The 288,358-nt window shown below is 40.8% G+C and overlaps 4 protein-coding genes and 5 pseudogenes across 10 annotated transcripts; 4 read left to right on the top strand and 5 right to left on the bottom strand.

Annotated features, from left to right (window-relative positions):
• Window positions 1–19,852: 19,852 nt before the first annotated feature.
• On the top strand, window positions 19,853–20,221 carry LOC147822577 (transmembrane protein 230 pseudogene; annotated as a pseudogene).
• Window positions 20,222–34,328: 14,107 nt separating this feature from the next.
• On the bottom strand, window positions 34,329–50,076 carry Gsta4 (glutathione S-transferase alpha 4). Its single transcript, XM_021247627.2, is given in 8 exon segments — window positions 34,329–34,924; window positions 38,675–38,806; window positions 40,506–40,647; window positions 42,358–42,442; window positions 42,445–42,489; window positions 44,068–44,088; window positions 44,091–44,118; window positions 49,802–50,076. Coding segments are annotated over 8 exon segments (663 nt in total). The 5' UTR covers window positions 49,889–50,076; the 3' UTR covers window positions 34,329–34,801.
• Window positions 50,077–52,241: 2,165 nt separating this feature from the next.
• Window positions 52,242–118,226, bottom strand: Cilk1 (ciliogenesis associated kinase 1). 5 transcript variants are annotated; one of them, XM_087195970.1, is made up of 15 exons: window positions 117,914–118,199; window positions 117,268–117,377; window positions 98,075–98,338; window positions 94,788–94,842; window positions 83,404–83,525; window positions 82,072–82,151; window positions 70,655–70,787; window positions 69,816–69,987; window positions 67,703–67,870; window positions 65,239–65,559; window positions 63,445–63,635; window positions 63,129–63,277; window positions 58,195–58,323; window positions 57,052–57,174; window positions 52,242–56,097 (listed from the first exon to the last, which is right to left on the bottom strand). In XM_087195970.1, the coding sequence occupies exons 3-15, from the start codon at window positions 98,275–98,277 to the stop codon at window positions 55,943–55,945; spliced, it is 2,001 nt and encodes a 666-aa protein (XP_087052096.1). In that variant the 5' UTR covers window positions 98,278–98,338; window positions 117,268–117,377; window positions 117,914–118,199; the 3' UTR covers window positions 52,242–55,942. The 5 variants fall into 5 exon arrangements, with proteins under 5 accessions (XP_087052096.1, XP_021103301.1, XP_004868867.1 ...); XM_021247642.2 differs by lacking the exon at window positions 117,268–117,377 and having other exon boundaries at window positions 57,052–57,108; window positions 117,914–118,219; XM_004868810.4 differs by lacking the exon at window positions 117,268–117,377 and having other exon boundaries at window positions 117,914–118,209.
• On the top strand, window positions 85,344–88,819 carry LOC101714977 (DDB1- and CUL4-associated factor 5 pseudogene; annotated as a pseudogene).
• Window positions 118,227–120,539: 2,313 nt separating the features above from the next.
• Window positions 120,540–169,366, top strand: Fbxo9 (F-box protein 9). Of its 2 annotated transcripts, XM_087195972.1 has the most exons (13): window positions 120,540–121,280; window positions 125,545–125,631; window positions 129,456–129,612; window positions 135,364–135,423; window positions 136,733–136,832; window positions 141,738–141,865; window positions 142,592–142,706; window positions 164,601–164,719; window positions 164,884–164,974; window positions 165,779–165,874; window positions 166,030–166,123; window positions 167,791–167,942; window positions 168,761–169,366. In XM_087195972.1, exons 1-13 carry the CDS (start codon window positions 121,278–121,280, stop codon window positions 168,867–168,869), a joined length of 1,311 nt encoding a protein of 436 aa, XP_087052098.1. In that variant the 5' UTR covers window positions 120,540–121,277; the 3' UTR covers window positions 168,870–169,366. The 2 variants fall into 2 exon arrangements, with proteins under 2 accessions (XP_087052098.1, XP_087052099.1); XM_087195973.1 differs by lacking the exon at window positions 129,456–129,612 and having other exon boundaries at window positions 120,541–121,280; window positions 135,366–135,423.
• Window positions 123,923–124,060, bottom strand: LOC147822578 (U2 spliceosomal RNA; annotated as a pseudogene).
• Window positions 137,830–138,558, bottom strand: LOC101715911 (V-type proton ATPase subunit G 1 pseudogene; annotated as a pseudogene).
• Window positions 169,367–193,085: 23,719 nt separating the features above from the next.
• Window positions 193,086–193,658, top strand: LOC101703362 (putative RNA-binding protein 18 pseudogene; annotated as a pseudogene).
• Window positions 193,659–232,391: 38,733 nt separating this feature from the next.
• Gcm1 (GCM transcription factor 1) lies at window positions 232,392–257,528 on the bottom strand. 2 transcript variants are annotated; one of them, XM_004868815.4, is made up of 6 exons: window positions 257,445–257,528; window positions 254,287–254,460; window positions 244,215–244,467; window positions 243,231–243,343; window positions 241,876–242,004; window positions 232,392–240,920 (listed from the first exon to the last, which is right to left on the bottom strand). In XM_004868815.4, the coding sequence occupies exons 2-6, from the start codon at window positions 254,359–254,361 to the stop codon at window positions 240,171–240,173; spliced, it is 1,320 nt and encodes a 439-aa protein (XP_004868872.1). In that variant the 5' UTR covers window positions 254,362–254,460; window positions 257,445–257,528; the 3' UTR covers window positions 232,392–240,170. The 2 variants fall into 2 exon arrangements, with proteins under 2 accessions (XP_004868872.1, XP_087052100.1); XM_087195974.1 differs by lacking the exons at window positions 254,287–254,460; window positions 257,445–257,528 and having other exon boundaries at window positions 244,215–244,645.
• Window positions 257,529–288,358: the final 30,830 nt, after the last annotated feature.

The raw sequence follows: 288,358 nt of genomic DNA on the forward strand, positions 1-288,358 counted from the left end.
TTAGAACTCAAGGATACTGAATTCTACAAGAACTTCAGAAAGATCTAATGCCAATACCCCCAAACTCTTAAATAAAATTGAAAGGGAAGTAGTACTACCAAAATCATTTCTGGAAGGTAGCATTACCTTGATTGCAAAACCTGAAAAGGACTCAACCAAGAGAGAACTACAGCCAATCTCTTTAATCAGCATAGATGTGAAATCCCTCAAGATACTGGCAAACAGAATGCAACAAATTATCAAATGGTCATACATAATGAACAAGTAAGCTTTGTCTCAGGGATGCAAGGATGGTTCAACATACGTACATCAATAAATGTAATACCTCACATAAGCAGAAGCAAGGACAAAAATTACATGAGTATTTTAATGAACACAGCAAAAGCCTTTGACAAAATCTAACAACCACTCATGATAAAACAGTGAAGAAAATAGGTACAGAAAGACCTTATGTCAATATGATAAAAGCCATTTATGACAAACCTGTTGCCCAGATCATATTAAATGGTTAAAAACTGTAAGCTTTTTCCTCTAAAATGAGGACCACAACATGAATATCCACTATCATTACTCCTGTTCAGTACAGTACTCAAACATTAGCCACAACAATCAGGCAAGAGAAAGAAAAAGAAAGATATATATAGGAAAGGAAGAAGTTAAATTGTCATTATTTGCAGATGACATTATCCCCTGTAGAAGACCAAAAAAGAAATAACACACCAAAAGTCTCCTAGAATTAATAACCAAATTGAGTACTATAACAAAATACAAAATTAACACACAGATTCAGTGGCCAGGGCCACCCAGGTCCCGAGCATCATCAGCAGTGGAGCTGACCACAAGAGCAATGGCCAAATCCAGACAATGACAGAGAGAAGAAAGTCCATCATTCTGAGCTCAGGAAGATGATGGAGTGGTGAGCAGCAGAAAGAGGACATCTCCAAGGCTTGTGGCTGAGAATTGAAGCCCACCAGGAGAGTGAAGATAGCCACTGTAATAAAGATGCAGTGGACTACAGTGGTTGGTAAGTGGTTGGGATCAGCACCTCCTACTGAACCCCAGACTTTGTGTGGAGAAGGGATGGCTCAAACCTGCAGCAGAATCATGGAGAGTTCAAACTCACAGGGGGTCAGGAAGCTCAATTCTGGCCTCACAACCAGAAACCAGCCTGAATCTCAGTGGACTGTGGCTGGCTCACTGAGATTAAGTGACTCAGATCTGCTGCCCACATTGTCTACTTGGGACAGCAGAGACCTTAAAGGGGACTTTTTCTTTCTTTTTTTCTTTGCTTTTCCTTCTTTCTTCCTCTTCTTAATTTCTCTCCTTTCTTGTTCCTATTTTTCTCTGTTTTGTTTTTTCTTGATTGTTCTTATTTCTATGAGTGTAAATACAGTTTCTAGTTCTCCTGTTGCCATTAGTTTGTTCTCTTCTTGCTTTTGTTCCTTCCTTCTCTCTTTTCCTCCTGTCTTCACCAGTTTTCCAAACTTTATATGATCTTTCTGTGTCCTCTAGCTCTACTTCTAAACTTTCCTCTCCTTCTATTTCTCTATACCACCCCCCCGCCCCCAACTCCTTCTAAGTCTTCTTCCTGGAAGGTAAATTCGCTATACTGAAGGGCTTATTTACTGCAAACGTATTTCTGGTTGGTCCTAAATTTTGCTGTATAACCTCAAGTCTAGTTCATGTGGTTGAGAGTAACAGATAAATAGTTAACACAATTTGTTATTTTCTAACCTGTGTTTGATGCTATTGTTGATGCTGATTGTACTACTTTGGCCAAGGTGATGTGATTGCTCTAGTCAGTTGTTCTTCCTGGGATACCAAGACTGAGATTGCCTAAGGGTTCTTACAGACTCAAAACCCAAAGATTAGCTATAGCTGGAAGACAATTTGAGAAGTAGTCATTCCCTAAGGGTTCTAAATACTGGTGAAAGATACAATAAACAATATACAAGCATCAAGCCAGCAATTAAACTAAAAACATTAACAACAACAGCAACAACAAAAAAATTAGAAATGAGAAGACACTTGAACAAGTCATAAACTCAGACTCCAGATTGCCAAAAGCAAATGCAGGGGGCAACAAGATGGAAAAATCCAAAAGCCAACCACCTGGACTCCCTGAACTGATTACAAGGGAGACAATGAAAGAGGCTCTGGAAAAAAATGAAATCAGAAATAATTTCTCAGATAACAACAGAGATGGTGACCATAATGAAAGATATGATTAATAACTCTAGAGCAGATACCGATAAAAAAAAAATACAGGAGCTGAGAAAAATGATGGAATCCATGAATACCCAAGGAAAGAATTGGAAAACATAAAACACTTCCACACAAATATCCAAGAAATTAAAAATTTTCTTGAAGGTTTCTGGAGCAGAATAAATGAATGTGAGGACAGAATTGCAGATATAGAAGACAGGATGGCAGTTAGTGAACACAGAAAGATTTCATAAAAATAGCAAGGGACCATGAGAAATCAATCCAAAAGCTACTAGATGATGCAAAAAAGAATAACTTAAGAGCGATTGGAATCAATGAAGGAATAGGAGATAGCACAAAAGACATAAATAAACTTTTCACAGAAGTAATTGCAGAAAATTTCCCAAACAGAGAAAAAGAATTTGACATAAAGGTAATTGAGAAATATAAAACTCCAACTAGCCATGATAAAAAAAAAAATCTACACCTAGGCATATAACAGTCAACATTCCATAAATTCAACACAAGAACAAAATACTAAAAGCACTTAGAGAAAAGAAACAAATCACATACAAAGGAAAGCCCCTTAGAATGATAGCAGACTTCTCAATACAAACCCTCAATTCAAGGAGAACCTAGAGTGCAATATTTTAATTCATAAAACAACCTCCAAACTAGATTGATGTATTCTACAAAATTATCTTTCAAAATTGATGGAAAAATAAGATACTTTCATGACAAAGAACACCTGAGGAACTTTATGAATACCAAATCAGCAATGCAAAAAATTCTAAACAATATCCTAGGAAAAGATAACTCCATGAAGCTCAACAGAATGAATCCATCAGGCAAAGCAAGAAATTAATTGCAAAGAGGGGAAAAAAATCCAACAACAGGAAAAGATCATGACAAGGATAAGTCAATACATATCAGTCATAATCATCAATATTAATGATCTTAATTTACCAATCAAATAGACTGGCAGAATGGATCAAGAAGCAAGATCTGGGGCAACCCACTTTCCAGTCCCCCTTCTGTCTCTCTTAAACAGAAGCTATCTTTCTCTCAATAAATTTTTCCTATTCTTAGCCTCCATTGTTCCTAGAATTCATTCTTCAATTTTAGAGAACATGAATTCACGTTTTGAATATCTAGCAGTTTTGAGAGTTAACATCTACTTCCCATCATTTTGGAGGTCTTCCACCAAGATTACTGGATGGAGGTAAGAGTTTTCTTTCATAGGTTCTAACTTTGGTCTTTTTGCTTCATGGATTGTTAACTTTTATTTCATAAGTTTGGATTCTTGTTTTATAGATTTGTTTTGTTTCATAAGCTCTGGCCATTTGTTTCATAGATTCTGGTTTTTGTTTCATAAATTCTGGCCTGTTTCAAAAGTGTCTTAGTTTTAAGATGTATGTTTTAAATGTTTGCAAATTTCTTGTTTCTCTTCTGCATTATCCATTGTTAAAATTACATTTTCTTCTTGTTTGTATATGTTGCATTTGGACTTATTTGCTTAAAAATTTTGTAAATTGGCTCTCTTATGAAATCTCATTAGATAAAGACAGTTGGGGCTTTTGTCCCTCCTTTATAGAATGCCAAACAGTGATTACTCTGCCAACTAGTAATTGCCCTTAGGGCAGCTTCCATTCTTAAAGCAGAGGATAGGTTTCTCCAATTGCCCTCTGGTGAAGCCCCACTCCCATTAAAGCCAATGTCAGGTGGAACATTGACCATCTAGGCAATTGGGTTCCTTTTGGAGACAGATCTCTGATTGCGTGAAACTAGCAGAAACTAAAGTGACAACAGAGGGGTTATGGCCAGGGCTACTCTCTGGTGGATAACCTCAGAAGAAACTACCTCCCTATAGCCCGTCTAGGTAATCAGCAGAAAATCTCCACATCTTCTCCCTATCTGGGCTCCTTAGTGAAGTGAAAGGGGAACTCTGTCAGTGATCATCAGATATCCTCTGTCTCAGAGTAATGTGAAATGATGCCATCAAAGACCTTTCTTAAGCTTCCATTAAGAGTTGAGCCACAGGTTGGATTACCCTTTCTACTAGTAAGATAAGGCCCCATGTCAGATGTAAAAAACAAATCATTGATAGATTAAAAACTACCTGAACCTTCTCCCCCACTCCCAGGCATGGTCTTCATCATTTATGTGTGTAGGGAAGAAAAATACCTTTGCTAATAAGTTGCGGACTTTGGAACTTCAACTATGGACTTGTACAGTGGTGTGTGGTGATTTTTTTGGATGTTTAAATGGCTTCAACTTTATTTAGACATTTTCTCTCTGCTAGTGAGTTTAAAACTCCCCTTAAACATTTCTCCAACTTGTTGAGAGTTCATTTGAGAATTCCTTGTAGTCAGACTGCTCCTCCTTCCAGAAAGTCAGACTAAGACAACTTGCAACAACTGTTTTGTCTTGCACTAGGGAAAACAGCAATCAGTTAGTGACTTGCATACATGTTTTTACATGCTGACTAGAATAAAAAAGGATTTTGGTCAGGCTTTCTCTTCCTTCATGCAGGTGTAGAAAGTTGATAAGGATGCCTTTCTTTTTTTTTTGTACCGGGAATCGAACTTGGTTCCTTGCACTTGTGAGGCAGGCGGCAGAACCACTGAGCTAAATCCCCGGCCCAAGGATGCCTTTTTTAACCTATGGATTATGACTGCTAGGAAATAAACATAAATTTAATCTGTGAGTTTCAAATATTTAGTAAATTTAAGATGGACCTGTAGGGGGCCACTGACTGATGTGTCCAAGCCCAGGCGTATGAGTATTGTACATAGGTAAGTTACTTAGATATCTTGTAGACAGTTAGACAGGGTCACCCTCAAGGAGCCAGCCCTCAAGGAGCTAACATGGAGAACAATTGAGGCACATTCACTGGTTAGCATTATAAAAAGGAAGAGGCACTACTTCCCCTAGAGATAGATAGCAGTGATTGATATTCTAAATGGAAAATTCATTGTATGTGACTTGTTTTCCCATTTGATCCCCATTTAATCAATATTACCTGGGTGACTGTACTTGTAATCTTATTAGTTGCTTATGGTTTTGTCCCACCTCTTGCCCACCTTGTAAATTTCCATTGGGTCTTATAGTTTTGTCCCACTTTGTACCCAAACCTCATGCATTTGCTGTATAAAACATCTTTGAAAAGTGGGGTGGGCAGGTAACCCACTTTCCAGTCCCCCTTCTGTCTGTTTTAGACAGAAGCTTTCTTTCTCTCAATAAATTTTTCCTACTCTTAAAAAAAAAAAAGACGCAAAATCCAATAATATGCTGCATACAAGAAACACACTTAATTCAAAAAGAAATTCATAGACTAAAAGTCAAAGGATGGAAAACACTACTCCATGTGACAGGAATACAAAATAAAGCAAAGGTAGCTATCCTATTTGCAGATAAAGTGGATTTCAAACCAAGACTAAGAGACAAAGAAGGTTACTACATCCTTATAAAGGAACAATCCAAGAAGAGATGACAATCATAAATATATATGCACCAAATTCTAGTGGATCCAACTATATAAAATAAATACTATGGACATGAAAAATCAAATAAGCACTAATACAGTTGTAGTGGAGGACCTCAATACCTTACTGTGACAAATAAACAGATCAAGTAGACAAAAAAATCAACAATAAAACAATAGAACTCAACCAAACTCTTGAACAAATGGACTTAATAGAAGTTTAGAGAGTTAGGTTACAGGCTGGAATCTGGAAAGAATCCATGTATAGATTGTGTTTAAAACTATAGCAAGAGATGTAGATAGAGACTAGGCTGGAGCTCATCAGTGGGTTGGGAAGGAAGAGTCACTGAGATCAAAGGAGAGGAGGGTATGTTTCCAGAAGAAGCACATACAACTATGTATAGTACACAGTACTCGATAGTGTGATAAATGACTGTTACTGTTTAGGTACTCATCATAACATGCTATGCTTTTCATCCTTTAGAGCATAATCCTACTTATATAAAACAGTTTACTGGAAAACAGTGTGCTGCTATGCCAGTGGTAGCCTCATGTATCTAGTGTTTAACTGCATATTTGGATAATATCAAGGGGCCATCACAGATGATTGATGTATACCTTTTCAGTATACACTTAGAAGTTGGCACTCTGTGTGGTACTTTGCGATACACATGAATGAAATTGCATAATAACATATTTCTCAGATTATATTTCCATCATGTGTCACATGACTGTATTGAAATTTAAATCAAAAAAATTTTTGGCCTATGTGGAGTCTACTAGTTAATTAGAAGTTTTTCTCCAGGCCACTATTCAATATTAGTTTTGAAAATCTTTCTAAAACAAATCACACCTTCTGATGTCTTGTTAATGCTTGAGATTTATTTTTTAATTATATGAAAAAATGTTTAAGTACTTTTCAGTTTTGCTTTGGTTGAATTCTATTATATTTGAATATTATTATAGTTTTTTTTCCCTTGCATTGCTTTGCCTTGAATAATTTTAATTTTTCTATATATGTGTGTTTGGTGAATGATAATAAAGTTATACATTATTTTAAAAAAGAAGAACTTTACAGAGTATTCCACCCCACAAACAGAATATATATTCTTCTCAGCTGCATATAGGTCATTCTCCAAAACAGACCACGTTAGCTCATAGAACTTGTTTAAGTAAATGCAAAGGAATTGAATTTATCCCCTATATATTATCAGATAATAGTGCAATGAAATTGGAGATCAATAGCAAAAGATAATAAACACATGGAAATTGAATAACACCTGAACAACCAATGGGTCACAGAAGAAATTAAAGAAGAAATTAGTTTCTACAATTAAATGACAATGACAATACAACATAACAGAATTTATGGGACACAATGAAACAGTCCTAGGAGGGAAATTCATAGCAGTAAATACTCATATTAGGGAAACAGAGTGAACTCAAATAAACAAGCTAATGTTGAACTTGAAGCTTCTAGAAAAAGAAGAAGACAAATTCAAAGCTTATACAAGGGAGGAAAGTATAAAAATCAGAGCAGAAATCAATGCAATGGAGACTAAGAATGATACAAAAAAATCAGAAAGCAGAGTTGGTTCTCTGAAAGAATAAACAAAGTTGACAAACTCTTAGAAAACCTTATCCAAAAAAAGGAAAGAAAAGGCCCAAATCCATGCAATTAGGAATGAAATGGGTGAAATTACAACAGAGCCAGCAGAAATCTAGATGATCAATACCTATTTTGGGAATTTGTACTCCAATAAGATGGAAAACAAAGAAGAAATAGATTTCTATATACAGATGTTACCAAAGTTGAACAAAGAAGATATAAAAATTCTAAACAGCCCGTTTCAGTCAGGCACATCTGTGGATGCCGTAGCAGGATCCCTGACTTCGGGGAACACGCCAATCCAGCCCACACCCTGGCAGCGATCCACTGGACACCCCACCCCACCCCACTCCTCTGGCCTCTTGGGCCTACTGCCACCTGGTTCCACACTACAAAGACACAGAGGACACCAGACCACCAGACCACTGTACTGGGTAAATTGGAGTGATCATCACCTCCCATTGGAACCGGGACTATCTTCAGGGGAAGGGCAGCTGGAACCTGCAGTACAACCCTGCAGAGTTCAAACCTACAAGAGGACAGGGAGCTCAACTTGGGACTTGGAGCCAGAAATCTGCCTGAATCTCAAGGGTCTGCAACAGCTTGATGAGATTCATTGACTTATATCTGTACACTGCTACCCACGTTGTCTATTGAGACAGCAGAGACATACCCTGAAAGAGGCCCTTCATTTCCATTTTTATTTTTTATTTCCAAAATTAGTATTATTGGTTTGGTTTGGGGGGGGGGGTTCCCTTTTTCTCCTCTTATCTTTAATTTTTTTTCCTACTCTTTGCAAATTTTAGTTTTCCTTTTTTTCTTCTTTTCTCTTTCCTTTCTCTCTCTCTCTTACACTCACTCTCTTGCTGTCTGACATTGTTCATCTCCCTTTTTGTCCCTGTTCTGGACCTCATTTGGAGTTCTTCTTTATTTTTCTATTATTCTCTTTTTCCTTCTCACTTGTGTTCTCTGTCCTCACTGCTAACCCTCCCCTATCCTTCTACCTATCTATCCCTCCCTCCCCAACTCCTTCTAACTTTCCATCCCAAAGGGTAAAGTTGTTATATTGAAGAGTTTATGCACTATAAACATATGTTGGGTTGGTCCTTCATCTTGATTTAATTCATACAGTTAAAGGTGATAGATTAATAACTACCACAAAATGTCATTTTCTAAGATGTACTTGATGCAGTGGTGTTGCTGATTGTATCACTTGGGCTAAGGTGTTGTTATTGATCTAGTCAGTGATCCTTCCTGGTATAATGAAAATGAGATAGCCTCAGAGTCTTTAGAGACTCAAAACTTAAACACCAGCTACATCTGGAAGACACCTCTGAGAAGCAATCATTCCATAAGGGTTCTAATTACAAGCAACAAAGATACTTACAATAAGCAATTTCAAAGTATCAACCCAGGAATTAAACCAAGGAGAGTACCAAAAACAAAAATGAGAAGACATTTAAGCAAGGCATAAACTCAGACTTCCACCCCGCCAAGGGTAAACCCCCAGGGGAAATGAGGTGGAAAAGTCCAATAACCAACCACCTGGACACCCTGAACTGATAGCACAGGAAGTAACAAAACAGATGAATGAGCTCTAGAAAAATTCAAAGCAGAAATAATCTCCCAGATATCTACAGAGATGGAGAACAGAGTGAAAGACATGATTAGAGGCTTTAGAACAGAAACAGGTAAAAAAAAAATAGATGAGCTCAGAAACATGCATAAGAAAGAAATGGAAACCATGATCACACAACATAAGAAAGAAATGGAATCCATGAAACAGATTCAAACACATATTCAGGAGATTAAAATCTCCATTGAAATTATCCACAGCAGCTTAAGGGAATCTGAAGATACAATATCAGATACAGAAAATAGGATCGTAGTTAAAGACCATGAAAACAAATTTCTTAAAAATAGTAAGGGATCACAAGAAATCAATCCAACAGCTGTTAGATGATGCAAAGAATAACATAAGACTGATAGGAGTCCATGAAAAAACAGGAGAAATTACAATTGACATAAAAAAACTGTTCACAGAATTAATAGTGGAAAAGTTCCCAGACAGAGGTAGAGAATTGGACATACAGATAAGTGAGGCATACAGAACTCCAACTAGCCATGATAAAAAAAATCTACATCTAGACATATAATAGTCAAGATCCCAGAAACCCAACAGAAGAACAAAATTCTACAGGCAGTTAGAGAAAAGAAACAACCTACAAAGGAAAGCCTATCAGAATCACAGCAGAAATCTCAACACAAACCCTCAAGTCAAGGAGAGCCTGGAGTGAAGTATTTCAAGTCCTAAAAGAAAATAAATTCCAACCTAGACTGTTGTATCCTGCAAAATTATCTTTCAAAATTGATGGAGAAATTAGATACTTCCACGACAAAGAACACCTGAGAAATTTCATGAACAGCAAACCAGCACTACAAGCAATTCTAAATATCCTAGAAAAAGACAATGAAGGTCACAACTCCATGAGACCCAACAGAGGGAAGCCACCAGGCAAGGTAAGACACTAAAGGGGAAGGGGAAAAATAAGAAATAAAAGAGCCAAGAAAAGTAAAACATCATGACAAGGATGAATCAGTATCTATCAATTACAACCATCAATGTTAATGGCCTCAATTCACCAATCAAAAGAAATAGACTGGCAGAATGGATTAAGAAAAAAATCCAACAATATGCTATATACAAGAAACACACCTAACTCAAAAAGAAACTCATAGACTGAAAGTAAAAGGATGGAAAACAGTTCTCCATGCCACAGGAACCCAGAAGAAAGCAGGGGTAGCAATCTTATTGGCAGATGAAGTAGATTTCAAACCAAAACTAATTAAGAGAGACAAAGATGGTCACTACATCCTTGTGAAGGGAACAATCCAAGAGGAAGAGATGACAGTCTTAAATATATATGCACCAAATACGAATGCCACCAACTATACAGAACAAATATTAATGGACATGAAAAACCAAATAAGCACTAACACAATTGTAGTGGGGGACCTCAGTACCCCACTATCACAAATAGACAGATCATCTAGACAAAAAGTTAACAAGGAAATTCTAGAACTGAACCAAGCTATTGAACAAATGGACTTAATAGATGTTTACAGAGTGTTCCACCCCACAAAATCGGAATACACATTCTTTTTGGCGGCACACGGGCCATTCTCCAGAATAGACCACATGCTAGCTCATAGGACATATCTAAGTAAATGTAAAAGAACTGAAGTTACCCCCAGTACATTATCAGACCATAATGCAATAAAATCAGAGATCAATAACATAAGAAACTGCAAAAGCCCCACAAACACATGGAAACTGAATAACACCCTCCTGAACAACCAGTGGGTCACAGAAGTAATTAAAGAAATTAAACAGTTTCTACAAGTAAATGATAATGCCAGTACAACATACAGGAATCTATGGGACACAATTAAAGGAGTTTTACATGGGAAATTCATAGCAGTGAATGTCCATATTAGGAAAACAGAGAAAACTCAGATAAATAACCTAATGCAGAACCTCAAGCTCCTAGAAAAAGAAGAGCATAACAAATCCAAAGCTCGTACAAGAGAGGAAATTATAACAATCAGAACAGAAATCAGTGCAATAGAGACTAAGAGAACAATACCAAAAATCAATGAATCAAAGAGTTGCTTTTTCAAAAGAATAAATAAAATCCACAAACCTTTAGCCAACCTTATCAAAAAAAGGAAAGAAAAGGCACAAATACATGCAATTAAGAATAAAAAAGGTGAAGTCACAACAGATCCAACAGAAATCCAGAGGATCATCAATACCTACTTTGAGAACCTGTACGCCAATAAAATGAAAAACACAGAAGAAATGGGCAGATTCCTAGATATATACGAATTGCCAAACTTAAATGAAGAAGATATAGATATTCTAAACACCCCAATTACAATGAGTGAAATTGAAAATGTAATAAAAATTTTACCAACAAAGAAAAGCCCAGGTCTTGATGGGTTCACTGCTGAATTCTACAAGACATTTAAAGAAGAACTATTGCCATTACTCTTTAACCTCATCAAGGAAATTGAAAGGGAAGCAATACTTCCAAATTCATTCCTGGAAGAAAGTGTTACTTTGATTCCAAAACCAGGGAAAGACCCAACCCAAAAAGAGAACTACAGGCCAATCTCCCTAATGAACATAGATGCAAAAATCCTCAAGAAGATACTGGCAAACAAAACACAGAGGGTCGTCAAGAAGATCATACACCCTGACCAGGTCAGATTTATCCCAGGGATGCAAGGATGGTTCAACATTCATAAATCAATAAATGTAATACACTGTATTGACAGAGTCAAGTACAAAAAACATATGATCATCTCAATAGATGCTGAAAATGCATTTGACAAAATCCAACACCCATTCATGATGAAAAACGCTGCAGAAAATTAGAATAGAAGGTCTTTATCTCAACCTGATTAAGGCTATCTATGAAAAACCAACAGCCAACATCATACTAAATGGTCAAAAACTGAAAACTTTCATGTTAAAATCAGGAACAAGACAAGGATGCCCACTATCACCACTCCTGATCAATGTAGTTCTGGAAACATTAGCCACAGCAATTAGAAAAGAGAAAGAAATAAAAGGAATAAAGATAGGAAAGGAAGAAGTTAAACTGTCATTATTTGCTGACGATATGATACTTTATATAGAAGACCCAAAAACCTCCACCAAAAGACTTCTAGACCTAATTGAAAGATTCAGTAGAGTAGCTGGATGTGAGGTCAACACTAAAAAAAAATAGCCTTCTTGCACACAAATAACAGACTCACTGAGAGAGAAATTAAAGAAACAATTCCTTTTACAGTAGCATCCAAAAAAAGAAATATCTAGGAATCAATCTAACAAAAGAAGCAAAAGACCTCTACACTGAAAACTACAGCACTCTGAAAAAAGAGATCAAAGAGGATACAAGAAAATGGAAAAACACCCCTTGCTCCTGTGTAGAAAGAACCAATATAGTGAAAATGGCCATACTTCCAAAACTACTATATAGATTCAATGAAATGCCAATTGAAATTCCAACAATATACTTCATAGAACTGGAGAAAACAATTCAAAAATTCATTTGGAATTGTAAGAGACCTAGAATAGCAAAAGCAATTCTAAACAACAGAGATATGACTGGGGGTATCACAATCCCCAACATGAAACTATACTATATGAAACTATACAAAGCTACTGTGATAAAAACAGCAGGGTACTGCCAAAAGAACAGACCTGAGGATCAGTGGAATAGATTAGAAGATCCAGAAGCAACTCCAGACATACTCAGCCACCTCATCTTTGACAAAGGAGCCAGCCACCATCATAGGAGGAAAGATGGCCTATTTAATAAATGGTGTTGGAAAAACTGGATTTCAATCTGCCAAAGGTTAAAACTAAACCCATACCTATCACCATGCACTAAACTAAGATCGAAGTGGATTAAAGATCTACATATTAAAACAGAAACACTCAACTTGCTGGAATTAAGTTAGGTAGAACTCTTGAAGACATTGCCATAGGAAAAGAATTTAAGAATAAAACCTCAGCAGCACGGGTACTAGCACAAAGAATCAACAACTGGGATCTCATCTTACTAAAAAGCTTCTGTACTGCAAAAGAAACCACCAACAGAGCTAACAGACAATCTACAATATGGGAAAAAAATTTTAGCCGCTGTACCTCTGACAAAGGACTACTATCTAGAATATATAAAGAATTGAAAAAAATCAGATGCCCCAAATTCAAAGACCCAATTCAAAAATGGGCATGTGAAATGAACAGACATTTCTCAGACAAAGAAGTAAAAACAGCAAACAAATATATGAAAAAATGTTCAACATCACTAGTCATTTGAGAGATGCAGATGAAAACACTGAGATTCCACCTCACCACAGAAAGAATGGCTGCTATCAAGAAATCAACCAATAATGAATGCTGGTGGGGGTTGTGGGGAGAAAAGATCCCTTCTCCATTGTTGGTGGGAGTGCAGACTGGTGCAACCACTGTGGAAATCTGTATGGAAATATCTCAAAGAGCTAGGACTAGAGGTCCCATTTGACCCAGCTATTCCCCTGCTGGGTATCTTCCCCAAAGAATTAAAAGAATCATACCACAGCGATATATGTGTACCCATGTTTATAGTGGCACAGTTTGTAATAGCTAAAGCTTGGAAGCAGCCCAAGTGCCCATCAATTGGAAACTGGATAAAGAAGATGTGGTTTTTTTATAAAATGGAGTACTACTCAGCCATAAAGAACAAAAAACTAGAGTCATTTATAGCTAAATGGATGCATATTGAGGCCATACTCTTAAGTGAAATAAATAGGACATGTGTAAATACCGAATAATTTCTCTAGTGTGAGAAACTGATAGTGTAAACAAGGGTTAAAAAGATTAAAATGAATAATTGATAATTTGAAATAGGAAAAAAGGTCCAAAGATGAAGGGGTAAAGCAAGGGGAAGGGGAAAGGAAAGGAGGGAAAGGAAAAACTATGCGAAAAGAAAAAAAATGGAAATGATATCTATGTAAATAGGGAAGGGTGGAGGGGGTGAAGGTTGCACAGGTAGTGGGGAAAAAATAAGAACCAAGATACATCATGTACAGGTACAAATACCCAATGGTAAATGTAAACAAATTGTATACCTAAAATGTAACAATAAAAGAACTTAAGAAAAAAAATTCTGAACAGCCAAATATTAATCAACAAAACTAAAAACATAATTAAACACTTACCAATGAAGACGAGCCCAGGTCCTAATGGCTTCATTGCTTAATTCTAAAAGACATTTAGAGAAAAGCTGTTGCCACTACTGTTAAAACTCTACAATGAAATTGAAAGAGAAGCAATACTCCCAAATTCATTCCTGGAACCAAGCATCACTTTGATCCCAAAAGCAGAGAAAGACCCACTCAAAACAGAGAACTACAGGCCAATTTCCCTAATGAACATAGATGCAAAAATCCTCAGTAAGATACTGGCAAACACAATGCAGAAATCATCAAGAAGCTCATACACCCTGACCAAAAAGGGATTCATCCCAGGGATGCAGGAATGGTTTGACATATGCAAATCAATAAATGTAATAGACTATATTAACAGAGCCAAGATCAAAATCCATATGATCATCTCAATAGATGCAGAAAAAGCATTCAACAAAATCCAACACCCTTTGATGGTAGAAACCCTACAAGAAATTGCAATAGATGGTCTTTATCTTAGTCTGATAAAAGCCATTTATGAAAAACCAACAGCCAACATCATACTAAATGGTTAAAACTGATTTCATTCATGCTAAAATCATGAACAAGACAATGATGTCCACTATCACCACTCGTGTTCAATATAGTCCTGGAAACATTAGCCACAGCAATTAGAGAAGAGAAAGAAAAGGAATAAAGATAGGAAATGAAAAAGTTAAATTGACATTATTTGCAAATGATGATACTCTATATAAAAGACCCCAACAATTCCACCAAAAGTCTTCTAGAATTAATAACCAAATTCAGTAGAGTACCTGGATGCAAGATCAACACTCAAAAATCAATAGCCTTCCTGTACACCAACAACAGACTCATTGAGAAAGGAACTGAAGAAACAACTCATTTAACAATAGCATCCAAACAAATGAAATACCTAAGAAACAATCTAATGAAGGAAGTAAAAGACCTCTATCCTGAAAACTACAGCACTCTGAAAAAAAAAGAGATTAAAGAGGATATGAGAAGATGGAAAGACGTCCCTTGTTCTTGAGTAGGAAGCATTAATATAGTGAAAATGCCCATTCTTCCAAAATTTATATAGATTCAATGCAATTCCAATTGAAATTTCAACAGCATATTTCACAGAACTAGAGAAAACAATCCAAAAATTCATTTAAATCTAGAAGAGATCTAGAATAGCAAAAGCTATTCTAGACAACAAAGACAAGGCAAAGGGTATTACAATCCCCAACTTGAAACTATACTACAAAGCTAATGTTATTAAAACAGCATGGTACTCGCAAAGAAACAGACCCAAGGATCAGTGGAACAAATTAGAAGATGCAGAAACAACTCTAGCCACCTCATCTTTGACAAAGGAACCAAACATCCTCACTGGAGGAAAGATAGCCTCTTTTATAAATGGTGCTAAAAAAAACTGGTTTCAACTTGCTGAAGATTAAAACTAGACCCATATCTCTCACCATGCACTGCACTAAAATTGAAATGGATCAAAGATCTAAATATTAAAACAGAAACACCAAACCTGATAGAAGATAGGTTAGGTAGAACTCTTGAAGACATTGGCATAAGAATAAACCTCATGAACAAAACCTCAGTTGCACATGAAGGAAAGAGAAAGTTGCACAAAGAATCAACTGGGGTCTCATTTTATTAAATAGCTTCTGCACAGCAAGAGGAACCACCAGCAGAGTGAAAAGACAACCCACAATGTGGGAAAAAAATTTACCCAGCTGTTCCTCAGACAAAGGTCTACTCTGTAAAATATATAAAGAACTTAAAAAAACAGACCTCCCAAATTTAAAGACCCAATCCAAAAATGGGCATCTGATATAAACAGACATTTCTCAGATGAAAAAGTAGAAGCAGCAAATAAACATATGAAAAAATGTTCAACACCACTGGCCATTAGAGAGATGCAAATGAAAACAATGCTGAGATTCCACCTCACTCCAGATGGAATGGCTGCTATCATGAAATCAACCAATAAAAAATGCTTATAGGGCTGTGGGGAAAAAAGGAACCATTTTCCACTGTTGGTGGGAGTGTAGACTGGTGCAACTATTGCAGAAATGGAGATTCCTTGAAAAACTAGGATTAGAAGTCACATTTGACCCAGCTATTCCCCTGCTGGGTATATTCCCAAAAGAATTAAAAGCATTATAACACAGCAACATATGTACACCCATGTTTATAGAAGCACAGTTTATAATAGTTAAATCTTGGAAACAGCCTAAATGCCCATCAACTGGTGACTGGATAAAGAAGAGGTGGTTGGTTGTTGTTTGTTTTTTTTTTACCAAATGGAGTACTATTCAGCCATAAAGAATGATAAAATGGAGACATTTATAGCTAAATAGATGCACATTTATAGGAAATGGGGAAGGAGACATTGCCAGAACCTCTGTGGTGTGTCCTGGCCTCCTGTGAGCCACTATGGCACAAGGCAAATTAAAGGATAAAGACAGGAAACTAGACTTAGAGTGAATCTGGGTCTTAGAACATGATCAATGGTGCTCTAGGCAACAAACACAAAGGCCCCTGAGCACATCTACTATTTATTGAATACAATCATGGGAACTTTGAAGGCATCAATGAAATATTGCCAAACACCTGGTGTGATGGTGCCAGGCAGGGCTGTTAGGGAGTAAGCACTGATTATCTTGCATGGATAGAATAAACAGGTACTGGGACTGGGTACAATTAAGTAACCCACAAAGTCAGTGAGAAGCCATAATTCAGGGAAAAGGATTTTAATTGGGGTCACACTGACCTCAGCTGCATGTAACTCAGCAGAGCCCAGCCACTTCACAGACCAGGGTCTAGGTTTCCATGGCAGCCATTGGGCGAGGGGCTATACTCCCCCAGTCCACCATCTGACATGCACATTTGAGTCTCGTAGAGCTTCAGTCTGAGTCTTGATATAAAACAATGTAGCCAAATATGGAAAGCAAGAAGCAGCTGCCACTTATAGCCCACTAGTACTAGGCAGGGATGTCTGCTGCACACATTGAGGCCATACCCTTAAGTGAAATAAATAGAACCCACATGTATAAATACCAATAGTTTCTCTGGTGTGAGAAACTGAAAGTGTAAATGAGGACAAAAATGTATAATAGATAATGTGACATAGGAAGAAAAGGGGCAAAGGGGAAGCAGGGAGGGAGGATGGGGAAAAGAAAGAAAAAAATATGAGAAAAGAAGGAAAAACAGAAACAAAGCTTTTGTAAATAGGGGTGAAGAGATAGATGGGAGGGAGGGAAGGGGAATGGGGAAAAACAAGAACCAAGATATATCATGTACAGGTACAAATTCCCAATGATGAATGTGATGATCATAATGTATACCTAAAATGTACCAATAAACTTAATGAATTTAAAAAAAATGAAAATATGAGAATGCCTCTATGTTGACATTTGTCAGAAACAAGTGATGAAATTATTATGGCTTCAAAAACTGAAGTCAATGAAGTTTATTAAAAGTGCAAAGTATTAGTGCCATAACCTTTTCACTGACTTAGAGAAGATAGGTAATTTAACAGGTTTTCTGTTGACCTGGCAATTGAGAATGAAAAGTCTAATGTTCCAGTCAGGTCAGATAAACATCTCTATTTCATTCTCTTTGAAGTTTTCTTTTCATGATAAATACTTTTTTAAAAGCTATTTTCAAACAATTAATAATGGCATGTATATTACTACAGACATTTCTTGTTTAAGGATCGAGTTCCATTCCTACTACTAGGTCATTAAGTGAATTGGTTGCTAAATGAGGGATTGTATATAGTAAGTACATTGCATAATTCAGAACAAAGAAATGGTCAAAGGAAACTCCAACTTGATGATTTAGTTTCTATTTGCATAACTTACAGTACTGTGAGAATGACAACATAAAACTACATTACTGTACTATAGAGTACAATCAGTAAAAATTATAGTACTGTATAAACAAGGTGTATTGTACCAAACAAAAGACATTAAGGGTCCATCAACAAGTTGTACAGAACTGTACAAAGGGAAAAAAGATGGGTTGTAAGTCTGAGCAGCAGGACATAAGTCTGAACAGTGTGCATCAGTTGTATAAGTCCAAACAGCTGTCAAACAGGTGGGTCATTAAATTAGGAATATCTGTGTTATGTACTGGCACATTCATGGTGTGCCAGTTATCTCTACCAGTGTTCCCTTATACCTCCCATGATGTGTTGAGTGGCCAAAAAAAATTGCTTAATGATCTTCTGTACTGTTTGTCTTTCCTTTTGACAGCATACAAAAGAATAATGTACTCTTCTTATCTGAATCATAAATCATTTTTTCCTTATTAGAATACCACTTAAGCCGTTTGTTATACCCAAGGTAGAGAAAAGAATAGCAATGATGCTACCTATAGACCAGGATAGGTATCTCAAAAAAAAACCCCCCAAAACAACTTGGGAATTCTAAAAAAAGAAAAATATGCATCAAAACAATGAGACCCAGACTGCTTTTGTATATTAGTCCTTATTTATATGGTTGCACAAGGATTCCATGCATACACTGTTTGAAACTGCTTCTCTTGCCAAATGTACAGGCACGGACATAATGGTTCCTGACTCTCCTTCGGGTCCTTCCCATACAAGTTGTACTTATCAGCAAAGTAGCTGAGGATGGCTCTGGTCCGTGTCGGCACCATCCCACCAATTTCAACCAGAGGCATTTGGCCAAAAAGCAGGCATCCATCTGTGGTTGGAGCAAAGAGAGAGTGAGATGCTCTTCTTTGATGGTTGTAGCAAGTCTGCAGGATGGGCTACTTCTAATTTCATTGAATTGCCTTTGATTTTCAGCCAAAGTAATGATTACAGGGTCCTGCAGTTGAGAAAATACCTGCCATATAAAATTTGAGACTTGTTTGATCCATTTGTGCATTTCTGTCTGCTGATCAATCATGAATTTTAAAAACTGTCCCACATTTTTATATTATACTATAAGTGTTTCTGGTTCTTGTTTTAGGCTGTATAAGAATCAGCTAGCCTGGGCCTAATAGTGCACACCGGTAATCCCAGCACTTGGGAGGCTGAGACAGGAGGATTACCAGGAGTTTGAGGCCAGCCTGGGCTACATAGTGAGTTCAAGACTGACCTGAACTACATAGCAAGCCCTGGATTGAAAAACAAAATAACCTCAAAATAATCATATCAGGTGATGATTTCTTAAAAATACCCACCCTCCAGATACTCTGTTACAGTGTTGCAGTCCAGCAATTTGCATTCCTTGAAAGCACATCAGGTGTCACTTGATACAAAGATGGACATAACAGCACAGGCAGACCTGGGTTCAATACCAACTGTAGTCCCCTCTCTGTTCATTCTCCAGCTTCCTGTTTCTAACATAGCAGTATCACTGTAGATATGACTCAGTGATGCAGCACTTGCCTAGCATGTGTGGGCCATAGGTTCAACCCCTAGTTCTGCAAATTACATAACTATGTAAAGAAATAAGATAGAAGTGGCCGGGTGGCAGTTAGGCGGGCGGTGCCATGTGGCATCCGACTGCTCCGCAGTTCACAGTGGCTTAGCTCCCTGCTCGCGAGCGGCGCTACGTGGCGCTCCTGTGAGGCGTGTGGGCGGCGGGCAGGACAGGCGCGCCCTCCTCCTGGAGCCTGCGCTCTCGGAACAAGATCCAGCGGCCTCCGTGCAGCCTGTGCTCGCTTGGCCTCTCGCCAGAACTGGTTTTGTTCGTTTTAAGCCTGAATTCGCGTCAGTTCTTATTTCTCTCTGTGACAACGTCTGGAAAATAGCACTGTGGCTGTGTCAGCGTGTTATGATGCCGTCTCTAACTAACCCGGCTACTGGAATCCCCAGTACTAAAGTACAATACTCAAGGCTCTCCAGCACAGACAATGGCTACGTTGACCTTCAGTTTAAGAAAAGCCCGCCTAAGATCCCCTAACAGGCCATCGCACTTGCCACTGAGCTGTTTTGATTGGTGCCTTTCTTATTATCATAGGCCCCCTCCTGTTGTCCCGCTACATCAGCAAACGGGGGGGGGGGGGGCAGACTGGGCATTCCCGTCCTGATCATTGGCATTCTGGTGCTCCTGCCAGGATTTTACCACCTGCACGTTGCCTACTACGTGTCCAAGGGCTACCGGGGTTACTCCTAGGACGACATTCCGGACTTTGATGACTAGCACCTCAGCCCAACAAGAGTCACAGTGGAACTACACCCAGCTTTACAATATTGAGCAGAAACCATGGCTAAGGGCTGAGGAAATTTGCAGTTAGTAGATGCTTAACAATCAGGGGCCAGATTTTATGAGCCCATCCCAAAAATGTTCACTGAGCTTACAATTAGCTAATTAGGACACACTCTGTTTTCATTTCCTGGTCCTGGAAAAAGCTCAACAAGTTTTTCCACACGAGTAGGTACCATGGAAGAATAGCATTGTTAATTATCTTGAAAAGCAGAAAGTATTCTGAAGTGGAAAGTGATACTACTGCTACCCTCTTTAAAGTTGAGGGTTTCTCTGAAATAGTCCTCATTGTCAGTTTGTCTTATAGAAAATGGAAGTATGCAATGTGTCTAATTTCCTTACTAAGTAATTTATTTTTATAATATCTAAGTACCTTACCCCCCATACAAACCTCTGCCCCTTCAGGTTCTGTGGGAGACCTGGGTAAAATCAGATATCAGTGTGGGTCCTTCTGTAATATTTTTTACTAGCTTTGTTATTGACAACAACCAGGAATTTTCTTACACTGTAGAGTGAGTTTTCAAAATACAAACATTTTGTCTTGACAACCAATCTTTGGCCAGCTCTGATCTAGTTTCTCAACAGAGTTGCCAGCAAATTATTGGGGTCATTTTGTCCTTTGTAGATCAAGATGTTCTGTATGCCACGCCTTGAAGCACTGGAGTTTTGATGGTTTCCTAAAGAAAAATGTGGAGAAGTTGTTCAGGGTTTATAACCTTATTACTAACCTCTGAGACTCCAGTATCCTTCTGATAAAGATTGCAAGACTTGGCCTCGCTCCCTGGAGGACTAGATTGCCTTAGGTTGATTCTGTTTCCTTGCTTGCAAAGAGGGACACATACTTAAATTAAAAGGTCAAAATCTAAGCTAGACTTAAATCTAGACTTAAAATGAGTTCACTTTAAGCATATTTTAGAAAACATTGTAATGATTTTATATGTTTGATCCCACTACCCAGGACTGCCTTTGCGATTATAAGTTACACTCTACTTCCCAAATTCTTTTTTTTTTTTTGAGACAAAAATCTCACTCTGTAGTTTAGACTGGCCTTGAACTCACTATGTACCCCAGGCTGGCCTCAAATTTGCAGCAATTCTCCTGCCTCAGCCTCTTGAGTGCTGAGATTATAGGTATGTGGCTTGCTTTCCAGTCAAACTTACCTGAGGTTACAGGCTTGGGCAAGTAGACTCCTGGATGGACTGTTGAGATTTGGAGGGCTTTGAATAGGGCAGGGGTTTTTCTTGGCGGGGGTGCGGGGGTGCAGGGGGGGAATGAATTCACTTTTGGGTGTGCTAAATTGTAGATGTCTGCTCGGTATCCAAGGGGAAACGTGGAGGAGTTGTGCAGGGTCCTGCAGTTCAGGAGGCTGGAGCCTGGACATAGAAATGTGTATGTATTTAGACAGCCTCTTCAGAGCAGTGGTACCAGATAAGATGATTAGTGGAGTGAGGTACATGGAGAAGAGGACTCAGGAAACAAGGGACAGGAAGTGCCCTGAAGCACCTTCCAAGTTTGGTGCATTTGGTAATGGGAGGCGAACCTGGGAACTCCAGTTCTCTAAAGTTCTCGGGCTCTAACAATGAATAATATAAATATAGACAACTGAGCCTGGTGTAGTGGCACATGCCTGCAATCCTAGCACTTGGGAGGCAAAGCAGGAAGATCATGAATTGGAGGCCAGCCTGGGCAAATTAGCAAGTTCAAGGTCAGCCCGAGCTACATAGTGAGACCCTGTCTCAAAAAGAAAAAGCTGTGCTATTCTTGTAAGGCACAGCTCAGATGAAGTAGTTTCAGCCAAATCAAATTATTTGGTCTTTTCTTTAAAGAGAACGCTGCTGTTAAGGGAAAAACTTAAAAAATCAACAGGAGAGCATATAAAGTATAAAACACTTGGTGAAGGGGGTATTTGTTCCCCCAGCTCACTTTCCAGGGTTGGCCAGTAAAGTTCTTTATGTAACTTTCCAAAAATGTTGTAAGCATATAAACACATATACCCATTTTTTGTTTGTTTTGAGACAAGGTCTTTCTATGTACCCCAGGCATGCACCACCATGCCCAGCAATATACCCATTTTTTTAAAAAATGTGGGCCCCCATTATGATGTTTTATAAATTCTTTTTTTTTCCCATTCTATTTTTAATAGCTTTACATATTCAGGGAGAGCAGATGCCACATTTTTTAAATTTCAGTGTGGGAACTGTTGACCTCTGGAGGTCTGAGTCTTATCTCATCAGATTGGCAACAAAAGGATTAATTTCTCAGCCTCCATAGATTAGGACTTTGCAATGTGGCATGACACAGGAGACAGGCACAGAGTCTAAGTCACATCCGCTGTTGTCAAATTGGACCTCCATTCACAAAACTGGGGGTCACTGGAACTGGGAAATGGAGAGTACTCTGGAGAAAAATATATCTTTATTAAAACAACTTAAACATTAACCCAAAAAAAGTAGACCACAGAACTTTGAAAGCAGCACTCTCTTAATACAATTAGTTCCTCCACATGTCTTAACTGTTATCAGTTATAACTTTAGCTTTGGTTTTTATGTCCAGCTTTTGACTTAAAATTACACATTCACCTTGAACCCTACCTTTAAACTTTCCATGAAAAATTTTTGAGTACTTATTACAGACATAGCCTTTTATAAGTCATTAAAAATAAATCATCCATCTTGTCCATCCACCAAAAAAAAAAAAAGAAAAAAGATAGAAGTAATATATACCTAGCAGAATTTTGAAAACATGAAATAATATAAACACAAATACATCAATAATCAATGTTCAATGAAACCAAAATCAAGCTCTCTTCTCTGCAGATAAGTGCCTATAGAACATCCTAAGACCTGTGCTGTTAGACAATTTTATCACTGTGCAAAGTTCATTGAAAAAACTCAGGTAGTTTCATCAGTAGGCAGTATAATCTTATGGTACCACCATCAAATGTATGATTTACTATTGACCAAAACACCATAGTGCAGGTAACGCACTTAACAAGTGGCACACTTTCATGGGGACCTAAAGAACTGAATAGCTTTTGAATTTCTATTAAAATCTGCACATTATTATAAGGAACTTCACCAAGAATAAGAACCAGACTTTGCCACTACATTGCCAAAGGCCACAGTTGATTCCTGTGATTCCTCCAACTTCTAATGCTGTTCTCACGTGATTAGAGAGAGCCAGTAGAAGACGATGTGGAGAGCACCTCCCCAAGAACCAGCGACAGCTTTCTGAGCACCATTGTCCCTCTTTGCTTGGGTGAGTTGAAGTTGTCTACTTCTTTGAGCCTGTTTTCTGATCTGTAATAATATCTGTTCTGCCCATTTACCCAGTAGGAATACTATGAGTATGTCCATGCTTTGAAAATATCATTATTATTGTTGTTGTTGTTGTTATTATTATTATTATTATTATTTTGTACTAGGGATCGAACTCAGGACCCCATGCTTGCCAGGCAGGCACTGTGCTGCTGAGCTACATCTCTAGCCCAAATATCCAAATTTATTACTAATGAGGCTGCAGAATCTCCACCCACTAAAGATACTTCTACACCTGTTCAACTTTGAAAGAGTATTTAAGAGCTGAGCACTCTGGCGCTGCTTATAATTCAAACATCAACTAGAAGTGATGGCTGCTTCTAGGAGCCAACAATATTTTTCAGAGGGATTTTTAACTAAACTTATCAAGAAGTTTCGGGAAGGTCTGAGATACAGTTTAGTTCAATCCTCTCATATAGAAAATGGTACTGCAGAATCCAAGGGAGTGAATGTAATTTGCCCAAACTCACACAGTCTCAGGACCGCGAGGGCCTCTTGTCCACTGCTCTCCCTGCTGTCCCTCTTTGCATCCTGTTCAAAAACAACAGGAGGGAGTTCCCAGGGCAGCAACAGCCTCATCAACCCAGGGAAGGCTGGAGGCTTGCAGAGACTTTTAGTAATGCATTCTTGTCCCATGCACACAGAAGGGCTGATGGCATGACAGTCACTTGTTCCATGTGTGGTGTAACTTTGCATCAAGGACTGTCCCTGGGAGTGGAGTGGACAGAAATGAAGAGGAAGAAAAGTCTCAGGGGCTTAACGGACAATAAAGTTCTTGAACAAGAATGGGGGAAAGGAGTAGCCACACACTGCCCAATTCACCAAGATCTACTGGAGCATTACAATCTATGCCCTAAAGATTATTTTTATGTTATGATCAGGAGACAGGGAGGCAAAGAAGTTAAAACCTCACCCAAAGTTACATGGTTTGTCAGTGACCAGCTGCTGATTACTGTGGATCAGCCTTCTTAGAAATAATCTGGAATAATTTCATGATTGTCTATCAGCACAAAAGGGATATCTGTGTTTCTTTGGTCAAGGACAATAACATAGCTGTTAGAAATATTATTAAACCACTATTAAACCACTATTTTCTCTCAGTGAGAAAAATTTTTCTAGGAAATGGTAATAATTAAGGTCTCCTTTGGTCAAAAATTAACCAGAATTGGATTTTTCCACAGTCTCAATTCTACATTGTGAACTATCTATCCTGACCTAATAGAATAGTTTCTGTTAATCTGTTAAAACAGCTGAAAAAAAGTGGCTGTAAACCAGGGAAAGTCAAGCATAACTTCCTTCCCTGACTCCTTGGTTCTGATCCACTGGTTTAGTATTTTAAATTCTTAAAAAGGGGGCCTTGGGGCATGCAACACTGGTCACTCCATAGTACTGTAATAGTTGAGGTCACCACCAAAGCCTGCTTGGTAAGTATTTTTAGAGACCAGGGAATTAATACATTTAGCTGCGTGGCAGGGACATGGAAGAGTTGATGATAGTGATCATGCTGTGTGCTTGCTTTTTCTAATAGTTGTCACTCTAGAGCTCTGTGTTCTATATTACAATGATATTTCCACAAACAAGTTTCTAGTTTTTCTAATAATATTGAATAAATCTAAGTACACCCTTCTGCAACTTCTCATATTATTCTCTTGTTTCAAGAAATTCTTCTTCAAATTAGATAAAGGATAAAAAAACATTATTATAACCTTAAGGAGAGAGAGAGAGATTCTGATAGCCGAAAATACATTCCCAACAGGTTTCAGAATAAAATTTTAAAAGGAACTATAAAACTATCACCAACACAGCTGAAAGGCATGAGTGGCAATGTGTGTAGATCAGCTTAGATGAGATGGGACTAGCATCCAGCCCTTTTTAAATTTTGCCTATTTCAAGGCCCAAGCCACCTTTACTTCACCTTAAGTCTTCCCTCTCTCCAAATCCTTGTCCTTGTCTCCAGCTTCCCAGTGATTCCTCTTCCTTTTCTTCTTTTTCCTTTTTTCATTCTCTTCTGTGTTATTCTCCCTCCACATCAGGACAAATTAAATTTCTCTTTGATGCTCATATATTCAAAGGAAGAGACCCCAAGATCATTACTCAGGTGGGCTTATAATAATTTATTGATGGGGTTATAAAGTTTCTGTGAGGGTGATATTTTTGTCCCTACATCTTAAGATGGGAGTGTGTTCAAGTTTGCACCATAGGGGAGAAGTTCTTAAAGGCAAAAGAGGAAAAGAGAGCATGAGCCCTTTCTCCAAAGACGATGATCAAATAAGGAAAGGAAGTTTGTGTCTGCACAAAACAAAACAATTCCAAGATGCCTGTGAAAAGTCAGTGGGGAAGGAACTCAGAGTTGGGGAACATTTGTGAGGCAAAAAGTTCTGACAGTGTGGATATTAAATGACTGAGATGCTGAGGTAGGGCTGAAAACACTCCAGAAAAATCAGTGGGTCTCAATGGAGAGAATGACTCAGATGTGAGTCTCCCCTCTCTTCTTATCCTTGCTATCTACCAAAATCTTTTAACACTTACGAAGCTACCAGAACACCCCATACCTCCCCACACCCTCCTCTTTGGGATTATGATCGCTCCCTCATCTCATACCAACAAAAGACACTTGGAATGAGAAAAGAGAGAAAAACCCTGGAGGCACCATCTTGGATTTGAAAGAGGAAAGGCACTTCTATAACCCCCCAATTATCCTTCTTCCTCTTCCCAGGCAGGAACCAACCTCCACTCAAGCTGCAGCAGCAGCTAGCAGATTGACCCCATCCTGCCCCTGCCACAAAAATAGTAGAGCTTGGGTTTGGATGCCATGACTTCTGGCCCAGAGTTTCCTACGGGGCAAAATTTAAAATACATTTAAAGAACAAACTAACACACACCACTTTGTCCATTTATAGCAATTCCAAAACAGGTAAAACAAAATGACTGTTTAGGAATACATACACAGAGGTAAAACTATGAAGAAAAACACAAAAATAACAGTCACTGAAGCCAGATGGTGATTAACTCCTGGATGTCACCAAAAGACCCTCTGAGTCAGGCCTCCCTGGGGCTCTGAGGAGCCAAAGGGAGTCAGCACATCTGTCAAACAATAATTCCAAGAGTCAAGCAGTCTCCTGAATGCAATGGTTTATTGAGCATTTACCACATTCACAGCAAGATAAAGGGGAGCTCACCCATGGCACAAGCCAGAAACAACCAACATGCCATGAAGACAAGGGGAGGGGGCAAGTGGCAGTCCTGGAACCCACAGCAATACAGTCAGAGAGCCAAATGGGCCATTCGGGATGGGCAGAGTGACAGTCACAGAGCAAAGAGCAAAGAGCAGCACCCAGGACAAAGTTCACAAGTGTTGAGCCAGAAGACTGAGCTTGAAGAGCAGGTACAGGCGTTGTCTTCTATGCCATGGGGACTTTGATACAGAAGTGCTCATTTTATAGTGGTAAAAAATATGTTTTTCTTTAAGGTAAAAACTTTTTTTAGAAAACATGTTTTTCATAAATTTCTCAAAAGGGGTTCACAAGGTAAGTTTGGCACTCAGGCTCTATGGTTTCACACCATATGTTACCATACAAGTTATCATATAGGCCCACAGGTAGTGTGGTTATTGCATGAGTCACAAGCTAGGCTAGACTCAGAAAGTAAGTCTGAAACCAGACAGAAGCATAAGATGGCTTCTGTCCTGCTCACATCAGAGAAGAGGATTGTGATTGAGGAGGGGGTTGGAGACTGCTAGGATGCCATCAATCTCTTTCTTCAGCAGAATCAGTAGTCATTAAAATTAATCTTTAAATTATATATAAATCCTTTTTCATCCCACTCCATGAAAGCTCTAGCTCAAATTAAAAAAAAAAAAAAAATAAACTATATATATCAAGGCACCAAAATATTCTGTAAATTTGGGAGACTGTCTGATATTTGGAGATAGGAATAGGAGTCCATATAATGGTTATATAATGGTTTCATGAATGATCCTACCAAAGAAATTTTTTTCTAACAACCTTAAGGAAGCAGCCCTGTTTGAACTGAGATGTTCGGTGGAAACTGGGGACTCTGTGGTGTTGGACTAGGATTTGGCTCCTTACCTCATCACCAAAAGGCTGGGTTATCTCAGATCCCACTCATTAAACCTCTTTTTGTATTTCTGACCTCACTTGCATTTGGAAAGAATCCCAAGAGGCAATCTGCAGTTTGTTTGTTTGTGTGTTTGTTTTGGTAATCTGCAGTTTTTTACAGCAGAGTGTGGTGATAGTGCAAGAATACCTAACAGTACTTTGGGATTATTGAGAAGGTTGGATGAGATAAAGGTAAAGTGCCTGGACAACACTAAAGCTGTTGGAGCAATGTAGAGGGTAATTGGGTCTCCTCTCCTCACTCTTCACCCTTCTCCACTACAGCCAATGATGAAGAGAACAAGGCCTACTGGCACATTGGTCCTGCAGCAGAAGCCTGCGTAGTGCTCGCATGCGGATATGCTTGCTACCTTGGCTGCTGGGGCAGGGGCTTCCAGGGTTCTGAACTGGGGAACCGGCCAAACTGACAAACATCAGGCCCTGTGTGGGATTTGACTTGAGGAAGTGGCTTGTGCTTATAAGTCTCACAAAAAAGTACAAAACAAAACAGAAAAAGAAACAATATCAAAAGCTCAATTTATGAGAGGACAGTTAGCTGTTAAAATACATAATCCTGGGCCGGGGATTTAGCTCAGTGGTGCCGCCACCTGCCTCAAAAGTGCAAGGTCCCGTGTTCAATCCCCGGTACCTAAATAAAATGAAATACATAATCCTGGACCACAGAGTCCAGAAGTTGCACTGTCAGGTGTTTAGAAGCCATTCTTCCCTGTTCTCTGTCAGGTTGGATATACGGCTTCACTCTGAGAGAAGCTCAGTTCCTTTTTTGGCTAATATCAAGGTTCAGCCCTTTAAAACAGCCTCTTCAGTGGTGGGATATTAAAAATATCAGCAACTTCCTAAAAAGTCTCCTGATAGTTTTAGGAGGCACTAAGAGAAAAAGGCACAAGGATGACCAAATTCCCTGGGTAGAGAAACCTGTTTAGGTTCAGTCTTCACTAACAAAACTTAAAATGAATCTCATGATAAAATGAATGTGGAGAACATATGAGAAGAGGAAGGAGTCTGTGACCTCCTGTTGACCTTTCCCCATCTACAGAAATCCTAGATCTCTGATCTCCTCCAGTTCTGAAGTAGGATGGATAAGAAGTTACCACATTCTTAATAAATAATATAGTGGAGGGCTGGGAATTTAGCTCAGTGGTGCTGATGTCTGCCTTGCAAGCACAAGGTCTTGAGTTCAATCCCCAGTACAAAAAACAAAACAAAACAACAAAATAATAATGATGATGATGATGATGATGATGATGTAGTGGATATTTCAAAATCACCAAAAATAGATTTTTCATGTTCCCATCACAAAAAATGGTAAATTGGTGAGGTTGTGGATATATTAATTAGCTTGATTGAATCTTTCTATAATGTATACATAGATCAAAACATCACACTGTACTCCATAAATATACACAATTATTATCTGTTAATTAAAATTTTTTAATGTTTTAAATTTAAAAAGGAGGAGGGCATAGGACATGCCAAGGACACCACAGGATAAAGACACACAAGAACTTTCGGCACTAGAGAAATTCACCTTCCAGAGGGACCATGCCAGGCACTGACTGGATGACAGAAAGTCAGCAAGACAAAAGAAATGAGAAATTGACAAGTGATTCAAGCTCTCACTGGAGACGCTTTCAGGTCTCCCTCCTCCTTCAAAGATAAAGCAAGGGCCAGGGATTTAGCTCAGAGGAGCCGCTGCCTGCCTTGCAAGCAAAAGGTCCTGAGTTCAATCCCCAGTACCAAAACCAAACCAAACAAAAAAAGATAAAGCAGTATTGGTATGGTTAGGTATAGGGGGTCACATGTAGGAAGCTAGAAAGCTTCTGTTCTCCACTTCCTTTTGATATACAATGCTCTGACCATTTTAACTGCCCCAAGAGGTGGAGATTCAGCTGTAAATCTGGCTGGGGCTAGTCTAGTCTAGTTACTTTCTGTGGTTCTGTCTCCCTAAAATCTTTAACCAGAGCAAATTGCGTTGAAACAAATCCTAGGGTGAAAAGAAAAAGAGTCACAGGAAATACTGCTATAACCCTTTAAATGGTGATTCTGTTGTACTCTAACATTAGGCAAGCTAAAAGCCATCCTTTCATTAATTCTGTGCATCCAGATAAGAAAATGTTTGGAACCCTCCAGAGAGGTGTTTCTAAGTAGTGGTCACTTGAAATGTACGTCACTGTCCTGTGTGGTCATTCTGTTAGTGATTTGAAACCTAGAGAAAGTGAACTCTTGGCTCTGGCTTGCCCACGGGAGATTAGATCTAACATGTCACAGAACAGGCTAACTTCCAGGCACCAGACATTATAGGGGTCCCAGAGACCTGGTCCAGCCCAAGATACCAAAGGCTCCATCTTCTGCCAGCAATGGTGCTGCAAAATGCAACCCCTTGTGATCAAGAATGAGGTGGGTTTAAGAGACAACCTACAATGTGGGAAAAAATTTCCAGCAACTGTACCTTAGACAAAGGACTACTATCTAGAATATATAAAGAACTGAAAAAAATCAGACCCCCCAAATTCAAAGACCCAATTCAAAAATGGGCATCTGAAATGAACAGACATTTCTCAGATAAAGAAGTAAAAGCAGCAAATAAATATATGAAAAAATGTTCAACATCACTGATTATTCGAGAGATGCAGATGAAAACAACACTGAGATTCCACCTCACTCCAGAAAGAATGGCTGCTACTAAGAAATCATCTAATAACAAATGCTGGTGGGAGTGCAGACTGGTGCAATCACTGTGGAAATCAGTATGGAGATAACTCAAAGAACTAGGCTTAGAAGGCCCATTCGACCCAGCTATCCCCCTGCTGGGTATCTTCCCCAAAGAATTAAAAGAATCATACCACAGTGGTATATGTGCACCCATCTTTATAGCGGCACAGTTCGTAACAGCAAAAGCTTGGAAACAGCCCAAGTGCCCATTAACTGGAAACTGGATAAAGAAGATGTGGGATTTTTTTATAAAATGGAGTACTACTCAGCCATAAAAGAATGAGAAACTAGAGACATAGCTAAATGGATGCATATTGAAGCCATCATCTTAAGTGAAATAAATAGGACACACATGTGTAAGTACCAAATAGTTTCTCTAGTGTGAGAAACTGATAGTGTAATTAAGGATGCACACGGATGAAATAGCCTAAATAACATATTCCTCGGATTGTGTTTCTATCGTGTGTCATATGACTGTATTGAAATTTAAATTAGGGAGAAGCTTGGCTTATGTGGAGTATGCTAACTAACTGGAGATTTTTTTTTCCAGACTACTATTTCTTCAATGTTGGTTTTGGGGATCTTTCTGAAACAAATCACATTCTCTGGTGTCTTGTTGGTGCTTGAGATGCTTTTTTAAGTTATATGGAAAAATGTTTAAGTGCTTTTCAGTTTTGTTTTGGTTGAGTTCTACTGTATTTGAATATTATTGTAGTTTTTTCCCCTTGCATTATTCTTCTTTGAATGGTTTTAATTTTTTGTATGTGTGTGTGTTTGATAATAAAGTTATTTAAAAAAAGAATGAGTTGGATTTCTTGCTGGCACTGTAGAATCAGAACTCAAGAGACATGGGCCTTTGGAGGTGTTGGAATAAACCAGTGGGGAAGCTGATACCCTAGGTCTGGGTACCGGGGATGAATCTAGTGTTTTCCTTGGGGAGACCTCTGTTCCTTGAGATGTAACCTCCTGAGCGTGGATTGATGGCCCCTCTAGCTCAAAAAGGGCATAAAAATTGAAAAACCCAGAACTCGTGTGAGGATCACTTCCTTCACTTGCTCCCTACCAACAACTGTCATTAGGCCTAATCCTCAGATAGAAATGAATGGGTGTTAGCATCCCTTCCTTTCGAGGCAGGGGCCTCATGGCTTTAGAGTCCTGAGTCCACACTGTTACTATACAAATTTACTTTGTCTCTTTAAGACTTCATCCCTTAATCATTACCACATGTGTGGTGGGTATACTATCCTCCTCAGAAGTTACTGTGAGTACTGAAGATTATATAAAGCAATAGATGAAATACATACCACAATACCTGAGCCATATCGAGTAGTCTCCCAGGCTTCTTAAAATGGATTACAGGGTGCTTTCTAGAGTTTCTTTTGTTAATATTGACTTGTTTGTTGGTGTTATGTGTCCTTTGTAAAGGTTTGTTGCAAATACAATAGATATTTTGTAAAAGGAAGCTAAAACTTTTGTAAATTTGTCTTAGTGTTACAATATATGATATTTTAGAGTAAAATTTAATGTAGCTTTTGCCTACATTTTGTGAATTATGAGCATAATTCAGCACTTTTGTGGTCTGCTGTTTTCTGGTAGTATAGCCTGGAATTTTATGTGACAGCTTTGTGCCAGCTGGCTCAGGCCAGTCACCATCCCTGCCCTCAGCCTCAGCCCTGGGATCCTTCTCATATAGCTCTGAGGACAGATGATGGATGGCGTAGGATGATGTAGGGGTCAAAAAAGCCTCCAAAGGACTCTATTTTCCACCTGAACCTCTCACAGGAGGAGCTGTTCCTTCTGAACAATGCTGAGCACAGAAGGGACCTCTCATTCTCATTCACATAACCTCACATCAGCCGAGGTCCAACTGCTCTCCTTGGAGTCTGCACTGCAAACTGTTAAGGAAGTGGCAAGCTCCTGGAAACAGGGATTGTGCCTCCCCTAGAGAACCAACCCAGCATTATCCACAACACTTGCTTGATGTGTTCTGGTTGAAACTGTCCTTGTGCTGCTTTACAATACCAGTTTGTAAACCATAAGATTCCTATGTTTAATCTTTCATTCTTTCAACACCATTGACTGAGCTCCCACTATGGATAAAGTGCTAGGTTAAGAATTCCAGACACACACCAACTAACAGAAGTAGTTCCTGCCATCAAGAACACTCAGCCTACTGTGGGGCAAGTCAAAATGAAATACATGTTTAACAAAAACACAATATGCAGCTGGGGTGTGGCCCAGTGCTGGAGCATTTGCCTAGCATGCATAAGGCCCTGGGTTTGATTCCCCAGCACCACAAAACAAACAAACAAAATAAGAACAGTACAATATTATAGGAATTAAACAGAACCCTACAGAATGAGCATATATGTCAGTAGAAACTTACCTGACCTTCACCATTCTTGCTCCACACCATGCTAAGTTAGGGCCTAAACCAGGTCATCTAATCCTTTCTCCATGATTCCACAGGTTGCTGATACAAAAGATTAACCTTGCTTAAGCTCCAAAATAAACCCAATCATTTCATTGTTTAAACGTACATGGGCAGAGTGTGACAAAACAGGCACGATAGAAACACTCATTCTGTCTCTGGGAAATGAAAGGAACAAAAGAGTGGTGCTTTATGGAGCTCACCTGACTGTAAACACCCTGCAGACTCAGCTGCTGGAAGATCCAGAACCCAAAGGTCAAGCTGGCCTAAGCCCAGCTCCATCTCTGCCATGCTGATTCTTATGCCTTCCATACTGGCCAACAGGTATGTCCTAAATTAAATAAAACTGGTTCACCAAGTAGGCTTTTAGCGTGGGTTTTATGACTTTTGGAACTGAGCTGCATCCCTAAGGGCTCAAAATTTCTCCAGCAGAAGGGGGGCTGAGAAGTAAACAGTAATGATAGGTTGACAACCCTAGGCTAGTTGGGAGTACAGTCCTTTGATTAAAAGCAGCCCCCAATCTTTTAGAAAATGTAGAAGAATGCATTTCTCCCAATACATTAATCTAAGTCAGGGTCTGGGTACCAGTTCCAATATCTCAGCTCTACCTCTGTCTTGAGCAAGTTTCTTAACCTCGATGAGTCTCAGTTTTCTCATTTGAACAAGATGTACTTAATTCACTTGGATACTTATGAGGTTGAAATGAGATCACAAATGCAGAATTTAGGACCCTCACCCTATCTCCAGATTAGGGCAACATTCACATGTGAGAAAAGAAGTCAGACTTGCTGCTGTCAAAGTAGAATTCTGGACCAGCAGCTTTTGGGAGCCTGTTAGAAATGCAGAATGTCAACCACAGGGGTAGGACCTATGAATCAGCCTTTGTGTTGAACAACATCCCCGGGCCACTCACATGCATAAGAGAACAAAGTCTGAGAAACTAAAGTTAGAATGAAAATTCAACTAGCCTATGCTGGGAGTTCAGCGTGAGGCCCTTAGGGTCCACATCTACTTGTGCTGGTTATATGTGTATCTTCTCCATCCTATAGGGAGTTTTTCTATAACAGAGGCTTTGTTTTGTGACTCTGCCGCCTGCTACCCTGCCTGACATGGAACAGGTGTCCAGTCAAGGTCTGAGAGCTGAGTCAGCCCATGTTGAAAGGCAGCATTTAAAGATCATAATTTTAGTTCTGAAATGCAAAGATTAGAAGCCTACAAATAACCAGCTGGGCAGGGAGATGATAGACAGTACCATGTATGTGTTTTGTGATGAGCATGTCAAATGTTGCTGGAAGGGTATGCAAACAGCAACTGCCTGTGAGATCCAGAACTGGGTGGCTGGGAGGCAGAATTGTGAAGAAGACTTTTGAGACTGGCTAACTTGTTTGATTTTTGAACCATGTGAACATACTCCATATTTAATTTTTAAAACTCTAGCAACAGGGCAATAATTGGTAAATTCTTTATTTTGGCGAATACTGGATGCATTTATTACCACCACTTGACTTTCTGTAGGTCAGAGGAGAGTCATTAACTATACAGTGCACTGTTATTAGACACTAAATATTTGGAAGAGACTGGAGGGGTTTAGATATGAAGAGAGGATAAAGGTGCTCAGGAAAGAAGAGGAGATCTGGCCATCTTCATAATCAGGTGGACTGACGACAGGAAACGAGGAACCCCACCCAATCTAGCTCAGATACCAGCCTCCTCAAAAATGTTTGCTAAAACTTGTTCCATTACAGTTATTCACTGGAAAAAAATAGGGTGATAATTTTAAGAGAGGATTTCCTAGAGAGGAAAGACCCAATTTACGACCCAACTGAACACACAGCAGGACAACAGCATTGGGATCATTAAGACACCACTGTGGACACAGCTACCTGGGAGACAAGCTTCCATTGACAGATGGCCATGTTATTCATGGCACAAAGATGTTGTGGACAGTTCTCACATAGAAGTCATCAGGGGAAGGCTTCTTCTTGCTTCCAGGTTCAAGAAATCTCTTAATTGTAGGGATATTACTTAATTTCACTGTGTATTCCTGAAAAGAGAAAGCACAAAAGTTCAACATTAAAGCAAAAGGAGCCGGGGATTTAGCTCAGTGGTTCCGCTGCCTGCTTCGAAAGTGGAAGGACCCAAGTTTGATCCCTGGTACCAAAAAAATAAAGCAAAAGGATTAGCAACTATGAAAACATGGTAGTGTAAAATGTCTCATTAAAACTTGTTCACTAAATGTTTATCTAAAGAACCTCACCGAAACCCCAATTCAGCCACTGTTCAAAGTCTCATCTCGTGGTGTGGTTATTTATAATTTCTGCCAGCAATGGCAAAATCAAGACCAGCATTTATACCAAATCTCTTGCTTCACACAAGGATAGGAACTTATCTCAAGGACAGCAAAACAAAAAAAATCCTGAAGAGCAGGACTGTGATACTTGCTTAAATAGGAAAAGGCAGGCTGGGGATTTAGTTCAGTGGTTGGGGCACCTGCCTCGAAAGCTCAAGGTCCGGAGTTTGATCCCTGGTACCAAAAAAAAAAATAGGAAAAGGCACCTAGGAAGTTTCTCAGGATATCACTGTGCTCCAATAAAGTGCAAGAGCCATTTACATAGAGTGCTGTAAGAAGTCCTCTGATGGTATGATTTATACTTCAAGCTCCATCTTCCTTAGACTTTTTATTTCTATTAGCAAATGAGTGCTCTTTTTACCTGGGTGTGGGAGATGCTCAATTATGTTTTTCATAGCTTATGGTTCAGACACCAGATTTTTAAAAAATTTTTTCAGCAATACTGGGGAGCAGTACTGGGGATTGAATCCAGGGCCTACATCCCTAGCCCTTTTAATTTTTTTTTTTTTAGACAGGGACCTTGCCAAGTGCTAAATTGTCCAGGCTGGGTTTGAATTTGGGATCCTCTTGCCTCAGCTTTCCAGAATGCTGGGATAATGGGTGTGCACCACCACACCGAACTCACAGAATCAAGTATTACCAATCTCAGTAACAGAAGAAAAGCCCATCTGATCTACTGAAAAATCTGAACCATGTACACGAAGAAGTAAACATTCACTAATTATTTTAATAAAAATTTTTAAATGGAGAGGCTTTTTAAAAAAGCTATTCTTTATTAAATACCTGTTATGTGCAAGGCACAGCTTAGTTAAGCATACACACAAACATGGACATATGTGTCACTAATATTAACAAAAACACTAACACTATGTTAATTATATATAAATACAATAATCTCTTTTCATTGCTTATTTAGTTCTATATGTGTTATCTAATTTTGAATATTATGCCAAACTTTGGAACCTGGTTCCAAAAAATTTATCATTTCAAGATTTACTTAGGGTCTATATTTATGTATAATTAAATTTTTGTACCTTTTGTCTACCCTTTAATCAATACAGGGATAAAGTTTTAATTCAAGGCAGATCTGGTATGAGATTCTAAAGTCCTTTCATGTTGATATTCAGTCTGTTCAGAGATTGAAAGGTGTATGGTGGGGTTTAGAAAAATGTTGTTAGCATCATGGATGGAAAATATCAATAGATCTGGTGCTATAGTTTACCAGAAGAACTAGATGTCTTTATTTACCCTAGACCAGTGATGGTGAACCTTTTAGAACTTTTAATGGTAACAGACAGACCACTGAGGCACACATGCCATAGGTTCACCACCACTGCCCTAGAGGGATAGGCATACCATAAAAAACACTTCAGGTGGCCAGGGATTTAGCCCAGTGGCACTGACCCTGCTTCACAAGGGCAAGGTCATGAATTCAATCTCTGGTACCAGAAAAAAAAAAAAAAGCACTTCATGGTCAATGTGGTATGTGCCTTTGTGTACAAAAGTAAGTGCAAACCTAAGACTTCAGATCTGATAAGCTTAGCAGATAACTTTAAATTTCCTGCATTCTGCCTACTTTTATTCAGAACCCTAGTTACTTACTTAAGCCCAAAGCTAATGTACTTCTAAATAATGCATTTTTAGGAAGCCCTACAGACAAGTGGAAAGGGCACAGACATAGATCCCAGATTTCTCAGCAACTCCCCTCAGCCACCTGTACTTATGGACCTTGAGCAGACTGTGTCATGTTTCAAAGCCTGGGGTTTTCATTATAAAATGGGGAAGATAAAGCCCACCTTCTAGAGTCATGGTGTACATTGGGGGCAAATAAGTGGATGCCAGTCCCTGGCAGACATCTAGAACAAAGCAAGCGCTCAATCAACACCAGATCCCTTCCTCTTGTTTCCCCTTGGGCTAACCAAATGCTGCAAAAGAAAACTTCAGGTCATAAGTATCCTAAATTCAGAACAAAGTAAAATTAAAGAAAGGTCTCCCTGTTGCAAGAAGAAATGAACATACCTAACATCATAAATAATATATGGCTTATTTACCTTGTTGAAGACTTCTGTTTTTATTTTCCAGGTGAATTTATTTATCTGGCAGTGGTTGTCCTTACTATTTAATCAAAATGATGTTTACCAGATTTGGAAAACTATACTTTTAAAAGGTACGTATGTGTGTCCCTTATTGGAGAATTAATGTGTCTCTCTTTCTTTCTTTCTTTCTTTCTTTCTTTCTTTCTTTCTTTCTTTCTTTCTTTCTTTCTTTCTTTCTTTAGTACCAGGGATCTAACTTAGGTCCTTGCGCTTGCTAGGCAGGCGGCAGAACCACTGAGCTAAATCACCGGCCCTCTCTTTACCTTTGATATCTTGGGCAAACATATCAATGTAATCTGTTCGGGGATTGGCTACCTTTTTCTGTCAAGGTGCAGTCATAAATTCTTTAAGCTTTGTAGGCCTTACAGTCTCTAAGCTACTCATCTCTGCTGGAACAGCACAAAAGCAGACACAGGCAATATATAAATGAGTGGATGTAGCTCTGTTTTTTACCAAACTTATCTATGGACCCTGAAATTCAAGTTTCATATAATTTTATGTGTCATAAAGAATTATTCTTTTGTTTTTTTTTTCAAGCAGTTAGAAACATAAAACCATTTTTAGTTCATGAGCTGCACAAAAACAGGCAGTGGGCTAGGTCTGGCTGTGGGCCACAGTGTGCAGACCTGGCATAGGGAAAGCCCACTGGACCTTCTGACAGAAGGGTCAGGCTACAGGAGACACTCAGGGACCCAGGAGCTATCATTTTGGCTGCTGACCTCTATTCTGATCTCACTCTCCCACAGGTATGAGACTCTGAGGATTAGGTAAGATTGCCCTTTCGAAAGCTCCTTTCTGCTCTATGATTGATCCTGCTGGAATAACAGCAGGGAATAAGTTGAGCCACATAAAAGTCTTCTGTAGGGATCCCTGGAAAGGCAAGGAAGTGGTGGGAACCCTTTCAGGTGATGTTCAGGGTACCTCTTATTTGCTCTCAAAACTCGAGCCTGGAAGTTTCCAGTTGGAAAACACATCATTTGTGACAAAGGGAGTTGTCCCCTGATGATGACTGTTCTGGAGGCTGACCCCACCCTCCCATCAGCAGGGCCACACACTGTGGCATCTCAGCCCAGGGATCATTCCCACGCCAAGCACCCACTGGCAAGATCTATGTGTGGGGTTTGTACCAAAAGCACAGCCATGGAAAACATGAAAACTTCTTCCACAGATCAAAGGCCTTTCAATTCTTCAGCATTTGTGTACCAGATAAAAATTTCAAGTCTATACCTTCATTTCATTTCGCTAACTGGAATCTAAAACACACACACTCGCCAACCCAAACAACCAGAAGGCTGTAAAGGAAGGCCCACAAGCTCCAAGTCAGTCTTCTAAAACACTGGTTATTTACCTGGAGGAAAGGAAATGCAGATAGGACATTAGGAATTTTCTCTTCCAGAGCCAAAATGGTTTGGAGTAGAATCACGTCTGCAAGGCTCAGCTGATTACCAACAAGAAAGTTTTGTCCATGACCCCTTAAAACCTGTAGGATATAAATGGTTTGCATTGGTCATAATATTCTACATGGAGAGATGGATGGAGCTATTGAATCAGTGCTGTATCTCAGAGGGGCCTACAAATATGGCCTTGTCCTTTTATCTTTCATAAACATATCAGTTTAGAAGGCAACCCCTATATTTAAGGATGGGTAGAAAGAGTAGAAGCACAAATGTGCAAATGACAGAATCTTTAAATCTATGCTGCAAATGGCATGGTGGCACAAATCTGTAATCCTAGCATTCTGGGAGGCTGAAGGAAGAGGATCCCAAATTTGAGCTGAGGCTTGAAAACTTGGAGAGACCCTTTCTCAAAATAAAAAATACAAAGGGTTGGAATGTAGTTTAGTGCAAAGGCTTGGGGTTTAATTCCCAGTACCAAAAAAAAAAATTGGGGGTAAGCAATCAGAATGTGATAATAAAAGGAGAAAATTCACTATTTCTGGGCTTAGCATTCAGAGAAGCATACATCTATTCCAGAAATGTACCACAGGAATGAACTAGCGCTGATGAATTCCGGAGACTCGGGAGGGACAGAAGAGATTAAGTGATGAGAGTCTGTTGGGGTTCATTCTCATTTCCCAGGCCTGTTTTTCTATAAAGAGCAGGACTTTTAATAAACCAAACACGGCTGTACAAGCAGACTTCCTTGCTCATCTCCAAAAACAGGAAATTAGAATCCTAAATTCATGTTGCTTCCTAATTTGAGAGTAAAAATGGATGAAAGGATTTATAAGAACATAGTTTGATCAGGGAAAGGCGGAGAACAGTGGAAAGAAAGGAGAGATCCCTCTGACAGGGAATCTTTAGATGTCCACAGTGGTGTGCATGTGCACCTATAAGTGTGCATGTCTGACAGAGACTGAACCCAGCTCCTAATCTAATGCAGCCACTGCAGCCAGAGCAGCATAGGACAGTGAGCCCAGAGTTCCATTTTCCAGCCACGTCTCAGACCAGTCACTGAACCTCTGCAATTCCCTTTCATTAGGTGCAAGGGTAACAATCTGTACCTCACAGGTGCCTTCTCATCGTCTGGGTCGTGAGGACACAAGACTTATCAGGTTCCTTTCCCACTTCACAAACTGCTCTGGAAAAGATGCTGTGGAACCAAGCTACAGAAAATCTCAACCCACTTTGCTCCTTTTTCTTAACTCTACTGCCCTAAAGAAGGAGTTGCCAAACAGGCCTGTCTGTATTTTGACATTCTCTTATTTTGTTTTTAACTGAAACATTAAAAAAAACTCATCCTAGTGAAAGAAAAAAGGAATTTAAAGCTCAGAAGAGCAGATATAGTAGTAAGAAGAGAAAAATAAAACAAGAGCAAAAGGAAGAAAAATAAAATGGAAATAGTTTTGTGTCAGACTCTGAAGGTGAATGTCTGATACATAACGGCTGGCCCACAGGTGTTGAATGAATGAATGAATGAATGAGGTGGTTTCAGCTTCTCTGTATTTACACGCGGTGGCACTTGTGCAACACATGGATAATAATGCACACATGTGGTAAGCCCACAGTTCCCAGATTGCAGAGTAATGTGGTGCTCATGGACCCCAGAGGCTCCGTGCTGATGGCCACTGTTAGCTGTGAGGAGTCTCTTAGGTCTCCGGCTCAGTTTTCTCCTCCCTGGGCAGCACTGGCCTCTTGTGGTATGGTTATGCTGTGCTCTTGGGCTTCTCTGCCACCCACCTTTTCAAACACTAGGAAGTATCTAATTATAGCCTTCTGGCCCATGTGAAACACTTCCTTTTGTTGATCCTCTGATTTTAAGAAAGGATACATGATAAGCAGTTCCAAGAGATCCAGCGTCCCCTCCACGTACATGTCAATCCTTCAAACAGAAAATCAGGTTTCTTAGTCTTTCCTCTCTGAACTCATCAGCCTGCATAACTAAGAGTACAAAATGCCTTTCCTTAAGGTTCTGGCAACCTGCACCAAGAAGTGTTTACCTACTTGTCTCTTAAGAGCAAAGATGCAAAGCCAACTCTAGTTATAGCTCAAAAAACCCTTCAGAAAAATCTGTCACAAATTAGAGAGCTTCACAGTCCCAATCACCCTCTCTTCATCGCTCCTACTCCCCACCCTTACCCTGGCATCCTGGTGAAGAGCTATCACTCGGTGAATGCTTGAAGAAGACCGGTGCCAAACACTCTATATCCATCATCTCATTGGCTCCCATGGAAACACAAGGAAAGCACTGTTATCATACCCATTAGGCAGCAAGATGAAGCCTGGCACTCTGTCAGGGTCCTACATCTCACTGGTGCAAGGATAAGGACTTGGGTTCAAATTATAATCCAAAATATCCTATTCCTGGCCTTGAACGTTGCAGCAGCTTCCCAAGGCTAATACTAAATGACAGTAAATTTGCAAGAAAGGTAAAAAGTAGTATCAAAGTACACACTGGAATTTGAAATGATAACAGATAGGGAGTTCAATTCTTTTCTATCATTTACCTCCAATGTGATCACAAACCAAAAAGACACAATCCCAACAGTTTAAAATTCTGAATGTTGAAACCCACAAAGTCAAATTCTATTTTACGGAGTGAGTGTGTGTATCTTTTTTCAGTTTTTAGCCCTCATTATTTTAAACTGCCGGTATTAATTTTTATAATTCACTGTGCTGTATATTTTGTGTTTGCATCATTTCCAATTCTGGAGGCATCAACTGCACAGGCTTTTAGAAAGCTCTAATTCAGTACATGTTTTGTTTTTTTTTCAAATTTGACCCCCTGAAAGTGCACTCTTACAAGGCTAACTGTGCAAGAGTATTATGAACGTACATGAAAAAGTTGGTATTTACTCAATAAATGAAGAGACGTCCTTTTATACATCTGTACATGTGAGAGATAAAATTTCTCAAGATCATTATTGCCAGTGTGGTGGTGGTTCACTGAAGCTGTGATTTACCTTGTCAAGTGTCTTAGATGGACTGACACAGTATTTCAGACAACTGTGATTGGAAGGCTGGGTGCACACAATTACCAACCACAGTGATATGAACTTAAACTGTTCACTCTTTGGCCTATTACCTTCTGAATACTCCTTATCTGCTTACAATTGTTAAGTCCAAATGAGTACTGTCAGTATACCTGAGTGCTTCTGTTTGCAAAAATCTTTGTTCCCTATTTTATGGTATCAAGTGGCCTATGGAGTGTTCTGCCTTAGTTTTATGTTTCTCAAATAAATATCCTCTGCAACATATAAATAAATGTCTTTTAAAGAATTTTTTTTAATGATTTTTTCCAGAATTATATTTTTAGGATTTTGTTCTTTGGGGATGTTAGACTGTAGGCATTTTGATCTGTCAGGATTTCCACATTCAGGATTACACTTGGGATTGTGACTTTAGGAATTATTATGATCCAAATATGTTTTACTCAGATTCTCTGATCTGCATTTCCAGGGGAACTTTATGGCCTTTCTGGACTTTTGTTCCCTGTCCACATTAATGAGAAGACATAAAGCAGATGGGACGTGCTGCAGAAGGTAGATAATCAGCCAAGGCATAACAGCAGTGCCAAAGGAGGCCACAGTACAGGGTTCTGTCCTTGAAGTCCCTGCTGAAGAGCTGGTGCTTTTCAGCTATGTTGTGGAGGATGCTTCGGGTCTGCACCAACTTATCCCATCGATTTCAACCATGGGCACTTGTTGGGAGAGCAGGTGGTTACCTAGGATGAAAGCCCAGAGTTAGACATGCTCTCTTTTTCTCTGTTCTCCAAACCCTAAAAAAGTGGTCTTAGTCAATGGAAAGGACAGTGGGAACATGGCCTGAGGGAGTAGTGGAAAGCTCCCCATGACAGGTAACCTGAACTTCCTTCAGGGGAGCAAATTTAGCCATAAAAGAAGTCTGAAAACTAACATTGTTATAAACATTTCCTTTTCATTTCACCCCAGGAAGAATACATACCCACAACAACAAAGTGGGGGATGGGGGACATCATAAAAATACTTCTTCAGAGCTATGCTGGCCAGTATAGTAACCATTAGCTACGTAAGGCAATGTAAGCCTCAAATGAGTAACTGAAATATTAAAAAATTAAAACTCAAATCCTAGGTCATACCAGACACATTTCAAGTCTTAGTAGTCAGGTGAAGCTAGTAGGTGCCACATGGACAGAGTAGAAAGGGACATTTCTGTCACTGGAGTTCCTTTGGGCAGCACTGTGCTCAGAGAGTCTGATTATGAAACTCTCTCTATTTCATAGCCAAAGGCTGCTTACTCTCAACTTTGTTGTGACTGGTTGGGATTAACCCAGTACTTTCTCCAACAAACCTTCACCAAACACTTCTCACATGCCAGACCCTGATGTGACATGCAGACACAGAAATCATCCCAGCCCTCAAGGAGGACTGGGACAGGCCAAGGTGGAGGGCACAGGCCTAGTGACTTTGGGCCAGTGCCACACATGAAAGGTGGTGTCACAAGCCTGGAGGATGAGTACCTCTTAAGGGAGCCTTGAGTTGGCCTGGATGACTGGAAGGGAAACAGCACTGCTTGGTAGTCACTCAGGGCCTGCTTCTGGCTGCCACACCAAGGACAGGTGCAGAAGGAGCAGGGCCGGTCAGGGGTTAACGTGGAGCTTTTGGTTGATTTCTCTCTTGTGGTAAGCAGGTGACGAGCTCAGAAGGGAGGAGACGGGGAAGACTAAGAGGAGGGGAAGGCAAGGCAAAGAAAGAAAGGGACAGAAAGAGGTTGGAGAAAGGAACGCAGGAGACAAGGCTGGAAAAGACTGTTCACTTAGATGGGGGGAAAGTGTTCCCACCCTTTACTTTGCTTTTATACAACTCCTAAACAAGAAGCAACTTCTTGGTAATTTCAGCTAAATATTCCTGCTTGCTTTTCTGGTTTTAGGACACTGTTTTTTTCATGGTTTTTATTTTTTATTAGTACATGTCTGCATTACATAATGCTTACATTTGTTGTGGGAAGCTGGCAGACGTACATAACGGATCTCAATTATTCTTTTCATCCCCTTTCCTTCCTCTCCTTCTTACTTCCCTCCATTTCTTGACCTCCTTTAGGGTCTTGCTATGTAGTTTAGGATAGTGTTGAACTCACTACATAGTCCAGGCTGCCCTCAAACTTGTGATTCTTTTGCCTCAACCTCTTGAATGCTGGGATGTGTCACCACATCTGGGTTAAGACACTATTCTTAATGTTTTTAACATCTTTGCTCCTCTACATAAATATCAGTTCTTAACAAGAAATCAGCAACTATAAAAAGTTGTTTCATTTTCATACTCACCATCCTGTAGCTTCTGCAATTTTCCTTCTTTTCCAGAAAATCCTCATCAAACTAAATTAAAAAATAAAAATATAACCCCCCAAGAAGATAAGTGTCATTATAGGTGTAGAACTGAAGAAGCAGAGAAAGAGCACACTTAGTATTCACATCATGGTTTCTAAATATCACTGCCCACTACTCTTACAAGAGGTTGATTCTGTCACGCCAGGAAGAAAGCGCATACTACAAATGAACAAGGTGTATCAAAGGCAAAGGCAAGGGAGGATTGAGAAGGATTCTCTAATGAAATCTGGGACACGGTTTGGATTTATAACACACAACAACAAAATCTCTATGTCTATAAATGATAATATTTTTAAAAAGAAGATGGCCGGGGATTTACCTCAGTGGTTCTGCTGCCTGCCTTCCAAGCACAAGGACCCGAGTTCAATCCCCAGTACCAAAAAAAAAATAAAAAAATAAAAAAGAAGAGAAAAATTGTTATGTAAAAGAATTAGAACTAATTAATGAAGAATTAGTGTAAATGAATGATAAAATTAGAAAATCACCAATCTGTAACCTCCAAGAGTAATAAAAGATCATGGATGCTGAAATCATCGTGGTAGAGAATAGTCACACAATCTCCAAGTGTCATCCCCTAAGTCACTCATAGTAGAGGGGAAGTGTATAATGAGAAGGCCTAGAGATCTCGCTATCTAACAACAAAACTTAGCTAACTGTGGAGGGCACTTGGACATCCTCCACCTCTGGTTGTGACCCACTGAGAAGGGCACACCTATAAACATACCCCAAAAACATTTAACCCGAACCTAATCAACAAGGTAGAAATAGGGTCTACACAGGATATGGGCCATTCTGTGAGATAATGGCCTGGACTCTTCAAGAACCAAGGGCATCAGGGGGAAAGGCAGGTACTGTTGTTCTTGATGAAAAGAGAACCAACAGACAGCAACCAAATGCCTGAATCCTGATTAGCTCCTAGAGCAGGGCAACTGTTATATGCACTGGATACACACATAACAGTTCAGACATTTGGGAGGCAATATGAAAAATCTGAATATGGACTGGATATGAGATGTTGTCAACTTAGTGTTAATTTGTAGTTACTAGAACAATTATTTCTTTCTTCTTCTACATCATTAAGAAAAGCAAACCAAAAAAAAGAGAAAAGCAAACCAAAGAGAGGGAAACAGCAAATGTAACAAAATGAACTGAGTTGAAAGGCATCCATTGTGCTTACCACAACTGGCCTGCAGGTGTGAGTTTTCAAGTTTGAAAGCTGGGGTTGGGGGGAGAAGCAATGAAAACAAGCTCCCTTCTGGTGACATTATTTTATGTTCATGTTCTAGAACGTTCCCTGCTAATGTCAAACATCCCAGGATGAATCTCCATTAGGCCTGGGTCTGCACTGTACCCTGGGGTCATGCAACAGGGGCAGAGCTGAACAGTGCTGCCTGGCCAAGCCCCCAGGCCTCCGTCTCCAGTAGCTGAGCCGGGGCGGGGCAGCAGGGGGAGAACCAGGATGATGGATATAGGCTTGGCTCCTGCTATCAGGGTCCTCCTAGTCGGAAGAAAGGGGCCTTGGTTCCCATAGAGGTTGTCACCTGATGCCTACCAAGCAGTAGCCTCGGAGTGACAGAGTCCAGGGCTTTTGTGCTACGCTCCAGAGGTGTGGGTGTAGGTGTGTGCTGTACTCAAACTTTTGGGAATACATGTGAAAATGTGCGGTATTTCTCACTAGGCGAGTTTTGTATCTAGCTTTATAAAACCACTGCCAAGTAAGAGACATTTGCACTGGAATGGGGAGGAAGAGGATGGAACAGAGGAAAGAAAAGTCCTATGTAATAGCCAAGGCTGCCAGGGCAGAGATGACAATCCCAGGAGTACCTAGTGTAGGATTCTACAGAGATCTGCCCCTCCCACACCCAAACACCCTTTCTTCTAGGTGAACTGCTCCTGAATCATGAGTTTCTGGCCATTCTGTCTTCTCTTTGACAAGTGTTCCTCTGTCTCTTAACACAAGGACTTGCTGGGTTTCCAAGGCAAATGAAGTCACAAGTACCAGTGACCAACAAGCAGCGCACAGCAGTGTCAGCAAGACCTCACACTGAGTGGTGAGACTGAGGACGCTGGCTCTCAAAATCAGGATGGCTGTTTTGCAGCAGGTGTTAGCTACCTCATCACTCAGATGCGAAGGTCTGGCACGTTAGGCTCAGCCACTCTCTCCTGGGACACTAGGCATCGTATACTTTTTCCACCTGCTTCAAATCTATGTGGGCACAAACTTAGTGAAAATGTCTTCTGGCAAAGAGATGGGGAGTGGTTCCCCAACAGCATCTCTTGCAAATAGTTACTGTCACCCATGTGGCTGGCCCTACTGAGGGGACTGCTCTAGCTCCTTCACCTGTCTGTAGGGTAGACTCATTATTGTGCCCCATCTGCCTGCCCGATGTCACTAGGCTGGAGCAGGTGGTCAAATGACCACGCTCTTGGTTAACTAATTTAACGTTGAGATTCTCTTACTGTAACAAAGATATCTTGATTCACAGGAGAGTAGGAGAAGCAGGGTAGAATGAAGACAGAAAAGAGAAGAATTTGACAAAGAATGATATTACATACATATATCAACATCCATTCAAAACCCATAAAAGAAATCAAGAATAACAAACTTAGAAGCATACCTGGGTTAGACAAATGATATAAATAAATGACAGGGTTAGACAGGTGACATAACCAAGTGAGGTAAATTTAGTTTAGGTTCTGGAACTACAAATTTTTTCACTTTCCTCTTAATGTAGCCAGAAAACAAACACTGAGACAAGAGGGAATAGTAGGGAAGCTCTTATTTAGATCAGCAATTGCTTTCCTGTAGAAATGAGGGCCCAGCATCACCAGATCTTCCAAATTCTTATGGGAAGTCAGAAGATTTGTATATAAAAATGATGTCAGTTACTGTGATACCTTGCTCACAAACACTTTTGTTTGTGAATAATTTGGTCTGAAAACAAAAGCATTTGACAAAACTCTGTTTTTTAAAATTTTTGGTACCGGGGATCTAACTTAGGTCCTTACGCTTGCACAGCAGGCAGTGGAACCACTGAGTTAAATCCCCGGCCTAACAAAACTCTGTTTTTGTTTGCAAACTCTACATCGGATGACAAATGCAACATTAGCGCTCTTTCCCACAGAAACACAAATGTAACCAACTTTTCCAAAATCATGGAATGAATTAAATTTGGGAACCGAGGTACCACTGTTATTTAGAAAATGATAAAAACACTGTGTGGCAAGTTATAATCACATACAAAAAATAAAACCAAAAGCATATAAATAAAACCCAAAGCCCACATTTGTCATCTTTGGAAGTTGCTAGGGTAATAACTCATTATTCTGAAAATAGATTTTAAAAATCTACCATTTATAGAGCATTTCCTATGTGAATGGTATTTTAAAATAAAAAGTGAACATTATTCATTATGAGAAAATCATTGTTAATGAATTCAAATGAAATGACAAATACAAAAGCTGCTTTTATAATTCCTAGCAATGACGACAATCCATTGCTACTAAAACCACCAGCTAAAAAGATGATGGGGAAGCTATGTGTGCAGAAGGCTACATTGCCTGAGCACAGTGGACAAGCTCTGAAAACCAGTCTGCAGACACAAAGCAGTCCCTGGTATGGTGGAATAAAAACACAGAGTAGGGGAGAACAAACAAACAAACAAACAACTTAGAACACAAAAAAAGTTGTGAATTTGATCACACCTTGGGGGCCCAGAGGAGTTTACAGGAAAAGTGGGGAATAGAGGAGAATGTTAAAAGGCCTCATTTCACCATGATATCTCAAGGCCATGTCTGGAAGGTAAACAAGTCAAATCTAGAACGGGGAATTTTGCAGAGCAGTTTTTTCCATAAATAAATGGCTTCAAAACTATTGCATAAACCTGGCACTCAGACCTTGGCTACTAGTATGGTTTACTATTACAAAGACTGTTGATTCTACCCTAAGGGCGGTGAGAATACAATATAAGCCTATCAGAAAGTACTTACTGGGCCAGGGATTTAGCTCAGTGGTTTCGCTGACTGCTAAGCAAGCTTAAGGACCGGAGTTCAATCCCCGGTACCACAAAAAAAAAAAAAAAAAAAGTACTTATACTGCCTTATACTGTCAGAAAGTACTGAAGCACTGAGAAGAAAAAGAAAAACCAAAAAATGGCCCTGTGACCAAAGCTGGAACAATCTGAACAATAAATAAAGTGTGTGTGTGGGATCTTCCTTACATAAGAGTTCCAGGAGTTGGGGTTCAGATCCCATCATTTGGAGTGCCGCTGGACCAAATGGTTTGCTTCCAAAGAATGCAGGGAAAAAAAGCAATGTGACCATGCAGGGAGGTGGTAGATGCTGCCTTCGCCAAATGATCAAGGCTAGCCACGCAGTGATCATCTGTTCTGCTACCATGTAACCCTAGTAAGCTGCAATGAGAAGGGGATTTTGTCTTTTGGGACTCTTCCCCAAAACATATAAATTCATCCAATTGTGAGAAAAACAGCAGACAAACCCAAACTATAGAGATTTCTACAAAAATGCCTGACCAATATAGTCCAGGAGGTGAAAGAGAGGAAAGGTCAAAGAACTGTCACAGATGAGGGCAACTAAATAAACATGATGACTAAAAGTTACGTTGGATCCTGAAATGGTAACCTAAATAAATCTGTATTTAGTCGTATAGCTATGATAATTTCTTAGTTTAACATGGTTATGTAACATGTTATTAGGAAAGGCTGGGAATTACAAGACACAATTTTACAACTCTTCTATAGACTTAAAATTATTCCTCAATAAAACCTGGTATTTTTTAAATGCAGAGGAAAGTGTTATAGATTTTTAAAATACTGAAAGACATAAAATCAAATGCAACGTGCAGACCTTGTTTAGATCAAGACTGAAACAAACTTTTAAAACATGTTTGTGACAGGCCGGGGATTTAGCTCAGTGGTGCCACCACCTGCAAGCACAAGGTCCTGAGTTCAATCCCCTGTACCAAACCAAACAAAAGATGTCTGTGACAATCGGACAGCTAGATGATAATAAGGAACTGTTAATTTTATTTGGTATGATATTGATATTGTTATGTTTTAAAATCTGTTAGAAATAAATACGGAAAAACAGCACTCCGGGAGGTAACAGTGTGATGCTTTAATTTTACTTTTAAAAGGTGGAGAGAGGAGACTGATCAAGCCACGCTAAAGTTGGGTAATGGCTGCATGCGTAGAATTTATGCCACTGTCTCTCTGTATCTGAAATTTTTCGTAAGAAAGTAAACGAATAGAATAAAAAAAAAAAACGCCGTGTGGACAAATGCTTACACAGTTGCAGGCAAGATGCCAAGGCTGCCAGGCCAAGCCAGGCACAAGAAATTCACCCAGAGATTAGATAATCAAAGTTCTGGGAGGAACTGGCAAATTTTAGGTTAATTCTTTTTCTCCTTATTAGTAAACATTCACTGGTGGTAGGTTAGAAGCCAATAAAAATTAACTAATTGTCGAAAGGGATACAGAATTCCATCAGCTACATTCCATTTATGAAGAAAAATCCATTGACAAGAAGAAATCCTCCGGGTTGAGGGAGCAGGACCGTGGATCAGGTGGAGGAAGCTAAGCGTTCCGGGACTCGGGGTTTCCTCGAAGGCCTCGCAGCCTTGCGGCACCTATGAAGAGAGCGGGCAGGGTACCTCTACTCTGGCGGCGGCCAGGACCCATCTGACGGGCTCCATGCAGCCTCTCCCGTTGGGGCAGTGCAGCTTGAGCCTCGCTGCCATGATGGCTCTAGTAGAGCTTTCTGGAAAACAGACCCAAGAGGGTCCCCAGCCTAGGGCTGGGGCTGAAGGAATATTCAGGATTTGGGCACAGGAAATTGTTTGATTACTACGTTTTCCATTGTTCAGCTAATAAAATAAGCTGTCATTTAAAAATGCTGGAGGAAAGACAGAAACACCAGCACTGGCTTTCATACCTCTTCTGTTTAGGATTTCCTATTCTGGGTCTTGGGAAGCTGGGTCCCTGGCTGGGAGGACTTCTGTACAGCAGTGCTGTATTTCGGATCCTGCACCGCATTGTGGTGTTCTACGACCCTGAGCATCTCAGGTTTTCCAAATCCCGCTAGGGCTGCGGAGGGACCTGCTCACCCCCTGGACCTGTACTTTGCACTGACCGTCTTGCGTCGTCGCAGCCCGGGAGGAGGCGACACGAGCAGCACCCAGTCCGGGCGCCCTGCCCACTGCCCACTCCGCCGGCCCGGGAAGGGGAGCCTACCTACCACAGGGGTGCGCCCAGGGCCCAGTGGCACAGAAGGGGGTCACTGAGGACCCCGAGGAAAGCGGACACTGAAAGGCGAGGGGAGAGAGGAGAGCGGTGGGCTGGCAGGAGCTGAGGCCTCACCAATGGTGACGTAGGCTCTTAGCATGCCCCACCCAGCCGCAAGGCATTCTGGGTACTGCAAGGTCGGCCCCAATTTCACTCAATTTAGCTTCAATTTCAACATTTTGGAGGGTGCATTATCTTTGTTATAATAGATTGATTTGTTTTTAGTTAGAGCATCCTGGTTCGGCTTACTAAATAAACTCAACCTATGTGAAAAGTCGAAAAGTACTTGGGGTTTATATAGATTCCGTCCCACTATGCAATCTCGGATGTGAGGGCGATCTGGCTGCGACATCTGTCACCCCATTGATCGCCAGGGTTGATTCGGCTGATCTGGCTGGCTAGGCGGGTGTCCCCTTCCTCCCTCACCGCTCCATGTGCGTCCCTCCCGAAGCTGCGCGCTCGGTCGAAGAGGACGACCACCCCCGATAGAGGAGGACCGTTCCTCGGTCAAGGGTATACGAGTAGCTGCGCTCCCCTGCTAGAACCTCCAAACAAGCTCTCAAGGTCCATTTGTAGGAGAACGTAGGGTAGTCAAGCTTCCAAGACTCCAGACACATCCAAATGAGGCGCTGCACGTGGCAGTCTGCCTTCCTTTTGAATAGACATGGAGATCTAACATTATCCCCCCGCCCCTTTCTCAGTGGGTCATCTTAAGTAGTCCCTTCAACTACATTTTATATACAGATACTTTAAGCCACAGTAAATATAGCAGTAGCAGCAGTGGTGTTTAAAAAGTAAAAGAACAAAAGAAATGTGGCTGGTAAATAAAACTAAAGAACACATTAAAACTACCAAGGTTACATTATACAGAAGGCAAAATTCGTATGCACTTTACTATGCCTTCGAAAATAATTCTTGTCTTTAGAGGCAGCGTATACTATTTCTCAGACCATACAAATTGGGGATTAGCCTTCACTCAGGAAAGATTCTTGGGAGTAACTGAAGTCTGCACTGCAGAGCAACGGCACCGAATTATATGGACAGACTTATTTCGGATTTCTCTGGCAGAAGTGTGGAGAATGAATTAGTCCCAATGTAGAAAGATACCTGTTAAGTATTAGGATCAGCTCCCTATGACAAATGTAATCATTCTGTACTGCAAACACATGCCGGTAAGTAAACAATTTTAGAATTCACTGGAGGACTGCGGGTGTAGCTCAGCGGTAGAACAGTTGCTTGGGTGTGTGAAGCTCCAGGTTCGATCTCCAGAACCCAAACAAAACACCCTCTATACTTAAGCGTCCACGTGAAGAAAGGAGGTATAGCAAAATATTGAGGCAGAAAGTAAAGGTTTAATAATGAGGTTGCAGAGAAAGTAGAAAGAAGTCTAGGATGAAGTCCCCCTCCCCATCAACACACAGGCTTCTCCGTGGACCCTCCTGACCCATTTTCATAACACTCATCGTCATTTAACATGTGTTTGTCTCTGTAGTTTTATTAAAATGAGAATTTCACGAGGTAGTGTTTTGTCTTTTATTTCTCCCTTTTGTATAGCATAAGTGTTCAGAGAATACTTGAATGAATGAATGACAAAACAGTGACAAACCCCTTCACAGTGCAGAATAATCTTCATCCTACTGTGCTAAGTGTGTGCTTTCAATTTCATAACACAGTATTACAGTAAGCATCAACAAGTTATCGGTATCAAAGTTCCAAATGAACTAACTAATTTACGAAAATTAGAAACTGGCCTTAAAGTTATCTTTTGATGAATATAGAAACAAACAAACAAAAAAAGAAACTCAAATCTGTTTTTCTTAAATTGTAACTTTATTTGGAACATGAGCATTTTCCTTACATAAAATCAACATTATTAAACACTTAGGACAAACTAAAAAGCAAAATTTTATTTCAGAAGGTTCTTACTTCAGTGGTTTTCTGTCAGCCTATCTTCTCATTATTAAGAATATTTGCTTCATAAATAAATAAAGTCTCAGTTACTCTGTTGTAAGCAAAGCAACTAATTAAACTGCTATCGGCACTGACATATCTGAGATTAGGAGACTCTGTCAGATCATTTCAAATTCACATTAGAACAGGGTTTTTAGGAAATTGGTAATACCGATTAATGTGATGTTTGTCCCATTTTTCTTCTTAATGGTTTCCATAAGATGGTTCTCATAATAATTATATAACTGTACAGTACATTTGGTTGGAAATTGTAAAAATTAATCACATATATTAAACTAGTTGCAACAGTATACTTAAATGATATAAAATAATTAGTATGTTAAAAATTTTCTTACAAACATATTGCTTTTGGTCATACACTGAGCTGAAACAAAGCCTGAATTGCTTTTCTTCACCCTCTCCTAAATGGCACGAAACAATGGCTTGATGGTAGGGAAATGCTATTTCATAAGAAGGTGGTATCCATTCACTCCAACAGGACCTGTATTTGCACTTAAAAAAGAAAATATCTTATTTTGTTAGACATGTGTTACCTTGATTGCATTCAATTTTTTATAAGCCCAAAAGGTGCCACAGTATTACTTTTTTAGGTGTATGTGGTCCTTTAAATAAGTGATGTATCTAAAAAATTGTTTGAAAATTACCTTTCTACCCAATTAAATCCTATGATACTCAAGCTGGGCGAGGGTTTGGTAATTAATGGAATTTTATTGCAAAGTGAACAATCATATCCAAAGTGGCTTTAATGCAACTGCAGTTTCTCTGCAGTGCTTGCTGTGTGTGAGGCATAGCTATACCCCTCAGTGCACCATGGTCACTGAAATTTTGGGCTCAGAAGGAATTCCACCTATACCATTTCCTGACATCCCAGGAAGCTTTCAGACTGTAATGAGGTACAGACATGGAGAGGTAGAGTGAATCATCACTCCTGTTCCTGTCTTGCACTTCACTTTATAATTCTATGGTAATTAAAAATATATGTAACAGGGGCCGGGGATTTAGCTCAGTGGTTTCGTCACCTGCAGCGCAAGTGCAAGGACCCGAGTTCGATCCCTGGTACCAAAAAAATATATATATATATTTATATATATAAATATATATATAAATATATATATGTAACAGGAAAATTTTTTATGTTTGCTTAAAAAAAAGGTCATTATTTCCTTCTGAACTTCATAGCTCGTATACCCAATTTGTCCTTTACCTATTTGGGGGGGCAGGGGGGGAGAATACTTATAGGATTTTGCTAGTTCTTTAGAATTAGATTGTTTTCTCAGTCTTACAGTTTTCTCAACTGCACATCATCTTCTTGACATTCATGTGAATAAATGTGTTTAGCTTCCCAAAGGAAGCTGCTTGCTGGTAAACAGAGTAAATGGAAGGAAAAAATGAAGTATTCCTTGAATATGGGCCCTAAAACAGTTTTCAGAAAACAATTTTGAGATATGTAATAATCAAGTAAGTAGGTTTTTTGATTAAAAAAAACTTAATGACCTAAACACAGGCTAGAGGACAGATAATATGGTATTGACAACTCATTTGCATCTCTAAAGGGTATTTACAATTTAAAGCCAGCTTTCCAGAAAACTGGGCAAGGTTTCAGCTTAGTTTACTTTTTATATATAATACAGAAAGAGAAAATAAATATTAACCTAACAGTAAAGGACTCATCTCTGAAAACACATGTTCCGTGGCTTTAGATAACAAGTTGAGAATATAATACAGAAATGAATTCACTTCAATTGTGCTTGCACATACATTTTCAAAAGCTTTGCCGCCAGTTTGTTAACAGGATAATGTTATCCATCAGATCCACATCCATTATGAGCTTTTCTCATGTCCCTCAGGATCATAGTGCTTGGTCAAATATACTTTTGAGCCAGATTCTCCAAAGCATATATTACTCCCTGATTTTAGGTATGAGCCCTTTGGAAGTCATGGTAACTTGTTCAGGCTGCAACATATTAATACACCAAAGTGATCGTCTATCACCCTGCTAGACTGAACCACATGAAAGTATCTGTATTCACCTTAATCTACCATTTTAACTACAAATTTGATTACTTCATATGACTTGCCTTGCTGTATCCTGGAACCTGGAACCAAAGGATAGTCATCTGAGCCCTTGGAGAACAGGAGTCAGAACACTGTTAAGATTACTACTGCAGGGGCTGGGGATTTAGCTCAGTGATTTGGCGCCTGCCTTTCAAGCACAAGGTCCTGAGTTCGATCCCCGGTACCAAAAAAAAAAAAAAAAAAAAGATTACTACTGCATTCACTCTTGCCAGGAAAGTAACCATGAGTAGAGGCAAATGTGTCGTGTGGGGATGGATTGGAGTGGACCTTCTGTCCTTTTCTGTTTCCAAACTAGCTTTGTCATCTGTAAAAGTGCTGTAAACATTCCTCTCTATGGAACAGCCTCTGCCCAACAAATAGAGCTCTTAATCTTTAAAGAAACTATACAAGTTAGGAGTTCCAATGTGGCACACTGTGGACACTAAGATCGTGGCAACCATGACTTCCTAGATAAGTGGGTTCCCTGCCCTAGATCTTTTCTGCTTCCCAAAATGTCCTGAGAATTTATCTAGGACAGAAGATTATTCTTGAGCTCCTAGCCAGGTCTAGAGAGCTAAGCTGAGTGCAAAATTCCATCTCAGTTATTAGAATCAAAAATCTTCTGTTGTTTTGAAACTTTTTTTTTAGTCATGCATCTTGGCAGAAACAAATTTAACTGACTATATTAACCTTTATGTTGAAACCTTTTGATGTGAAAGCTTTCCTTTTATGAGTACTTAGACAATTTGACTTCAAAAATGGAAGAAAATAGAATGAGTCAGCTTAGTATGATTAAGGTTGGTTTCATTTAAATATCCGCAACCACATTAAAGGGTGTTGTGAAAACTATAAAAAATATTTATAGAGTTCTTTGTTCCAGGAAACAAAACTAAAACAGAGTGGATGATACAACAGTGGTATCAAAAAAAATGACATGATATTAAGAAAAGCAGAGGCTTCCTTTCTTAAAGTCAGCCCAAGAAAGCCTAAAGTACCTAATGGGCCATGTTAAGAATGTAACCATACCATGATATTTGCACATACTGAGTAAATAACCCTTTGTCTCATAGCCTTAAATTTCACCCCTGTTGCAATACTGTATCAATATTATTATATTTTTCAAAGTCTGTATAAAATATTATCTGGAACTCCAAAGGAAAATCACTTAATTTTTAAAAAGTTCATTACAAAGTTGACAGTATAAAATGCTAAAACATAATCCATATATACAAAATGCTGTTAAGAAAATAATGAGACCTAGTTTTAGAATAAAATAATTTCATACTAAAAGAGGATATTGCATTCAAATCAATATTTTTAAAAAAACTTTAAAAAAGAATATTGAAATGTCTTAGCTCAGAAGAATAACTATAAAGTATTGATTTGCTTTTATATCATCCACACATTTCTTGCAAGCTGAATGCCAGTCAGCTGAGGGACAGTTTCCTGCTCTCCCTTGTGAAAGAGTCTTGGTGCTGAGATAGTCACCGCCGAGACGGGTACTTGGAAGCCCAGTCTGTCCGGCCATGCACTGGCTGGGTGGCTGGAGGCCGTGGCTTCAAGCCAGGAGTGCTTCTTGGCTGAGTGTGGAAGAAAGGTCGCCCAGGATGAGGTCTCACAGCCTTCAGGGAAGAATAGCCTGCAATGGAAGAGACAGAATGGCCTGAGTGACAGGGTATCAGAGCAGCCAGGTACAGACAAATGCATCCTGGTGACAAAAATGTCAGCAAATGAGAAGTTCAGGGGGAACATTTTAATTTCTTCTCTCAGTTCTTTCAGTTAAGATAACCTTGGTTGTCCAATTAGTTAAGACTTGTCAAGTCAAAAATACAGGTGTCATTCTTATGCCCTTCTTCTCATATCTTACTTCCTGTCTTCACCAGTCAACCATTACTACTCCAACCCAAGCTAGGATCATTTCATACCTGGATACCTGCAATAGGCTCTTGCTTGCAACCTGTCCCCACATGGTCTAATGACAACTAGCAGGTTGAACGAGCCCATGAAGGTGGCTGACAGGTCAAGTTACTTCTCTGCTTGGACCCTTCTAGCAGCTTCCGTGATGGTCAGAGTTGTGAAACACACTTACAGAAATGCACTGGGAGCCTCAGACATACCCTTAGGCCTCTCATCACCCCACCTCCTCTTGTAACTTCCCTCTCACTCATGCCCCTCCTGCACTCTGGGCCCCTTGCTGTTTTCTGAATTTGCCAGATCTGCCCTGCCTCAGAGCCCATGCACTGGAGAACCCACATCTGGAATAGTCCCATCCACACTGATCAGGTGCTCACTTGCTTCCTTCAGAGCTTTGCTCAAGGACTCCTTTTGCAGTGAGCTATTCTTTGGCTAAAATCGAAATCTGCACCTCACACTCCAACTCGCACAAGCTCTACCTCCTTCCCGTGTTATTTTTTCCTCAGCACTTCTGAGCATCTGACACTGGTTTAACATCATCATCTGCACAGTGCAACCTCTCCCAGAGCAGAGTCCTGTCTGTCTCTCATACTGGTGGATTCTGGGTGGATGCCTGGCACAGAGCAATCATTCCGTAACTGCTGAGTCAAATTCATGAATAATCAGAAACAGAACTTACCCAGGGAAGGGTCCGGAACAGGTGCCAGGGGAACCCTTGGCATAGCAGAACCAATATCTTTTTTCAGAAAGGAAGGGATATAATTTCCAGTCAGTCCACTAGAACTTGTAGAGCTGGAACCAACTGATTTGCAAAAGCAAAAGCTCGTTATTAAATAGTAACATTCATATGACACAAACAGGGTTAAAGGAGAGTAGTGCAGGCCAATAAAGAATTAAGTTTTTACTTTCAGGGAAAATAAAAGAATTGTGATGAAAACAGTGAGTTTTGAGTAAACCATCCCCTATGCCACATTGTCAGAAAGTGGAGAAGGGCAAAGACAATGCTGCTCCCATAGACACAACCAAGCACAGGGTTATTTCTTAAATTACAGAAAGGATATTGGACGTTTTAATTTTTGTAATAAGTTTAGCTTGTTCTGAAGTTTGCTTTTTCCACTCCATAATATAGACTATACTTCACATCAGTATATACAAACCTAAAATGCGTATTCCACCAGATACCTTTGCACAACAATGTGCATTTCAGCACCCCATCTAGTAGTGAACTTGTAGACAGGTAGGTGGTAGGTGCATGAGTACTGATATATCGTCTCTTTTGTTTTGTATTCTTTAAAATAAATGAGGCCTAAAGGACAGAGGTGGGGAAGTGAAGGTCAGGTGTTCCCCTGGCCATGCGGAAAGGGATGTAGCCATGGCAGACAGATCTCCTGGGCCGGGTTCGTCAGCCTGTAGGGCCTATTAATCGAAAAGCAGGAAGAGCCCCTTCCACTACCCACCTCCTCCCAACCAGAAGAGACCTGATGCCCTGGGCTGAAGGCTGGATCAGCATGCAGAGTTCCCAGCTGGAACAAAGAAGACAGAGCCAAGCTCATCTCTACCTCAGAAGGTGCCGCCCACAGCACTCCAGGCCTCAGTGGCCAAAGTCAGATTCTTGGGCCAGGAACAAGTCTGCTGCATTCTGCAGCCTTGGCGGGTATGACCCTATGGGAGCTGCCTGAGCCCAGGGCCTGCTGCCGAGGAAGGGAGAGGACAAGGTGTATCTTCATGCCAGAAAGGCCTTGTCCCACATCTCTCTGTGTCCACCTCACAGCATCCACAGACTTTGATTTTCGCCATTTAGGAGTTAATAATCATTATTCACCTGAATTTATTTTGCTGATTACTGATACTGTCCCTGAAGACTTTCCAGACAAGCCAGAACTGGACCATGGATTAGACGGAAGAAAGTCCTTTCCTGGATTTGGGAGCATGCCATTTCTTATATTTATTCCTAAAAGAGAAAAACAGTGATTTTAAAATTGAAAATGGAACAGGAAAATGGATAGAAAAAAACCTGCAGTACATATATACAATGGAATTTTATTCAGCCTTAAGAAGAACAAGATCTTGCAATTTGCCACACCTGACTGGAGGCTATTATGGTAAAAGAAATCATCCAGACAGAGAAAAATATGATCTCACTTACACATGGAATCTTTTAAGGAAAAAATATCAAATATACAGAAGCAGACAACAAGTGACAGACAGTTGTCAAGGGCAGGGGTGGGGGAGGAATGGAGAGATGAGATAGGTAAGATGATACAAAGTAGCAGGTGTGCACAATGAATAAATCCGAAGATCTAAAGTGCAACATGAGGACCACTGTATAAAATAGTCCTTTATGTGGAGTCTGTGCTAAATGAATAGAATCTGGCTGCTCTTGTCATAAAACCTAAAAAGGGATAACTACATGAGCTGATGGGTATGTTAATTTGACACTATGGTAAACTTTTTACTATGTAATATATAACCTATAAACTATGCTGCTTGCCTTAATTATACACAATAAAGTTTATTTAAAATGCAAATACCCATTTAATCTTGTACTAGACTTCAGAGATGAAATTAACACAGATCCCAGTTGGTCAAGGACTGCCTGTGGTTCCAAAATCAAAGCAAAACTTGCGATGATGTCATCGCTGAGTCAGCGTCCTCGTGGTTAGCGTGCTGTCTGGCTTGTGCATGGACTGAGAGGCCTCTTGTGCATCAGCCTCAGTGACGACCTGCCAGCATCATTCTCGGCTTCACCGCTCTTTGATATTCCACTCTTGTCCAGCCTACTTCCCTCTGTGCCCTGTTCATATCCTTTTGCATCCCCATCTATCTCCAACCCCTGGCTCTGCAGCCTTCTGCTCTCCTGTGTCTGTCTTTTGGTTCCATCTGCTCACCTGACCTCACCTATTCTTGGCGTCCTGTGCTGATGACTGGGTCTGTACCAACCGCCCTTGCCAACTCTGGTCCTCCTCATCCCAGGACTCCCACAACACTGCTGATTGACCTCAGCCTTAATCAACAAGACCTTAAGACAAACTGCTTTCCCTTCTAACTGCTCCATGTTTCCACTTCTATCAGGCACTACAACCATTTTCAGAACAGAAATATACATTCTGCTTTTATCTTTCTTCTTCCTCTACAGCCAAAACACCTTTCCAATCTGCTCCTTGCTCCTTTTTGCCTTTGGTCATGGTGGCTCCTACACACCTGGATCCCTCTATTCTTGTCATCTGGTTTCTTTTTCTAAGACATTCCTGGAGACTGTCTGGTCAATCTTTGGAGACTAAAGCTCAAACCTGATGAAGCCTGGCAGGATTTCCCTGTTCCCAAACAGCCAGTGAAGACTGAATGTGTGAGTAAGACATGCTATGCCCTCCCTGTCCCTGTCCCCGTCCCATCCTTCTGACTGCTCCCCTAGCCTGTGCGACCACCCCTCCCTGGATGGCAGCCAGAGCTCGATGCTCCTGATCCTCTCATGCACACACAGACAAACCAGTTTCCTCTTCCAGTGAAACCCCTTCTGGAGCTCTCACCACTCATCCCATAAAATCCAAAGGTCTTATGAGGCCCCTGAAGCTGCCTCATGCTGTGTATTCCTGGCTCTTTTCTTAGATGCTGCGGGCACACTGGCCTCTGACATTCCTCTCACAGGCCAAGCCTGGCCTGACTCCAGGACTCTGCATCTGCAGTCTCCTCTGCCTGGTGTGCCCTTCCCTCAGCTTTGTGCACAACTGCTTTTTATTCACTGGGGCCCAGCTAAGAGCTAGTTGCTGAGAGGCCTTCTTACCACTCTGTCACCACCTCTGATTACTGCTGGCCAGTGTCTCCCAGCACTAGGAGATAAATTGTGCTGTAAGTGCTCTGTCTCCAGGGCTGCTATGGAGGCCAAGAGACCAAAGAGCACCTTAAGAGTTGTGCAGCTTGGGGCTCCAATGGCTGTTCTATTCACCATGATACGCCTCGTACTCAGTGAACTGTAGATGCTCAACATATATTTATCCACTGAGTTAGTTTGTGAGTGGATGATTGGGCAATACCATCAGCTTGGAATACAGAGAATCTGAAGGCTTGGGTACCACCACACAATAGCACACCATTGGCATAACCCCCACAGGACTGAGCTTCCTCCATTCTTACTGCCTGCCCATTCCTGCTGGACCTGTCTGATGGAGAGGCTTCACATAGGCTTCCCAGTCTTGCCCTTTCTTCCTTCCCCAGAGTCTGGACCCAGTTTCTTATACCAATTTTTGTTTTAATTTCAGAGGACTATGTAAGGTAAGAAATGTTCGATCTGGGCTTCAGCAAATATTTCTGTAAAGTATTCACATTATCAGCCAATGGACTAACAGCTGCATGGGCTGCAGCCAAAAGAGCTGCATATCTGGGTCCATGGGCCTACCCTGGGAGCCAAGAGCGGTGACTGTGAGATGGCACTGGGCTGAGGAGGTCTTGCAGCATGGGTGCCAGGGCCCTGCGTGGTCAGGAGGACACTGTGATGCTAGTGGCAGTGCTCACCCCAGCGAACCTCTGCACCCACAGGGGCCTCACATCACTCCTTGCTGCCTTCTCAGTAACCCTAGCCTTCAAGGTGTCTGGGAGCCAGAGGTGCCTGGTTCTTGGCCCAACACTGGTGCAGGTGGCTGCCACCTCCTTGGCTCCACCACGGTGTGCTCCTGGCAGTCCTGTCTAACCACCTGATGCTCCAGGCCTGCCTAAGTCTTAAAGTCGAGCCCCTTCAGCAAGCTCTGGGGCACCTCACCCATAGCTCCAAGGCCTTTAAACTGGTTTCATGCCCAAACTGCCACCACAACCTGAAGGGCCTTGGGGTTGCAGCCTCTTTGATCTAACCGGGCCCACTGGTGCGGGCCAACACCCGCAGGCCCATCTTATTTCTAATTTCCTCCATGGCAGCCCATTTTCCCCAGGTGGGCCTGCTCCTCCAGCTCCTGTCTGAAACTCTGTCTGGGGAAATGGGACTATGAAGAAACCAGCAGTTTGGTCTGAATGCCAGAGGAGACTTGAACTTTAGGGTCATGGGTTACTGGACAGCAGCTGGTCTAGCCTCAAAGGCCTCAACCAAGTTCCTCTTCACCTACACACCTCCAAGCAGGAAAGATCAGGGTCTCTGAAATGTTCCAGAACATTGTGTCATCAACTGCAAAATATGTGGTGGTTCTGATGATGTTTTCATTCTACTTTAAAATCAAAGTGAGGTAAATCAAACTTTCATAGTAACTTTTGAAATTATATTTTTCCATTTTTAGGTAAAATGCTCTGACTTTTCAATCTGTCAGAATCGTATTAAAAATAGATAATCAAGATCTAAAGAAAATTAGTCCCAACAAACAAAACTTCAAAAAGTTTATCTATCTCATTTTAGGCAATCAAGATCCTAGAGTGTCTTGAACATAGAATAACCAGTGTGACCCTCATCTCACCTGTACTGTGCATCTAGTAGGAAACAAGTGTATCTTGGAAGGTGATTTAACAGAGAGAGGAGATATTCTGGCAAATACTTTTAAACTATGGTGAAAGGTAAATGTGTGTTTGGCACTAACAGTTTCATTCTGCATGAATAATTTTTTAAAACTGTGATTTACTGGTGAGGTGCACCTTTGTGTCATGTTTCTGAATGTTTTTACATCTGGCTGAGCCATTCAGTACAATGGGTGAATATTCACAGAAAAAAAAAGCCATGGCTTTACCCCTGAAAATAATTGAATAGTAATTGATATAATTAAGGGGCAACTGATTTAAGTGAAAGTTCTGAACAAATAAATGATAATACATGTTTTAAAACCCATTTAAAAGGTGGGCATGGAGAATTGCTGTGAGTTGAAGGCCAGCCTACGCTGCATAGTGAGTTTAGGGCAGCCTGAACTACATAACCAAGACACTGTCTCAAAAAAAAAAAAAACAGGGCCAGGGATTTAGCTCAGTAGTTCCGCAAAGTCCTGAGTTTGATCCCCGGTACCAAAAAAACAAAAAACAAACAAAAAACCCCCAACCATACAAACAAAAAAAGAAACTTTTGAAAACAGACAATTTATTCTAAAATAGCAAATGCAGTATCTTGTTCAGTGACTTTGGATGGGTGGCTTAATGTCTCTGGATGTTTGTTCCTGTCTGAAAATTGAGCAGGCTTGTAGATATTGTGGATATTTCTCAGGTTTGGCACAGTGTAATCATAATGGCATGTTTTCTGTTATTCAACTGTGGAATCAATGTGTGCAACCAACTGTTTAATATCATATCATAATAATATTCTGCTTTTATAAATTATGCATGCCTGTCACTGGTTATATCAAATGTTTTTTGTGGCACAGGGTAGTGTGGCTTCCCTAGTCCCCTCAAATGTATATAGTGAGGCTTTTGAAATCATTACCAGGAATCATTCCTGCAATGCTTTAATTTAAGCAATGAAATAAGAAGTCCCATATTTTATTCCTGTAAAAATAAATAAATAAATAAATAAACAAACAACAGTGGCAGAGGCCAGTGTGGCCAGCCCATATGTACACAAGAGGTAATATAGCATGTGGCAAGAAGCATCTTTTGTAGATTTCACTTCATGAGTAATGGGAAGTTCTTGCAGAGTCTTACCTGGAGGGTAACCTAGTATTATCTAAACCTGTACACTGAGCAAGCACAAGAACTAATTTGGAAGTATTTGCCTTCCAAAACAGAATCAGTATAAATTTGTGATTCTAAGGGCAAGATTTCTTATCAGTGCTCATGTTAAAGGTGAGTCATTTCTATTACCAGGCAAGTATCGAGAATGCTTCAGGTAGTGCTGCTTGGCAGCAGATCTCAGGGTGGGTGTGTCTCGCTGCTGATAGGAAGTGTGTGTGGGGGCACTGTTTCCTGTACCCACAGGCTCAGAGGGCTTCAGGTCCAAAACACTTTCAAATCTGCATCAAGAGAACATGGCTTAAGTCAGCACAAGGGAGAGAGGGAGCAGCAGGGGTGGGAGGGGAGGGAGGGGAGGAAGGGGAGAGAGCTCACATCTTCAGCAAGGACCACAGGACCTCTCACACCCCTGATGCAGTCTACTCACACGTGGAAGCAGCACACTTGCCTGCAGAGAGTGTCGTCACTCTGCCTTTTCTTGTTTTTCAGGTCAATCCTGGTGAGGGATGAACTGAAATCCAGATCATCCATGTCAGCCCAATCATCAGAATCCTTTGTAGACCTGGAAATAAGGCCCCACCTTCTCCTACTCTTTGGCTTGATATCACCAATTTTGTGCTCCAGGCCAGCTAGGATTTTCTGTGTATATCAGTAGAGAGAGAAAAAAAGCAATACTTAGCATTAATGGAGTCACTCATGGTGATTCCCTTGTTATGAGAAAGGAACCTAAGGCCTGCCATTCTCCAAAGCACTGCTTATGTGAAAAGGCAACTGTGGAAGCCACATCCCCAGACCTTCTTCTCTCACCTGTCCTGCAAAGATTAACACCGGCTGCCATCCGCTGAGTACACTCAGCTATATGAAATAGGACTTAAGAAAGACATATGAAAGTATTCTTATACACTGGGAAGGTGGCTGACTTCTCATCTGGGCCTCAACCCTGAAGCATTAACATGATTTCTACTGTTACTACAGAGATGTAAGAGAGAACTAATGTTCAGCAGAATCATTTACTCAAAGAAACCAAGGCCAATAATACCGTCTCTGCCTATTCAGTAGATCTGGACATGATCTCATAACTGCACAACTAGCTACAGCAGGACATCCTCAAACACAAGAGTGTGGGTGGGGGTGAAGCAAATGGCCTGGGGGGAGCAGTGCCCACACAGTGCTGTGTAGGATCCCATAGTCAGTCAGGACCAGCTGATACAAAGAGGTTTTTTTTTTCTGGTACCGGGGATCGAACTCGGGAACTTGTGCTTGTGATGCAAGCGGCACTGAGCTAAATCCCCGGCCCCACAAAGAGGTTTTTAAAAATTCTGTTTTGTTTTTTTGCTGTACTAGGGATTGAACCGTATGCCTTGGCATTGAACTAAGTCCTAGCCCAGGGTGTTACTAAGTCACGAAATTGTCCAAGCTGGGATTGAATGTGATCCTCCTGCCTCAGCCTCCCAGAATGCTAGGATTCAAAGGTGTCAGAAAGTCAGACCCTTCAGACAGCATTACAAAGCAAATGACAACCACAATCTCATCAGGTTATCGTTCTATTCAACCCAACACTTTTTGCTTCCTTTTGAAAAGCAGCCCAAGGAAAGAAGGATCTGGGCTCACCTAATAACTCAGTGTTAACATCAATGTCCAGCAGCAATATGAACAGCAATCTATAACCATAAGTTCAGCACCTCGTGATTATCAAAATATCTTCACAACTGTCACAATCTTTGATCCTCATGAACAGTCCTGACTGAGCAACATGTGTATGTGATCTTCCTTTTGCAGATGATGACACTGAGTCAGCAGAGGTTAATGAAATAGTGAGAGTTCGAAGTAGGTGCCAGGGACTTTTCTAAATTCTTCTCAAGTGTTAATTCATTTAGTTTCCCAAACAATTACATTGGGTGGATGATATTATTATTCCTGTCTTACAGATGTGGGAAGAAGAGCAGCCACAGAACTTGCTCAGGTCACTGAGCTTCTGAATGGCAGAGCTGAGATCTGAGATCCTGGCAACCTGGCTGCAGAGCACAGCTGCAACCCCTGCCCCACAGCTACCAGCCAAGTGGCACTATTATTAAGAGGTGGAGCCAGAGCATGAATTTAGACCTTAAACCTAGGGTCTTTGGCATTGCAAAGATAAATGTATTGTATTTGGACCTTGTGTAGCGAAAAGGAAATATCTGACATAATATACGTGGTCTTAAGAGTCAGACCCAAAGCTCACGGGTGCATTCTCTACTCTTACCGACTGAGGATTTTTATTGTGGAGGGACGGGAAAAGCAGTGGGCTTGGCTTGTCCTCCTGAGTATGGCTCTGGTGATCTGTCCTGGAGGTCTCTGCTTTGTAGCCGTACAGGAGATGCTGAAGGGGCTGGCTGGCATGATGTTGTCGGGAAGAAATTCGCGCGTGTGGCTTGACTGGGGGGTGGGCAGGGGGGACTGGCTTGATGTGTGCAGGCGGGCCTGTCTTTTCCAGGACATCCTTCTGTGGCTTTCCTGAGTCCTGCAGGTTCTGTGCAGTGATGCCCAGCTGGTGTCCAATCTGGAAATAGGGAGATCGAAGTGCCTGCAATGACAAATAAGGGTGGGGATGTAAGTAGATACAGGAGAGTGAACCATCCTGATCACTGCCCTGTGGCTCAGAGGATCCCAGAACTTAGCCCAAGCCAACTAGAAGATAGCATCCTGACTCAGTAACACCCCTTGTAACTGTCCTCACCCAGCACATTGTAACAGGTTGCAACACTTAAAATTATTTGAATAAAGTAGCCAGTTGTACTGCTATTACTTTCGTTATTGCTGGAGAGCATTCTGGTTCAACACAGATCCTGCTTTTGTAACGCACTTGCCATGTGTCTTAAATATATGCCACCCTTCTAAGTCCATTTCCTCATGTCACAGAAAGAGAAACAATAATGTAAAACAAAAAAAATCCAAACATAATGATACTGGAGGATACTGAAAAGCAAGTACAAAATAAGTAGGTACATATGCTTTCACCCCTGAAGTATGAAGAGTTTATAGTTAATATAGTTAAACCTTCCCTATCATGACAAGGGTTAGTGCCAGTTGTTTTGGATAATCAGGTTTGCAGGATAGCCAAAGATAAATCTTAAAGTCTTAAGGTTTATAATTTTTTCTGAAATATTTTCTGTATTCCTGTATCTTTTTAGAGTCATTGAAAAATAACAGTATTTCTTAATAAGTTAGACACATCAGAAATGCTTATAAGTAAGTGCAGATACAGGGGTGAATATAATGGTGCCCTGGTAAAGGTCTTGGACTCCAGCATCTAACTTGAAAAGCCTTCTCTGCAGTCCCAGGCTTTTTTGCAAGTCTAGAATGATATGGAGTATTTTTAGCTTTTCTTAATTGTTTTTTTTGGCTGTACCAGGGATTGAACTCAAGACCTTGCACTTGCAAGGCAGGCATGGTGCCACTGAATAAATACTTGGCCCTCTTGTGTACAACTTTTAAGGATTCATCAGAAGGTTTGTCCAAGATCTTCCTTTCTTCCCTCAAACCATTTGTGAATTTCATTATCAAAAGTGCATTTCTGAGAGCTTTCAACTCTCTTGAGTCAGCCAGAGCCTTATGGCAGATTTTGGGTCTTCTTTGAACCTTTGAAAAAAGCTATTCTGCACTCCTTAATTATTCCTCTGACAATCATCTTTCCAGCTACCACAAATTCTCACACCACATTTGTACTTTTTTCATACATCGCCACCTCTTTCAGTAGCCAAATAACCTTCTTTGATTAGAATTGGTCACTTATTTGATCCTCTGAGCAGTGTAATCATCCATGAGACAAGCTGAGAAGGGGCCAAACACACCCAATGCAGAGGAGGATCGCAGGAGGCCGACAGGTGGTGGAGGGAGCCTGCACCACTACCATGCCTCATTCAAGTGCATTTCATAATCTCGGGCAAAGTGGCCCGGAACAGGAACTCGGTCAGAAGCCCTGCCATCTGCACAAGACTGCGGTTGGTTGCACTATCTGTGCCATCTACTGTACTGGGGCAAATCACTTAAACTTTCTGAGATTCTGGTTTTTTTACCTATAGAAATGAAAACAAAAATATCTATCTCATGGGCTCTTCACCAGGTTAAAATCACAGTAAAGCCATTTGTAAAATGTAAAGTGCTATTAAATGCCAATTGCAGGGCTGGGAATTTAGCTCAGTGGTTCCACCACCTGCCTTGAAAACACAAGGACCCGGGTTCAATCCCCGGTACCAAAAAAAACAAAAAAAAGTGCCAACTGCAGTTGTTAGCCTGGGTCTACCTCACCTCTCATTCTCTCCATGTTGTCACACAATGCACAAGTTGTACTTTACAAGGTAAGAAGTTACCTTTCCACACAACCTGTACTGGCTTATACTCAAACTACTACAAGACTGCTACTATATTACAAACTACTACAGACTCATGCATAATCTTAATTCATAGAGAATATATTTAAAAACACTCTCCAAAGACAGATCTGTTCATTTCATTTCCACATATATGGTGATATATCATATAAATTGCATGTTAATTTTAAAGCAACTATATTGTTTAATGTCAGCTACTTTAATTATATACAATATATTTCAAAGTTCTTTAAATTCTTGTACCATATATATTTCCCATGGAATTTATAGAAATTATTCAGAATTAGATAAGAACTTTATAAGAAATGCATCAAACAAAAGAAACTGGAAGAAAACCTGACTAGCTGTTGGTCGTTTCTTAGGATCCCACTGAAGCATGTCTCTCAGGAGCTGAATTGCTTCGCTGCTAGCATTTGGAATCAGAGTCTTTAAATTATTGGGTATGCACTGGGGCCAGCGGAAGTTCATAGCACTTGAAAGTTGGTAGCCCTCAGGCCAGTCAGTCTGAAAGAAGAAAAGGACAGCAAGTCTTGCTAAGCCCCTTGCTGTGACTCGAGCTTGTATTCCTCCCTGTGTGTCCTTCATGGAAAGGCAATGATGTCATTACCCCTCCCATGTTCACTATGGCAGCAGCGTGTATGATGAGACACAGGACTGCATTAATGAAGAGACTACAGAGAACGTAAAATCTGGGAAACACTAGAAAAGACACTGGATTTGTCACCAACTTGTTTTATAACCCTTACTCCAGAAGATCTAACTCTTGAGATTTTGAGATTGAAGCAAATTAGTATTTCCCCAGTTGTGTTTCAGGAGGCAAGGTTTTAGAAACCACTAATGAGATGTATTTTGGAGGAAAACAAAATAAAAAAAGACACTTGTTCCTGTTCAAAAAAACTAAATCCCTAGATATGTCCTACTAGATCCCAACTTCATGATTCAAAATACATATGCTGAAAAGACCAGCAGGAAAGAAAGCTGTTCTACCCAGTCTCCTACTCTCCACTTTTCATGAAGCAAGTCGTGCACTTTTAAATGGTGGCGGAATGCTGGAACACACTGAGCAAGGGCTCTTTAAGGTTCCCGCTGGCTCTAACATTACTGCTGTGCAGGACATATCCTAATATAATCGTCGCCTCCTCCTTTTTCAAAGCCAACTATAATCTAATATTAATCCTACTCTTAAGGATATCACTGTCCTTAAAAGAGAAAATAGGACATTTATTTTAAAAGACAATAATACAGAGTGAAAAATGACAAAGGCCACCAGAGAGGTAAAGACACAGGTGTGCAGAGGATGAAGAGATGCCAGCAGGTGAGTCTGGAACCTTGATGAGGTGGCAATAATGATCCACTCAAATGATTTAAAAATTTTTGAGAATCTAGTTCATAACAGCAATGGCGCTGGAAGGTGGGGAAAAAAATACAAGATAAATCCTTGCCTGGAATGATTTTATGATTCAAGAAACAGACATGCACATGGCTAACACAGAACAAAGGTGAGGACAGCCAGGAGACTGGAAAATAGTAAGGGTGGAGATGGAGGACTCAGAAGAGAAAGACTTGATCATGGATGAGACACTCCCTTAGGTGGCTCGGGCAGAGGGTGTGCATGTAGACCACAGAAAGGGATCATTCTGGGGCACACAGCCGGGGGTGGGGAGTACAAGTACCAAGTGGAACAATGAGTATTTTTAGGAGAGGAGATCAGTAACTAGAGCTGTTCTTCAGGAGGATAACTCTGGGCACAGACTGAGAGACATTCTGAAGGTAAAGACAGGAAGGCAGTAAAGTTGAGCGGATATCCTAACACTTGGTCACCACTGTCCTGTCTGTGATGTTAGCAGTGAACCTGAAAGGACAGGAGCCACAGGAGGGATACCATGGAAGGATACTGAACAGGATTTACTGAACAACTGTTTGGACAAAGGGAAAGAAAGAAGGCAAAGTAGAATTAGCCCCAAGGCTGGGGCTCTGTGACTATGAGGGAACCACAGACAGACTTGGGTATGGAAAGGAAGCATGTTGGGTGGTAAGGGAAAAGTCATTTTTAAAACCCTGTTTTAAATGAGTGGAGTTTGAGGTGATGGTAAGGGGTGGTGGATCCCAAGACAGTTGTACAGTAGGGAGGTGGGGGCTACAGATTATTTTGGTGACTTCTGAATAGGTGTAACATGTTGTAACCATGAGAAGAGAGAAGCTCCATAAAGGAAGTGAGATGGTAATGAGTGAAAGCAGAGGGGGCCATGACAGAGATCATACTTCAAGAGAGGAAGGAAGAAGAGAACTGGCCATGTCTGAGGATGTGGGCAAAGGAGGATAGCCGAGCTCAAGACAAAGATTCTAGAATGGGCAGATGCTCAACAGCATCAGTGCTACACAGTGCTGGAGGAGAGGGAGCCCAGAAAGTCACTGGCTTTGGCCCACAGGCCTTTGTTCATACCATTACCTTTTTTGGTGTCCCCAACACTTGGCAAATTTTGAATATCGTGTCAATTTCACTGGCCCCAGGGAAGAGCGGCCTGAGTGTGTACACCTCTGCCATGATGCAGCCCACAGCCCAGACGTCAATGGGGGAGCTGTAGTTGGTGGACCTCAGGAGGACTTCTGGAGCTCTATACCTGGAGAAACAAAGTTAGCTGCTAGCTGTCACTTCCACTGGTCAGAAATTAAATTAAATAACAAGTAATTCTTACATATTTGCTTTCTCTCTAGTTCAGTGTGGTACGTGGACTTGGAAGGAATTGATGACCATTGTGGCTGCTGCTAAAACAATGGTGCTTCTCTATGCACACTACTGTCTACGGAGCATTTCTCTACAGGACTCTTCTCTATAGCACAGAGAGACACACAGAGAGAATAACAGTTTGGAAGAAAGAGAGGACAGAAAGGAAGGGAAAGAACTTAAAACCTGTGCAAGGGCCACTTCTCGATCCTGGCAAACTGTGTAAATCAATTCCTAGGGTTTAGTTTTAACAACAGCAATTAGATGGCTTTTTCAGACAGATCTTCGGAGAACCTCTTACATAACTCTTTTGGGGAAAATGTTATTGGGAAGGCCTATATATAAAATCTTGTACCTTGGAAACACATAATTATTTAAAATTATGTGCTATTTACCACACAAATCTTTAACCTCATCCAATGCCAACACACCTACAAAGAGTGTTTCAGACTGCTCTCTTCCTTTTATTTAAAACTTAATGTTTATGACTGACTTCATTCCCAATAAAATGTCATCCTTATAAAGAAATGGAATTAAATAATTTTGAGAAAAATAGTATTCACCATCTGGTAGACACATAATCTGTGTAGGGAGGTCTTGATCGGATTTCTCGAGCCAATCCAAAGTCTGCGATTTTCACCAGTTCTGGTCCCATGCAGAGGAGATTCTCTGGCTTCAAGTCCCGATGGAAGAAGCCTGTAAAAATAGTGAAGGACTCCAGATGTATGCTTGCTTCTGCATTACTCTTCAAGGTTGTTTTTCTCTCTCCATAGCAGCTATGACATTTTAAAAGAGCAGCACGGCATGACACCAGACTGCATCTCTCTCACAAATAATGCATAGTCCTTTGGCCTCATAGGGCATCAATCAGTCCTTTCACAATATCATTCAAAGCTGATCTTAAAATTTTTTTTTTTTTAACAAGAGGGAAATTTTCTTTTAAAATACCAAAACTCATGGGCTGTTAGGTGTGGGTTTTAAGCTCATGTGTTGAAGGCTTTGTCGCCAATGCAGCAGTGTCTAGAGGCTGTGCCTTTGGGGGGTGATTGGGTTATAAGCACTCTCATCTCATCAACAGATTCACCCATTTATGGACTGTTAACTTAAAAGGCTATTGGGAGGTGGAAACTTTAGGAAGTGGGGCCTCATTGGGGTAAGTATGTCACTGGAGATGTGCTTGTAATGGTTTAAGATTTAAAATGTTCTCCAAAACAATCACGTGGTTCCGAGCTAGGATTTTTGGAAGTTGACTGAATTATGGGGTGCTATACTTATCAGTGGATTAATCTACTGATTATGATGAATTCATGGCTGAATGTGCTATAAAGAGGTGAGACCTTGTTGTAGGTGTACCACTGGGGGGATGTCATGAAAAGGTATATTCTTGATCCTGGTTCTTCCCTTCTCTACTTTCTAGCTGCCAATGATTGAGCAGCTTTCCTCCACCATTCCCTTCTACCATGTTATTTCTGCCTTGAAACCACTCTCCTTTAAGTTGCAAGTATTGGGTATTTTGTTCCAGCAATGGGAAAATTGGTACCACAAGTAGGCTTGCTGCTGTGACTGTACCAGACTATGCGGTTTAGAAGCCTTTGGAATCGGTTTGTGGGAGGAGCTTTGAAAGATTTGGAGGTACAGACCAGAAAAGTCCTAGGATACTATAAACAGGTTGATCGGTGATTCTGGTCAGAGCTCAGAAAGCCAGAATGCTGATAGAAAAGCAGGCAGTAAAGGCCAGCCTTGGGAGGTTCCAGTTGGGAACAAAGACTACATTGGCAGCTGGACTAGAGGCTATGTGTGTTATATTCTGGCAGAAAATTTGTCTACTTTGGCCATATTCTGAGATTTTGTAGGAAATTGAGACTAAGGGTGGTAGACTAATTAATCTGGAGAAAAGTTCAAGCCAGCTCTTCATTCAGGCTTTGGCATAGGTACTGCTGGATGATTCTGGCCAGATTTATATTGAGAACCAGAAGAAATGGCCAGACCCGACTCACTGCAAGCTCAAAGATGTAAATAGGGTAAACTCCTTTGAGAGAGTTTTAGAAGAGAGCCCTAGGTTGCCCTGCTCATTCTGGGCCACCTACAAAACTGTTTCCCCAAGTTCAGATATCCTGGAAGTCAGAGGCTATTGGAGCCATGGTCCAAGGGGGCTCCCAGCTATTGCATGAGCTGGTAGAAGTCCTTGGTATCATCTATGTGGTGCAAACCAGCACCATTCAGGCATGCCAAATGCAAGTCATGTGGTCAGGGAGATTCCACCCAGATTTTTGGAAGGCCTGGGAGGCCAGGCCACGTGCCCTTGAGAGAGTGATGTGTGAAACCGTGAGAGTGAAGCCAAAGTGAAGATTAGAGTTCAGGACATTGGAGATGCCAGGAAGCTGCAATGTCCACTGAGGAAAACTACAGGCAGAGAGCGGAGCCATCCCAAGAGGGAGGGTGTGCCATAGAGGCAAAGTTGCTCAAGCCATTTAGAGTTCATGTCTTGCTACAACCTGCCCTAGGTGCTGGACATGGAGGTATGGGATTTAATGTTTGCTCTGCTGGGTTTTGGTCTTGCTTTGGTCTGATTTCTTTCTATCCCTTTATTTCTCCCTTTGGGGATGGGAATGCTTACCTGTAACATTGTATATTGGCAGTGTTTTTATTTACAGGGACTCTCAGCTAAGAGTTTGCCTGGAGTCTCAGAGAAAGTTTGGACTTGGATTTTTCTGCAATGATGGAAATGTCAAGACTTTCACAACTCTTAGAGATAAACTAAATGAATTTTTGAATAAAGAAATTGATATGAGTCTTTTGGGGGCCTGGGGCTGAATGTTATGGTTTGCATCTAGAATGCACTTTAGAAGGCTCATGTGGTTAGAGGTGGAGCTTTCAGAATGTGATTGGATTATGGGCACACTATACTCTTCAGTGGATTAATCCATTCAAGAGTTCAGAGTTGCATGTGTTTTCAGGAGGGTCACTGGGGGTGTGACCTGGTAGAGTGCGCTCTCTCTCTCTCTCTCGGCTTTCTGCTTGCACTAGGCTGAACAGTTTTTCTCCACCATGTCCTTCAACTATGCCATTTCTGCCTTGGAGCCAGTTTATTATGAATTAAACAATGAGCCAAAATTACACTCTCTTCCTTCAAGTTGTGGATGTTGGGTGTTTTGTCAATTATGGGAAAGTGACTGACAGTGCCCCTGAAGGATATATTTTGTCTCTGGTCTGTCTCTGTCTCTGTGTCTCTCTCTCTCTGTTTCCTGTCTGTCATAAATTAAGCAGCTTTCCTCCTCCCACAGGCCAAAAGACATAGGACCTTGTGACCATGGTTTGAAACCCCTGAAACCACGAGTCAAAATAAATCTTTCCCCCTTTTTTTGAGATAAGATCTTGCCAGGGCTGGGGATTTAGCTCAGTGGCTCCACCGCCTGCCTCAAAAGTGCAAGGACCCGAGTTCGATCCCTGGTAACCAAAAAAAGAAAAAGGAAAGAGAAGATCTTGCTATGTAGCTCAGGCTGGTTTTGAACTTGTGATTCTCTGCTTCAGCCTCCCTAGTGCCAGGATTACAGGGATATGCCACTAGCTTTCCTCCTAATTTGATTTTTCTCAGGTATTTTGTCGCAGCAACAGAAAGCTAACATAAAGGATGAGATAACTTTGCAAAATAGTCATTCAAGGGAAAAATATCACTTCTACCCTGCCCAAGTCAGCCAGAAAGACCTTAAGATTGAAAACATTTGAAAAGTCAGTAGTCTTTTGGGTACTGAGTTTATACTGCAGTAGAAACACAATTATAATTTTTGTTCAAGATACAAAGGACTTGTAAATCTACTCATATTTGAGATTCTGGTGGGTGCTGCCACACATTTAAATGTTGAGTACTTTTGCTCTGCCTAATGAAGATGTACAGAGGTATATCTGTAGCCACATTGTGAAAGACAAAGATAACTCATCAAATGAGAAAACCCCCTCAGCTACAGCAATGCTTTGGAGGCACTGGCAGGAATTAATCAACATGGCAATCTTCTGGGTGCACTCACACACCTGGTGATCAGCAATACATGCTTCTGAAGACCCCAAGCTGCCCATATGCTGAGAGCACCACCAACTCAGACATCATTTAATGGGGCTCTGATTCTTAAGGGAACGCCAAAACTGGACACAACTCAGGTGATCCTGGTGATGGTGTTGTTACATGCTATCATTATCAAAGCGGGATTTTAATAGCACCTCATGGGAGAAATCAACAGCCATCACTGAAGCCCTATTTCCTGACAACCTCTGTGCAACAATGCTTGAGGATACATCTCTAACATGCCCTCTCCATCCTTCTGGAGACCTTTGTCTCTAATAAGATAATGACTGGATGTTACTGTCATCCTGTATGTGCTTGTCCAAAACCACTTTTCTCCTCTCTCAAACCATCTATCCTTCTTAAATTTATGATGACATTGTCAGGTACCCTGTAGTTATGTTAGATCCCTCCTTCCCAAGAGTGATGGTATTGTGCTGCACTATTCATCAAAAACATCTCCTGTTGTACCTATCTACCCTTCCACACTGCCCCAAAGCTGTTTTAATGGCCTGTTATGATGCTACCCTCCTCATGGGTCTCCTTGCTTCAGCTTCTCTGAGCTCCCACAGATCTTGATAATTTAACACTATCTGTCCTTCATCACTCTCCCATCCACACACAGACACACACACAGACACACACACACACACACAGAGACACACACACACACAGAGACACACAGAACCTTTTAAAACTGTTTAACAAGGTCAAACTGCTGTCATTGTACCTGAAGAGATAAATGAATTTTTCAACTTACGTAAAGTGTGTTCCAATCAGGCAAAATTCCTCATTCCATTAAATTCATTGTATTCATTTCCGTTTATAATGTACCCTTGCTCCTTTTGTCTACATTAATCCCAATCTTTGCCATCCTTCAAGATTTGAGTTTCCCCTTTTCCATGAAACCATCTGATATGCTAGCTTTCTTCATTTATTCATTTTACCAAAAAATACTCAGAGGGGCCGGGGATTTAGCTCAGTGGTTCCGCTGCCTGCCCTGCTGAAAGCGCAAGGGACCAAGTTCGATCCCTGGTACCAAAAAAAAAAAAAAAACAACAACCTCAGAGGCCATGCTAGGCAATGAGCTAGATTCTGTGGAATCGCCATGGTTCTTAGTTCTTGCCCTGATGGACAAATGAGACTTTCCCTCTGATCCTATGTACAGCTCTATCATTTTCAGGTACATTAGTCATTTTTCACTAATTAGATTGAACCACTTTATGGGTAAATACCACATTCATAATTCTTCTGAATGCCTAGCACAGTAGCAGAAGCATGATAATCTCATTAATATATTCTTGTTGATTAATGGAAGGAATTTCATAGGCTTGCAGGGTACAAAAGGAGCATAATGATGGCAAATCTACCTGGGCCAAGTAGGCAGAGTCTACAGAGAGCAAACCCGAGCTGGAGGGTTGGGGTGGAAGAAGATATTAACTGAGAACTAAGAGAGAAGAGTTATGAGTCTGAAGTAGTGTAGGGACAATGAGGACTCAGAACTGGATGTCTGTGTCATGGACAGAGTTGCAGTAGGACCAAATCCATTAGTCAAGGTTATTTTCCAGACTGTCTCTGCTCTAGAGGAAGGGCATTGTGATGTGGGTCTGTATGAAAATGCACTGTGTCATGGATCAAGGGAATGATGTTTTAATCAAAGGACATTTTTTTCTGTTCATCATTCTGAGGACAACAAGGTTAGTACTAGGTTAAGGTCCAAATGGGTAGTATTAGATTTATAATGGTTGGTACACAGGCAGATGGCTGGTGTACATAGACAAAGTGGATCTAATTACAAAGCCTAGAACACAGTGCATACACAAGAGGACATGGAAGAGAGGGAAGAACCTCCTTCCCACTGTAGGCTGCCTCTGTTAACATGATCAGAGAAGTCTGAGCTGGCCTAGCCCAGAGATAGGCACAAACTGGTTACTTTCATATAGCACAAGTACACTTGTGTATGCATATATGTGTATGTATATATGCATGTTTGTATATTATAAAATATATGTGTTCCATATACCAATTCCTTGAAGTACCCAAATCAAATTAATATTAAATCAAACTTAAATTATAATAAAAGCAAACATGAGGTTGTCAGTGCAACAAATGCAAAGAGTATTTCAGTGTCAGTCAAGATTGGCCTTTAGAGCCAGGCGTGGTGGCACACACCCTTAATTCCAGCACTTGGGAGGCTGAGGCAGGAGCATCACTGTGAGTTTGAGGCAAGTCTAGGCTGCATAGTGAGTTCAAGACCAGCCTGAACTGCATAGCAAGACCCTGTGTCAAAAAATGAAAAAATAATAAGAAGAAAAAGAATGGCCTTTAAAATGAAAAGAAATTTCTGATATGCACAAATTTGGAGGGCTTATTACCAGCCTAATGACATAAAGATTACCCAAGCCCACTAGAGGGGGTAATCACTGTTCCAAGACTTGGAATAACTGAGTCATTGTGATTGGACCTTTGTTCTTCAGAGCAGCCTCCGCCTCCCAGAAGGCTGTGTGCTCCCGTCTTGGAAGAGGCTAGAGAATGTGGAAAGAAATGAGCAGCTATTGCAGAGTGATCTTTGTCAACGCATCTAGGATGATCCTATGGCCCTTGAAAAGATATGAACTTTGGGATCATGGCTTGTCTTCCTAAGAACTCAGAGCATTAAGAACACTCCAGTGAAAAAAGAAAGAGCTAGCATTATTTTCTTACTGAACAGATGAAAATTCTGAATCATGGGGGAGAGAGTAAGCAAATTATTCACAATCCCACCAAGAGATGTGCCATAGCTCTAACAGTGTCCCTTTCCATCCATATAGTTAAATCTCGATTTGTGGGTTTGGTCCTCTCAAGTCCAGATTAATTCTGATCTCTTCATAGACTCCTTTTTCCTCAAATTAAGGTTACTGGTATTTCCAAATTTATGCGGCATTCTTTTACAGCGACTCATCTGTCCTGCAGCCTCCCTCCCTCCTCCACCATGGCAGCTCCCTCTGGCACCATCTATAACACCCACCTCAACAAACCCACATCTTCTCCCTTTTCAGCTCTTCCTACAGCACTGATTCCCACTCTGATACAGGCATCATTCTTGCGATGCCAACCTTGCACTCTGCATCCACCCTGACTCATGTTCCTGTAAACATGAACTGCCTCCTCCAGCAGCCACGCATCATTCTTTCCCTTGCTGCTCAACCATCTTCAATCCTGCTTCCACAGAGAACACAAGCACTGATGAAGAGGAGGAAAACTGCAATTTCTGCCTTGTTATGGCTTGTGTCTCCCCACAAAGCCTCATATGGTCATAGGTCAGGCTTTTCAGAGGTGGTGGGATCTAGACTGTGTGATGCTGGGATCGAGGGTGTGTGATTACTAAATTAGACCACTGACTGGTTTGGCATAGTTCTGGGAGTGAATAATGGGAAGGCCCATCCTGAGTGTGAGTGCTTACCCACCCTAAGGGCATACAGCCTGGACAGAATATAAGGGACAGAAAGAGGGGTCCTGGGGTCACTTATCACTGATCCCTTTCTGCTTGCTTTCTCTCTGCCTCACTGCTTTGCTGCTTTCCTGCCTTCTGCACACCATGGACTGTTTCTCCTCTGTGATGCCTGTCTGCCAGCCATCCTGCCTTGGAGCCAGCCAACTGTGAACTGAAACCTCTACAACCTGTGAGCTACAATAAATCTTTCCTCCCTTAACTTGTGAGTGTTGGGTATTTTGTCTCAGCAATGAAAAAAGTAACTAAGACACAACTGTTCCTCCCTGAAGCTTCCTTTTCAAACTTCAGGGTCTGCAACGATTAGAAGGTAAATATCAAGAACAAAATTAATTACAAACAGACTCTTTAAAAATAACTGATGAACATACCAATCAGTTGATATGTTTCCTCTGTTACACTGTTAAACACTACTATTTCCCATGCAGGAAAGAGGCAACACAGCTTAGTGGTTAAGTGTGCAGGCCAGCCAGGCTACTTGATTTCAGATCCCAATTGTTACTTATCAGCTGAAAAGTTATTTAATGCTTTGTGCCTTGATTTCCCCATCTGTAAAATGGAGAAAATAATTGCACCTACCTCATGGGGTTGTTTTGAGGATTCAATATTTTAGATTTGCAAAGCCTTTAGAGCAGTGCTGGACCTTTAGAGCATCCAGTGGCACCTCAATGAGCTGATCACTATTAGCACTACTTTTAGAAAATTCTCTAATTTTACCCTCCCAACAACGTGTCAAAGTGGACAGGCAGACATGGTGCCATTTTTTACATGAAGGCTTGTGAGGCTAGTGACATTGCCCAGCTGTGAGGAGGTGGCACTGAAACTGACCTGACTCACTGCCATGTCTGTGTCCTGCCAATGTGTGATGTGGCCTGGAACAATGGGCCCACTTCTCATAATGGAAACCCTTAGAGCAAGTCACTCACAGATCGCACAAGAGCTGTTACAAGAAGAACCTTCCTCTTCAGAACTATTTGACCTCTAGAAGACAAGAACAAGCCTTCAACTGGAATTTAGGGTACTGCATGCCCGCTGAATAACCAAAGGGCTTTTTCTCTTTTCAATGGAGTTGTGCTGATTTTTTTGTTGATAATGACTGGGAAAGAAAAATATCAAGCCACGAGAAAGGCTTTCTGATCTCCACCACACTCTATTGTGGATGAATCTGATAGGAACATATGGAAAAGACCAGAAAATATTGAAGCACTATACATTTATACAACACATCTTACTGCTGTAGAAGCTGCAATTGCAGATAATATTGAATTTAAACCTACAATGTTTTTATCAAAAAGGGCACAGGAACAGTCATGCACAACAAGGCAAAGGACTGTCTGAGGCTCATGTATAGTAAGACAGTGGTGAGACAGAGGCAGAGAACCACTTCTGGGGGAAATCACTGTCCTCCAAATCACTGAATGCATGTCTGTTACCTGCACAGATAGGAGAGACCTGGATATCTGTAGGACAGGTCATAGGTCAAGGATGAAATAGCATGCTCAGTTGCTTAATTCCCACAAAGCATATCTACTTGTCATTGTTTAGCAAGTATCTAGTAGAGCCATGTGTTCATTCTCCATGGGGGAATGCTCAGTACATGAAATATGGCCATAGCAACCTGCTGCAGCCCTGTTCTCCCTTCTCAAAGGAGTCTATTCCTCAGGGCCAGAATGTACCTTCTGATAGTCAGAGCACATTACCAATGAAGAGCCTGAAACTCACAAGGCACCTTGGTGAAGTGCTTTAGACTTTCTTTCTGTTACTGAAGAGAAAGAATGATATGGAGGAATGTTTGCCTTTAACCAAAGTCAATATCATACAACAATCATAAAAGTTTCTGAGTCATTTATCAGTAAAAATGGGACAAGACCTACAAAATTGTATCCAACCCACTTACAATTATTATTATTTTCTTGATCTTGTATTCTCTTGTTCTCTTTGAAAACAGCTTTTTCTAGTGAAGCGTGGCACATAGGTACAGACTATCTGAATTAATCTCCACTCTACTGCAGTGGGGCCTTTGGCAAGGGTTTAAAACATCTCTGAACTTCAGTGTCCTTTCAGGAATAGATACCATTTGTTCTTTCAACCTGAGGAGCTGGCGAGGAAATAAATAAGGTAACAGATGAAGTATTTTAAAGTTCAAACTAGAACTGGGCACTAGTTGCCAGAAACTGCCATGAACTAATTGCTAGCGGAAGTTGTCAAAAAGAATCTCTGGCAGTGGCAATAGTAGTGAGGCTATATAAGCAGAGGTCTGACCTTCATAAACTGAGGCTTCCTTAGCTCTGTTTCTACACACAATGCAAGTGTCTACGGCACTTGAAGGAAACTGACAGCGCCAGGTTCCAGAGGGCTGTTTTGACACAGGTGTATAAGGGTGTTATATTACTGACTACAAATACATGTGTGTATGTGTGTGTATTCATGTGTGCTTGTGTATGTGTGGGAGAAATGAATATATGCATTGGTATGCATGCATGTGGTGTAGGTGTTGTGGTCTGTACATGTCTACACACACACACACACACACACACACACACACACACACACACACGCTCACATTTGATTAGGTAGAGCTCTGGACAAATGGCTACAAGTTTATCCTGGCAACCAATATCTGAGTCTCATGAAAAGTAGCAAAAACGGAAAAGAGGAGAAAACCAGAGAATACTTCCCCTTTTTTAGGTCTACTCAGTTTCTAGCACCAATAACTAAAATACTATGATTATGCCTATCTGAAAATGTGCTAGTCAACTTATCTCTTTTGAAAATCCTTTTGATTTTTCATTATTTCTTTTTCTTGAGGTCTTAAATCTAGTAAGTGACCTTGTTCTATTTGTCCATAAGACACCATACTAGAAGTTTTAGTGTTTCTCAAATCTATGCTGTCCCTTGTGAGTTTCTGTGAACAAAGACTAAAGCACTAGTACTGCAAGTTCAGTGTAATCAGAGATGATGCTTTTTCTAGAATTGGTTCATAATTTGACTCAGTCTTGCCTGTTCCTCACGGATTACTCAGCATGAGCCCAAGCTACATGATTTTGAACAGATAGCTTGTGTTTGTCTGCGTTTCATTTAATCTCTAACTGCCAGGGGCTACTTGGGGGGGCGGGGAGCAAGCTGGTAACAGCTCCAGAGTAACTGTGCCACCTTATGCAACACAAGACTTTTCTACTCGAGGCCAGTTTACATCAAATCTGAACTGTTGGCATTGTCAGGTTTTGCCCTGGTATTCTACTGAGTGGTGAGACACCTTGGGGTAGGGTGTTTGCAATGGCAACACCCTCAGCTAAGTGGGGGCTTCTGCCTTTGCAACATCAGCCACTGTGCCCATCAGTCTCTGTGCTAAAGTGACCTTGGAGGACTTCTGGCACCACCCACAGATGTGTCCATCTGGCTGCTCTGGGCTCACAGAAGGTTATTAATCCCATCCCATCTGGGTCTTCATCCAGTTAGTGACAAAGACCAGTGATGTTCCAATAGTTACTGGAGATTAGAACCTCACATTCATTTCATAAAACTATTCAAAAGTTCAGCTAAGAAGAGTAATCTGGATATTCTGAATTTCTTCAGAGACTAGCCAGATTATCTCTGGAGGGAATCACACCAGCCCCAGTAGAAATGTTTTTGCTGATCAGATGAAATACCTGGCCTATATTGAGGGATATGCCATCCAGCTGCTCTGTGTAGCTTGTCCCTATGTCCACCTTAAAGGCATGGCCCATATTGCCCCATCCAAAGGGAATATGAGAGAAGTTTCTCTCTAGTCTTCACATCAAAATACTTCTGGTCTGTTTTTACCTTGGAGAAACCCTGTGTGTTCTTTGGTCATATTTCACATTCTCTGTTGTATGACAACAAGCCCAGAATCAAATCTATGGCTGGCTTCTACCACTGAAATGAAACTTGCTGGTGTGAAGCTTAAGGATTAACCTCACCCGTGACTATATACACTTCCTGTTTAGCTTTTATCTCTTTTTCATTCCTCTAATTTTTAATTTATTTTGTCTGGTTGTACTGTATGATTTTTGTTAGGTCATTTTTAAACCCTTTGAAACAAATTGAAACATAAATAGTCTAAGAAAATGAGAAGCCTCGGTGAAGGGACGTTAGTGGGTTAAATACAATACATGCAGCATCTCATAATTAAATACTCTTCATTTTCTCATTAATACAACAGTTTATGGTCAAGAATAATATTTTAGACCTATAACTAAAGCTTGAAGAATAAAAACATGGGGACATGATAAAGGTAGAAAACCCAAAAATCAAATTCCAAACAATAACATATTCCAAACTCCATCATCAGCCTCTCAACTTTTCAACCTTTTCTGGGAGTTAATTACAAAAGACATCAATGCTTTCTACATCTTCTGGTAGATGACAACAGTTCACTTGTACTCAAAAGAAGAATACTTCAAACCACCTACCGTGTTTGTGAATAAATGCCAGTCCTTGCAATATCTGATACATGATGTTCCTTACAGCAGACTCTGGAAACAACTTATTTCTGTATAGGATAAAGGAAAACAAAGTTATAAATCTGGGTTAAAATATTAAAAGGAATCTCGGGCTGGGGATTTAGCTCAGTGGTGCTGCTGCCTGCCTTGCAAGTGCAAGGTCCTGAGTTTGATTCCCAGTACCAAAAAAATAAATAAATAAATGCACAATAAAATTATATGTGAAAAAAGAAAAATAAAAGGAATCTCCAGTTTTCACGTTTGTTGATTACATAGTAGGAAATTTTAAAAGCATCTGTTTTTATACTAATTTTTGTTATTATCATTGTGGTAGGGGGAATGGAACCTAGGGCCTCGCACATGCTAGGCAAGCATTTTATCACTGAGCTACATCCTCAGCCCTCTTACACTAATTTTTGCCCAGATTTTTTGATAATAAATACCCAAGAAAAACAATCATTTGTCCATATAGGGGAGCTAACTTAAATATGCCAAATATATTTAGTTATGTTACAAAGAAAAGATTAAACATTTTATAATAACAAAAAATCCCTCTAACAGCAAAGGAAAAGCTCTCGCTGTGACATAAGCTAAAACTTTCTAAAACTTCAGTTGGGAAAATCTGAAATCATTTAGATGAAGCCCTCACGAGATGCAACAGATGGATGTTAACATTTTTCCCTGGTTGGGCAATGCCCACAGCTTCACTGCTGGTACTGACAATGAAGATGATATGTGTTCACTCAAACCACTCAGAGGAAGTCACAAAAGGCATTCATTTGGCCACCAGAAAGTGAACCCCAGTCTGTCCACAGTTCAATTTCAAAGTTCAAAATTATCATAGAGGGAAGTTTCTTACTGGTCTCCTCTTTCCAGCATGCAAGTACTTGAGCACTGTGGCAAGAGAAGAATTAAAATAAGCCTAGAATATTCAATGGAGGCCTCAAAATAAATGCAGCTGGGTACACCCTTGGCTTGTGGCCACTCTGCCCATCAGCCCTTATGGGAACAGACATACAGAGTGCCTTTTAAACCTCTGGGCCTCTTTGGGTGAGCAACTTTAAAACAAGAAACCCACTACATTGAAAGCAGCTCCCTGGGGGCCATCACATGGTCTCCCATGGCAGGGAAGTGGGCTGTGCTCCCTTCTAGGATGGGGGCTGCTTCCAGCATTGAAGCCCAGTAGCCTGACTGTTAAATAATCAGAGAAAGAACTGGGAGATGGCAATAAAAAAAAAAGCAGTAAGAAAATACAGCCACTTTGCAATACTTATTTCTAAGAACAGGATGGTCAAACCATACCTTTCTTTAATGAGCTGGTAAAGATTTTCCTTCATGTACTCGAAGATAAAATAAAGATGATCATTTTCCCTGATAACTTCTTTTAATTTTACTACATTGGCATGGTTGAGCTTCTTTAAAGACTGAAACGTGAGGGGAAAAGAACAATTAGAAAAAAATCTGTTGTTGAAAAAAAAAGAAATCCTAGTTAAATTTGGGAAAAAATACCTAATTTTAACACATGCCATAAGTTATATTTACTGACAATTTAATACAGAGTATTTCTCTGAAATCAATAGTTACTTTCCCTAGAAAAACATTTTTGATGAACTGACTACAAGGTAAGTATTTCATCTATTACCGATATACCCAGCAGTGCCCAGCGCTCAGGGTTATTTTAGGCTTAGCCTCTCCAGAATTCATTCAGCCTGTGGAAGTAGTCAGAACAGAATAAAAGAAGCTGAGGCTTTGAATTTTCTAGCCCTGGAGAATACAGCTGCTTTGGGCTGAGATCACAAGTGAAGTTTGCCGACACTTTAAATAGGACATTGCTCAAACAGATTCAGGCTGATAGCCTGATTCTCTTTACATGTGTCTGAGTCACGTGTGCATGAGACACAGAACACTCTTTAAAATGTGAGCTTTAACCACTCAACAGTTTATTCCAGTGTCACTCAGGCAGTGCATTTCCTCCGGGCATTGCTCAGGCAGGTGTCATTTCAACCAGTCAGTTTTTGTTTGCGTGAGACACACTCATACATCTGTTTGTTTTGTATTGACTATTTTTTCTTATTTAGAACTTTGTATTTGCCTTTGACATTTGTTTCTAGTAAAATCTAATAACAAGTTCTGGTTATTTCCTTTCACTAATTCATGTTTATTTTACTGGTTAAAAATAATCTATAATTTTGTGCTACAATCTATAAAAACTCTTATCCTAAATACATTAGATATAATTTTTATACTTCTCCGGAACTCAGTGATATTCTTTTACAGTACAAAACAGACATGTTGGGGCACTGAGACTGAACAGGAAGGAAGTGCCAAAAGATCTGCAAAATAAAAAACTGAAAAAGGGAGAAATATTAACATATCAGAGAGGAAAAATCTGTGTTATGAAATAGAAAGACAAAAAACATGTCTCCTTATTGTCAACTACTCATAATACAGAGAACTTGAAAAAAGAACCAAAACTGAAAAAATTCCAATAGTGATCAATGATGATAACAATTCTATGGGTGGTACTGACAGAGTTGACCAACATCTAACAAGCTATCCTGTAACCAAAGAGCAAGGAAAACATTATTATAAAATATTTCTGCACCTTCTGGACCAAACAATACAAATTCATTTGTTATTTATTTAAAACAAGGGGGTTCAAAAAGTCATTTACAATTTAGGTTAGGTCTAATAGACCAAATAATTGAAAAAAAATGCCAACCAGGATGTCCATCATCCTTATCCTCACCATTTTGTTTAGTGGGTAGATATTCTATTGAAATTATACCACCCACAAAAAAAAAGGGAAAGACTAACACGACAGTGTAAAGTATGTTGCTCAAAGAAAGATAATAATTCATAAAGAATTCGGAAAGAGGCTAACTACTGTCCAGATTATAACGTTGTATCGCTTCTCGGCCTTTTGGTTACGATCAAGTGCAGATTATAACGTTGTATTGTGTATTGAATGTTTTAAAATAAACCAAACACAGAAAAATTATTGAATACATTTGATAAAACAGTCATTTTTATATTTCTTGTATTATAAAAATTAACAAAAAATCCAATTTTGGTCATCCTGTATTTAAATAATTGGACTGGTAAAAAGTTAATTATGGACACCTCGCTGCTCTGCCATGGCTGGCTAAGGCGCCATCCGGAGCGCCGCGCAGCGCTGGGGGGGAGGGCGGGCGGGAGCGGCAGCCGCGCGAGGCCGAGGGAGGGGCGGCGGCTCGAGCGGCGGTCACGGTTCCAACATGAAGAGGAGAGCTGGCCTGGGGGGCAGCATGAGGTCAGTGGTGGGTTTCTTGTCCCAGCGGGGCTTGCATGGGGACCCCCTGCTCACTCAGGACTTTCAGAGGAGATGCCTGCGGGGCTGCAGAAACCTCTACAAGAAGGACCTCCTCGGCCACTTCGGCTGTGTCAATGCCATTGAATTCTCCAACAATGGAGGCCAGTGGCTGGTCTCAGGAGGAGACGACCGCCGGGTTTTGCTGTGGCACATGGAACAAGCCATCCATTCTAGGGTCAAGCCCATACAGCTGAAAGGAGAGCACCATTCCAACATTTTTTGCTTAGCTTTCAACAGTGGGAACACCAAAGTATTTTCTGGAGGAAATGATGAACAAGTTATCCTCTATGATGTTGAAAGCAGCGAGACCTTGGATGTGTTTGCTCATGAAGATGCAGTATATGGCTTGTCGGTGAGCCCAGTAAATGACAACATTTTTGCCAGCTCTTCAGATGATGGTCAAGTTCTCATTTGGGACATCTGGGAGTCTCATGGAGAGCCTTTCTGCCTGGCAAACTATCCTTCAGCCTTTCACAGTGTCACGTTTAACCCTGTGGAGCCCAGGTTATTGGCCACAGCCAATTCAAAGGAAGGAGTAGGACTTTGGGATATTCAAAAACCTCAGAGTTCTCTCCTGTGCTATGGTGGCAATCTATCCCTCCAAAGTGCCATGAATGTGCGATTCAACAGCAACGGGACCCAACTCTTGGCCCTGAGGCATCGCCTGCCTCCTGTGCTGTATGATATCCACTCCCGCCTGCCTGTGTTCCAGTTTGACAATCAGGGTTACTTTAATTCATGCACCATGAAAAGCTGCTGCTTTGCAGGAGATCGTGACCAATATATCCTTTCAGGCTCTGATGACTTCAACCTGTACATGTGGAGAATCCCTGCAGACCCTGAAGCAGGTGGCATTCGCAGGGTGGTCAATGGAGCCTTCATGGTGCTGAAAGGGCAACGATCTATTGTTAACCAGGTCCGATTTAATCCCCACACCTACATGATCTGCTCTTCTGGTGTAGAAAAGATTATCAAGATCTGGAGCCCATACAAACAGCCAGGATGTACTGGAGACCTCGATGGCCGCATTGAGGATGATTCCCGCTGCCTCTACCTCCATGAAGCCTGGTGCTGAACAGTGGGAGCGGCCTGTCCCATGACTACGCCAATCAGTCTGTCCAGGAGGACCCCCGGATGATGGCATTCTTTGACTCCCTGGTCCGCCGAGAGATCGAGGGCTGGAGCTCGGACTTGGACAGTGACTTCAGTGAGAGCACCATCCTCCAGCTGCACGCAAGGGTCAGTGAGCGCTCCAGCTACACTGACTTGGAATCCTCGGCCTCGCTGCCCCGCTCTCCACCCGCCCACCGTGGATGAAGCCGACAGTGCCTTCCACCTGGGGCCCCTGCGTGTCACCGCCACACCTGCAGCAGCGTCCACCCCACCAGCCCCCTCCTGTGAGGACTCTGCCTCTCACCAACAGCGCCTCTCAGCTCTGAGGCATTACCAGGACAAACGCCTTCTAGCCCTGTCCAATGAGTCAGATTCAGAGGAGAACACCTGTGAGGTCGAGCTGGACACAGACCTCTTCCCCTGGCCCCGCTCGCCCAGCCCTGAGGATGAGTCCAGCAGCTCCAGCAGCTCCAGCAGCTCCGAGGACGAGCAGGAGCTGAATGTGCACCGCACCTCCACTAGACAGCGGAACGCTGCACGGAGGAGGCAGAAGACGCTTCGGAAGGAGAGGCATGGTGCACCCACCAAGCCCACCAGCACCTACATTGGCGAGGACAATTGCGACTACCCTCAGATCAACCTAGATGACCTTTCTTCCTCCCCAGCCTCCTCCCCTGAGCGAAGCACTTCCGCCCTGGAGATTCAGCTGAGCCGGGGGTCACCAACCTCAGATATAAAATCAGTTGAGCAAAAGATTTATAAAGCGTACAAGTGGCTCTGGTACTCCTACATCTCCTACTCAAATAACAAAGTCGGAGAGGCCTCCCTAGTAGCAGGGGAGGCAGATGAAGGGAGAGCAGGAAACAGCCACAAGGAAAACCCTGCTCCTTCTTCTAGTAAGGAAGCCTCTCTGAACACAGCCTTGGCCCAGAGGAATCAGGGCCTGCCTCCAGAAGGCTGCAGCAAAGATGCATGTAAAGAAGGGACGTCCACTGGAAATCCCAGCAGTGGCCCAGGCCATGAGCACAGCAGCCACCCTCGGGCAGAGGCACCAGAGGGCACCTCTCAGGACACCAGCAATGGTAGCTCTGTAGAACACTCTTTTGAAACAAAGAAGCTCAATGGAAAGGCCCTGAGCAAGGTCCTGAGCAGCTGGGCTGAAGAGCCACCCTCTCCCCGTGTCCCCAAGGCATCTGGCTCCACGCTCAGCAGTGGATCTGGCAACTGTTCTAGGACCCAGTCTGATGAAAGTGAGGCGAGGAACCTAGAAACCATCTGTGCCAACCACAACAATGGACGCTTACACCCCCGGCCCCCTCATCCCCACAACAATGGGCAGAACTTCGGGGAGCTGGAGGTAGTAGCCTGCTCTTCCCCAGGACACTTAGACACTGACCATGATAACTTACCCCTGACAGGGACTCTCTTACACAAAGATTGTTGTGGGTCTGAAATGGCCTGTGAAACCCCCAATGCTGGAACAAGAGAGGACCCCACTGACACCTCAGCCACAGACAGCACCAGGGCTGTTCATGGCCACAGTGGCCTCAAAAGGTACCAAGTTGAGTTGGAAGACACAGATTCAGAGAATTGCTCCTCAGAGAAGAAACTAAAAACATGATAAATGCAAAGGGAAAACAAAAAGCTACAAAAAGTAGCCTTCAGAAAATATTATTGTTTAGTGAACACAGCAGAAAGGAAAAAAGTATTAAAGGCACATAAAACCAGGGCCTGAAATTTTGTGTCTTGTTGCTGCTCCCTTCTATTCAATATTCAGCCGTGGGTCTGAATGTCTAGCTGGCTATTGGCCTGTGTTGTGTTAGGAATGGGGAGAGGTCCAAGTAACTCTTTTCTAGTGAGAGAAGAGCATTGTGCCCCTGTGCAAGGATCTCTGAAGTCATTGTTGAGACATTTGACCTGTTCTCCTCTGTGTGTGCACATTGGCACTGTGAGCTCACTGTCTTATGAGACTTTTCTTCTAGTTGTCCATCAGCAAGGACCTGTGGGTTTGTAGTTTTTGCCATCTCACCCTGTTCACATGTCATAGGTGTTCAGGTCTTAAGGAGGAGTGCCTGATAGATCAGATTGTGCAGCCATTAAGTTGTAGGTTTATACCTGCAGAATATAAACAAGCCTTCAGCCATTGGCTCAGCTGGAGAGGAAATCATGGTTCCTTTCTTAAACCTTCCATGTTTTCTCTAACACTTCTTCAATGAGCATATAATATGGAGATATTAAAAGTGAAGCATTTTCATTTCTAACAAGAGGTTAGCACTTCAGATTCAAGAAAATATAGCTCCCTGATGAATTTCATTGTTTGCAAATATGTCATAAATTATTGACTAGTCACGGTTAACGCGCTTTAACCAGTTAGGTGCTAGTTCCAAAGAGACACTCAAAAGGCCAGCTGCTTCCTTGGCTCTGACTGATGGTGACCAGGCATACTAAAGAAGAGGGAAAGACAGCTCTCCAGAGCTTTGTGTCCAGACGACTAAAGTGGGTGTTAGAGGTGTGTTAATGAAGAAGTGTAGTAAAGACCAGAATGTGGTATTATATTCTTTTAATTCAACCCAAAACCATTGGTCAGAATTGATGGGACTGGCGACTGCCCTTGGGCTTGCAGCTGACTGAGGCTGTGGTATTCTAATTGAACTTTGCAGAGCAGTAGGCATCTCTTAAAGTGACAGATTCTTATTGAGTAAGAGGCAGAGGGTATGGGAAGAGGAGTCTTTGCTTTAACTCCTGGCTCCCAAAAGAAATTCAGTTGTGTTGAAGTAGGTAATGTTTGAGGGGGGGAAAGGCCAAGAGATTTTCAGCATTGTAATGGTGGTGGTTACAGTCACTCAGTTATCAATGAAGGGTTGTGCAAGACAGGAAGACCTAATAAGAATGGTCAGATGTCTTATTGGCACAGACATCAAGAAAGGCAGAATACTGGCAAGGAAGAGAGAGAACAATATACTTTTCTTGAGCACAAAGGTACTAGGCAACTAGGAGCTTTATAAAAAGACAGGTTGGTGTAAGCCAAGAGGAACTGCCATCTTGCTAAGCTTTGTGGAAAGGAGGACGTGCCTAGTATATGTGTGATGGGGCTGGGTGTGAGAGTACTGTTTTAGAGGGCATGCAGGAGTGTGAGTAAAGTGGGATGTACAGTTCAACACCTGGACTCTTACTGGGGGAGTGGAATGGTGGTTCTGTAACCAACATTAGTTACTTTGGATTTGTAATTAAAATGGTTCTATGATTTGTCTTAAACTATTCACAGATAATTGTAAATTCTGGTTTTATAAGCCCAAGTTATTTTACATTTGCTTTTCCAAAATGTATTAAATTGGAATTTTGTAATCCTTTATATACAAAAAAAATAAGTTAATTATGGAAAAAGAAAAGGAGACATCTTACTGTAAAGGCTACAGTGAGATGGAAGAAGTTTTTCTGCCTCAAAGAACAATAAAGGTAAAAAAAAAAAAACAGGCAGCAGGTGAGGAATAAGAGGGTAGGTCAGAAATCAGCACCTGACCTTTGCTTGCTGGTCGTCACACAGATGTAGTTCTGTGAGTACCTGTGATTACTGTTATGTGTACATATACTACTTTCTCTCTGCATCCTTAGTTCTGCCTGTGGTAAATGAAAACTGCTTCAGTGAGCAGCAATCCTTTTCTTGTAGAGCATCTAGAGACAAAACTATTGGTTTGCTTACTGGATAATCAAAACTTGATGGACTGTCTCTTTTGTGGAGACTGCTAACCATGAACCCTTCAATTCAAAAGCTGTTTCCTCACAGAGCAGTAAGTCTAATACTAATAACCAATTGTAAAGCCCTCTTTACCTTTGAATTTCATTAATAAGATCATCCCTTTTATAAAAGGAACAAAATACTTAAAGATAGAAGTGTTAAAACAAACATCCAGATCTGGAAGGACACTGGGTAATAAGGTAGCCAAGAGATCAGGGCTTGGGAATGTGCCACACGATCAAGTTACATTAAGCAGCTGGGGAAAGAGAGAGGAAACATATTCAGTGAACAAGAACAGAGTATGACTCTTCAGGAGCTTCCTTCCCATAGGACAAGTTTCTCCCAAGATGCCTCTTTGGCAAGGATTCTTCACAGTTTTGGCCAACTATTTAGGCCAGATCTTCCAGAATAATCCAATGAGGCTGCTTGTTCTTGGTTCTCCATGAATAAAAAAACGTACACATTGCTTAAGTTGTAAGTATTCACTGGGCTGTCCCAAATGCAGCCATCTTCTCTGCCTGTTTTCTTAAAATATTTCACAAGCAGTGGCTGAGAATTGCTCAGATGAGGGGCTTCAGGGTAAATTCATTCAGAGGAAAAGAAGACTATTTTCCAGCTTTCCTGGAAGAGAATTCTGAACAAGGCTTGAGGTACCTTCAGCTTTTAGCCTGAAGTCTATTTTGAGGGTAAATTCCTAGTCCAAGGCTAAGAGTGGCTCCCAGCTCCTGTTTCTATGTGAGGCTCACGAGCAAGTTAAAGTCTGATTCAGTTTAATATAAGAAGATAAATTGTGCATCAAAGACTTCATGTAATTCATTTTAGAGATTTTTTTTTTCCAGGAAGAGTCATCTTATCTGGCTTAGCAAAGGTTTCTAAAGGAGGGGTAGAGGTAGGTCACTTGTATCAGAGACAAACTCCATCATTGGTCCATATGGGGACAGTCCTCCTGGAAAAAGGTTCCAGTTGGATATTATCATTTCTCCCCTTCTTAGGGACTGATCAACCTGTTTGTGTGTTTGTTTGTTTGTTGGAGACCTGGTTTTGCTACGCAGCCCAGGCTAGCCTCCAATTCTGGATCCTCCTGCCTGAACCTCTGAGGTATTCCTTACCTATTAAAGCTACAATATTCTTGGCCCCACAACTATCCCAGGGTATAAAACATAGTATCTACTTTAAAGAGGAAACAACCTACTTGGGAAGAAGGACATAAGCTCAAAATGCATGAATTAAAAATGCACTCAATAAGGAAAACCATATTAAATGTCAAAGCATCAGAGATGTTGCAGGAATGAGCAACAGGTCAATGCTGAGTATCAGTGAGAACATTTCTTGGAGTGTGGCTGGAGAACAGTTGCATCTATACCAGTACACTGGAGGGAAAGGGATCTCAGGAGGGAAGTCAGCCTGAGAAAAGTGTGGAAATGGAGTGCAGACCATGTCTGAGCAATAAAGAGTGAGGATCACACTAATCTGCCTCACAAGGAAGCTCATCTGGAAGACTGGGTGGAGAAGTGGGCAGAGGGCAAACTGTTTGGGTGCCAGGTAATACCCACTGAATTCTGGCTTCAACAGGGTTGCAGGAGGAGATGCCTGACTCATTTAGGTTGAAAAATAAATGATACGTAGGGAAGTGGCACTGAAAGTTTAGAAGGCAAGGTAAAGAGAGCAAAGAAATGGAATACTAAGGAGAGAAAGAGGTGAGGCTTTTCTGGATTGGAGGAGAATGGACACAATTACAGATTGAAGAGAAGAAGCCAGTGGAAAGAAGAGTTTAAAGATAAAAGGAGGGGACATTTTTGGAGTAAGGATCTAAACACATCAGCAGTTAAGATGGTAAAGAAAAAATTTGGCTTTTGAGACAAGGTCTTGTTACATGGTGCAGGGTTTTTGAACTCACTATGTGACCCAGGCTGGCCTTGAAACCAGAGGAATCTTCCTGCCTTAGTTTTCTAAGTGCTGAGTTAACAGCCATGAACCACCAGGCCTGCTAAAAAGAAACAAATTAAAAAGAGAGCAGAGGAAAAAAGCAGGCAAAATACAGGCAGCCTACTAACTCTGATGGCACCTGGAAGACCACAGCACCATGTAAGACAGTACTTCAAAGAAAATGTTACTGGGTCCCCCTTTTCTCATTACAGGAGCAAGGATCCCCTCCATCAGCAGGTCATCAGGTGAAGAATCTCCCTGGGCCCTTAGGCTCTCCAGAGGGGCACACGAGGACCGGTGGGAAAAGAGATGAAGAAGTCATGCAATGTACCAAAGTGCAGGATGTCTCTTCATTTCCTCTGCTGTTGGGATTAGGCAGGACATGAAAAATGATGGTCTTTGGGGCCAGGGATTTAGCTCAGTGGTTCCAGTGCCTGCCTTGCAAGCGCAAGGTCCTGAGTTCAATCTCCGGTACCAAAAAAAAAAAAGAAATGATGGTCTTTTAGTAACTTTCCTTTTCTGTTCCCTTTTGCATCCATAGGCAGAAAAGAAGAGTCTCAGCAAGGAGGAAGGGATGAAGAACTTCAGCAAGGGGCCGCCTTTGTGTCTCCTTCCCTTCCCTTCACACTCAGCAGCTGGCTGTGTCCTGTGATGTAAATTCGTGTGAAGGCACCATGGGCTGGTGGGGCATCTGTGCAGGCAAGGAAGAGTGGGAGCCATTTTGGTGGTCATCAGCTAGAAGAACAGTTCCTTCACCAATCCTGCCCAGGGTGGTACCTGCTTCCTATGATGTCACGTACCTCCAGGTTTTCGAAGATGCCTCTGCAATCTCTCTTCCATTAGAATGAATGCAGTTACTTGTATATAAAAGTAAAGGTTTAGCATCAAAGTCAAGGACACCTCTCAGTCCTCCGCATTTCTAAGAAAATGCCCCTTGATCATTCTCTGTTTCTGATGGTCTTGGATGTTTCAGAGCTTTTATTTTCTAGGCAAGAGGTCAGCATAGTAAAAGCTAATGGGTGAAATGCAATCCAACATCTGTTTTGAGTGGTCCATGAGCAAAGAATAGTTTTACAGATGAACATTTGCAATCAATTTGAGGACAGGGAACACTGATTTGAATCCTAATTAAGTTCAATATTAATCCCCTTCAAAAATACCTCATTCTTCTCATTGGAAGACTTCTAATATACAAAATTATATTCCATCAGTATCATATTTCATAAGTTAACATTTTTTTGGAAATTTGTTTTCACTCTTGTTACATATATACCTATATAATCCCTGAGTGTGACCTTTTGATCCAGGAAGTCTAAAATATTTACTACCCAGCCCTTTAGAGATACTCCTCGTTTAACAACCTACCTGTTTAACTTACTACCTGTTCAGACTTACAACCGACATATGATTTTTGGATTTACTATCTGCCACTCGGACTTATGACCCATCTTTTTTTGGGAGGGTGTATGGTTCTGTACATCTTATTTATAGAGTCTCCATGACTTTTTTTTGGTTCAGTACACTATGTTTATACAGTACTGTAATTTTTTAATAAATTATTTAAAGTACTGTAATTGTTGCTGATTGTACTGTGCAGTACAAATCTGTAGTTTTATGTTCTGTTATACATTACAGTACTGCATGTAAGAGTTAAGCAAATAAAAAGCAAAGTTATCAAGTTAGAGTTTCCTTTGACCATGTCTTTGTTCTGAATATTGTAATGTACATACTATATACAATCCCTCATTTAGTGCTGCTTTTGACCAATTCATTTAACCACTTAGTTACAGGAGTGAAACTCAGTCATTAAACAAGGAATATCTGAATAAAAAGAGTCTGCAGAGCCCTGTTCTACCTTTGAAAGCCCTTTCCCTGTTTGGGAGCCCCAGGGCAGAGACGGAGGTCTGGTTTCAGTATTCTACTAAGTCTCTACACAGGGCTTGGTGAGAGAATGAAGGGCAGATGGAGCACCACTCCGCCACATAAGAAGAGAATTACACAGACAGAACCAAAGTGGTCAAGGTACTCTGATGGAGATGAGAGGTGAAACAGAATGAAAAGGACAGGAGAAAGGAAGGGAGCAATAACCGTGTCAGAATGCCTAATAAAGGTGAAGATACGTGCTATGCAATACTGACACAGTGTCACGTTGGCTGGGGAATTCTCTCCCAGACAACAGAGCACAAATGATCGGAGAAGTACCTGAAATAGGTACTGCTACTCTATCGAGGAAAAAACTTCACAAATAAATATTCCTGTGTATTAATAAGAACAATCAGCTTAGGAGGCAACAGCAATTCACTAAATATATTCAATTTATTTTATTGATGTATATTGATATAAGAAATCCATTAATGATAAAGGTTTTCTAATAGCATATTCACTAATACAGAATATTGTAATCTACTTTCATTAACTACTAGCTATTTATGATTTGCCCACTTTTAGCATTAGTGGAAAACTACAAATGGAATGATTACATCAACTATAAATCCAATCATACATAAAGCTATTTTAATCAATAAAACATAAATTATCTCCTGGTATATTAATAAATACCTTAACCTCACGAAGGTTCATGCATTCCTCCCAGGAATAAAACTTTCTTTTCATTCTAAAAGAGAAAAAAAAATAGCATGTTCATTCCCAGTAGTAGGCTAAATTTTATTTTTTAATATTTTAATTCTGACCTAATCAATACTGCTTGAAGGTGATTTTGATTTCTACCAAGTATTATATTATTCAAAACAGCATTTAAGACCTGGCATTGCAATCAAGCCTAAATCACAAAATTTCTCAGCAGTGTTGGCATGGTACAGTGCAAGAAACCTGGATTGTTGTCTTGCGCCCCCATTAATGAGCTAATTTGTCCAGGAGGGAACTCTCTCTGGCTTATTCTGTCTAGATCAGAGCTCCCCAAAAGAACATCCTATGTTAGTGAAAATGTTCTGTGGCATCCAGCATGCTAACCACTCCACACATGGCTATTGTGCAACACAGGAATGGAATTTTAGTCTTACTTCAGTTTAAGTGTAGAGGCCAAGTATGGTAATGCACTACTATACTGAATAGTATGCTCTGCACTCCCTCCAGAACAGAGGTTGGCAGACTATAGTCCATGGGCCAAATTCACCCCACCATCTGCTTTTATATAGCCAGTGAATTAGGAATGGTATTTGTGTTTTTAAATACTTGGGGAAAACAAATCAAAAGATGAATAACATTTTGTCATATGTGAAAATTATATGAAATCAAAATTTCAGTTTCTATAAATGAAGTTTTATGGGAACACAATACACTCACTCATTTGTTTGTGTACCACCCTCTGAAACAGATAAGACAGGTGAGGAAACTAGAGTGCACAACGCTCCCCAGGTCTTAAGCTGGTCACTAACAGAACAACTTCCACCTCTCCAGCTCTCTCTGACACCCCGTGACTTGCCACAGTGTTTCCTGGTTGAGTGCTCAATTCCTTTATTCATGCTCCAAATATTACTCATCTCTCTCCTATGGGTAGGTGCTTTCTTAAGCACTGGAGAAACAATAACAAGAAAGGCATCCCTCATGGAGCTAATATCAAAGGAGGAGGGTAGAAAATAATTTTCTCTGGCTAAATGGAAAGACACAGGGCAATGTAAGAATGGGTCCAAAAGGGACCTATTCTAGTCTGGTTCATGAGGAAACACTCCTCTAATGAACAGCTATTCCAACCCAGACCTGAAGGATGAGAGGAATTTAGTCAGGTCAGAGGCATGAGGAAATAGTACCACATGCAGGACCTAAACTCAAGAAGCTGAAAGGCGGGGCCAGGGATTTAGCTCAGTGGTTCCGCCTCCTGCCTCGCAAGCACAAGGACCTGAGTTCAATCTCCAGTACCAAAAAAAAAAAAAAAGAAGCTGAAAGGCTGCAAGACTGAAGCAAATGGGCAAGGACACAGTGACAGGAGACAAGGCTGAAGAAAACAAGCAGGGGCTAAATGATGGAGAAATTTATAGGTCACATTTAAAATGTGGGGCTTAACCCTAAAACTAACAGGCAAACACCAAGAGCTATCTTGGTTTAGACTCCCCTCAAAGCAGAGGCAAGTACATGGGTAATGTGGGTTTACTTGGGAAGTGATTCCAGGAAGCCAGGGCAAAGAGCAGAGAAACAGGAAATAAACAGATGGGAAATTCTTTAAAGAGTACAGGACTCAGGTAACCTCAAGGTGGGCAGTTGGGGCTTAGGGCTGTTGGGGGCACTGAAGTCAGGTGGGACACAAAGAATGTTTGACATGATCAGATTTTGTGTTTAAAATAGTCTTCTGTATGGTATGAGTAGGGGACTAAGTGGAAGCTAGGAGCCCTACAGAGACCTAGCGGTCAGGTGGTAAAGTGTAATGGCCTGAATGGGACGCTTTAGAGACAACACAGAGAAGTAGGTTCAGTAGAATTAACAGGACTGGACAGCCAAAAATGAAGGATATGGAGGAAGCAAGTCAAGAGGATACTCAGGAGGTTTTAAAGAATGGTAGTGTCACTTATCAATACAAGTAAGAGTAAAGGAGAAACAACTGTAGGGTAAGAGAAGAGAGTATGCTGAATATGAGTTCAGATTTGGGCATGATGAGTTTGAAATGTTTGCATGGCATTCAAAGGGAGATGCTAAGAAGACAATTGGCCATGGATGGGCATAGCAGGAAGACTCTAAGGCAGTTCTCAGACACCCCCCCTTCCAAGTATTCATACATACTTATATATTCATATATATAACCCTCTCCTCACTTCTAAGAATCACTTGCTTCTAACCTGTGAAATACAGTAATTTGAGTGGATGTCACTACAGTGATTACATTGGTACCTTGATTCATGAACATAATTCCTCCCATGATTTTGGTTGCAAACCAGACTGAATGAGAACTGAATCAAATTTCCCCCATAAGATCGACATTGAACCTAACCATTAAATTTGATTCAGTTCTCGTCCAATCCGGTTTGTGACCAGAATCATGGAAGGAATTGAATGCATGAACTGAGATACCACTGTAGTTTATAAAAGCAAAAAAGATACGATTTCCATCTTAGAAGACTCTCTTATTGTTTTGTTATTGTCCATGATTTGATGAAGCAAGCTGCCGCGTTGTGAGCTGCTTTTTGAACAGATTCACTTGGCAAGAACCTGGGGACAGCCAAAAGCTAGCAGAAATCTGAGGTCCTTGTCACAACAACACACAAGGTTCTAATGCTGCCTGCAATCACATGTGTGAGCTCAGAAGTAGACCCTTCCCCAGCCCCAGCCCAGCCTTCAGTGAGGCCTGACTGCACCCATCAGAGACCTTGAACCAGAGAGCTCAGCTAAGCTGTGCCGACCCACGGAAACTGAGATGATAACCACATGCTGTTTTAAACTATCAAGTGTTGAAACAGACTGTTACATGGCAACACATAACTAACACCACAGATCTGGACTCCAAATGCAAAGACTAAGTATGCAGGGTGAAGGATACTCAAATCACCAGACCACCCCACATTTGAGTGACCCAATTAAGTCATGTAAATTCTCAGAGCTTCCTTTCCTTTCCTGTGAAGTGATAGTCATTAGCCTGCTTGTCATTACCTCACAAAATAAGAAAACATGAGAAGAGTCCTCATGCTATTTGTAAAGTAGTAAGCAGTAAGGCTAACATGGCAGTCTTCTAAGACCTCTAGTATGAGTACTGCAGAAACGCAGAACCCCAGGTTCTTCTCCACACTTCCCATCCACTCTCCCTTAGGGATGTCTCAAAGACAGGGGATGGAAAGTAGAGCTGAAACTATCTTGATGATGTACAACTGAAGATGAATTCACCAGAACAAAGGAACACTTACTTTTTAATAGCAATCAGTTCCCCAGATTCAATGCTTCTTCCTAGCAGGACAGAACCATAAGTCCCATCCCCGAGCTGCTTGATCGTTGTGTATCTATTCATGGTGGGCCTACTAAGGCCGGATGTGCATCTCAGGGCTGAGGTGGCTCCGTCCTGCAGGCCTCCCCAGAGTGTAACCAGATTTTTCGATGGCAGCACCAGCATAAGGTATTCAACAGGATGTGACTATCTCCCCAATACATATTTTCAAAGATCAGTCTTTTGCCTATATGGAAAAATGAGATAAGGACAAAAGCTTATATACATTTGGAGTTTCGTACATTGTTATAACCTAAATCAGGGGTCGGTGAACCCTAACTCCCAGCCCGCCGACATTCCTACAAAGTTTGACTGGGCAGAGTCATACCCACACACTTGCAGAGTGTCTACAGCTATGACAGCAGAGCTGAGTGTCTGTGACACTGGATGGTCTGTAAAGTCTAAGGAACTTACCATCTGGACCTTTGCAGAAAAAGTCTGTCAGCCCCTGATCTAAATGATGCTCTTTTCTAATTTTTTTTTTAATAAAACTAGAGATAATGTATCAGCTCCAATTCAATGCTTTTCTGCTGACCAGCCATTCTGGGAAAATGCTGTATGATAACTATGGTTGATGAACACTGCTGAACTATGAGAATCTGTGCTAAATATACTGTATTCTGTAGACTTCAGCTACAATTACCAAAGTAAACACAGAGCCACAAAATGTTAAAACTAAGTTCTTCAGAATCTACATGTGTCCCATGAACTCTTTGTAGCTAAGCATCAACAGTATTACTTTTCTACTAGACATTCAGAAGCTAAACAGCTAGTTTTTCAAGCTGTAGTGTGTCCCTTTTAATATCACCCAGAGTGTGACTGATTGATTTTTTTGAGGCAAAGTTCACTATATAGTCCAGGCTAGCCTTAAACCTGCTGGGTATCCCAGGCTGCCCTGGGCCTTAAAATACTCCTGCCACACCCTCCCAAGCACTGGGATTAAGGGTAGGCACCACCACAGGCAGCTGTGTTTTATTTTCGTAATAAGTCACTGATTTTTTTCATTTATGTAATTAAGAGTGTTATTCAGTCTGCCTAAAATAAAGAAACTGTATAACTTAAGTGATTTAACGCCTTCAGGCAAACAATCAAATATAATGCTTAAATAAGAACAATAAAAGTGTACTTTAAAAAAAATATGGTTTCCAAAAAAAAAAAAATGTTTTCCAAACTAATAATCTGAAGTCTCAAAAATGATTGGAAGAATGTGGGAGTCTCCATTTAAAGCCAATCTATGCAGCTTCTCTTTCCAGAATTCTAATCAATAAATGTAGAAGGAAAGAGGTAAATAAGAGATTCACTATTAGGCTAATACTATAGTAAGATTTGTTGCAGGCAAGGCTCACTGATGAATGCAAAAATTAGTGGAAAAAAAGTTATTTGTATAGTCTTGAAGTATCTCTAAGATATTTATTAACTTCAAGAGGGAAAGATGTAACTTCAGAGGGAGAATACAGCAAAAACCCCCTTGCCCAAGTGATGAAGTTCAACATCATCACTACTAATAAGACATGACTTTATATACCTGGACATGAGTCAAAGAGAAGGGTACAGCATCCTTTCTGTGGTATCCTTGTCAGTAATATAGAGTATCCATTACAGACCCAAAATAAGGAATGTAGTATTCTACAAACAAGTGGCCTGTATTCATCAGAAGTGTCAAGATGATAAAAGACAAAGACAGATTGAGGTACTGTTAGACTGGAGGCAGTTAATGAGAAATGAGAACTAAAAGTCGTGTGAAATCCTAGACAAGATCCCCAGACAGTAAAGGTACTACCAGAAAAGTTGATATATTTGAATAACATTTGTAGCTCAGTCAATAATATTGTACCAATGCTAATTTTCTAGTTTTGATCACTATTCTACAGTGATATAAGATGTTAATGTCAGGGGAAGCTGGGTAGAGTTTCTAGGTCTCCGATTGTGTGTGCAAATTTTCTGTCTAAGCCTAATTCAAAATTTAAAAATTGTGTACCCATAGAAATGGACATGAGAGGATGTCAAAACACAATATCCAAAAATTGCTGGCAATACAGTACATCGAAGAGGATCAGTTTTTACTCTCTGATTGTGAGCCTGACTGGGAGCTGTGGCTTCTCGTGGGTGCCCAAGATCAAGACAGTATGGTGCCACATACTGCAAGGCTGGGAAAAAAATCAAAACTCAAAATTCAAAATACAGTTTCTACTGAAAGCACGTAACTTTTGCACCATCATAAACCCGAAGAATTGCAGTCAAACTATTGTAAAGTTGTGAGTCATCTGTATTCTCAGGTGGGTTGAACAAATATTTTGTGTGTGTGCACACATACATAGAGGGTGAAGGGCCCAAGGAGGTAAAATGTTAATAGGTACATTTGGGTAAATGTTATACAATGTTCTGAATTGTATCTCCCTCCCCTCAGATTTGTAGGTTGAAGCTTTAACTCCCAAGGTGACTGTATGTGGAGACTGAGTCTGAAGTTATTAGGTTTCACGAAGGCATAAGGGGAGGGACCTCACAGATTAGTGTTGTGTACACCCCTTCCTCCACCCTCTGCCAGGTGAGGACCACCTGAAAGCCTTTTATTATGGAAGGAGAGTGCATTCACCAGCAGAAATTGGATCCTGCTGAAAGTATCTTATACTGTACTTCTCGGTCTCCAGAACCAAAGAAAATAAATGTCTGCTTGTCAAGACACCCAGTCTATGATATCCTGCTCTGATGAACAGAGCAAACTAAGATAGGGTGGGTACATGAGTATTCTTTGTACTACTCTCGCAACTTTTCTGTAAATTTGAAATTATTGTAGATTAAAAGTTTTAAAATTTCTCCTCAAAATAATAAAGGAAAGGAATCTTTAAAAAGATATGTACATTAAACATTTTATTTTAGCTGAGGATACACAAATGTGGATTTGTTTAATGTTAACTTGCTCAGAAGACAGAACACTATCTTGCAGCATGTTTCTTCTGCTGATGATCACTATCTTGTTGACTATAGGATTCAAAATAACATAAAAAGAGCACCTGGCCCTCAGCACAAGTAATTCTGGCTCCACATCTCTTTCCACCTCTTTTTCTTCTTATTCATATTTATCTTCATATATTTTTGACAGAACATATACGATTTCCATATAATCTATAATTTATTTTCTAACAAATTAAGGCTCCCAAACCACTGTTGTATGTCATCTTCCAAAAAAAAAAATTGGAACTTTGATTTGTCAGAAATTATCTAATGAACTATAGACTCTATTTAAAAAAAAAATACTCGTTTTGCCCTAGAGACAATAGGAAGTCAATTAAAGTTTTTAAACTAGGGAACAAACATGATCAGGTTTGAAATTGTAATCCAGTTAATTAGAAAATTTTTCTTCATGTCCAATTAAAAGTTGCATATGCTAATTTAAGCTATTTTTCCATGTGTAGCTTTTTGTTTATATAAAAAAATTATATAAAAATCAGTAATCAAGTGTGTATCTCTCACCCTTCTCTTGTCTTAATTGTACAACCTTTCCTCATAGGACCCATTTTCCATTCCTTTAACTCTGAATCTTCACACACTTCATCTCCACGATGAATTGTAGTGGCCAAAATGTAATAATGATCTTAGTTATACTGACATGTAGGCTTGCCCTGCCTTTTTTTTTTACAGTGTCATTCTACTACTGCCTCAGATCTACCAATTATTAATAACAAAAGCCTTTCTTTGATAGCTAGTGCCTCACTATTTCCCATTCACTTAAATTGTATAACTGGAACAAGGCTTTGTAGATTAATATTGAGAAAACTATCTGTAAAAAAATTAAGAGCTTCATAGACTGGATCATTCATTCAACACACAATCAGTCTAACAACTTTTCTTTGTTATAATTTTTCATATTGTCAAGGAACAAAATTCCATTATTCTGGCAAGATCTGACTATTATCATACCATGATAGATGCTTTCTAATACCTTGTTATTTTGGGTAGTTATATTACAAGTGTACAACAGATTAGACTAGTATCTCTTCATGCATTGATGTCAGGTTGACAGGGTGTAATTCTAGTCAAATTTTATTGCGTAAACATTAGTCAAGGTCTTTGGGGCACATTAAAGATAACACAATGATCTTTCCTTTAAATATTTCACAACTAACTCATGCAAGAAAAATGCAAAAAGTGCTTACAAGATATGGTTGAGAGAGAAATCAATTCTTTGGGAGGAAGGGAGAAATCAGTCAACCCTTCAAGGAAGAGACAGTATTGAGATATTAAAGAATAAGTAAGGTTTTATTATGCAGAAGAGAGAAAGGAATTACTGGTGGAGAAAACTTCACAAAGGTTGGCAGGTACAAGACCTTGATATGCTGGCAAGGACAAAAGCCTAGTGATTCTTACCCTATCTGAACATTAGAATCACATCAAGAACTTCTACCATCTATAGATGCCCAGCTCCATTCCAAGAAGCAGATCAGAAGTGGGGAACAAACCTGGACAGTTTCCAAAGCTTTCTAGGTGGAGCTATAGCATAAAACCAATGGAAGGCAGTAGGGAAATGGCAGGAAATAGCTAGAAACTAAGGGTGGAGCTCATTATGAAGGGGTGTGTGTATCATGCAGGAGTTTGATTTTTATCCTGCACAAGTGAGCCCTCCAGAGTCTGTAATAGAGAATCAGCAATAGGAAGATCCCTCTGGGAACTGAATGGATGCTACAATAGAGAAAATACAAGCAAAAAGATTGGTAAATGGACTACTGCAATTGTCCAGGTAATATATGATGAAGGCCTGAACAAATGTACTGGACTGAGTGAATCTGAGATATAGGAGGAGATTCAGTTTGGGATAGGGAATGTGTGAGTATGGGTTATTCGAATAATGTGACAAGATGTGGGTGTTGTTTTCTGGGTGTTGAATCTGAGGTACATATGAAACCTTTCACTGAAATGCATATGAGGCAGCTGCAAATATCCCTAAGGTTGCTTTTTCCCCCAGAGATAGTATATTGCTGCAGCATTTATTAGAAACACAGCATTCAGACAAGACTGATACACTACACAACTCCAGAGGACTCTACTGACATAGAACACAATGTGAATGTTGCCCATTAGATTTGTACAACACAGCGGCCATGGGCACAGACCAAGGAATGAGAGAGTCCCATAATACTGCTGAATCAGAGTTCAATTCTGGATTCCAAACTTGAAGTGAGATTAATGAACATACTGAGGGCCCTAAATGAAAGCACAAGAATAGCAGTTCAGGAAACACAGGCTCGTTGAGACAAAGGAGACTTCGGAAGCCATGATAATTGTTTCAAGCATACAAAGTGGTATCACAACGAACCATGACCACTGTCTGAATTTTCTATTCTCCACACTAGTGAATTAGTTCCCATGCTGAAAAAATGTAGTATTAGCTAATTACCATGAGAACCGAAGCAGCAGTCAATCCGCAATTCTGAGTATATTCTACCAAGATCACAGATAGACAGATAGATAGATAGATAGACAGATAGAAGATAGACAGACAGACAGACAGATAGAGATACATATGTGGGAGATTAGTATTGCTCAGTTATTCATCATTTTTGTGGTGGCCCAAATATGTTGACTCATGTCAGAATCAGAGTAAAAATCAAAAACTCACTATTTCTCTGGGAAAAACAACAGGATAATGGACAATGCACTAGAAAAAAAAAGGGAACTATGGCAAATGCCATTGCTACCCTACACAATAGCAAAATTACCCTCTTGTGTAGTTTATGGTGAATAAAATCCTGATTTTATTCAGGATTCAACACATTCAGGCATGATAGCCACCTACTCCAGGCCAAGCAAAGTAATTGCACTTCCTACAAAAAAACTGTTGAGGAGTAGGACTACGGATCTCCAGAGATCAAAAGGGAAATAAGATGTGAGGGAAGAGAAAGGCTTCCAAGAAGGAATCTAGTCCCTGGTAACGGCAGTTGACAAGAAGCTGCTCTGTGTTTCTGCCTGGTTGTGCAAAGCTGTGTTATTTAGGGCCCAGGAAGCCTTCTGATGACTATGAGACATCTGCTGAGGGTGGTTAAATAGAAGGAAAGAGGCTAAGTCCTTCATGCCATCAGCAGGGCTGCTGCATGATCTCTGAAAATAGCTCCCTTTGATTTCTTGTTAGATGACCTAAGTAAAGATCTTTGTTGCAGGAGTCACTATTAGGCTATCAAGTATAGCTGAAAGCATTCTAGCTCCTACTACAGTAACAAGGAAATAAAATATAAAATTCTTTACAGAAAATAATAGACCTTCATTGTTAGCATACTTATGAAGACTAAAATAGAAGTAAAATGAGAAGTAATTTTCTATTAGGGTAAGGTTAACTTTTAATCCACCTTTGTGTATTCCATTTGGAAAGAACATATTGATATAAACATGATACAAAACTCTTGGTGGTACAAAAAGGAATGTCCAAAAATGGCCCTAGGTTTCACCAAGGGATTGCTGGACAACTAGCTAGCTGGAACTGGGGCTTCCCTCTTCTCCCCAAGGTGTTTGCAAATCCAACTTCCCTTGATCCTCTACAGTCCCCACATTAGGCAGATGCTTTTCCAGAATAATCCTACAAACCTACAGCTGGCATTTAACCCCAGTTTCTGCAAATTCTCTGATTACTGCTGCTGGAGATAAGACTGTTCTCATATCTACATCACCTGTTCAACAAACTACAGTGGCCTGACCTGGAGATTGTAAGAAATGGGGAATCAATACCCCTCTTTGTTGCTACCTCTCAATTTGGAAGTTTTGGCAATAGGACCATTTTCCTAACTCATGCTTTATGAACTTGTGGAATATGTGTAGCCCTGTCACATAGCAGGTGGCAGTCATAAAGGGAATCTCACCTTGCATGAAAATTGGAGCCCAATTAACCATCAATGTTAATGGTCTCAATTCACCAATCAAAAGAAATAGACTGGCAGAATGGGTCAAGAAGCAAAATCCAACAATATGCTGCATACAAGAAACACACTTAATTCAAAATGAAACTCATAGACTGAAAGTTAAAGGGTGGAAAACAATGCTCCATGCGACAGGAACCCCCCAAAAAGCAGGAGTAGCTATCCTCTTTGTAGATCAAGTAGATTTTAAACCAACACTGATTAAGAAAGACAAAGAAGGACACTACATCCTTGTAAAGGAACAATCCAAGAGGGAGAGATGACAATCATAAATATCTATGCACCAAATACTAGTGCACCCAACTATATAAAACAAATACTAACAGACATGAAAAGTCATATATGCACTAATACAATTGTAGTGGGGGAGCTCAATACCTCACTGTCACAAACAGATAGATCAACTAGACAAAAAATAAGTAATACAATACTAGAACTCAATCAAACTCTTGAACAAAGAGTGTTCCATCCCACAAAAATCAGAATATACATTCTTTTCAACTGCACATGGGTCGTTCTCCAAAATAGACCACATACTCACTCATAGAACATGTTTAAATAAGTGCAAAGGAACTGAAGTTATCGCTTGTATAATATCAGACCACAGTGTTATCAAATTGGAGATCAATAGCAAAAGAAACTGCAAAAATTTCATAAACACATGGAAATTGAACAACACACTTCTGAGTACCCAATGGGTCACAGAGGTAACTAAAGAAGAAATCAGACAGTACCTACAATTAAATGACCATGGCAATACAACATATCGGAATCTATGGGACACAATGAAAGCAGTCTTAAGAGGGAAATTCATAGTGGTGAATACTCATTTAGGAAAACAGAGCAAACCCAATTAAACAATCTGAAGCTAAACCTCAAGCTTCTAGAAAAAGAAGACCAGGACAACCCCAAAGCTCCTATAAGGGAGGAAATTATAAAGATCACAGGAGAAATCAATGCAATAGAAACTAAGAGAATGATACAAAAAAATCAATGAAGCCAAGAGTTGGTTCTTCGAAAGAATAAACAAAATTGACAAACCTTTAGACAACCTTATCAGAAAAAGGAAAGAAAAGGCCCAAATCCATGGAATTAGGAATGAAAAGGATGAAATTACAATAGACCCAGCAGAAATCCAGAAGATCAACAACACCTACTTCGAGAACCTGTATGTCAATAAGATGGAAAACACAGAAGAAATGGACAGATTCCTAGATACGTATGAATTACCAAAGTTGAATGAAGAAAATCTAAAAATTCTAAACAACCCAATATCAATCAATGAACTAGAAAATGTAGTTAAAAACTTACCAACTAAGAAAAGCTTGCGTCCTGATGTCTTCACTGTTGAATTCAACAAAACATTTAGAGAGGAACTGCTACCACTACTCACGCTTTAAACTCTTTAATGAAATTGAAAGGGAAGCAATAATCCCAAATTCATTCCTGGAAGCAAGCTTAACCTTGATCCCCAAAGCAGAGAAAGACCCAACCAAAAAAGAGAACTAAAGGCCAATCTCACTAATGAACATAGATGCACAAATCCTTAAAAAGATACTGGCAAATAGAATGCAGAAGATCATCAAGAAGATCATAAACCCTGATCAAGTGAGATTTATCCCAGGGATGCAGGGATGGTTCAACATACACAAATCAATAAATGTAATAGACTATATTAATAGAGCCAAGGACAAAAACCATATGACCATCTCAATAGATGCAGAAAAAGCATTTGACAAAATCCAACACCCAGCCATGATAAAAAAAACCCTACAAAAAATTGGAATAGATGGTCTCTACCTCAATCTGATAAAAGCCATCTATGAAAAACCAACAGCCAATATCATACTAAATGGCCAAAAACTGAAATCCTTCGCACTAAAATCAGGAACAAGACAAGGATGTCCATTATCACCACTCCTGTTTAATATAGTCTTGGAAACATTAGCCACAGCAATTAGACAAGAGAAAGAAATAAAAGGAATAAAGCTAGGAAATGAAGAAGGCAAAGTGTCATTATTTGCAGATGACATGGTACTCTATATAGAAGACTCCAAGAATTCCACGAAAAGTCTTCTAGACTTAATAACCAAATTCAGTAAAGCAGTTGGATACAAGCTCAACACACAAAAATCAATAGCTTTCCTCTACACGAATGACAGACTCACTGAGAGAGAAATAGGGCAAATAATTCCTTTCACAATAGCATCCAAAAAACTGAAATATCTAGGAATTAACCTAACAAAAGAAATCAAAGACCTCTTCTCTGAAAACTATAGCACTCTGAAAACAGAGATTGAAGACGATATCAGAAAATGGGAAGACATCCCTTGCTCCTGGGTAGGAAGGATTAACATAGTGAAAATGGCCATACTTCCAAAGCTGCTATATAGATTCAATGTAATCCCAATTGAAATCCCAGCAGCATATTTCACGGACCTCAAGAAAACAATCCAAAAATTCATTTGGAACAAGAAGAGACCCAGAATAGCAAAAGCAATTCTAGGTAACAGTCATGGCAGGGGGTATCACAACCCCCAACTTGAAACTATACTACAAAGCTACTGTGATAAAAATAGCATGGTACTGGCAAAGAATCAGACCTGAGGACCAGTGGAACAGATGAGAAGATGCAGAAACAACTCAGACATACTCAGCCATCTCATTTTCAACAAAGGAGCCAAACACCTTCACTGGAGGAAAGATAGGCTCTTTAATAAATGGTGCTGGAAAAAATGGGTTTCAACTTGGCAAAGATTAAAACTATACCTATATCTATCACCATGCACTAAACTAAGATCAAAGTGGATCAAATCTAAATATTAAAACAGAAACACTGAACCAAGTGGAACAGAGGTTAGGTGGAACTCTTGAAGACCTTCATGTAGGAACAAATCCTCAGTTGTCTGTGAACCAGCACAATCAACAAGTGGGATCTCTTCTTATCAAAAACCTTCTAAAGAACTTAAAAAGATCAGACCTCCCAAATTTAAAGACCCAATCCAAAAATGGGCATCTGAAGTGAACAGACATTTCTCAGACAAAGAAGTAGAAATAGCAAATAAATACATGAAAAAATGTTCAACATCACCGGTCATTCGAGAGATGAAAATGAAAACAACTCTGAGATTCCACTTCACTCCAGAAAGAATGGCTGCTATCATGAAATCCACCAATAACAAATGCTGGCGGGGCTGTGGGGAAAGAGGAACCCTGTTCCACTGCTGGTGGGAGTGTAGACTGGTGCAAGCACTGTGGAAATCAGTATGGAGATACCTCAGAGAACTAGGACTAGAAGTCCCATTTGACCCCACTGTTCCACTGCTGGGGATCTTCCCCAAAGAATTAAAAGAATCATACCATAGTGATATATGTGTGCCCATGTTCATAGCAGCACAGTTTGTAATAGCTAAAACTTGGAAACAGCCCAAATGCCCATCAACTGGAGACTGGATAAAGAAAATGTGGTGTTTTTTTTTATAAAATGGAGTACTACTCAGCCATAAAAAATCAGAAATTAGAGATATTTATAGCTAAGTGGATGCACATTGAGGCCATACTCTTAAGTGAAATAAATAGGAAACACGTGTAAATACCGAATAGTTTCTCTGGTGTGAGAAACTGAAAGTGTAAATAAGGACTAAATGTGTAATAGGTAATGTGAAATAGGAAGAAAAGGGGCAAAGGGGAAGGAAGTGGGAGGGCTAGGGGAAAGAGTAGAAGGGAATGGGATTAATATCAGAAAATGGTAAAACAGGAACAAAATCTTTATAAATATGGAGGAATGGAGGGGTTGAAGGGAGGGATGGGCAAGGGTGAAAAATAAGAACCAAGAGAGACTATGTAAAGGTGCAAATTTCCAATGATGAATGTCATTATATTGTATACCTAAAATGTACCAATGATTAGAATGAACAATCGATAATGCAAAATAGGAAGAAAAGGTCCAAAGTGGTAGGGGTAGTGGGAGGAGCAGGGGAAAGGAAAGAAGGGAAAGAAAAAATGATGAGAAATGGAAAAAATGGAAACAAAGTCTTTGTAAATAGGGAAGGGTGGAGGGGGTGAAGGGAGGGCTAGGAATGGGGAAAAAATAAGAACCAAGATGCATCATGTAAAAGTGCAAGTTCCCAATGAGAAATGTAATTGTGTTGTATGCCTACAATGTACCAATAAAAGAATTTAATAAAAAAAAAAAAGCTTCTGCACCTCAGGAGAAACCACCAGCAGTGTGAAGAGACAACCCACAATGTGGGAAAAATTTTTCACCTGGTGTTCCTCAGACAAAGGTCTACTATCTAGAATCTATAAAGAACTTAAAAAAATCATACCTCCCAAATGTAAAGGCCCAATCAAAAAACGGGCATCTGAAATGAACAGACATTTCTCAGACAAAGAAGTAGAAATGGCAAATAAACATATGAAAAAATGTTCCACATCACTGGTCATTTGAAAGATGCAAATGAAAACAACGACGAGATTCCACCTCACTCCAGAAAGAATGGCTGCTATCATGAAATCAACCAATAACAAATGCTGGCAGGGCTGTGGGGAAAGAGCAACCCTGCTCCACTGCTGGTGGGAGTGTAGACTGGTGCAACCACTATGGAAATCAGTATGGAGATACCTCAAAGAGGTAGGAGTGGAAGCTCCATTTGACCCAGCTATTCCCCTGCTGGGTATCTTCCCAAAAGAATTAAAAGAATCATACCACAATGATATATGTGTACCCATGTTCATAGCAGCACATTTTGTAATAGCTAAAACTTTGAAGCAGCCCAAATGCCCATCAACTGGAGACGAGATAAAGAAAAAGTGGGGTTTTTTTTTTAATAAAATGGAGTACTACTCAGCCATAAAAAATGAGAAATTAGAGACATTTATAGCTAAATGGATGCACATTGAGGCAATACTCTTAAGTAAAATAAATGGGACACACGTGTAAATACTGAATAGTTTCTCTAGTGTGAGAAACTGAAAGTGTAAATAAGGACTTAAAGGTATAATAGATAATGTGAAATAGGAAGAAAAGGGGCAAAGGGGAGGGGGAAGTGGGAGGGGTTGGGAAAAGGAAAGAAGGGAATGGAATTAATATGAGAAAATGAAAAAATGGAAACAAAGTCTTTGTAAATAGGGAGGGGTGGAGGGGTTGAAGGGAGGGCAGGGGAATGGGGAAAAAATAAGAACCAAGAGGGCTGGGGATTTAGCTCAGTGGTTCTGCTGCCTGCCTCACAAGCACAAGGACCCGAGTTCAATCCTCGGTGCCAAAAAAAAAAAAACAAAACCAAGAGAGATTATGTAAAGGTGCAAATTTCCAATGATGAATGTCATTATATTGTATTCCTAAAATGTACCAATAAAAGAAAAGATCAAAGATGCAAAACAATGTGAAAACAAGATTCTCCAAGAGCTATGGTTTAATAGCATTTACAGTCTTCAGACCCACAGGAGGAGCACATCTCCCTTAGCTTTAATCATTTTAAACTGAAAAGATTCCATTACTTTTATCTGTCCTCATAGAAAACGTAGATTATATACAAAATCACTATATGACCCTTTTCATGGTACTTCTGAATTTCATTTTACCTTTAGAGGCTTAACATTTTACTTCAAATTCTAGGTTCAAATGTGTGATAACTTTATAAGAAGAAGTTAATACTTACAGTTTGGATCTGAAATGCCCTCTAAAGGCCATATGCTGGGCGTCTGGTGGCTAGCTGATGGGCTTTTGGAAGTGACTGGATACTGAAGGGTCTAACTTCATCAGTTGATAAATCCATTGACAGTCATAGTTTGATGACATTGATAATTTGAGGATAACTGATTATTTGAAGATATAATTGGATGGGAAATGACAGAAAATCAGAAGGTGTTGAAGGAGAACGGGCCATATCTTTTTGGTCTATATCTTACTCTGGCCCCTTCCTCTCTGGCTCTTTCATGACCTGCTTCCTGGTTGCCAAAAAGGTAAACAGCTGTCCTCTGCCACGCCTTCAGCGCTGGAGCCAGCCAGCCATGGAGTGAAACTCCTAAAACCGTCAGCCAAATAAACCTTTCCCTCTTTGAACTGTTATTCTCAGGTATGTTGTCATAGCAATGGAAAGTTAACACAGTACTATTAATTTCTTTTAAAGTGTACTATAAATAGTATATGTAGTTTATATTTTCCTCCCTAGGGCCTAATTCTTCTATCTATATACATTTTAGCAAACAAATCTCTTTTTGCAGCAAACAAATCACTTTTTTTTTTCAGCACTGGGAATAGCAGCTATAAGATCAGAAGAACCTTCTTTATGTGGAACTTGCATTGTTTTCACTTTGATGAAGGAATATATTTAAAATGTTTTTAGCTATTGCATAGCTTTGATGATAGGAGGAATGGAGTTATCTAGTAAGCTGTCTTTAATGCTCTAGAAATTGCTTTTAGCCTCCTCTCCTCTTTGAATCTCAAGCTTTTGAGAAAAGACCTTTTCACGCACCAGGATCTAATCTCATGAGAAGGTGCACACAGCCCCACTGCTTCTGCTACAGTGCCAGGTTCTTGTGGCCTAACCCTTTAAAAAGGTTTCAATCACTTGCACATGATTTCTGAGCTAGAACACGTAAGTGGCCACTGTGGACTATGAAAAACAGAAGAAAGAACAAAATGTCCAAGAGCTGGAGAAAAGTAACCTCACCCTGACTTGTGTGAAGCTGTGGATGAGCTACAGGGAGAGTCTCCCAGCTTAATGAGATGGTGGTGGGTGCAACAGTCCCACCCAATTGCTTGGCTGACTGCATGTGTTTTGGGGGTGCAGGAGAAGAGGGGAGAGAGCAAAAGATGAATCATGTATTCAAGCTGTACACAGAGAGTATTATGGCACATTTAACTAGGGAGTGCATTTGAGTAGAAGATGCTTTACTACCGTATTTAACAAACAAATCAACAAAATATATTAGGAAGAAATAGTGACTTAATATAAAAATCAAACAGAACAGTGGTCAGCACACTTTTTCTGTGAAGGAGTACAACTGTTTCAGGCTGAGGTCGATACATCTCTGTCACCATCACTCCACTCTGCTGCTGCGGCATGGAAGCAGCTACAAACACTATGTAAATAAAAGGCCGGGGCTGTTCACCAACAGGACTTTATTCACAAAAACAGGCAGTTGGGGCTGGGGATTTAGATCAATGGTTCCACCGCCTGACTCACAAGCAGAAGGACCTGAGTTCGATCCCTGGTACCAAAAAAACAAAGAAACAAACAAAAAACAAAAACAGGCAGCAGGAAGGCTTTGGTACACAGGCCATAGTTTGTCAACCCCTGAAACAGAAAATCCCTTATAAGTAGATACACTTTGCGTTTTTATTATTATTATTATTATTATCATTACTACTACTACTACTTCTATAGGATTTTTGAGTCAGGGTCTTGCTACATAGTACAGACTGGTCTTGAACTTACTATGTAGCTCAGGTTGGCCTCAAACTTATGGCAATCCTCCTGCCTTAGCCTTCTGAGTGCTGGTATTACAGTTGTGTGCCTCCATGCCTGACTTTGCACATTAGCAATCTTCATGTAACCCTCCTTGTAGGCTACAGGGTCACATAAGCAAAGTGTATTTGCCCCTAGAATATAAGCCCTGTGAAGCAGAAATTCTGCTATGTTTACAACTGTATTTCCAGTACTTTTAAGAGCACGGGTCATAGAGCTGGCACAAAACATAGGTGCTCATAATAGAGATGTTTTGAATAAAGGAGTCAATGAATGAATGAATGAACAACTTATGCACATGTAAAAGGTAATTCTGATTATAGGTGATGCTCCTGCACCACGAAGACTACTTCCATGTCCATCCTCACTTGTTCCTTGTTCGCAAAATTGGGCAACTGCATTGGGTCTAAGGCACCAAAAGTATGAGTTTTCTAAAAACTTTAATTTGGGAAAGCACTGGTTTTTCAACAGCTAAAATAAGGAAAAGCACATATATCTTGCTTTCTTCTCACTCAACTTTGTCTTAGTTAAATCATTCTCTATTAAATTCACTTTTAAACCAAAGACAATATCTAAGAGGACAAAACTATTAACTTCTGGGAACTACAAGTTCAGGAAGATGCAGGTTGAATATCCCTTATTCAACATGCTGGGGAACAAAAGTATTTCAATATTTGAATTTTTTTCTTTTTGGATTTTGTAAGATTTACATGCACATGTAGTATCTTGGGGATGGGACCTGCGCCTAACAGAATCGTTTATGCTTCACACACACGGGCCATGAATAGTGTGATGGGTAATTTTAGGTAACTTTCTCAGTGTAGAGCATCTTAACTGTAGCACATCATATAAGGTCAAGTGTGGAATTTTCCATTTGAGCTGTCCTGTTGATGCCTAAAAAGTTGTAGTTTTTACAGCATTTCAGATTTTGGATTTGGGGATTAGATGTTCAACCTATAGTAAGTTTTATGATATTTTCAAGTAAGTATTTGGACATTACACCATCATAATCTTTTTAGTTCTGGGACATTATCTTTTAAAGTAGTCGCAAGGGCAGTCACACATTATCAGCAACTTATCATGCAATGCCTACACAAAGGTAAAAGATGTCTTATGCTAATCTTACACAGCCTCAAAAATGTGTAGTCATGGGCCGGGCGTGGCGCATGCCTGTTATTCCAGCACGCAGGAGGGTGAGGCAGGAGGATCACTGAAAGTTTCAGGCCAGCCTGAGCTACATAGTGAGTTCAAGGTCAGCCTGAACTGCATAGGGAGACCCTGCCCAGCCCCCACCCCCAAATGTGTAGTCATCAAGGCGCTCAGTCATTACTGTAGATTAATGAAGTAAGTGGCCACTAAAGGGCCCCATCATAAGGGAAAAGCACTAAACAAAATGTGAGGCACTATTGTGGTCTTTTTATTTCCAAAAAACTGAGTTAGGATGACAAACTTAAAACTTTAAAATAAATTAAAGTATGATAATACATAACCAAATGCTAATTAGGATAGATTTAAATGTTAAATTCAGTGGAATCTAAGTTCAAAGCAAAATGTTGAGGAAACTTCAGATTATAGATTCAGAAGTATTTTTTTCCTGTAAGAAAACTTAATGATCATCCAACAGCCTCACTTTACAGACACAGTCCACAGACTCAATTAATAAGAATAGGACCCTTGTTATATTCAGAAGAGCATATTTTTTTAAATATGTGAATAAAACACATATTTTAGTCTATTAAAAGTCTTATCAAGGGCCAGGGATTTAGCTCAGTGGTTCCACCGCCTGCCCCGAAAGTGCAAGGACCTGAGTTTGATCCCCGGTACCAAACAAAAAAAAAGTCTTATCAAATGCTTGCTTCTCCTTTGGTAAAAAACATATGAATATTCTCCTAATCCAGAGGCTATGTACAACTTCACAAGTCAACACACACGAGATGTGACTGCAGGCTGCACGGAGCTCCCCATCACCATGCACACTCTTCTTCTGAAGATTCCAACCTTCAGGGCACAGTGAGCCAGGCACTTAATGTGCAAGGACATTTCCGTTTCCTTGCACAGCAATCAGGAATAGAAGCTGCTTGTTGACTATTTTTCTACCATCAGACAGTAGGTTGGGAGGAGCAGAGGCTAAGTATGGATGCCCATACCAACCTCAGTTACCTGAAGCTGAGCTGCTCCTTTTACTACTTTTTCAGCTTCCGATTTTCCTCCTGGCAAATTTTCTTAGAATTTTAATGCAGTTTGCCTCAGAAAATTATTTCCTTCACCAAATTTGTTTCAAAAAGTAATTTTCTAGAACACACACATTTTGATAAGGAAGCTAAAATTGTATTACCAAGGTAAGCACAACAACTAGGACATGATTACACTATGATCTCCAAATGTGTGTAAGTCATCCAGCACACACCTCTGTTTGTGCATTCTCCCAGTCAACCACATCAACCATAAACTGAGAGGCCTATTAGAAGCTTCACAATCTCTAGTCATAGGCCCTTCTCAAAACATTAGAGTCATCAAAGAATCCTGATGAAGGAAGCAACAATTAAGTGAGATACTATTCATTGGTATTTGAATAGCATATAAAGGGTCACTGTACCCAGAAGTCTACCAAGAAGCCACTAGGTATCTTGTCCTACATTATGCACACTCACAAGCAGAAAACATATTGTCTAAGGACAAACTTCAATAGAAGAGCTAACACCTGCCTCACAAGTGCAAGGTCCCAAGTTCAATCCCTGGTACCAAAAAAAAAAAAACACCCCCCCAAAAATAGAAGGGCCAGGTACATCTTTAGCTCAGCAAGATCTGGCAAAATGAGATGAAGAGCTTGCAGCAAGAGCAGCAGTGAAAAAAATTTTTAAAGGCAGAAATGTTTCTGGCAAGGTTCAGATGGAAAAATAGCAACAGATCCCAGAAGCAAAGCTGTAGCCAGGAATAACTTATGCTCCAGACATTTTCGGTAAGGGAAGGATAATACTAAGGATTCATGAGATAGCTACCCTGGTCCTCTGGGCCTCAAGGCTAAACCATGACTTGTGGTCTATTACAAGTCAATCCACAAACATTTACGAAATATTGTCCATGCTACATGTTCAGCACACTGCTAGTCATTGAGCAGAATTCTGTGAGGTGACAGCAGTTACTGAGTAGACACTGTAAACACCTTTACACCACCACTGACTGAGGAAAGCATTTTCCCTATTTTACATGTGTGAACAGTAAGGCTGAAAGAATTCCACAAGGTCGTGTGACTAATAAGTGGAGTTGAACCCTGACACAACACTGCCTGACTCCAAAGCCCATAATACCACATTACTATGGATAAAATATGGCTCATTCCTTAAAGAGGCTTAAAATAACCGAAACCAGGTAGAGATCAATGCAGGCAATATAGTGAAGGGCTAACAAGTATCTCAAGACTTTAAAGAAAGAGAAGGGAAATGAGTAGGGAAAATCATTTAAAAGAAGTAGGACTTAGGTTCCTCCTCCACAGATGGATATGAGAGAACAAGATGAGTAGTGTCACTTCAGTAGGAAGGAGGCCAGCTTTCTCATCAGGACAGGAAGAAGGTCAAACCACAGAGAGCAAAGGACTTAGATAGGAAGGGTTAGTCCCACTGTGAAAGACCTTCAGACATGCTGGAGTCACTTGAGATCATAGATAATGGACAGCAGCTAAAGGCTACAAGGCAGGAGAGACGCTTGGCTGGGCTACAGAATGATGAAAAGACCAGATTGGGAAGCTTCTTATTCACTCTTGTTCATTCATCCTTGAGCACACATTCAGCAAGGCCAGGTGAAAGCTGGTTCCTATGCTGGAAAGGAAAGGAAGGGCTGGAGTCCACACAGAAGGAAGGATCTATACTGAACAGCTGGCAAAGGTCTTGATGACTGACACAACGAATAAAAAATGAGGAAAAAGATGATGAAAGGTAACCCCAAACCTTCAGGAGTGCCATAATTTCCACCATTCCTAGGAATTTCAAAAAGCAATGAAAATAAAAACAAATAGAAAAGGGCTTTGAAATGTTGAACAGGCAATAAATAAAAGCTCTGGTAACTTATTTACACATAAGCGATAGGCTGGAAACCTCAGTGAGAAAAACCATTTATTTGTGACTACTGCAAATGCAGAGTCCCTTGGCAAGGACAGCAGGGGTCTGCCCACCAGGCTCTGTCCCTTCTCCAACACACCCTCCATGAAGACACATGTCTGGGCTCAAGAAGACACATGGCTGCCCCCCGCCCACCCAGACCAGCCTGACTTTGAAGAAAGGGACAAGAGTCAAAGCAGGAAGGTAGAAACAAAATGCACAGGGTTGCTGTAAAGCTGGGCCTTCGGGGTGAGGAATGTCACAGAATGTCATTTTAAATTAAAAAAAAAAACAGCACTGCTCTCATTTCTACACCTGCTTCCTATGATTTTACAATTCTTGGTCCTCAGATAGGAAGGCCTTAAAGATTCTTTACCAAATTGTTGCTCTTTGTTCAGAAACTATTTCAAACGTGCATATTTATGCATATATTAATTTCTAGCACAGTTAAGCATATGGTTAAGGCACAAATACTTCTCTTATAAGTGGACTACACAAATTTTAAGCTCATTTAAATCTTATATTCAGCCATGGCTCATTCACTATAGAGGGACACCCTTGCTCACTGGAAAATAAAAACTGTAATGGTATCTCAAACTTCTATTACTATAAAGAGAGCCCCAGGCCAGAAAAAAAAAGCGTCAATACCTTAGAGAAATCCAGTCCGGAATTCAAAATTCAGGGTGGTATGGCCTCGGCTTAGCCCAGCTTTAGCAAAGCAGTCTTTATTGAAGTGTAACTGGAAATGAATGCTCTTTCTGCAGAAAGATGTATTAAACTACCTTCTATGTAAGATCTTAGTGTCAAAGTCAAACTCGCAAAGGTTAACATTACAAAAGAAACAATTGTTCTGGAAAATCAACATCCTTCCCAAAACATGCACTCAGATTAGTAATAAAGAGCAGATAGAAATCCAAAGCAGAAAAGAAAGCCCATGAAACATTGTCGCAATAAGTGTACAAGGGTTCTTGCTCAGATCCCTGCGGGACAGCCGAGGGCCTTCTTAGGATCGAGTCCTCAACGTTCCCCCCCCCCCCCCCACACACACCCGGGGCTTCGGCTGGCTAAGATCTGCCCCTCTACCGGACTACACGGTAAACACACCCTTCTAAAGCCTGCAGGCTCAGAGTTTTCATGGCACGAAGGAGATCCCCACACGACAGCGGCTTCAGAAAACTACAGGCTGGCAGCCTCCTCCTGTGCCCGGATCCTCGCTGAGGCCACCGAACAGGGGTCCTGGAGCCCCAGCCCGGCCCACCGCGTGACCGCCACCCTGATCCCGGAGCCTACTCACCGGCAAGGCGAGCACTGACGGGGCCGCCCCCTGGGGAGCAGCTCGGCAGCCACCGGGGCGGCGCTGGACTCGGCGATCGCGGCTAGTTATAGCCACGGGCTCCCGGCGGGGACGCCCGCCAGCTCCGGCGAGGGGCCCGGGCCGAGCGGTGCACGGCAGTGCGGCAGGAAGCCGGCCACACTCCGGCCTCCGGCAGGAAAACAAACAAAAGGCAGGGTGGCTTCTAGCGGACAACCAGCCGCTCTCCCTGGAAAAATTACCCTGCAGCTCCCCTCGCCGGCCCAGCGCGTCCCTGCAGCGTCCAGCTTGGCTTGGGAGCCCTGAGCGCAACCACCGCCCAGGTTGGCAGGGGCCACCGCGCCCCCCAAGACTGGGAGGTGGGGACGTCCGAGCACTTAGCACGCGCCTAGGGAAAGGTAAAATTTCCTGGCTTCAAAAACGTACCCGAGATTACATGACGTTGGGGATGTTACCAGTGTCATTGAATTGTACAATCAATAATGTTTAAAATGGCAAATTTTATCTGTAGTACAACAGAAAACATCTTTAGAATAAAACCACAACCTGTAGATGTTCATTTGAACATTTAAGAGTTTTTAATATCGTTAGCAACTTAAGTTTGAAAGACTGGACTCTTACCCAGGTGGGAAACTGGCTAGATAACCTCTTACAAGAGTCCTTTCTATGTAATTAGTTATATGAAATCTGACACTGAACATCTACCTTTTAAACACACTTTTATCATAAATTATATGATAGATTTGGCCTTAAATCTTTATGAGGCTTGACTGTCAAGCACTTTGGGAAGGAGGGTGCAAACCTGCTTCCCAGTCCCTAGTTTAAATTTACACTACTTCTGTAAGCCAATGAGTCTCAAGCATTTCAGGAGCATCAGTCACCTGGGGAGCTATCTAAACCAATTACCCAACACACATTGCAGCTTCCAGCACCATTCTGCTGGTGAAGGTGTCACACTGCCCTAAGTACACAATTTTAATTCTTAAATCAGTAACCCTTTAACACTTTGGGGATCCTTCTCTGAGTTTAAATTTCCCAGCTCATCACCATATCAAGTTTTTTAAACGTCTCTTTTCTGAAGCTAAAGACTGAACATTGTTCTTTTTTCCAGAAAGAATCTTACCAAAGACTGGAATTCCTCTCTTGCTCCTTTTCTCTCCCAAAAGGGAAAGGATTCCCTGGCTACTTGGCAAATATATAACACTTATCTACCTTTGTATTTACCTATATAACAGCCCAGCTATATGGCAAATAAAAATTGCAAATCATCAGTAAAAAGAATAGGGAATCAAGGAGCCTAGAAAATCATGCCTTACTACCATAAAAAGCAATTTTTAAAGTAACTAAAATGAACAGTTTCAGTAAAATTCAGTTGTCTAAACCAGTATACCAGGCAAGTAGAGGGAGTGTCCTGGTCTACATTTAGTAAGGGTCCACTGCGCTAGCAAGTAGGTAAATATTTTTGATCCTGGGAGAATTAAAAGCCTGCAAATATAATATGATAATATCTAATATAATATAGCCCTGTAATAAGCACTATTGGATTCAGTGGACCTGATTAAAATAGAAAGTTAGTAGCTGTGGAGCATGCCATGTTTTGGTATTGAGTACTCAACTTACCTTTTCAAATATTATTTTATTAAGCTTATTTTTTGATTACTTGCTAGAATAATAGAAAGCTTCAGAGCTAAAGGGCCAGGATACTTCAAGTAAGCATTCAATACTGTCAATGGCCGGGGATTTAGCTCAGTGGTTCCACTGCCTGCCTCGAAAGTGCAAGATTCTGAGTTTGATCCCCGGTACCCCCCCCAAAAAAAACCCAAAAAAACCCCACTGTCAATGAGCAGACTGTTCTGAAGCAATTTAAACCATCCTCTGCAAAGCTGATCTTTAGAATTCCAGAGGCACATATATCCATAGTTAACTCTTTTCCTCCATTTAAATTGCAAAATCCAATTTTAAAAGGATCATTGGGAGAAACTTTTCCTTAAAAGACCTAAATCCTAGAGTCTCTTTTAGAGAGTATTAAATTGTTGGCCTCCATTAAAGATATAAGTATTTTTATGGTAGCTGATTTAGGGTGCAAATAAAAACCAATCCGAAGGGTGTCCTAGAATGAAAAATATAGCATTTGGATTACCTTGCGGCAGTTCATTCGCCGACACCCCCACTTTTAGCTCTGTGCCGAAAATGTAATGAATTTCTAAAAACTCCAGAATAAAATAATGGATTAGAAATTTAAATTCTAAATGAATGTGGGGTCTTGGAATCCTGATGACTATTAGTCCCTGGCACTTGGAGAAACTTTAGACATTCGGTAGATGTTTGCTCAATGAAGGTAATAAGTTGTGACGCCTGTATGCTTCCACAGAACTTGAAAACCTTTGGTGAAAAAGATTAAAAATGTTAAGTCAGAGAGCCATTCCTTGACAAGAAATCGGGTGTTTGGTCTTTAAAAGACAGGGCAGGGCCTGCACATAAATTTCCGGCGCTCTACGTGGATCCGAAGACTACAAATCCCACAGCGCCTCGCGGGCGCTACCTCCGAGACTCAGGCTCCCGAGCCCCGGAGCCGCACGGACCACCGCATTGCATCCTGGGCCCTGTAGTGAGATGTTCCTTGCGTCTCACTGTTTTCATACTCCCCTTGCTGCGCACGCAAGCATGTCCTTTCCACAATTTCGGGCCTGTGCGCCTGAATTTAATCTTTATAACCACCTGTGACATCGAATTTTGCTGCTCCCCTACATTCCGGGCGCGGCATTTAAGAATCCCCAACACCGTGTAGCGACCGTCTCGAGCGTCCGGTTCTAGTGTCCTGAGGGCGGCTTGGCTCAAGGCCCAGCTCTAAGCTTGGGTCGAAATATCTTTGAGGTACCGCCTGCTCCTGTCTGCCCCGGGGCTCACTAGGCCGGACATGGGATCGAGTGAAAGGTCCCCGAACCACCGGCCCTGTCCGTCGCAGGTTGCACGCTGGGGGTGCAGTGCGGCACCGCGCATGCTCCAGGCGTGGCCAGCGCAGTCCCGCAGCGCGCAGCTCAGCCGCCGCGTCCGGTCTCCTGCAGGGCCGCGCTTCAGCTACCTCCGCTCGGCCTCCGCGCACCTGGCGCCCTCCTGCAGCTCCAGGCCCGGGCCGCCGCCTGCGTCGGCCCCCTGCCTCGCGAAGATGGCTGCTGTCCGCCGGGCCCGCAGTTACTGCCGCTGCTTGGTGCGCTTCTCCGACCGAGAACTCTGCTAAGCCCCGCTGCGGGAGACGGGCAGGAGTAGACACCGGACACCGCACCCTCCCCGGGGAGTGGTGCCGAAGGCGCGGAGAGCCCGCCACCCGGCAGGCCGGCCCGCAAGCATGGTAACTTGGGGACAGCCCGGGGCCTGCAGGACAGGGTGCGGGATGCGGGCGGGACCGGCCCTGCGGTGAAGGTCTGGGGAAGCGGGGAGCACCGCGACCACAGGGCCTCGGCCGGAGAGGGAGCGGAGGATGCTGGTCCTCACTGCTCCCAAGGCTTGCTTCCTGCTGGACCCCAGCCGGATCCGATGTGGGGAGACAGGGTTTGCAGGACAGCTGAGAAAAATGCCGTTTCTCTGCTTACTGAGGACGCTGAGCCGGCCTCGCCCCTCTCAAGGTTTGTTTGTTTTGTTTTTTTACCCCATAAGCAGCGAGCATGGTTTAATGGGAGCCGTCCTAGCCTCTGTTCTAGGGAGGGAATCTTGGCCAAGAGAGACACTTGTTGATTGCTCTTCTGGAAAGCGAGGCCCTGCAGAAGCCCTGTGCTTAGGCGCACCTGACCATGAGGCGTCAATGCCCAGGGTAGGATGTTGGCTGGTGATTCCCGCGGAATGGGGCTAGAGGGATCCTGTCTCACTTTATAGCAGTGACAGCTTGAGCCATATCTCAGCTGTACAAATGGAGAGACTGAGTTCAGCTTCGGGGTCTGAAAGAATAGATTCCCTGAGGCCATAGTGTAGTGTGTGTAGTCCTTAGCCTATGCCTTGCTCTGGTATCCAGTAAATTGTACACTAAGAAATTAATTGCTAAGGAGGGCTGAGTGAATCAAGAATGAACTAATACCAAACTATCTCATACAAGACTCTCAGATACTTATTGAATAAGCAAATGACTGAATATTTCATGTAGCTAGTCTGGACACTATAAAAAAGCACCAATTGATTTTGCTTCTAACTTTCAGAAGTAGTTCTTAGGCCAGCATTGAGCACTTAACTTTTATATTTAATTAATTCTTACTGTGAAACAAGAGTAAAACGAAGATGTAAGCTACCCCCAAACACTTGCTACCTAAGTGAAAGGTAATACTTATTGGATGGAACTCAGTTGAGGAAAAAAGTGAAGCTGAGAGCTGAGTGCTTGTTTCAAGTGATATTTATGTTGACCAAATGTCATAAATCCCAGATTTCTTGTTTCTGTGATCATACTGTCTAAAATCAAGATGTCATGCTGAGTTAGCCGACTATTCTAACAGAAACAGGGGACATGGACTATATTGTCTTGTTACGGATTTTTTATTTACTCATCTTTGACTTATACAGTATTTATATCAGTATAATGTATATCACATGACATTTTATTTGATAATTCAATTTTTTGCACACCTGTTTTATCAGACTAGCATAGTGCTAACCATGTTTGTAACGTGATTTGTGATAAACTTAATTGTGAAATATCCCATCAGAAAAGGGACCAGAGAATTCACCGACTCTCTTCACAAAAACCTCTTTTTTTTTTTAAGGAGATAGCTGAGGTCTAGGTGGACCTTTATTACAAAACAAGCAACATGTTTGGTTACAAAGATGACTAAGATGTGTTTCCTGTTCTTATGCATTAACTCTAATGAAAGAAACAAAAGTCTCGGTGCAAGTGTTAGAGTCACACAAAAGATGGAAAGGAGTGGAAAATGCTTTTGACAGAAATGAGCTGAATCTTGAAGGTTAAGTAGAAGCTGATAAGTGAGAAAGGTGGCATTTCAGATGGAGAGAGCAAGTAGTGGATGCAGGAGCACCAGCTAGAGAGAGGAGTGGAAGCTCTTCAGATGAAGTCATTTTAGTCATCACTGCTAGATGAAAAGTTGAAAGGTTAAATTACTAAGGCTACTCTACATGACTTGGGTCCTTTCGAATTGGCTGTGCTTAGAGTTTACAGTAATAAATCATACTCTTACCTGAGAAGAGAAAGAAATATAACTCCTAATAAATCATACTCTTGTTTGAGAAGAGAAAGAAATATAACTCCTCACTGGGATCTGTACATTAAGTCTTAACGTATTTCTGTTACAGTGATATTCTTAGTAGATGCATTAGTCAGTTTCCCATTACTATAATAGTGACACCACACTGGGAACCAACCCTTTAACACCTGTACTGTATACAAAATCATACCAGTAGGAGAAGCTCCTAGCTTACACTAACTGACTCACTCATTTATTCCTTCATTGATTTAGCCTTTACTGTTGACAAACATTTTCCCCGGTACTATTTCAGATGTTAAAGGCACTCTGGCAGTGAGTCTGGCTGCTAGAGATAAGATAGGAAGCAAGCCTGTAATGCATTGCAAGTACAGTACATGTGTGTTTACTGTGTTAAAAAATCTGTGTTAAGTATTTTGTCCCTGGGAGTAAATTACAGCTAAAACTTGCCGTCTTGGAACTAGGTAAAATTGGCTTTATTGTTGTTATTTCTAGCAAACCTTTAAGGTCAGTTCTGTGATTGCTACATTTCTGCATAGGACAGAATACATTAAGTGTTGAGCAAGTCCTGTTTGCTTAATAACTATTAGCTAACAGACCAAACTGAGACACCATTTCACTGTAACTGGAAGGTAGGAGTCATTTTAATTTAGCAAGCATTTATTGAGATAAAAGAATAAAATGGACGGGGTCTAACCAAATCCCAAAGCCACACACATCATTTTAGTCCAGCTTATTCTGTCTACCTTAAGCCACCCTAATATCTAGAAATGGAATTTATAAGAAAAAGTGAATGGGTTTCTTGATAAAACCATTCACTGTTGCAAGTCTTTAATGAATTTTCCTAGAACATTAAAAATATTAATAAACAAGTAATTTGTATGAAGCACATTTAATACACTTGATCTTAGCCAAAAGGCTGAGAAGCGATGAAGCACATTTAATGTCAGTTTTTATTAACGAAGGAGCACCTTTCTGTGGACTGTAGGCTTTTAAGTGATCCATCAAACAAAAACTACTGAACTCCATACTATAACTAAGCATTATTTTCTTGAAGCAAACTTTTTAAAATCACATACTAAAGTGGAATTGTTGATTTTAAGCTATTTAAAAAATTGAAGCATCAAATTTTATCTGACTACTATTATTGAACTTTACTAGTCAAAACGATATCTAGAGAAAAGCATCTTGTATTTCATTGTCCTGAAACATAGTGTACTGGTTTGGAACTTAAAGGTTATGGCCATTCTAATGACTTGAGTTAGGTTTTTGCCTCAGTTGGACTGAAACAGTTGTGTTTGGGACATCTCCCACAGTGCTTTGTCAGCTGCATTTTAGAACATTTCCCTTCTGATGACAAATCCAACATTACCTATGAAGTACTCAAGAAAGGAAAATAAAAATCTTACTAGAATTTAACTAAGATTATAAGATTACTAGCATCTCTCTAGATCTAGCCACAATTTATGTAAGAGGCAAAGGCACACTTTTACTGACACCTTAGCAAAATTTATTCCTTATAGAAAAATTATTCGATTTCATCACAAGTTATAAGACAAAAAAGAGTGACATCACAAGAACTGACACAGCAACTAACTGTTGTGTGTAGACCTGACCGGAATCTTGATCTCACAAATTGTAAAATACAGTATATTTTTCCTATATGACATATTAAAAAATAATACTGTGAGTTGCTGTTTGATATAGAATTTTTATTTACATTGGTAATTACTGAAATTGAGTTATGATTACTTAGGATTAATTACAGTGGATTCTCTTTACTTTTCAACGTGTTTAAATATTTTTCTCATAAAAAGTTACAACAAGGCTGGTGATTTAGCTCAGTGGTTCTGCCGCCTGCCTGCCTCCAAAGTGCAAGGTCCAAGTTTGATCCCCGGTACCACAAAAAAAAAAAAAAAAAGTTAAAACAAAATACACTTGGTTTTTTTATAGAACCAACAGGAAAACAAAGATGTTCTAAGAAGAAAAAACTGAAAATAATTTTACTATAAATTGTCAGTTAATAGTTTGATATACAGTATATTGGTAGCAGAATCAGCTTCATTTACACAGTTACATTAATCATCAAATCATGGATAATGAACTTGTATTATTTTATGTATAATAATTAGATTGGTTTTTGGATGGACAGAATTGTTAAATTTGGGGGAACAAAATGTTAAGATTCACAGTGATGTTACTGCTCTGGTTTAGAGTATAGAATATGCTTTTCAGACTCATTTTCCTTTGGAAATAAATGGCAAGGTCCCAAAAGCACCCTATAACCTTCCTACTGAAGTGGTTCTACAAACTTGATATTATGGTACTAAATAGTAAGTAACTGTGAGTAGATTAGATTACAGAGCAAAACTGGTGTTTGCATATTCCTAATGTTATTTTGATTTTTTTCCCCAGGCAGAAGCTGAGGAAGATTGTCATTCTGATACTGCCAGAGCAGGAGATGACCATGAGAATGAAAGCCCTGCTGAAACAGACCTGCAGGCTTGTATTTTCAATTATAAGTTGAACTCTAACTCCATTCCTTCCCATATATAAACAGAAATTGGCCATAATTATAGACTTGTAGGTTCCTGTTGTTCGCACTGAATTTAGCTGTATTTTCTTACTGCTTATAGAATACTTAAATTATGTCACAGATTTTTGTTTCCCATAAAAAGGAATATTAGTAATTGCTATGTAATTCAATACATGGCCATTTCAAAATAAGGCTTAAGCATAACTCAAAACTCATAGACTGTAGAAAATAGATTAACAAGTTTGACCCATTAAAGAGTGTAGATATCAGAAATAATGTTTAAAAAATAGCTGAAACAACTGTTTACCACATATGGGCAGAGGATTGATAGTATCTTAGTGACTTTTCTCTATTCTAAGACAAAATACCTGATACCCACAAGTTAAAAGAGGGAAGGTTTATTTCAGCTCACAGTTTGTTTCTCTCCAGTCAGCTGGCTCCAAAGCAGGGCAGCATGGTAGAGGGGCATCACAGAAGAAATAATCCAAGGTATGGCAGGCAAAGGGAGGAAGGCAGAAAACAGCAGCAGCCTGCTGTCCATCTTTCCCTTTTATTCCATTCAGGCTATAAGCCTAATGGTTGTGGCAACCCACACCCAGGGTGGGGCTTTCCATTATCCACACCTAGAACAATGCTAACCAATCAGTGGACTAGTCCAATTATCACTCCTTTAATCCACATTCACAAACCCTTGATCTAGCCACCTCCATGACAGCCACCCATGACTGTGTGAGCCTTTGAGGGGACATCGAGATACAAGCCATAACACATAGCCTCAGTATATAAATAGCTCATATAAATTAGAAGGACACAAGATGGAAAGATGTGGACTGTAAATGGAAAAATATGAATGACTTAAATATTTGAAGAGAAAATTAGCATTAATAATAATGTAATCTCATTACTTGGGAGGCTGAGGCAGGAGGATTGCCATGAGTTCAAGGCCAGCCTGGGCTACGTAGTGAGTTTGAAGCCAGCCTAAACTACAAAATGAGACCCTGTCTCAAAAAACAATAATAATAATAATAATAATATAATCACTTTGGTGAGTAATATTGCTCTTTGGGTTGTGAGAATGCTAATGCCATATACATGAAAGTGTAAACTGCCACAACATTTCTGAGAGGCAGATTGGCAATATGAGTAAAAATTAAAAGCATGTATTCCTTTTCACAAAGCAATTCTACTTTTAGGAAATTAACCCTAATAATGAGAATATGAATATTGGAGAAAATGAGTAAATTTGTATGTACAGAGATGTTTACTATAGCATTGTTTGTATGAAAAAGTGTCATACAACCTACATACCCGTTCCTTGTGTTAAGTAATGATGTGTTCATACAGTAAAATACTCTACAGTTGAGGTAAGTCTTTGTGCATTGAAATAGGGAAATTCAATTTTATTAGTTAAGTGAACTAATAATTGAATTTATATGGTTTATAGTATGTTTATTACAGTATATTTTTTAGTAGACATTGAATGTTACTAAAGATTTTATAGGTCCTAGTTGTGTGTAACATGATAAACATAAGTGTGGGAACCAAAGTAGTGTACTAGGATTTAGAGGAAATCGGTTTTTGTTTTGAAGAGTAGGAAAGGGTTAAATGTATGAAATAGCTCCTGAGAGTCAGGAGGGGTGCCAAGTGGGTTGCCACTGAGGACCTTCGTGAGGGGTAATTTATATAGCAAAGTCACAGTGTGGGTCAGACTATAATCAGCCAGTAAGATTATAAGTATAATAGGGAAGCAGGGCATGTAGCAAGGGTACATGGCTGATACCATTAACCTTGGCTTATTTTTGACTTCTAAAACAGGAAGCTTGGGGGAAGGGATAGGTCCAGGTGTTCTGGTTACCCATCAGGTGCCTGATGCATGCAGTATCTATACTTAAAGGACTGAGTGGTGCTAATTACTGTATAATCTCAAATTTCCTTTTATTCCTTAAGAGAGTATGCAAGTATGGTCATTGTGACTCTTATCTTGGTGTCATGCCTTCTTCAGATGTGCCTCCAGCCAGTTTTGAAGTGTTACCTTCTTTGTGTGTGTGTGTGTGTGTGTGTGTGTGTGTGTGTGTGTGTGTGTGTGGTACGAGACCTTACCCTTGTGAAGCAGATGATCCTGGCCGTGTTCTTATCTTCTGTACTGACTTCCTTTAGGGCATGTCCCTGTCTGACTGCCTACTAATTTCTGTCTAATTTAGCTGCCTATAATGTCCCCCTCCCTGAAGAGCTATCCCTAACTGCTTTAGGGGAGAATGGGTATAGTTTCAATCTAGCTGCTTTGAGCTGAGAAGGTGTAGAGGAGACCCCAATCAGGGGCCTTCTCCAGAGAGCTAATCTAAGTGGCCTTGGACAGAAGTCACGTTGGGTTTTAGCAGTTCTGAACTCCCTTTACAGGGTCAGTCTAGTGGATCCTGGTAAAAAGAGTCTGACACATTTGTCATTGCTTATATCTGCATGATCACTTGGAATTTGGCAGCCTTTTGACAAGAATAAACAAGTTTTTGGGCTGGGGATTTAGCTCAGTGATACTGCCGCCTGCCTCGCAAGTACAAAGTCCTGAGTTTGATCCCCGGTACCAAAAAAAAATAAGAAGAAACACATTTTTTCAAGAGATTAAAGCATGAACAACCAAAGCATGAGCACTAGAATGGAAAGGCCGATTGGGAAAAGAGCCATGTCGAGACTCTGCTTTTAAGGGACTGGAATAGTGATTGTAACCAGGGCTCCAAGACCTCTCTACTAGTTTAAGTCATCTAGAAGTCTGATATTTCTTTGCCACAAGTCCCTCCAATTTTAGCTGTAAGAAGATGGAGAGTTCAGTGGTTTTGAAGGACAGTTTTAGCTAAGAAATTGAAAACATTTTTATAACATATTTTGTATATTCTTTTTTTCAAAAAAGGAAGCCAAGGAGAATATACACAGTGCTATTAGCAGTGGCCCTCTTTAGGAGAAGGGTTATCCCAGCTTGGGTTCCTCTGAGGAAAGTACACATCCCCCAGCAGGAGGCTTACTGAGGTACACTCCTGGGATCCATGCCCATAGTAGGGAGGGAAGTAGACTGGACCGAGGGCTAGAGTAAAAAGTTCAGCTGCAATGTAGTCTTAATGGACTTCCCTAGTCCTGTGGGGGTTCTGAAGATGGAATACCCTGTCAGAGCTGGCCTGAGTTGCAAGAGAGCCAGGCCTTTATCAGCCCTCAGTCAGTGGTTGGGTGGTGATAGTGAAGGCAGTATGATCATTCTGAGGCAATATTCAAAAGGCTGTTTTTACTGCTTCAGAATTTGTTCTGACAAGTTCTTTTTTCTCAAAAAGGAATGTGAGCAACCCTTCAGAGTCCATCACATAGAGCACTTTGCTGTTTTACATTTTTGAAATGATACCTGTTAGAGAAAAATATTTCCTTTTTCAAATACAGAATGTTGATTTAAAAAAAAGACTTAAGGCTGCCCTCAGAACTTTTAAAAAGCAGCACTTTTAATGTCTGCTTAGATGATGTACTCATTAACAAATTATGAGGAGCTGTTTAGTCCCTAGGTCACTTTTAATACTAGTTAAAACATGGTTCTCCAATATCATTATACTTTTGCTGTATAAATAGTTACTATGGGCCAATTTTTATTCTTCAAGTTTTAAATAGAAAATTATTATAAATGTTTAATATTCAGTAATTTAAAAGGCTGTTTTCTTGATTTAGGATAACAAGAATATGCATGTTGGATACATTTATAATCTGTCCCAGAGTTTAGCTGCCCTTCTTGGTAAGTCCTGAAATACTTTTCTGCTCTTAGGCACAACTCCAGATGTTCCGAGCTCAGTGGATGTTTGAACTTGCCCCAGGTGTAGGCACTAGCACTGTAGAAACTCGATCTTGCAGAGCAGCAAGAGGCTCTCTACTGAAAGCAGCAACAGATGCCAAAGGAAAACAAGAACTGGCAAAAGAAGAAAAGTTAAGTATTAAAGATTTTTAAACACATTTTCTTTTTAAAATTTTTTATCCTGGAGAGAGGGAGCATTGGAATATTCAACGCTATAAGGAAGTAGTCAGTCATACTCTGGTGACATAAATGTATAACTTGTAAAATAAAAGAATTTTTCCTCCTGTATAAAACTTTTGATTCGTGTGCCAGTTTATATGTCCTCAGTACTTCCAGGTGCTTTGGATGATACCAAGAGCTTTATTCTCTGTAGATAAAAACTATTTTCATGGAATTGTCTTTTATTAACTTAGGAGACACTTAAGATTTATTTGATCTCTAAAAGATTGTTGTCTCTGAGTTTTTAACAGGAGCCCAAAATGAGGTTTATTCATATTTATACCTTTTCAAAAGCAGTCTCAGGTTCATGTAGTATTTTGTATTAATCATGTCCTTATCCTGGAAAATGTCTTAAGTGGTCACAATGAAAGTATTATGAATGCTATCCAATTGCTCACTTCTGTCTTGGTTCCTGATCACTTGGAATAGGCACCAATACATTAGTTTATTTTGCCTTATCTTCCTCTTTCATAGAGGCTGTGTCATCTTCACACCATCTGATTCAGGTTTCTATTTACAATTAGTGATTAAATAATGAACATTATCATGATGACTAAAACCTTTCAGACTTGTTTTATTGTAATTTTTATTTTAAAATTATTACAGGCTTACAGATGGAGGGAAATTCTGTAAATCCTTTACCCAGCCTCCTCCCATAGTGACATTTTATATAACAGTATCAAAAAAGTAAGAAATGGACATTGGTACAATCTACAGAGCTTACTCAAATTTCCTGGGTTTACAAGCACTTATCCATGTGTATGTATATAAGTAGTTCTTTAAGATTATATGACATGGGCCAGGGATTTAGCTCAGTGGTTCCACCGCCTCCCTTGCAAGCACAAGATCCCAAGTTCAATCCCAAGTACCAAAAAAAAATTATATGACATGGTGTCTTAGTTACTTTCTCATTTCTGTGACACGATACCCAACACCTACAAATTGTGTGTGTGTGTGTGTGTGTCTGTGTGTGTGTGTGTGTGTGTGTGTGTGTGTGTGTGTGTGTGTACTGGGGATCAAACTCAGGACCTTGCACTTGCAAGGCAGGCGGAGTGCCACTGAGCTAAATCCCTGACCTCCACACCCATAAATTAAGGGAGGAAAGATTTATTTTGATGTTTCAGTCCATAGTCAGTTGGCTCCAAGTTAGTTTGGCATGGCAGAGGAGAAAGCTTATGGCAAGGCAGGCAGAAATCAGAGAGAGATAAGGGAGAGGCCTCCCTTATCAGAGACAGACTCTTCCAGACCATGCCCCCAGTGACCCACCTCCTCTGACCAGGCCTCACCTCTCAACATCACATTTAGTTATAAACTCAGTCTGCTGATGAGGATCATGCCCTCATGATCCACTCATCTCCCCAAAGCCCCACATATGAGCACATGAAGCTTTGAGGGACATCTAGATATAAACCATAACATTCCACCCCGCCCCAGAAAGACTCATGTATATCTCTTTATGCAAAATTTGTTTAGACCATCTCTAAGAGTTGCCAAAATCTAACAGATACCTAACAGTTTCAGTACTGCTGAAAAGTTTTAAGTCTAAAGTCTCGTCTGAGATTTAAGGCAAACTCTTTTCTTTAAGCCCCTATAAAAATAAAAAAGAAAGTTAAACACTACTGTCATACAGAAGAACAGGGTAAACATTTGCATTCCAGAAGGGAGAAATAGGGGGAAAGAAAAGAATGGAAGGCAAGCAGAAACTCAGCAGGGCAAACATTAAATCTGATAGTTCCATGTCCAGCACCCAGAGCAAGTTGTGAAATGTGAACTCTAAAGGGGCATGGGTAGCCCGGCCCCCATGGCACTGCCAGTGGTTATTGTCAGGTAAAAGGGCCAAAGACCAAGACCAGACCAGGCCACAACAAGCCTTTATTAGGGGAGTAGATCTGCCGGGCTGTCTCTGAACAAAGGAGAGACAAGCAATATGGCCTGGGCAGGGAGAGTCTTTTATAGAGACTGGGGTGGGGTTTGTAGGGGCTGAGGTGGGGTTGAGTGAGGTAGTGACTAGGGAATGGAGGAGCTGGTGATGTCACTAGGTGGTAGGAGGTGAGCGAGTATTAGGTTACTTTCTAGGTGGGAACGGGCATACTGGGAAGAAGGGTTTATTCTTTGGTGGGAGCACCCATCTTGGCATGATGTCACACAAGGGGAGGGGGGCAAGGCATGATAGGAAGAGGGCAGCTACTATACATAATAGCCGCTGAGGTAGTGGGAGACCTATCAGTTATAGCCCTCTGGCTTCTCTCTTGGGCCAACTTTGCTCACCCCTTGTGGCTTTCCTCAGATGCTGGGGTCTCCACTGCACTTTGGCTTCACTCACAGCTTCATGCATTGCCCTTTCAAGGGCACATTTCCTTGCTTCTCAGGTCTTTTGAAATCTGGGTGGAAACCTTCCTAACCCCAAAACTCTTGGATTCTGCATGTACCTAAAACCAGTACCACCTGGATGACACCGAGGTCTGCGGCCAGCTGGATCAGTAGCCAAGCTTCCTTCTGTTATGAGTATAGACGTCTCTGAGTATCTTATGGCTGAGCACAAAAAAACCAAATCGCAAACAAATTCCCTAGGCAGCCACCATTGGAGCATGGTGCCCTGGGGCTGTAGGGTGGGGTCCTTACTAGTTCCTCACATACCCTCCCTATTGTCCTGTTGTAAAGTATAGTTCTTGGCTTTTTAATGCTAATATTAGCAACCAAGCTCCACTCTGCTCCATCTTTTCAGGCCCTAACTTTACCTGGGCTTACTTTCTGGCCTAACTCAAAACTTTTAAACCATTCACCTGGGCTCTTTGCTCTTGATCCTCAATGTAGAGCTGGTTAAAAGCCCCCAACAGTATTCATGCCACACCTGCAAAATTAAACTGCTCTGAAATTTCCTCTGCCAGGTTAATTAGTTCAATACCCTTTATCTCAGTCTCCTACAGAGTCTCAGGACAGGAGCAAAATGTAGACAGATTTTCTGCCAGAGCATAACACACATGGCCTAGAATTCAGTAGTCAGTGGAGTCCTTCCCAGCAGAAAACTCCTGATCCTGGTCTTTACTGACTGCATTACTCAGCATTCTGGTCTTCTGAGTTCTGACCAGAATCTCCCATCAAGCTCAGCTCACAGCATTACAGGGCTGCTTCTTCAGCAGGTATCTTTTTAAACCTTTCCAAACTCCTCCCCAAGCCAGTTCCAAAGGTTCCCGAACTACATGTTCAGGTAGCATTACGGCAACAACACTGTGGTACGAAAATGTGTCTTAATTACTTTCTCATCACTGACACACAATACCTGACACCCACAACTCTGAGAAGGAAAGCTTTGTTTTGGTTCACAGTTTGTAGAAGTTTCAGTCCATTGTCAGGTGGCCCCAAGGTAGGGCAGCATGGCAGAGGAGAAACAGCTCATGGCATGGCAAGCAGGAGCCAGAGAAAATAATCAGGAGAGATGGAGGCACATTACCCTTCCAGGCCACACCTCCAGGGACCCACCTTCCAGCATCACATTTAGCTATCAAGGCATCAGTATAATAATCCATTGATGAGTATCATACACCCATGATCTAATCACCTCCCAAAAGCCCCGCTTATGAGCACATGAAGGTTAGAGAGGATGTGTAGATATAAACTATAACACATGGGTAGCTTTGTGTCATCACTACCACAGTCATACAGAACTTGTCAGCTTAAATGACAACGAAGAGTGGCTCTTAACAAAAAAAAGATTCTGTTGTAGAATGAACAGATTGCAGTCTGAAATATGTGTGCTATAATAAATCATAGGGATATTGGAAGAGGCAAAGGAAACAGTTTTAAAAGTAAAATGAGCAGGGTTACAAAAGTTGTTTTGAAACAATTATCCTTGGCTACAAGGATTAGTAACAAGAGTGGCATCAGCCCGAGACTGAATAGGCAAATAAGTGCTAGGCAGATGTCTGCAGAAATAGTCTCTGTGTGAGGTTGCTCTAACTTTGGGGCAAGGTTGTGGTTGGCTTACAGTCTCTTTTGGTAGTTCTTGTTATCAGGCACATTATGCATGGGGCATCCCTTCATGATTCCTCAACTACATTTACTAGTGTTGTCATTTGTGATTCTTTTTATTTAGATTCTGGCAACTTTGACATACAGTTTCATCACCACAAGGATCCCTCCTTTTATTACACTTTCCCTTCCCTAGCTTTCTCCTTGCTGAGACAAAACACCCAATGCCTAAAGTTAAAGGAGGAAAGGTTTATTTTGGCTCAGTTTGTAGAGGGTTCACTTCATAGTTGGCTGGCTCCAAGGCAGGGTGGTCTAGCAGAGTGGCATTGAAGAGGAGAAGCAGCTCATGCCAGGCAAAAGCAAGCAAACTACAAGCAACAAATGACACTAATAGCCCTCTTCCCATCTCTTATAGTTTATCCAGGCTACCCACTCTTAGGGTGGGTAGCACTCACACCCTTCTTAATCTTAGCATCACACTGAATCAGTCCCAGCATCTCTTATCCTAGATCCAGCCACTTCCAAAAAGCCCCACCTATGACACAATGAGGCTTTGGGGGACATCTAGATACAACCCATAACACTAGCAATTCCTGACCACTGTCAAACACCACTAGTTTGTACTCCACTTTATAATTTTTACATTCAAAGAACTTTGGATAAATGGCATCATACAATATATAGCCTTTTGAGATTAGCTATTTTCACTCAGTGTAATTCCCTTGAGATTCATCCTAGTTGTATGCCAGTAGTCTGCTCTTACATATTGCAGGGTAGTACTGCGTGGTATAGATGTTCCCATCTATATTATACGATGCACTGTTGAAAAACATCTGAGTTGTTTTCAGGTTTTGGCCACTACAAATAAAACTGCTGTGAATATTTGTGTTTAGATTTTCCCATGACATAAACTCATTTCTCTGGGGTGAATGCCCAAGAGGGCAATTGCTGTGTTTTGGTAAGTACATGTTTGCTTTTAAAAGAAACTGCCAAACTTCCAGTGTCTCTGCCATATTTTCACTACAGTACACGAGTAATCCAGTCTCTGTGTGTCCTCATCAGCATTTGGTAATGTCCTTACTTTATAAGTGTGGCCATCCTGAATGGTAGATGGTAATGGCTTATTGTGATTTGAATTTGCATTTCCCTAATGACCAATGATGTTGAATATCTTCTCAAGTTGTTATTTCCCATCCACATGTCCTCTGAAATAACTATGCTTTTTCTAGATGAATTGCTTATGGTTTTACTATTTTTGAGATTTCTTAATGTATTCTAGATGCAAGCTCATTGTTGAATATGTGAGCTATAAATATTTTCTCCCAGTTTATAGCTTATTCTTTCATCCCCTCACCCAGGGCACTTTGCAAAGCAAAAGTTTTTTGATGAGGTTCAGTTCATCAGCTTTCCCTTTTATGTATTGTGCTTTTCATCTCATGTATAAGAACTCTTTGTATAGTCTTAGATCGCCAAGATTCTTTTTGTTTTCTCTAAAAGCTTTGTAGGTTTTACATTTAAATCTGTGATCCATTTCAAGTTAATTTTTATATAAGGTATGAGGTTTAAGTTGAAATGCATTATTTTGCCCCTGGATGTCCAACTGCTCTAGCACTCTTTACTCAAAAAGCCGTCCTTCTGCCGTCGGTATTCATTTTTCATACAGATTGTCAAGAACTGCTTTTCACTTTTTTATAGGCTCGCGAATTCTTCCTAAAAGCAGTAGAAGAAGAGCAGAATGGAGCTCTTTATGAAGGTAAGCCTCAGGGCCCAAGGTCATGTAGTAACAACGGTTCTGAATAACATCTCTTCGTCACTAATCTTTTTATTTTTAACTAGAACTTATTTGATAGGGGATATCAGTCTCCCTATGTTTGAAATTATTTTTTAAATAAAAAATAAAATTTCTATTTTATATGACTTGTGTCTTTCCAAAAAATATTGCTGGGAAACATCATATTGATAGGATGAGTAAAATGAACACTTTTCTACATTTAGTTTTAGTATTTGTTAATACTTCATTAATGTATTCATTTTAAAGTAAGATACACTCTTTTCACAGGTGAAAATTACTTCAGAGGAGGGAAATATAAAAGATAAGTCAAGGAACATATAGATATTAATTTCTAATTTCATTTTACTAAAGGAACAAGCTTCGGCTTTAATTGTCTCTTATTAACTCAGTAGAAATGCATACATAAACAAAGTAATGTTTAGCTTTGTAATTGTGCTTTCATTTTTTAATAGTAAAGGTAATAATTAGAGCATAAGAAAAATGCTTGTGCTTAAATCATTTGAAAATGCCCCAAAAATCACACCATTCACTGTTACAACATTTATTTGCAAGTTTCTTCTAGACATGTTTTTACACAGATTTTAAGTCCCTATGCAGTCTCCATTACCTTGTAAGATTCCCAGCTCAGTACTTACTGGATAGTAACTCATCCAGTGTAATAGAACCTGGCAGAATATATCAAATTAAACAGACCTCATCTGGGGAAAAGAGCTCATCACTCTACAGTCCCAGGTTCCATTGGTGTCTCTGTGTGAAAGGAGACTATATTACATCCAGAACCACCAGACCAGGAGATTTGTTTAAAAATGAATTTTAAAGGTTATTTAACTAAACAAGAGTCAGCTGGGCTAAAGGAAGTTGGCTTTGAAGGCTAAATTCAAAGAATTCTTTTCTGTATTATATCCAGTAGGAAACATCTGAATTTCCTCAACTCTATCATTGAAAAACATTTTTTTTCCTTAGAAGTATTTTTGTTGGGCTAGCACTTCTGATGAGACATAAGAGGATGAGAAAAACATGGAAAGGACAGGAAGGTAATAGTAAAATACATCTTAACTTTCTATCATATGTTAACCTAAAAGGTTACTTTCTGAGCTGTAAAGTTTGGGTATCAGTGAACTACTGTTCAGTGAACTAGTGTTGCATATAGAAAAAGAGAATTTGGCAGTTTGTAAAGAAAGTTACCAAATTAAAATATAGTTAAGGATAATTGAAGGAAATGACAGAAATGTATGGTCTTGGCTAATTTAGCTTTTATTTCTTCTTTTAGCCATCAAGTTTTATCGTAGGGCTATGCAACTTGTACCTGATATAGAGTTCAAGATCACTTACACCCGGGCTCCAGAAGGTGATGGCGTTGGAAGCAGCTAGTGCGTATGAACTCGATAGTCAGTGATGCATTGCCTGCTGACACTTAACATAAGAGGGTGGTGCTTGGGCCGGGGATTTAGCTCAGTGCTTCCACCGCCTGCCTCACAAGCACAAGGTCCCAAGTTCGATCCCTGGTACCAAAAAAAAAAAAAAAAAGAGATGGTGCTCATTTCTTTAAGCTATGGTAGTGTGTTGAGTGTATTCTTCATAAAGTTATAGTAATTTTGCTTAATTAGAGAAATTTTAAGGTTAAAATATAGAAATCAACATTTTAAAATAGATAAACAAGTGATGAAATTTTAAAAAATGAAAGTAGTGATTAGTGAAAACCATAAATTAAACCTATTCAGAGTACTAAAATGTAGTTAGGGAATTTGACAAAACGTTAATAATGGTTGAAATTGGATAAGGAGTACATGAGGTTTCATTATACTAGTTTCCTTTTTTCTTTTTTTTTTTAAATTAGTGTATGTTTGTGTGGGTTTTTTTGGGATGACAAAGTCTTTACTTTTACTTGGTAAATGACTATAGATACACCAAATAATAAGTAACAAGTTCTTGAGTCCTATCATTTAGTAGATTTTTTTGTTTTGTCTTATTTTGTTTTGATTTGAGACAAGGTCTCATTATGTAGCCCAGGCAGGCCTCAAACTTGTGATCCTCCTGCCTCAGCCTCCCGAGTGCTGGGAATACAGGTGTGCACCACCACACCCAGCTCATCTAGTAATTTTGGTAAGATAAACTAAGCACAGCCCAAGCGAATATACTAGTATTCGCTGTTCTAATCCTTCCTCAGTATATACTACTTTTAAGGCTGGCTGCTGCGTCTTACAGGTTACAAATAACTACTACTTTTTCATAGATAAAGCCCCTGACGTTCAAGAAAGTGTAAGGGAAAAAAGTTATTTAATCCCTTCCTTTCCTTAAAGAACTTTTTTCCTTTTTCTTACTAAATCTAAGAATGTAAAAGTCAACACTGATATACATGTTGCTTGAGCTAAAAGGTATAGGAAAACAACAACATATACTCATTAAATTTCTAAGAAATATTAGATAAAAAGATGAAATCTTTGGAGAAAGTACTAAGTTTATCCAGAGCTAGATATGCTACTCTCCAAAAAGTGAAGGGAACTATTATACAACATAAGAAATAATTTAATGCATTTTGTAAGAATAAAATTGACTTTACTAAAGCTTCATATTCCATGAGAACATCTATAGTGCTAATCCATAGAACAGGTGCTTCTTTCTTCTATCCATCGATGTGGTAGTTTTCATGGACTTCTGGCCGGATGTCGCAGACAAAGGCCAAGAGATTATCCAGGATGTCTTCCCTGTTCTGCTAGAAGTAGTTCTGGAGGATGACCATCTTCTCCTGGGTCTCCTTCTCCACTTCACGGCTGCAGCTCCCGTGGGATCCTAAGGCCACAGCTTCCTTGGCCTTGAACTCTTTCTCCCTCTGCAGGCAGTACTGTTCAGTCTCAGCCTGAGCTTCCTTGGCCTGCTTCAGCCTCTGGTTCTTTTGCTTGTGGGCCTTGGACACCTTCTCCGCAGCCCACTTCTCAGCCTGCAGCAGCAGCTGCTGGATTCCCTGCGACTGGCTTGCCATGGCTACTGCAGCTCACAGGGCCAAGTAGATGTTTGTGTGTTTGAAACTTGTTTTATTTTTTGGGGGGAGGGGGTTGAGACAGGGTCTCACTGTGTAGTCCAGGCTGGCCTTGAACACACTATATAGCCCAAAGCTGACCTCGAACTAACAGCAATCATCCTGCCTCAGCCTCCGGAGCACACAGCTATGTGCCACCATGCCCGGCAAAACTACATTCTACAAAAGGCATTTTATTAAGAAAATGCTGAACTATGACAAGATTATTTTTCTTTTAGTGTATACAGATAGAACATTATTAAAACTCTAATATTTTTTGGCCTTAAATTTTATTTTTTTATTGGTACATGTTTGCAGTGCATAATGATTACATTCCTTGTGTGGAGTTGGTACGTGTACATGATAAATTTTAATTCCTTTTCTCATCCACTTCCACTCCTCTCCCTGTCTCCTCCTTCTGTCTCTTGATCCCCTTCCCACTTCCTCTTACCTATCTTTTATTTTGCTCTTTATTTATATTTTGGGTTTCTCCTATAAGAGAAACCATTTGATACTTAAGCTTATGTGTCTGATTTATTTCAGTTAACATAGTCTCAAGTTGCATCCATTTTCCTACAAATGGCTTTCTTTATGGCAGAGTAGTCCTCCATTGTTATGGGAGTGTAAACTAGTACAACTGCTATGGAAATCAGCATGGAGATTCCTCAAAAAACTAGAACTAGAAATTCCATTTGACCCAGCTATTCCCCTTCTAAGTATCTTCCTTAAAGAGTTAAAGACATCATATTGGGGGCCCGGAATTTAGCTCAGTGGTGCTACTGCCTGCCTCGCAAGCACAAGGACCCGGGTTCGATCCCCGGTACCAAAAAACAAACAAAAAAAGTCATCATATTACAGTGGTACATGCATACCCATGATTATAGTATCACAACTATAGTAAAATAACATTCTTTATAAGTGTAAGTACCAGATACATGAATTTCTGAAAGAAATTGTGTTTCATTGTATAGATGCCAGTTGTATCAATGTCATGATGTAGCATTGATGATCTAATATGGATGGAGATCAAGAGAACATACTTTTAAGCTACTGCTCTTGAAACTATTTGCAAGACAATTATGAAACTGTTTTGGCCAACTTCCTATATCCTCCAAGGCCCATTTTGTTAGTACTTGTGTTAGAAGGGAAGAGTGTTTGTATCCATGAGAGAATGTCAGGTTCAAATGGGTATTACAAGCCAGGCATGGTGGTACACACCTGTAATCCCAGTACTTGGAAGGCTGAGGCAGGGGGATTGTGAGCTCAAGGCCATCCTGCACTACGTAGTGAGACCCTATTTCATAAAAAGGATGGGAGGAGTATTTTGTAGAAAAAATAGCTTTGATAAGGACATATTAGCTATTATATTTACTGTCATGCAGTAATTGTTACATTTGTCATAGGCTTATTGCCAGTGTCTTTAAGCTATACATATGTCTGTTCACATTCAAGAGGTACGTAAGGCATATTATAAACATGCAGTGAAGTCAGTGTTAATTGCCTGTTTAAACTTTTCGGCTAATATTTATACCAAATTAGAGTTAGTAACTTTCAGTAGTTTATACCCAAAATGAATCATTTGGACTTTTTTTTCTAAATATTCTATAAATTTGGGTAGAGTTACTTAGACTGAGCTCTTAGCATGTTTTGTAAGTGTCAGGTGCTATTAAGGAACATTGACTTAAAACCTTCAAGAAGCATTTGTTGGGCCAGGGATTTAGCTCAGTGGTTCAGCTGCCTGCCTCGAAAGTGCAAGGTCCCAAGTTCGATCCTTGGTACCAAAAAAAAAAAAAAAAAAAAATTTGTTGGCTAGGTATATAACTCAGTTGTAGAATGCTTGCCTAACAAGCATGAGACCCTGGATTCAATCCCCAGTACCGAAAGAAAAGACATTGTTTTCTGTCCCATTTCTCTATACAAACCCAGATGTTTTGAAAGTTCTTTATGGATGCAGTTATTTTTTTTATTACCAGATCTGGAAAGTTTCTTCAGTGAGGTTCTATTTATTGCCTTTTCCTGTAAAATGTTACAGACTAGCCATAAGTTCATCTAGCCTCAACTACACTTGTTTTTCATTGTACTATAAAAAGCCCTTCTTTTTTCCTAACTTCATTCTCATCCAAGCCTTTTATAATTTTGATCATTATTAAGATTAACTTCAGCAAACATGGAATGCTAGACATTTTTTCAGCACCTTAGCTATACATTTCCATATATTGGTAGATGATTTGTGGACCCTAAGATTTTTTCAAATTAGGTATTTCCCTCTTTAAAGGTTTGGTGGTAAGGCATATCTATTAGAAAACTCTTAATAAGTACAGTGCCTCATATTACATCTGTATATTTTTTTATCCAATTAGAAAAGATTAAGGTCATATAAACAATTTATTTATGTTAGATTTTCAATCACTTAAGATTTTTCATTAACTCGTGAAATGTCCACTTCACAGTAAAACTAATAAATCTTACCACCTGAACCCAAAAACCCTAATGACCTTTTTGAAAAACTTGGTATGATCCAGGCATGGTGGCACACATCTTAATCTCAGCTACTTGGGAGGCTGAGGCAAGAGGACTGCAAGTTTGAGCCCAGCATAGACAACTTAATGAGACCCTGTCTCAGAAATAAAAAAGGACAAGGATATTAGCTCAGTGGTAACATGTATGCAGCCTTGGGTTCAATCTCCAGGAAAGAAGGAAAACTATGTATGGTACTCCTTTGCAAGGCAAGATAAATTGTTATTACATTTTTAAAAAGTTTGCTTTTAGGTGTCTTTTTAAAGCAGATTTGAGTGTGCTATCAAAAGTCAGTTTCTGAACAATATATTCATAGTCTGAGGTGTTACACCCAGCAAGAAAGAACCAACCAGAGACCGATATTAAATCCACACAGGAGTTTATTACCAGCCAGGACCTGAGCTGAGCATGGGACTCAAGCCCCGACTGGGGGGAGACAAACATGTTTTATACACCTTTGAGGCCAGCAGTTTCTAGGCCCTCCTATGGGATAGAACTAGCAAAGCAAGCAAAAGGTGCAGAAGCGGAACGTACTGCCCCTGCCGTTAGAACATTTGTAAAACAATAGTTGATTAATTGTTTCTAAAAGACTTTCTAAGGGGAGGAGGTTTCTAAGCTTCCTCCTTTTAAGTTCATCTAAAGGCCAGGCAGGTGGGTCATTCAGCAGCAATATGGAGTCTGTTTTGCTAACTAGGGTCCTTCATGAGGCACTTAATTTATTCACCTCTTCTCCTTTTTTCAGCATTGAAGATAATGATGATAGCAAGATGGCAGATCTCTTATCCTACTTCCAGCAGCAGCTCACATTTCAGGAGTCTGTGCTCAAACTGTGTCAGCCTGAGCTTGAGAACAGTCAGACTCACATATCAGGTGTGGAGTCTGAGATTTCACTCAATCTGAAACACTTTAAGCTTAGGTTGAATTTTTCCAAACTTCAAAACTGATATAATTTGTCAAATAATTGCTGCCTAGTTCAGAATATGGTGAGAGATCTGGTTATAATTACTGTTTATTTATACTAACAAGCTTTTCAAAATATGAAGTGGAAGAGCATTTGTAATGGAGTTGTTCAGGATGCCAGACTTTTTTCAGTGAAGTTGAGTCAATAGTTGCTGAGGTGCCCTGAGAAAATTAGAATACAGGTATCATAGATTATCTCAGCCAGGGTGGACAGTGATCCCAAGACAGGCTACATGTTTTAGAAATTAATGTTTTCATATGTTAAATGTTGTTATGTAATTTTTTATATGACATTTTAAAATTTTCAAAAAGATAATAATGTTTAAATGCAATATGGAATCACATATAGTAGATTATTTTAATATGTCTTGGTGGTAAAATAATCTTGCAAAAGAAAAGGGTGCTACATATAAGTAGCTTCAAATCTGTTGTATACTAAAGAAATAGATACTTAAATCTTGATGGTAGGAACCACTGGTTGGTATTGGGTAGTTCAGTATACTCATGCCATAGCTCTGAGCAATATTGAGGGTGTGTTTATAAATTTATGAGTTTCTAAGAATCTGCCCATGCCCTGAGAATGTAGTTGTGACAGCAGGGTGTCATGACTCACTGAAAAATGACCTTCTTTTGCAGCACTGCCCATGGAGGTCCTGATGTACATCTTCCGATGGGTGGTGTCTAATGACTTGGACCTCAGATCATTGGAACAATTGTCACTCGTGTGCAGAGGATTCTATATCTGTGCCAGGTACTTACTTATCTTGCTTTTATATAACTCAGGCAGTGGAGAAAAGGATTATGGGGGTTTTTTTTGCCAATTTTGTGAAATAACTTGATTGATAAATAAAAGCTTAAAATGAACAGAAGTTTTGCAGAGCTGTGCTATAATGTGATTTTCTCCAATAGCATTTAAAGTTTCGAATGTGCTGTTTCCAGCGTATATGTAACACAGATACAGTAATACATACTGCTTCCATGGAGTTTTCATGTGAGCTTAGATGATGTGGAAAAAAAAATTATATTAGAAATATACAAGCAGGGCATGGTGGTACATGCCTGTAATCCCAGCACTTGGGAGGCTGAGACAGGAGAATTGCCACGAGTTTGAGGCCCCTTAGGTTACATAGTGTGTTCAAGGCCAGTCTGAACTACATAACGAGGCCCTGTCTCAAAAAACCAAAGAAAGGGAGGGAGGGGACGGAAGCAAGCAATATTCAAGTTATTTTTACGTATCTCTAAACTCATTTGTGGTAATGATTTAACTTAGATTGCAGTAGACTATTCTTTTGGCCCCTTAAAAGTTATCCTACCTTTTAAAACTTTGCTATGTCAGAAATAATAGTAATACAGAATCATTTGAGGCTAACCTTTCATGGGTTTCTTGTTAAAAAAAAAAAAGAGAAATATGTATGTGTGTGTATATGTGTGTGTGTGTGTGTGTGTGTGTGTGTGTATATATATATATATATTTTTTTTACCATCTAGAATATTTCTTATTACTTTAGTTCTTAAACTCAGATGCATTATTTTAAATAACCTAATTCCTTTCAGAATCTTGTATTTGGCATATATATTTGAATTGCTTGAAGTCTTTGTTTTTGGTTACTCTGTGTGTTATTTAACAAATACCTGTAAGCATTTATTCAATTGCTATCAACCTTTTCAAATTAAGGTTTCTAGCAGTTATTCCATCATTTATGCATCAGAAAACATAAAAGATTTGGTTAAGAAAGGTTATTTTGGTTATTTTCAGGAATAAAATTTTATGTGTCATCAACACAAAAAATGTTAGGAAAAAATTACACATTTCAAAGCATATATGCTTTGACTAACATTCAGATTTTAAATTCACCTTTTCCAGTCTGCCAAGGATATAAGTAGGTTTTGCTTCTTCAAAACTGAGTATTTTGGGCAGGGATTTAGCTCAGTCATTCCGCCACCTGCCCCACAAGCACAAGGACCCGAGTTAGATCCCCGGTAACAACAACAACAAAAAACTGAGTATTTTAGGTTACAGATAGAATTTAAAATACTTTGAGCTGTATCAGAGTCATGTCAATTTTCAGCACGTCTTTTACTTTTTGCACTAATTCCATAACAAAGTTCTGTTTTTAGAGAATACATTATATCATTAAGTATAGTCACCATGCTATATAGTAGATCTCATTCTATACTTCTATGAGATCATCGTATTTTTAGATTTCACATAGAAGTGAAATCATGCAATATTAATTTTTCAGTGCCTGGCTTGTTTCACTTACCATAACTTCCTCTGGGTTCATTCATATTGTTGTAAATGACAGGATTTCAGTTTTTTGAATGACTGACTCATATTCTTTTATGTATGTATAGTGTACCACATTGTTTTGTCCATTCATTCATTGATAGACACTAGATTTATTCCATATCTTGCTTGTTTGAATAGTGCTACAATAGACATGCAAGCACAGATAACTGTTTAACATTCTGATTCAGTTCCTGCAGAAATATACCTAGTAATAGATTCCTGGGTCATACAGTAGTTCTGTTTACCACTTTAAATAATGGCTGATTTACTTTCTCATCACCAGTTTGTAATGATTCCCTTCTGTCCATATCCTTGCCAGCACTTGTTGTCTTTAGCCTTTTTGATAATAGCCATTCTGACAGGAAAGAGGTGACAGTTCATTGTGGTTTTATTTTCATTTCCCAATTGGTGATGTTGAACACTTTTTTTGTGTATCTGTTGGTCATTTGTATATCTTTTGAGAAATGCCTATTCAGGTCTTTTACCCAAATTTTAAATTGAATTGTTTTCTTGATGCGAGTTTCTTACATATTTTGGATATTAATCCCTTATTAGAGGTATAATAAAATATTTTCTCCTATTCTATATATTGCCTACACTGTTGGTTGCTTCCTTTGCTATGCAGAAACCTTAGTTTGATGCAATTTCATTTGTCACTTTTTGCTTTTGTTTCCTGTGCTTCTGAGGTCTTGTCTAAAAAATACTTGCCCATTCCAATCTCCTGAAGTGTTTCCTTTATTCTTTCCTCTTTTGATTGCTTTTTATTTTATCTGATGTATATATGACTATTCCTTTCTTTTGGATTGCATTTACATGGGCTATCTTGTTCTGTTGCTTCACTTACAGTTTCTGTGAGTCATTAGAGATGTAGTGAGTTCCTTATTAAGCACTGTATCCACCAGTCACTCTCTGATTTTAATTGGATAATTTAATCCATTTACATTCATAATTATTGATAGGTAAGTTCTTACTACAGCCACTATTAACTTGCTCTCTACTTTTGTTGTGCTTTCTCCTTTTTTTCTTTCTCCCTCTCTTACAGTCTTCCCTTCATTTTTTTTGTACCAGGAATCGAACTCAGGTCCTCGGATTTGCCAGGCAGGTACTGCACTGCTGAGCTACATCCCCGGTCCCAGTCTTCCTTTCTTAAGTGATTTACTCCAGTTGTGTTTTTTGATTCCTTATTATATTTGTTTTTTGAGTTACAGATTTTTGCTTTGTGATTACCAGTGAAGCCTAAAAACAGTCTTTTAATTATAACAAACTAGAAGTAATAGCAATTGTTTGTTTGTTGTTGTTATTGTTTGGGGGTTTTTTTGACACAGGATCTCACTATGTAGTTTAGGCTGGCCTTGAACTCTCAGGGACCCTCTTGGATCAGCCTCCTGAGTGTTGTGTTTACAGGTGTGCACCGCCACACCCAGTTTAGAAATGATAATAATTTAACATGATCATGTAGTTAAAAAAGAACAGAAACAAAAGAATAGAAAATATACTCACAAAAGATGCTCTCCACTTGCACAGCATTCCTCCCTACATTTTGAATTCTTGATATTTTTCGTCTTTGTATATGGATCTTTGCATGGTATGCATCTAAGAGGCGAATCTTTAGCCTATGAAGTCCACCCACCATGCTTGCAGTCTTGGAGCCCCCTGAATGCATTTGTCTAATTACTTCCAGCTGGGGAGTGCACACCCCTGTATATTCCTACTTAGCCCTGTTCTTTCTTGCACTTCCAAGAGCTCCTTTAGCACTTCTTGCATAAAAAGTCTCTCAGCTTTTGCTTTTCTGGAAATGCTTTCATCTTTCCTTCACTCCTAAAGGACGGCTTTACTGGGCACGGTGTTCTGCAGTTCCTTCAGTACTAGTTCTGTAGGTCTCTTACTCTCTTCTTGGTCTTTATGGATTCTGCTAAGTCAGTTGGCAAGAGAATAGGGACACCCCTGTGTGTTACCTGTTTACTCTTAGAGCCTTGACAATATTTTTGTCTTTTACCTCTGAGAGTGACATTATAAGATTTTTTGAGGTAGATTTTGTTGGGTTAAGTTTGGTGACTTTAACCTTCTTATGCTTGGATATTTGTATCCTTCGCTAGGCTTGCGAAATTTTCTGTTCATAAGCTTTCTGTCCCTTTGGTATGCTCAAGTCCTTCTTGAATGCCAATAACCAGATATTTACGTTGTTAATACTGTCCAAACTTCCCATAAGTTTTCTTCATTCCTCTTTTTTTCTTCCAACTGTATATTTATAGTCTGTCTCAAAGTTTGCTAATTTTTGTTTGATCTGTCCTGCTGTTGATTCTTCTGTCATATTTTTTGTTGTTGTCATTGTTGCTTTGGGGGAGTTTTTGTTTTGCTATGCCTTTTGTTTTCTGTTTTGTTTTATGTTGGCTTGCTTTATGTTTTGCTTTCATTTTTGTGGTACTAGAGACCAACCTCAAGCCTCTGGAATGCTAGGCAAGCACACTGCGCCACATCCCCAGCCTTCCTATCATATATTTAATTTTACTAAATATATTTTTCACACTAAGAATTTGTTAGACCTTTTAAAATTGCTTTCATCTCTTTATTAAGAGTCTCTGGGGCCTGGGGATTTAGCTCAGTGGTTCTGCCACCTGCCTCTCAAGTGCAAGGTCCCGAGTTCGATCCCTGGTACCAAAAGAAAGAGAATCTCTGGTAGATTACTAAGACATGTCTCTGTTTGCTTTAAACTAATTGAGTTTCTTTACAACTGCTATTTTAAACTTTCTGAGAGTTTTCCCATCTGGACTACTGCCTGGTCAGTTTCTAGCACCTTGTTTTGAATATCAGATGAGATTATGATTTTCTGAAAGCTCTTGGTGCTTTTTGGTAGGTGACATCATCTGAGCATTGAAGGATTGGCTTTCTAGAAATTCTGGGCAGGCTTCTTATTTCCTCTGACCCTGTGGTTACTTCCACTATTTCAGCAGGGATGACACAGAGGTCCAAATTTGCTGGGAGTCTCCTTGTGGTGGATCATCAGTGTTTCTGTACTAGAGTGTTGAGGCTTGTGCTTAGATGTCCACCCAAAGCCTCATGTTTTTTCAGAGGTGGCTGAATCTAGAGTGTGTGATTGATTCACGGAGGGCCTAAGCCTGAGGGCACTAGGATTAAGGGGCATGAGTTCTACTCATCCTAAGTAGTCTCAGTAAGATAAAAAGAAAGACACTGTTAAGCTCTCTTATTGCTTTTGCTGTCTTCTACCACCATGAACTGTTGCCCCTCTGCCACCCTGCCATGAAGCCAGTTGATTATGGATTGAAACCTCTACAAACTGTAAGCCAAATAAACCTTTCCCCCTTTAACTTTGGATGTCAGGTATTTTGTCTTAGCACCAAGAGAAAAGTAACTAAAATAGAGGGCAATCCAAGCCAAGGTTTTTCCCAGATATACTGCTGGTATATGGTTCAGAAAGAACCAGAAGAGTACATAAAGAGTAGGCTATCCTGACAAGCCTCTCCCTAGGGCCAAGGTAGACCTAGATGGTGCCTCCCTCTAATCACAAGCCTTTGGTGAGGCATTGCAGGATTCTAACCTCCTCTGGAGTCACCATGGATGGACATCTCTTAGGGTCCTATGTTACATCTCTGGCCACCGAAGCTGTGTCATACCATGAGCTCACAGCCTGCCACGATCAGTCTATCACCAGTGTAGGACCAAAGCCCACACTGCTATGGGCTGCCCATTCTTGAAGTGAACTCAGGGACTAAGAATATTGCAGCCAGCCACAGATGTTGCTAGCTGAAATAGACCAATGAATTGGAGTCATGTGTCTTATCCTGGCACCCGAGCAAATCTGGTGGCTCTATCTGCAGGCAGGCCTTGGGAATGGGACCACTGCCTCTGCCCAGTGTTAGGTTTTACCAGACCAGCATTAAGTTCCAGCGAATGGCGTCTTACACTTCTGTGCTGCTCAGGGTTAGCATAGTAGTGGTAAAAGCATCCCCTTGGCTAGCTAGGCTTATACTAAGTTGCCTTGTGCCAGCTTAGATAACAGAAACTTGGCGGTCTCAGGAGTGCACTGGCAGTGATGCAGGCTGGCATACAGATCTCTCCTACTGGAGTGCAGGTCTCTGCCTGATCCTGGGGCAGCTCTAGATTCCCCATCTAGAAGCACTGGCCTGATGATAGCTCTGCCACCCAATGGGCAGAGATAGTTGCTTGGCCACCAGATCTGGCAATAAATTGGGTCAGACCTGAGTCTCCTTAAGCTGCAGGAACCTGCACAGTCTTGGGATGGGGGTCAGTGTGCCATGGCTTTCTCCAAGTCTGAAACTGATGGTGAATGTCTTAGTCAGTTTCTCTTCACTAAGACACAATATGCAACACCCAAACTTAAAGGACAGGAGGTTTATTTTGGCTCACAATTTCAGAGGTCTCAGTCTATGCATGGTTGGCCAGCTCTAAGGGAAGAGTGGCATGGTGAAAATCCTGCCAGAGGAAAGCTGATGGTCAGGAAGTAGAAAGATGGGAAGAGCTGAGGTCACACCTTCCAGGTCACACCCCTAGTGGCTGGCTTCTAACCAGCCCTCACCTCCTAACAGCAAGTCAGCTATGAACTCATCAGTAGATGAATACACTGATGAGTATAGAGCCCCGTGATCCAATCAGCTTTTGGGAGACACTCCATCTAACAGAACAAAACCATGACACGGGACAAAACTCAAGCTCTTCCTGTCTGCTCTCAGGTCTCTTATCCATGAGCTCTGGCCTACATACAGGACTACTATATACTGAGTATGTACAGAACAAAAGGAAATCATTACACCAAAAAGATATTTGCACTCTTGTCACTACTCACAATAGCTAAAGTACAGACGCAGCCTAGATATACAGTGACTGACGAGGTAAATCTCCCTCCAGTAGCAGAATTGCTGGATCATATAGTAATTCTCTTTTTAGTTTTTTGAGGAATCTCTATACTGTTTTACACAGTGGCTATACTAATTTACATTGCCACCAGTAATGTATAAGGAGTTCTTTTTCTCAACATCCTCACTGACATTTAGTACTTTGTCTTCATGATAATCATTCCAGTGGGGGTGACCTCATATCTCATTGTGATTTTGATTGCATTTCTCTGATTAGTGAGATTGAGCATTTTTTCATATACTTGTTGACCATTTGCATGTCTTATTCTGAGAAGTATCCATTCAGACCTTTAGCCCATTTTCAGTGATGTTTGGTTGGTTGGTTGGTTTGGTGTTGAGCTTTTTGAGTCCCTTATATATTCTGGGTATTAATCACTGTCAATGAATAGTTTGCACATGTTTTCTCTCACTCTATATATTATCTCTTAACTCCATGATTATTTCCTTTGCTGTATAGAACCCTCTTAGTTTGATTATAATCTCATTTGTCTAATTTTACTTTTGTTGCTTATGCCTTTGGGGTGCTAACTAGAGAATCATTCTTATAGCAGTGCATGAAAGTGTTTCATGTATATTTGCTTGTAGTAATTTCATAGTTTCTGATTTTACATTTAGGTCTTTGATACATTTTGAGTTGATTTTTGTATATACTGAGAATAAGGTATCTGATTGCATCTTTTTTTGGGTTTTTGAGACAGGGACTCGCTATATTGTTCAGGCTGGCCTTAAACTCACAGTGATCCTCCTGCCTCAGCCTTCTGAGTGCTGGGATTACAAAGAGTGTCATCACACCTAGCTTGGTTTCATTCTTCTTCACATGTATATCCAATTTTCCCAGCACCATTTATTAAAAAGACTATAATTTCTCCATTATATTCTTTGTTACAGTTGAGTTGGCTATATGTACATGGGCCCCTGGACTTACTTGCAAGGCAGGCACAGCGCCACTGAGTTACATCCCTGGCCTGAGTTGGCTGTATGTACATGGATTAATTTCTGGGTACACTATTGTGTTCCATTGGTTTGTGTATCTGTCTTCATGCCAGTACCATGCTGTTTTGATTTCTATAGCTTTATAATACATTTTGAAGTCAGGTATCGTGATGCCTCCAGACGTTTTGGGCTCAAGATACTTTGGCTCTTTTGGATCTTTTGTGATTCCATGTAAATTTTAGAATTTTTCAATTTCTGTGTTTTGGTGTGGATTGCATTGAATCTGTCAATCACTGAGTAGTGGGATCATTTTAGCAATATTTTAATCCATGAGCATGGGGCATCTTTTGATTTTAAGGGGTGGGGGGCTTTATCCTGTATCATTTCTTTCATCAATGTTATATAATTTTAATTGTTAAGATCTTTTACTTCCCTGGTTAAATTTATTCCTAACTTTCTCCTGTAGCTACTGCAAATGTGTAATTGCTTTCTTAATTTGTCAGCAAATTTATTGTCTAAAATATGTTAAAAATGTCTAAAAATATGCTAAAATAGTCTACAAATGCTACTTTTTTGTATTTTGAGAATTATTGTTGTGCAGCTTTACTGAATTCATGTATTAGTTCTAACAGTGTTTTGATAGGGTATTTAAGTTTTTATATGTATAAAATTTCATCTGCCAACTTGGATAATTTAACTGCTCCCTTTCCAGTTCATATGCCCTTTATTTTTTCTTGCCTATTTCTCTTCTTAAAACTTCAAGTACTATATTAAATAAGAATGATAAAATGGGCATCTTTTTCTTTCTTATTCTTAGAGGAAATACTTTCCATTTTTCCCCATTTGGCCTAGTGTTTTTCATATTAGCCTTTTTTATGTTTAGATATATTTCTTTTTTTTTTTGTATTAAATTCTTTTATTGGTACATTGTAGGTATACAACACAATTACATTTCTCATTGGGAGTTGTACCTTTACATAATGGATCTTGGTTCTTATTTGTTCCCCATTCCTAGCCCTCCCTTCATGCCCTCCACCCTTCCCTATATACAAAGACTTTTGTTTAGATATATTTCTTAGATACCTAAATTGTTGAAGAGTTTTTGTTGTGAAAAAAAAAAGAATTTTTGTCATGAATGGTGTTGAATCTTTTTGAGTAGTTTTTCTGCATCTCTTGAGATGATCATAAAGTTTTGGTCCTTCATTCTGTTGATCTAATCTATAATGTTTTTTGCTTTGTGTATGATTAACCATCCTTACATCTCTGGCATGAATCTCACTTGTTGAATTTAGATTATTAGTATTTTTTGAAAATCTCTGCATCTGTGTTCATCAGGGATATGCGTGTATAGTTTTTTTTTTCTTTTTTCATTTTTGTTATATCTTTGGTTGTATTTTGTCTTTCTATCTGGGTTGCTGGCCTTATAAAGAATTTGGCAGAGTACTTCTATTTCATTTTCTTGGAATAGTTTTAAGATTCAGAATTAGTTCTTTAAATGTTTTGTAGAATCTGGGGATACAGCCATCAGGTCCTAGACTTTTTTCAGATAGGAGACTTTTTTTTTTCTTTTTTCAGGTACCAGGGATCAAACTCAGGACCTTGCACTTGCCAGGCAAGCATGGTGCTGCTGAGCTATATCCCCAGCCTGGGAGACTTTTGATTATTGTTTTAGTCTCATTACTTATTGCTCTGTTTAGATTTTCTGTTTCTTTTGGATTCAGCTTTGGTAGGTTGTATGTGTTCAGGAATTTATTCATTTCTTCTAGGTTTTCCGGATTTTAAGAATATAATTTTTCATAGTAGTTTCTTATGTTCCATTGTTATTTCTGTGGTACCAGTTGTAACATTTCCCTTTCAACCCTGATTTCATTTATTTGAGTTCAGTTCTGGTTTTATTTATTCTCCCTCCCTCCTACCCCCTCTCTCCCTTCTCCTGCTCTTTGTTTTTTGGTGCTGGGGATCAAACTTGGGTCCTTGCACTTGTGAGGCAGGCGTCAGAACCACTGAGCTAAATCCCTGGCCCTCCTCTTTATTCTTTATCCCCCTCTCATCCCTCCCCCTTCTCTCCATGTTGGGAATCAAACCTGGGCCTTGTGCTGCATCCCTAGCCTCTTTTTTTATGGTTAGTGTACCCAAAGATTTCTCAAAACTCTTTGTTTTCATTGAACTTTTAGATTTTTTAGCAGTTTAAATTTTGCCTATTTCTTTTTTTTTTTGGTACTGGGGATTGAACTTGGGTCCTTGCACTTGTGGGCCAGGCGGTGGAACCACTGAGCTAAATCCCCGGCCCATTTTTAGCTATTTTTAGTATTTATTATTTCTTAAGTCCTTGCTTTTCTGAGTCATTGAGGTACATTGTTAGGTTGTTTATTTGAGATCTTTCTACTTTTTTGGTGTATGCATTTATTGCAGTAAGTGTCCCTCCCGTTAGCTTCTCACTCATACTGCTTTTCTGTATCTCACTGATTTTGAAAATTGCAAAAATTATTTCCTTTTTAATTTCTTAAGTTATCCATTTATCATTTAGGAGCATGCTATCTAATTTATATGTGTTTGCATATTTTCCTTCCTTGACTTGTAGCTTTATTCTATTGTGGTCTAAGAAGATATATGATATGATTTTAATTTTTTATACTTTATTGAGACCTGATTTATAGCCTAATGTGATCTCTTCTGAAGAATGTGCCATGTGCTAATGAGAAGAATGCCTATTCTGCTGCTTTTAGGTGAAATGTTATATCCATGTCTGTTAGGTCACTTTGCTCCCTTTGTTCACCTCAGATTTTTTTTTTCTAATTTCTTATCTCAATAATATGTCCATCAACATAGATGGCGTGCTGAAATCCCCAACTATTGTTATATCAGAGTCTCTCACTCCTTTTAGTCTAATATTTGTTTTATGTATTTCAGTGGTCCCATATTGCCTGATGTCTTCTTGCTAAATTGATCCTTTTATGAGTATATAATAACTTCCTTTGTACCTTTTTTACATTTTTTAATTTAATGTCTGCTTTATCTGATGTGAGTGTGGATAATCCTGCTCACTTTTGGTTATCATTTGTGTGATATACCTTTTTCTAACCCTTTATTTTCGGTTTGTGTTCCTTACCAGGGAAGTGAATTTATTATACGCAGCATATTGTTGGCTCTTACTTTCTTTTTTTCCATTCTGCCAGTCTCTTATCTTTTGATCGGTTAATTTAATACCTTAATATTTAAGGTTATTATTGGTAGGCGTGAACTGCCTCCTGTCATTTTTGTTGTTTTCTTTTTTTAAAATTTTCATTAAGTTTATTGGTACATTTTAGGTATACAATACAGTTACATTCATCATTGGGATCTTGTACCTTTACAAGATGTATCCTAGTTCTTATTTTTTCCCCATTTCCCTGCGCTCCCTTTACCCGCTCCACCTGTCCCTATTTACAGAGACTTTGTTTCCATTTTTTCCTTTTCTTGTATTTTTTCTTTTCCCTTCTTTCCTTTCCCCTACAGTTCCCACTTCCCCTACTCCTATAGACCTTTACTTCCTATTTCACATTATCAATTATACCATTTGAACCTTATTTACACTTTTAGTTTTTCACACCAGAGAAACTATTTGGTATTTACATGTGTGTCCTATTTATTTCACTTAAGAGTATGGCCTCAGTGTGCATCCACTTAGCTATAAATATCTCTAATTTCTGATTTTTTATGGCTGAGTAGTACTCCATTTTATAAAAAAAAACCCCACATTTTCTTTATCCAGTCTCCAGTTGATGGGCATTTGGGCTGTTTCCAAGTTTTAGCTATTACAAACTGTGCTGCTATGAACATGGGCACACATATATCACTATGGTATGATTCTTTTAATTCTTTGGGGAAGATCCCCAGCAGAGGGATAGCTGGGTCAAATGGGACCTCTAATTCTAGTTTTTTGAGGTATCTCCATATTGATTTCCACAGTGATTGTGTCAGTCTGCACTCTCACCAACAATGGAGAAGGGTTCCTTTCTCCCAACAGCCCTGCCAACATTTTTTAAAGGTTGATTTCTTGATAGCAGCCATTCTTTCTGGGGTGAGGTGGAATCTCACTGTTGTTTTCATCTGCGTCTCTTGAATGACCAGTGATGTTGAACATTTTTTCATATATTTATTTGCTGCTTGTATTTGTCTGGGAAATGTCTGTTTATTTCAGATGCCCATTTTTGAATTGGGTCTTTATATTTGGGGGGTCTGATTTTTTTTGAGTTCTTTATATATTCTAGAGAGTAGACCTTTGTCTGAGGAACAGCTGGTAAAAATGTTTTCCCACATTGTAGGTTGTCTCTCAGCTCTTTTGGTGGTTTTTGTTGCAGTGCAGAAGCTTTTTAATAAGATAAGATCCCAGTTGTTGATTCTTTGTGCTAGTTCCCATGCTACTGAAGATCATAAAATCTTTTCCTATGCCAGTATCTTCAAGAGTTCTACCTAACTTACCTTCCAGCAAATTTAGTGTTTCTGTTTTAATATTTAGACCTTTAATCCACTTCGATTTTAGATTAGTGCTTGCTGAAAGATAGGGATCTAGTTTTAATCTTTGGCAAGTTGAAATCCATTTTTTCCAACACCATTTATTAAAGAGGCTATCTTTCTACCAGTGAGGATGGTTGGCTCCTTTGTCAAAGATGAAATAGTTGAGTATGTCTGGAGTTGTTTCTATATCTTCTAATCTATTCCACTGGTTCTTGGATCTGTTTCTTTGCCAGTACCATACTGTTTTTATCACAGTGGCTTTGTAGTATAGTTTCAAGTTGGGGATTATGTCATGTCTCTATTGCCTAGAATTGTTTTTGCTACTCTAGGTCTCTTCTGGTTGCAAATGAATTTTTGGATTGTTTTCTCTAGTTCTGTGAAATATACTCTTGGGGTTTAAATTGGGATTGCATTGAATCTGTATAGTAGTTTTGGAAGTATGGCCATTTTCACTATATTGGTTGTTCCTACCCAGGAATAAGGGATGTCTTTCCATTTTCTTATGTCCTCTTGGATCTCTTTTTTCAGAGTGATGTAGTTTTCAATGTAGAGGTCTTTTGTCTTGTTTGTTAGATTGATTCCTAGATATTTCATTTTTTGGATGCTATTGTAAAAGGAATTGTTTCCTTAATTTCTTTCTCATTCTGTTATTTGTGTACAAGGAGGCTATTGATTTTTGAGTGTTCACCTTGTATCCAGCTACTCTACTGAATCTGTCAATTAAGTCTAGAAGTGTTTTGGCAGAATTTTTTGGGTCTTCTATGTAGAATATCATATTGTCAGTAAATAATGACAGTTTAACTTCTTCCTTTCCCATCTTTATTCCTTTTATTTCTTTCTCTTGTCTAATAGCTGTGGCTAATGTTTCCAGAACTATGTTGAACACAAGTGGTGATGGTGGACATTCTTGTCTTGTTCCTGATTTTAGTGTGAAGGTTTTCAGTTTTTGACCATTTAGTATGATGTTGACTGTTGGTTTGTCACAGATGGATTTTGTCAGATTGAGATAAAGACCATCTGTTCTAATTATCTGTAGGGTTTTTATCATGAATAGGTGTTGGATGGTTTCAAATGATTTTTCTGCATCTATTGAGATGATCATGTGGTTTTTGTCCTTGACTCTGTTAATATCGTGTACTACATTTATTGATTTAGGTATATTGAACCATATCACTTCTCGGCCTTTTGACTAAGATCAAGTGTAGGTATATTGAACCATCCTTGCATACCTGGGATAAATCCAACTTGGTCAGGGTGTATGATCTTCTTGATGACGCTGTGTATTCTGTTTGCCAGTATCTTTTTTGGTGAAGGGGTAGGGGTACCGGGTATTGAACTCCGGACCTTGCGCTGTGAGGCAGGCAGCAGAACCACTGAGCTAAATCCCCAGCCCTGTTTGTCAGTATCTTATTGAGGATTTTTGCATCTATGTTCATTAGGGAGATTGGCCTGTAGTTCTCTTTTTTGGTTTGGTCTTTCCCTGGTTTTGGAATCAAAGTAACACTTGCTTCCAGGAATGAATTTGGAAGCCTTGCTTCCATTTCAATTTCCTTGATGAGTTTAATGAGTAATGGCAATAGTTCTTCTTTAAATGTCTTGTAGAATTCAGCAGTGAAGCCATCAGGACCTGGGCTTTTCTTTGTTGGTAAAGTTTTAATTACATTTTCAATTTCACTGATTGTAATTGGGGTGTTTAGACTTTTTATATCTTCTTCATTTAACTTTGGTAATTCATGTGTATCTAGGAATCTGTCCATTTCTTCTGTGTTTTCAATCTTACTGGTTTATAGGTTCTCAAAGTAGGTATTGCTGATGCTCTGGATTTCTGCTAGATCAGTTGTGACTTCTTCTTTTTCATTCCTAATTGCATGAATTTGAGCGTTTTCTGTCCTTTTTTTGATAAGGTTGGCTGAGGGTTTATCGATTTTATTTATTCTTTCAAAAAACCAACTCTTGGCTTTGTTGATTTTTTTGTATTATTCTCTTAGTCTCCATCGCATTTGTTTCTGCTCTGATGTTTATAATCTCCTCCCTTGTATGAACTTTGGGTTTGCCTTGCTCTTCTTTTTCTAGGAGCTTAAGGTTCAGCATTAGGTTGTTTATTTGAGCTCGTTCTGTTTTCCTAATGCGGGCATTTACTGCTGTGAATTTCTCTCGTAGTACAGCTTTCATTGTATCCCATAGATTCCTGTATGTTGTATTGGCATTATCATTTAATTGTAGAAACTGTCTAATTTTTTTTTTTTTTGTACCGGGGATCGAACTTGGGTCCTTGCACTTGCACAGTAGGTGGCAAAACCACTGAGCTAAATCCCCAGCCCTAATTTCTTCTTTAATTTCCTCTGTAACCCATTGGTTGCTCATGAGAGTGTTACTCAATTTCCATGTGTTTGTGCAGTTCTTGTGGTTTCTTATGCTATTAATCTCCAATTTAATTGCACTATGGTCTGATAATATACAGGGGATAACTTTAATTCCTTTGCACTCACTTAAACATGTTCTGTGAGCTAGCATGTGGTCTGTTTTGGAAGATGATCCATGTGCAGCCGAAGAGAATGTATTCTGATTTTGTGGGGTAGAATGCTGTAGACATCTATTATGTCCATTTCTTCAAAAGCTTCATTCAGTTCTATTATTTCGTTGTTAATTTTTTGTCTAGATGATCTGTCTGTTATACACAGTGGGGTATTGAGATCCCCCACTATGGTTGTCTTAGTGCTTATTTGGTTTTTCATGTCCATTAATATTTGTTTTGTATAGTTGGGGGCATTTGTACCTGGTGCATATATATCTATGATTGTCATTTCTTCCTCTTGGATAGTTCCCTTTACAAGGATGTGGTGGCCTTCTTTGTCTCTCTTAATTAGTTTTGGTTTGAAATCTGCTTTGTCTGCAAATAAGATAGCTACCCTTGCTTTTTTCTGGGTTCCTGTCACATGGAGAACTGTTTTCCATCCTTTTACTTTCAGTCTTTGAATTTCTTTGTGAACTAACTCTGTTTCTTCTATACAGCATATTGTTGGATTTTGCTTCTTAATCCATTCTGCCGGTCTGTGTCTTTTGATTGGTGAGTTGAGGCCATTAACATTGGTGATTATAACTGATATATATTGGCTTATCCTTGTCATGTTATTTTCCTATTGTTGGCTCTTTTACTTTTTATCTCCCCCCGCCCCCTTAATTTCTTGCTTTGCCAGTTGGATTTGCTCTGTTGGGCCTTACAGAGTTGTGACTTTCATTTTTTTTTTCCAGGATATTGTTTAGAATTGTTTGGAGTGCTGGTTTGGTATCCATGAAATTTCTCAGGTGTTCTTTGTCGTGGAAGTATCTTATTTCCCCATCAATTTTGAAAGATAGTTTTGCAGGATACTTCAGTCTAGGTTGGAGGTTGTTTTCTTTTAAGAGCTTGAAATACCTCACTCCAGGCTCTTCTGCACTTGAATATTTACGTTGAAATGTCTGTGATTCTGTTGGGCCTCCTCTTGTATGTGATTTGTTTCTTTTACCACTTGTGGTATTTTGTTCTTCTGTTAGGTTTCAGAGATCTTGATTATTATATGTCTAGATGTACATTTTTTTTGATCGTGGCTAGTTGGAGACCTATATGCCTCACTCATCTGTATATCAAATTCTTTCACTCTGTTTGGGAAGTTTTCTGTCATTCATTCTGTGAACAGTTTTTTTTATATCATTTGTGCTTTTTCCTGATTTTTTATGGATTCCTATCAGTCTTAACCTTCTTTGGATCATATAGGAGCTGCTGGATCAATTTCTCATGGTCCCTTACTATTTTTAAGAAGTCTGTCTTTTCATGGTCACTGACCACAATCCTGTCTTCTGTTTTTGATATTCTGTCTTCACATTTGCTCATTCTCCTGTGAATGCTTTCAGTAGAGTTTTAATATCCTGGATATCTGTTTGAATCTGTTTAATGGATTCTGTTTCTTTCCTATGCTGGGCTTTCATGGTTTCCATTTCTTTCCTATACTGGGCATTCATGGTCCTGAGCTCATCTATTTTTTATCTGTTTCTGTTCTAGGGCCTCTAATCATGTCTTTCATTCTGCTTACCATCTCTTTGGTTATATGGGAAATCATTTCTGTTTTGAATTTTTCTAGAGCTTCATTCATCTGTTTTGTTACTTCCTGTGCCATCAGTGCAGCGTGTCCAGATAATTGATTATCAGAGTTTTCCACCTCGTTTCCCCTAGAATTTGCCTTTGGTGAGCTGCTAGCCTCATTTTGTGCCTTGCTTAGGTGTCTTCTCATTTCTATTTTTGGTGTTGGTACTGTTTTTGTTTCGATTCCTGGGTTGATACTTCAATATTGCTTATTACAAATATCTTTGTTGTGTGTATTTAGAACCTTTATGGAATGATTGTTTCTCAGAAGTGTCTTCCAGATATATCTGGTCGTTAGGTTTTGAATCTCTGATGACTTCTTGGGCTATCTCGTTTTCAGTATACCAGGAAGCACAACTGATTAGATCAGTCACAACACCTAAGCCCAAGTGATACAATCAGCAACAACAATAGCATCAAGCACAGTTTAGAAAATGAAAATTTGTGGTAGTTATTAATCTATCACTTTTAAACCAACTACTGTGGTCTAGTGTGCCTTTTTTGCAGAGATTTTCTTCACTTTTCCAGTGGGCTTCAGTTTTCATCTAGGAGCCTCAGAGAGGCCCTCTTTCTGTTGTTCACTTCTGTTCTATCTTCTGGAGCTCAGATCAATGTCCTTTCTGACCCATTGCCCCTCTGTGGTGTGGATCTGAGTGCTGGCTTGGCCCAGTGGCCAGAGGCGGCAGGGGGGTGCTTCATTGATACCCGATCGACTCAGCTGCTCTCCGCCAAAGGGTCAGGGCCCCACAGTGACTTGGTGGAGACAGGAGAAAGAAGCCCTTACAGGCCAAAGCAGGGAAATCCAGGCTCATTAGTTGTTTTCAGATTGCTTTGCATATTTATTGTTCACCACTTTTTTTTTTAATTTGTTCTTTTGTCGCGCTAAGGTTTTATTCTCGTTTTACAAGTATTCTTCTATTGAGCTTAGTATGTTTGTGTGATTTAATGACAGTGGTTATTCTTTTGTTTTAGTCTAGAATTCTCTTAAGCATTTCTTGTAGGGCTAGCCTGGTGATAGTGAATTCTCTTAGTTTCTGCTTATTGGAGACAGAATATTTCTCCTTCACTTCTGAAAGACAATATTGTTAGGTGTAGTATTCTTGATTGATATTGTTTTTTCTTTCAGGACTTTGAATATACATCTCATTCTCTTCTGGCCTGTAAGAATTCTGCTGAGGTGTCTGCTGTAAATACAGTGGGCATTCCCTTATATGTGACTTTAATGCTTTTGCTGTTTTTACAGTTCTTTGTTTTGTACTTTTGACATTTTGACTATCATATGTCTTGGTGAAGGTCTATTCTGGTTGAATCTAGTTGGGATCTTTTGAACTTCTTGTATTTGGATGTTCATACAGATTTGTGAAGCTTTCAGCTATTATTTTGTGAAACACATTTTTCGATGCCTTTGTCCTTTTCTTTGCTTTCTGCAATTCTGATAAGTTGAATGTTTCCTTTCTTAATGTTATCCCATATATTTTATAAGCTTTCTTCATTCTGAAATTCTACTTGTTCTAGTTTGTTCTGGAAGCTCTTCATTTTATTAGTTGAAGTTTGTGACTCTAAAACTTTCAATTTTATTTTCTAATGAATTCTACCTGTTTGATGAGTTTCTCATTTGTATCCTAAATTGTTTTTCTTGTTTTTTTCTATTGTCTGTGTTCTCATATGTCTCATTGAGTTTCCTTAGAACCATTATTTAGAATTCTTTTCAGTCACTTCATAGATTTCCTTCAAATTGGGATGTATTTCTGCAAAGTTACTGTTCTCCTTTGGAGGTGTCATGTTTTCTTTCATGTTTCCTTTGTACCTACATTGATCTCTACACGTTTGATATAACATTTGCTTCTTTGCTTTTGTGGGATAGCTTTCTTAGGAACAGTTTTTGTTTTTATTTGGATGGGACATGGGGTGCCAGTTATGCTTTGGCTTTGATTGTAGGTGTTCTCAAAAGTGTAGCCTCTGTGTGATTTTTCACATCTCTGACTCATGTCAGCAGTGTCTATGATTGCCTCAGTAGTCTTGACTATAGTGGTTCATGAAAGTAGTTACAAGTGTAGACTTCCAAGGGTGTATGTCTTCAGAGTTAAACACTGATGGTACAGGGGCTTGTGGCAGCAGCTACCACAGTCTTGGTGGTGAAGGATGTGGAGAGAGCTATTCCCCGTGTCCCTTGGGGCAAGCACAGGTAACACCAAGGGTTGTGGCACTAGCAGTTAGGGTCCTCAAGTCATAGAATGTGAAGGAGACCTTCCAAGCACCCTTAGGATGAATATAGGAGATGGCTATCCCTGTAACATCAGGAGCCACAGGATGGGATAGGGCTTTCCCCAGCTCCTACAGGATAAGTACAGGTAATACTGGGGTTTGTGGCATGAGTAATGACAGACCTGAGATTTGGGGATGCACGGGGGACCTTTGCTACTTCCCATGGGTGGGGTGATTGTGGGTGGTTCTGGGCCTTGTAGCCCTGGAATCCACTAACCTGGAGCTGTAGAGTCTGGGTGTTACCTTCACCAGATCCTGAGCATAAATGATACCAGGAAATTGGACACCAACAGAAGCTATTATCCCATGACTGTGAGCTGGATCTCACAGAGTGTGTGCAGGTAACATTTGGGCTTATGATGCTGGCATCTGTGCTTCTGAGGGTGTAGGATGTGAAACCTTCCCTAAAGCCCATGGATCAAGCTTGAATGACACTGGGACTTGTGGCTTTGAGATCTGCTGTCCTGGAACTGCAGGATGTGGATTTTCCCTAGGTCAGGTGGGGGAAGCATTGGTGGGACTGAGACTTGGCCATTGGTGTCCATACCCCTGGAGCTGCAGGACACAGAACCTTCCTTTGCTCCCAAGGGACAAGCTTGGGTGATATGGGGCTTTTTGCATCAGCAGCTGCAGTCTCAAGGCTGTGGACTGGGAAGGAGACCTTCCCTAGTTCTCATGGGGCAAGTGCAGTTGGTGCCCAGTTTGGAACACTAATACCTGCATTCCTGGAAGACTCAGATTGCCGCTTTTCTGGGATCTGTGGGATAGGTGCAGCAGAATACGGGTGGCTGAAGCTGGACTTGTGCACCAGCCCCTGTAGTCTCAGGGTTGTAGGCTGGGAAGAGAATGTCTCCAATTCCCACTAGATGAGTACAGGCATTGCTAAGGTTGGAACTCTTGATACTTGTGTTTCTGGAGCTGCAGGCATGGATATGATCTATGTTAGTCAGCTTTCCATCACTGTGACAGAATATCATAAATACCAAGGGCAAGTTTTATTTTGACTCACCATTTCAGAAGTTTAAGTCCATGGTCATTGCTCTATTGCTTTTGTTTCTGTAGCAGAGCAACTGAGAAGCAAAGGGAGGAAGAGACTGGCACCCCAGTATCCCTTCCGGGGCATGCCCAGTGTTGCCTAACTTCTTCCATTAGGCTCCACCTCATCCCAGGCATACCACAGGCTGATGACCAAGATAACACATTGGCCTTTGGGGGACATTCTAGATCTAGACTTAGAGCAGGACCCTTCCCCATTCTTTGTTTTTTTTTTTTTTCTTTTTCTTTTTCCCTTCCCCGTTCTTGAGGGATGACCATGGGAGACGCGGGAAATTGGGTTACTGGAGCTGCAGGAAGCAGCTTGGGACCTTCCCCAGCTCCTGATGGACAGGAACAGTTGACGCTGAGACTTTGCCCGAGCTGCTGCAGTGCCAAGACCCTGGGCTGGGGAGGAGCCTTCTGTAGTTGCCATGGGGCAAACATGATTGTGATCTGGGCTTGTGGCTGCACTGGTCCTGAAGCTGTAGGGTGATGAAGGGGCCGTCCTCCGTCCTGTGAGGCCCAAAGCTGTTGGCAGCATTGGGGGCCAGCTGCTGGCCCCAAAGGCAGGATGGGATCCTAGCTATGGCTTTGTAGAAACTGGGAATCTGGGGCTTGGGGGAGCCCCAATATCAGTTCCTTCTTTGTAGCTGGGCAGTCACTTGTAGATCAACCAGCTCCCCAGACTGAGTATACAGCCTCTGAGAATTGTGGAATTCTGCAGTGAGGACCCATAGTCTACTGCTATGACAGCAGTTGATGGTACTTGGCTGCTTATTACCTTTTCCTGGCAGTGTGGAAATCCTCCCCAGCCCGGAAGCCAGAGTTGAAATTGTTGTTCTGTAGGTTGACTCCATGATGTTTAGGGTTCTCCTCACTTCTTTGTTCATTTTCAGGGGCCTCCACGTTTTCCTTTGTTGCCTCTTCTCTGTGTCACTTTTATTCAGCTATCTTGGATCCTTCTTCTCAGGCTGGCAGCTTTCTTTCAGCAGTTGCAATATATCATCCCATTCTCTCTAGGCCTTAAAGGTTTCTGCCAAGAAACCTGCTGCTAGGCACACTGGAACTTTTCTTATATGTTACTTTGTCTGTCTGTCTGTCTCCCCCTTGCCTTTCCTGTATGTGGATATTTGTATCTTTGGGTCTGGAAAGTTTTCTGCTGTTATTTCTTTAACATGTAACCACCAGTACTACCTACATGACTGTCTCATCAGGCAGTTTGTACCACTGGTGGTATAAACAGATTTAATCACTCTTATTGGTATTTTTACTAGTAAAATTAATGAAAAGTCTATAAATGGACCAAATCTGGTTAGTTGCTTGAATTTGAATAATCACTGTCCATATAAAAATATTAATACTATTCATACCATTTTTAAAAAATTTTATGACCAACAAATTTATATCATTACATTAAAAAATTTGTATTCATGAATACTTTCTCAGTAATTAATTCTGTAAATTTTAACATGGAAACTTTACAAGTACCCCATTGCTGGTGAATATAATACACATTTACAACTGCTGTACCTCAAATTAGCTGTATTACATTTTTTATACCATTTTAATACTTTCCTTAAAGAACTATAACATCATGACATCTGGTATGCTAACTCAATGCCTTTTCTTTGCATCGTTGTAATCAAAGGCCCCCTAGGACAATAATACTTGTACCACTGGTGGTTCAGACTGGCAGGAGTGATCAAATTCAAATGAGAGCCACCAGGAAACAAAACATAATTACGGTCCCTTCATGAATGTGTTAAATAAACTTTTACCTCTTTATCATTCTCTATTCTAGACTGCCACTGACTAGTACATTTGTTCTTTTGGTGCTGTCCCGTCAGTTCTATAATCTTCATTTCTTTCATTATTTTTTCTCCTCTGATTGTATGTTTTCAAATAACCTGCCTTCAAGTTCACAGATTCTTCTGCTTTTTTGGGTCTGTTGTTGATACTCTCTGTTACATTTCATCATTTAATTCATTGTATTTTTCAGCTCTAGGGTTTCTGATTGATTTTTTTTTTCGTTTCAATTTCTCTGTTAAATTTCTTTGAGTCCTATTCTGCCATCTTGCTCAGCCCTCTGTGTGTTCTTTTCAAAGCATAAACTGTGCTCACAGTGGCTTGGGCGGTTGTATAAATAGCCACTCCCTTTTGTAAGACCCTACCTCATCTGCCCCTTCTACTCTCAGATCATGAAGTCCATTTGCACCTTGTTTCCTTTGCTGCATTTCCCCTTCTGGTCTTTGCTGAGCTCCCCAGTCATACTTCCACCCCAGAGCCTTACCCCTGCTGTGGCTGCTGCCCAGGATGCTCCTCCCATTACTTCAGTCTCCTTCCCAGAGGTATTTCCCTGTCTCAACACTGTCATTCCTGTTTGTATGCTTTACTCTCTCCTGCGTGAGTTTTGCCCTGAGAATACTACTTGGGACTTTCACTTTCCCACTGCTAAAAGAGCAGGGACTTTGCCTTGTCGGTCAGTGTCTCTGTAGCAATTGTAATGGTGCCTTGCAGGTGCTTGACAAATACTTGTTGAATAAAGGGTGACATTATGTCAGCCTGTAGGGACTCAGCTTTTTAAATTCATTGATGTTACGCTTTTTTATCTAGAGACCCTGAAATATGGCGTCTGGCCTGCTTGAAAGTGTGGGGTAGAAGCTGTGTTAAACTTGTTCCATACTCATCCTGGAGAGAGATGTTTTTACAACGGCCTCGTGTTCGATTTGATGGTAAGTTGGATTCTAGAACTCAGAAGAAACAATGACCTATGAATTTCCTATAATTGACCTAAGAACTATGAGCTTCTTTAAAGGAAACCATGACAAAAATAAAGCTGGACATGTGTTATATGACTATAACTTTTAAAGTTTTATTTTCTTAAAAATTTTTATAGGAGTGTATATCAGTAAAACCACATATATTCGTCAAGGGGAACAGTCTCTTGATGGTTTCTACAGAGCCTGGCACCAAGTGGAATATTACAGGTACAACTGTAGTACACTGAGTGAGTGGAAAATTCTCTCTCTCCAAGTATTAGCACGCTAGTTATTTAGTCTGTTGCTTTTGATGTATCCACAAAATGACCTTCAATATTTTTCTCCAGTATTATGACATAGGAACTGCACTCAAACAGAAGATAATAAAAGTCATTTTCTGTTAGCTTATATTTCAGAGCTTTCCTTTTGTTACAGGTATATACATTTGCCTTTTAAAATAACTTGTGCTTTTTATCCAGCTTTAGTGTTCACCAAATAGTACAGTAATTCCCTGACTTACGAATATTCGAGTTACGAACTTTCACAGGTATACTGTATAAGATTCACAGGTGTACTACATAAGACTCATTGTATTAGATTATGAACGAATCTGACTTACCAGCTTTCTCCTTGAATGGAACTCATTCGTAAGTCAGGGACTTACTGTATTATCATTGAGAAATAAGTAGACTCATATTAACCACTGTGTGTTAAACTATTGGATCTCACTTTTGTTTGACATGAATTAGGGCTTTAGGAAAACTTAGAACTTTAATGAAAGTGTAATATCTAATTTTTATGTAATGTAAGTTAAATTAAATGTTCCCACTAAGAAACATAATAAAATGCCTTTAGTGCCTTGTTGCTAGGCTAAAGATTGTCAGTTATGTTTCTTTAATGATATTGTTTTGGCCCATGGTATTTCAGTTTCCTTTTCACAGCTATGAATAGGTTTGAGTACTGATAAGTTAGAGTGTGTTTTATACTTTATGTGTGTGTGGTGTGTTTTGGTTTCTTTATCTTTTTACATAGGTACATAAGGTTCTTTCCCGATGGCTATGTGATGATGATGACAACCCCTGAGGAGCCTCAGTCCATTGTTCCGCGCTTAAGAACTAAGAATACCAGGTAGTATTTTCTGTACTTTTCTGACCAGTCTCCATTTCCAGGTTAACTCAGTTCTGCATGATTATAAAAGCAGTCATAACTTCCTAGTTCATAATTTCATGGATCACTTAAATACACATAATAACTGATTAGTACAAAATGTATTTATTTTTTAGAACTGATGCAATTCTACTGGGTCATTATCGCTTGTCACAAGATACAGACAATCAGACCAAAGTATTTGCTGTAATAACTAAGAAGAAAGAAGAAGTGAGTATATAAGGTGGACTTGACAGTTTTATTATTTCAATAATGTTTCAAGCATTTTCAATTAGAATAAAACACTATTTCATTATTATACATATCTCTGAAGAAAACTGGGATTTTTAAGATGTTATTTTTCATTGGATCAGGTAGTTTTTTCTAGATAGTTTTCCTTTTTTTAGCCCAGTATTTTTACTCATAAAAGGTAAGACAAAATCTCCCTTGAAATAACTAGCAAAATTACACTTAAATATATTTTTGGCTCTTCTCATTTTGTTTTTTTTAAATATCAACCTATCTGTTTTTATTTTATTTTATTTTATTTTATTTTTGGTACCAGGGATAGAACTCGGGTCCTTGCGCTTGCGAGACAGGCGGTGGAACCACTGAGCTAAATCCCCGGCCCTGGCTCTTCTCATTTTGAATGATGGTGGTTTTTCCTTCCTAAAGTGAAAGTAGCCCCATCTAAATCAGTTTTTTAGACAGAATTTCAGTTTCTACTAGAAATGAGCTTGCTTTCTTCCTGTTTTTGCCAAGGGAAGGGGGAGGGGGAAGGGGCAAGCAAACATAATTACTGGTATTTATTATATTCTAGAGTACTTTAAACTCCCTGAACTGGTTGAAAGCCTAGTTTTTTCACAAATTTCTCCATATGCATTTTTTAAATCTTGATTAAAAAACATAGGATATCAGTTATGAAGGAGTTGGAATAAATATTAGCCTGTTGCCTTTAAAGTAGTAGAGCTTTTGAAAGAAATTTTCATCTTCACTCCCCCTCGTTCTGTAGCATTGTGAGGGCAAGGCTTCATCTTATTCTTACCACCTTCTGACCACCTACCACTGGCTTCTCTGCCTCCCTGTGGAATGTAGGGCAGCAGTCTGAGGGACAGAGGTAGGTGTGTAGGCTGTGACCGTGCATTTCCTAAGGTGAAAAGTGGTACTTGTGAGCTCCTGGTTGCTTTTGTCTAATGAAAGTGTTTAGGAACACCCGTGCGGACTGTTGGTTTCTTTTCTTTTGTAATGAAACCATTTGGATTTTTTTTTCTTTTTTGTACCGGGGATCAAACTTGGGACCTTGTGCTTGAGAGGCAGGGGATGGCACCACTGAGCTAAATCTCTGGCTCCTGTAATGAAAGCATTTGAGTTGTTTATACATTTTTGTGATTTTTAGCAACAGTATTTGCAAAAGGTAAGTTGCACTCTTTTTCTGTAGTCTGCATCAGTTTATCACTTTATCTCTCAAAAAATTCCCAACTCTTTACTAGTAGAAAGAAATAGAAGTTTTACAACTGCTGTATAACTTTGGTTAACTTGTTTGACCACCCTAGATCTTTGATTTTTGGGCCATTATATAGAAATATGCAGTCATTTCACACATGGAGTTACTGTGATGATGGGAAGAAACAGGGTCTTTTTAGAGTACTTAAAAATTTTCAAGACACTAATTTTCAGGCTGGGTATTTAGCTCAGTGGTTTTGCCACCTGCCTCACAAGTGCAAGGTCCTGAGTTTGATCCCCAGTACCAAAAAAAAGACTCACTTTCGTGTGATATCTAAGACAAGTCTTTCCTGTATACAAATACTATGTTACTTTTAGTGTCACTGTTAAATAATGTTCCTGGGAATATATAATGTAAGTTTCATAATGGCTCTTGTGCACCTTTTCTTTTACAGAAACCACTTGATTACAAATACAGATATTTTCGTCGTGTACCTGTACAAGAAGCAGAGCATAGTTTTCATGTGGGACTACAGCTGTGTTCCAGTGGCCACCAGAGATTCAACAAACTTATTTGGATCCATCATTCTTGTCACATTTCTTACAAGTGGGTGAACGAAATAAAAAATGACCAAGATCAGTGTAGATATATACTTCATACCCAGTTAGAGAAACTCTCATCTGTTTTGAATTCCCATACTTAACATGTTACAAAAGCACAACCACACAGTGTGATACTCAGGCCTCATTCATGTGATTGGAGCTGCTAGTGATCACATTGACTTCTTGTAATATGTGTAAAGTCTGTAGAATTTCCTGCTTTTGCTTATTTTTCTTTTTAGTGGGAGAAGAGTAATAAAAGCATATTTCATCACCTGATTCCCCCTCACCTGCCTATGATTTTGCTGTTCATTAACAGTAAATAATAAATTTTAAACAGAGTTTTAAATTGTCTGTATCCTTTATCTTAGAAATTCTCTTGGGAATATACTTGAAGAACATAACCAAAAATATCGTATTTTTTTAATAGCTAAATATTGTAAAAGTAAATCTCCCAGAGGGGATATATGAAGTAAATAGTACTATAAGCAGAGAGTGTAACAGTATGTAGTCATAAAAATGGTTCTGTACAGGAAATGCTTAATGTCAGAATTTTCAAGGAAAAGAAGCAGGATTTCCAGTAGAGTCTGATCTCTGCACAGAGAGGTTGAGAGAGATTGAGTTAATGGAAGAAAAACAAGAAAGTCCTTCATGGTAGAATGAAGAGTGACTTTTTAAATACTTCTCTGAATGTTTCAAGTGTTCTACATTATTTAGAATTTACTGAGATGAATTAAAAGTAAAAGGCTAATGCATAGAATAAATGGCCTTCAACAAACACACAAGGTGTTGAAATTTTCTTGTAATTTGGTGTTTTCTTTACAGATCAACTGGTGAGACAGCAGTCAGTGCTTTTGAGATTGACAAGATGTATACCCCCTTGTTCTTCGCCAGAGTGAGGAGCTACACTGCTTTCTCAGAAAGGCCTCTGTAGAGCCTCAAGCCCAGTCTCTCCACTGTTGCATGAATAAAATCATATAGTGCAAAAGAGCACCTAAGTTATAAATGTACATACAGACACACACACACACACACACACACGCACACGGGATTGGAACTTATTTTAAATTGTTGGAATTCTTTTAAAAAGAGTAAATTATTTTTTTTATTTAAAGAGATACATGGTTCTTAGGGTGTTTTGTTTTGAAACTGTAAGTTTAAGTGCATTTATGTTGTGAAAAACCTTTATATGAGTTGTAAACTCATGTTCTTCTTCAAGCAGATTTATGAACAGATATCTGTCACTTAAGTCATCTTCTGCCTGATCATCCTAATACTTAAACGCATCAGGGGAGAACTTCACTGGATAAGTATTTTATTTCCCGCATGGCATAGTCTTTACTAAAGGCTCAAAATGTGAAAACCTGTTCTGGATTTGTATGATGCTGTTTAACCAATAAAGATCATAAATAAATGTTTCTTTCAAGGAAATATTTGGACTGCCTTTCAAAAATGTGAGAATATTTAATCAGCCCTCCTAGGAGAACCAATAGGGGCTTACAAGTTACTGCCTCATTTCATCACAGTCTTTATCTTTACCCAGGCTGTAGCTGACTAGGTCTTGACCTCGTCCAAGTGCCTTACAAATCTGTAAATGGGAAGGAATACATCTTTCAGAACTGGGACACTTTCCAACAACACAGTCATTTTTCCTCATATAAGACTGCTTGAGGGTCATGTAGGCTCTTGTTCAGAAGAGAAAGTTGGGAGGAAGCCAGCTAATTAAATTCTATGTTACCTTTTTACTTAAGGGAGTACCCCTTCCTTAGTAATAAGAATTTGCCTATAGTGTACCTCCACTGTCTTCATATTTGTTTTTGGTGATTAAAATACAAAAGTCGAGTGACTTTCGAAAGTCAACATCTACAGCTATCATTGCTTCATGGTCATACTGACAGTAAAAGACACTTCATAAGTTCTCACAATTCAGTACAAGACAGGCATTTTAAAAAGCTAATTCTGAGCTGGGCATGATGGCGCACGCATTTAATCCCAGCACTCAGGCAGCTGAGGCAGGAGGATTGCCGATAGTTTGAGGCCAGCCTGGGCTACATAGTGAGTTCAGGGCCAGCCTAAACTACAAAGGGAGACCTTGCCTCAAAAAAAAAAGCTAACCCATCAAGACAGGCGGGTAGCTCAGTGTTAGAGGCTGAGGCTTCAATTCCCAGCATCAAAACTGCAAAACAAAAAGAGCTAATGCATATGTTAAGGATGAAAGCCACATATCCAGTGTGTACAGAAGGAGGAATTTTGAGCTGGGTGTGGTGGCACACACTTGTAATCCCAGTACTCAGGAGGATCTCTGCAAGTTCAAGGCCAGCTTGGGCTACATAGGGAGACCCTGTCTCAAAGAAAAAACAAAAGACCTTTAAATATTAGCTTTTGCAGAAACCTGAAAAGCCATTTGTCTAAAAAGGCAGGCTTTCATGGTGTGACTTCTTGGTAAATTAATAGAACATTATTTTAAACAGTCAAATGCAGCTATAAAAATATATTCCAAAGGCAAGCAGAATTGAAGCAGTATGTTGTTTCACTGTTCATCCCTGGATTAGGGAACCTGTTACAGACAGCAAGTGGATACCATGTTCAAACTTAGGAATTCCTTGGCAAGCACTAAAGCAGTTTTATCTTTCAGCTTAGAACTGGAAATAGTTATATTTTTACAGATACATTTTCTATATATTTAATATACTGCTATTTTGTGTTGTAGTACTAGGGGTCAAATCTAGGGCCTTCACACTGAGCTACAGCCTCCCCACCCCACCCCACCTCCCGTTTCTTTTTTTTTCCCTTAAGTTCTTTTATTGGTACATTTTAGGTATACAATACGTTTACATTTATCATTGGGTGCTTGTACCTGTACATGATGTATCTTGGTTCTTATTTTTTTCCCATTCCCTGTGCACCCTTCACCCCCTCCACCCTTCCCTATTTACATAGACCTCATTTCCATTTAGTTTTCTTTTCTCATAATTTTTCCTTTCCCTTCTTTCCTCTCTACTTCCCCTCCCACCGCCCCTACCCTTTTGGACTTTTTCTTCCTTTTTCAAATTATCAATTATTCATTTTAATCATTTTAACCCTTATTTACACTTCCAGTTTCTCACACTAGAGAAATTATTTGGTATTTACACGTGTGTCCTATTTAATTCACTTATGAGTATGGCTTTGATACACATCCATTTAGCTATAAATGACTCTAGTTTCTCATTCTTTATGGCTGAGTAGTACTCCATTTTATAAAAAAAAATCACATCTTCTTTATCCAGTTTCCAGTTGATGGGCACTTGGGCTGTTTCCAAGCTTTAGCTATTACAAATTGTCTCACTATACACATGGGTGCACATATATCGCTGTGGTATGATTCTTTTAATTATTTGGGGAAGATACCCAGCAGGGGAATAGCTGGGTCAAATGGGACCTCTAGGCCTAGTTCTTTGCGATATCTCCATACTGATTTCCAACAATGAAGAAGGTTTCCTTTCTCCCCACACCCCCACCAGCATTTGTTATTGGTTGATTTCTTGATAGCAGCCATTATTTCTGGGATGAGGTGGAATCTCAGTGTTGTTTTTATCTGGATCTCTCCAATGACCAGTGATGTTGAACATTTTTTCATCTATTTATTTGCTGCTTTTACTTTTTTGAGAAATGACTATTCATTTCAGATGCCCATTTTGAATTGGGTCTTTAAATTTGAGGGGGGTCTGATTTTTTTTTCAGTTCTTTATTCTAGATAGTCCTTTGAGGTACAGCTGTAAAAAATTTTTCCCACATTGTAGGTTGTCTCTTAGCTCTGAGATCCCAGTTGTTGATTCTTTGTGCTAGTTCCTGTGCTCCTGAGGTTTTGTTCATAAGTCTTTTCCTATGCCAATGTCTTCAAGAGTTCTACCTAACTTATCTTCCAGCAAGTTTAGTGTTTCCATTTTAATATTTAGATCTTTAATCCACTTTGATCTTAGTTTAGTGCATGGTGATGGGTATGGGTCTAGTTTTAATCTTTGGCAGGTTGAAATCTAGTTTTTCCAACACCATTTATTAAATAGGCTATATTTTCTCCAATGAGGGTGGTTGGCTCCTTTGTCAAAGATGAGGTGGCTGAGTATGTCGAGTTGTTTTTGTATCTTCTATTCCACTGGTCCTCAGGTCTGTTCTTTTGCCAGTACCATGCTCTTTTTATCACAGTAGCTTTGTAGTATAGTTTCAAGTTGGGGATTGTGATACCCCCTGCCATGTCTCTGTTGCTTAGAATTGCTTTTGGTATTTTAGGTCTCTTCTGGTTCCAAAAGAATTTTTGGATTGTTCTCTCTAGTTCTGTGAAGTATATCATTGGAATTTCAATTGGCATTGCATTAAATCTATATAGTACTTTTGGAAGTATGGCCATTTTTACTATATTGGTTCTTCCTACCCAGGAGCAAGGATGTCTTTCCATTTTCTTATATCCTCTTCGATCTCTTTTTTTCAGAGTGCTGTAGTTTTCAGTGTAGAGGTCTTTTGCTTCCTTTGTCAGATTGATTCCTAAATATTTCATATTTTTGGATGCTATTGTAAAAGAAATTGTTTCCCTAATTTCTCTCTCAGTCTGTTATTTGTGTAAAAGAAGCCGAATGATTTTGGAGTGTTGCCTTTATATCCAGCTACTCTACTGAATCTGTCAATTAAGTCTGGAAGTCTTTTGGCCAAGATTTTTGTGTCTTCCATGTAAAGTATCATATTGTCAGCAAATAATGACCATTTAACTTCTTCCTTTCCTATCTTTACTCCTTTTATTTCTTTCTCTTTTCTAATTTCTATGGCTAATGTTTCCAGAACTATATTGAACTGGAGTGGTGATAGTGGGCATCCTTGTCTTGTTCCTGATTTTAACATGAAAGTTTTCAGTTTTTGACCATTTAGTATGATGTTGGCTGTTGGTTTTTCATAGCCTTAATCAGGTTGAGATGAAGACCCTCTATTTCAATTTTCTGTAGGGTTTTTATCATGAATTGGTGTTGGATTTTGTCAAATGCCTTTTCTGCATCCATTGAGATGATCATATGGTTTTTGTCCTTGACTCTATTAATATAGTGTATTACATTTATTGATTTATGAATGTTGAACCATCCTTGCATCCCTGGGACAAATCTGACTTGGTCAAGGTGTATGATCTTCTTGATGACCCTCTGTATTCTGTTTGCCAGTATCTTGTTGAGGATTTTTGCATCTGTGTTCATTAGGGAGATTGGCCTGTAGTTCTCTTTTTGGGTTGGGTCTTTCGCTGGTGTGGGAATCAAAGTAACACTTGGCTCCAGGAATGAATTTGGAAGGCTTGTTTCCCTTTCAATTCCCTTGATGAGTTTAATGAGTAATGGCAATAGTTCTTCTTTAAATGTCTTCTAGAATTCAGCAGTGAAGCCATCAGGACCTGGGCTTTTCTTTGTTGGTAAATTTTTATTACATTTTCAATTTTACTCATTGTAATTGGGGTGTTTAAAATTTCTATATCTTCTTCATTGAACTTTGACAATTCGTATGTATCTAGGAGTCTGTCCATTTCTTGTGTGTTTTCCATTTTATTAGAGTACAGGTTCTCGAAGTAGGTATTGATGATCCTCTGGATTTGTTGTGACTTTACCTTTTTCATTCTTAATTGCATGGATTTGAGCCTTTTCTATCCTTTTTTTGATAAGGTTGGCTAAAGGTTTATCGGTTTTATTTATTCTTTCAAAAAACCAACTCTTTGATTCATTGGTGTTTTGTATCATTTTCTTAGTCTCCATCGTATTGATTTCTGCTCTGATCTTTATAATTTCCTCTCGTACAAGCTTAGGGTTTGTTGTACTCTTCTTTTTCTAGGAGCTTGAGGTTCTGCATTAGGTTATTTATTTGAGCTCTTTCTGTTTTCCTAATATGGTCATTCACTGCTATGAATTTCCAGGGTAGAACTACTTTCATTGTGTCCCATAGATTCCTGTATGTTATACTCGCATTATCATTTACTTGTAGAAACTCTTTAATTTCTTCTTTAATTTTCTCTGTGACCCATTGGTTTTTCAGGAGGGTGTTATTCTGTTTCCATGTGTCTGTGGGAGTTTTACAGTTTTTTTATGTTATTGATCTCCAATTATTTTGCACTATGGTCTGATAATATACAGGGGGTAACTTCAATTCTTTTACATTTACTTAGACATGTCCTATGAGCTACCATGTAGTCTATTGTAGAGAATGACTTGTGTACAGCAGAAAAGAATATGTATTCTGATTTTGTGGGGTGGAACACTCTGTAAACATCTATTAAGTGCATTTGTTCAGTAGCTTGGTTCAGTTCTAGAATTTCATTGTTAATTTTTTGTCTAGATAATCTGTCTATTTGTGATAGTGGGGTATTGAGGTCCCTCACTACAATTGTGTTAGTGCTTATTTGGTTTTTCATGTCCATTAATATTTGTTTTGTATAGTTGGTGGCATTCGTATTTGGTGCATATATATTTAAGATTGTCATCTCTTCCTCTTGGATTGTTCCCTTCACAAGGATGTAGTGTCCATCTTTGTCTCTCTTAATTGGTTTTGTTTTGAAATCTACTTTGTCTGCAAATAAGATTGCTATGCCTGCTTTTTTCTGGGTTCCTGTCATGTGGAGAACTGTTTTCCATCCTTTTACTTTCAGTCTATGAGTTTCTTTTTGAGTTAGGTGTGTTTTGTATACAGCATATTGCTGGATTTTGCTTTGTAATCCATTCTGCCAGTCTGTTTCTTTTGATTGGTGAATTAAGGCCATTAACCTTGATGGTTATAATTGAAAGATATGACTCATCCTTGTCATGATGTTTTACTTTTGTTGTCACTTTTATTTCTTATTTTTCCTCCTTTCCCTTTAGTTTCTTACCTTGCCTGGTGGCTTCCCTCTTTTGGGCCTCATGGAGTTGTGACCTTCATTGTTTCTTTCTAGGATATTTAGAGTTGCTTGGAGTACTGGTTTGCTGTTCATGAAATTTCTCAGGTGTTCTTTGTCATGGAAGTATCTAATTTCCCCATCGATTTTGAAAGATAATTTTGCAGGATACAACAGTCTAGGTTGGAAGTTATTTTCTTCTAAGGCTTGAAATACTTCACTCCAGGCTCTCCTTGATTTGAGGGTTTATGTTGAGAAGTCTGCCGTGATTTTGATGGGCTTTCCTTTGTAGATGATTTGTTTCTTTAACTGCCTATAGGATTTTATTCTTCTGTTGGGTTTCTGGGATCTTGACTATTATATGTCTAGGTGTAGATTTTTTTTGAGGGTTTGTGTTGAGTATTCTGCTGTGATTCTGATGGGCTTTCCTTTGTAGGTGATTTGTTTCTTTAACTGCTTGTAGGATTTTGTTTTTCTGTTGGGTTTCTGGGATCTTGACTAATATATGTCTAGATGTAGATTTTTTTTATCATGGCTAGTTGGAGTTCTGTATGCCTCACTTATCTGTATGTCCAATTCTCTACCTCTGTCTGGGAAGTTTTCACTATTACTTCTGTGAACAGTTTTTTTATGTCAATTGTACTTTCTCCTGTTTTTTTGTGGACTCCTTATTAGTCTTATGTTATTCTTCTTTGCATCATCTAGCAGCTGCTGGATTGATTTCTCGTGGTCCCTTACTGTTTTGAAGAGATCTCTTTTATCATGGTCCTTAACCGCAATCCTGTCTTCTATATCTGATATTCTATCTTCAGATTCCCTTAATCTGCTGTGGATAATTTCAGTGCAGTTTTTAATCTCCTGAATATCTGTTTGAATCTGTTTCATGGTTTCCATTTCTAATGCTGGGCATTCATGGCTTCCAGCATGTTTCTGAGCTCATCTATTTTTTTTTTTTAATCTGTTTCTGTTCTAGAGCCTCTAATCATGTCTTTCACTCCGCTCACCAACTCTGTAGTTATCTGGGAGATTATTTGTGCTTTGAATTTTTCTAAAGCCTCATTCATCTGTTTTGTTATTTCCTGTGCTATCAGTTCAGGGTGTCCAGGTGGTTCATTATCAGACTTTTCCACCTTGTTTCCCCCAGAATTTACCCTTGGAGGGGGTGGAAGTCTGAGTTTGTGCCTTGCTTAAATGTCTTAAATGTCTTCTCATTTTTTATTTTGATACTGTCCTTGGTTTAATTCCTGGGTTGATACTTCGAAATTGCTTATTGTAAGTATCTTTGTTGATTTTATTCAGAACCCTTATGGAATGATTGCTTCTCAGAGGTGTCTTCCAGATATAGCTGGTCTTTAGGTTTTGAGTCTCTAATGACTGAAGCTATCTTGTTTTCATTATACCAGGAAGGACCACTGACTAGATCAATAACAGCACCTTGGCCCAAGTGATACAATCAGCAACACCACAGCATCAAGTACATCTTAGAAAATGACAATTTGTTGTATTAATCTATCACCTTTAACTGTGTGAATTAAATCAAAATTGAGGACCAACTCAACATATGTTTATAGTGAATAAACTCTTCAATATAGTAACTTTACCCTTCAGGATGTTAGAAGAAGTTGGGGCGGGAGGGATAGGTAGGTAGAAGGATAGGGGAAGGTTAGTAGTGAGGCCAGAGGACACAGGCAAGAGAAGGAAAAAAGAATAAAAGAAAAATAAAGAAGAAATCCAAATTAGGGCCACAACAGGAACAAAAAAGGAGATGAAGAACAATGTGGGACAGCAAGAGAGTGAGTGTGAGAAAGAAAGGAAAGAGGAAGAAAAGAATAACAAATTTGTGAAGAGTAGAGAAAAAATTTAAAATTAGAGAAAAAAAAATCCAATAATACTAATTTTGGAAATAAAAATCAAAATGAAGGGCCTCCTTCAGGGTATGTCTCTGCTTTCCCAGTAGGCAACGTGGGCAGCAGTGTGCAGATATGTCAGTGAGTCTCAGCAAGCCAGTTGCAGACCCATGAGATTCAGGCAGATTTCTGACTGCAAGTCCCAACTTGAGCTCTGCCATCCTGCAGGGTTGAACAACCTCTGCAAGGTTGTACTGCAGGTTCTGGCTGCCCTTCCCCTGAAGATAGTCCAGGTTCCGATGGGAAGTGATGATCCCTCCAACTTAGCAAGTATGGTGGTCTGGTGTCCCCTGTGTGTTTGTAGTGTGGAACCAGGTAGCGGTACAAGCAAGAGGCTAGAGGAGTGGGGTGGGGGGGCCTAAGTGGATCGCTGCCATGGGTGTGGCCAGTGGCGAGGGGTCCTCACCTGGCTGGTCTCCACTGGTGTGTTTGGTGCGGACTGGATGCCCCCTCTCCCCGTTTTTAAGACAAGGCTTCACTAGATTGATCACTAGATTGCTAAGGCTGGACTTGAACTTTCAGTCTTCCTGCTTTATCCTCTGAGAGTGCTGTGATTACAGGTGTGTACCACTACACATAGCTTAAACTAATTGCTTTTTAAAAATACAAAGGCAGTATACATTTATTGTTGGAAAATTAGAATAAAATAAAATAATAAGACAACCAGAAAGAATTTGAGATGTGTAATGTTCTCTGTATGTCTTGCCATAGGTTTGTAATCTCAGGACTGCCCTTCCTGTGCTCTATTTAGATGTTGTAGAAAACCATACTGTGGAAAGCTGATAGCAGTATCCAGAGTGATATTGATACTGAAAAATTGGCAAAAGCCTTCTCTCAAAATTGCATTGCATATCCCACTTGAAACCCCTATGCTCAGGAGATGCCCTCAAGAATTTAGCCTGAGCATAAACATGTGCACCACTGCTGCCTCACCTGCCCTTTCCTCCCAGTGTCTTCCTGTACTGTAGTGAGGATAAGGTGGAACTGCTGAGCTCTGTGAAAGCTGGGTGTGTGGACTTGAAACACATCTAAGGCAGAGCTTCAGATCAGCCTCAAATCCTTTATCCCTGATTCTGGAGGAATTTCTCACAATGCCATGGTGTTTGTCTTCTGATTCTTTTTTCTGTGCATGGATTATGGGATTATGGGGCTCTGGGTGTGGCTCAGTAGTAGAGTGCATGCTGAGTATACCTGAGGTCCTGGGTTCACTCCACAGTGCACAAAAATACTGTACATAATGTTTTATAGACCTTCTTTCTCTTCACTATGTCATGTACATCATTTTATTAATATTTTAATGGCCTCACAATCCTACAATCTCCAGATATTTTGGTTTTTTAATTTAATGCTAGTATAAGTATTTCTGGAATGAATGTTACTGTGGCTACATCTTCACACAGGTCTTTGTTTTCTTAGAATGTTTCTAGGTAGAATTGCTGAATTAAAGGGTGAAGGTTTTTAAATATCTTAAACATTTCTGGCAAATACTAATGTATTATAGAAAAACTGGAAAATAGATTAATAGAACTAACATCACTTGTTACCAACAGAATCTTTTCACCTTTTCGTGTTAGTCATCAGCTCTTTCACATGTATATGCCATTTTCACTTACACACCTTCAGATCTGGTGCTTTCATATTCTGAATCTTAAAAGCTGACCCATCATTTCCCCAGTGATGGTGCTGAGTGTAAGCAACAGCTCCACATAACTTACAACCACAACACATGCAGGTTAAGGCTACACAGTCTAATTGGACTCCGCAGGAACGAATGATAGGGCAGTGTAGAAGGATCCCACTCACTATGATGTCCATTGGTCATGCTAACCAGACAGCCAGCTATACCCAAAATGTGATTTCAGTCTTAGTTGTGTATGTGAACACAACAGGTACATTTATCTGCACCTTCTCCTAAAATGGCATCAAAGAAATGAAAAGGCTTAAATCCTCCAGGATATGGAGAGGCACTAACAGACGGTTTGCTATTTAGGAAGTAGAAAGCAGGCTGAACTGAAGCACTGGGTCCATGACTGACACTGAGCAAGTTTAATTCTCTATGTCAACAATATTTTGGAAGAAATAAAGTAACTATCCCAAGAGTGTGGTGGAATAGTAGACTCCATGTCAGTTGCTTAGGACAATGTCTGATAAAATAGCTGCTGTTATGTGTGTGTTACTGTTGTTCCCGAAAGACTTTGGGACCTCAGCCAGGTACAGGGGAAGCTAAAAAGGGCAGACTCAGCTGGCCTTTAACTGAAGATAAGGCACCATAGGAAACAGCAAGACACTGAAGGAAGGATTCTCCAAAGGCCACAGGGTCCAAAGTGCCAAGCTTAGGTTTACTGGGCAAGAAAGAGGGCCTCCTGTCTAGGAAGGCAGCCCTACCATCCTTCCTCTAAACAGACCTACAGATACTGACACTTAGGAGCCTGCACAATTCAGGTGCACCCCACACTTGTCAGCACTTGCGCACATGTACATCAGCATTTTAGCATCTTCCTGGTTATCAATGGACAAGAGGAGCGCCATGCATTGGAGTCTCTAGTATGGAACACAGTGAAACAATAAAGAGAAAAGGAACATGCAGGAAATTTTAAAATATGGGTAGTAGCATAAATTTTAAATACAAAGCTATATCTTCATGGAGAGAAAAAGGCATCCATGAAACAAGAGACTAAAAAATCAAATGCTGGAAGGCAGATCCTTATTACAAACATGATAGCTAAATTTATTTTAAATTTCTGATGAAATAGAGGCTAAAGCTGAAAGTCACCTTAGAAGTCATTTATAGATATTCCTTATTTAATGACGTGTTTATCGACTGTTCAGACTTCCATCTCTTTTTTTGTATGGTTCTATAGATCTTGTTGATAGAGCCTCAATGTATTTTTATACAGCACGCCTTTATATAGTACTGTAATTTTTGCTGATTGTACTGTATGGCACAGTAATTGGTTTTTATATTGTTACACAGTACTGCATGTAAGAGTTATACAAATAAAAGCAAAGTCATCAAGTTGGAGTTTCCTTTGACCATTTCTTTGTTCTGAATATTGTACATACTATATATACTTCCTCATTTAGCAACCAATGCATTTTACTAATTTAGTCACAGGACCATAATTCGGTTGTTAACGGAAGTGAGGTTATGTACCTAGTTTGGGCCTATTGTGGGGAGCGGTGTCAGCCAAAAAGCTTCATTTTAATTTTACCCTTTGTTATAAATAGCCAGGAGACTATGTAATGGGGAACCGTGTCTCCACTAACTCCGATGTTTCCCTTTAGAGTTTGCCCTAGCAACAAGGTGAACCTTCTGTAACCCCAGGAAACAAAGTAGCCCATGAGGGTGAGGAGTGTCTAGAAAACTAGCAAACAACAAAGCAGGTGTTTTGGATAAAGGTCATGATTAATGACCTAACTCACTGAGTGTATAAAAGAGAGGTGTAAATAAATTTGCTTGCTCGGTCTTGGGAGCCCTCCCGACTCTGTCTCTTCTCTTGATTTTTCTCAGTCCTCCTTTCCCCCATTCAGGAACCTTTCGACTGGTGATGGCTGGTCCGTCACAGCCTATGGGCCTTGACAAGATTCCTGGGAGAATTCATGCAGAGGGCTTGGCAGTAGTAAGTACTCAGCTTTAAGAGATGGATGGAGGGGAGAGAGGGAAGGGAAAGAGGATGAAAAAAGGAATTAAGATGTATTTATGTGCATGTACCAATTCCCCATAAGGAATGTAAGCATTATATACTACAAATATGTACTAATAAAAATGACAAAAAAACTCTTTAAAAAGAATGCCCACTAAGAACTTGTGTGTCACATTATCTCACTTATATGCAGAATCTTTAAAAAGTCAAAAGCCATAGAAGTAGAGAATAAGATGGTTAGAGGCCAAGGGCAGGGAAAAGAGAGATAGGTAATGGGGATATAAAGTTTCAGGAGGAATAAGTTCTAGTGATCTGTGCAGGATGGCAGTGACAATGTATATTTCAAAATTGCTCAAAGGGTAAATTTTAGATGTTATAATGAAAGGTTAAGTGAGGTGATAGATATGTTACTTTACCTGATTTACTCATTCCACAATGTATACATGTCTCAGAACATCACATTATGCCCCATATGTATGCAATTATGATTCATCAATAAAAAATAAATATGGAGAAAAAGGAACTTATGTGTAAATAATAATAAAGTTATTTAAAAATTTAAGAGCCTGCTGGGCATGGAGGCATACACCTATAATCCCAGTATTCAGGAGGCTGAGACAGGAAGTTCACAAAGTCAAGCCCCACCTGGGAAATTTAGTGAGACCCTATCTCAAAAAATAAAATAGACAAGGTTCAATTCACAATGCCAGCATAAAACAAAATTTTAAGAGTTTAGTGTTAAGTATGGGGCAAAAAGCTTTAATTTATAGGAGTGACCTCACTTGGTGATCATAAAACACAAATATTGTCTCTATTTTATAGTAATAGAAAAGAGAGTTGACATGAACTTGCTCAAGCTCACAGCAGATCCTGAGGGCTGGAACAGAGTTAGCTCCAGAAGCTTTGTTCCACACTCCAGCCTAACTTCCTGACGCATGCCAGGGCTATCAAAGTCTGTGCTTTGAGGACAGGGCCAAACTCCTTTAAGTCCTTGATTCCCAAGCCCCTCTCTGTTGGGAGCTTTAAAGACAATAATCTCTATGAAGCTAATGTGTTCCGCGGACTCTTGAAAGAATGGAACAAGTGCAGGCTTTTGTCACTAGATGGCACTCCCGCCCGGAGCTTTTAATTTTGTTACTTGTGGTCAGCGCTGAGGGAGCTGATTTTCACAGATAGGAGCACTTCGATCTTTCCAACTGATCTTCAAGGGTGCAAGTGGTAGGCTCTGCAAATTAAACTGCGTATCCAAAGGAAATGGTGAAAGGGCTGTACACTTTGCTGTGCTGCACTCAAGTAACCAAATCTTGATTTCCTTGGTCAATTTTTTGGCCATTTGATCATGGCTGTTTAAAGAAATTGAATATTCTGCTTTGGAATAAACAGGAAAGAAATCCTGGGGTGAGCAACTTGGGGTATGGAAGGTTGGGAGGGAGCAGAAGAGAGGCCAACTTGCCCCTGTGCTGTGAACAAATGACCCGGTTTGTGCCTGTTTCTGGGGCCCCAGGGCCCCTCTGTGTAGTCTAGCTCAGGGCATAGATTTCGGTGGAAGGCTGTTAAACTCACTCACAGCTTCCATATTTGCACCTGTTTGCTGTGAGTCCATTCAGCAGCAGAACTGTGATCCAGGAAAGCATGCATAGCAATCTTAAGAATACACGACGGGAGTGGTGCTGCTGCCTGCCTCTCAAGTGCAAGGTCCTGAGTTTGATCCCCAGTACCAAGAGCAAGGTCCTGAGTTTGTTCCCTGGTACCAAAAGAAAAAATACGCTAGGTGTGAGTGTGAGTGTGAGTGTGTGTGTATGTAGCAGCTGAGGAATGATAGTATGGAAATAACAGTAGCACTGGCTTCTTGCTGACAAAATTACTTTTCTGTGCAATTTATTGTATTCAGGACAAAGGAGTAGTAAGTTGAAACCTACTATATAAGTGAAGTGGTCATATAGTCAATTTATTGTCAAAACCAGAGTACTTTTTAGTGGAAAGAGTAATATTTTTTAATAATTGCACTAGAACAACCATCATGAACCAGACTCTCCTGTGCAAATTGGGATGAGAAGTCACTCTCAAGGCCAATGACCTACAATTAGCTTCTCATCAGATTTACCTTGGAATGAAGGTTATTTGTTCTGTTCTTGCTATTTTTCTTCCTTTTGCCTAAAACGTTTCCTAGTGTGTGAAGAGTGGGGTGATTTCCATTAGGCCCCACTAATTTCCATGATTTTACTTTTCTGGAAGTTCTAACACATCCATTGACTGGAGGCCTTGAGAATGCACACTAGCTTCTGGGCTTGGCTAACAAAGGCTTTGGTGCTGGGATTACTGACAACTGGAAAAGGTGGTGAGTCCACAGGTCAGTTTCTGCTTCCTCAGATGTGTCCTACTGTCAGTCCCACTCCTTTCGTGACTGGCTAATTTCTTCCAGGCCTGTCCCTGTAATTCCAAGCTGATATGGACAGATGCCCTCCCTTGGCCTTATGATTTACATTTCCTTAAATTGTAAGGCTAGGAACACACTTTTCCTCCTGTCTCATTCAGCTTCATCCTGTCTGTGGTGCCCCTGTGTAACCCCCTAGAGAAGGGTCTGTTGGAAGCCCTGTGAGGTGAAGAGCTAGCTGTGTGATGTGGTACAAAGACACAGATTTGATCTGTGTCATGAGCTCAGAGACCCGAGCACACAGTGTGAATGTGATCTGATTCCAATCAAACCATCAGAGCCCTGCAGTGGAGGGCAGCCTCTGTGGCCTTCTTCCCAACAATGTACTGAGGAGTCTTTGCCTGCTTGCCCCAACTTCAAGCCGACAATAGTGGTGCTGGGTTTTCTAAGGGTCTTTTAGCTATGGGCCCTTCAGACCCAAACATGATTTCTTTGAGTTCCTGGAGACCTGAATAGGTAAAATAGGGTTATATTCTATTCAGACATGAAAGCCAAAGGCCTTTCCCTAAGTCGGAACTTGACAGTAACAAAGTAGCCAAACATGGTGGACCTGCCATAGACTTTGGAGTTGGACAGCCCTGGGCTTGACTCCCACCTTACCAGCAACTTTGCCACAGGCATTTCATCACTGGAGCCTCACCTGTACATGAGGATGATGAAAACTACTGCAGGGTTACTGTCACAATAACACATGAGAAATGTTAAAGCCAGCACATACTAGGCCCTCTATAAATGAAAGCTATTGAAAGAACCTAAATATTTCTCCCCAAAAACATAAAGGATTATTGAGCTGAAGAGAGTCAAAATGCAGGGGAACTTTGCCTTTTCTGTTTGCTTGAAAGCAAGACAGATTCAAAAACTCTACCCTCCTGCACCCCTTTGCACCTGAAGACAGGATGTCAGTTCTTTACAAAACCTGCTTATCATCTTGGAGAGAGTGGCACCAAAGAAATCTGCAAGTAGACTTTCTCCCTGTACATTTTCCTTCTTACAGTTTTTCTGCTCTTGAATCCTAGAACTGCTTTGCTTTGCTTTGTTGCTTCTCTGAATGTTGTGCTTTGGTGAAATACTATTTAAGGCAGACTCCTCAATCTCTATGGCTTTTGGTGCTTCTCCATGGCATGGTGCACACTGCACATGTTAATAACATGCTTGTTTCTCTCTTGTTAATCTATCTTCTCTTGTAGGAATCTGTTCCAACAATGAACTTACTGAGGTTGAGGAAAAACTGTTATTTCTGTCCTTCCCTGTTGTAATGGTGGACTATCCAGAAGGACAGCAATACTTGGAGGCAATGGAAAGGGGAACTCTATGCCCCCAGAAAGAAGATTCTTAAAGCACAAACCCCAGAACAACAAACCAAGACTACTTGTTTACCCACCTCATCTGGGGTGTTTATCCCAGATAGCCCCTCATCTGGGGCAAATAGACTTTAATGATTGAGTCCCTGATGAGCTTGATCAGGTGATAACAGTCACCTGAAGCACAGGCTTGGAAAGATGTTGAGGCTGAGCCTGCAATCAACGGGGAAGATGGTGTGACTGGTTGGTTAGTGATGCCAACAGGTGAGGCTGCCCTTGTTAATGCAGGCAAGAATTCAGAAGTCCAGGGCACCATTCAGGCTTTGGGAAGCTCAGGGGAGGCAGATATAAAAGGAAAGGTGTTCAAGACCATGGGAAATCCTTGATAAAACTATACTGGAAAATTTCAATGATTTCCTAACTCTGCCCAAAAGCAACCCAGAAGGGGTAGCCAGAAGGGTCTGAGAAATAGCCTAGAAAAGTTAAGCAACAATTCAGAATATTGGGATCCCCCAAGTAAGCCCACAGAACCCAAGATAAACAAAGACACAAAAGAATAGAACATAGACCACTGCTCCCAGTGCAGAGGAGGAGGCTTCCAGGCCAGTGTACCACTGCTCTCAGCACAGAGGAGGTGAGCTGTGCAGGTGCTAGCAACACCTGCCATGCTCCCCCTGTCAAAATGAGAAGACACATAAACAAGCCACAAAACCAGACTTCCAGATCACATAAAGCAAACTCAAAGGGAAATGAGATGGAACACTGATACTCAGCCACCTGGACTCCCTGAACTGGCAACAAAAGAGGATCTGGAAAAAATGAAATCAGAAATAATTTCTCAGATAACAGCAGAGATTGTGCCAATAATGCAACACATGATTAATAAATCTAGAGAGGAGCTGAGGAACATGATGGAATCCCAACATAGGAAATAAATGGAATCCATAAAACAGATGCAAACAGATTTTCAGGAGATTAAAGACTCCATTGAAAGTCTACACAGCAGAATGAGCCAATGTGAGGATAGAATTTCAGATATAGAAGGTAAGATTGAAATTAGTGACCAGGAAAAGAAAAATTGCTTTAAAATTGTAAGGGACCACAAGAAATCAATCCAGCAGCTGCTAGATGATGCAAAGAAGAATAACATAAGATTGATCAGAGTCAATGAAGAAAAAGGAGAGTGCAGAAGACATAAAAAACTGTTCACAGAAGTAATGGCAGAAAACTTCCCAAGCACGGGAAAAGAACTTGACATACAGATAAATGAGGCATATAAGACTCCAACTAACCTTGATCAAAAATAAAAAACTACATATAGGCATATAATTGTTAACATTCCAGAAACTCAACAGAAGAACAAAGTCCTACAAGCAGTTAGAGAAAAGAAACAAATCACATACAAAGAAAAACCCATCAGAATCACAGCAGACTTCTCAATGCAAACCCTCAAGGCAAGAAGAGCTTGGAGTGAAGTATTCCAAGCCCTAAAGGAAAACAGTATCCAACCCAGATTGATGTACCCTGCAAAACTATCTTTCAAAATGGATGGAGAAATAAGATACTTTCATGACAAAGAGCACCTTAGGAGCTTCATGAATACCAAACCAGCACACCAAAAAATCTTAGACAATATCCTAGGAAAAGAATATGAGGATCACAACCCTAGGAAGCCTAGCAGAATGAATCCAATGGGCACAACAATAAATTAAACACAAAGAGGGAGAATCCAACAAAAAGAAAAAGTCATGACAATGATAAATCAATATGTATCAGTTATAACCATCAATGTTAATGGTCTCAATTCACCAATCAAAAGAAATAGGGGGCTGGGGATTTAGCTCAGTGGTTCTATGACCTGCCTTGAAAGCACAAGGTCTTGAGTTCGATCCCTGGTACCAAAAAAAAGAAAAAGAAAAAGAAAAAGAAATAGACTAGCAGAATGGATCAAGAAGCAAGATCCAACATTATGCTGCATACAAGAAACACATTTAATTCAAAAAGAAACCGTTAGACTGAAAGTTAAAGGGTGGAAAACAATACTCCATGTGACAAGAACCCGAAAAAAAAACAGGAGTAGCTATCCTTTACAGATCAAGTGGATTTCAAACCAACACTGATTAAGAGAGACAAAGAAGTACACTACATCCTTGTAAAGGGAACAATCCAAGGGAAAGAGATGACAGTCATAAATATATATTCACCAAATGCTAGTGTGCCCAACTATATAAAACAAATAATAACAGACATGAAAAATTATATAAGCACTAATACAATAGTAGTGGGGGACCTCAATACCCCACTGTCACAAATAGATAGATCAACTAGACAAAAAATAAGCAACAAAGGCCGGGAATTTAGCTCAGTGCTCTTGCTGCCTGTTGCGCTAGTGCAAGGACCCGAGTTCAATCCCTGGTACTAAAAAAACAAAAACAAACAAAAAAAAAACAAGCAACAAACAAAATACTAGAACTCAATCAAACTCTTGAACAAATGAACTTAACAGATGTTTACAGAGTGTTCCACCACACAAAATCGGAATACATATTCTTTTCACCTGCACATGGGTTGTTCTCCAAAATAAACCACATACTTGCTCATAGAACATATTTAAATAAATGCAAAGGAATTGAAATTATCCCCTGTATATTATCGGACCATAGTGTGATGAAATTGGAGATCCATAGCAAAAGAAACCACAAAAATTTCATAAACACATGGAAACTGAACAGCACACTTCTGAATAACCAATGGGTCACAGAGGAAATTAAAGGAGAAATCAGACAGTTCCTTCAATTAAATGACAATGACAATACAACATATCAGAATCTAGTGGAAACAATGAAAGCAGTCTTACAAGGGAAATTCATAACAGTGAATACTCATATTAGGAAAACAGAGTGAGGCCAATTAAACAACCTGATTCTGAACCTCAAGCTTCTAGAAAAAGAAGAGAAGGACAATCCCAAAGCTCATACAAGGGAGGAAATTAAAAAGATCAGAGCAGAAATCAATGCAATGGAGACTAAGAGAACAATACCAAAAAAATCAATGAAGCCAAGAGTTGGTTCTTCAAAAGAATAAACAACATTGACTAACCCTTAGTCAACCTTATCAGAAAAAGGAAAGAAAAGGCCCAAATCCATGGAATTAGGAATGAAAAGGATGAAATTGCAATAGACTCAGCAGAAATCCAGAGGATCATCAATACCTACTTTGAGAACCTATATGCCAATAAGATGGAAAACACAGAAGAAATGGACAGATTCCTGTATAAGTATGAATTATCAAAGTTGAATGAAGAAGACCTAAAAATTCTAAACAATCCAGTATCAATCAATTAAATTGAAAACATAATTAAAAATTTACCAACTAAGAAAAGCCCAGGTCCTGATGGCTTCACTGCTGAATTCTACAAGACATTTAGAGAGGAACTACTGCCAGTACTCTTTAAAGTCTTCAATAAAATTGAAAGGGAAGCAATACTTCCAAATTCATTCCTGGAAGCAAGCATCATCTTGCTCCCCAAAGCTGAGAAAGACCCAACTAAAAAAGAGAACTATAGGCCAATCTCACTAATGAACGTAGATGCAAAACTCCTAAATCAGATTCTGGCAAATAGAATGCAGAAGATCATCAAGAAGATCATACACCCTGACCAAGTGGGATTCATCCCAAGGATGTAGGGGTGGTTCAACATAGGCAAATCAATAAATGCAATAGACTATATTAATAGAGCCAAGGACAAAAGCCATATGATCATCTCAATAGATGCAGAAAAAGCATTTGACAAAATCCAACACCCAGCCATGATAAAAAAAAAACCCTACAAAAAATTGGAATAGATGGTCTTTACCTCAAACTGATAAAAGCCATCTATGAAAAACCAACAGCCAATATCATACTAAATGGTCAAAAACTGAAATCCTTCACACTAAAATCAGGAACAAGACAAGGATGTCCACTATCACTACTTTTCTTCAATATAGTTTTGGAAACATTAGCCACAACAATTAGACAAAAGAAAGAAATAAAAGGAATAAAGATAGGAAATGAAGAAGTCAAATTGTCATTATTTGCAGATGACATGATACTCTATATAGAAGACCCCAAGAACTAAACCAAAAGTCTTCTGGACTTAATAACCAAATTTAGTAAAGTAGCTGGATACAAAGTCAACACACAAAAATCAATAGCTTTCCTGTACACAAACAACAGACTCACTGAGAGAGAAATAGGGCAGACAATTCCTTTCACAATAGCACCCAGAAAACTGAAATACCTAGGAATCAACCTAACAAAAGAAATCAAAGACCACCTCTCTGAAAACTGTAGCACTCTGAAAAGGGAGATTGAAGATGATATCAGAAAATGGAAAGACATCCCTTGCTCCTGGTTAAGAAGGATCAACATAGTTAAAATGGCCATACTTCCAAAACTGCTATATAGATTCAATGCAATCCCAATTGAGATCCCAGCAGCATACTTCATGGACCTTGAGAAAACAATCCAAAAATTCATTTGGAACAAGAAGAGACCCAAAATAGCAAAAGCAATTCCAGGTAACAGAGACATGGCAGGGGGTATTACAACCCCCAATTTGAAACTATAGTACAAAGCCACTGTGATAAAAACAGCATGGTACTAGCAAAGAAACAGACCTGAGGACCAGTGGAATAGAAGATGCAGAAACAACTCCAGACACACTCAGCCACCTCATCTTTGACAAAAGAGCCAAACACCCTCATTGGAGGAAGATAGCCTCTTTAATAAATGATGTTGGAAAAACTTGGTTTCAACTTGCCAAAGACTACAACTAGACCTATATCTCTCACCATCCACTAAACTAAAATCAAAATGGATTAAAGATCTAAATATTGAAACAGAAATACTGAAACGGCTGGAACAGAAGTTAGGTAGAACTCTTGAAGATATTGCTGTAGGAAAGGATTTTATGAATAAAACCTCAGTTGCCGGTGAACTAACAGAAACAATCAACAAGTGAGATCTCTTCTTACTAAAAAGCTTCTGCACAGCAAGAGAAACCACCAACAAAGTGAAGAGACAACCCACACTGTGGGAAAAAATTTTCACCTGGTATTCCTCAGACAAAGGACTACTATCTAGAATATATAAAGAACTGAAAAAAATGAGACCTCCCCAATTTAAAGACCCAATCCAAAAATGGGCATCTGAAATGAACAGACATTTCTCAGACATAGAGGTAGAAATAGCAAATAAACACATAAAAAAATGTTCAACATCATTGGTCATTCGAGACATGCAAGTGAAAACAATGCTGAGATTCCTCCTCACCCCAGAAAGAATGGCTGCTCTCATGAAATCAACCAATAACAAATGCTGGGGGCGTTGTGGGGAAAGAGGAACACTGCTCCACTGTTGGTGGGAGTGTTGACTGGTGCAAACACTGTGGAAATCAATATGGAGATACCTCAAAGAACTAGGACTAGAGGTCCCATTTGACCCAGCTATTCCCTTGCTGGGTATCTTCCCCAAAGAATTGAAAGAATCATACCACAGTGATATATGTGCACCCATGTTCATAGCAGCACAGTTTGTAAAACTTGGAAACAGCCCAATTGCCCATCAACTGGAGACTGGAAAAAGAAAATGTATTTTTTTTATAAAATGAAGTACAACTCAGCCATAAAAAATGAGAAATTAGAGACATTTATAGCTAAATGGATGCACATTGAGGTGATACTCTTAAGTGAAATAAATAGGACACACATATGTAAATACTGAATAGTTTCTCTAGCGTGAGAAACTGAAAGGGTAAATAAGGACTTAAAGGTATAATAGATAATGTGAAATAGGAAGAAAAGGGACAAAGGGGAGGGGAAGTAGGAAGGATAGGGGAAAGGAAAGAAGGTAATGGAATTAATATGAGAAAATGGAAAAATGGAAACAAAGTCTTTGTAAACAGGGAGGGGTGGAGGGGTTGAAGGGAGGCCAAGTGAAGGGGGAAAAAAATAAGAAAGAGAGATTATGTAAAGGCGCAATTTTCCAAAGATGAATGTCATATTGTATGCCTAAAATGTACCAATAAAATAAAATTTTTAAAAAAGAACATAAAAGTAAGCAAATCCCCATCCTCATCTTTGTAAACATTAGTTTGAATAGCAGTGTTTGTAATCAGCCAAAACAGTCAACAACAAGAAAGCCTTGCATGTTCCTAAATTTATTTGCCCTTTTAGAATCAAATTTGCTCTAATTTCTGTATGTCATCTCAATAAATTTTTTTGAGGGCTCTACTCCTGACAAGAACTGAGTAAGAAACAGGACAATCTGATTCTTCCCTAATGATAGTGTACAAATGATGACCTTTGTAAGTCATGAGGACTAGAAAAATACAGTAGAAGATCCTTGTTCCTAGCCTTGGATGTGCCTGTTCCAACTCAACACAAAATTGCAGTATTTAAAGCAGAAACAATAGTCTCAAAGCAGACTAGAGTTAGAATAATCCTGAAGGACGTGAAGAGTCAGGAGAAATGTAAAGATGAAAAGTCTTTTGCAAAAAGCTATTCTTTTCCTACTGAGATTGTCATTAAGCAAATTTCCTCAATGTGAGGATCGCTGCCCATGTGACTGCCATGTTTCTTGTACCTGAGGGCCAGCCATCCTGGAGGTCTGGCACAGCTACCCTCCTCATCTTTCAGGGACAGCCAGTATTCCTTTGTGCTTGTTCCTCCATTTCCCAATGGTACAGCAGACTTGGAAGCATCTGTGAATTTTTCAAACTTTTTGGCAACATTATTGAAAAGCAGATTTTAGAATCTGAGTCAGTTTGAAAAAAAATACAGGTTCTAGATTTGCTTTGTTTCTGTATTATTTTTTAGAGACTATAAATTTTTAAACTTTTTCTGATACATAATTAATATATTCCTTTTGGAAAAGTCAGAGAGGCCTTAAGAAAAAATTAGGGATTACACATAAATCAACCACTAGACATTAGCTCTGTTCACATCTGGCAGCCTAATATCTGCTACTTGCTAATGGTTATCCTGTTCTTTTCCTATGTGCGATGTGATACTAGTCTGTTGAGGAAGATATTCTTAGTATTGCTTTCATAGTTTTTCACCAGGAGCAGTACTGGCAGGGTTTGGGATGGGGAGGTTGAAGGGGAAGGCAGAAATGGGGGCCACCACAGTAATGAGACGTGGGGTATGGGATACTGAGTGTTTGAGAGCATGGTGTAAATTTAATGAATTCTGACTGTAGATGCAGTAACCTGAATTCTTGGACTGAGGAACACTTCGGTGACAATTAGTCTTCTCTGATGTCGTCATGTCATTCCAGAGGCATAGACATTTTACTGACTAGAAATTTTTCTTTTTTTTTTTTGGTACTGGGGATCGAACTCGGGACCTTGTGCTTGTGATGCAGGCGCCAGAACCACTGAGCTAAATCCTGGCCCTTTCCTGACTAGAAATGCTACCTTTCATAGTGTGAGAAGCATTATCTTTCAACGCCTAGTTATTACAGAGACCTCTGTTTATACCAGGTCAACTGTGTGAAATTCCCCAGAGGTGTGACCACACAAGGGAGTGCCCCAAACCCACTGCTGTGTGGACCACACCTCCATGAATTGCTGGAGTGTACCACTTTGGGGTGTCCCACAGAGACAGCAGGTCTCCCTGAGTCCACCACAGTATGCACTGTGCCCAAAGTCAGTAACCATAGCCAAAAAAACTATAGGAGATTACACTGTTGTCCCCAGCTAGAATCAAAGCCAACACCCAAGCCACATCTTTATGAGACAGGCAATTACTTAAAAAGCAAGCCCATAAAAGTGGTAGAGATATCTGAATCACTAGATGCACACATCTCAATAAAGAGCACAAGATATATGAAAAATAGGTAACATGATGCTACCAAAAGAACATAACTTTCTAGCAACAGATTCCAAGACATTGAAATGAATAAGGTGCCTGATAAAGAATTTAAAAGAATGACTATTCTTTAAAAAAAAAATCTCAGTGAATTCCAAGAGAATGCAGATAGTGTTAAATTAGAAAGAAAATGCAGGATATGAATGAGCATTTCAGCAAAGAGATTTTGAAAAAAAAAGAAACAAGAATCTTAAAAGTGAAGAGCTCGGTAGTTAAGTAAAAAAATACAATTGAAAGACTTGATCAAGTGGAAGAAAGAATATCTGAACTTGAAGACAGGTCTTTTGAAATAACCAAGTCACACAAAATAGAAAGAGGGAAAAATGAAGAGGATATTCAAGAGCTACAGGACATCATTAAATGAATAAATATGTACACTTTTGGAACACCCAAAGATAAGGAGAAAAAATAAGTTAAGGGCATGGAAAACCTAACCAATGAAATAACAACAGAAAACTTCCCTAATCTTGGGATGTAGACACACATGTACAGGAGGCCCATAGGACCCCAAAAGACATAACATGAAAAGATCTTCATTAGGCCATATTATAGTGAAATTGGCTAAAATACAAGACAATGAATTTTAAAATTTCCAAGAGAAAAGTGCCACGTCACATTTGAGGATATTCCCGTTAGAAAGATGCTTAAGAAGGAAATATAATTACCATTATAAAAGCATGTGATAGTGTAAACCCCACTAGAAGAGTAGTTGCAAATAGAAAACAATCAAATATTATCGATGCAGGAAGCCATCATACCAAAAAGATGAATAAAAGAGAAATAATTAAGAATATTAAAAATAACTATAAAGATCAACAAAATGACAAGAGTAAGTCCTTACCTATCCACAGTAACTTTGAATGTAAACAGACTAAATTCTCGAAGTGAAAGTCCATCTGGCAGAGCTCAGTCTGGGCAACTTAGTGAAACCCTGTTTTAAAATTTAAAAGAGTGTGGGGTGGTCTGGCAGCTGGTGGAGTCGAAGCAGATGCTCCTAGTCCGGCCATCGGATCCACGAGTTGGAACCTGTTTTGGGGGCATGAGCAGAGGGCAGCACACCAAGGGCACAAGAGATTGATGGAAGCAGAAACCAAAACTCTTCTCCTGGAAAATGCATCCATCCTTTCAGAGGGCTCTCTACAGGAAGGACACTGATTATGGATTGGCAACCTGGACCCCAAAATCACAGAATACCACCTCCTTAAGCTCCTCCAGAAGTTTGGGAAGGTGAAACAGTTTTACTTCCTCTTCCACAAGTCAGGTGCTTTGGAAGGACAGCCTCGAGGTTACTGTTTTGTTAACTTTGAAACTAAGCAGGAAGCAGAGTAAGCCATCCAGTGTCTCAATGGCAAACTGGCGCTATCTAAGAAGCTGGTGGTACAATGGGCACATGCCCAAATAAAGAGATACGATCATAACAAGAATGATAAGATTCTTCCAATCAGTCTTGTGCCATCCTCAAGCACTGAGCCCACGCAGTCTAACCTAAGTGTCACTGCAAAGATAAAAGCCACTGAAGCCAAGCTGAAAATGATGGCAGAAAATCCTGATGCAGAGTATCCAGCAGCACCTGTTTATTCCTACTTTAAACGATCAGATAAAAAAAGGACTACTCCTTATTCTAGAACGGCATGGACATCTCATAGATGATGGTTGTGAATACTGTAACAGCAAAAGCAAATTGATCTCTATACCTGATCTCTTCTGCCTTTGTACTTTGTAGATGTGAATAGTACTGTCCAAGAGAGCACAATCACATGTTAGTTTGGTAACATAATGTTTTTGGGTGTTTTATGGATGTGTCTTCTCTGAACTATGTGTGAAATTGAGCAGCATCCAGAATAAATAGAATTGTGTCCAAATTGTGATTTGAACACCAAGTTGCTCTAGTTGGCTGGTCTATTTGAATTTGTAACTCCAAAAACTATATAATGTGCCAGAGAGAAAGGCAAATGTACAAAATGTTATTATTTAAATTAAAACTAAATTGATTAACATCAATTAAAAAATACAGCACTTTTCTTGGACATTTCTTTTACAACAGTGATTAGAGAGGGAAGTGAGAGACAGATCTTTAATTGTGTTTAGAATTGCTGTTGGAGAATTTATTATGGAACTCCCTCCAACTGGACTAAAAAATAAAGTTCTTGGGAAAAGAAAGCTGATCCTTTGAGCAAATGTAGTAATCTGCTAAAGAATTATGCTTATTGTTTTAAAATCCCAATTAGGAAAACATGGTGTATATCTTAACTTGTTTGTGTCAACAAACTGTAGAATCAAGTTTAGTATTTTATACCACAACAGAAGTTCTGTTTGGCAACTTAACTATTCTATAGTGATCATTTAAAAAAATCTAAATAATCCTGCCTTCTATAATAACCAAATGTTGTTATTAACAGAAGACTTTTAAAATTGCACTTACTGCATGAGATTGTTTTTATACCATGAGATTGTTCTATTTGGAATTATATTGTGATCAATCTTTTTTAAAAAAGCAGAATTTCTTTGAAAACAAATATTGCTACACTGATCATTATCAAACATTTACTTTATCATAATGATGTGGGGATTTGGTAGAAGAGGTTGAATGATCTTGTGCAGGGTGAGAAGGGAATGTGTACCAGGCACAGTCAGTGGAGCGGGTACAACTCTAGCACTGAGATTGTGATCACCTCATGCTTTATGTAGTTCAGTGATGGTGAACTTTTAGAGCTTTCAATGATAAACAGCTGGCTGCAGCATACATGCCAAAGGTTTGCCACCACTGATGTGTTTTAAAAGACTGCATGCCTTGAAAATGATCCTTCATTCATAGGACATTCTTCTCCCTAGATATTTTTGGCACTCTGAACATTCTAAACACAACAATAGAGAGCGATACATAAATTGACAGATTTGGGGAATGTGTTTCTTCAACACAGTTTTAGTCATTTTGGTGCCAGCCTCAACAGACTGTTTCATTGAGCAGCACCATTGCTTCTTTAGTAAGCAGATCACTTTAGTATTTACTCCAGGTGCCATTCACAGTGATTAGAGAGTATTTACCATTATCATTCCTAGCTTTCATTATAGGAACTTAAGTTTTCCTGTGAATATAAATGAAGTTAAAAAACTTGAATCAAAACTTTAGCATAGTGAGGTTTTAGAATCCACAGAACTGGTTCAGAGACATTCTTACCACTTTTCTCAAGGTCAGTCTTTTTAGGTATCCAAATAACACTCTCCTTTTATTAGCTGTGTGTGTCTGTGATGCGAGTAACTCTCCTTCCATTTAGGGTATAGTTCAGGGAAGTGGGAGTGCTGTCTCCCACTTTTCTGGTCTTGTCTTTGAGTATAGAATTCACCATTTCATCTTTAAGTCCCCAAAGGATTGTGGTGGAGTAGAACTTAATGCAAATAGCCTTCTATTTTTAATAGGAACTTAGAAAACACTTAGGACTATATAGAGTTGTTTTCTTTAGAAACAAGAACTATTTATTTGTATTTAAAGCAATGTTTTTTTTATTTATACCTATTCTTATCCCTCTGTATGAATAAATGCAAGACTGTGAAAAAAAATTTAAAAGAGTATAAAAGGGTAAGGAACCCAAAGGCACTGGGTTCAATCCTCAGTACCAAAAACCAAACAGAACCTGCCTGGCCAGGTGTGAGTTTGAGGCTGGGCTACATAGTAAGACTCTGTCTTACAAAAGGAAAACAAAAATGCTAGACTGGCAGAATAGATTTTTTTTTTAAAGACTCAGAATGGATTTTTTTTTTGTACCAGGGATTGAACTCAGGACCTTGAGCTTGCCAGGCAGGTGCAGTGCCACTGAGCTACATCCCTGGCCCTCAGAATGGATTTTTAAAAAGACTCAGAATGGATTTTTTTAAAAACTCAGAATGGATTTTTTAAAGACTCAGAATAGATTATTTTAAAAAGACTCAATAATATACTGCCATGCTACCTACAACAAACTCAGTCCCAAATAAAGACACAGAGAAACTTAAAATGGTATTCCAAGCAAACAGAAACCTAATGGGAGAGGAAGAGCTATACTTGTATCTGACAAAATACATTTAAACACAACTATAATAAGAGACAAAGGAGGCAACTCTGTAATGATCAGAGGAAATTCAACAAGAAAAAAAAAAAGAAATTCAACAAGAAGAAACAATGATTATACATCTGTATGTACCTAACATCCTAGCACCCAATTTAAAGAAAGAAACAAACACTACTACTTAAAAGGAGACACAGGCCTCAATACAATAATAATGGGGGATTTTGACACCCTACTTTTATCAGTGGACAGATTATCAAGACAGAAAATAATCAACAAAAACAAAATTAGATCTACATTATAGGTCAAATTGGCTTGAGACATTTATAAAGTATTCCATCCACAGCTGAAGAATATACTGTTTTCAACAATGCATAGGACATTCTGTAGCACAGACCATAAATTAGGCCATAAAACAAATCTCAACAAATTCAGAAGAGTGGAAATCATATCCTGTACTTTTCTGATCACAATAGAATAAAACTAGAAGTCAACAACCAAAGAAACATTAGAAATTATACACATTCATTGAGACTGAACCACATACTTTTGAATGAAGAATGAACCATTAAGGAGGTCAAAAGGGGAACTCAAAAATATCTCGAAATCGCCTGCCTCCCAAACACAAGGTCCCAAGTTTGATCCCCGGTACCAAAACAAAACAAAAATCTTGAAATATGTGAAAATGGAAACACAACCTAACAAAACTTATGGATGTAACAAAAGGAACTAAGAGAAGTTTCTGCCAATGAGGACCTACATTAAAAATATAGAAAAAGAGGCTGGGTTGAAGCTAGTGTGAAAGTGTTTGCCTAGCATGGGAGGAAGTGAGTTTGATTGCCAGCACTGTAAAAAAAAAGGAAAAAAAATTAAAAGACAGATTTCAAATAAACTACCGATATATCTCAAGGATTAGAAAAATCAAGAACAAATCAAACAAAATTAGTTACAAGGAGAAATCGCATACACCGAAGAAGATGCAAATGAAACAGACATGAACACAATACAAAAATGAAACAAAGAATTGGTTCTTTGAAAAGTAAAGAGAAAAAGAAAAACAGCTGGGCATGACAGTGCATGCCTGTAATCCCAGCACTTAGAGGCTGACACAGGAGGATCATGAGTTTAAGGCCAACCTGTGCTACATAGCAAGTTCAAGAAGGGCGTGGACTACCTAAAAAGACCCTGTCTCAGGAAACAAAACAGAACAAAAATTAACTAACTGTACGATAGACCATACAAGAAAAGAGAAGACAGAAACAAATAAAAATAGGTGTGCAAACTGAGACTCAAGACTGATACCACAGACATGCAAAGGAAAATTAATGATTACTATGAACAACTTTATGTTATACAGGTATGTTTGTGCATCCCTATAATCCTGGCACTCAAGAGGCTGAGGCAAGAGGATTGCCCCAATTTCAAGGCCAGCCTGATCTGTATAGCAAGACCCTGTCTCAAAAAATAAAACAAACAAACAAAAACTCTTTTATGATAACAATTTGGAAAACCTAGAAAAAATGGAAAATTTCTGGTCATTTCAAAATTGAACCATGAGAATTTAAAAAAGTGAATAGGTCAAAAAAACTAACGAAACATAGTCATTGATAATGAAGACTGCCTACCACTCAGGACTGAATGGCTTTCTGCTTCATTTCACCAAACTATTTTTTGTTTTGTTTGCTTGTTCATTTGTTTTGCTTTTTAAGACAGCATGTAGCTGAACTTGAACTTGCTATGTAACCCATGCTGGCCTCAAACTCATGATCCTCTGGCCTCAGTCTCCTGAATGCTGGATTTACAGATGTGTGACACCATACCCAACAATTCTGCCAAACTTTTAAAGAACCAGTACCAATTCTTCTCAAACAATGCACAGAACTGAAAGTGAGGAAACCCATCCAATCTCATTCTTTCAACCCAGCATTACCCTGTAGCAAAAGTAGATAAGGAACCAACACAAAAAGGAAACTGTAACTGATATGCTGGATAAACATAGATGCAATGCTTCTCAACAAAATACTAGCAAACTGACTGCAACAGTACATAAAGATAACTCATGATGACCAACCTGGTGTTGACTGAGGGGTGCAAAATTGCTCCAACATAGACCTACCAATAAACAGCACATCGCATCTTTGGAATGAAGGATAGAAATCACATGATCATCTCAGTAGATGAAGAGAAAGAATTTGATAAAATCCAACATCCCTTCATGATAAAAGCCCAGGACAAACAAGATGTAGAAGATGCACATAGCTCATAATAAAAGCTAAATATGACTTACTAATAGCCAACATCACACTGAATGAGGAAAAGCTGAAAGCATTTTCTCTAAGATCAAGAACAAGTCACGGATGTCCCTCTCACCACTCTTACTTAATATACTACTAGAAGGTTTAGCCAGAGCAATTAGGCAAGAGGAAAAAACGAAAGGAATACAAATAGGAAAGGAGGAAATAAAATTATCCCTGCCTACAGATTATGTGATTCTATATACCCATTCTGTACACCTAAAGACTCTATCAAAAGAGTATTAACTGATAAATGAATTAGGTAAAGCAGTAGCATACAAAATCAACATACAAAAATCAATAGCTTTTTTGTACACTGATAACTAACTTGCTGGGAAAGAAGTTATGGTTCCAATGAAAACTGTTCACCAAAAGGCTCATGTGCTGTATCAATCAATGCTTATGAGAGAAACAGATTTAATGCAAGATATACAAATTTTTACAAGATTGGCTTATAGTAGCTACCCACAGAGTCATGTGTGGAAGAGTACAAAAGGGCTGTCTGTGTGCTGGCAATCCACAGGATGCAGTCGAAGGCCTGGGGCTCACTGCAGTGTCTTGTGAGAGTCCATATCAGGAGGCCACAGGGTCTGCGCTGGAGGCTGAAGGGCCAGTACATGAAAGCAATCCCATTTGTCAGTTTTTGCTTTTGCTTCCTGTGCTGTTGTGATCCTATCAAGAAAATCACTGCATGTAGCAATGTCCCCCTGCTTTCTTAGAATAAATTTCATGATTCCAGGTTTTACATTTAGGTCTTTGATCCATGTCAAGTATCTTTTTATACAGAGTAAGACAGGTGTCAAATCCCAAATGTATGTGTGTAAATATCCAGTTTTCCCAGCACCATTTTTGAGGGGCCGTCCCTTCTCTAATGCATATTTTTTGGCACTTTTGTGGAGAATCAGTTGGCTGTAGATACATGTATTTATTTTGTGGGTCTTTATTCTGGTCTTTGGTCTGTATGTTTTTAGGTCAAAACCTTGCTATTTTGGGAGGCAGGCGCTGGAACCACTGAGCTAAATCCCAGGCCCAAAACCTTGCTGTTTTGGGAACTGTCTCTGTAGTATGTCCTGAAATCAGATATTATGATACTTCTTTGTTTTTTTTGTTTTGTTTTGTTTTTTGTTTTTTTGTTTAAGATGGCTTTGGCTGTTTGGAGTCTTTTGTGCTTCCAGATGAATTTTAGAATCATTTTTTTCTATGTTTGTGAAGAATTTCACTGGGGGAATTTGATGGAGATTGTTTGGAATCTGTAGATAATTTTGGGAAGTATGGACATTTTAACAATATTGATCCTTATACTCCATTATCATGGTAGGTCTTTCCATATTTTTGTGTCTTTTTCAATTTCTTTGGTCAGTGTTGTATAATTTTCATTGACTAGGTCTTTTACTTTCTTGATTACATTATAGCTGTTGTGAGTAGGATTGCTTTCATGGTAGCCTTGCATTGCTGGGACAGGATACCTGATGTACATAATGTAAGGGAGGAAGGGGTTATTTGGGCCATGATTTCCTTCCATGCTTGGCTGGCTCCAAAGCAGAAACTTCATGATAGAAGGACATGGAGGGGGAAAGCTTCTCACCTCATGGCAGCCAGCAAACACAGAGAACAAGGAAGAACCAAGAGAGAGGAAGTATAATAAGAATCTAATAAGAACTCACAAGTGCTCGCTTTGGTAGCACATGTACTAAAAAAAGAACCCACAAAACTTGACAATATAAAAACCGCTGTGATTCAATTAAAATATGAGTGAATTATCTGAATGACACTGCTCAAAAGAAGATATATGAATGGCCCATAAATATATGGAAAGTGCTCCATACCATTAGGCATTAGAGAAATGCACATCAAAACTACCATTAGATAGCATCTCATTCCAGTTAGAATAGTCCTCATCAAAAAGCATAAACAGCAAGGCATGGTGGTACACACCAGTAATCTAGGACTCTAGGACTCAGTTTGTGACCAGAATCGTGGAAAGAATCAAGTTCTTGAATCAAGGCATCACTGTATTTGGAAACTAAAAACTAAAACAAGTCCACATAAAGGCAGAATAGTTATTTTAAAATTTTTTTATTTTAATGTAATACAAGTAGATATTAGTAAATATTTTAAAACACCTTTTTTACTTCTGTGAAAGAATAAAACAAAAATCCCTAACCAAAAAGTTAGAGAATAATAATAGTTATTAAATTGTATATTATAATCTTAAAAGAGTGGCCAAAATGCTACTCAGAGTACAAGTGATAGATAAAAAAACACTCTTGCAAAAAAAGAAACAAATAGGTAATAGCACAAAACCTTGTTTTCGGTGAACTAAGATAATCTAGTGGTATATATAAAGCAAATTAGCATATGTATATTGAGATATTTCTGAAACAACAGAATAGAGAATTTGGGGAATTATTTGAACTTCTCCTACTTCCTATTTCTCTACCTTCGAATAAGAGAAACCATGCACTAGAATAGTTGTTAGTAGGGATTGGGAAGGTTAGGGAAGGTGATGAAAAAAGGTGTTGGATATGACTTATGCATGCTTTATGTGTACATGGCACTATCACACTGAACCCTATTAATATGTATAACTAATACGCATTAATGAAAATCTTTTTTAAAAATGTTAAGTGTGCCTTCCAGCCAAGCTTTGGCCTCCAGTTTTAATTTTCTTCATCTAAAAGCACCCTGAATGGATATTATTTGTCTCTGGTGTTGGCCAACTTTCCCATCGCTGGGACAAAACACCTGACATCTACAGCTTAAAAGAGAAGAGGTTTATTTTGGCCATGGTGTCAGAGAGTTCAGTCCATGATCAGGTGGCTCCCAGGTGGAAACTTCACAATGTAAAGGTGTGGTGAAGGTCAGCTGCTCAACTCGTGACATCTAGGAAACAAAGAACAGGGGAAGAGTGGAAAGGAAGCAGCTGGGGAGCAGAAATAGTCCCTTCTCACACCCCGTGACCCACTTCCTCAGACTAAGCCCCAACTCCTAATAGCCAACTCAGTTATGAGCCTATCCATGGCTAGCTCACTGATGTAGTCACTACCCTTAAAACCAATCACTTCTCCATGAGTCTCCTAATCCAGTCAAGGTGACACGAGAATCAACTGGCACACGTGGTTAATTTTGTTCTTAGGTTTCTATTGCTGTTGCAGCAAATTTCCACAAACTCGGTGACTTAGAACAATAAATATTTATCATCTTATGGTTCTGGAAGTCAGAAGTTTGACATGACTCTGGATGGGCTAGGTTGCTACAAATCTCCATTTCTTCTTTGAAGCAGTAGGAGCCCCAGTTTTAAGAGCCTGCCTACATTCCCTAGCTCATATGCCCACACCCTCACCCCTTCAGTGCCAGCAGAGTTCCTTCCCTCTGGCCTCACTTCTCTAGTCACATTGATGTTCTGACCACAGCTGGGGAAGCTTCTCCCCTTTTAAGGACCAATGTGATTAGGTTAGGACCACCTGGTAACCCAGGGCAGTTTCTCCACCTTAAAGTCCTTAACTTAATCTATGCAGTCCCTTTTGCCACATAAGGTTGTGTCATGTGCTCTAGGGATTAGGAAGTGGGCATCTCTGAGGGATTATCATCTGCTGGATACTATGCCTGGCTGGGCTTGGTCAACACTGCTCAACCTCTGTGCTTCCATTCTGAGAGATCTTATTGCAGGTGAGGAGCACAGAGTTTTCAAAGGCAGTGTCCCTAGGTGCCTATCATTCTCAGCACAGTACCAACAGTTTAGCACACGTCATGACACCAGCCACAATCACAAATCAGGCACCTTCTGGCACCTTATACATGTTAGCTTTGTCACTTCTGCCAGCTCCCATTCTTTCCTCTGGCTGAGCCAGAAATAACACCAGTGCTGAGCAAGGGCCACCTCCATTTTGTCCCTTCTGTTCCTGCCACCATGACAGGATCAATGCTGTCTCCTCTTACTGGTAAGCTCTGTGTGGAGTGGGTTGTGCCAGTTCTCCTGCCAGGTCCCCCCATTTCTCCCTAACCCTCCTCACCCCATTCTCTCATCACAAGACATCCATGGCTGTAGACTGGCTTATGGAGAACTTGTGTAACAATGAGCCAACACCAGAGAGCATTTTCTATGTGCTAAATGCACTACACATTCATTCACCGAATCTTCACAAAACCCCGTTGGGTAGTTGCTGACATTTTCCCAAGGAAATGAAGGCATGGAGATGTTTAGTGACCTCCCAGTGAGTAGATGTGACAAGATTCACACCTAGCAGGCTGGCTCCGCTGCCTATGGTCCAGAAGTGAGCTACTGACATTCACTTTGAGCGCCCCTCTCACATAAAGCTCTAGACAAATACAACCCAGTGACCGTGTGCACACTGTCACAGAAGGGAAGTACTTTCTCCTGCTTGGAGAATTTATCCCTTTGAAAGGGGGATGCCTTGAGCCATGTAGAGAAGTACAAGCTGCCCGAGGCAAATGGGTTTAGGCCTTGCATCCTGTTACTTGAACCTGAGTAACAGTCTTCTGTCAGGAGCCTGCCTCTGCTCTCACTCCTGCCCAGTCAAAACACTGACTCCACGTTAGTCCAGCTGCCCCATGATCTTGCTCTGTTGGACCCAAATTTTGTAGATGATTTTCTAGACCATTAGTGGCTTTGCTCTCTGCCAGAGGCCATGAACTCAAGCACAAATGAAGGTCACGCATACCACATGGGAGTCAAGTGGCTGAGGTCACAGGCAGACAAGTTCACACCCTTGATGACATCGACAGGGAAGCAGCTCTTCAGCTTCTGCTGACTGTCTCAATGGGGCCAGGTCTTCCCATTTCTAAGAAGCTGGAGATTTGGGTTGTTTAGGAAATGTCCATATGTTTTTAGGTTGTCTCAACTTAGAAAAAGAAGGGGGAGAAAATCTGTAGGATGAATGGAAACCACCAGTTTTTGACCTTTGATTTACAGGCTAAAATCAAAATCATGAACTTTGAATGTGAAGCAAAATCATGAACTAGGCCTCAAATGATTTGACTCTGACTCATCTTTCTAATCTCGCCTCCGCCTTGTCCTGAGTGAGGGCTGTCTGCTTAGCCAAGGCTACACCAGGGACACCGAGCTGTTGTGGCACCCTGACTCTCCTGCCATTTAGGACGCCCTTTCTCTGCCTCTCCCACCCTGCACTTCCACCAGCTCCTTCAGGAGAGTTCCACGAGTCCTCCCAGAGCGTTTTCTGGATCTACCCCCAGCCAGTGAAGAGTGAAATGTCACAGCAGTCAGCTCCCCCATGCTGCAGGGCCTCGGATCACCTCTGTTCATTCTCCATGTCCTGCCATGCTCCGCACGTCACAAGCTTCAGAGAAAGGCAAGTGTCCGTCCCGCGCTTCACTCCTCTTCTAACAAATTAGAAGCAGTTTATCTGAACTCAAAGAGCACAGCACCCCTCAGCTCTCCAGCCCCCAGGTAGTACCGCACAGGAGCCAAATGAGTGCGACTGCTTTTGGAAAGCTTTAGGTTTGAAGGGTCTGAACTGGAAGCTTAACAGTTAGCGACTGCTTGGGCCTGCTGGGAGCAGAGCCAACTCCTCCCTGCTAGGGCGGCCTCAGGGCTCCTCTGTCCCAGGCACGGCTGGCCGGCATCTCCGACCAGCTCTGGTCAGCAGGTTGGGAGAGCTGACTGGGGTTGGTCAGGGGCCACCCCTGCTGCCAGGCAGATGAGCCAACATCACCCGGAAACAGGAAGAGGTGCCCTGAAGCAGCGGTGTCTGGATTCAGCTAATCCAAATTAGCACTGCAGTTTCCATCAGAGCCAAGCAGACCTTAGAGACATTTCCATTAAAAGAGGAAACTGAGGCCAGAGAAGCGTGGCGTGACAGGGCAAGGCAAGGGTGAGCTCCAGATAGGCTCTACTACAGATGACCCCACCCAGGAGGCCTCTTCCCACTGAGTCGTGGACTCTCTGCTCTTGCTTTCATTGGGAAGCACTCTGAAAACAAGTGTGGTTACTCCAGGCCACATTTCTCAAACACTCCATTTTGTAGCTGTGCTTCTAACCTGCTCTTCCTGCCCCTGAGAATGTGGCATTAGGAGCATGGTGCTCACTGCTCCAGCTATGCCCTACCTTGGGATGTTTTCCTCAGCAGGTGACCAGGCAGTGCCTGTGTGCATGTCCATACACTTTAACCCCCAGGGAGACATTCTGCACAGGCATAGGCAAGATGAGAAAGTGCATACTGCTCATTCGCTAAGATGTGTCTTTTCATTGTGTTTTGTGGTAACTGGAGTTGAACTCAAGCCCTTCTTTTATTTTTTATTTTAAAATGGGGTCTTGCCAAGTCTCTAGGTTCCCCAAACTGAACTTGAACTTGCAACCCTCCTCCCTCAGCCTCCCAGAGTGCTGGGATTACATGTGTGCACCACCATGCCTGGCTATGCTATGTCTTGATCTATTCTCCATTATAGATTGCGGTATTTCCTGGGAACATTCCAATACCTTTTAAGAAAGAAAAGATATTTTTAACACACTGTATACATATATTGAATTATCACAGTGTACCTTCTGAATGTGTACAATTATTCTGTGCTAATTACAAATGATAAAAACAAAAAGAAAGAAAAGATATTTGTACATTTGCTCTATTTATTTAAATCAAGAAAGAATCCTGTTTCTTTCTCATGACCACCACCGGAACCTCTTCTGAACAGTAAATCAGGGTAGGTGGGGGATGGATTCAGATACTAAGACAACATCATTGTCTTCATTTTACAGATGAGGAAACTAAGGCTCAAAGCTCAAAATCATTTACCCATTAATTTGCAGCCAAAGAAATGGGCCAAGCCCTGTGCTAGGCTTTGGAGAGAAAAAGGCAGCATGCTAGCCAGTTCCTGCCACTACGTGCTCCCAGACCAGCAGGAAAGGGACTATGATGGATTGATTGCGCAAAGGAGATCAGAATCTACTGATTTGCTTAAGTATTGCTCTGCGATGAAGGCAACTGGGAAACAACAGACTGAAAAAGAGTCCTCCAACCTCTACTTACTTATTTGCTTAAAAATGGGCCATATATTTTCCTTTGTGAAGGTCTCTCCCTCCCTTTTTGCACTAGGAAGGGCAAAATGACTCTGGGTCACCAAGGTATCCACACAACAAACTTTACTAAGATAACCCTTATCTTCTATTAGCTTCCCCAAATATTTAGTTTCCCAAAATGTACTCTCCTAGAGGCTCAAACTGTTCCTTTGTCTTGTTACTTCTCCACAGTTTTATCACTCTTTGTTAAAATGGTGTGTTAGCCTCCAGGTTTGATCATTTCTCCAGGGTTTTCATTTCAGTTCACTTTGGTGAAGTCCCCATCTGTCCCTCTTACTCTCCCGTTAATCTGTCTTTTGTCCATTTAACTTCTGGGGCCCCACATGTAGAATTTGAGGACAAGGAAAAGGGTTTCCTCTCTTCCTGGCAACATCTTCTGGCCCTTGGTCCCATGCCCTTCTACTTCTCCGTGGCGTTGATGCCACATTTCCAAGTAGAAATACCTGTGATTTCCCAGCTCCCTTGCTTAGCCCCCAATCTTTCCCTGCTTCTTTCCCTCAACCTGACCTTGTCACCACCCCAGCACCCCAGTGTTATTTTGTGAGATGAGGCTGAAGCTCTCAATCTTCATGGCCAGCAGTGCACAGGCTTCTTGGCAGCACCTTGAAGGGTCATTAGCCCAGGGTGGGCAGCCTGGCCTGCATCTCACCAGTGCTGCAGTGATGTAACTCAGCCAAAGGAGATCGGAAGCCAGAGAGAGAAGGGGAGAAAGACCCACCCGTTCAGAGAGGTTTTTTTTTTTTCTTAAAATGTAATTGGAAGATATAAACAAGGCCCAGGAAATTGACAAGTGTTTCAAAGGAGGCTGTCACTTCAAGTGACATGATTCCACCTCTAGGCCAAATTCTTTACCTTACCCCACATTGCCATGTCTCTATCCTATGCCCTGGTAGCTTTTGCTACCAAAGAACCAATAAAATCTAGCAGAAGAAATCACTATGACTAAACTACTGTCAACAGAAGAATAGAGACAGAATGACAACTGATAATGCAAAAATGTATGCGTGCTTCTTGAAACTTTGGGGACACTGTGGAATGTGAAGGATTCTTATATTTAAGAATCACAGAGGGAGCTTTGCAGGGCCCTGGTGCTGGAGCCCCATAAATACTGCTGGATGCTGTGAGTGCCTAATAAGCCCAAGTCCCTAAGCACCTGTGACAGGTATAACCCAAGTGTGCCTTAGGGCTCACCTGTTGGATATCAGGAATGGCTTGTCACTTCAGCAGTTTGTTCTGAAGTTGGCTCCACCCGCTATGTCACAGTCCATCTTCTTTCTGCTTCCTGAACAGGAAGTCCCTGGGGTGGTCAGGTTTCTATGAGAGTGAACTTGACTCTTCCATGCTGGGATACAGGTTTGTATGGATGTGGCTGAGGCTCTTGAGATGAGGAGGCTGCAAGTGAGGCTGTTGCAGGGAAGAGTGGGGATCCTGGGACACAAATCATCACAGCTGCTAAGGAGTATGCAGGAAGACCAGGCTCAGCACCAAGACACAGGTCCTCAAAGGAACTGTGGCCTGAGGGCAACACAGACCCCACCAACATTCCTGCTACCAAACTGGCCCTTAAGCCCAGTGTCAGTCACTGGGGCCCAAGCACTCCTGTGGTGGGGTTCCCCAAGAGGGGCTGTGTGTGAGAAGGAGATGGCCTGCCCCTATTCTAGGAAAGATGGCTGGGCTAGCAATCATGAGCAGGTAATGAGGGTGCTCCACGCCCCACTGGCATCAGAAGTCAAGATAGGGTGGCATCCCTGTGTCACTGAGGTGTACTCACAGGCCAGTGGAGGCTGGTGGGCAAGGGTAGTTTTGACGTGCATGAGGAGAGATAGCACAGAGCACAGCAGCCCTAGCAGCAGCCAGGGAGACAATCAGACACCAGCTCCAAGTATCTGTGAGTCAGCCCTCACCACCCACCATGGGGATCCCTAGCTCAGGAAACAAGAAAGATGGACGACCACAGAGTAGGAGGGATAAACCCCAGGACAGTCTGCTCAAGAGACTGATACTACTTGACACCCAAGCAGGCCAGCCCAAGGCACACCCACCTTATGCCTGTCACACAGTGCTCAGGATTCCTGGAGCTATGAGGAGAATTCTACATGGATTGGACCTCAACTGGAAACATGTGTAGGCTGAGAGCTGTGGAGAACTGCGGTTGTTCAGACTTCTTAATACCTAAGTGCCATTTATTGTGGAATGGACCTTCAATTTAATAACCATTTGGGGTAGGATTACAAAAAAAGGACACTAACACATTAAATATGTACATAAGTAGGGAGGTACATCTCCATATTTTAGAAATATTAGAATATGGTTTAAAAATAAAGTTTCTACTAGGATTGAAGTGACCTGGTTCATCTTGGAGACATTTATACTCATAGGCCTAGAAAGTTCCTGTTCTTACCCTGTTGAGGGTGTCAGATAAACCTGAACATGGACATGTCTGTTGTACAACAATGGTGACAGTGTGCAAGAGACAAGCTTTGTTCTGAGCCTGATGATTCTGTCAAACAGAGACCTTCAAAAGCCCCCTCAACTCTCTCAGCCTAAACTCTGCTGACACAAGAATATTAAGAAGTAAAAGGCATATTACCTACTAGGCTTTCTTTTCCTGGAAACCTGCATTTAAATTGTACTTGTAACAGTGATTTCTAGCCTGTTATTTAAAAGAACCCTATGTAGCATATTCTTTTCAGAGTTTAAAAAAAGTCTTCAAGGGTATCCAAGAGAGCTAAATAGAAGCACACAGAGCTTGTCTGCTTTTCTACAAAGAGGAACCAAAGTAACAGGTGTGGGGCCACATTTTGAGGTGAGTGACTACTGGAGACCCCTGAAGTTAGGTTCCAGTTTCCTGCTCAGTATATGATGCAGGCCTAAGGAAAAACACCTAAAAGACAGAACTAAGAGACACAAAGAAGGGTGCCAGGATGACCAATGGCACTGCAACTGACAAAGGCACTGGCCAGTCCAAGCTACTGATTTTTATTGGTAATCAATTGAGGTAAAGGCAAGCTACATGTAAGGGCATAACTACATGTGAGGAAACACAGTTGTGTGGTTTCTAAGGAAATTAATGAAAGCAAGCCTTGCAAAGGACAAGACAAAGCATTCTCAAACTAGGAACAGAATAGACAAAATATATGGTTGTAATTAGAACATTGTCCTTCTAGTTTTTGTTGTGGGAACAGAATTTGGGTGCGAGTTACTCTGACCTCAGCACAGCAATGACCAGGCTCATTTCTATAAACAAGCCAATTGTGGGGTTAACTTCACAGCCTGGACTGCTTATAGCCTGCTTTCAATATTGCAGACCCTGGCAAGTGACAAGGTGAAAAGTGGCTGAAGCTTGTAAGATTTGGGCCATGGGACAATGGCATAGTCAGAGAAAGAAGGAGAAAGGGGAATCAGGAGTCAAGGTGCAAGTCCACAAGCCCTCAGTGCATTGCAGGCAATCCCAGCCACCAGGAGGTTTTGCAGTCCTCACAGGCTAGCAGTCCACTAGGTGAGTGGCCTGAACTCTGCACAGTAGCCTGGATTTGGAAAAAGATCTCACACCAGCTGCCAGGGAATCCCAAGATCCTGTAGCCAGGAGCCATCTACACAGAGGAGCCATTGTCTGAATTTGACTATTCCGGGAGGCAGAAAGCCCTATGCATTCTTGTCTCAGGGAGCCCCACAGACATCCCACTGCATCACAAACCTATCTGAGCTCAGCAGAGAGCCTGTGACCCACACCTGCTATGTGCTCTCATGGCAGGGGAAAGGAGTTTTCCTGGAAACCCAGGAGATCATAGTGCTGGTTTGGTGAGATCATGAGAGTGGCCAGCCCTATGTGTACTCACACGATGCCAGGACAGCAGGCAGGTGCTCAGGCAGTTTCCATTCCCCTTTCTCCCATGCCCTGCTCAAGCACCTGTTATTGACAGTTGGGCAGGAGCATGGCAGCTCCCACAGTTGCACTACTGCAGGGCTATGCTGAGGGACCTTGAGAACTCTGTATCTCTGGTGTCACCCTGCCCTAGGTGCACATGACCAAAGGGAGCCCCCAAGAACAGGTTGGCCTAGCAACAGCTGTGGCTCTGTTCCTGAGTGGACACTGTCACCAAAGAGGCAGAGAATGCCAAGGTTCCTGCTGCCATCCTTATGTAGTATCCACCCCCTGCCCACCACCATACCATGCCAGACTGCTGTTAGGACTGGGCACAAGCACCACAGAGAGATGGTGCTGGTTCTGCCACCATCCTTCCCTGTGCAGCGTCTAGGTCTGCATCACAGATTAGTTAGGAAACAGGTGTGTTGGGCCACTCACCACTTCAGGGGCCACAGTGCCTGAGGCCCATGTTAGCAGTAGAGGTGTGTAGCATCCACAGTGCCTAAGGAAATCCTCATCACCTGCTAAGGCCACTGTTCCCACTGTAGGAGTAGTCATGGTGAGCACATCACAACTACTGCTGTGTGCAGCACCTTGTTCAAACTCCTAGAGTGTCCCAGAGACAGTGGGTCTTCCTGACTCCGTCACAGAATGCATTAATCATAGCCAAAGAAGCTGTAGGAGACCACACTGTTGTGGTCAGCTAGAATTAAAGCCAATTAAAGCATACAATTTTCAGAGAAACATAAAAGAATCATCTGCCTCTGAATTGGAATGGGCCAGCAGTCCAAAGAACAACTTGGACAAGTCTGCTTTGGCAAGTAAGTGAGTTTATTAGGGGTTTCTTACACAGAAGTGGATGACCACTAAAGTCTCTAACCCCCTTTGCTAAGCTATTGGTTTTATAAGGCTCTGATTAGAACAACAAAAGAAAGTCAAAAGTTAGAAGGAGTCCATGGGATAGCTGTGTGTGCTCTATTCGTATCCCATCTTGTGGTAATCCTGCAGACTCTGCAAGCACTGCCCAGCTGCAATGATGGATGACCTTGTGCTGCAGTCTGGCACACAGCCTCAGCATCTTGTGGGAGCCCACTGGACAGAAAAATAGGGTGTTATGGTTTATATCTAGATGTCCTCCCCAAAACCTCATGTGATCATAGGTGGCACTTTTGGAAGGTGATTGGATTATGTGGGCAGTATAGCTTGATGTTGAGGGGAGGCCTGTTTGGAAGAGGAAGATCACTTTGGGCATGGGTTTCTCTCACTTCCCTGATCCCCACTTTGCTCTCTGCTCCCTATTTACCAGGTCATGAGCAGCTCTCTTCTGCCATGCCCTTGGGGCATGCTATCCATCCTTGAAGACAGACAACTGTAGACTAAAACCTCTACAAGCTATAAGCCAAAGTAAACCTCTTCTCCCTAAAGTTGCAGTATTTTGTACCAGCAATGAGAAAAGTGACTAAGGTAAATTTTTGTTATCAGAGAAGTGGGGTAATTTCTGTGACTATACTTGGCCATATGGTTTAGAACTCATTGGAGCTGGTTGATGGAAGGAGTTTGGAAAGATTTGGAGGTGCCAGCCAGAGATGGTCTAGACTGTTGTAAGTCAAGCCTGATGGGAGATTTTTGGTTGGAGCTCAGAATATCAAAATGCTGATAGAAATGCAGACAGTAGAGGCCAGGCTTAGGAGGTTTCTGCTGAGAATAAGGACTCCATTTGCACTGAGAATTGAGACCATGTGTGTTATGCTCTGGCAGAAATTTTGTCTACATTTTGTTCATATCTTGAGACCTTTTTTGGAGATTGAGATTAAGGGGAGTGGACTAATTCATCAGCTGGAGGAAATTTTAAGGCAGCTCAGTGTTGGGATTATGGTATGGATACTGTTGGGGGCTTTTAGTCAGCTATACATTGAGAATTAAGAGCAAACAGTACAGCTGAATAGTTTAAAATGTTTTGAGTTTGACCAGAAAGAAAGCTCTGGTAAATTTGGGACCTGCAAAATTGGAGCAGAAGAGTGTCTGGTTGCTAAAAAGATTAGCATTAAAAAGAAGCCAAGTAGTTTACAACAGACAATAGTAAAAGTGTCCTAAAGGCATATGAGGAACCAGAAGGCACCATCTTTTGCAGGCTCAAAATTGAAAAAGTGAAGAGACTGCTTTGAAGAGAGAGCACCAGGGCACCATGCTGGAGAAGGGCTGCCTAGAGAATTTGTCCCTCAACATTCAATTCATAGCACTCAGCTATCCAGGCACTTAGAGACCACCACAACAATATAAGGAAGCCTGGCTACTGCTCCAGCTAGCAGCAGAACTTGGCATGATCTGCATGGTGCTGGTTTTACAGGAATGGAGAATGCAAGAGTTGTGAGGTCAGGGTGGCTTCCATTCAGATTTCAGAAGAAGGCTTTGGAGGCCAGATAGTGTGCCCCAGAGAATGCAGTGTGTGAAGCTTTGAGGGTGAAGCTGAAAATGCAGGGAGATCCTGGAATATTGGAGAATCTAGGAACATGGAATGTCTGAGGGAAGCTCCAAGAAGTGAATAAATCCAGCCCAAGAGAGAGGCCAGGAGAGCACAATCACCAGCAATGCTGCAGGAGCAGAGCTCTTTGGAGTTCAATCTCATTTCCACAGCTTGCTCCAGGTGCTAGACATGGAACTACAGGATTTAATATTTGTCCTTTTGGGTTTCAATCTTGCTTTGGTTTCTATCTTCCTATCTCTCTCTTTTAGAATAGGAATATTGTGCCCTTGTGTGTTGATGTTTAATGTCTTTTTGATATTTATCAAAATATAAAAATATTTATCAAAATGTAGCTCATGGCTAAGCGTTTACCTTAAGTCTCAGAAGAGACTTTGAACTTGAGCTTTTTAGCAATATTGAAACTGTTAAGACTGGCAATATCTTAACATAGACTTAATGTGTTTTGCATAAAGAGATGCACATGAATCTTTCAGGCACCAGGGACAGACTGTTATGTTTTATATCTAGATGTGGCCCAAAAGTTACATGCAATCATACGTTGCACTTTTGGGAGGTGATTGGATTATGGGGTCATTGCAGCTAACTTGATGTTAGGAGGTGTGTAAAGAGAAAGGTTACTGTGGGTGTGGCCTGGAAGAGTTTATCTCTCTTTTCCACTCTTCCTTTCACTCTCTCTTCTTCTTGTTCACCATGCCATGAGAAGCTCTCCTCTACCAGGCCCTTGGGCCATGCCACCCTTCCTTGGAGCCAGAACAACCATGGACTGGAACCTCTACAAACTTAGAGCCAAAGGGGCTGGGGATTTAGCTCAGTGGTTCCACCACCTGCCTCACAAGTGCAAGGTCCCAAGTTCAATCCCTGGTACCAAAAAACCCAAAAAACAAAAAACTTAGAGCCAAAATTAACCTCTTCCATATTGTTACAATGCATGTATTTTGTCTCAAGCTACGATACAAGGATGCAGTACAAGATGAAGTTACTTTAGCTAGGACTTGGAGGACAATTCTTCATACAATTACAACTACATAAGTAACCAACACCCCAAGACTTTAATCTTCAGGAGACAGTTGCTTACAAAGAAAGTGAGATGCATATATCCCAATTTAAGTGCACAAGAAATATAAGAAAACAAAATAATATAGTGCCTACAAAAGAATGTAATAATTCTCTGGCAACAATCCCAAACAAATGGAATTCTTTGGAAAATTCCTGATAAAGAATTTGAATTTAGGGCTAGGGATTTAGCTCAGTGGTGCCCCCACCTGCCTCACAAGTGCAAGTTCCTGAGTTCAATCCCCAGTATCAAAAAAAAAAAAAAAAGAATTTGAATTTGAAAAATGATTCTAAAAATTCTCAATGAGATACAAAAGATTACAGATAAATAATTAAATGAAATTAGTAAGTCAGTGCAGGATATGAATAAGAAATTCAGCATAGAGATAGAAATTTTTGAAAAGAACAAAATGAAAAATTTTTAAGTGAAGAGCTCAATAAGTGAAATGAAAAATACAGTTGAAACCTTCAACAACAGACTAGATCAAATAGAAGTAAGAATATATGAACTTAAAAATATCTCTGGAAATATTCCAGTAAGAAGAAAAGTAGGAAAAAGAAGACAGGAATAAGGAAGAAAGGAAGGAAGGAGGAGAAGGAGAGAGAGAGAAGAAAGAAAGAAAGAAAGAAAGAAAGAAGAAAGAAAGAAAGAAAGAAAGAAAGAAAGAAAGAAAGAAAGAAAAAAAGAAAGATTCAAAATATATGGAGTACCATTGAATTAACAAACTTACACATTTTGGAAACACCTAAAGATGAGGAGAAAAAATTAAGGGCATAAAAAACCTAGTAAATGAAATAAGAGAAAACTTTCCTAACCTTGGGAAAGATGTAGATATCCATGCACAGAAAGGCTTATAGATCTCTAAATACACATGACCAGAAAGGATTCTTTGCAGTATAGTATAGTCAAATTTTCAAAAGTATAAGATAAAGAATTTTGCAATTTGCAAGAGAAAAGCACCAAGTCAAATGTAAGAGTATCTGCATTATAGTAACAGCAGACTTCTCAGCAGAAACACTACCAACCAGGAGAAATGGAATGACCTATTCCAAATCTTGAAAAAATAAATGTCAACCACGATTACTATACTTACCAAGGCTATCCTTCAGAAATGAAGGAAAAATAAAGGCCCTTTAAGACAAGCAAGTTGAGGAAATCCATAACCTTGAGAATGACCCTCCAAAAGATGCTTGAGAGAATCCTAAACCAGAAGTGAAAGAAATAGGAATACGTTCATGGAAGTGTGAATGTATGAATCCTACCTACTAGAAAAGAAGGTACACTCTAATTCAGTATGGTAGTGGACATTTTAGCCAGAACAATTAGGCAAGAGAAAGAAACAAAAGGCATACCCCAAAAAGGAAGTCATATTATTTCTATTTGCTGATAGGCTTCCATATATAGAAAGACCTAAAGACTTCACTAAAAGACTGCTAGAACTGGAGTGAAGAGTGATGGTATAAGCCTTCTGTAAACCCAGCTTCTCAAGAGGTTCAGGTGCAATGATTACTTGATTCCAGGAGTTCAAGGCAGCTTGAGCAACATAGCAATACCCTGTTTCAAAAGAACATCAACAAAAATAAAAAGAAAAGCAAAAACAAAAAATACCATTCAGACTGATAAGCAAATTCAATAAAGTAGCAGGACACAAAAATCAACATAGAAAAATCAATAGGTTTTCAATCACTGATAACAACTTTGCTGAAAAATAAATCATCTAAGCAATCCCATGCACAATAGCTACAAAAATAAAATAAAATACCTATTAATTAAACTTAACTAAGGAAGTAAAAAACTCCCATGGACAAAATTACAAAATACTAATGAAAGAAGTCTACAAAGGTACTAAAAGATGGAAAGATTTCACATGTTCATGGATTGAAAAAATTACTATTATTAAGATGTCCATACTTCCCCCCAAATCCCATCAAAATCCCAATGATACTCTTCACAGAACTAGAAAAGCATTCCTGAAACATCTGATGAATTTGCACATCCCTCATGATAAAAAGCCCTGAAAAAGTTACATACAGAATAGACCTCAACATAATAAAGGCCATATGGGAAGTACAAAAGACCTCCAATCAACCAAAGCCATCTTAAGCAAAAAAAAAAAAAAAAAAAAAATCAACAAAGCTAAAGGCATCAAAATACCTGACTTCAAGACATACTACAGAGCCATGGTAACCAGACCAAAACAGCATGGTATTAGCATAAAAACAGACACATAGATTTTTTTTTTCAACATAAATAGAGGAGCTAAATAGAGAAGGAGCCACATTAGGGCTAGTCAGAGAAAATCAACTAAAAACACAGGTAATTAGGGCTGGGGATTTAACTCAGTGGCACTGTGCCTGCCTCACAAGTGCAAGGTCCTGAGATCAATCCCCTGTACTGCCAAAAATCCCACAGGTAATTGGAAGAAAAGGAGGGACATACGTCCTGATGCCAAAATAAATTTGAAATAAGAAACTTGTAGATCAAACAAAACATAGGCACAGGACTGCATAAAAAACGTACAAGCCCACAGGGCTACCAGCAGCACTGCCATCACTATGCAACAAGTGGAACAGGAATCACCATTCTAGGATGTTTTAAAAAAAAAAAACTGCAAAAGTGTGGCAAACTCAACCCACACAGGATAGTTCTGGGATATAAGGCCCCTTTCTGCCTTCCTGCAAACAGAAGATGTTGCAGCCTGGCAGCAAATTCAGCCAGTGCACACAGAGACAAGTAACCAGGAAGCTGTTCCTTCCCTGACCCACACCAGTTTTGTTTTGTTGTTGTTGTTGTTCACCATAGAGACTAACTAGAACCTCTAGAGACAACAAGGTTAGGGACTTCAGCAGATAGTAAGTGGAAGAATACACCCTTTCTACCCTGTGACCAGCAGCCAGAGAGAAGAATGGGGACTGAAGAAGCAGACTTTGAAAAAAGGATTCAAGCAGCCTTGGGCCACCCACGGGGTAATGAGTGGGAAGACAGCACTCCCCACCCTGTGATAAGCAGCGTAAAAGGAGCCAACAAAGTGCCGCAGAGGAGACTGCATAAGGTCTGGGAAGGGCCAACTGTACATGGGACAGAGAGCACCCTCAGGCTGTCTCTGGCCAAGGGTGCCACAGCAACTCGGAGAGCCACACAGAGACAACAGGGTAAAGAGATGGGGAGTGCCAAGGGACATCCAGAAAGCTGCTGGTGAATGACTGGCCCCAGCCCTCACATCCAGAGCCCAAGACCAGCCTGGCACCCAGCACCAATCCTACTGCAGACTTGGTGGCACAGATTTGCACTCTGACTTGAACACTGCCACAGAACTGTGGGGACCAGAGGAATTTCACTGATTTTTTTTTCATTTCTTATTTTCTCTGTTTGTTTGTTTCATTTTCATTTATCTGTCTGGTTTGTTTTGTTTATTTGTTGTTGTTGTTGTTTAGGTTTTAACTTTTAATGCTTGTTTTGTTCATCTCGTTTCTCCATTTCCTTAACTGCCTTTTTTGACTTTTTAATATTTTCATGTGAGTGAACATTATCTCCACTCTTTCTGCTTGGCTTCGTATTCTTTTGCTTTCCCCTTCATTTGTTCTCTCCTGTCCTCTTCTCCTGTTTCCCAGAGCTTGGGTGATACTCTGTCCTTCAACTCTGTTTTTACTATAGTCTTCTTCAGTTATTTCTCTGTCCCTCTTAGATTTATGCCTCATGGGTAAAATCACTCTACTAAGGGGAAACTCAATGCATACAAGTTCTTGGGTTGTGTTGGATTTTTGTTTTATACCTGTAGATCTTGCTCCTATAGTTAGTTACCAAATTAATAGATACCAAAGTTTCTCAGTTTCTAGGCTGTGACCAATGCTATTGTTACTGCTAATTGCATTACTTTAACCAGGATGCCATCCTTATTGTAATCAGTTGTTCTTCCTTGTATGACAATACAGTGATTGTCTGGGGTCATAACCATTACCATAGTCGAGTACCAAAGTACTCAGTGCTAAGCCAAATAGCAACTTCTCATCTCTAATAAATTGGGAAGGTAGAATCTTGGTTCAGGCACAAAGACCAAGATCCAGCTACACCTAAAACACATTTCTGAGGGATAGACATTTCCTAGGGAAGCCTCAATAATAGTGATAAAGATATCTACCATAAGAAATTTATAAGCATCAAAAAAAAAGAAAGCATATTAAAATTAAAAAGTAGAAAATGACAAGATACAGAAGCAAAATGCAACTCCAGACCCAACCCACACAGGACAAATCCAGAGGACAATGAGATAGAGAAAATAAGGAGCCACCCATCTGAATTTCCTGAAATGATAGCAGCAGAGATAAAAAAAATATATACAAAAACCCAGATGCATGAGGCTATAGAGAAAATCAGATCAGAAATAATTTCTCAGGTAAAAAAAAAAGATGATGATCAAAATGAAAGACTTCCTCAGTGAATATAGAGTAGACAGAGATTAAAAAAAAATAGAGGAGCTTAGGAGAATGATGGAAACCATGAATGCCCAACATATGAAAGAAATGGAATCCATGAAACAGATTCAAACAGACATCCAGGAGATTAAAAACTCCATTGAAAGTATATGCAATTGTCTGAACCAAGGTTAAGACAGAACATCAGATCTAGAAGACAGGATTGTGATTAACGACCATGAAAAGAAAGATTCCTTAAAAATAGCAAGGGACCATGAAAAATCAATCCAATAGCTACTAGATGATGCAAAGAAAAACAACATAAGATTGATTGTACTCAATGAGAAAGTGGAGGACAACACAAATGCCATTAAAAAAAAAACTTGCTTACAGAATTAATGGCAGAAAATTTCCCAAACATGGAAAAAGAATTTGACATAAAAATAAGAGAGACGTACAGAACTCCAATTAGCCATCACCAAAATAAATCTACACCAAGGCGTGTAATAATCAAGATTCCAGAAACTCAGCACAAGAACAGAATATTAAAAGCTGTTAGAGCAAAGAAACAAGTCACCTATAAAGGAAAACCCATCAGAATCACAGCAGATATCTCAACATAAACCCTGAAGGCAAGGACAGCTTAGACTGAAGTATTTCATGTCCAAAAAGAAAAAAACCTCCAACCCAGATTGATGTACCTTGCAAAACTATCTTTCATAATCTGCCAGGGATTTAGCTCAGTGGCTCCATGCCTGCCTTGCAAGCACAAGGTCCTGAGTTTGATCCCTTGTATCAAAAAAACAAAACAAAACAAAAGACTACATCAAGACTATTTTTCACAATTAATGGATAAATTAGATACTTCCGTGGCAAAGAACAACTAAAAAACTCTTGACCACCAAACAAGCTCTACAAAATGGTCTGAAGAATATTTTAGAAAGACCTAACAAAGACCACAATTCAAAGAACACCAATAGAAAAAAGCCACCAGGACCAGGGATTTAGCTCAGTGGTTCTGCTGCTTGCCTGGCAAGCACAAGGACCTGAGTTCAATCCCCGGTACCAAAAAGAAGAAAAAAGAAAAAAGCTACCAGGCAACACAAGCAATTAGAGAGGAAAGACAGGGAACAACAGGAAAACAATATGACAAAGATAAGCCAATACATATCAGTTATAACCATCAATGTAAATGGTCTCAATTCACCAATCAAAAGAAACAGACTGCCAGAATGGATCAAGAAATAAGATCCAACAATTTGGTTCATACAGGAAATACATTTAAACTCAAAAAGAAATTCATAGACTGAAAGCCAAAGGATAGAAAACAATACTTCAGGTGACAGGACCTCGGAAGAAAGCAAGGGTAGCAATTCTTTTTGCAGATAAAGTGAACATCAAAGCCAAGACTGATCAAGAGAGACAAAGAAGGTCACTACATCCTTATTCAGGGAACAATCCAAGAGGAAGAGACAACAATCATAAATATATATGCACCAAATACCGGTGCACCTAACTATATAAAACAAATATTAACAGACATGAAAACTCAAATAAACACTAATACAATTGTAATGGGGGACCTCAATACCCCACTGTCAATAATAGACAGATCAGCTAGACAAAAAAAAATCAGCACAGAAATATCAGAACTGAACCAAACTCGTAACCAAATGGACTTAGTAGATGACTACAGTGTGTTCCACCCCACAACATCAGAATAAACATTCTTCTCAACTGTGCATGGTATGTTCTCCAAAATAGACCACATGTTAGCTCATAGAACATGCTTAAGTAATGCAAACAAATTGAAATGATTCCATGTATATTACTAGATGATAGTGCCATGAAATTGGAAGTCAATGGCAAAAGAAACCACAAAAAATACATAAAAACATGAAAAAGATGGAGGATGTTATATCCTCTTGACCAATGGGTTACAGATGAAATTAGATAGTTTATGCAATTAACTGATAATACTGATACAATATACCAGAACCTGTGGAACCCAATGAAAGTAGTCCTATGAGGGAAATTTATAGCAGTGAATTCTCGCATCAGGAAAACCAAGAAAGCTCAAACAAACAACCTAATGTTGAACCTCAAAGTTCTAGAAAAAGTAGAGCAAGTCAAGCCCAAAGCTTGTACAAGAGATAAAATTATAAACATCAGAGCAGAAATTAATGCAATTGAGATTAAGAAAACAATACCAAAAAAATCAATGAATCAATGAGTTGGCTCTTTTAATCATACCACAGTGATATATGTGCACCCATGTTCATAGCACCACAGTTTGTAATAGCTAAAACTTGGAAACAGCCCAAATGCCCATCAACTGGAGACTGGATAAAGAAAATGTGTTTTTTTTTAAATAAAATGGAGTACTACTCAGCCATAAAAAATGAGAAATTAGAGACATTTATACCTAAGTGGATGCACATTGAGGCAATACTCTTAAGTGAAATAAATAGGACACACATGTATAAATACTGAATAGTTTCTCTGGTGTGAGAAACTGAAAGTGTAAATAAGGACTAAATGTATAATAGGTTATGTGAAATAGGAAGAAAAGGGGCAAAGAGGAAGGAAGTGGGAGGGCTAGGGGAAAGGATAGAAGGGAATGGGATTAATATGAGAAAATGAAAAAATAGGAACAAAATCTTTGTAAATAGGGAGGAATGGAGGGGTTGAAGGGAGGGCTGGGCAAGGGTGAAAAATAAGAACCAAGAGAGACTATGTAAAGGTGCAGATTTCCAATGATGAATGTCATTATATTGTATACCTAAAATGTACCAATGATTAGAATGAATAATCGATAATGTAAAATAGGAAGAAAAGGTCCAAAGAGGTAGGGGTAGTGGGAGGGTCAGGGGAAAGGAAAGAAGGGAAAGGAAAAATGATGAGAAATGGAAAAAATGGAAATACAGTCTTTGTAAATAGGAAAGGATGGAGGGCATGAAGGGAGGGCTAGGAATGGGGAAAAATTAAGAACCAAGATGCATTATGTAAAGGTACAATTCCCAATGAGAAATGTAATTGTGTTGTAGACCTACAATGTACCAATAAAAGAATTTAATAAAAAAAAAGAGTTGGCTCTTTGAAAGATTAAATAAAATTGATAAACCCTTAGCTAACCTTATCAAAAAAAAGGAAAGAAAAGACTCAAATCCATACTATTAGGAGTGAAAAGGGTGAAATCACAATGGATCCAGCAGAAATCCAGAAGATCATTAATATCTACTTTGAGAACATTCATTCTAATAAGATGGAAAAACACAAAAGAAATGGACAAATTCCTAGATACATATGAATTACCAAAGCTGAATCAAGAAGATATAAAAATACTAAATAACCCAATATCAATGAAATTGAAGATGTAATTAAAAACTTACCAACAAAGAAAAGCCCAGGTCCTGATGGTTTGACTGCTGAATTCTACAAGAAATTTAGAGATCTAATGTTACTACTCCTCAAACTCTTTAGTGAAATTGAAAGTGAAGAAATACTCCAAAAGTCATTCCTGGAAGCAAGCATTACCCTAATAACAAAACCAGAGAAAGAGAGCCACAGACCAATCTCCCTAATGAACATAAAAGCCAAAATCCTCAATAAGATACTGGCAAACAGAATACAGAGAATCATGAGGAAGATTATACACCATGACCAAGTAGGATTCATCCCAGGGATGGAGGGATGGCTCAACACATGCAAATCAATAAATGTAATATACTATATCAACAGAGCTGAGGACAAAAATCACATGATATCTCAATAGACATAAAAAAGCATTCGATAAAGTCCAACACCTATTCATGATTTTAAAAATACACTACAGAAAATTGGAATGGATGGTCTTTATCTCAATCTGATGAAAGCCATCTATGACAAACTAACAGCCAACATCATACTAACTGGTGAAAAACTGAAAGCTTTCACTATAAAATCAGGAACAAGACAAGGATGTCCACTATCACCACTCCTATTCAATATAGTTCTGGAAAATTAGACAAGGGAAATAAATAAAAAGAATAAGTTAGGAAAGGAAGAAGTTAAACTATCATTATTTGTGGATGACATGATGCTCTACATAGAAGACCCCCAAAACTCCACCAAAAGACTTCTTGATTTAATAACCAAATTCAGTCATGTAGCTGGATAAGTCAACAGTCAAAAATCAATAGCATTCTTGTACACAGGTAACAAACTTACTGAGAGAGAAATTAGGGAAACAGCACCTTTCACAATAGCGTCAAAAAAATTAGAAAGAAATACTTAGGAATTGATCTAACAAAGGAAGTAAAAGATCTTTACATCAAAATCTATAGCACTCTGGAAAAGGAGATGGAAGAAGATATCAGAAAATGGAAAGATTTCCCTTGCTTGTGGTATGAAGAACCAACAGTAAAAATGGCCATACTCCTAAAATTGTTATACAGATTTAATGCAATCCTGATCAAAATACCAATAGTATATCTCACAGAATTATGGAAAACATTCCTAAAATTCATTTGGAACTAGAAGAGGCCCAGAATAGCAAAAACAATTCTGGCCAACAAAGGCAAGGCAGGGGACATCACAATTCCTGACTTGTAATTATACTACAGAGCTACTGTGACAAAAACAGCACGGTACTGGCAAGAAAACAGACCCAAGGATCAATGGAACAGATTAAAAGATGCAGAAACAACTCCAAACACACTCAGCCACCTTATCTTTGAAAAAGGGCCCGAACAACTTCATTAGAAGAAAGATAACATCTTTAATAAATGGTGCTCGAGAAACTGGCTTTCTACATGCCAAAGACTAAAACTAAATCCATGTCTTTCATCTGCACTAAACTAAAATCAAAATGAATCCAAGATCTAAATATTAAAACAAAAACACTAAATCTGCTAGAAGAGAGAATAAGCAGAATTTTTGAAGACATGGGTGTAGGCAAAGACTTTATCAAAACCCTGATCACATGGGAAATATTACAAGCAATCAACAGCTGGGATCTCATCTTATTAAAAGCCTTTTTCACAGCAAAAGAAATCACCAACAGATCAAAGAGACAACCAACAGAGTGGGAAAAAAATTTTGCCAGCTGATTCAAGACTGATATCTAGAATATATAAAGAACTGGAAAAAAATCAACCCCCACCCCAAATTTAAAGACCCAATACAAAAATGGACATCTGAGATGAATACACATTTCTCAGATGAAGAATTATAAACAGCAAATAAATATATGAAAAATGTTCAACATCACTGCTCATTTGAGAGATGCAAATGAAAACAATGCTGGGATGCCATCTCATTCCAGAAAGAATAGCTGATGTCAATAAAGCAACCAATAACAAATGCTGACAGGGTTGTGGGGAAAAAGGAACCTTTCTCCACTGTTAGTGGGAATGTAGACTGGTGCAACCACTGTGGAAATCAGTGTGGAGATTCCTCAAAAAATTAGAACTAGAGGTTCCATTTGACCTAGCTATCCCCCTTCTCAATATCTTCCTGAAAGAATTAAAAACATCATACCACAGTGACATATGCACACCCATATTCTTAGCAGCACACTTTGTAATAGCTAAATCTTGGAAACAACCCAAATGCCCATCAACCAATGAATGGACAAAGAAGATGAAGTACTACTCAGCAATAAAGAGGGATAAGCTTAAGACATTTATAGCTAAATGGATACACCTAGAAATCATACTCTTAAGTGAAATAAATCAAACACACGTGTATAAATATCACATTGTTTTTCTGGTGTGAGAAACTGAAAGTGTAAATAAGGACTAAAAGGTATAATATATAATGTGAAATAAAAAGAAAAAATTCAAATAGAAAGGGGCACTAGGGAGGGGAGTGGGGGAAAGGAAGAAAGGGAAAAAGGAAAAAATGAGAAAATAAAGATAAAACAAAAACAAAGCTTTTGTAAATAAGGAAGGGAAGAAGGGTTAAAGGGAGGGAGGGAAATGGGAAAAAAATAAGAATTAAGGTATATCATATACAGGTACAAATTCTATATGATGAATGTGATCATTATGTATATCTAAATTGTACCATTAAATTAATTTTTAAAAAATGGACACATAGACTGATGGGAAGGAATAGAGATCCCAAAAATAAATCCAAACATCTACAGACAGCTGATTCTGAAACACATTGGAGACAGAGAGCCTTTTTATCAGTTGGTGCTGGGAAGACTGGATATCTGTACATGGAAGATTAAAACTTGACTCTTGCGTCTCATTCTTTATAAAAATCCCTTACATCAATCAAAGACCTAAATATACAACTGGAAACTCTGAAACTATGAGAAGGAAGCATAGGGGAAACATTTCAAGATACTGGTAACAGGCAGTGATTTTCTAGATAGGACCCCAAAAGCACAGGAAACAAAAGAAAAATTGACACATGGGATTACATCAAACTAAAAGGCTTCTGCCCTGCAAAGTAGACAACAAAGTGAAGAGGCAGCCTACAAAGAGAGAAAAATTTGCTAGCTATTCAGCTGACACATGGCTAATATGCAGAATATGCAAGAAATGCAAAATACTTAACAAAAAAAACAATAAAAATGTGCAAATGAGATGAATAGACACCTCTTAAAAGAAGAAATACAAACGACCAACATATAGGTGAAACATGTTCAATATCATTAGGTATCAGGGAAATGCAAATAAAAATCATAGTATATCATCTCACCCCAAAGTTAGAATGGCTGTTACCAACAAAAGAAAAAAATAACAGAGGTGCCTGGCACGGTGGTGCACGCCAGTAATCCCAGCACTTTGGAGGCTGAGTCAAGGGGATCACGAGTTCAAGACCAACTCGGGATACATAGCAAGTTCATGGCCAGCCCAGGCTACATAGACCCTGTCTCAAACAAACGAACAAACAAAAATTAACAAATGTTGGGCCGGGGATTTAGCTCAGTCATTTCGCCACCTGCTGTGCAAACACAAGGACCCGAGTTTGTTCCCCGGTACCAAAAAAAAAAAAAAAAATTAACAAATGTTGATGAAAATATGGAGAACAGAAGAATTCATACACTGTTGGTGGAAATGTAAATTAGTATAGCCATTATGAAGAACAGCATCAAAGTTCCTCCCAAACTAAAAACTAGTCAGGTGCCATGGTACACACCTACAGTGCAGCTACTCAAGAGGATGAGCTAGGTGGATCATTTGAGCCCACAAAGTCAGCCTCGGCAACACGGAAAAACCCAGCTTCAAAAGATAAACAAAAACTAAAAATAGATTAACTATTTGATTCCATTGTCTCACTTTAGGGTATATACCTAAAGCAAATGAAATCATACCACATGAAAGCATACCAAAGAGATGCCTGCACACCTGTGTTTGTTGAGGCAATATTCACAATAGCAAGCTCTGGAATCAGCCTCAGGGCCTAGCAACAGTGAATGGATAAAGAAAATGTGGTTTATATACACAGTGGAATATTATTCACCCACAAAGAAGAATGAAGTTCTGTTATTTGCATCAAAATGGATGGAACTGGAGGTCATTATGTTAAGCAAAACCAGCTGGACACGGAAAGACAAATATCCCATGTCCTCCCTCATATGTGGAAGCTAAATAGTTGATTGAAAGGTAGAACAGTTAATAGTACAGATTAGGAAGGTGTTGGGGGAAGGAAGGGGCTTAAATTTGATCAGTGCACATTGTATGAATGTAAGGGTACATCAGAGTGAACCCCATTAATATATACTCTTAATATGTGTTAATAAAAATATGTTTAAAGTCTTCAAGGAAGCTGCTGCTGCTGATGATGATTAGTTTGCAGTGCTTGAGACTGAACCTAGAGCTTCATGCATGCAAGGCTTGTATTCTATCTCTGAGCCACATCCCCAGCCATCAACTTGAAACTAAATCTTCTCATGAAGTCATGGGAGAAATAATTATGTGTGAGTAAGCTGACAGAACAGAGTAGACCATTATGGGGTGTGTAGAAAAATGAATTCTGATGGGATGAAAATACGGACATTTCTTAGCCATTGCTGGAGAGAGGGTGATAAAACCATAATAAGCAGGAAGATTGCAGCACTCTTTGGGACAACCAGTAAATCTGGTGCAGCAGGTTTTCAGTCAGAGTTAGGTTGGCTTATTTTTTCCTGTTTCAAAGGAGCCGCCTGTGGAGTGCTGGTCATTCTGACTTCTCTGGCCACAGTATTTCCTGACCAGCGCAGTGTTGCCTTTCTCCAACCTCCTTGGCCAGCACCCTCCGTAGGGGCAATCGCTGTGGGTCACCATGAACAATTCTTTCATCCATGAGTAATTTCTCCTCCTTCCAAATGTTCTGGATGTCACTGAGTTAACAGGGACTGAGACAAATGATACAGTGGTTAAGAGCACAGGCTGCAGGGTACAATCACCCAGAAGCAAATCCATGTGAAAAATTCAGTGCTCCTGGGACCCGGGATTTAATTCAGTGGTTCTGCCACCTGCCTCGCAAGCGCAAGGTCCCTGAGTTTGATCCCCGGTACCCACCCCCCAATTTTTTTTTCAATGCTCCTGGGAAGAGTTAGTCTTCCGCAGCCATGGTTTCTACATGAGGAAAAGTCGATGAAGAGCAAAGCACCCACCTCACAGCTGGCTGTGAGTCTTCAGTGGGAAATCAATATGTGGTCCTTACACAGACCCTGGCACAGCAAGTGCTCAATAAATGTGAACGAACCATTAGCCAGAAAACAGGAAGGCGACCAGATGGAACGTGACTTGAGGGTATTCATAAAGGACACACTGGCACGTTTCTCCTCCCTGAGAAAGCCATTTCTACCACTCTGGGTCTTCTGAGCCAAGTGATCGTCTCATTAAGACCCTGCCAGGAAGAAGTTCAGAAGCCTTGCACGGGCAGCAGAAAATCCAACCCTGGGGGCAATTTTCACAAAAGTGAAGCCCGTGTAAAGGTTCTTAAATTTTAGAGTCAGAACGCACCCATATGAACCCACGGAACGACCATGAGGTGTGTGCTCAGGGAAAGGGGACTTTGAAAAATTTTGGAAAGGAAATATATTCCCATGAATAAAAACCCAGTGTAAAGATGTACAGTGAAAAGATTACCTCCTGTTTTCACCTTCACCTGCTCAATTTTCCCTAAAATGCTTACTCTTTCTCTCTCTCTGTCTCTGTCATACACACCCCCCAACACACACACAGATTCAGAGAGAGAGACAGAGACAACCTAGTTTCTTGTGCATCCTTCGAGTTTCCTAACACATAATCAGCCAAATAAGAAATCCAAGTAAACTTTTTCACTTTTTAACATAGTGTAACTGGTATACAACACTTGCTAGTTTTCACTTTGCTTTCTTTTCTCTTAACAATATTTTGGTGTGTGTAGCAATGTTTGGTGCATGAAGACAGCTTTCGCATTCTTTCAACATTTGTATACTATGCCATTACATGGTTATATCATAATTTACTGAGCCAATCCCTACTGATGGATATTTGTTTTTTTTCTCATCTTTTGCTATTCAAACAGTGTTGTAATAGATAAAGTTGTCTACTCACATATCCACACATGTGCCAGTTTACCTACAGAGTTATCTCAAATCAGAGTTGATAGATACCATAAAGTTTCCTGCTTTGTGAGTGTGTCAATTAATGTTACCATCAGTGTGTGCCTGAGACCCCAGCCACCAGACTGCATGATAGGGGACAGGTGCTAATATGATGGTGGAAAAAGACATTTTCATGTTTTTTGTTTGTTGGTTGGTTGGTTGGTTGGTTGAGATAAGGTTTTGCTCTGTAGTTCAGGCTATCTTTGAGCTCACTACGTAGCCCAGGCTGGCCTTGAACTCGCAGCAATCCTCTTGTCTCAGCCTCTCAAGAGCTGGGATTACAGGTTTTTGTGTAGTTTTTACTTTGCAGTTACATATTTATAATTAAGTTTGAATATCCTGAATTGATTTTAAAAATGATCCTAAAGTAGGACATGGAAGAAGCCAAAGAAGAATTTGTATGGATCATAAATCCATTCCAAACGATCCTCAGACACAATACTTGCAGCAACGAACACCCTGTAGTTTCTCTCCTTGGCATGATTTCCATGGACCTGCTCACTACAATGGAGAAGGAAGGCTCTAGAGTCCCTGCTCACCCCAGCATACACAGCAAACGTAAACACCACACACACACACACACACACACACACACACACACACACACCACAAAAGGCAGCTGGCTCAAAGCTGGCCTGAAGACACACACACACCCCATGCTGTCTTCTGCTTCTCCTTCTAAGTCACTTAACATCTCAGAGTTCCCTTGTTTGTAATGAAGACACTGACACTTTCTAAAGCATTGTTCTGAGGGTGAAATAAGGTAGAGTATATGAAGCATTTGCACAATGTCTTCCAAACACTGTGCTCAGTACAATGTACCAGAGTATTTTGCCTTTTCTCTCAGCTGCAGTAGAAAACTTCCAGTGTTTCAGAATGCAATTCCAACAGGGCCCGATGCCTGCTCCCCGAGGGATGTTCTTCACACCTTCAGAACCAGAGCAAACACAGACAGTTCCACAGAGCTGGGACAGGGTCCTGGACACTCTGGAGTTGGGGAAGGGCGACTGCGGGCCTAGGTAGGGCCCTGCTGCCAGCGACAGACTGGCTGTTTCCTCCTGCAGAGCCAAGGGGAGAGCAGATCTGCTGCCACAAACTGCAGGCAGGAAGTGCCCCCAAAACCCCAGGAGGGGCAGGGCTCTCAGGACTTTTATCTCACCCTGCATCAGCCTGGGGAATTGTGTATCTCCAAGTAAGCACCCAATTATGATATTTTATTTTATACCAAAATAAACATAAGTTCTCTGTAACAGACAAAAACCCCAAGGCTTAGCAGAAGATGCTTCTATTGCCAATAATTTTTTTTTTCTTGGCAGGGCAAAAGATAACTGAGAAAAGAGGCCTGCAGTGCATGCATCAGCTCTGAGGGACCGTGGCTGTGGAGGTGGCTTCAGGGTGATGTTGGCAGGTGGAGCAGAAAAGGCACTGGCCCAGGCTGGGAGTTTGCTCATTTTGTTTTGGGCATCAGAATAATAGCTCGGGAGTTGTTCCCAGCTTTGAAATTCATCGCATCCCTTTTTCCTCGGTCACCACAGAACTGTTTTATCTCCATTCCCACTCCCAATCCTCCTGCTTCTGAACTCTCCTCTCCCACTGTCCTGGGAGCTGGGGTCAGCCTGTCACCCTCAGACAGCGCCTCCGCCTGCTGCCTGCAAGCACCGCATCCAGCTCAGGCAAGGCCGCGACTCCTCACCCCAATAGCCCAGGCCAGGGGTATCTTTGTCCCTGCCACCCTGGGCTTGGTCCTCTGTTTTCCTGCTCCTGACTACAGCTGACCTGTGGGTGACTGGGAAAACTCCCTGAGTAGAGGATCAGCTGCTAGGACACTGGGGAAAACACACACAGTTCAAGGCTGCTCATATAGAAACACAGATTGGGGCCAGGGATTTAGCTCAGTGGTTCCGCCGCCTGCCTCAAAAGCACAAGGTCCTGAGTTTGATCCCTGGTACCAATTAAAAAAAAAAACCACAGTTGTTAGGATTCAGACACGATTAATGAGGGAAGCCCTTAAAAAGGTCATGGGGTAGGCTAAGAGGAATTCACTTAGCAATTTTTATTTTATTTGTGGTTTTAAAATTTTTTTAACCAAAATAATATTTGTATGTAGTGAAAAAATATAATAATGCAAAGGATCTATCCTGAAAAGTACTGCCTCTCTCAAGGCCGCCCAAGAGGCGGGCACTGTAAAACTTTCCTGGCTTCAGCTCTTCTGAGATAACCTTGATCATTTCTAACCACACTTACTCCTCTATAACTTTATTTATCAATTTTGGTTATTTATTGGCTGAAAAATGAGGTTTCTGCTTGCTGGCACCGTCACTTTCTCCCCTCCCCTCTACATTCCTGACCGTTTCTCTCTCTCTTTCTCCCCTCTCTCAGTCCTCTCTCTCTCTCTCTCTTTCTCTGTTTGCAGTCATGTTGTTATATGATTATTCTCCATGCTTCTCCTAGACAACTTTGCAGATCAAAATAACATTAAACCAGTCTGTTTATTATTCCATCGGTGTTAGTCAGCATCTCTCCATTCTCTCCCACCCAAAATTGTACTGACTCTACCCAAATTCTCTTCCACTTCTCTTTCTCTTTTACTTCTGACCATGACTCCTTGGCCTTTGCAGTGGTTATATCTTGGGTTGTCCCTTTTCTGGAGTCTCCTGGATTTCATCTGTGCTTAAGTTTAAAAGTCAGATCTCGATTATGTCTGTGTAAACAGCTTACCCACAGCTATGTGACGGCAAGGATCATCTTTCTTCATCTGTGGGTATGAAGTTTCGGGCATGGAGATCAAGTGTCAAACAGTGAGCTTCCCCGTGGGGGCCTTATACACCGTGGCCCCAAAATGAAGGACGAAAAGTACTTATTCTGGGGAAATGAGAATGTGAACAGAAGTCTCAGTCCCACTTGAATCATTAATTTTGTTTCTTTTGAATCAAGCCCCTTTTTTTTTCTGCTGGTACTGGGGATTGAACCCAGGGGCACTGAGTGATACTTAAACCTTTTTTGATTTTTTAGTTTGCTAAGTTGTCCAGGCTGGACTTGAACTTGTGATTCTCCTGCCTCAGCCTTCTAGATAGCTAGGATTACAGGTGTGCACCACCATCTCCCAGGACTCTGTTGATGTTTCCAATGTACTTTATTATCTCCCCTTGTTTCTCTTGGCTCAGAAGTTAACCTTTTTAAAAATATGACATTACTGACCTTTAAGATCTCAAGAAGGGACAGAAAAGGTACAGATTTGGTCTGTCACAAACTAAATAATGAATGACTCAATGTTTTTACCCAAAGCAGGCAGTGGAACTAGTTCTTGTTTTGGGCATCTTACTCATCAGTTTTATTAAAGGCAGAACAAATAGTCCTGATCTTTCCTTTTTATTGTCCTCATTATTTCTTTACCTTGGTCCATTCCAAGTCAGTAACACACACTGAGCATTTCCGGTATCAAGCCAGGTGCTGAACAGCACATTTTCCAGTTGCTCATGAGTCATGACAATGTCAAGTACAGGCATTCCTCATTTAACCAAGTCATGTTCCTGCATCTTGGTTGTTATGGACTTGGTTGCTTAGTGAGGAACAAAGAAATGGTCAAAGGAGACTCCAACCTGATGACTTTGCATAACTCTTACATGCGGACTGTAATGTATGACAGAACATAAAACTACAGTGCTGTACTGTCCAGCACAATCAGCAAGCATTACAGCACTGTACTGTAGGAGAGGCCACCATCAGGCCCCATTGCCACTCATCTTCCATGTCATAAGTCAGAATGTGGGTCATAAGTCCAAGCAGTGGGTTGCAAGTTCAAATAGCACACCTTGGTCATAAGTCCAAACAGTTGTTAGGTGGGTTGCTAAACAAGGAATATCTGTACTGTAAATGTTGGTGCTGTAATAACTAAGAATACTCATGTTCCCACTGTATTTGCCTTCTGTGCTTCTTCTTTGCTGCTTGTATGTCATCTTCACCTAGACCAATGTGGGCCTCATAAATGTCTCTAAATTCTTGCAATCTGCCACTGCTCAGTGATCATAGTTTCCAGTTTCATCTGGCCCAGCAGTCAGCACAAAATGCCCAGGGTGAGCGCATTTGGAAGAGCTCAAGGAAAATGTGATGAATGAAAAGCTCAACTGAAGGAAGTTTCAAAAAGATAACCAGAAAGAGGAAAACAAGAGAAGATACTATTATTATTAACTTTAAAAGGAGAGAACTTTATTTTACTTGCAGTTTTGGAGCCTGGAAATGCACATAGCCTGGCCCTAGCTCTGTTGAGGATACCTTGTTGCGTCAGTTCATGGAGACAGACTCCTTTCTGGCAGGGTCCCCAAAGAGCACATGGTATCACATGGCAAGGGACAGCACATGTCTGGGGAATTTTCTTTTAAATATAAAGACACATCCCAGAGCCAAAATGTACAAGTGATTATACTAATAGTCTTAAGAGGGGACTTCTGGAAAGAATAAAAATGAAAAGATGCTGGGCATGGTGGCTAGCTCATGCCTGTATCAGTAGCTGCTCAGGAGGCTGAGGCAGAAAGATCACAAACTCCAAGCCAGCCTGAACAACTTAGTGAGACCCTTAGAGAGAGCTGGTAGCTGACTGTGGTGGAGTACACAGCACTTTGGGAGGCTGAGGGAGGAGGACTGCAGGTTTGAGCCCAGCTGGGGCAACTCAGTGACTTAGCAAGACACTCTCTCAAAAAGAAAAAATTAAAAACGGCTGGGAATGTTGCTCAGTGAAAAGGTCCTGGGTTCAATCCCTAGTACAAAAAAATTAAGAAGAACTTGGGAATGTAACTCAGTGATGGTGTTTGCCTAGCATATGTCAGGTCCTGGGTTCAATCTCCAGTACTGCAACAGGAAAAAGAGAGAGAAGAAAGAAGGAAAGAGGCTCATTCCAAGGCTCATTATCATGAAACATCAGATAACCAGAAATAACAAAAATATCTAGAAACTTCTTTTAAAACAATAAGTCAGCCACCTTCAAAGACTTGTGGATTAAAATAGCACTCATACATTTCAACGGCAATCCTGGGAGCTAGAGAAGACAATGGACCAATAACTTCAGATTTTGAATGAAAAATATTTCCAACCTAGATTTCTAAGCTCAGCTAAACTCTCATCCTAAAAGAAGGATTAAGATATTTTTAGATATGCAGGGACTCAAAAAATGTATTTCTCATGTGCTTTTTTCCTCAGGGAACTAGTGGAGTGTGTGCTTCAAACCAAATGAGGGAGTACACCAAGAATGAGAAAGACCCAAGGGAGGGGAGGAGCAGGAATTCCAAAGACAACGTTGAAGAGAAATGATGATTCCAAAGATGCAGGATTAGAGAGCAGCTGTCCACATTTGAACAGAGACTCCAGGAGGATTGTCTTCAAGAGAAACATCAGTGACTATAAACAAAAGGATTTTCCCAGCCTCAACAGTGTTGTTTGGTTTGGTTTGGTTTGGGTTTTTTGAAACAGGTTCTTGCTATGTAGTTCAGGCTGGCCTCGAACTCATGCTTGGGATCATAGGCACGTGCCACTATGACCAGCCTGGACAGTATTTGTTAGCTATACAGAAAATTAAGCAACAAGATGAAACATTTTATTAACTGTACAAACTATTTAATCAAAAACTGTAATAATGAACAAATGGTTCTAAAATAATTTAAAAACCATATGCAAAATAAAACGAAACTTGTCCTTTACATCACACCATATGCAAAACTAACTAGAAATGGCTCACTGACCTAACTGTAACAGCTGAAAATATAAAAATTATGAAAGAAAATATAGGAAAAAATCTTCCTGGCTTTGGATTAGCTAGGACACAGTAAGTGGGAAAATATTTGCAAAACATATATTTGATTATAGACCTTTATCTAAAAGATTTAAACCCTGCATGTATAACTTTAGAACTATTCTTTTTGTTTTGTTTTGTTTTTTCATCAGAATTGGGGATTGACTCTAGGGCCTTTGCACTGAGCTACATCTCCAGCTTTGTTTTATTTTTTATTGTGAGAGAGTATTACTAAGTCTGTAGGTTGCCCAGCCTGAGTTTGAGCTTTTGATCCTCCTGCTTCAGTCCCCCAAATTACAGGTGTACACCACCATTCCTGGCTTTTAGACTCTTTATGGAAAATCCAACAAAGTGGGTAAAAGATTTGAACAGACGATTTACCAAGATATACAGGTGGCAACACACACAGATGTCCAGCATTGTTAGTCACAAGGGAAATGCAAATAAAGACTTCAGTGAGATTCTACTACTTACTGACTGGAATGGCTAAGAGCTTAAAGATCAAGTCAAGAAGCAACAGAACCTCTCATCCTTTACTGACAGAAGGCTGCAAAATGATATAGCCACTTGGTCACAATTTGGCACTTGTGCTTGACATAGGATGAAGTTTCACTCCTAGTGATGTCACCAAGAGAAATGAAACCACGTGTGCACAAAACAACCTGTGATGTAAATATTCACAGCAGTATAATTTTTAATTGGCAAAACTGAAAACAGTCTAATTCCTACAGGCTGACATGTGGATAGATAAAGTGCGGGGTATCAACACCATTGAGTAAAAAGGGATGGAGCACCCAGCACGCAGCAACACACACAGACCTCAAAAGCATTGTGGTGAGTGAAAGAAACCAGATGCAAAAGATCTCAAGGCTGGGCATGGTGGCACATGGCTGCAATTCCAGCCCTTGGGAGGCTGAGGCAGGAGCATGGCAATGAGTTCAAGGCCAACTGGGGCTACATAGTGAGTTCAAGGCCAACCTGAACTACATAGCAAGACCTTGTCTTAAAAAACAAAACAAAACTGGCCTGGGATTTAGCTCAGTGGCACCGCACCTGCCTCGAAAGCAAAGGGCCCTGAGTTCGATCCCTGGTACCAAAACTAAACAAAAACAAACAAAAACATCTTAGGAAGTCATTTATATGACATTTCAGGCAATGCAAAAGTGGGAGTCAAGTAGGGCACTGGTACGAGTGCCAAAGGGGGCTGTTTGTATCATTAAAAGTTCTAAAATGTTCACCATCACTGAAGTAGGGGGTAGACTGTGAAGGAGCATAACAGCACTTTCTAAGGTACTGGCCACGTTCTGTATCTTGATTTGGGTGCTGTTTCATTGTAGAAATTGGTCATGTGTACATGGGCAAAGCTGTGCATTTAAAATGAGTAAATTTTATTGTATAAAATGGGTCTTTAAATTCTGGGGGAGAATGGAGCACGAGGGCGGTGGTAATGTGTGCCTGAACCCTAATGTGGTCACAGCATGTACATGTGTGAAGAGGAAAAGCAGACATGTAAGTGCATTATCCAGCATCCTTGGGGCAGGGATGAAAAGCAGAAGCTGAGAGTTAAGAAGTGGACACATTTTGGGGGCTAGGAACCAGACTTGAAATAGGAGATGGCTGCTGCTCATAATCTTCATGGTACTATTTGATTCTTCAAACTACATACGTGTTCTTTCCTTGATAAATATCAAGGTCATATTTTTTAGAGTGAAGAAAGGTTTGGATAAAAGAGCACCTAGTCCAGTGGAGGGATAATGTTTGAAATACCCAGAAAGCCTCCGACTGGGAGAAACCTGGTAGAAATCCAAGTTTCCTCCCAGTTACCATTCTGCAGCTTTTTCAGTGCAGCTGGCCTCCCAGCCTTAGCTGTCTCCACCATGCCGGGGCCAGGGCCTGCAGCCCAGGTGGCCTGTTCTTTCTCCTGGGCCTCCTGAATGTCCAGCACAGCTTCACTGAAAGCCATTCTTCGTGGGGAGCTGTGGCTGCCATAGGCTGTCTCTATTCTGGAAAGTATGCTGGGTTCCAGAAGAGCACTAATGAGGTAGTAGGTAAACTGGGGTTTCTTTTTTTTTTTCTTCTAAGTTCTTTTATTGGTACATTTTAGGTATACAGTTCGTTTACATTTATCACTGGGTGCTTGTACCTGTACATGATGTATCTTGGTTATTTTTTTCCCCATTACCTGTGGGACCTTCACCCCCTCTGCCCTTCCCTATTTACATAGACATCATTTCCATTTTTTTTTTCCTTTTCTCATAGTTTTTCCTTTGTCTCCTTTCCTTTCCCCTTCCCCTCCCTTCACCCCTTCATCTTTGGACCTTTTTTCCTATTTTGAATTATCAATTATTCATTTTAACCCTTGTTTACACTATCAGTTTCTCACACTAGTGAAACTATTCGGTATTTACATGTGTGTCCTATTTATTTCACGTAAGAGCATGGCCTCTATATGCATCCATTTAGCTATAAATGACTCTAGTTTTTCATTCTTTATGGCTGAGTAGTACTCCATTTTATAAAAAAAACCACATCTTCTTTATCCAGTTTCCAATTGATGAGCACTTGGGCTGCTTCCAAGTTTTAGCTATTACAAACTGCTGCTATAAACATGGGTGCACATATATATATTGCTGTGGTATGATTCTTTTAATTCTTTGGGGAAGATACCCAGTAGGGGAATAGCTGGGTCAAATGGGACCTCTAGTCCTAGTTCTATGAGGTATCTCCATATTGATTTCCACAGTGGTTGCACCAGTCTGCACTCCCACCAACAATGGAGAAGGGTTCCTTTCTCCCCACATCCCCACCAGCATTTGTTATTGATTTCTTGATAGCAGCCATTCTTTCTTGGGCTAGGTGGAATCCCAGTGTTGTTTTCATCTGCATCTCTTGAATGACCTAAACTGGGATTTCTTTGTTTACAGGGCTACGTGTGATAGCACTCTTGCCATAGCACCTATGGACTCTTCTGTATGTATACTGTACTAAAGTAATGCTTCAATGTATCATAAGCTAGATTTCATTAGGTTTCCCCCAAAATGGCAAAACCAAACCATTGTTTAGGAGTACCTACAAAGGTAATAAAAATATAAGAGCTGGGTGTGGTGGTGAACACCTGTAAACTCAGCACTTGGGAGACAAAGGGAGGATGACTGCTGTGACTTCAAAGCCAGCCTGGGCTACATAGTGTGTACTAGGCCAGCCTAAACTACGTAGAGAAACCAGTCTCAAAAAACAAACAAAACCCCAATAAATAGCCAACTTAGAGATCACCTTTGAGATGCAGAAGTGGCTTGCAATCAGGAGTGGGCAGGATTGGGCTGCAATTAGAGGACCTTCTTAGGGGTAAACTTAATTTCTTGGCCTGGATGGCACTTACACATGCATTTGATTTATAACTTTGATAAAATGAATGCTTTATGCACTTAGACAAAGAAATTTAGTAGATTCAGATCAATCTAATCTAATACAGGACTGTTTAAGTGTAATAGTAATGTTATTACACATCCTTTATAATGAAACATCTATGGTCCTATATGTGTTCTGAAATGACAAAAGTTAAGTTAGAGATGAATCTGGTACGACACCACATACTCTATATACACATGTATATTTTATATTACAGATACTATACATAATAATATATACATGTAGAGAATGTGTTTAAATTCTAGAACTGGTCAGCAATTGTGAGGAGACCAGAAACAAAAGATGTTTTACTTTTTTTGTTTTTTGCACCGGTGATCGATCTCAGGACCTTTTGCTTTTGAGACAGGTAGCGGCAACCACTGAGCTAAATCCCTGACCCTGTTTTACTTCTGAATTTTATGTTATGTTCACTTGTTATCAATCCAATAAAGAAAAGATATTTTTTAGAATACTTGTGTATGTATAGGGTCTTTCCAAATTTTTATGTCTAGGTTCTTACAAAATACTTCAGCAAATAAAAGGAACTGGCATCCGAATACATTTAGCTGACCATGGGCATGTTAATCACAGGCTTTTTGATTTTTTGGTGCTGGGGGTGGAACCCATGGGTTTCCCCACTGAGCTATACCCCAGCTCCCGCTAAGGCTTTTCTAAGCAAATATTTCTCACATAATATGAACCTGGCACTGAGGGCACTGTGTTGGGCTTTATGAAGATAAATAAGTCAAAAATGTAAGCCCTTATGGAAAAGGGCATTGGTGAGGGAGAAGGCAAAGGAAAGGAGTAATGGAGGATATCACCAAATTCTCTTCATGTGTCCACTTAATTTTGCTTTTTATCTTTATAAAATGAGCTTAGAAAAAAAAAAAAGGGCAATCCACTTTCTGATCCCCCTTCTGTCTCTTAGAGAGAAGCTATCTTTCAATAAATTCTTCCTACTCATAAAAAAATAATGTGGTTAGGCCATGTTTCTTATCTTGAAAACTCTTAGAAATCAGTAAGAAAATACATACTTTATAGATTTCTGTCACTAAAGTACCTGAGTAGTGGAATACTCAGTTCTCTACACTCAAGCTTTCCCACCCTCAATGTCTGTTATGGTTTGTATCTAGATGTCTCCCCAAAGCCTCATATGATCATAGGAAGGGCCTTTCGGAGGTTGGTATTACAGTTGACTTGCTATTAAGAGGTACAGCCTGGCCAGAAGAGATGGTGCACTGAGAGTATGACCTGGAAATAGGTATCTCTTGTTCCAGCTCCTCCCTTGATTTTGCTTCTCCACCATCATGACATGAGCAGCTTCTCCTCCATACCCTCTCCCAGCCAACCTGCCTTGGAGCTAACTGACTATGGACTGAAACATGAGCCATCTCCCTCAAGTTATGGGTGTTGAATATTTTGTTTCAGCAAGAAGAAAGTAACTAAGACACAGTTTGATACCAGGAGGGGTCATTACTGTGACACTGCCTGACCACTTGATTCAAAAGCCTTTGGAACTTGTTTGCAGGAGGGATTTGGAAAAGTTTGGAGATGCTGACTGGACAAGCAGCCTAAAATGCTGTAAGCCAAGTTTTATGGGAGATTCTAATGGGAGCTCAGAGACCAGAATGCTGATGAAAAGACAAACAGTAATGACCAGGTTCAGGAGGTTTCTGTTGTGAATAAGGAATCAATGGACTCCAGACTGTGTAAGTTATACTATGGCAGAAAGCTTGTCTACATTTTGCTCATTTCTTGAGATTTTGCAGGAGATTGAGATTAAGGACAGTGGATTAGTTAATCTGTAGAGGAAACTTCAAAGCAGACCAATGTTGAGGATGTAGCAAGGATCCTGCTTGCTACTTTTAAGTCAGGTTTATACTAAGAAATAGGAGCAAAAAGCCTACTTAAAAATTTTTCAGTTTTGCTAGAAAGAAATTTCCTGCAAAGATGGAGGTGAATGTGGTTGTTGAGATTAGCATTAAAAAGAAGCCAATTCCCCAAAGAGCTTAACATATACTACAGAGATATAGCATACCAATGTTCATAGCAGCACAAGTCATAATAGCTAAATCCTGGAAGGAGCCTGTATACCCTCAACAGATGAATGGATAAAGAAAATGTGGTATCTATATATAATGGAATACTACTCAGGTATAAAGGACAAATTTGAGACATTTGTTGGACAATGGATGCACCTTAAATATATAATGTTGAGTGAAATAAACCAGACACACAAGCTTAAATACTGTATGGTATCTCTCATTTGAGTAAGACAAAGTACAAACAAAAATAATAATAAAGGATGGATAGAAAGGGACAAAGAGATGGATCTCTTGTAAATAGAGGGGCCCAAGAGACTAAGGGCAAGGGCTAAGGAGGAAGGGAAGGGGAAATAAGTAGAATAAAGATGTGCCATGTACAGGGACCTAGTTATTTCATGAATGTAAGCATTTATATGCCATAAACATGAGCTAAGATTAATAGTATCAACAAAAATGAAAACGGGGAAAAGGGAATCAGAGGAGGAAGAGGGAGGGAGGGGAAGGGGAAAGGAAAAGGGATTAAAAACAGAAGCAAGTTGTATTATGTACATATACCCACTCTCCAAGATAATTGTAAACTGCATGTACTGCAAACATGTTCTAATAAAAAAAGAGAAGCCAAGTACTTTACAGCAGGACAATAAGATCAGTAGAGGGCATGTGAGAAATAGGCAAGGGCCCACCCACTGCAGGCTTAAAATTGCAAAAGTAAAAAACTGCTTTGAGAAGAATGTCCCAGAGCATGGTGCTCCAGAATGGCTGCCTAAGGAATTGGATTCCTGGGAACTGGCTCATATTGCTCAGTCATCCAGGCACTCAGAGGCCTGTACAACCATAATTCAACAGGCCTGGCAGCAGACCTTGGCATTGTCCACATGCTATTTGTTTTTACAGGTGTGTAAAATGCAAGAATTGTGAGGTCAGGAAGGCTTCCACCCAGATTTCAAAAGAAGGCCTTGGGGGGCCAGGCAGTGTGGCCGAGAGGGCAGTATGTGAAGCTGAAAGTGCAGAGGAGAGCCCAGAATTTTGGAGAAGCCAAGACTGTGGCATGTCTGCTCAGGAGAGCTGCAAGGAGTAAGCAAAGCAATGAGAGCTAAAGCCACCAGCAATGCCTTAGGAACGGCATCACCCAAGCCCTTTGGACTTCACATCCCATTGCCACAACTTGCCCCAGGTGCCAGACTTGGAGCTACAGAATTTAATGTTTGCTTTGCTGGGTTTCGATCTTGCTTTGGTCCCATTGGTTTCTGTCCCCTTGTTCCTTGTTTTTAGAATGGGAATATTTACACTATGCCTTGTATGTTGGAAGTATTTAACTTCTTTTTGATATTTACAAGGGTTCATAGCTATGAATTTGCCTTAAGCTTCAGAGGAGACTTCTGACTTTTAAAGATGAATATAATGCCTTTTGGATAAAGAAATGTACTCAAATCTTTTGGAGACCAGGGGCAGGATGTTATGGCTTATATCTATGTTTTCCAAGAGCCTCATGTTATCATACATGGGGCTTTTGGGAAGTGATAGGATTATGGGGGCATTATAGCTGACTTGCTGTTAAGAGGTGCAGTCTTCTCAGTAGAGGATCTCTTGATTCTCTCTGCTTCTCCACCATCATGACATGAGCAGCTTCTCCTCCTCCATAGCCCTCTGTCATGCTGTTTCTGCCTTAGAGCACTCCACAGATTGAAATATGAGCCAAAGCAAACTTCTCTTCCCTTAAGTTATGGGTGTTGGGTATTGTTTCTTTCAGTGACAAGAAAGTAATTAAGAGAGTCTGCTCCTTCATTTTCAGTTCCCAAGGAGGCACAGGTGAGATCCTAAGTACGTACACTTTTCCCATCTTTGTCCACTTGATATGTGTTAGCAACAGTGAAAACCCAATGGATAATTCATTGAGGTGCCCAAGGCCCAGAATGATGTGGAGGGAAACCAGGGGGCATTTGACACAGCACATTGGATGAATGTCCGTTTCTGGGCAAGGATGAGAGTACTAGGAGGGAAAAAGATTTCTTGCAGTAACAAAGAAGTCTTGTTTATTGCTTGTTGAGTCTCATTTACCTGCAGTTATATCTTGAAAATGAGAAATTCTAGCCATTTCCAAAAGTAGCTTTTTTAAGGGTATGAGGTGGTCTATGGAAGATCTGAGTCATCTCAAAGGACAGAGGTTCAGAAGCATTTCACTGTTGCAGTGATCCAAACTCATGCATGTCATTTCTTCATCAAAATCCCATCGGCCACTCTTGCCTGGCAGTGAGTATTGCTGGTGAGGATGAGAGGTATAGGTGAGCAGGAAGGGGTCTTCCTGTGGTGCAGGGTATGTGAGGGAAGGCACATAGCTGTTGAAATCGACAGGTATTTTCTCCTCGTAAACATCACCTCCTGGATTTGGCCACAAAGGGTGGCAGCTGGCTTTGGGTGCAGGTGGCTCCAAAGGAATCTGCTGGGGCAAGGGTTCCAAAGAGTTCTGGGAAGGAAAGAAGTCACAAGGCCAGTTGGTCAGAGGAAAAGGATAAGTGGGGCAGCAGCTGTCATTAAGAGAATTTCTTCCCAAAGCAGAGTTTTTACTCCACGTTTGTAGATCGTCATAATCTGAGTAGACTCCTGGTGCTGAAGGCTGAAAAAGGTCTCCATTGCTGTGAATCCGACCATCGGACAGCTTGCATTTTTCATAGAGCTTAGTGGAGTCCAACGTGGATGGCAGACTCGCCAGATCCGTAGTATCTATGGGTCCCCCTGACCCGTAGCTCTTGGAGAAGGGTAAGCAATCATTCAGTGGGTTCTGCTGGGGAGCGTTAGCTATTAAGTGTCCACTGTGACTACCAGGCAAGTGGACACCTTCCTGGAATGACCAAGTTAAAGGTAAACTTCCCTGATTTGGCCTTTTACTTGGAGGAACCTGGAAAGGAAAGTGAAATGCTCATGTTAATAAGTTAAGCAAATCTGCACAACTACCACAGGCACCTATGAGTTACTCTGTACTGCACAAGTGCCTTGTCGGATTTTCCTCATTCCTCGCATACTTCAAACCCTGACACACAGCCGCTTTGCCACAGCCACAAGGGCCTTGGGAGTAGTGAAGGCCGTTTCCATCTCCTCTCAAAGTTCTTTCACCAGTGAGAGCTGCAGTTTCCAGCACAAGGGTGTGTAAGATGTTTTACACACAGACGTAAATCTGATATCTTAACTCCTTTCTGGAAAACTCTGAGGGAATGCTTCAGAAAAACCAAACTACAGCCTCAAAAGATTTGTATTATACTCAGTACAAATTTCAGGGATATTTTTCTTTCTCTCCATTTCTCTCCCGCTCTCCCTTCCTCTTCTTCCCTCCTCCTCTTCCCAGCCCTCGTTCCCTCCCTTGACTTATCCATTTTTTTAATACTGGTTGGAGTCTGAAAACTCAGGGGTGTTTTTTCCTTCTTAAGAAAATTTTCTCTGAACTTATAGGAAGTTTGTTGAATTATAAGCAGGCCATTTAGAACATGAAATAATCAATGTGGTACCTTGGTTCACAAGCTTAATTTGTGCTATGATTTTAGAAAAGATGGCCACGTTTGTGTTTGTGCGGGAAAGATGGCCACAGTCGTGTTTGTCACTCAATACAGTTTGCAAGCAACAATAACAAAAAATTTGCCAAATGCTTCTGTTTGCGAACCAAATTGCAAACAAAAGCATTCATGAACCGAGGTACCACTATATTTTTATACATGGAGGAAGTACTGATCTCCAGTTAATCGTAGGAAAATAATCTGGTCGAGAATTAAGTTATGCTCTTCTTTATGTAAAACTATCCGCTAATAAGAGAATAGGCAAGTTGCTGCCTGTTTTGAGCACACGTGATGACAAGCTGTTACCTTGGTCTCTGGGCTTCCCTTCCGCTTTAAGGAGACAGAGGGTGATGCTGCATGCACTTTCTTCACTGCTCTTCTTGCCTCCGCTTCTAACTTGGTCTCTGGCCTCGGATGATCATGCTGTCCCTTTGACTGAAAGGCGATAAGGAAGTAAACAGGAAACAAAGTGAGTAAGTGGGTTGTCCTTGTGTATTCCGTCTTTGTGCTGCCACATGACTGGGCAGTTTGGCAGTTGCTGGGTGTAACAAGGCTGGAGAAACCTTTGACGCCCAACCCAAGCCATCCTTTGCTTGCTTGCTGCCTACCTGTCATAGGACCCTTTCCTGTGTTGCCTTCATCTGTCCTGCTTCCTGTAGCAAGTGCAGGATATTAATAAGCCTGCACATTGGTTTCAGTGAGCATGACCTTTGAGGTGCATACTATTATTATCACCCCATTTATGGGACAGGAAATGGAGGCCACTTGAGTCTCCTTCCTGAGTTAAGTGAGGGTCTGAGGTCTCCCCAGCTGGAGCTGGCCAAGTAGAGAGCTGATTGTGAAACACTCAAGAATTTCGTGAGCAGATTACTTAAAATGTCTGGTAGCTTGAAACCACCCATGGTGGGAATAGTTACAGCACAGAAATTGGCAAACCTCCCAATTAGGCCTTTTGTTTTTTTGAGAGCTGGTTTGCCAGTACTGCAGTGATTCAAACCCAGGCAGTCTGACATCAGAGAGCTCCTCCTTTACCACTGTATATGTCACTTCCCCCACTTGTACTTCTCACATATTGTACTGAAAAACGGGGGCTTTAGGGATGAAAGCAACTCCTCTGACTTCCAGCAGTAAAGTCAGAGCTGAGGTGGGCATGGGGCATGCCTGAAATCCCAGCACTTGAGAGGCGGAGGCAGGAGGATTGCAAGGGTGAACCCGGCCTGGGCAACTCATTGGCTCAGGAAAGTTCGGTCTCTAAATTTATTTTATAAAGGGGTGGGGTGGAACCTTGGGTTCAATCCCCAGTACTGCCAAAAAGTAAAAAAATTTAAAACTAAAAAAGTCTAAATGGCTAAGGGTACAGCCCAGTGTGAAGGCTCTGTGTTCAATCTGAAGTATTGCCAAGAAGGAAAAAGTAAGTCAGAGCTGGCATTCCAGCTCAGGTGTAGGAGGCTCCAAGCTAAGAGCTTGGTGTGGGGCTTGGACAGGCTGACGCCTCCCAGCACTCAGCCAGCAAGACCGCAGATATTTGTGCCCCAGGCTTGTGGCCGCAGGGTGGGGAGCAGGGTCCCGTTCCCCTGTGTCCCTCCAGCCTCACATGATACTGCTCCATAACACTTTCAAGGTAAAGAGAAGCAGAATCCCATAAGGAACTCAAATCCAACCTGGAAAAATATGAAGCGTCCGTCATGCCTCCAGAAGTTGGTGACTGGGAAGCCGCCGTGGCCTCGGCAGGGAATCAGCTTCAGAGGCCCGTTGCAGTTGGGACAGCATTTCCCTGTAGAGGAGCAGCAGAGAGTGAGTGACCTCACGGCTGCCGTCTGGGCTCAGCCTCGACCCCAGGAGGACCAGGAGGGGTCCTCCCTCTGTCAGGGAGGTCCTCACAGCCTCCCTGCGTCACCCTGACTTAGGGTTGCCCTCCATGTGCCTCTCTGCTCTCACACAGGGACACAGCCAGCAGCTGCCGACCAAAGTGGGCACTTTACAGGGCACAGAGAGCTCTTCTGAGCAGAAAACCTCTCCCTTCTCATTGACTTGGATTTAAATTCTTGGTAAAGAGAGGAAAAACTTATTTTATTTTACAACTAGAATTAAGGATCGAGGGGCAAAGCCATATAGGCGAGGGTGAAAATGACTTCCAACAGGTCCTGAACTGACAGCAGGTTCTGCAGACAAATAACTAAGAAAGATCATGAAGTAACTTGAGGTTCGGGGTGGGCTCAGGGCCCAGGTTACACTGGATGCATCTATTTCACAGGCCTGGTGAGTATGGTAAAATAAAAGGAAAGAACAACTATTTCAGTGGAAACCCAAATGGACAGAACTTCACACTTTAGCTCGCCACTGCTGCTGAAAATAACGAGTTGATAAACTACTGTCTCCTGAATTTATATGGGCCACTCATGCATTTGCACCAGTCCCCAGATGACACCTCTTCCTTCTGACAAGGGCCTAAAGCTGGCTATCTTAATTCAAGGGTGCTGTGTTCAGGGCGGGGGCTCAGTGGCTCCCTCATCTATTCAATGCTGGAACAGCTCTGCCCGGTGCTGATCAGGGTGAGGCTTTCCTAGGCCTTGGGATGTGTCAGGACAAGGTGGTCCATCTGGGCAGGGGCCCTGAAGGGTGGTGCTGCCACCATCCCCACTCACGCTGCTGCTTCTGCCGGGCTTTGTCACAAATGGCGGGCCTCAGGTAGATCTTCCGTCCATCCTTTGTGGAGCAGTCTCGGCCGCAGACCACCACACCCAGGCAGGACTTCTTAAGGATGCGTGAGTTGTGGTTGTTGGTGTTGCGCATGGCCCAGCTGCTTAGGTGGCGCTGTGCACTCCTGTCCTCCGCGCTGTAGATGTGCTTCACATAGGAATCTGGCCACTCCTGGAACCAGTCAGTCTTCTTCACATTCTGACGGAAGCATAAAGACCACTTGTATAGTTTGAGCCAGAAAACGCAACTGTCTACTACTGCAGGCTCAGCAGAGGTGAAGGGTATTCTGACCATTGAAAGCTGCTCACAACGCCGTTGGCAAAGCCTTACCTAAATTTATGGTGATGCTAGAATCTCAAAGCACAACTCAAAGCAATGCCACGCCTGTCAAGCATTCAGCCACTAGACCAACAGGAGCTGGAATTCAGTCCCTCTGAGTTCTATCTGATTGAGGTTTCTCTAGTCTTCAGTGATAAAAGTAATGACCATTTCTCAGTAAGACTTTGTGAGGGTGAAGAAATATCATTGTGGTCTTACATAATAACTGAAAAACTACAGCAAGACAGTGAGATAACACCTTATTGGGAACCCAACGAGTTTATGCAAAGTCACTAGAGATAAGCAGTGGGGAGACTGGAGAGCCCTGGTTTTCAGAAAGGTCTCAGGAGCCACTTTCTCTCCCATGAAGAGCCTCTTCCTTTTTCTCTCTGTCCATTTTCACATGCATCAAATGTGGCAGAGGACTCAGGAAGAGCTTCAGTGTTCTTGCCAGGATTGGCATTACACTCTGCCCATGGACATCTCACCGAACTCTCCTACAAAAGTCAGAGGTGAGGGGAGTTGTTCAATGCCCAGAGTTTCAGTTTTGCAAGATAACAGAGTTCTAGAGATTGGTTGCCCAATAACATGCATATAGTAACCCTACTGGACCGTATTCTTAAAACTAGTTAAGATAGTAAATTTTATGTTGTGATTTTGGCCAGAATGAAATAATGAAAAGGTCAGGGACATAGTCCTGATGGCAAAACTTATTTTGTTTTCTGTGCCTTCTGTTCTTTATCTGTAAAACAAGGATAATATGACTCACCTACTTCAGGAGAGTGTTGTATAATGTACTCTTACACAACACCTGGTGTTCTGTGGGCTCTAAATAAATGTCAGTCACAGGCGATGTGGCTCATGTTCCCAAGCCAGTGACAGATGCCATATTTGACAGATCCTGCCTACTTCTTAGAAAGAGCATCAGCAAATGGTCTCAGCAGTCAGTGTTACACTATTCCCATCCCCATGGCTTTCAGGGAGTTGCAATGATGTAAGAACACTTTTCATGTAGAAGAGTCTAGGTGGTCAGACTAGGAGATTCTAGAAGGTCCAGAAGGGTGCCTCTTCTTTGTTTCCCCAACAAGAAAGCATGGGACAGAATATGAGAAAAGAGGCCCGGGGATTTAGCTCAGCAGTTCTGGCCCCTGCCTTGCAAGCGCAAGGTCCCAAGTTCGATTCCCGGTACCGAAAAAAAAAAAAAAAAAGAAGAGGAGACTATTGCATAAGGGCCGGGGATTTAGCTCAGTGGTTCTGGCACCTGCCTCAAAAGTTCAAGGACCCGAGTTCAATCCCCAGTACCGAAAAAAAAAAAAAAATGAGAAAAGAAAGACAAGAAACTCTAGAAGGAAAAACATAAATATTAACTTCAGGGTGAATGGGCATTTACTGAGTTAGACTTCAGGTTTAGAACATGCCAAAGAATACGAAGTTGCCCAAGAAGAGAAGGGGGAAGGCGTAGATAAATGATGATCAAAATATATAATGAGTATTTAAATTTTAAAAGTGCATCACAATAAAGAAAAAACAGTGCCATTAATCCCCCTCAATACCACTCATCTTGGCTTCAAATACACTTATGCCATCATTCTTGCCACTTTCTGCAGAAGTTCTAGAAGTTGTCTTTCCTGAGTGTCTTTAGTTGTGCTGTTGCAGCTGCTTTGATGTCCTGAATTGATTCAAGACATTGACCTTTCACAGTCATTTTGACTTTGGGGAAGAGCTGGAAGTTTCATGGTGCCTGATCCAGTGAGTAAGGTGGATGAGGATGCAGTGTCATGTCTTTTTGAGCTCCCTTTCTTGTGGATCACACCCAGCAGCACTACCACCATATTTTTTATCACACATCATTAAGACACAAAAGAGGATTTCCAGAACTACTTCAGTAAAGTGGCAGGAATGATGAGATAGTGTATTGGAAGGAAGGAAAGATTTGAAGAGGAATTACTGGCAATGCATCTTTTACTGTAATAATGTTTTTTAACTTAAGAATTCACCATATTTTTCAATTACATCTCATAAATCAAGACAGTGAGGTGGGGGGTAGGGGGCAGCTGCAATCATTTGTACAAAGACCCTCACTGGACAGCCCTCTCTTTCACTTCCCCACCCCCCTGGCAATTGTGACTCTATCCCCCCACCCCACCCCGCCACCTTCTCCATCTACCTTCTTTTTTCTTCTTTCTTCTCACTAAAAGCCTAAAACAATGCTCCCTCACTTCCTCTCACAGAAATGCCATAGGAAATATCACGAAAACATCATCATCTTTCCAAATGATAAAAATGCAGTCTAAAACATTAGAATGTGTACTTATCATAATTTGGATTATAAAAACCTGGGGGATTTGAATTACTTGTATTATTCCAATGTGATGGGGGGTTGCTGGTTGTTTTGTTTGGTCTTGTTTTGTTTTTGGCCTTTTGAGACAGGGTCTCACTATGTGGTTCAGGCTGGACTCAAACTCACAATGATCCTCCTGCCTCAGCTTCCTGATCACTGGGATGATAGGTATGCACCATACAATGCACAGTTATCAGGACAGAAGAGACAAGGAAGCAAGCAAAAGTTAGAGAAAAGCTGGAGTTTTTCAGTTTTTTAAATTGCATATTAGTTATAATAAGCACTTATTAGTTATACAAAAATGGGTTTCATTTTGGTATATTTGCACATACATTTGACATATTTTAATTATTCTACCCCATTAGCCTCCTTCCCTGCCCTTTTCTCATTCCCTTTCTTTTCTCTAATAATCTCTCTTCTATTTTCCTATCAGCTTTCTTTTTTCCTTTTTTGATTCCACATATGAGAGAAAACCTGCAATATTTGACTGGGTCTGTCTTATTTTGAATATTTTTAAGATTTAAAGTTGAGTAGCCTCTTCAGGCTAGTCAGGGGCTTAACTTGCATGCAGCAGGAGGAGAGGAATCTGCTCATGATGGTGTCAAGGGTGTTCCAGCTAAAGCACAGGCTCTGTGCTTATCGAAGAAGAAATGACCTCTGATATTTTGCAAGCTGTTTCCACAGGCTGCCCTGGTTCCGTGAGGAATGCAATACTGAGTGTGGCAGTGTATGGATCAAGAAAATTGCTAGGAGTAAATGTGATCACATTAAGCCATTCTTCTAGCTCTGTGATTTACACCCAGTCTTTGACCTCACAGTTAGTGGGATCTTTCATGTCTTTCTACATAGAAATTAAGAGAAAATCTAGATCCCAGTAATATGAAAGACCTCAAATGTCAAAGGGATGACAGCAATCTGAAAGCCCTTTTAAATTAAGGCATCAGAGAGGTAAAATTTAAAAAGAAAGAATAATCATTTCTTAATCTTGTTTAGTGATTCCCTATAAAATATTTTCTTTTAAGATCCTTTGTTTATTTTAATTTCTAACTTTTCATGAGTAACTTTGTTTTTCTTCTTGGTTAAGAAGTGTCTAATTGAGCCGGGGATTTAGCTCAGTGGTTTCGCCGCCTGCTACCCAAGTCCAAAGACCCGAGTTCGATCCCTGGTACAAAAAAAAAAAAGTGTCTAATTGAAAGAGAATATGTATGCTTAAGGTTTCCAACATGTGAACCTGATTTATATTTTATAATCTCATGGTTAACATCACTGAGAGTTTAAATCAATTATACACCTGTGTATAATTGTTAAGTAGGATATTTAATCCTCTAACTCGCTCAAAACTTTTGAAGTGTTATGCAGTCATAGAGAACCCTTCAACTTCCTTCATTTACTTTAACTTAATCACTTGAACTTTAATGGGGTGTCATAAGAATTTGAGATTACTACTATAGAAAACTAATCAAAATCAAATTCTGCAAGTATCAAAAATGTCTACATTGTTATTATATTAAAATTGACTTTCATTTGTAATGTCATTTACACTCATGTAAAGCAATTATCTGTAAGGTTTTCTTTAATTACAGGAATCACTTATTAATTCCTTATATAAGTATTTTCAAATAGAACAAGGACAGCAAACAGACACACCTTAAGCAAATCAAAGAGTGGGAAAAGATAGATGCAGAAAAAAATTCAGCCAGCCTTTTGATCTACATAAAAATATTCAGGAATTGCTTTCTTCTGGGCCAGTCAGAAACTGAACTCCAAGTGTCATCAAGGAGAAAATTTTTACTTCAACAGAATGCTTTTCCATCAGCTCAGGAATGATTCCTTAGACTAATCCTGCCTTTTTTTTTTAGACAGGGTCTTGCTGTGTATAGTTCAAGCTGGTCTTGAACTCACTATGTGGCCCAGGCTGGCCTCGAACTCATGGCAATCCTCCTGCCTCAGCCTCCCAAGTGCTGGGATTACAGCCATGCACCACCATGCCCGGCTATCCTGCCATTCCAACTGGAGGTAAGGAAGACTCAGGACAAAGTTCCTTCTGTGCTCCGAAGGCACTAAGCCAGGCCACACTATTCCTGCTTCCCAACTGTCAGCTGCTTCTCTCTTCCCTTTTCCTTTCCTTTCCCACACTACCCACCTAAGAAAGGAACCTGCTGGGGACATCAGAAGAATCTCTGCTGCCACAGATGTGGCCATGTCCCCACCCCATCATACCACAAGCACAGGGTGGCAGAAGAACTGTAGCTCCTGCAGCAAGAGCCCCATGACCCGGACCCCATCTAGGCTGAGCTGTCCCAGGGAAGTTCAGATGACCTTGACGTGCAGGAGAGCAGCAGGGAAAGAGGGTGAAGCCACAGTGTCCCCTGTCAGATCAAAAATGTGACCTGATTATGCAATCAGATAATAATTGACAAGACCTCCAGAATCTAATTTATCTTTAGCTCCCTAGCATCTTGACACATCTGATTACAATTGGCTCATTCTGATTACATTTAGCCACATGAATTAACAGGAAGAGCTCACATTTGCTCAGTATTGGCTCATCCCCTGCAGAAGCAGAGCAAATTTTTTTGCTGGCTAAAATCATGATCCAGGAATGAACTAATCCAAGATGTGACCCTTTTGTACCTGACTCTATTTTGTTCCAGAGAGTGTTTTCTCTACAAAAAATGTACTTAAACCTTGGAATTGTGTGAGTTAGTGGTTTAGAGTGGCTTTGGCCATAGGTTAGACTGAAAAGTGCTTGATGTTTAGGAACAAAATAATTCAGGGGTTTGTTGGCTGTGGTGCTATTGCACCAACCCTACTTCTGCTGGGGAAAATGGGACGGAGGGCTGCTCTTCTCTATGACATGGGTGGTATTAAGGAGAAAATGGCATGAAGTTTATTCTCCAGTTTTCAAGGAAAAGGGGATCTCTTACAAGTCTCTCTCTTAAGTATTAAAATCAGTATTGATGAGATTGTAGGACCTCATTCTTGGGGACCATGTAATCTACATTTTTAATGAAGGTAAGACTAAACCAACAACAGATTTTTGCTGCTTGAACAAAGGAAACTCTAAAGCAATTTCATACTTTCCAAGTGCAAATACAACTTAAGGGAAATAAGACAGGAAAGCACAGCTGGTGTACTATATTAGCCTGGAATAAAGAAACTTTTATCAGTGATGGTTGAGTCTATGCCTGTGCATCTGGGCTCCCTCGAGGTTGTGTTAAGGGGAAATGGAATCAAAACAAAATAGTCAGAAACAAGTGGAAATGAAAAGGAAGCACATAGGAAACAAATACAGGGAGGGAAGCATTACTGAGGGCAAGCAGAGCTGGAAATCTGTGCGCCCTGAGATCTGATCCCCTCCCACAGCCATGACTCCTCTGCACCCGCACGGTATCCAAGTCCTCTTGGGGTAGCCAGCTTCCTGCCAGGTCCCCCATCTTCCTGCTGAACTCCTGTGCACAGCGCTGTCAAGAGTAGACAGGGCCAGGGATTTAGCTCAGTGGTTCCACCGCCTGCCTCTAAAGTGCAATGTCCTGAGTTCAATCCCCGGTACCAAGAATAAATAAATAAATAAAATAAAGAGTAGACATCTGAGAGCCTTTGGGTTTGGTGCCCTGCCCTCTCCCTGGATTGGTAAAGCTATCTGCCAAAGCCGGGCATGGTGATGCACACCTGTAATCTCAGCACTAGGGAGGCTGAGGCAGGAGGTTCACTGCAAATTTGAGGCCAGCCTGGACTACAATAGTGAGTTCAAGGTCAGCTTGAACTACATATCGAGACCTTGTCTCAAAAAACAACAAAAAATATTTTTAATTTAAAAAAGAAATAAAGCCACCATGCCAGAACCATGCTGAGTTACATCTCCCTCTTCCAAACTCCTCTAACCTTTTTCTGCAAGGCCATGATTCTCTTCGGGGAGCTGATCTTAGTCCACCAGCCCAGGAGAGTGGGAGCTTCTCCCATGTCTGGTACCCTCCAGTTGCTCAGAAATGCCTGCTGCTCTAATGAGGACCTTCCTGTTCACTGCTGTCAGTATTAATTCAGCCATGTGTCTTGTGTGTCTGAGATGTGGCATTTTTAGGACCAGAATATTAGCATTTGGGTAACCATTTCCCCAAATCATCATTTACTAATTCAAACTTGAAGCATGTGAGAAGATGAACAGAAAATAAATTTGCTCATGGTTTACAGAAGTTAATTATAATGGTAAAAATGTAAGATATGAAAAATAAACTGAATTATTTGTACAGGTGGAATAAAAAATATAACTGGGGGCCTGGGATTTAGCTCAGTGGTACCTAGCCTGCCTGGCAAGTGCAAGGTCCCAAGTTCAATCCCCGGTACCACATTTTTTAAATATTCAAACAGATGATCTGAGGAACATTAATCACCCGAGAAGCTCCTCCCAGCCTCCTTAGGAGAGCCACTAGTGCCCAGGCAGGGGCAGAGGCTGCACATCTGCACCTGAGGTATCTGCTGGACTCTGTTGCCCTTTTTCTTCCTTCAGAACACCTTTTTGATTCCTTATAACTTGGACTCCACAGGACACACTGCTCTAAGCAGCTGGAGAGTGAGGCAGGACACAGAAGGAGCCACTGTTTCCTCTTTCAGAGCAAGTGGCAAAGACTTAACAGAATCAGTTCATCCAGAGTCACACACGAACAAGCGATGGAGACACCAGGCCTCAAGTGCTGTCTACGCTGGGCACTGCACTCGCTCAGGGCTGGCAGTTCTAAGGTCCTCATCTACCAGACCCAGGAGGGACCTTGTGTGCAACCCCTCATTCTCAGAAGGGGGTTCCAGAAGAGGTAAAGGACTCTTGCAGGATCTAGAAACAAAGTGAGGTGGAGCTGGGACTCAATTCTGGGGCTGGTATCCTCGAGCCTGAGCGTCATAGCATACCCACCGCCCCACCTATATTCCAGAATAGAAAACTTATCATTCCAAAGTCTCCTCAAGGTCTTTGACTTTTTCATTCTAACTGGTTCCTGATATGATTTTAGAGCCAGCTGGGAGATGCTGTCTCTATCAGAAAATATTAAGGTACAGCTACACATGGTGGTGCACACCCGTAATCTTAGTACTTCTGGGGCTGAGGCAGGAGAATAGCAGGTTTGAGCTCAGCCTGGGCAACTTAGCAATTTAGCAAGACTCTGTCTCAAACCAGGCATGGTGGTGCATGCCTGTCACCCCAGCATTCAGGAGGCTGAGGCAGGAGGATTGCTGCAAGTTTGAGGCCAGCCTAGGCTACTTAGTGAGTTTAAGGCCAGCCTGAACTACATAGCAAGACCTTGTCTCAAAAAACAAATAAACAAAAGACCCTGCTTCAAAATTAAAAAAAAAAAAAATAGAAAAGGGCTAGTGATGTAGCTTAGTGTAAAGGCCCTGAGTTCAATCCCCAGTACCAAAAAATAAGAAAAAAAGGAAAAAAAGGGATATTTATATTTTTAGGCATTTCCCTGGTACATTTAACAGGTTGAATAGCACTTAACTATTTCCAGTACTCTTGGTATCTTTTCTATAAACCATGAATGATACATTTCCAAAATGTGTGTGAGAGCATGTATTTTTGCCGTAAATTCCTCAGTTTACTGACTTGAATAGCTGAGAATGCTTTTGTTTTTGAAAGTGCAAGTTGGAACATGAGCTTTGATGAGCCCTGACTTTCCCTCAGGGAAGTAGTTCTTCCCTTCCTTTGTTTTGGATCTGATAACTGATATGGATCCTCTGTCCCAGAAAAAAAAAATGCATGTCAATACACAGTGTTGCCCATCATTTCAAAGTGTTCTTGGGCTCCACTGAAATCCTGCTCTAAAATGTGACATTGCGACATCTTCTAGGTATCTGCTAACTTCAACTTGTGACTTTGTGTACGTCCAGCTCTAATTTGGGTGAGAGTTTGCAATCTTGAAATTAGTAGTAGGCAGAAATTTGGTCTCTGAGTCTAGAGTAATTAAAATGTACTTTAAAGTTCCCCTAAAGCAGCTACAATAATTTTTAATACCAATGAAGTACAAGTACAATGAAAATCCCTAAAAAATATATTTTCATCACTTAGCTATGATTTATTTAACCACCTTTTAGTGAATGGACAGTGGGGTACACTTCTGTCCTCCACTTCCCCAAGACCCAACATGGGAGATTATAAGGGAAACTTAAAGAGAAACAAAGAGAAGCAAAAGAAGATCTCCATTAGAGTGAGAACCTGGACTTGTTATAAACCAAAATTGGACTCTGCATCTTTCTTCCCTGCTTGGGATGATTCAAACTCCCTATTTTCCAGAGTCAGCTGGCCAGAAGTGTCTTGGTATCACTTAGTGCTGGTTCTCTCCAACCCTAGTCTGCCAAATCACCTTTACAAACAGCTTCCATTGAAAACATCTTCAAATGCCAAGAAAAGAGGGCAAAGAGTCAGGAAAAATACATGTGGAAAACCAGTTTTAGGCAGCCAATGCCTTAAATTAAATTAAGTGTTGAAAGAGTCACCAGGCACAGTATCGCATGCTTGTAATCCTAACTATTCAGCAGGCTGAGGCAGGAGGATCATAAGTTCAAGGCTAGCCTGGGCAGTTCAGCAAGAACCTGCCTCAAAACAAATAATAAAAAGGGCTGGGAATATAGCTCAGTGATACAGCACTTGCTTAACAGGCATAAGGCCCTGGGCTCAATCTCCAGTACCAGAAAAAAGGGGGAAAATGTCAGAAAGAAAAAGAGCTAAAAAGTCAATTGTCAAAGAGGAAGACCAAGAAAATATGAAATGAAAGGCCTTTTCCATCTAGAAACAAAACCAGTGTGCGCATGGCATTTACAGAAGTTCTGCAAGAAGTAGACATTTCAGCTATAGGTTAGTTTAAACCATTTACTGTAGCAAATAAGGTAGTAGAGAGGCTTGTGCATAATTTATTTTTTGAAACAGGGTCTTGCTATGTAGTTCAAGCTGCCCTTGAAGTAACTCACTATATAGCTTAGGCTAGCTTCAAATTCAGGCAATCCTCCTCCCTCAGCCTCCCAAGTGCTCAGATTACAGATGTTTGTCACCACCTCTGGATGGCTTGTGCATAATGAGTCAAACTGCCAGCAAATAAACAATCATGGGTTTTCTCATGGCAGTGAGGTGGGGGGCTGCAATGTGGGCCTTACCTGCTTTGAAAGAGGAGGGAAGCAGCACTACCTTTGTCTCAATCTACACCTGCTGATGAGAGCTGCTCAAATCACAGGGTTTGCATTTCCACTTCAAATTCCTTAATGGGACTCAGGGCTGAAGCTTGGGGAGCTGGCCCAGCTGCAGCCTTCTCCAGTCCCTTCAGAGTGCTGGCAGTGAGAGTCAGGGCCGTGAAGCCCCCTGAGTAAGTACATACCTGGGGCAGCTTCATGTCGTTAATGTCCCAGCTCAGCAGCTCTTTGTCTTCAGAGTCAAAGTCACTGGGCTCCATGATGAGGCCAGGCTCTCTCGGAAGGATGAAAGTTTTGCTCTTGGAGGCTCCTGATATTGGTGGATCAATCTACTCCAGCTGTTCAGACCTGAAGACTGGCTAAAAAAAAGGAATGATGGTAACACTGACCATTCAAGAGATTAAAATCGTGCCTTTCTGCCAGAAATAGGCTTCACCGACATTTCTGCAAGTACCAACACAGGAATAAAGAAGGGGCTGTGGAAGGCTGCCCTAGGGAGCCAGAGCAGAGAGGTTGATGCCGCGACGCTGCTGCCCTGAGGTCTGCACCTCTGTCACTGCTGTCCCCAGGTTAGGAACGCCTTCGTCGAAACTGCTGTTATCTGTGGCCAATGGGTAGGACCTTCTTCAGAAGAAGAAGAATTGGCTTGGACTTGTTCCACAAAAAATGTCTTCATAAATTAGCTAACATGGCTGAAATTGCAAGACAGGAACATCACACTGGATTGATCTAAGTATCTGTTAATCCAAATTGCCACAGGGGTTAGTTTTGGTGTCCTCTGTGTATCCTTTGTGCCCTGTGTACCTTCAAATATCATCAACAAGGATATCATCCTTATGCTGTCAGGTTTTTCTGAAACAGGGCTGCTTAACCTCAGCACTACTAACATTTTGAACTGGACAATTCTTTGTCGGGGGAGTCTCGCACATTGGAGAACATTCAGCAGCATCCCTGGGCTCTTCCCACAGGGGCCAGTGGCTGGTCCCCCAGTACTTTCTAGCTGTGACAAACAACAGAATAGCCAGACACATGTCCATGGGGCAGAGGCTGAAACTGCACATTTAGGAGCTGCTTTAAACTACTGCTTCTTCACCTTTCTTTATCCCAAAGGCTCCTTAATGATTTTTCTGAGTTTATGTTCGGTAATAACACTCTGCCCCACCTCTCAAGAACATCCCATCTCATTTCTTTGATTTAATTGCATTATGTAAATGATATTCAAAAATGTTTGTTCAAGCTGCATTTATTCCAATTTTTAATTATAATTGATTAAAGAGGATTTAGGAAGGAAGGAGAGAGGGGAAAAAAAGAAGGAAGAAAGGAAAGAGGAAAAGAAGGAGATTTAAAATATTTCTCTGAGGGAAAAACTGAAACATTTTGCAGATAAAATGTGCTTATTAATAAGATATAAAGTGAAAGATATACCCAGGCGTGGTATTCCAGCTACTCAGGAGGCTGGTACAAAAGGATTGCAAGTTTGAGGCCAGCCTGAGCAACTTAGCAAGACTCTGTCTCAAAACAAAAAATAAAAAGGGCTAAGGATATACCTTATTAGTAAAGTGTCCCTGGGCTCTATCCTCAGTACCATTAAAAAAATAAAAAGAAGAAGCAAAACATATTTGGGTGTGGGACATTTCTTTCATTTGTTGGTATTCTTATATAAGGGACGTGGTGATGTTACATAGAGCTATTCAATAATAAACTCAAACCACTAGTTACATCAGTAGTCTGAAACTTAGCAAGTCTCAGAAGCGCTGGGCCTTAGTTACTCATCTGCCTTTAACTCTAACACTGCACCATCCCGGCTCTCCATGTGGGAGTTGTCATTAAGTGACAAGATTAGCTGAACTCTTCCCTCTCTGTCCTGCGTTTACACCTTTAAACTCAAGGCACATGAAATCCCTGCTCCCCACTTCAGACACTGACTTTCAAGAGTAAACCCCCAAGAGGGGTTTTGTTTCCTTTCTTTCTTGTTTTCAGCAGTGCTGGGGATCAAACCAAGGCCCTGCACATGCTAGGCAAGTGTTCTATTACTGAGCTATGCACTGGCCCAATGCCATGAGCTTGAAGTAAAATTCTATGTTTGGGAAATAAACAGAGTAGCCAAAGAGATGGTTGAATTTAAGGTGGGGTCAAGGCTACCCCACTGGGATAGGATAGATGCTGGAAGGACAGACAGGGTTGTTTGTGTGGATGAACCCCACTCATGAGGTGGAACAAGGTATCCGAAGGCCCTGAATTGGAAACCACAGGTAGTAACTGAGGCAAACCTGCCAGCTCTGAGGGTCTGGCGGGGCTGTCGTGAGCCACCAGCAATGTGACCTGAACTCAGGGGTGTTCTGCAGCTATCCCTATCTCTTTTCATTTTTTGAGACAGGTCTCCATAAATTACCTAGACTAACCTGGAACTTGTCATCCTCCTGCATCAGCCTCCAGGGTAGGAAGGATTACGAGCATAAACCACTGTGCCCACCCAGCTCATAGGCCTTAAATAACTAATATAAAAGACATCCAGCAGCAGTTTTACGTGCTTACCTCATTGAATAGTAACAACAGTAACTCTGAGAACCCAAATTTTGTCACCATTAACTAGAATAGAATTATTTTTAGGGCTGAGGGCGTAGTTCAGTGGTAAAGCACATGAGTGAGGCCCTGGGTTCAGCCCCTGGCACCACACACACACACAAAGAATAGATTCATTTTTTAAAAAACTTTAGAAAATAACAATTATATTTTCAGAAATCAAAACCATTGTTTGTAGTTGAGGTTATATAGATGTAATTCTCTTACTTGCTTTTAAATTCAGGGGAGGGGAAAAATCTCACCACAGGAAAATTATGTTGTTTTTGTAGATCTTCTTCTAATATAAACTTTTGCCAAATGGATAAGCATTAATTTAATATTTTTCTGAAGATCAAGAACATAGGAAGAAAATACAGAAAAGAAAAAAAGACTGTTCTACAACCCTTAAACAAGAGAACTCAGTTTTCTCCAGAATAAAAAGAAAAAAAAACTAAACTAAATCTTTTTGGTTTTTGTTTTTTCATTTTTTGAGACAGGGTCTCATTATGCAGTTCAGGCTGGCCTTGAACTCGAAGCAATTCTCTTGCCTCAGTCTCAATCCTCCTAGCTCAGCCTCCCAAGTGCTGGGATTATAGATGTGTGCCACCCGCCTGGCTAACTAAGCTGAAATTGTCAAGACTTCCTGAAAGCACCTTGGCCAGAGTGCATTCGGTTTTCTTCATTGCTACAGAAAATGAACTTAAGCAAGTACCACCCCGTAGGAGAGGATGGCCATCACCTCACCTCCACTTGCCTCTCCTCGCTAGTCCTGCTTCCTTACCTTCCAATTCCTCATCCAGATGCAGACACTGTGTCATCAACTTCATCTGTGCCGCAGGTCCCAGCAGACTCCAGTCATTTTCTGAGCAGACACTGTACGCTAACTCCAGGTCAGGGTACAGTATGCTAATGAGCCCTGGCCACAGGCCAATCAGAATCCACGTGTGCTAGAGGCCCAGAAGGAGCAGCCTGGCCCCTCTGGCTGCCAGCAGGCAGTGGACATTCTGGGCCGTGGATGCCAAGTCTCCCCTCCCTGGTGCCCAGGGGACGCTTGGACTGAAGTGGACAATGAGAAGAACGTCAAGAGAAGTGGAGATGTTTTCCTTCGTGTATTTTTATAGGTTGCACCCAAAGCAGACCAATTGGCAGTAGATCCTACTCTCCCACCCTGCGTGCTGTATGCGTTCAAAGGAGAGAAGTCAGGCAGGGTGGGACACGACTGGAATCCTAGCTCCTCGGGAGGCTAAAGCAAGAGGATTGCAAGTTCCAGCCCAGCCTGGGCAACTTAGCGAGACTCTGTCCAAAATAAAAATAAGAAAGGGCTGAGGATGCAGCTCAGTGGTCCCAGGGTTTAATTCCCAGGACCCCACACAGAGAAAGAGCAGACAGACATACAGAGGTAGAGAAAGGTTACGGTGATACACATCATTGGAATAGATCTTAGATAGCCACCATCAAAACCAGAAACACCAAAATGCTAACCTCCCTGAATGACAGTGACCTACTAATTCCGAGAGTTTTATTCCCCCAAATAATACAATTCTTCCTTCCCAAGACATTTGTGGTGCAGATCTTCCTTCTACAGATAATCTTTCTTTAGTGCCACAGCACCAGTTCCATTCCTCTGCTGTGTTCTACTTAGCCTGCTAGGCTCTGGGAGAGTTAAGAAGTTCAGTCCAAAATTCAGCCCTGATGGTGCAGGCCTGTTATCCCAGGACTCGAGATGCTGAAGCAGGAAGATTGCAAGTCATAGGCCAGGGTTACATAGAGTTCAAGGCCAGCCTTGATTATATAGCGAGACCCTGTCTTTTTAAAAGAAAAAGCAAGCAAAACAGGTCATTCAGCCTAGTAGAAAAGATGAACAAAGATGCTCCAGAATGCCAATTCCAGTGTAAGGCATGGAATAGAGGCTATCTAAAGGTACAGGAGAAAGTTATTAAGCAGGAGGGAGAAGAAGCAGGGAAAACTGTCACCAAAGGGATGTGCAGTCAGCCTTTTGAAGGATAAGTTAGGATAAATACTGTCACCTGGGAAGAGGTGGTGGGATTAGTAGTAACATCAGTGGGGGCATTACCAGGGGCCAGAACTTGCCAGGAAGGTCCCAGCTCTCAGAGCCCAGGCTGGGGAGGAAGAAGAGCTCTTGAAAGTGCAGTGCCCAGAGCCTCACTGTTGGGCTGGGAGCATCCACGATCTCTAGCAGTACTGTCTTTCAGTTCGCAAACTAGCTCCTCTCTGGCCTGGTCCAGCTTCAGATCTCACTTAACTATCTTGTGCTTAACTATCTTGTGCTTTATCTGGCCAATCCTGGTTTTCTCTCTGTAGTAAACACCCATCTGTGGTTAGGAGGATCTTTCTCCAGCCTCCAGAAGCCTAACCTTCACCAACTGGTCAAAGAGAAATATCCAAGGGTCCAGCTCCAGAACCACAAAGCAGGGCTCAGCACGGATTTAGAGCTGAAAAGTAATCGTGAGAACTGGCACACCAGCCAGGACTGCCCCTCGCTCACAGCTTCTCTCCAGGGTCTTTCTCCATCAGTATATCTAATTCTGTCCATCTTCTGGGGGCCCCCAAACATCAGCTTCTTATGTATCTGTCAGATACTATTCTACAACACATGATTTCCCATTTCTGTTCCAGAACTATTAACTCTGAATTTTATACTGTTTCATATCACTTAGGGCTAAGGGTTTTTGCTTAATTCAAAATAAATTCAGGGCTGAAGATTTGGCTCAGTGGTTCCACTGCCTGCCTCACAAGCGCAAGGTCCCAAGTTTGATTCCTAGTACCAAAAAATAAAAATAAAAAATAAAAAATAAATTCGTGATTTTTGTAAAATTTATACTGTCATCTCCCAGATTCCCACTATGAATATTTCAGCCCCATTCTTTCAGACGTTTGCTTTCCCTGCAAACAAAACCAAATGTGGGTTTGATTTGCACGCCTATAACCCTGCTATGTGTATTACTGCTTTTCATTCTTGCTTGGTATTTATTAGTCTTGGCTTGCCAGCTAGAATGCTATTCCTTTGTGATGAGGTTGTCATTATTCCCCCTCCTCCGTCTTCACACAGAAAGACACTCTGGCTTCCACCAACGAGCAGCTTTGTGTCCACACTCCCACAGAGCTGTGACGCTTTGTTCCAGACCTGTACTGACACTTTTGCTTCCTTTAGGCTGAGGTTCCAGTTTATGAGATCCAAATTCCCTCATCGGCTCTGTCAGTGTTACTGATTACAACAGCGACCGTAGCAGCTGCCCTTCATTGCACACTGACGGGTGTTGGGAGCCATGCTGAGCCCTCCTTGTGTTGGCATACACAGAGTCCCTTCTGTCTCTCAGAGGCAGAAATCCTCCTGGAGCCAAGCAGCTGGAGGCCCCATGGCTCAATGACTGCCCCAGCTACAAGTGCCTTGGTTTCTCAGTGCTGTGACCGTGGGCCAGACTATTGAGGTTATTCTTTCTTTCCATCAACAGTGAGGCTTTAGGCAATTGTGGGCAGTTAAATCTTTGTGTAGAACTGTTCCATGCACTGAATCCCCAGACAATGGATCCCACCAACATCCTAATCACAATGTCAGCTATTACCTGCCACCTCCACATTTCTCAATGTTACTTACAGAGAACAGGGTCACACTCCACTGGTTAAGGACAGCTACATGACCCTCAGAGCTGACAGGTTTGCCTCAGTTACCACCACCTGTGGTTTCAATTCAGGATTTTCAGACACCTCATCCTACCTCATGAGTGGGCTTTGTCCACACGAACAGCCCTGTCTGTCCACCCAGCATCTATCCTATCCCAGTGGGGGTTCCAGGCCTTCAGCCCCTGTTTGGTCCATTTCCTGTGGACTTTTAGTTAACACTGTGTACTAGGCATTCTTCTAAAAACAATCCTCATTGCCACCACATGGAATATAGTATTCATAAGCTACACTAATATAAAATTATAAAGAGGAAACTGAGGCACAGAAAGATTAAGTTACTTGATCTTCCAAGATTATTAGGAGATTATTACTAATCTCTTCACATCAGCACCCTGACCTTGGTGAAAGGAGAAATATAGAGGAAAAAAATGCTGTTTAAAATCACTTCCTTCACGTAGACTAAATCTAACATTCTGACTGCTCTTGTACAACATCACCTGCTCCTTACCTGGCCATGTTTTTAGGAAAGTGCTCCCCCCACCCCCAGCCACCCTCTGTCCCTTTTGGCATGGGACCAAGCCTGACCTGGTCTTTCCCTGGAATTTTCCAAATTAGAGCTGAGGTATGGCACTTTCATCTCAGATGCCAAATTGCGCGGTGACCTCCGCCCTGCTGATGGCTATCTCTGCCGTACAGAGCCGGATCTGAGCTAGGAGCCAGCGAGAGATGGAAGCGGACAGGAGAGAGGTCTGGACTCTGGACTCAGGCAGGCTTGAGTCCTGGTCCTCTCACCCTGGGGGCACCCAACAAGGACCGTTTATGCTTTCTATCTTTAGGACTGGGTGTGTTCCATTTACACCTGCTAGAGACCTATACTTCCCACCTCCTCACTTTGCCTGATGTTAGCGCCAACTTCAGAATAAGCTACTTTTCTTTATGATCTCAAAAGTGGGCATCTAAAGTGCTTGTCTGATATCCTTCACAATCAGAAAATATTTGGTGATGTCTCACTGGGGTCAGCGAGCAAGACAGAGAAGGCCATAGGCGGCCCAGTGGACACAGCCCAGCATGTATGGCTCAAGCACGGGGTCCAGGGCCACGAAGAGACCACTTTTCTGGGCTGTGTAAAACAGAACTTTGGGTTTTTTCCTACAGTGTTCCTCAAGTAGGAAGCCATTTGTGGCTTTTATGTTCAGAGTTCTTGACAATGTGCATTCATTTCTAAAGCCCAAATGTACCCTCCTCTATCCCATGAAAGGACAAGCATTCCATGCTCCAAGCTCCAGCAGGCCAGACCAACCTCATGGACACTGAGATCAACAATTGGTATTCAGTGGGGAAGCTCTTTGGAAAATAGTGTAAAGTTTAAAAATACTTTAAGTATAAGATGAGCTCTGGGAATGTAGTTCAGTGATGGAGCACATGAGTGAGGCCTAGGTTCAATCCCCAGAACCGTAGAAATAAAAAATAGGAATAGCTATCAAATGTATGAATTATTTTAGTGATGGAAACTATAACTAACATATGTATATGCAATACCAAAATGACAACTGTCAACCCCTAAAAAGGGAAAAAATTTAAAACAAGCTCTCAAATTACTAGTTGTACATTATTTCCAAGTTCCTAAAGTATTTTGCTATTTCTCTTTTGTGCTAAAAGTCAAGAAATAGATTAATAAAAATGTGGTAATATCAAAATGGAGAAAATAATTCTACTTCTAATTTTGCAAATTGGGAAACCAACATCAACTTTCTCGGATTTAAGAGCAATGATCAAGCCAGTCCTGCAGGTGCATGCCTGTGATCTCTCCTTCTCCAGAGGATAAGGCAGGAGGATCACATGTTCAAGGCCAGTCTGGGCAATGTAGCAAGATACCATCTCAAAATAAAAAGTAAAAAGGTCTGGGGATGGCTCAGTAGGATAGCACTTGCCTAGCATGCACAAGGTCCTGGGTCTGATTCCCAGTACTGGGGGAAAAAAAGAACCATGATCAGACAAGATTATGGTCCTACCACTTCCGAGAGGAAATCAGGTACCCGCCCCTGGTAGTTTTTAATACAAATGTTATTTATGTCTGAAGGTAATGGGTTTCTGTTTGTTTGTTTGTTTGTTTGTTTTGAGACAGGGTCTCATTTTGTAGTTCAGACTGGTCCTGAACTCATTTTGTAGTCCAGGCTGGCCTCAAACTTACACTGATCTTCCTGCATCAGCCTCCCAAGTGCTGGGATTATAGGCATTCACCACACTATGCCCACCATTACTATTACTTTAGCTTAACTAATAAATATTTCAAAACCATTTTTAGTTCTAATATGGTAAATATGAATAAATACAGCCAGTCTTCAAGGCTGTCATGAATTTTTACAAGTGAAAACTATCTTGAACCCAAAACACTTTAAATTACTGCTACAAAGCTTTTAGGACAGTTAAAAAATATAAAGCACAGGGCTGGGGATTTAGCTCAGTGGCGCCCCACCTGCCTGGCAAGTGCAAGGTCCTGAGTTCAATCCCTGGTAGCAAAAAAATTTTTTTTTAAATATTAAGCATGGGCCAGGGATTTAGCTCAGTGGTTCCGCTGCCTGCCTCAGTTCTGAGTTTGATCCCTGGTACCAAAATAAATAAATACATAAATACATAAATAAATATTAAACACATTCATATACCATTGTGCAGCCATTACCATCATCCAACTCCAGAACTCTTTTTACTTTGAAAATAACTCTCCTTCCCCTTCAGTCCCCAGCCCCCCACCATCCTACTGTTTGTCTCTGTGAATGTGATCGTGCTGGATGTTTCATAGAAGCAGCATCAAACAGCAAGGGCCTCTCTATGGCTGATTCTTTCCATTTAGCACAAGACCCATGGGGCTCATGTATTTGTAACAGGCATTAGAAATCCCTTTCTTTCAGAAATTTAATAAGTCCCACTGTATTGGTGGTGGTCCCACTGCATCTAAGAACAACCCATGTTCATCTGAGAGGGGCCACTGCTGATGACATACAGCACTCTGATCATCAGCTGTCCCCTTTCCCCAGGTTCCTGTCTCAGGACCAGAAGGACAGCAGGAATCAGAGTGGGGGTGATAAAGAGAAAGAGAAAGAAACATTTTTAGTAACACTGCACACCATCGACACTCATGAGACCAACACACTCATAGGAGGGAGGCTCTGCCCACAGAAAGGCTCCAGGACTGGATCCAGCACACACAGCAATCACTGTTTCATGGCCCAAGAGCTCCCACTCATCAACAATGGAGGCAGCAGCAGAGCCTATTGGAGATAGTGAGGCCCAACAGGCCACTGAGACCTGAGCAACCAACATCACCAAAGAGGCTGGAACCAAAGGAAAGGAAACAGTGAATTACGTGAGAACTGAAGAGACTCTCAGATAAGAGCACACACAAGATACTCACTAAGACACAACTGGAAATGACTGGAGCCGAGCTGGGGTCCAAAGGTTGGCAAAATATGGCTAGGTGTTTTAATGTCACCCCAGTGTAAACTGTAGGATTGAAATCATAGGTTTTGTGTTTACAACAAAAAATGATGGGACCCGGAATTGAGAAAACTATAACTTAGTAAAGAGAAAAGAATGAAGAGCTCCAGAATCAAGAAAGAACTGACTAGAAAATAAGAAATGGAAGAGAATGCAGAGAAAAGGCCAAACAGTCTGGAAACTTAGGCCTGGCTTCCAGGGAGGGCACCTGTCTTCACAAACAGAGGTCAGCCCAGGGAGGTTGGTGGCCCCAGGGAGAAGCGATGTTTATTTTAAGCTGCAAATACAACATGGGCTTATGCTCTGACAACAGGGGGCTGGAGCTGCTGCATCTGCCTTACTTTGGGGTGATATAATTAAGAGCCATTTGGGGAGGGGCTTATTGCTTAAGATTAAGCTACCCCAAGAATCAGAAGTCACAGAGCAACTCCACCACAGGGTCTCTGGGGTCACCGTACTACAGTGACTGGAGGGAGATAGCCACAAGAGACAGTGCAGAGAAGGGATGGGCTAGTCACAGACCTCCTGAGAAGTGTAAGCACAGGAAACCCAGGTTGTAAGGACAGGGTAGTCTCACCCTCTGGAGGAAAGCCAGGCAGTCCCATGTAATTATAGGAGGGGGCTGGGTCTGATAGTGCTGGCATTGAGTCCAGCGGGCTGTTTGGTCTCTTCCCCCACCCCTCTTTGCCTATTTTCAGAGCAGAGCTCAGTGGTCTGTTTGCTTTTCCCATCTGCCAGGAGGATGAGGGATATGCTTCAGCTTGGATGATTGCCATAGCTTGGGTTGTATGAACAGAGGGGCCCCTGAGCCAAGGAAGGACCTCTTGAGCCCACAGGCCATAAAGCTGGTTGGAGATAGCAGTGACTTGAAGTACCCAGAAGGTCAAGCCAGACGCCACACCATTAACTGACCACACTCAACTGGAAAGGTAGGGCAGGACTCACCACCCACGGAGCAAAACGTGGGTATAGAAGCAAAACAAGCCATAGCTGTGACTCAGTATCCCCACCCATACCTGGTGGATCCCAATACCACAGGCCCTGGAAAGAAACCACTCACTCAAACACTTGGAGGGATTTTTGTGGACTCATTTTTTCTTTTCCTTTGTGCCTTTGTTTGTTTACTATCTTTTGTTCTTTTTTTTTCCTTTTTCTTGTTTTACTTTTTCTGTTACTTTTACCTAATTCTATTAACTTTTTGTGCATTTTTTTCTTACTTTTTCTCTCCTCTTTCTCATCTTTTTTTCCTTTTCAAATTTTTCTTCTCTTTTTTCCCTTCTACCACCTCTTCGATTTTTATTTTTACTACAAGCTTTATTAATTTTAGCTATCTCGTTGACTCTAGATGATTACTGCTAAATTCTTTTCTATTATTCATGGTGGTATAGTTGTTGCGTTTAGTAGATATTTACTGTATGTCAATATTCGGCTTGTCTTGGTGCTTGTTATTGCAGTTTCTTTCCTATTGCTGGGATGGTATAGTTGCATCTAATATTGGTTTTAGGTATGTCAATTTCCAGTTTGTCTTTGACTCTATTATCATTGCTGATTTCTTTTCTGTTGTTAATGGTGGCATAGTTGTTCATTTTAATTGTTTTTTGCTATATGCCAATATCTGATTTGTCTTTGTGTCTTCATTACTGTGCTTTATTTTCTCCTCTCTGAGTGGTGCTGGAAGAAGTTTAGATACTAAGAAGACTCTCAAATATTATGCTGAATAGGTTGAAGAGGGGTATAGACACCAAAACATAACCAACCCTGAGGACAGAGCACAGGGAGACAGAACCTAACTAAAGAGATCTCCACAGTAGTGTCAGAGTTTTTCTACCCTAACTGATTTTTAACTCATAGCATAAAAACATTAGAAACATGAGAAAGCAAGATGCCTCCAAAAACCCTTAACTCACCAGATGCGGTGGTGCATGCCTGTGATCCCAGGACTTGGGAGGCTGAGATAGGAAGAGTGCCATGAGTTCGAGGCCAGCCTGGGATACATAGTGAATTGAAGGCCAGCCTGAACTATGTAGTGAGACAAAAAAAACCCCTAACTCTTAAGAGCTGATCTCACAGACTGAAGTAGAGGAAACTATAGGCAGAGAATTTGAAAACATAATGGTCAAAATATTTGAAGAGGTAAAAGAAGAAACATAAGCAAATGCATAAGATGTTTAATGAGCTCAAAGAGGATTTAATTAAAAAATAAAGGACTTTACCAATAAAATAACCTTAAAGAAAAACTAATTGAGTTAAGACAATACGAGACATAAATGACCACTTCAGTAAAAAATTAGAAAGTATGAAAAGAAAGCAAGCAGAGATACCTGAACAAGTTCAGTGAAAACCTGAGTAGCAGACTTGACCAATGTGAGGACAGAGTGTTAGAAATAGAAGACAAGATGGATATAGATAATAAACTCAATGATATCCAAAAACTGACAAGATTATCATGTAAGCTGGATTCAACAGCTGCTATATAGTTCAAAAAAACCAACCTCAGAATTATACGAGTGAAGGAACAGTTAGAAGATGACTGACTCAAAAGGTATAAAAAATTTATTCACTGAAATCATACCAGAAAATTTCCCAAATCTAGGGGAAGAATTCAATATTCAAGTACAAGAGACATATAGAACACCAAATAGCCATGACCAGAAAAGAATCTCTCCCCAACACAGCATAATAAAAATTCCAAAAAAAAAAGAAGAGTTTGCCAGGGATTTAGCTCAGTGGTTTCACCGCCTGCTGCACAAGCACAAGGACCTGAGTTCGATCCCTGGTACCAAAAAAAAAAAAAAAAAAAAATCAAGAAGTGAAGACTTTCTGTGACAAAGAAATCTCAAAGAAATACATGACCACTTAAACCAGCACTGCAGAAAACACTTCAAGGAATCATAGACAGAGACAAGGAGCCCCGAAGCACCAAAAAAGGCCAAAGGAAAGTATACATCTAACTGCAGAGTAGTTAAACAAAAGAAAAAAAAGTAAATAAAGCAATCAGCACTGGAAAAATAATACAATGACAGGACATAATATACACCTTACATTAATAACTCAATGTCAAAGGTCTCAACTCCCCAGTCAAAAGGCATAGACTGGCAAATTGGATCAAAAAACAAAATACAACCATATACTGCCTAAAGAGACACACCTCATCTAATGGGAAATATACAGATTGAAAGTGAGAGGATACAAAACAATACTCCATTCAACTGGAGCCCAAAAGCAAGCAAAAATAGTTATCTTGGGGGTGGGGATTTAGCTCAGTGGTTATGCCGCCTGCCCTACAAGCGCAAGGACCCAAGTTTGATCCCCGGTACCAAAAAAAAAAAAAAGAATAGTTATCATATTTTTTAGACACACTAGGTTTTAAGCCAAAACTGATCAAAAAAGACAAAGATGGCCACTACATACTAGTAAAGGGAGCAATTCAACAGGAATGGATAACAGTTATAAATATCCATACACTGAATGTTGGTGCACGGAAATGCATAAAACAAAAACTACTGGACATAAAAGGACAGATAGACTACAATACAATCATAATGGGGACCATCAATACCCCATTCTCACAACTAGACAGCTCAACCAAACAGAAAATCCACAAAGAAACATTAGGGTAGAACCACACCATTGAACAAATGGACCTAACAGGTCTAGGATGTTTCATCTCACAACATCAGAATACACATTTTTCTCAGCAGCACACAGAACTTTTTCTAAAATAGTCCGTATCTTGGGCCATAAATCATGCTTAAATAAATACAAAAGAATTGAAATAATCCCATGCATGCTATCTGATCATTGAGGAATGAAGCTGGAAATCAACAGCAAAAGAAGCCGCAGAAACTGCACAAACAAGTGGAGATTAAAGAATACATTATTGACTAAGCAATGGATCACAGAAGAAATAAGGGAAGAAATCAGAAAGTTCCTAGAACCAAATGAAAGTGGAAATACAGCACACCAAAACACATGAGACACAATAAAAGCAGTTCTAAGAAGGAGGTTTACAGCTGTGAATGCATTTATAAAAGACAAGAATCCCAAATAAATAACCTAATGGTGCTTCTCAGGGTCCTAGAAAAACAAGAACAACCCAAATCTGAAGCTAATAGAAGGAAAGAAATGATAAAGACCACAGTGGAAGTTAATTAAATTGAGACAAAAATAATGCAAAGGATCAATGAGTCAGAGTTGGCTCTTTGAAAGGATGGGAAGGGGCCCTGGGATTGGAGTTGGGGGAGAAAGAAGGTACCGACTCCCCTAGGAATGTGTTTACTATGTATCACAAGTGCACATTAATAAAAAGGAGGACTTAGAAAACAAAAACAGAGAATTGACGCGAAGAAAACTGCATCAAAAATGGCAACAGTTGTTCTTTGTATTATGGAATTACTAGTGATAGTTTCCTTTTTAGATTTTTATTTTAAAAGTATAAATTTCCTATGAGACATGTATCCTTTTTTTTTTTTATTAAATTTACTGGTATATTTTAGGTATACAATACAGTTACATTCATCAGAGACGTGTATCCTTTTAAATTGTGTGAAACTTTCTTTTTTAAGTCAGTGATGTGCTAAAGGAATTAGCAATTCTCAAACTTCTTAAAAATTCATGAGAAGCTCAAGGGCTTTTATCTATGTGGTTATAACAATGTTTACCATACTGGAAATTAAAATTGAGGGTTTTTTAGGTACTAGGCCTTTGCACTCAACTATATCCCAGCCCTGGTTTCTTTTTTCTTACTTAGTGAGAGTCTTGCTAAATTGCCCAGGCTGGGCTCCAACTTGTCATTCTCCTGCCTCAACTTCCCAGCGTGCTGGAATTAAAGGCATGCGCCTAGCTTGGAAAAAAATAACTTTAACAATTGTTAATCTAGCCAAGCATATGCCTGTAACCCCAGCACTCAGGAGGTGGAAGCAGGAGGATCGCCAAGAGTTCAAGGCCAGCCTGGGATATATAGTGAGTTCAAGATGAGCTTGATTTATATACCAAGACTCTGTCTCAAAGAATAAAAAGATTGTTAATCTAAAAGAATAGAAACAATCCATTACCTTCCCTCCCTCCCTCCCTCCCTCCCTCCCTTCCTTCCTTCCTTCTTTCCTTTCTTTCTTTCTATTTTTTAGACAAAAATCTCACTCTGTAGTCCAGGCTGGCCTGGAATTCACAAAGTTGCCCAGGCTGGTTTTGAATTCATGATCCTCCTGCCTCAGCTTCCTGAGAGCTAGGATTACAGGTATGTACCACCACACCCAGCTGACTCATTACATTTTAACATAAATAACATTTTGCTGAAAAATAAGTATCCTCAAATCAAAAAAAATAAGTGAGAAGAATAATATTGTTTAACATTTTTTAAACTCTAATCCCTGACCCACCAATGGCAGTTGAGTACCTCCTGTCTCATCTGTTATGAGTATCATGAGTCCCCTGTTCTGGAAATCTAGCCATCCACTTGTGAGAAACTTACAATACAGGGGCAAGTAACATCTTAGAATGACCGTGAAGATAATTTTGATGTTAAACACCTCCTAAAAGGGCTGGGGGACCCCCAAATCTCCCTAGACCACATCCCTGCTTTATACTGTACCAAAGACATTTGAAAATCTCATGTAACTCTTACAGAAACACTTTGAATCAGGGATTTTTTAAACAGACGAACCTAAGGTTCAGAGAAGTTCATCAGTTTATCTAGATCACATGCTCAGATTCCTGTCTTTAGACTCTGAGTCTGGGACTCCGTTCCAGATAACCATCGCATCTCCCTTGTCAAAGCTTTTTGAACACACACCTTTATCCAGATAAGCAACTGCCTGGAATACTGAAAGAACCTTTGCAAATCATTAAATAGCTAATATTTCAATTCTAGAATATGGTAGAAAATGCCAACCCAGAGAAGTTCTACAGAACAGAGCATGACTCAGAGCAGAGGGGCCTGAGAAGAAGAGACTAAGGTCTGGATTCCACCCCTCGACTTGCTGTGTGACTGGAGATACATTTCTTCACCTCTTTGGGCAGCAGGAGCCCCTGGTCTGCAGTAGGGGATATCTCACCTACCCGAAGGCATAAACTGAACCAGGTGATTGCCCAAGATCCCTGCCAGCAAGAGGGCTGTCATTTACCAAAAATCCCAATTATTTAGGAGGCTAGAATATGACTCTGGTGAAATGGACTCTTCTTTTGTGTTTTCTCCTTTGTTTTGGTTTTGGAGTGCTAGATGAACACTTTTTCTCAGCCCTAGACTCTCCTTTTGAGAGACAAGTCCTTCAACTGCTTTTTCACTAATGTACTTGGAACTTAGTTTTTATTGAGAGCCATTGTAGTCATCTTTCCTTTAAGTCCTTCAAATTTTCTCCAGTTAACTCAGCCTTGAAGCAACTTCGGGCTTGAAATCGCTTGAAAAGTTGATGGGCAGAAATCCAATGACTTCAGTGCATTGGCTGGATGAGAGCGGGTGTCACCTCCTGCTATGCAGCCCACACGTGGAGAAGCAGACTCTTGACTGGAGTTCTGAGGGTGCTACTGAAGTTCAACATTTACTGTGCACTGAAGCCCTTTTTCCCCTTTTTTATTGTGGTAAAATATGCATAACATGAATTTTACCCTTTGAACCATTTAAGTGCACAGTTTGATAATGTCAAGCACATTCGCATTGTTGTGCAACTAGCATCACTACCATGCGTCTCCAGAACTCATGTTGCAAAACTCAAACTATTACGTATTAACCCCTTTTCCCTCACAACTTCTGGTAACCATCATTCTACTCTGTCCGTGAGTTCGCCTAGGTGTCTCAGAGAAGTGGAGTCATACAGTATGTGCCTTTTTTTTTTAAATCAGTATGTGCCTTTTTATGGCTGGCTTATTTCATTTAGCACGTCTTCAGCATTAACCCATACTTGAGCATGTACCAGAATGTTCTTGCTTTTAAGACTGAATAAAATATCCCAGTTTATGTATACACATTTTCTTTATCCATCCACCCAGAGATGGATATTTGAGTGGTCCCCACGGCATTTCAGCCTTTTAAACATTCATTTGCCAGTTTTGTGTTCTGGGGGGCAGTGCTGGGGATTCAACCCAGGGCATTATGTATGACTCCAGACCTGAGAGCAGCTCTTAAATACTGTGGGAAATACCATCTAGATGAGATGCTTCACACAGGCAAAGACAAAAGAAAAATAGGGCTAACGGCGGTAGACAGATGTCAGAGAAATACGCGCTGCGTTGTTTCAAGTCTGACAAACAAATTCCACTGTTAGGGAAAAGCAAAATTTTTGTCTTTGTCATTTTCATCTCTTCTCCGGAGATATTTCTAAATCTTAAGTTTCATAAGGCTAGCAATGGTCCTACTTTCAACTTCACATTCCACATAACACCTTGAAAAGTTTCTGGAAATTCCATTAACTTATCCACAGATAAACCAGCATAGTGTACAATTCAGAAATATCTTCCTCCAGCTTACGACAGCCTCACAAGATGAGCAAGACAAATGTTTCTGGAGTTCTACAGATAAATAAGCTGAAGCCAGACACAGGGGTGCACGCCTGTACTGTCAGCACTCCAGAGGCTGAGGCAATAGGATTTCGAGTTGGAAGCCAGATGGACAGAGCAAGACCCTGTCTCAAAAAACAAAACTGAGGGAGCAAGGGCAGGGGATAATGAGGCTGAGCATCTCAGCCACCAGCTCATTAGCCGCCAGTGTGGGATCAGGGACACTGCCAGAGGTCTTTTAACGCCATCACTCTGTCCCTCTGTCCCACCATCTCTCAGGAGTTGTGAATGAATCCCTGAAGTCACTTTGCAAGCATAATAGTGATCCTTTTCTTAGTACTGGGGACTGAACCCAGGGTACTCTATCACTGAGTTACATCCCCAGCCCTTTTTATTTTCTATTTTGAGACAGAGTCTCACTGAGTTTCCCAAGCTGGCCTGGAACTTGCCATCCTTCTGCCTCAGACTCCCCAGGAGCTAGGATTACAGTCATCCACCACCACTCCTGGTTTGAGGTCCATATAACCATGTGATTTTGTGAGTTTTTCCTGAGAGACAGTTTTTCCTATTAGTTTCTGAATGTGAAGTTTTGTCTATGTGAAATCAGTCCTGCTAACACCAATGTTCAAAAAATAACAAAGTGGGTAAGGCCCAGTGGCACACACTTGTAATCCCAGCTACTCAGGAGACTGAGGCAGGAAGATCACAAGTTCTAGGCCAGCCTGGGCAACTCAGCAAGACCTTGTTTCAAAATAAAAAGGGCAGGGCTGGCGATTTAGCTCAGTGGTTCCACTGCCTGCCTCGAAAGCGCAAGGACCCGAGTTCGATCCCGGGTACCAAAAAAACAAACAAAATAAATAAATAAAATAAAAAGGGCAGGCGGTATAGCTCAGTCCTTAAATTTAATTTCCAGTACTGGGTAAAAAAAGGCAAATTTCTGCCTTCACACCTTTCTTATTTGTTGCCCCTCTCTTGAAAAACCCTGCTAGAGTAACTGTAAAATAATTTAAAATGGTGTTGAGAGGGAGGAGGGAAGGAGGCCACAGTGGAAAGAGATTTTAGTGAATTTTTAAAAGACAAAGTCAACATCAAAGAATGGACTTATCCAGTGAGAATGGGCAGCCCCAGCTGAGGAGTGCAGGGAAGACAGGAAAGCCTTTGGTCTGCGTGGTTAGTACCCCAACACCCCAGGCACCAGGCACCAGGAGGACCAGAGCAGACAGGAACAGAACAGAAGCACTGGTTGAAGCTGGGTGTCCTGGTGCATGCCTGTACTCCCAGCACTCTGAGAGGTTCAACCAGGAGGATCATAAATTCCAGGCCAGCTTGGCCAACCTAGCCACTTAGTGAGATACTGTCTCAAAATTGAAAATAAAAACTAGAGAGGGCTTTGTGAGAAGGTCCTGGGTTCAATCCCCAGCACCACACACTCACACACACAGACACACACACACATACACACACACAAGTACTGGTTGGAACTGGAAGAACTGAGCACTTGAGTATTTCTCCCCACCTACTCTTCAGAAAAAACTCCCTCCTCAGTCCACAGTAGGTCTCAAATTGCTCTTTGGGGAAACTGAATAACCAGACCTCTGGATCTGGAGAAGTCTGGACCTTGGGATATAAAGAACAGGGAAGGCTGGGATGAGAACCAGACTGAAGTCAGCACCATTCCATGGACATCTACTAAGGACCTGTGGGACCTCAGCCATCTTCATACCCAGACCTTGGATGGTCAGTGGTGAGGCTCATGCTTGGACCCCACTTCTGAGTATGGGAAGTGGGTGACCCTTCCTGTCTGCAGAAACTAAGTGCCCTAGAAAAAAAACACAAATAAGCTAGGGTCCTCAGTGCAAAAGGAAGCTCCCTGACTTATCCTCTAGTCAGTAAGTCCAAAATAGAGCTTCAAATGTCCTCATTTCTAAGTAAAAGGTGATTTGACATCAGGGGAAAGTCTCCAGCACAAGAAGGGGAGATCTAAAACCAACCAGCCAAGACATGGAGGAGAGAGAAATATGCAAGAAGATGCTGTATTTATGCCACTGAGGTCCTTGGGAATGGAACAGAAACACAGAAAAACCACCAGAAAACAAACCAGGGCTCTGGGAATTGCAAAGATAACCATTTAAATGAAACACTCATATAAGTAGGAAAACAAAATCAAAGAAATCTGCTAATTTGAAAGCTAAAGTGAAAGTCAAAGAGACCAAAAAGAGGAAATAAATGTAGAAGATCAGAGCATGTCTACCCAAGTAAAATTAAAAGCTGCTAGAAATAATAATTAAAAGTGGAAAAGAGAAAATTAACAAAGTGACCCAAGAACGTTCCCCAGAACTAAGGGATAGGAAATTCCAAACTAAAAATTCTCTTGAGTGCTCAACACAGTAAGGGCAAAAAGGCCTGCCCTGGACATAACATATGAACTGTGAGTACACTTGGAATCAACTTAGAAAAAATGCTTAAACTTCCAGAGAAAAAATGCAGGTTACATGCAAAAGACAGAAAATCAGAATTTCACTGGGCTGTTCAAAGCAGCAAGTCTGAAAAACCAAAGACAATGGAATAAAGTCCTCAAAATTCCAAGGGAAAACCTTCCTTCACCCAGAGATGTCAAAACAAGCCATGAGGCCAGGGAATTTAGCTCAGTGGTTCTGCCACCTGCTTCACAAGTGCAAGGACCCGAGTTCGATCCCTGGCACTAAAAAAAAAAATGAAAAAAGCCCCCAAAACTTTCATTATTTGGCCTGGGGATTTAGCTCAGTGGTTTCACTCCTGCTGTACAAGCACAAGGACCCAAGTTCAATCCCCGGTACCAAAAAAAAAAAAAACAAAAACAAAATGAGCCACGATTCTAGTGACCCATGTCAGTCATATGTGAGAGAATAAAAACATCTATACACATGCACAGCTTTGGAAGTTTACTTTCCACACACCAGAAGCTGCTGGACAATGTCTTCCACCAAAATAGGGGTCACTGAATAAAAAGGAAGGGCTCCTAGGGCTGGGGATTTAGCTCAGAGGTTCAGCCGCTTGCCTCGCAAGCATAAGGAACAGAGTTTGATCCCCAGTATCCCCCCCAAAAAGAAGGGCTCCAAGACAGCAGGGCAGGAAAGCCCAGAATAGCAGTGCTGGGAGATATCAGCTGGGCAGGAGTACAAGGCCCCACCTGTGAACAAATGACTTAGGGTTAATGGTGGCACTTAATACTATGTGTGAATTTGTCTAGGCAATAATTCCTGGGTATCTGGTCAACCACCAGTCTAGCTGTTGCTGTGAAGTTACTGTTTTAGATAAGATTAATATTTAAATCAGTAGACTTTGAGGCTGGGGATTTAGCTCAGTGCTTCTGCCACCTGCCTTGAAAGCGAAAGGTCCCGAGTTCGTTCCCCAATACCAATAAATAAATAAATAAATAAATCAGTAGACTTTGGATGAAACAAATTATCCTCCATAATGTAAGTTGTCTCATCCAGTCAGTTGAAAACCTTAAGAAAAGAGGATTCTGCCTCCAGACTGGGCTTGACCTGTAACATCAGTTCTTTCTTGGGTCTCCAGGCTGCCTGCCTACCCTGCAGATTTCAGACTTTCCAACCCTCTGAAGCATGTGATCCACTTCCTTCAAACGATCTTTTTCCCTCTCTTGCTTCTGCTCTCCCCTCCCTCTCTTCCTCTCCACACACACATCCTATTAGTTCTGTTTCCCTGAAGAACCCTTATTAACACAGAAACTCTGTACATACAAGAAAAAATAAGAGACTAGGCTTTATGAGCATGGAAAATAATGAAAGATATAGAAAGCTAGGCGAATGAAACATAGAGGCAATTATTAATTCCAGGAAACCCAAATCTCTGTAATGAACACCATTTATATGTCAAGTAATAGAAATACTGGGCCAGGGATTTAGCTCAGTGGCTCCACCGCCTGCCTCGCAAGCGCAAGGTCCCAAGTTCGATCCCCAGTACCAAAAAAAAGTGATGAAAAGTAATAGAACTACTAGCCATTGGGTAACCAAAATTATCTATGTAATGCCAGGTGTCTGGGCACACATCTGTAATCCCACTACTCTAGGAGACTGAAGCACACGGATCCCAAGTTTGACCCCAGCCTGGGCACCCAACGATCTAGCAAAATCCTGGCTCAAAAAAATAAAAGGGGGCTGCTGATGTAGCTCAGTACAAAGACCATAAAGGATAAACTTGAGACATTTCTAGGTAAATGTATACCCTTGAGTGATTTATTATGCCCTGATTTATTATGTGAAATAAATCAGACATGTTTAAATATCACAATGTTTCTCTGGTATGAGAAACTGAAAGGGTAAATAATGACCAAAATGGATAATAGATATTGGGAAGTAGGAAGAAAATGTTCAAATGGGAAGGGGAATAAGGGAGAGGGTAGGGAGAAAGGAAGGAAGGGAAAAGGAAAAAAGAGAATGGAAGGGAAAAAATGGAAACAAAGCTTTTGTAAATAAGGAGGGGAAGAGGGGTTGCAGAGAGAGGAAGAGAATGGGGAGAAAAAGAGTTAAGATATATCATGCACAGGTACAAATTCGTTATTGTGAGCGTGATCACTATGTATATCTAAAGTACACCAATAAAATTAATTTTAGGGCTGGGGACTTAGCTCAGTGGTTCCACCACCTGCCTCACAAGCACAAGGTCCCGAGTTCAATCCCCAGTACCAAAAAAAACCCAAAGCCTTTGGAGTTCAATCCCCAGTACTGAAGAAAAAAGTATGTAATTATTTGGAGAAGGGGGGAAATGAATCAATTAAGTATAAAACTGGGAAATATAATCATATTATTCAGAAGCATAGACATAAATGTTAAGGGAAATTGAAAAGAGATAAGACTAATTTTCCATGGGTGCAGGGCTAGGAAATAAGAAAAAGAAGACAAAAAAAAAAAAAAGAAAAAGCAGACAAGCTACTTGTAGTTTTTCACCACAAGCCTTTTTTCTGTTTTTACTAGTCTCTACAGTTTGAATTTGGCATGTTCCCCAAAGGCCCAAGTGTTAAAGGCTTGGAGGCCTGACCATGATGCTATTGTTGTAAAATAGAGTGGACTCTTGAAGAGATGGAGCCTCATGGGGTAGTTTTAGTCAGCAGAGATGGCCTTCAAGGAACCTGCAGGACTCCAGCTCCAGTCTCTCTCTCTCTCTCTCTCTCTCTCTCTCTCTCTCTCCCCCTCTCTGTCTGTTTCTGTCTGTGTCTGTCTGTTTCTGCTCTGTCTCTCTCTGTCTTTCTGTCTCCCTCCCTTTCTCTCTGTCTCTGTCTGTTCCTGTCTGTCTTTCTCCCTGATTCTCCACCACGATGCGCCGCCTTGCCACAGGTCCAACACACAGCAGGGCTAAGCAACCCTGGACAGAAACCTGTGAAACTGTGAGCCAACAAACCTTGCTTCTTTTTAAGCTGTTTTATTTTACATATTTGTTAATTTGTTAGGATAATGGAAAGCTAACACACTACTTGAATTGCATTTATTACTTGGATAAAAATAAACTTTAACTAAAGAATATTTGCAGCCTTACAACTCCATCTCTTTTGGGCCCTGTTTCTAGGTAGCTATTTGCTATATTAATAACATAAAGCTTCACATTCTATTAGGTCTAGTAGATAATTGATTTAATCTTTAAAGGACTCTAGCACTACTATACTGAAAGGTCTACTGTAAACATTCTTTTTTCCCCTAATTGATGGTGCTGAGGATCAAACCAGCACCTTGAAAATTTTTAATCAATGCAGGAAGTAAATGTGAAGAGCAGGAATACTCCAGATCGCTGAGCCCAACATCTGCATGATAAGTACATTATTCAGGGCCTCAGCATCACAGATTCCTAGGTACCAGCTAGTGGGAACTGTGACAGAGAAGCACAAACTGTTGCTCAGGTTCTTGAGCAGTAGGAGGCGGGGTGCAGGGCAGACCCTTGTATCTCAAATACTCCCTGTGCTGGGCTTCCACGAATGCTTGAAATTCAGTGACTGTTTCATCTCTGTGGCTGTAGAGAGCTTTCTGACACTCAGAGCTGTCTGCTGAAATGGAACCTTCCCAGGAAAGGGAATGAGAATGGAAAAGGAAGGGTGGAGAGGGCAGAGGAGATGGCCACGCAGGACTGGTCTTTGGCCCCTGTCTTCTCAGAGCAATGCAGCAGAGCAGTGGGCCACAAGGTGGCAGCCATGGCTCATTGGTGCCCCAGCTACAGTTTCTGCCAGGGCCCTGATGGCAGTACTAGAGCAAGCCAGATGCCCTGCAAGGCAGCAGGTTCTTAGACACTGAGCCTGAAAGGCAGTTTTCTGACACACTGCTGGGGTAAGTGGAAGCACCCAGGAAATATGAGTGGGTCATGTTGTGATCAGTCATGCAGATCCCACCCTGAACACACCCTCAGCCCCATGTGGACCCCACAGCCTCACACTGTCAACTGAGACCCATATGTCCATGATGCCTCACATTGCCTGTGCAGGCACGGCACACACAAGTGGAGAACTGCCTCTCTCTTTCCACTCTGCAGAGACAGCTCCAGTACTTGGACTCAGAGCCACTGGAGAGAAATTGGGTGACACTCCACCACAGGGGGCCTCGAAGTTGGCCTTCCTTCCTGCTCTTCCCAGCCTTCCCTGCCTGAGCATGGCTCCACCCACCACTTTGGCTCCAGCTTTCCCTCTCTTCTGGGTTACTCCTGTCACCACACACACCTACTGTCATCCAGCCCACCATCATTCCTACTCCTGCCTTAGCCCTGATTTTCTCTCAGGTGTGGCCCAGTTCACTTTTCCCTTTCCAGGACAATGTCTGTGGTCATCCATGCTTGTCAGTTGCTGCTGACTCCTTTGCTGACGTGGCTGCATTCCTGAAATTGGATTTTTTGCTCAGTCCCTGGCAAGGAGGCCTCTCCGGACCCTTGCATCCACCAGTACTCAGCTTCCCCTCCTCTCAGTCATTTTTTGGATCCTGCCTGTGTGGCCTGTGCTTGCATTTCTCTGCTCTGAACATAAACTTACTCCTCTAGGGCCGGAGATTAAGCCCAGTGGTTCTGGCACCTGCCTAGAAAGTACAAGGTCCCGAGTTCAATCCCCTGTACTAAAAAAAAAAAAACTTACTCCTCTAGACTTGAAACATTACTTTGATATTACAGTTCCCAAATTCACAGCTCTGGCTCAAACTGCTCCCCTGAGGTTCATATCCCACATCCAGCCCCTCTACGTCTCCACACCCAAATTTCCTCCTCCCACTCTGTTGCCAGCAGTCTGCCCCTCTGACTCCATCAGCGCCAAGCCCATGCTTCCTGTTTCTGACACCCGCATCTACTCCCACAGGAAATCCTGCTGGCACCACCTTCAGGCTACACCAGGACAGTGCCTGCATCTCAGCACCTTCCCCACCACCCCACACCAAACCACCACCCGCTGCCCTGTGACTGCCAGCCTCTGGTGGGCTCACCCTGCTCCACAGCTCCACAGTTTATTCCCAGTACAAGAGCCAGAGGGAGCCTTACTTTAAAGAGTTGGGTCCTGTCACCCCTCTGCTCAGGATTCTCCAAACACTTGGCACTTCAGTCAGAATAAAAGCAAACTCCTTAGAGAGGCATCCGAGACTTAGGTCCTTTCAACAGAAATATAATGCAAGCCACATATAGCACCTGAAACTCACCAAGAGCCATAATAAGCAGAAACCCCGGGAGTGGTAGCTCACGCCTGTCATCTCATCACTCAGGAGGCTGCGGCAGGAGGATCACCATGAGTCCAAGGCCAGCCTGAACTACATAGTGAGACCCTGTCTCAAAAACAAACAAACAAAAATAGTATGTAAAAACAAGCAGGTGAAATGCATTTCAATCATATGCTTTAACCCAATATCTCCAAGTATGATCATTGCAATGTGGAATCAATGTCAAAAATGAGAATTTTAGCACTTGTGTTCATTCAAAGCCTGTGAAACTATGGTCTAGCCAGTCAGTTCCAATTGGCGTGTCCCACAGCCCCCAAGTTTCCCCTGTTGGACACGTGGCCCAGACCACAACTCTGGCATCTGTCCCTTCTTGTGCTTTCCACTTGGCTTGTGTCCCCTGTCCCTCGAGCTCCAGGACTTCACACCGCCTGCTCCCTCGGCCCTGCTCCCTTCCCCAGAGCCATACAGCTGTCTTGTTCACTTTCTCCAGTGTCCTCCTAGGGCTACCTCTTTAAGTGGTAACCACTGCACTTCACACTCAGGCTCGCCCAGGTCTCCCCCTAGCACATGTCACCTTCTAGAAGTCACATATTCATTATATGTCCCATTTTCTCTACCAGAAAATACACTCCACATGGGAGGCAGTGGTATGGGTCCAGCAACCACAGCAGGGCCTGCATCACAGGAGGCACTCCATAAACATTTCTTTCCTTCTTCCTTTTTTTTGAGATACTCTTGCTATGTTGCCCAGGCTGGTCTCCAACTCCTAGGCTCAAGTGATCCTCTTGCCTTAACTTCCCAAGTGGCCAGCAGTACAAGTGCGCGTCACACATCCGGCTCAGGAGGGGTGAATGAATCAGTGTGAGAATGGATAGATCCCCCCAGGGGGCATTTCAGGTCAGGCTGCAAGTCAGCATCTCAGCATCTCACATAGCACAGGAACATCGTTGACCTTGGAGTGACTGAGATAGGAGCTGTTTCATCTGCCAGCAGCACTGGAGAAAGGGCAAAGCCAGGGTCAACGAAGGCACCAGGACACCCACACTGTTGGACAGGGGGCCGATTTCTCCTGGGCAGCTCCAGAGGCCAGAGCCCATCCACAGGAAAATTGATTTCAATGAGGGGAACCGACTGATTGATCGATTTGCAGTGGTGGGGACTGAACTCAGTGAATGCCTCCTACGTGCTAGGTAAGCACTCTACCACTGAGCTACATTCCCAGCCCCAAGAAAACCCTTGCTCCAAATTTAGGAATAACGATTACTCTGAAGATGTGGGCTCTAGAGCTGGGGCTGTAGCTCAGTTGTGAGTATGTGCAAGGCCCTGGGCCAATACCCAGTAAGTACTCCCAAAAAGGGTTTGGCTCTGGATGTGTGTGGACTACTAAAGTCAATTCTAGTATTCTAAGATAGTCTACATTTTGTTGTGGTAAAAAACACTATCAGACAACTTGATATTGCTATCAGACAACCTGGCTTTGACGTCCCAGCCCATCGTTTAACCTGCTACCACTTAGCCTTTTACAGGTGGAATAGCCTTCCAGGATGTCACCTGTCCCCAAGAATTTGTTCCAGAGCCAGGTGAGATGAATGTTCAACTGTCTTCCTTATGAATGAACATATAGTAGAAACTAAATAATAAACTTTATTTGAAGAATTTTCCACTAGGTTCCCAGCTATTGAGATTTTTTTTTAAGATTTGCTTGTTTGTTTGTTTTTTTAACTGTAACAGTGTTTCCAAGGATAGCCCCAGCACACAGTGACTCCTCCCAGCTTCCCAGGGACAAGAACAGTCCTCACGCCTAAAGGCTAGGTTTTGTGCCATTGTCCAAAATGAGTCTCCTCGGGATGAGGAAGCTCAGGCTTAGAGATGCTGATTAATTTGCCCAAGGCCACTTACTTGGGTAGGTGGCCAAAGCTGGCCTGGAAGATTCCAAATGTTTTCTTTTACTGTTCCGTACTAATTTACTCCCTCAGAAAATTACTGCTGGGCTGGGGGTGGTGTTGCATTGTGGCAGGCTGAGACAGAAGGATGGAAAGTTTGAGTTCAGCCTGGGCAATCTAGTGACTTAGACTCTGTCTAAAAAAAAAAAAAAAAAATTAAGCCAGACGTAGTTGTGCATGTCTGTAATGCCTGCCCTCTGGAGGATGAGCCAGGAGGATTACTGTGAGTTTGAGCCCAGCCTGCTCTACATAGCAGAGAGTCTGCCTTAAAAAAGAAAGAAGAGGAAGAGGGGGAGGAAGAAGGAAAAGGAAAAGAAAGAAAGGAAGAAAGAAAGAAAGAAAGGAAGAAAGCAAGCAAGCAAGCTGGTTGGGGATGTACCTCAATGCAAAGGCCCTGATTTAATCCTCAGTACCACAAAAAAAAAAAAAAAAAACTACAGCTGGGCACAGTGGCACATTCCAGTGTCTTGGGAGGGAAGCAGGAGGCAAGTTCAAGGAGCCCTTGGCAACAGTATCAAAATAAAAGATTAAAAAGGACTGGGGCTGTAGCTCAGTACCAAAGCCCTGGATTGAGTCTCCAGTTCTCTGTCCCTAGGTTAGGGTGAGAGGTGGGCACCTCCTTCCTCCACCTCCTCCCACTTCCCTCCAGGCACCACCAGGCGCCCAGAAGGCCGGTGTCTTGTGTTGGTGTTCTTGGTTCACTGCTTCTCCACTGAGCCATTTTCCTGAATTTACTAAATCTGATAATTATTCCAGTAACTATAATAGGAGGAAAATCATTGTCGGTTTTGGATTGGATACTATCTGTCCTTAAGAGGTGGCTGCACATTTTAGCCAACATCTTGGAGAGAGGGCTACCACTGAAACCTGACTCTCCACCATCCCTTCCTGGTCCTCCTCTGACCCCAACCCACTTGGGAGTCCTGGTGCCCATGTATCCAATGAGGAAGGGGTGCCCCGACCCCAGGCTGGCCCCCCATCCCTGCTGGCACTGACCCCTGCTCCCTCTCCTCCACCTACCTCACGACACAACCGCAGGTGCCCAGTGCATCTTTAAAAGGGCTCAACCTTTTCCTTTTCCTTCACTCTGATCTTATTCCCTTGTTGTAAAAATATCTTTAAAGCATTTCTAAATTATTTCCCTTTCAAAAGACAATCAGCTCAGGCTGGGAGTGCATCTCTGTGGTGAAGTGCTCGCCTAACATGCCTGTGGCCCTGGATTTATCCCCAGCACTGCCAAACAATTAAGAACTGAAAAAAAGGAAAGTAACCAGAAGATGATGAAGGCTTTAAAAAAATCTAAAAACCTAATTGCACTTTACCTGGTCCCAATTTAGGATATTGTGACATTCAGGAAAACAGAGCATAGTTAATGATCTAACCCCCTGCTTCTAACTTCATATGTATAAGCAATAGGACTATCCACTTGGAATGTCTTACTTCTAACTTTAGAATAAAAAGGCTCAGGAACTGAGGGAAGGGTATTTTAAGTATTTAGAACAGTGATGGCCAGGCATGGTAGTGCACCCCTGCAATCCCAGCACCTGGGAGGGAGGCTGAGACAAGAGGATCGCAGTTCCAGGCAAGCTCGAACAACTTAAGAGACTTTGTGAGACTCTGTCACAATAAAAAAAGAAGTAAAAGGTCTGGGGTTGTAGCTCAGTGTGAAAGCTCTGGATTAAATTTTCAGTACCGAAAAAATAAAACACAACACTCTCCCATTCGGGTAGGACAATTGCATGGTGGTGTGTTGACTGACTTTGATACTTTCCTCGCAGGATGGGCACAATATTAAACTCATGCTCCTAAACGTCCTTGCCTAATAGTCAGGAGCTTCCCCCACTGAGTTTGAAATGAACAGTCTAGCCTCTGCAGGTTTCCTGCATCTGTCACCCTCAATGCACAACCACTGCATAGTCTTTATTTCATGTCCCTACAGTGCTGGACACAGGAAGGACACTGCGGTCTCTGTCATACTCAACAGTATTGGTCCATCTTCTCCATTTCAACCCCGTGACCTCTCCAGACCCCGAGCTCCTTACCACCCCCCCATCTGTCCTCCACCCAGTGCCACTGACTCCTCCTCATAGTTGGGCCCTAACCTCACTAAGACTGGCAGCTGCAACTGCTCACCACCTCACATCAAGTGTTCAATTCCACGGCTCTCCCTTTCTGCCTTTCCAGTTCCCCTTTCCGGTGGTCTCTCCACTCCCCTCTCCCCACCGGCACCTCAACACTGCCTCACTGCACCATGACTTCTCTCCCTCTTGATCATGGGGCTCTGCTAATTTTTATACTAAAAATGTATCCACTGTCTCTAATTCAAGTGGGTATTCTGTTTTGCTTTGCTAAATCTAGCCCCACAGTCATTATAGTAATTCATAAATTCTCAACTTCCGTGGCCTCCTCCGACTCTAAAGCTCACCTTGCTGACAGCCAAGCACCCACTCTGTGCCCTGTGGCCCCAGAAGGGCCCCCCCACACACCCTGGACAGGCCTTACTTCCCAGCAGCATGCAGACCTAGCTTCTACTGCATCTCCAGCAACTCTCCTCTGAATTTCATAACTGTTTTCCTCTCCCAAGTCTTCCAAATCTCTCTCACCTCACCCTGGGGTCCTACTTCCTGGAGAATGTGCCAACAGTCAGGATCCTCCCCTCACCCCATCTGTGGTAACTTTTTGTCTGTTGCTGCAGTGGGTCGGGGGTGGGGGGACTTTGGCCACTGGGCCAAATCCAGCTGCACTGCCTCTGCTGTAAGACTGTAAAGCTTAGGGTGACTTTTAAATTTTTTAATGACTGGGGGAATGGTTAAAACTTTTTTCCCCCTGGTACTGGGAATTGAACCCAGGGTCTTCACACTGAGCTGCATCCCTGACCTTTTTATTTAGACACAGGGTCACTAAGTTGCTAAATTGCCCAGGCTGGGCTCAAACTTGCAATCCTCCTGCCTCAGCTTCCTGGGTGCTAGGAGTACAGGAGCATGCCACCACACCTGGCTTGTAAGTTTGGATCTCAATGATCAGAAAAAAGTTGTATTGGAGCACAGCCAGGCCTATTCATTTATGCATTGTCTGTGGCTTTTAGGGTTACAGCAGCAGAGTAGTTCATACTGAGACCCTGGGAATACAGAGACATTTACTACTTGGCCCTTGTATCCTTCACATTTCTGGTTGTATGAGTCTACATCTGCAGCACACAACAGCTATGCTTGCCATGGGGAGGCAGTCCATGCACAGAACACATCTCAGCTGTTTACACACACACACACACACACTGCCCCAAGTCTGGGCCTTGGTAGTCTTCTCACCCGGGCCTCTGGTCCCTTCCTCCTGTGGGGACATTGCCCTACAAATCTCATCACTTTTTCTTTCTTCTACCCATTACTGTATCAAAAAGCTGATTATTTCTCCAATCTTTAAAAGTTTGAAAAACAAACATCTTCCCTGGCCACACTTCCTCCCCATCTCTACATCCAGTGTGGGTCTACACTGCCGACTCCCTGGGTCCTGCCAGTCAGTGCTCCTGTTCTCAGCAGAAACCCTCAGCCTCCTCCACGTCTCTTCAAAAAACCCTACCACGACACCAAAACGCTCGGTTGGAGTCAGCCAGGACCCAGGTCCCCAAGCCCAGCAGCCTTTTGGGGCTCTTACCTGGTTGGTGAGCAGGCAGCATATAACACACGGGATCACTTTTTCTGCCTTAAAGCACTTCTTCACCATGACACACCCTCCTGGCTTCCCCACCACGCCCTCCTGACTTTCCCCCTACCTGCTGGATGCGCGCTCTCTGTCTCTCTCTCTCTCTCTCTCTCTCTCTCTCTCTCTCTCTCTCTCTCTCTCTCTCTCTCTCTCTCTCTCTGTGTGTGTGTGTGTGTGTGTGTCAGTGCGTGTGTTATAAGAGATTGAACTCAAGGCCTTCACTCTTGAGTTACATCCTCAGCTCTGTTTTATTTTGAGATCAACCCTTGCTAAATTCCCCAGGCAGGGCTCCAACTTTGCATCGTCCTGCCTCAGCCTCCCAAAGTGCTAGGATTACAGGTATGTGCCACCACACCTGGCCTGGACCACCTTTCTTAGACTGTCCCTGACCTCTTCTTCAGAGGATCCTTCAGTCTAGAAGCTTTGAAGCCCATCTTGCTTGCTGATGGCTCCACATAGATCCCCAGCCCAGAACAATCCTGATGTCACTGCCAAGCGCAGCTCCCCTGTAAGCATCCAACTGACAACTCAGAATCAGCAGCCTGAGGGAAGCAGAGTCATCTGCACTTGATCACTGCTCTTCCCCTCATCCTGGGCGCTTTATTCCCCTTTCGCCTAAGGGGATTATAAGCTGGGAAGAATCTGTTTCAGCACCCTGGTGAGTTTTATTAGACTTCCTTTCCTAAGCCATTTCTGGGCAGAGTCCTCATGGGACAGTCACATCAGATCCCACTGCAGACTTCTGTGTCAACGCTGGGGAGGTTCTAACCCTTCCCATCTGTCTCTGCGCGCTTGTCCAACCTACCACAGCCTCTGTGTGACACATGCACCTTCCTTCATACTGGAGCTACAGAAACAAAGCCAGGGAGTTGGGAGCCTGGCGGTAGTGTGAGGGAGGCTGGAAAGAAGCAGGTCTCCTTCCTGCCCTGGGGGCACAGGAGGCTCCTGGTGGTGGTCAGGCCTCGGCAGCACCTGCAGTCCTCGAAAGTTCAGGCAGGGCTCCGAGGGCCACCATCCATGTGGATGGGGCACCTGTCCTACTGAAGGCCTGTATCTGAAGGGAGGCTGGTGGGGCAGCACCCCGTGGGGTGGGGACCTTGGACTGGACCTGCATCTCTGTGAACCCAACGTGAGATTCCTGCCAACAAGAATTTCAGTGGTTGGCTAGGATCATTTCTGCATTGGAAATTATAATTATACTTAAAAAATACTAAAACCAAAGATTAAAGCTGCCCCCACCACCGCCACCAACGTTCCTGTACAGAAGTGACATCTGGTTTTCGCTCCTGCCCCAGCCTGACTCCCTCCCCTCAGGCCTAACTCCTGGGAAGCCTCTTGGTCCTCTCCTCTTCCACTCCTCCGGGTCCACCTGCCATTTCCCTTCTGATCTCACTCAGACGCTGCAATCACCATCACAGTTCTCCCGGCCTCCTCCCATAGCTACCCTTTCCCCCCACACCCCAGCCAGACAAACCGTTTGAGGCCAAAGTCAGGCCAAATCCCCTCTCTGGTCGACTCAGAGCAAACACCAACATCTCTTAAATTGCTTCCAAGCCTTGTGTGTCTCCTGGCCTTCTCCTTCCCTCAACACAGCTGCCCTGCTCTGGAAGAAGAGTGCCCTGTGCCCTGGGGTCTCACCGTGCTGTCCCTCTCTCCCTGGGGTGCTTTCCCTGGACCAGGCAGGCTCTCCTCCTCACCTCCAGCCTGCTTGGATGTCCCTCTTCAGGATGACCTCACCTCCACTTCCTCAGCCATGTCCTACTGTCTGACACTGCTCTATCCACTCATAATGTGCTGTATAAAATATGATTAAGACAGTTCAGATTATATGACTGTGACAAGACAACATATTTCTGTTTTATTCACTTTGACTATTTCATCCTGAATGCTCAGAACAGTAAGAGAGCATTCAATGAATGTTTGCTAAATGAGTGGATCAAACGGTTGCTGGCTAAACCATTTCAGCTTCGTGTTGTTACTAAATTTTTGAGTCACTCTGAAAGTTGTGTGTTATTTCCACTATATCTATAGGTCATTGAATATTAAGAGTTTAACTTGTGGGCCAGGGATTTAGCTCAGCGGTTTCACCACCTGCTGTGCAAGCACAAGGACCTGAGTTCGATCCCGGTACTAAAAAAAAAAAAGAGAGACTTTAACTTGTACAATCTAGATATTAAGTTGAAAAGTGAAATTGAGGACCTAAGTGTAGATCAGTGGCAGATAAGCCTGTTGGTTCTTTTACTAATCAGTCCACTTTATGCCTTTAACAAATGTATTTTGAAGGGCTGGGGATTTAGCTCAGTGGTTCGGCCGCCAGCCTTGCAAGTGCAAGGCCCCGGTACCCAAACAAAACAAATATACTTTGATCTGAAAATGACAACTTAACAAAGGACTTGGACTGTGATTTAGGATGAAACAACAGGCTGTGATTAAGTAACGTCCTGTCTAAGAGGCGTCCTGAAATGCCAGGGGTCTCAGGCTGGTGAGATAGGAAATTCGTCTGCCAAAAGGGATCTGAAGAGAATTTTGCTCAAGCCAGGAAGGAGGCTGCCTGCCTGGGAGGCCGAGGCTTCGGTTAGCTCTCCTGGGTGTTGGTCCATCCACTCTCCCAGACTGTGGCAGGAAAGCCAGGAATCTGTCCCTTTATTCAGATCCATGCAGTCAGGGTCTTTGCCCCAAACTGCTGATTTCCTGGGACGGCCTCGCTGTTAGAGCAAAGAGGGCTTCGAAGCCAGTGTGCGTTCACAGCCAAGAGGAGTCCTCGCAAGGGCAGGGGATGCGCAGGTGTGGGAGGGCCTGGCAGAGGACAGGCCACTGCCCTGGGAGTGGAACAGCAAGCAGGGAGAGCAGTGTTCTTTCCTGGGGCTGTTGGGCAGCGGCAGGGAGGCCCAGCTGCCAGGGCTTCTCTCTGTCTCCCTGCTCTAGGCCTGCTGTGCTGGGATCCTCCCACCTCCTTTCCTCCCGGACTCTTGCCTTCCTCTCTTCCTGAGCTCTGGGTTTCTTCCTGTTGTTTTTTAGTTTCCAAACCAGGTGTGGTAGCGCAGGCTTCTAAACCAGGCACACTGGGAGGCTGAGGCTGGAGGTTCACAGGTTTGAGACTATCCTGGGTAAGATAGTGATTTAGCAAAACCCAGTCTCAAAATAAAAAATAAATTTAAAAATGGCTGGGGATGTGGCTCAGAGTGAAGGCCCTGGGTTCAATCCCTAGTACCACAAAACAATGACAACAAAAACAAAAACCCTCAGGTTTTTTTTGGTACCAGGGATCGAACACAGGACCTTGCGCTTGGGAGTCAGGCACAATGCCACTGAGCTAAATCCTGGCCCAAAACCCCTCAGATTTTGTTGTTTAGATAGGATGTTGTTATGTAGCCCAGGCTGAACTTCAACTTTCAATCCTCCTGCCTCAGCCTCCCTGGTGATGGGATTACAAATGTGCACTACCACACAGGTCTATTAAAATGTAATATACAAGTCAGGCATGGTGGCATATGCCTGTAATCCTGGCACTCTGGGAAGCTGAGGCAGGAGGACCACAAGTTCAAGCCCAGCCTGGGCAACTTAGAGACTTAGTAAGACGACATCTCAAAAAGGGATGGGATGTAACTTAGTGAAGACTCTGGATTCAATCCCCAGTACTGTAATATATATATATATATGATTTGCATCGAGTGAAAGCCACCGTTTTTCTGAATGTTGACGAACATATGCAGTTCCATGGCAGCTTGGCCAGTGCAGAACACATGCATGGA

Source organism: Heterocephalus glaber, unplaced genomic scaffold, assembly GCF_053883595.1.
Source record: "Heterocephalus glaber isolate CG9 unplaced genomic scaffold, H.glaber_assembly_v1.0 deba00001610, whole genome shotgun sequence".
In the NCBI taxonomy this organism is placed as follows: Eukaryota; Metazoa; Chordata; class Mammalia; order Rodentia; family Bathyergidae; genus Heterocephalus; species Heterocephalus glaber.

Coding starts and splice junctions, on each gene's coding strand:
- Cilk1 (XM_004868810.4), bottom strand. CDS start 98,277: ATGCTGGTGCTGCCATCGAAAAATCTGGTTACACTCTGGGGAGGCCTG. Junction 83,526..94,787: donor TGAACCTTCGTGAGGTTAAG/GTATTTATTAAT, acceptor CTCACGTTTCAG/TCTTTAAAGAAGCTCAACCA. Junction 67,871..69,815: donor TGTTGGGGACACCAAAAAAG/GTAATGGTATGA, acceptor TTCTTCTTTCAG/ACTGACTGGCCTGAGGGCTA.
- Fbxo9 (XM_087195972.1), top strand. Junction 141,866..142,591: donor CAGTCAGACTCACATATCAG/GTGTGGAGTCTG, acceptor CTTCTTTTGCAG/CACTGCCCATGGAGGTCCTG. Junction 142,707..164,600: donor GGATTCTATATCTGTGCCAG/GTACTTACTTAT, acceptor TTTTTTATCTAG/AGACCCTGAAATATGGCGTC.
- Gcm1 (XM_087195974.1), bottom strand. CDS start 244,563: ATGGTCAGAATACCCTTCACCTCTGCTGAGCCTGCAGTAGTAGACAGT. Junction 243,344..244,214: donor AGCCCGGCAGAAGCAGCAGC/GTGAGTGGGGAT, acceptor GCTCCTCTACAG/GGAAATGCTGTCCCAACTGC. Junction 240,921..241,875: donor AGGGAAGCCCAGAGACCAAG/GTAACAGCTTGT, acceptor TTTCCTTTCCAG/GTTCCTCCAAGTAAAAGGCC.